Source organism: Sceloporus occidentalis, unplaced genomic scaffold, assembly GCF_023333645.1.
Source record: "Sceloporus occidentalis isolate IW3139 unplaced genomic scaffold, rSceOcc1.0.p SCAF_3, whole genome shotgun sequence".
NCBI lineage: Eukaryota > Metazoa > Chordata > Lepidosauria > Squamata > Phrynosomatidae > Sceloporus > Sceloporus occidentalis.
Window position 1 is genome coordinate 62524752 of NW_028316983.1, and position 206378 is coordinate 62731129.

Sequence of the window (206378 nt, forward strand, 5' to 3'; positions counted from 1 at the left end):
TGTTTGAGTGCTCCCTAGAGTTTATGAAACGTCCCCCCCGGTCAGAGACTTGGCTCCGTCCAACTGGAACCTGCCTCCAGTGTGGGAGGGAGGGGCGTGGCGAGAATGAGGGGGCGGGGCTACGCCAACGGTTTCCCTCAGAAACGGCGGCGGCTGTTTAGAGGCGGCCAGGAACACCTTGAGGGCGGCCGCCTTCGCCTTCCCTCCCTCCCTCCCTCCGCGGCCCTCCTCTCCCTTCCCCTTCGGGAAGGTGAGACGACGTTTCTCTCCCCTGCTGCCCACCAACTCCTTATTGGGGATACTTGAGTTGCATCCACACTGGGGAAATAACCCGGTTTGGCACCGCTTTAAGTCTTTGGGCATGTCCTCCATTTTGCGGTGCCTTGCCGTCCTTTGCGGTGAGGAGGACATCCGGTCGCCTTGTATGTGGGCTTTGCAGCTCAGCTGGGAGTAGAGGCGAGCAGAGACTTCATCCTCTCATTCAGCCCTTTGCTCTTTTTAGGTCTACCACCAAACTTTGGTGCTTCAGGTGTTTTGGACTTCAGCTCCCAGAAGCCCCTGCCAGCTTGGTCAGTAGTCAGGGATTCTGGGAGCTGAAGTCCAAAACACTTGGTTTGGGAAGCAATATAGCCTTTTGTGTGGGTTTTGGGCTGTGTGGCCGTCTTCTGGAAGAGATTATTCCTGATGTTTCGCCTGCATTCAGAAGATGCCAGCCGCAGATGCTGCAGAAACGTCAGGAATAAACTGTACCAGAGCATGGCCAAATAGCCTGAAAAACCCACAAACACCTGTGGATGCCGGTCATGAAAGCCTCCTTCACTTTGGGAAGCACTCTTTGAGACCAACTGAAAGAATGAGTGTAGAGAGATTTTATCGCACCTTTGAGAGACTCAGAAGTGCTACAAAATCTCTCTACAGACTTCGGCCCGAAACAGAAGCTGCTTTGAGGCTGTCCAAAATGGCCCTAAACTGGCAAACGGAGCGGACTTAATCCCCTCCTGCCGGTGGCCCATTTGGGACCATGGCAGCAGGCTGTCTGGTCTGCAATCGCGGCCAGAGATTGCTCATCCCAGGCCGCCTGCTTCAGCCCTAACAGCTTTGGAAGAAAGAAATGGTTAGTAGAAGCTTTTGTGGATTTCAGCCTGCTTCCTCAGATGCATGGGGTCTTTAATAATTTGAAATCACCTCATTAAACCAGTATGAAATTGCTAAATAATGTAAAATTGGGCATGGGGTCTGTAACACAATTTAAACCAATATAAAATTATGTTAAATTATGTTAGATGTGCGTACTGTCTCTCTTGACTCTCCATTCCACCCCATGCGTCTGAGGAAGTAGGTTCAAGTCTATGAAAGCTCATGCTACCAATTTCTTTCTTCCAGATAGTCTCAAAAGTGTTATAAGATCTCTTTGTATACAGATATTCCAGACTAACATAGCTGTGTCTTTGCTGTTGTGGTGCTGGTGGTGTGCCTTCGTCATTTCTGATTTATGGCGACTAGGACAAACCTGTCATGGAGTTTTCTTGGCATGTTTCTTCAGAGTGGGTTTGTCATTGCCATCCTGTGAGGTTGAGAGAGTGATCTGCTTAGGGTCACCCAGTGGGTTTACATGGCCAAGCTGGGATTTGAACCTTGGACTCTTGGATCATAGTCCAACACAAACCATTACACCTTACACAAAAGAGAACAGAAAAGAGAGTTGAGGTGAGGGCATAATTTGAGCTTTTTTGTTTTCCTAAACCTACAGTGGACCCTTGATATCTATGGATATCAGAGAGAGAAAAAATACTGTTCTTATGTCCCTTTAGAATCGAGCATGGTATAGTGGTTTGAGTGATGAACTATGACTCCGGAGATCAGGGTTTGAATCCCTACTCACCCATTGAACCAGTGGGTGACCTTGGTCAAGTCACACTTTCTCAGTTCCAGAGGAGGGCAAAGGCGAATTCGCTCTGAACAAATCTTGCCAAAAAAATCCCATGTTAGGTTCGCCTTAGAAGCAACTTGAAGGCACACAAGAACAAAATGGGCATTTGCTTAAATTGAAAGAAAAAGAATTACACTCTCTGGCTTTCATAAGTTGATGTCTCAGTCCATTCCATATCATTAAAATTGTGTGTTTTACTAGGAACAACATGCCTAATACTAAGGAGACCACCTCAAGTGACTGGAATGATTCTCAGAATGCAGACTGCAACCCCAGAAAAGCAAAAGAGCAGGAAGACATCCATGCTGGAGATATGCCTGACCTCTGTCCACCTGACATCCCACCTTGTATGTGCACTTCTGTTTGAATGTTGGAAAACTCAGGTGTTACTTTGGGGGAAAAAGCATATTTCAGGAATAAAAAGTTGTGTTGGAATGATCTGAAAGGACTTTGACCATTAGTCTGGATTCTGAAGTGGAATGAAAAGTCGAAGGCTTTCATGGCCGGCATCCATAATTTTTTGTGGGTTTTTCGGGTTATGTGGCCATGTTCTAGAAGAGTTTCTTCCTGACGTTTCGCCAGCATCTGTCATTCTATGAAGATGCCAACCACAGATGCTGGTGAAACGTCAGGAAGAAACTCTTCTAGAATCATAGAGTTGGAAGAGACCGCAAGGGCCATCCTGTCCAACCCCCCCCCCCCCCCGCTGTGCGGGAAATCTAAATCAAAGCATCCCCGACAGATGGCCATCCAGCCTCTGTTTAAAGACCTCTAAGGAAGGAGGCTCCACTACACTCTGAGGGAGTTTGTTCCACTGTCGCTCAGCCCATACTGTCAAGAAGTGCCTCCTAATGTTAAGGTGGAATCTCTTTTCCTTCAGTTTGCATCCATTGTTCCGCGTTCTAGTCTCTGGAGCAGCAGAAAACAAGCTTGCTCCCTCCTCAATATGACATTCTTTAGGGCTATCATATCACCTCTTAACCTTCTCTACTCCGGGCTAAACATTCCCAGCTCCCTAAGTCATTCCTCATTGAACATGGTTTCCAGATCCTTCACCATTTTAGTTGCCCTCCTTTGGACATGCTCCAGTTTCTCTACATCCTTTTTTTAATTGTGGTGCCCAGTTTGCCTAGCCCACATTTTACAAGCTTGTTTGCAAGAATATAATGGGGAACTTTGTCAAAGGCCTTACTGAAAAAGATATACTATATCCAAAGCATTCCCTTCATCTAACAAGCTGGTAATTTTATCCAATAAAGAGATCAGATTTGTCTAGCATGACTTCTTTCTCTGAAACCCGTGTTGACTTTTTGTGATTATGGAATTGCCTTCTAGATGTTCACAGACTCTCTGTTTAATGATCTGCTCTAGAATCTTTCCTGGTATAGATGTCAGACTAACTGGACAATAATTGTTTGGATCCTCTTTTTCCCCCTTTTTGAAGATGGGGACAGCGTTTGCCCTCCTCCAGTCTGCTGGGACTTCTCCTGTTCTCCAGGAGTTCTCAAAGATTATTGCCAATGGCTCCGATATTACATTTGCCAGCTCTTTTAATACCCTTGGATGTAGTTCATCTGGTCCTGAAGACTTATATTCATTTAGGTTAAACAAGTATTCCTGTACTATCTCTTTACTTATTCTGTACTGAATTTCCCGTTCTGTCCTCTGCTCCATTATCCTCAGGTTAAGCATCCTTTGCCTTTTCTGAGAAGACTGAAGCAAAAAAGGTGTTGAATAATTCTGCCTTTTCTCTCTCCCCTGTTAGCATTTTGCCATCTTCTGCACACAGTGGCTCTAGTGTTTCCTTCTTCTTCCTTTTGCTGTGGACATATCCAAAAAAGCCCTTTTCTTAACCTCTCTAACAAGCCTGAGTTCATTCTGCGCTTTAGCCACATAGCCTAAAAAACCCACAAAAAACTATGGAATGAAAAGCTTTTGTAGAACTGCTTCAAAGAAACGTTATAAAAAGCGTTCAATAAAGAGTTTCATTTACTGTATGATGGTGTGTCAGGTCCATAAGGTAGACTTGTTTATTTTTCATACAGCATTTCATAAAGTACATGTAAAGCAATTGAATTTAGATCTCTAAACAGCAAAGCTTAAAACTATGTTAAGAGAATCATAATTAGTGTTTTGTTATTATTTCCCATATATTTTCATTAGCAGAAGTAATACCTGTGGTATAAAAAGAGCTTGGAGATCAGTGGCTTTTGTATTAAAAAATTATTCATTTTACTTACTCCATTATTAGACCTGTATCCTGCTTTTTTCTCCAGAAATAGGAGTCAGGGCAGTTAATAAATAATAAAAAGGATAGTTAAGAATTTAGATTAATTAAAAGATAAGACAAATTTAAAAGGGGAAAAAAATAAACAAGAGATGACAAATTAGCACCTGACTGAATTAAAATCTCTTTTAATGCAGACCAGCTTAATTGCCAAAGGTTTGTCTGAATAAGTCTGTGCCTGTTGATGGAAGGACATCAGAGAAAGGGTTAGTCTAGTATCCCATAGCAGAATCTTACATCCTAAGAATGGTCACTGAAGAAAACAAGGAAGTCATTGGTCCATCTAATCCAGTGGTGGGTCTTTCTTGGCAGGAGATTTTCCTCTTCTGCTATCTGGTTTTCTTTTTAGTGAATGTACATAGGATTGAATGGCCTATTCCCCTGCTATTGTTCTATCCAGCTTTCACAAGAACAATTCTCAGGCAGGGATTATTTGCCATCCACTTGGGTGTAGCACATTCCTTTTTGTATATTTTTGCGATTGCGATGGTAGGAATATCCATCCTCATTTTTTTCCCAACCTTCCTTTTTAAAAAAACAACAACGCTCAGGGCTGCAAATTGAATTTTAAAAATTCAAACCTGCACAGCTTATAACTGACCAAGTCAAACACAACTTTTGGTGCCAGAATGACAAACTGTTTTTTACAGCTTGTTTAGAACTGCAATAACAGTGTCATATGCATCTGTTAAAAACAAGGAGAGCATATCCCTTTAAATTAATCAGGGTTGATTTTTTTTCTTTTATAGAAATATTCCTATCATCTTTGATGAGTATCTTAAGTGTCAGTCTATTTTATTTTTATGCAGCCAGCCCTCCTCAGTTCTTTTCCACGGCAGAGCTCATGGAAACAGCCAATGAAGTCTCAAAAATGACCATAGCGCATGAAATTGTAGTAAATCAAGACTTCAAACTTCAAGAGGTGAATTTCCCACCAAACAGGTAGGGTTTTAAAAAAAAAATCCATGTTCCAAACTGTTTCCAGCTAACTTGGTGCAAGAGTTTAATTGATAAATGAGAAAGATTCAAAAGAATTAACAACCTTGATGTTCTAACCCTCTTTGGAGTGTTTTTATATAGAAAGAAAAGATCAACATACCTGTATGCTCATTTTACATGTGTGTATGTTAGTGACATCTTCTGTCTTCTACTAAAAAGTAAATACACCTGTGCTTAAGAGACAGTAAACCTCTTTCACATTAACTGAAAGAGTAGCTATTGGCTAATACGACCAGTAAAGCTGAATACAAGGTAAACTTTATTTTATATCATGCTCTTTTCTCATAGGAATCCAGAGCATCTAACAATCTTGATTTCTTTCTGTTGACTGAAGCTGGGTACAGGGAAGTTGTGGAAACCATGAATCATCCACCCCACCTCACCATTGAAAAACTGCATTGGCTACTGGTCCATTTCCAGACAGAATTCAAAGTGTTGGTTTTGACCTTTAAAGCTCTACAGAGCTTGGGTCTTAACTACCTGAAAGACTTTATCTCCTTACATGCCAGCACATTAATCAAGATCTGCAGAGAAAGGCTTTCTCACAGTAACACCACTTTCAAAAGCTGGGCTGATGAGGACTCATGAGAGCTTTCTCTGTGGTTGCTCCCAGGCTGTGGAACTCTCTTCCACAGGAGGGCTAGTCGTCCCCCCCCCACTTACTGTCAGCATGTGAAGACGTCCTCATTTATTTAGGTCTTTTGAAGTTTAATTATGGAATTGTAGTATGTGTAATATGGTGTACTGTATTTTTAAATCTTAAATCCTTATATTATATTATAAATATGTTTTAAGTGTTTTCAATTGTTTTAGCCATGTTTTAATAATACAGTGGGCCCTTGGTATCTGCTGGGGTTTGGTTCCAGGAACCTCTGTGTATACCAGAATCCGTGGATGCACAAATCCCATTAATTCAATAGCATAGTAAAATGTATTCCTTATATAAAATGTCAAAATCAGGTTTGCTGTTTGGAATTTATATATTTTTAGAATGTTTTCACGCTGTGGATGGTTGAATCTGTGGATTAAAAAAAATCAGTGGATATGGTGGGCTGGCTTTACTGTTAAATAATAATAATGAAAATACTAAAATAACAACTAATATGTATTTTAAACCATTACATTACAAATATGATAAAATACAATAAAAACAGTGTAAACAAACAGCGAAAACAGATGAAAACATTGCTTACATCTCCAAACCTCATTAAAAATGTTTTTCACTGAATGACAGGATTGTAGGGAGGTTTGAATTTTTGATGGAAAGGAGCTCCCTGAGAAGGCCCTGACATATGTGATAGTCTTTCCACTGCAGCAGAGGTCCCACAGATGGCATGCTTTCTACTCTTGAGTTGAAGGACAAATGTAAAAGATAGGGGAAGAAACCTGTGAGCTACGTGTGTAATTGACCCAGGGTGTTATTGCAGTGGTTGTACAGTACCTGCAGTTCAGTTTCAAGAAAGATGTTATTAGTTTCAGAGAGAAAATCTCTAGGGGTCTACTATCGGTCATTCTATATCAAACTGTGGAAAATGTTAACAGCGGCTCCTTTTGACTTGTTATAGTTTGGAAAGCAGAGTGAAAGAGACATTGCACAAAGCCTTTTGGGACAATCTGAGAGAACAGCTTTCCAAAATACCACCCGATTATGCCCATGCTATTAAACTACTTCAAGAAATCAAAGAGGTGAGTTATAAATGAGGGTGGATACATGTGGGAGAGGGGGTGAAGGTTTAATTACAGGTATGTCTTATTTTACAAAGTAGATGACATCCTGGGCATTACTCCTTCAACAGAAAATTTGGTACCAGAGGTGATATAACATGGAAAGAATAAAAGAGATTCTTATACCACAAAAATGAAGAGCAATTCATAATATTTCAGGAAACTTTTTATTGCTCATTAGTAAAATGAAGTAACTATGGCGTGTTACAGACCGCCGGATTGCGGCGGTCTGGCTCCACCTCCACTTTCAGCGTCCGGGAGCCGCAGTGGCCAAACCACGTGGCTCCCAGACGCTCCAAGGAAGGAGTGCGGAAATCGCGCTCCTTCCTGGGACCCGGAAGAGATGCCGCAAGGCACTAGTCGCGCACTCGCGGCGTCACTTCCCGGGCACGACATCCGCTACGTCAATATGGCGGCGGCTGTGTGGAACAGCCGCCGCCATTTGTCATGGACTCTGTCCATGATAGGGTTAGGGGCGTCTGGAAGAGACGCCCCCTTTTCAAACTGGGACGTCCTCAGGACGTCCCTAATGGCGGTCTGTAACCTGCCCATGTCAGGTTAATTGTACAAATACATTTTGAACTTTCTACAGACCTCTTTAAGCATACCTTCCAACTCTCCCAATTCCTTCTACAAAATGATAAAACAAGCAGTTAAGATTTGAAGATGTCCACTTGTCCATCTAGAATACTAACACATGTGTTAGTATTTGTGCTTGTGTATACTTGTACATGTGTTAATCTGTCTCCATTATGGCATCAAGAACATAAAGCTTGCACACTAAGGGGACCATGTTCTGAATATTTATGAATATTAATTAAACTATCTGTAGCCTGTAAGTGCTACATTGAGGCTCTTCAAAAAATGAGAAGAACTTCCCAAGAGCAGGAAATCTTGAAGTTAGATCCAAATACTTGCAGTTGGTTTGAGCTGGGACTAGAACTGTGCTACTTAAACCTTGCTTCTCCATTTCTAGCTTTATTTATGGAAAAGCACAGGTCCTACTGTTGTGTAACCTAGTGCTGAATGAACATTGCCTGTTCTGACCCCAAAAGGATGTGAGTATGTGTGTGTGAGAGAGAATGTGTGTGTCTGGTCTGACTACCTAGAAATATGACAAAACATGGAAGGGATGGAATGAATGAATCATCTGGTGCCTGATAAGAGTGTGGAGGAGAAACCACTAGACCATGGTTTTCTGTCTAGCTCCGTGATGGCAAACCTATGGCAGGTGTGGTGTGTGCCTATTCCTCCTATGGCATGTGCCTGTTCCTCCTCCTCCCAGATCATTCCCAGCCTCCAGCTGCCTCTCCGGAGGCAGATGGAGGCCAGGAAAACAAAACAAGCTTCATTTATATTCCGCTTCATACTGCCTAAGCAGTGTCTAAGTGGTTTACAACTGTAAGCTAATTTGCCCCAACAATCTGGGTATTCATTTTAGCGACCTTGGAAGGATGCAAGCCTGAGTCAAGCTTGAGCCCTTTTGCTGGTCTTGAACTTGCAACCTTATGGTTTTGAGTGAGTGGCTGCAGTACAGGCATTTAACCACTGCGCCACCAGAAAAGGAGTGGGGGAAGAAGTCCCACCTCTGGCACTGGGTAATACTAACACACTGTCTTCCACTATCTTTAAAACAACATCTGTAATAAGGATACAGATATAGTTAGCCCTATAGAGTTACTTTCTCTGATTAGTTATGTGTGAAATCAGACTAGATTGGCAAAGAGTGAAATGAAATATTCCACCCCCACAATAACTATTGTGGTACCTGAAACAGCTGCATATGTTTGAAAATTCAAAATTATAAAGTAATTCCAACATTTGCATGTACAAACAAATACACTTTCTCATTGTGTAGATTCTGCTGTCCTTGCTTCTGCCACGGCAGACCCGTTTGCAAAGTCAAATAGAAGAAGCTCTGGATATGGAATTGATAAAACAAGAGGCTGAGCATGGGGCTTTGGACATTGCTAACCTCACAACATACATCTTAGGTACAATGGCAATGCTATGCGCACCCGTTCGAGATGAGGAAATACAGAGACTGCGAGTCATGACAGACCCAGTTCATCTGCTCAGGTGGGCACCATTGGCTTGGACAAAGGTAATTCTACAGAAGCAGTACAACATTTGTTAAAGTTACTTTAATGCAAGATGAACCATTTTATGTCCTGGTTATGCATGACTCTTATCACCTGATGTTTTTAGGAAAAGCAAATGAAAATCTATTTCTCCTCTTGATGTCATTGATGAAGGAGAGGGAAGTAGGCAGAGGCTCATTGCTGCTTGTGCATATAGCATTAAACAAGGGCATTACATTACATTTGAAAAGGGTATTTACATTTGAAAAGGACCTGCCAAGAAAACGCCATGATAAGGTCTCCATAAATTGGAAATGACTTGAAGGCACACCACCACAACAAAATAGAATCAACACTAGGAAGAATGAGAGACCAAACTGTTCCATTTTTCTACTATAAAATAGGATAAATGTTTGTACCTTTTTTATGTTATTGTGAGCCAAGTCATGCCCTTGTTTTGGAAGAAAGATTAAATACAAATCAATTGAACTTTATTCCGTTACTTTAAAAGTTGAATTAAGTGTTGGAACTGTCAATAGGTGGACGGCTTCTTCTATACATTGGGATTTACTCTGTGTCTGTGTATGTTTAGTATGTTGTAATTGAAAATTTGAATACGGTACTTTTTTTGATGTCAATATTTAGGTTTGGGCTTTATTTGGTATGTTTAATAGACAAAAGGTAGCTACAGCAACAACAGAAATGAAAGGTCATCATATTGTAAGAGGAATAAACCAGTAGCATAATTCAAATGAAAAGTAGAGGAGGTCCCTTTACTTCTTTATATTTCTCTTCACACCAAGGTCAGTTCCAACATTACAAAACACCAGGTACTTCATATGTTAGGATCTAAGTTACATGACCATTGAATGGAAAAGATACTTTCCTCTTCTTCACACTGTATCATATCTTAGAGAACTGATGCATGACTATAAGGCATGGCTCGCCAAAGTGCAGGTTTCCAGGTGTTATTGTACTTCAGTTTATAACATACCTTATAATGGGCTAACCTGGCTAGGATTGCTGGGTGTTGCAGCAGTTGAGTGCCATACTTTGCTTACCTGTTACCTGTGAGGGTAGCAGTAGCCAAATATGCTGTTGGAATATTATCTATTACGGAGAAATGTTTTAAAACAATATTTTACTGTGATAAGAGCAGTATGCCTCTTTCATTATTGAGTAAACTTCATTAGCTAATATCTGAACATAAATCAGATTTAGCATTGGGTTGATATACGTAGTTTGAGCAGGCAACTGTAGTAGGTTCAGGGCAAATTTTTCCCCTGTGCAGCTATAGCAGGTGCATCATTACTTAAAATTGGTCAAAACTCTGACCTGGAAGTGACAGGAAATCACTTGTGGCTTGAATTTAAATAGTTTAGAAGCCTAGGATGGAAGGTGGGGTGCTAGAATGCAAACTGCTCTTCTTGGAAGGCTCCAGGTTTGTCAACTGATCATTTTCAGGTGGTTGTAACTTTGTTCCTGTCTGAGTTGTGATGATCCCCTATTTAGGAGAGCTGAAGTGAGCCTTTGGGGCCCACAAAAAAGTCCCTTGGAGAGAATTGTATGTGGTTCACAGCCACACTTTTCCTACCTCTTAGGTACTGCAGAATACCTTTTGAATTGGTGTGAGTTGTTTCTTTTCTTGCTATATTTCTTCTATGATGAGTAAAGTGAGTATTAGAGTCTTAAATAATGTAATTCACCAGTCTGGAAAGTGGGTTGGGGTGGGTTGTCCCAAGGTTAGGCTTGCTATATTAAGGGCATATTAGAATTTAAATTGAATTAATATTTGGGAGTTATACTAAAATATGCTAATTTTACATTTTTAAAAATCCTTGTTGCTGGTTATGGTGGTTTAGATGCCCTGACTATTGACTGTATTTCTGCTGCCTATGTTAGGGAGATCTTCCGAGTTCTGGACTTAATGAAAATGGATATGGTAAATTTCACCATACAAACCCTCCGACCCCATCTCCAGGAGCACTCTGTCCAGTATGAGAGGAAAAAGTTCCAAGAGCTCTTGAGCAAGCTACCAGGTGGGAACCAAAGCTGTTAGTGAAACAAGCTTGCCTGACCTCTTTTGTAGAGAGAATTAACAAATGCTACAATGAAGCCATCTGGATTACTTCTCAACAACACATACACAAAGAGGAAATACTGAAGTTAACAGTTTGTAATTGAATAGTTGCTAGATGATAGATGTCCATATTCTAACACACTGTTATCACATACTACATCTGCCTGGTAAGGTATTAAAGTTGAGAGGATATTCTAGGACAGGCCTGTGCAACATATGGCCCATGGGCTGCTTGCAGCCACAAAAGGATTTCAGGCAGCCCACAAGGAGTTCAAGGCTCCTCTGCTGCCTGGCTTTCTCCAAGGAAAGGGCCAGATGGTGGAGGAGAAGGAAGGACTGTGTTTAAAAACCTCCAAACAAGGAGATTCCACTACACTCTTGAGGCAGCCTATTCCACTGTCAAACAGATGCCAGGAGGTTTTTCCTAATGTTGAGGTGGAATCTCTTCATGTAGTCTGAATCCATTGCTCCTTGTCCTAGTCTCTGGAGCCATGGAAAACAAGCCTGTAGCTGCCTCGATGTGACATCCTTTAGATATTTAAACATGCCTATTGTGTTGCCTCTGGCAGCAGTTATATAGACCTAGGCTGCTAGCTCCACCCCCATGACTCAGCAGAAGCCCCACCCCCTCAGACCATGTGCTCAGGGAGAGCTCATGATCAGAAACAAAACCACTCACCCATACTCTTATGTAGATCTGGCATTTGTTGCCAGTAATAGTGCAAGTAAAACATGGACTAGTCTGTATACAAGCCCACATATTGCTCCTCTTCCAAAAACGTTTCTCTGGTTGTCACATTCCAGCTGGCCTGGCTTTTACAACCGAGTGGCTGCGCAAGGCAGCAGCTGCAGTATCAACTTCTGATGTGCAACTCTCCTCATCCACCTCTGAGACCAATGGATCACCAGTCCCTACTTCCCCTGAGGCTGCTGGAGAAGTCTTGTCTATCCATAGTCCTACAGCTGTGCTAAACCAAGCATACATGGATTTGCTGCATTGGGACCCTGGAAAAGACTATCCTGAGGTAGGAGGCATTTTTCTTTGTGCCCCAGAAACAAAAGGGAGAAAACAGTGAAGAGGGCACATTGCAGGTACTTTGTTCTTGATCTAAACAGCATATCTAAAAAATAAAAATAAAATGATCCACCACTACCCATCCTGCCATCTGCTTCACAATCACCACAGCTTTGGGCAAGAGGAATTTACCATAGCTTTGGCTTATTTCTTCTTGACAATTAACAACATACCTCTGAATTGTTAGAAATTACTGCACAATATTCTTATACGGTTCTTTCTTTGCAGACTATGATGATGGACAAAGCTCGTTTGCATGCTCTTCAAATGGAAGTGAATCAGCTAGCCATTATTGCTGCAGTGCTACTAGTGAGCAATAGCACATGTGGCAATGGGGCGTTTAGCTCAGCAGGTTGTGGAGACAGGTTGAAACTAGTAACAAAAGCTTTACTAGAAGGACATCCTGGTGCAAGGTAAATTGCTTTAATCTGATCCTGCAAACATCTTGGTTTACACCTAGGATGGCATGAACTGGGTCACTGATACAATGTCTTGAAAGTATCCTTGGCCCAGCTATAGAAAACCATATCAGTCAATGGTATTCTGAGAAGCTGAGTCAATGATTAGAGCATACCTGCTGTAAGACTCCTAATAAGTATAGTTGTACACAAGTAAGGGTTTGCTTGTGATTTTACTTTGGCAGTGACAATGGCAAGGATATTTTACTTCCGTCTCCATTATGCTTGTTTAATGTAACCCAAAGGAACTTTTTAAAACTGGTTAAAGGCATCTTGAGATGTTACATGCCAAGATGTAACTTCTCATATTCTATTTGAAGAAAAAAGAAGGGAAGATTATTGTTGTGGAATTGGAGTCTTGAAGCAACTTTATTTTTCAGGTCACAAGTAAAATAAAAACAAGTTAGCATTACTGAGAAAATACATATATCAAGCATTAATGTTTCTAGGTTTGAGAAATGGGAAGTCATTTAGTTTATAATAGCTGTGTTAATTCGTGTTCATTGACCAATGTATTAATTTTTATAATTTTATATAGGGGATAAGAGTTGAGAGTTGCAGGGGTTGATTGATAATTAAGCATAAGGTTGTTTGTAATTTACTGTAAAGAATTTTTTTAATTTTATTTTTTTATGTAGATAGATGCTGTAATTGTTTTTTTTTCCTTGTATGTTTTTTTAAAAGAGATGTAGCAGCTCAAACCTTTAAAGGCCCACAGTGACCAATTTGCAGGAAAAAATAGTTATGTTATTATGGATGCGTCTTAGCTTTGCAACCTGAAGCCCAAGCTGCTTGTTGGCTAGAGAAAAGACCTACCAGGGGGGAGGTCTCTGGATTCTCCCCCAGGCTTCTAAAATTGGTCACAGCTAAGCTCATTTATGCCCCATTGAAAAGAATCTTGTAGTGTACGAAGGCGGCAGGGCTGAGACATTTAATGAACTTGTAAAAGCCAGGTTTAATCATCACCCACTGTTTAATCTGCTCCACTTGGGAGACAATGGGGGCAACTAGTCTGGTTTCTACAGCTGATGTAATGTAAATGTGATATGGTATGAATATGCCCTCAACAATACTTGGAAAGCTGCATTTTGCAAAAGGTGATATTTTCTGGTTATAGTCCTATGGTTATGGAATGTACAGTATTGTGAACAGGCCCTCTTGATTTAGTTATTTTAATCAGTTTCTAAACTCCTTACTATAGCTAACCATACTGTAGAAGTGTTTAAAAAGCAAGAGCATTAAAGAACATTAAAATACAAACCACTACATTAGTGAAAACAATTGTGAATTAAAATATTTAAAATCAGTCTCACATGATGATTCACAGTTCAGCATGGGCAGTTCAAAATTCTGGATAAAACCTGAGGTCTTTAACTTGTGGCTAATATCTATGTCACACCAGGTACCTCTGAATAGTGGGACGTGGCGTGGGGACATTCCAAAAGGTAGAGGCCATCATGAAGACATTTTCTTCTGGCTTATCACCATATGTCAATTTGAAGATCACAGAACAATCAACAAGGCCTTTAGAAAAAGTTTCAAGACATCAGTTTTCTCTGGACTTTTAATCAGGGCTTTTAATGAAGGGCCATTGAACTGAGCTAATTTTAACCAATCATCTTCACATTTGTTTGCAATTTGGATTTTAATAGACAGCATATTTTAGCTTTTAGCGCTTTTTAAAGTGTGATTGTTTTATGATTATAGTTAATACATTTTGGAAATTGCCTTCAGTGCTTCTTTTTTTCTTTAAGTGTGGTATAAAGAAAGTTTTCTGATGGCAGACAAGTTAGTCTGATGCAGCTTGCTGTATTGAGCTGAAGGCTTGGACTCCTAACAGGTCAACTCAAATGCTGCTGTGATTTATCTTTCCTGGTTAGAATACCTACCCTCATTCCATGCTGCTTATGAGCAGGCAATGAGACCCTGTAATGTAGCTAACATTCACATTTTAAAATCCAAGAGGTCATACTCATTTTATAATCTGTTTTTAATCAATTTTAAGTGGTCTTTCCCTGTAGTTTAACTGTTTTCAAATAACACACACACACACATCTTTAATTATTTTAATTTTACTGGTTTTTAAATTTTTAAGCCACCTTGAGTCCTAAGTGTTGAGTCATCCACAAATTGTGTGTTTTAACCTTACAGTGTACAGAGAGAGGAGTAGAAGGGTGAATAGGAATATAGTATGAAATGAAATAGTTAAAACTGCACATATAGCTTCTCTTTCAGGTGGAGGCGAAATGGTTGCCAGCTCTCTTATTCCAAGTCTTATAAGCCTAGGAATTTGGTTCCTTTTTGTTGTTATGCTACCAGAATATTGTTGCAGTTGAATTTCCATGAGCTGTTATAGTTACTGTACTCCCATTTATACATGGTTTAGGTTAGAAGATGCTTTATTGGATATTAGCAGCCAAATACATCAGGAAGTGAACAGAACACTTCTCCAATTGGGGTACCCTGTTCTTACTGCTGATAAGGCTACTTTGCTTAAAGGCCAACTCAGAAGCCTTGCAGATAAGGATAATGCAGTACGGATTTTGATTGGTGAGTCATTTATGTTTGCATATCTTTAATGTCATTTCTTACTTGAGCAGGAATTGCGTTTCCAAGCTGCAACTCATAGACAATGTTTACAAATGTTATGTCTTTTTCTTGTTTTTATACACATGCACCTTTGTCTGTCTGTCTGCACAGAATGTTTGTGGGAGAGCACAAATGTCGAAAATGTTACTAGGAAAATCTTCCCAAATGTACAATTTTTTCAATCTGCATAAATGTTTTGAGAATGTTCATCAACACTGGCTTTCCTTACCCAACTGATGCCCATTTATATGGTAAAAGATACCATTTTGTCTTCTTAAATATCTGCATGGAGAATGAACTTGAGCAGAAAGGTACAACTGACCCCTAACCAAGTTTGCCATCCATAATTAAATGGGATTTTTTTTAGTTTTGTGGCCTGCTGCAGAAAAAAAGCAGACAGCACATGTAGACTAAAAAATGTAAATAGAGTGGTGCCTCGTTATTCGTGGGCTTGCCATTAGCAGATTTAAGCACCCATGGATGGCATGCCCCCATCATCCCCAATGGTGGCACATGCATGCATTAAAGGGACAACAGAATTGTATCTACATGTGGGACATCCAAGTCTTTTATATCATACTAGGTGCAAGAGGACCAACAAGTTGCTTACTGCGACTTGATGTCCCACCATATCAGTTTACCATGACCACTGATGAAGACTTCTAGTCGAAATGCATTTGGTCTTTGTTTGTAATGGGCTTACTGTGCTATCCCTTTTAATTACCTTCTGGGAGGTGTAAAGGAATTTATTTTGCTATTGCACTGGCACTCTGTATGTTTGACACCTCCTTATGTTTGTTATACTATTTGGGATTTGCAGTTCTCAAACCTAGTACTTACTGGCAATTCTAGCCTTGTTTATGTTAGGGCGTGGCATACAGGCCAGCACAAGCCTATCTGCTTACAGGATTGCATATATTTTATACTTTTTTATTCTTTTTGCTTCCTATTGTTACACACTGTTTTAATGAAATTACTGTGTTTTCCATTTTCATCCCCCTAGACTCTTTGTTTACACACTTGTTGTTTTGGGTTTAGGGTATCACCTCTAAATTTTTCCTTGGCATATGCAGTGTCCATCTATCTGCAAGTAAGAGCCTATAACTACTTTCAGCCTCAGCTAAGTCCTTGCAGGTTCATTACCGCTGGTGGTAAGAAATTTGCCATCCAGGTTATAGAGCATGGGGTAACAATCATATAGCTCACTATTTCTTACTGTTGGGAGTTACAGTCCTTCTGAAGGGCTGCATGAGAACCACCCCTGGTACTGACTATTTTCTAGAAAAGGTTAATTGCCCATGGTAACTCAGCATCCTAGTTTTAAGAGTCATGGTTGGTGTAATACAATAGTTACCATGCATAATCTTAATTTTACAAATATCTATATGATAATATCAGCCAGAGAGCCAAAAAACCATGGAGAACACACAATAGAATCCACAGGGAAAAAAACAAGACATTTTGAGACATGTCTTCAATTTTTCCTGTGTGTGGTATTGGTCTCCTGATTTTAAAACATGTGTCAGTCCTGTTGTGTCACTGCTGGTAATTCCATCTCACTTTGCACTGTTAAGTCAACTGGGAGTGGGCAAATGAAGACAGTTAAAGGATTCAGGCCTGTTTCCAAATCTTAATTTCTACAGAGCAACGGATCGAAACTTTTCTTAGGCACTGCTTATCTCATGGTGGCAAGAACTCTACAAGTCTACTCCAAGGCCTAGCTCCAATTCAGGAAGAACTATTGGAAGTTGGTCGAAGGTTTAGCAGTTTGATTCATTACAACAGGCAAGTTTTTGGTCCATACTATTCAGGAATCTTGAAGAAACTACTGCTTCAAGAGGAAAAATCAGGGACAGCTTCCTAATAACCATCTCAAATGAGGGAGAGCACATGATGGCAGGAGAGGGGAGAAGACTGGCAATTGCTCAGACTGTGCTTTGGCTGAAAGTCCAGTGTAATCAACAGAGCAGCTGTCTTGTTCTGTGCTTTGGTATCCAAAGCACTTGTACAGCTGGACTATTGAAGCTGCAGGGTACAGTTACATAAATACCAACTGGCAATGCCAAGTTTGCTGCAGTAAACCTTTAAACAGCTCAAAATGTTGTCCCTGTGTTCTTAGACCAACTGATGTGTGCTCTGCTACCTGGGAATAGTAAGGCTACTATCCTAAAGCTACAGCCATTACCTTATAAGGCATTCTTAACTGCTTTCAATGAAACTTAGAAGCATGCATAGAATTGTGGCCTTGTTATAATACACAGTACACACTAATAGCCATAACCACAGCAACCCATACAGAGATGTCTAATTTTATTAATTTAGTCTGTTCTAAGTCATACAATTATGAAAAACAAACAACAAAACGACTGCTGGAAGCCCAGGAATATTTACAGTCTCGCCTTGTTGTAGTGAGGTCAGTCTATGTTGTTGCACAGATTGGTTATGTTTGGTACCACAAAATGACAGATAACAATTTTATATACAGGATATAACAAGGAAATAGTTCAAGTATCAAAATACAAAGACCAGATCAAATAACATTTTTATTACAAATCAGTCCCATTGCCATACATCACAATTAGCAAAAAAGTGTCTACACTGTAAACCAAACTGCCTGCTACCAAGAATCTACCTGCCCAATTTAGGAGCAAGCATAGAAGAAAATCCTGTTAATAGACATTCATTCTGATCATGCAAAAGGAGACAAATGTAGGAGTGAAGTATCACCCAAACTATTTTAGTTTCACAAGTGAAATTATTGTAAAAGGTGAGGTACCTTTCAGTATCTGGTCTGCAAGAGCAGCACAGCTCACCACCTAAGCTGCTCTAGAATTTCTTTTCTGGAAGGGGGCAGGGCAGAATTGTAATGTACCTTAAATTCAAATAAGACTTTCCTCTCAATCTAAGAAAGTCTAAAACCCAGTTTCTATGAGCCAGCAGTAGTATGTAACACATACAGAGAAAAATATTATATGACTTTGATTTTAGTAATGTGATTTCTCATTCAAGAAATAAGTAACCCTTCATCCAACTTACTATGTACAGTATGTTCTCATTCTGCATCCATTTAAGGTAAATATAAGCCTACAGAAATAAGGTTTCTTTTTCAGAAGGCGAAAAGATGGAGCATTGGCAAAAGCAGCTGATAGATGATGCCACTTCAGCAAAGGCTGGTGCTAGAATAGGAATTGCGTTCTCAAAGGAGACCTTAAAACACATTTAGTGTCAGGAATATAGGGCACTTTTTTCAGTGTGCTACAAAATCCCATAAAGAGGCAAGTTTCCAAACTTCTACGGTGTTCGTCTTGCCTCTTTATGGGATTTTGTAGCACATTCTAACAACTAATTCCTAAGAATGGTCAGGTTCAGAAAGACTTTGATTGTCTTCTGTAAAAGTGTATAAGGAGAAGATGCCATTAGATATTACTAAACTCAAAGAGGAAGCACCTGATTACAAGAAGAAACGTTGGGAGATTTTTCCATCTACATCTGCCACCATGTTCCAAAATTCCTCCTTTATAACAAAACTATTCATTTTACATTTTCTCAGAAAAGATCTACCAGTGCAGCAACATTTATATGAACGCTGGCGTATCACTCATATAGGCATGTAAAGGAATGTCATTTTTTTTTTTAAAAATCCATCCAATAATTATTTCCAAATCCAAGCCTTTTGGAACCAATTTGGGTTTTGCCCTTAATTTTCACTATCTGGAATAAGACTAAATTACATCTTGAAGATACAGCAGTAAGAAAAGTTGAAACAAGCCATTAACACAGTAGCAGGGTACCACAAACTATCACATCTGCCGCAGACCTATTTGCATTTCCTCTTCTTTTCCTCGGATAGGGTTCGGAAGGATGCATTCATCACAGCCATAAGCATAACCAGTGTTTCAGACTGTGATACTATACATGAAGCATAATTATAAGCACAGCTTCCGCTTGAAGCAGTCATTCATGAGTGGAGTAGGATAAGAAACCAAGTGATATAGCATAATGCCCAAAATATCTCCACATTTTCTGTATTCTGAAATTGCTATACTAAGCATACTTACATTATGAACTAGTATAAAAAGTGCTTATTGTGAATAAATTTCTTTAAAAATGTCAAACCATCAGGGCACAAACACATTTTTTAAAAAATATGGTGTATGGATGAAATGAAAGGAGCTACAGTGATCAATATATACAGGCCTGGGGGAAAATCCTTTCACCAGAACAGAAATATTGCAGTGATACAATTATCGGCACTGAAAACAGGTTTGTATCAGGTTTCTGTTCAACTATTACACAGGGTTAAATATTGGTTATTTTAATCCTCCCCTCTCCACCACTTAATGCTTACTGCAGCTCTCCATCTAGATGCCAGTACCTCCAAAATAAATTTATATTGCAGCAGTTTAGGGAACTTGTTGAAGTGAACGGTTTAACATGAGGGCATCATCTCACCCTGTACTGTAAGACAGGCATTCTTGAGTTTTCTTTTTGCGGATAGGATTCTCAACTTTCAATGCTATGCTGAAACTATGGATTTTACAACATCACTGTATGAAAATACCCTTTAATCTATAGCACATGGCATCAAGTCTCTTAACTTCAGATGTTTTACTTCTCTTGCTAGAAATACATATATTTAAAAAAATTGGTCAGCTTGTGGCTGGAATCCCTTTTCACTCAACTCTGGAAGTCCTTAATGAGCAGCCAAGGACACATCCCAGAGCCGGGTGTTGATCTTCGTACCATCAGGGTCCCACTGCTTCTTAGAGATCTGCCCCTTTACTATATTTCCATGGTGCAACGTGGATGTCTGCAGTTCAGCTTGGCAGAAGGCAAACAGAATGGGGGACAATATTAATTAAAAGAAAAATAGGAATGGAGTGATTTCATTCAGACAAAACAACTGAGGAAACTTTATGGTTACAGTGATGGAAATGTTGATAGGGATATGGCTTTGTGTATGCTATAGCCACATGGCTATTCATAACCAACTGCTGTGATGTTTGCTAGATAGCACACCATTAAAAGGCACATGTACTACTGATTTTCAGAAGAACTGAGCACTGACATTGCCTACATATGTTATTAAGAGTTGCATGGTACCTGATAAGATTTAAATATTCAGGTGAGGAGAGTAATTTGCTTTTAAGTTTCTTAAAAGTCTGGGCATCACAAGCCCAAAGATGTTTGAAACCACCTCTCAAATGATTATGGCAGTATCTCTCAAGTTCTTTTATTAATCCTGTTTATCCAAATAATAAAGACCAGCAGCCTAGTTCTTTAGGAGCAATAAAAGAAATCATGTGTGTATATGCTTGCTCTTAACATGGTGTATATTTCTACAGTCTTAGGCCTGTTACAGACTGCCAAAATAAAGCTGCTTCGGGTCTCTTTGGAGGTATGCTGTTTAAATGATGCATGCAGCCTAAGAATCTGGAAGCTGCACCAAAGCTGCACTCCAGTGCTTGGGAATGGAGTGTGGCTTTGGCGCGACCTCCAGACTCTTAGGACCCATGCATCATTTAAACAGCATACCTCCAAAGAGACCCGAAGCAGCTTTATTTTGGCAGTCTATAACAGGCCTTAGTTTCTGTCCCAAGAGCCCTCATGTTCTGGTTCACTGCAATAGCTCCATTTTGAAAACTTTCTTGGAGAAGAGGAATTACTTGAGAAGCTGAGACATTTTGTTGCTAGTAACTGAGTCTAATGTACTTGTACAAAATGAAATATAGTATGAAATATCCCTGAAACAACTGTGCTTAGGAGTGGAATTGTTTAGAAAGCCACTCTTAAAAATGATTATAGAGACAGTGGACAAACATCAGGCTTTTCCTCACTCACCATCATCCACAACTGTCTCACAGCTGACCCTATGATTTCTTTCTCAGAACAGACAGGCATGAAATTTTCCTGAGGTCTTTGTCCAGTAAATTGTTTGCTTTCACTCTGTAATAATATCCAAGCTAACTGTTTGGAGAATAAGACTTTGGTCTTAATCCTGGCATCTAATGCTGATCATGATCAAAAATTTAATTTCTATGTATAATCAGTAAGGAGTTAAGTAAAGTTTCTATTTTAGAGATATGAGGGACCAAAGAGAAAAGGCTACTGGCCTGCTTGGAGGTAGATGAATAGCGCATATTTTGATAGTTCACTATGAGGAGGTTCTATAGGGGAACTGTATTTGAATACAGCCAAATTCCCCACCCCATTTCTTTCTGTACTTCTGGCTCAGTATGAGGCCCTGGTTGTCAGTCTTGGCTCATAATTTATAATTAGCAACATGTGTCTTTAAAAGGTACAATCTAATCAGAGTCCAGAAAATGAGATTCAAAATTATTTTCAAGCAGATTGGTTATTTTGAATAGAAAAGCCAAGTAGTAAATTAAAGCAGATGACAAGAAATACATAACGGATAGCTGAAAACATATACCAAGCCTGATTCCTAAGAAAAAGACAGTGCTTAAAAGAAGTAGTCATATTGCTTAGAAGACTTACATTACACCATGCATTCAAATATCCAGGGACAGCAAAGATTATGAGCAGGATCCATGCTAGGATATGGTGAGCAAGAGGTTTGCAAGTATTATCACAGTGGTTAGCGTCTTCTGAGATTATAGGTAAAAGAGTGCTACTTGTTGGAACAGTTTGTGGCCATGGCTCAGTGTGGAGGTATAATCTGGATTGCAACAGAATGTACATGAGACCAAAATGGTAGAACAGTCCAAGAATAAGAATACTAAATAGAAAAGGCCCATGGAGTGTTGGTTCACCCCACAAATTCACAGTGTCAAAATGAAGACAAAGTCAAGAAACACCAGGTGGTTTCCCAAATCCACATACTTGACTCCCATAGACTTGTTTCTCCCACCTCTTGGACATCTAAAACAGGTGGCTCTCTCAGTGAGTTAACCTTGTTCCCATTAGGAGAATTCACAGTGTTCAGTAAAAATCAGATACAAAAAGATGTTTAGTCTATGGTATCCTAGTGTTGTTGCCTTGCATGGTGCCACACTTAGTGCCAGCAATGGGAGCAAGGAGGGGTTTAGAACAGGAGACAGATCAGACTGCAAAGGCACAGTTAGACTGGATGGATGCAGGATTTGTTTTCAGAAGATAGTAGTCTCATACTTAGTGCTGAGGGTCCTCTTGGTATCCTGCTTGGGCTCTACTACCCAAGACACACTAGCATGAGACTGGGAGTCTTGGTCCACTTCGGATGGTTCCAGCTAGAAAAACATTGGAATAAAAGAACACATCAGGCAAGTTGTTCCCTCTGAAAATGTGAAGGCAGATCTGGGTACATTATGTCTAGGGTTGTTGTTTTAAATGCTTAAGTAGAGGATGTGCAGATGCAGAAATAAAGCATTTAAAATGTCACCATAAAGACACGGACCAGTTTTTTTCAGTTAACACCAGCAGAAATTTCATTTCAGCATATGAACAAATATATACTTATTTAAGCAAAATCAAATATGAGCCAAAGAGGAAATCTGGTGGCAGTTTCTGGAAGTTCAGTAAAGGGAGATAAATGAGGCATATTTATCTAGCAGAGCAATATAGCTAGTTTTTCTCTTGTGACATTATTACTTCAGGTTGCAGAACACTTTCCCTCCTAAATTTAATTTGATAGAATAAAAGCAAAACCCAGAAATTTTAACACTGAAACAATATTTTTAACTCCTCTCATGTAATGTCATGTAAGTGAAAATTAAATTGAGATAACCTATTAAAAATGTTCAAAACATAACGAAACACAGAGCAGCAAAGCTATATGGAAAGACTATGGAGATAGTCTGAAGGAGAGTTTGATTAACAGAAGGCATTCATAACCAGAGACGTGACTGCAAGAAGGGTAAAGACCTTAGCTCCTTGACTAACAGATTGCAGCGGCAGATAGGAGGGACGGTGTGTAGTACAGGTGTGACAGTAACAACAGCGATTATCGGGAGGGAGCGGCACCTGAGGAATGGGAGCAAGCACAACACAGACAACGGTAACATTAAAGGAGAACAACAAGTATAGAAAGCATGTGGGCCAGCACTCCAGTAGCTTTAGTTCCTTGTTAAGACTAACAAGAACTCTTAGTGTGACAGTGATGATGTATTTCTGCCATTTCTACAGAGCAAGCTTGAGAGAATGAGTGTGAATACATGCACACAAAAGGCAAACAAAATACAGTTGGCCCTCCACATCCACAGACTCTTTATCCACGGATTTAATCATCCATGGCTATATATAAATTCTAATAGATAATATTCTAAATTCCAAAAATAAATCCAAAAAGCAAACCTTGATTTTGACATTTTACTACACCATAGTATTTAATGGGACTTGAGCATCCACAGAGGGCCCTTGAACCAAATCCCAGCAGATATCAAGGGCCCACTGTATTCCCAGCTGAACAATACTGGAAAAGTCATTAGACACCAACTAGTGATTATCCTGTCAATACCAACACAGAAATTACTTACATTGAAACTAATACCTTTGTTTTAGGAAGGAAAAGAACTACTGTAGCTGCTTGAAACACAGTAACTCTTGGATGGAAACAACTTTATAGTATAAAAGCCCTAATGATTGTAAAAATACCATCCAGTGTCTACATAGGTTCCCATTTTATTGCAACTCAGGAATTTTGTGCACAAATCTAAGTTGGGATAGGCTGATCACCTAACAGCATTGTCTAGCTTGCATTTTACTACCTTGTTTGCAAGAATATCATGAGAGACCGTGTGAAAAGGTATGCCATTCATAAATATTGTACTCACCTGAACTAACTACAGAATCAATAATAAAAAAGCCTATCTTGGATTGCTCAGAAAGGAGGAACACATCTGTTTGCACATGCATCATGTTAAATACTAATATGAGTACATAATATGTATATTAAAATTATACATACTGCTGATTTCCTCATGCTGGCTCGAGGCTTAGGCACTGGTTTTGAAGATTTTGTTTCTATCGTTTCAGCTGTCAAAGCACCTGGAGGTTTTGATTTTTGAGCTTGGAGAGCCAGCTGGTAGGCTACTTCAAATGCTTGTCCCAATGTCAAAATGATTTCATATGTTAGATTCTTGAGAAAAGAAAGTCACACATCAGTGTCCTCTGCTTCAACAAAAAGAGCACCATACAGTATCTTAAAGATCCCTTTACTGTAGAGCTTGCAGATAAGGGCTCACTTCATATGGTGAATATTATTTCTCAGGGCCGCATCTTTATAAGCAAACCTGTATTTCTCACATGCAGTGGTGCCATTAGGGGGGTACGGCCTGCACTGGCCCTCCTGCTTCAAGGTGAGGAGGGCCAAGTGCACCCCTCCTAGCTTTGCTGCATGGCAGAGGCCTCCTCGTGAGAAGACAGAGAGGCCTAAATGTGCCTTTCCTGCCTTTGCCATGGTGGCGGAGACCTCCGTTGCCATGGAGGAGGAGAGGTCCAAGTGTGCCCTTTTGGCTGCCACCCTCCTGCAGTATCCCCCACATACACAACCTTGAGTGACACTAGGGGTGGGGATGCCACTATCCAGATAACAGGAGTAAAAGCACCAACCACTATGCACTGATGAGAAGTGGTCACTCATGGGCTTCAAGTATTTGCCAGAAGTTTGCAGTACTGACCTGGTTGACATTCAAAATGTGGCTATGGAATCACCGCTCTCCCTTTTTTGACAATGGGGAAAAAGCTCACAGTAAATCTGCCGCAGGTTTTCATAGTGTGTATGTCTGAATGAAAATAATCTGTCTTTTAAACCTGGGGAGGGGGGGAGGGACTTGACACATGTCAACTCTATGACTTTTATAAGGTTTTCTTAGGCAAGAATTCTCAGAGGTGGTTTTGCTAGTTCCTTCCTCTGAAATAAAGTCTGCAGCACATTCTATTCATTGATGGTCTGTCATCCAAGTACTAACCAGGGTTGACTCTGCTTAGCTTCCAAGATCAGACAGGATTTGGTGCTTTTGGAGTATTTAGGCAGGAGGTGGATATATTTACAAACTAAGTAAATTACAGGTACACACCCCCTAGGGTTCCTGTAACAAGCATGTTGTGTTTCACATGTCTATCTTGAAGCTATGAAAAACATATTCTCTTCTATTATTACATATCTCTTACCACATCAATGGTACTGAACACATGACAGTAGTGGTGGCTAGTCTGCAAGTCCTTGGTGATATAGGCAAATGTACAAAGATCTTCTGGGTCCTGGGCAGCACAGGAAATGTTCCGGATTTCATGTTCAGCAATAACGTTCTGCCAAACATAAGCAAACAGTGGTTTTGCTTGATATTATACCGTGAAGCTGCCTTAAAGAAATTATATTCAGAATAAAATGATTCATTTTATTAATGTATAAATTGACACAAACCACTGATTGCCATCAAGTAAATTCAGATTCTTCTAATATGTTTTCCCAGTTTGGGCACCTGTCAAAATCATAATTACTCTCTTAAACCTGAGTGGCCAAGTTGTGACCCTGGAGATGTTGCTGGTCTGCAACTCATCACTGCTCATTATTGGCAATTTCAATTAATCAGAATTGCAGCCCAACATCACAAGTTGTTCGATGACAGACTGTCTTAAGCAGGCTGTAGAATAATATGGCACAAAAGTCATCATGATAAAACATAACAGAATTTCAAAAAAACAGCCTTATAAATTAGCAACTCTACAGGTTCACCTAGCTCACCGATTTTTGAAATAGGGTCAGGTTACCTTTTTCAGGCCAGGGTCCACATTCTAATATGAGAAAAGTCTTAGGAAGTTGTTATAATTGCATTCCAGTGGCAGGTAAGGCTATTGGTGTGGAACACAGGTAAAGTAAAATGTGTGGGAACAGATGTAATTTTTAACTATTTTGATGTTTTCCCACCAAGCCTATAAAGCACAGCTCAGTTCTATGCCTATTTCCTCGGAGTAATCTCCACTGCGACAACTTTGAGCAAATGAAAAGCACAAGCCAGTTCCATACACCACCACCAGGCTGCAAATCAGAGCTTAGTTCTATAAAACAGCTTTTGGGAATTTACATAGGTCTCTTATACTGTACATTATTCCCAATCACTGATCAAACATAAAAAAAGACGTTTCTGGCAGGTTTGAGACTTCCATCCTTCAGTCGTAATCTAGCCCATGAGCCAGAGTATTCCCATTCCTAACACTTGCTAGCAGCAGCTCTACAGGCACGGTTCTTGATTTTTCTTACCTTGTTAGATGCATCTATGAACTTTACTCCCTTGTAAGTGATAGATAATATTATTGTTGGGATCTTCTTCATATGTTCCGTGGATTTCTTCACAAATGGAAAGAAAACTCATTAAAAGACATAGATAAATTGATTCTCCTTCTCATGGGTTGCAGGGGATGAACAACAAGATTTCAGAAGCCTCCAACCATATGTTTTTGTCTCACTAATACCCCATCAACTATTCTGCATATCAGTTTTAAAGAAATCTATTAAAGATCTTGACTAGCTCAAGGTGGTAGATTGTGAAACTAAGAAACTTGAAAGTTTTTCCAGTTTAGCTCTAGTTAGTATGGCCTGGGCCCTGGACAGAGTCAAAACTGGAATTCCAGAACATAAAGGTTTTTTTTTTAAAGATGGACATAGTGTATTATGTTCTATGAAGGGCACACTTACCCTCATTTTTGCACAGGCATCCTGTGTTGATTCTGTCCCTCGAAGATCTTTGATTAACATGGATCCTAAATACTGATCGGAAGAGAGAATCAGCAGTAAATGTTAACACAGCTGTTTGTATACGTTATTCCAAAGACAGAATCACTGTATCTGCCTCAAAAATTCCTTTACTTTTCTAGCCTTCTCATTAATACTCTGCATGGAAGCAACCAATTATATTTCTTTCCTTTCATTTATATGGCACCTTTCTGGAGTGTGACCTAAGGTGACTCAGAAAAATAATCAACTAAAGCATGAATAAAATGACCAGGACCACCTCTATCAAGTCTGGATTTAATTTTGATTTGTTTGCCTTCATCTAGTGCATTACTGGCAACAGATATGGCTTCAGTACTGAGATAGCTTTCTTGGAATCAAAAACACAGAGATCACGAGCCACTGAGAGGTGCAGCAGAACCAGATGTTTTGAACTTCAGTTCCCAAAATTCCTGACTGTTGACCAAGCTGCCTGAAGCTTCTGGGAAATGAAGTCCAAAATACCTGGAGGACCAAATTTTGGGAATCACTGTTCTAGATAATCTGTTTCATCCAGGAATCTCTGGAGCTGGGAAGCCACCACATGTTCTAAGATCTTAAACAGAAAAGGAACATTTGACCTATAGTTCTTGAGCATGGAAAAATTCAGAAATTATTTTTTAAAGTAATGTCCTCACCACAACATATTTTGGGTGGGATGAGAACTTCCCTTGCTACAGTGTGACATTCACCACTCCCCTTAACCATTCAGCCTGTCCCCTACTAAAGAGCAAGGAGGGGCAAAGCTCCAGTACATGTATGGTGGTTCCCACCATTCCAAAGATCCTGTCCACATCTTCAGGGAATTTTTTCTTTTTAACTTTTATTTATTTCAGTTCCATGAAGAATATTAAATCATCAACAACAAAATAATCGAACGGGTTGCCCTTGTTGCTGCCTTTGTTTTCCTTCTTGAATGGCTTTTCCAGGGCCTGGTGCAATATCTGCCTCTTCCAGAAGCTGATTGTCTTTTTGCTTCTTTTGCAGGCATGCAGAAGTCCAAAATGGGTTGATCCATGAGGCGCTTGGTGCCTTGAGTAGGATGCCTCCTAACCACACAATTACTTCTTTATTTTACATGCCACAAATGGTGAAAGTCACCAGGACTGTGCTGAGCTGCTCTAAAACACATCTGCCATCTTGGACGGTTGGCCACGCCTGTCATCCTCGGGCTATTTTTGTAAATAACTTTTCCAGTTCTGCCCTAAGCAAACAGCAATAACTAAAACAGCTGTTATCCAAATGTCAGGGGATATTTCACAGTAGAAGTTGGCTTCTGTGGAAGGCTAAGGGGCCACATAAGGGGCCAAGGAAACCTCGGATAGCTGACTGCCTACTGCATCTTCTATCTCCCCAAATCCAATTTTTTGGGCCCAAACACATATGTGTTGGGTGTCATTTCTGCTCTTTTTGAGACCTCCCTTCCCATTTTAGGCCTGGAAGAAGACTTTTCTTAACAACAGGAAGTGACTAGAAGTTGTCTTCACTTCCTATTAAAAAGGCTTCTCTTGAACTTAAAATGCCCCATGGGGTGAAGATGTGGCAAAAAATGCTCCCATAACCCGCCAGAGGTCATTTAGAATTAAAATGAGAGGGGATTCCTGAAGAACACAAAATGGCCATGGGGGCTGCATACACCCATGGATCACACTTTCTCCACCTGTTTTATAGGGACAGCCAGGATTATTCACAAGAGTAATTAATTTGTAAAAGGATCTAGAATATGCTTACATTGGCTTCATACCCACAAGACTCAAATATAAGTTTTTCTGGTTGGTGCTGCCAATGTTGGACAGGAGCATAAGGAGCAGCCAGACTTGGGGGTCTGAGCGTAAGTTTGGATTCACGGCGTTCTTCCTGAAAAAACAAGCCCCGGTTTGAATCAGAATCAGGCCACTTAGTTGGGTTTAAAGAATATGCTGAGGATGAATATTATGTAGCATCATTATCAAAACATTTCTTTATATATTTTAAAACAATGCTTCACAAAGTTAAAAGTGGTTTACACGCACCCAAACTTTCTCCTTCTCAAACATAAATGATTGGTTTCACATATTAGCAAAAAATGCACATATAAGACAATGCAGGCACTTGAAAGGACTAGGGGAAAATGTAAACTTTACAGATTTTTCAAAAACAACCATGGGAGGCAAGCTGCCGAAGTTTTGAAACTAAAAAAGCCTAACTCCTAGTCACTGCTGTCCAGACTGGTAACACAGAAAAAATGGACAGTACGATCAGTTGACCAGACCTCAGTTGGCACATGACACTCCTGCTGAAAGAACAGGAGTGCCTGCCTGTTTGCTGCCAGGCCAGATTTAAGGTTTTGTTGTCAGTTTACAAAATTCTGAAAAGTTTGGGCAGTGGTTACAGCTGTCTTCTCCTCAGAGGGAGCCAGCAGGCAGACCCAGCAACATCTTGGACTGCCTGAAGGAAGAGGCCCCTCCCTCCTCAAGTGTCACCTCGGCCTCAGAGGGAGCCAGCAGGCAGACCCAGCAACATCAGGGACTGCCTGAAGGATGAGACTTCTCCCTCCTTTAACTGTATTTTTATTGTATTAACGATTTTACTGTACACCGCTATGATCATCGCGGAATAGCGGTCTATAAATAAAACATATTATTATTATTATTATTATTATTATTATTATTATTATATACTTCATTCACTCTGTGGGTCACGTGAGGAGCTCCTCCTGACAATGTCTAAGGTCCACTCTGCAATTGTTTGGAGCAGAGCACTTAGTGTGTGGCAGCTAATATGTGAGATACTTTTCCATTAGATATTCAGCATACTCCAACTATTCTTAATTCTAGATACATGTTAAAAACACCTTTAAATCAAACTTCTCTATTTAGTATAAGCTAACATCTATTTCATGGACCATGTACTTCACTGTGCATTATGTACTGAATATATATTATGTTTTATTGGTTTGAATGCTTTGGACCTAAGCAGTATATAAATATTTCTAAATAAATAACAAAATCTTCTTTCGACTTATTTAATCACAGGACATAACACTATCCTGTTGTGTATGCACTGTCTACTAAAAAGAGCCATAGTAATCAAACCAAAGGTCTATGCAGTTCAGCATTTTTCTTGTTGTTGCTTTGTGCCTTTAAGTCATTTCTGACCCTCAGGAACCTATCATGAGGGTTTCTTGACAAGATTTGTTCAGAGAAGGTTTGCCTTTGCCTTCCTATGGGGCTGAGACAGTGTGACTTGCCCAAGGTCACCTAGGAGGTTTACATGGCCAAGTGGGACTTGAACCCTGGTAGAAGTACACCCTCCATTTCATATTGCCCAGCACTGTTGCTCAAAAATTACCTCCAGCCATCTAAACCCAGTTCCATTACACTGGCTATCTCACATGAGAGATCTTCAGTTATTTTTTCCCAGTATGCCATTGGATGCAACTGTTTCTTTCCTGGAAACTTGCCAAGGATAGACAGCCAGTTGCTCACGGATCCCCACTCTGAGTAGCACTGCACTATACCGTATAAAAGATATGACGATACACGCAACGTGAGAAAAAGTGATAAAAGATGGCTATTGCCTCATAGCCTAGCCTATTCCCACTCCCACCCACCAAGCTCTTGTGGTATCAAAGACCAGGAACATCCAGCACTAGACACTGCTTTCCCTAGTATGAAAACAGTAGTGCACTCCAGCTGTTACTTCTACAGTAGAAGTCACAGAGCCAGCAGCCATAGCTCACTGCTGTCTTTTTCCACTTCGGGAAACTGCTTATGGCTTTTATAAAATTTATCTCCTTTTCAATAAGAATTACTTTCCTACCATCATAATAAAGCATTTCACGCATGCAACATCTTACAGGGTAATAGATGAAGCTCTTAAAGTGCACAACTGTTGTGGCCCCAAGAGCTCCATGCAATACCAGTGGAGGGATTGCACAAGCATATACACATTAATATAATTAATTCAAGTGTAATTTGACTACAAGCCCCCAAATGTCCGTTTTAATTTCACTAGAATTAATTTATGTCATTCAATTTAAACTAAAATTATTACAAGAAAATCCTATTAAAGTTACTTATTCCAACTGTACATGCAAATTTTTATCCCTCCACACTTTCCAAGTAGGTAATCTATGTTTACAATGTTAATTAATATTTGTTTCTATTCACCCAATATAAATTAATTACATTAATTTTCAAAATTAATTCCCTCAGCACCCTCCCCTCCACTTCACCACCATGAATGCAAAAAGTTGTTCTTTTACTTTTTAAAACTGCATCTCTCTCTTGGTTTCAGCAACAGTCAGATGTCATCAGAGAGCAACCAGCCCTAGTGCTTGCTGACAGTCACTGACAAATCATTTTTAGGAGATGATCTGGCAGCCACTCAGAGGAGGCTCTATGGTTCCTACTCTCTGAGTGTAGCTCCTAGAGTGTTCTCCTAGAACCAGAAAATCACTTCTCAGAGGAGCAAGTGGTAATATGAAAGGTGACTGTTCATGTGTATGTGATTGTGTGTGTGTGTGATAGAGATAGAGTGTGTGTCTTAAGCCTTATGGGCTCAGAGAGCAGGGGAACTAGAAGCAAACTGGAGGGATTCATTCAGCTTTGCCACTACAGATAAGCCAGCAATGCCACATAACTCTCAGCAGCATGAATTTATTTCTTGATGGTGGTTGGACCACCATGTTTTTTTCAACAGCAATGGCTTTCACAGCAGTAGCTGGGGTCCTGGTGACTGTTGACAGTGGATTGTGACCTGAAGAGACCTTAACAATAGGCAAATATAACACATTTCAAAAAGGTAGACTTTTCTAACCTGTGCCTTGAGTCTCTCTGTTCTGGGGTAAGAAGCAGTATCATGACTGCTCTCATGTCTCTTCTTTCCAGCATCCCCCAAAGGTAACAGGAGATCTGCTGACCTCCCTGTGTAAGAGTCACTTTGGCTCAGGGGTGAGGATGTTTGAGATATTAAATCCTGGCACTGCAATCAGAAAGATAAGCATTATGATCTGTTTATCTTCAGATAGGTGAAGATTCATTAAAGGTTTTTAATAATAATATGACTATTAACACCAACACAGTCAGAAAAAAGACATTCACTGTTAATTAACCTTCATCCTGAAAATACTGCTTTCAGACAGAAGTGAAAAATACTAGAGAAAAAATGTTCTCTGAAGCACAGGTCTAGCATTTGCATCAATGGTACAGTACACACTGATCTAACAATGCATTTGAGATATTAATGCAAGTCTACTACAGAATATGAACCACGCTTTGGCTCTGTCCTATTAAGAGTGACAGCTCGCTATGACACATTATTCACTGAGAGTCTGAATCAAAGCACAGCCAGCTAACTACCTACTACATTTTAAGGTCATGAAGGAAAGAACTTCTACAACAATTCTTTCTGTAAGGAGACAATGCTCTTCGGCCTAGCATACAAAAAATGTTGTCTCAAGCCAATGGTAACAGACCTGTGTTATTTTCAGCTACAGCCTACATATCCATTGAAAAATACAATGATAATGTATGACACACACATTTGCAGACATGTCACATATAGACTATGTAGTGCTTTATGCTAGATAGTGTAGTCCATTTTTGCAGAGGTACAAGTGGTGACAGGGAAGGACAAATGGCTCTGTAGGCTTTTTTTTTCTGAAAGCCAAAACGTTTTCTTCCTTCTTGCAAGCCTTTGCGGCTGTGCCTGTTACCATATTAATCCTCCTCCTTCTTTTGGTGCCACCACCTATACAAGCGGAATTATGCTGGCCAACAAGACCTCAGCTTCAAACTTTCATTTTTAGTTGAGTACTTTTTAACAACAGTGTGTGATGTAGTCCTAAATAATAGCCTCCTTTAAAAAGGAATCATAACAAATAATAAGGATGGGGCTCTCCTTCCTCTAATATTGTTATCTATTTTATATTTTATTGTATTGTAATGAATTTTTGCTGCTGTTATTGTATTTGTATATTTGATATTGAGTTGACAGTATATATTAATAGACTTTAATATTCTTAATTTAATTGTATTTTGATTAATTTAACTGTAGTTAAGGTAAGGAGTTGAATTTTAGTTGTATATTTGCTAATGTAATTATTTATGTCATTATTTATGCATTTTTGTAAACTGCTTTGATCTGTTGGAAAAGTGATATATAAATAAAATTTATTATTATTATTATTATTATTATTATTATTATTATTATATGCTAATATGTCCATTACAAGGAGTAACTGAACTCGCTTGCTCTACAGTTATGATCTTATCTGTAGTGGATGCTCAGTTGCTTTTGCCATTATTGGAGTAAGGGATAATTGGTGCTATACAAGAATCATTCTGGTTATCCATTGACAGGAAATGGCTGGCCATTTGGGACAGTCATGACAAGGGATAAGGATGATAATGAATTCTAACTCTGAATACAGGGCGCCTGCATCATACGTGGCTTTCAGCATACACTGAAAGCCGCGCGGGGAGAATGGGCGGTGCATCCCATAGGGATGAACGGGGGGCACGCCTGCCATCACGTGCATGAGCCCCATTCATTTAAATGGGGCTCGAGCATAGGCAGTATTTGCTTTATGTGTGGGAGATTATCACTTAAACTTAATAGCCAGATATGGCTGACATGTCATATTACACATATAGAAGAAAGACGTATTCCATTTCAAAAGGATATTTGATTAACACTATTAAGCTAAAAAAGAAATCTTTCAGTGTCTTCCATGTTTATTCAAATGAATAATTTCCTTTCCAAGGCAAAAGCTAATTACAAGGGCAATTAGGAGCCGAAGGAGTTTGCACATGTATCTAGCCCAATGCACCTTGACACAAAAATCATTCTGATTATCCATTAATAGGAAATGGCTGGCCACTTGGACATTATAACAATGGATTCGGATGATAATGAGCAGTGGCATCACAAGCCTCAGATTCAAGAGTTCCAAACAACCATATTTCCCTTGAAGTGACAAGATTCAAAGGATGTGATTCCCTTGAGTAGCTTTGCCAGGGAGGCCAGGAAAAATAAATGCTGGCCTCTTCTGCTGTCAATTTTTTATTCATGAAAACAGGTGAGGGTTTGTTTACAAATATCCCTGATGTCTAGGTTAGTATATGAGAAGAATATCTTAGATTAGGTGACCATTCTATAGTAAGGTATTATCACCTCATCTGGTGTTTGCATGAACAAGGTCTCAGACACTGCTGCCTGTCAAATGTGCTGTTGCACTGACAGTTAGCTATAAATTGCTAGGCTTTTAAAACCTTATCATTTGATTAGACTTATTCATATTTCGAACAGTTTGCAATGTGTAAGATTTCCTAACAATCATTTATTAGAAATCCTGTGATTATATAATGGAACAATGGACCTGTGCATACCACCACTGTGTATCATGTAATCATGGATGATACAAGGCATTTTTGCACACATCTGAAGGCATTATGACTTCCACTTGGAAGAGGAAAAATCATGACAGCTGAGTATACATGTGCAATGTCACAAACTATTTTACAAAATGGAAGTACATACAGTACCAATGTTCCATTGTATATACAGGATTTTTGGCCAGTAATTGTGTAGGTTGAACTATGGTTTGTTCATCTGTCCTTGTACTCATTCAAAAACAGTAAGCTTTCTCAAAGTGCCAGCTATCATCCTAAATACAAGAGTTTATAGCATATGCAAACACATTATCTCTAAAAAATACAAGGCCTCTATTATTTAAGCTATGGAAAATCCTGGATTTCTGACCTTCCGTCTCCTGCCTTCTAGGGAAGAAAGGTTGGTTTGGGGTTGATTTTGGGGGGTAGGGGTGGGATGCAGAGTGGGAAACGAGAATAAAATAAGTTATGTAAAGCACATCTATTTTTTTTCTGGTGCTTCAGATGCACCTTGGGGAAAAATATCCTTGTTTAGTGTATTACATCCCAAGAATGCATCTGAGCTGTAGAACTGGACTATCAATAGAAAAAAAGAAAGTTGATAGACAATGAATAATGGAATGCTGATAGTACTGGACTAAACACTAGTCCCATGACTCTTACACAGTGGGAAATGGAGCTGCTCACATGAGCCACAGATTAAACAGGGATTTATCCATTCCACCAGAAAGGATCAACATAACAGCTATAATGTTTGAACCAAAACACAGGAAGACAAATACATTTATTTTGTATTCCCAACACCTTTTGGGATAAAAGCTCTTACTCGGGGAAAGAAACATTTTAGAAACAATTTAAATATTTCCAGTGCTTTTAAAAAGGCTGCTCTTTTAGTCTCAGCATGAGAACAGCAGGAAAAATGTTTTGGGGAATATGCTGGTTCAACTGTTCTTTTATTTGGCCATTTCCCCTCATCCTCCATCAATATATAGCAAGCCTTACAAATTAGGATTTTCTCAGAGATCATTTTTAAGGAAAAGACTGTTTATTTGAGATATAAGTATGAATACTGTACTTCCAGTCTATGATTGAAGCCCCATAGCCCCTGTTCTGAAGCACCTGTGATCATAGTAAACACAATCCAACCATTGCTAAAATCCAAAGGTGTGTGTTTAATCTCCCCCAAGAGAAGTTAAGTTCCCTTGTTAGTGACAGGAGGTTTGAAAGGATAATAAAAACCATGGATGTTAGACATAATCAGACACCAAGTCTTCTTTTAAAAAATTGAGCAGGAAATCTGAAATATAAAAAGTGACTCACTCTTAGCTGAGAAAACCGTGGGGGTTTCTGTGGGGGTTCCTCATATGGTCTGTCTGCCAGAGAGGCTATTATACGTTTGCGATGCCCAAGAAGATTTACCTTAAGCACCTGAAGAAAAGGAGAAAGTTGTTTTTCAAAACCCTCACAAAATATTCCTATGTTGTGGCTTGTCAATATGAACAGTCCTGCAATGTTGATTCTATTTGGAGTTTGGTAACTTACATTTACTAGTTCTAATTCCCAGAGGTTTTTCACTGAGTCTATAGAGCTGTAGCCACTTGATAGAAATGATTGTATGTAGTCCTGTAGCCCCAAGGAGTCCAGCCAGGCAGGAACAGAAGGCTGAGTTCCATCACAGCCCAAGGATTTCACCTACAGACAATGCAAGAAAGAAAACTATTAGCACTCTGTGAGACTCTTTGGATTTTAACAGGAGCCCTGGTGGCGCAGTGGGTAAATGCCTGTACTGCAGCCATTCACTCAAAACCACAAGGTTGTGAGTTCAAGACCAGCAAAAGGGCCCAAGCTCGACTCAGGCTTACATCCTTCCGAGGTCGCTAAAATGAGTACCCAGACTGTTGGGGGCAAATTAGCTTACTTGCTAATTAGCTTACTTGCTGTTCACCGCTATGATCTTTGGAATAGCGGTATATAAATAAAAACAAAAACAAACAGAGGAATATTGTTATGTCATATAACTCAAAACTGAATTTGGTGACACCTACTATCCAAGACAGTCTAAAACACAACATAATTTTCTATGAGATAGTACTATGTCCATTAAGTATAACTGAGCTACTGGAGCTCATGAAACAGATACCAGTACCTCTTTTCTCTCCCAGGGAAAAAAGGTATTTGTGTGTGGGAATTTGGAACAGAAAGCAGCTAAACTGTTGAACAGCTTCCCAAACATTTAATCTCTGTTCCAAAATATCCCCAAATTTTGTTACAAATCACTTCTTAATGAAAACAGCCTGTTACATTTCAATTACATGCAATGTTTTCTTTGCTTCACAGTTCCTTTTATGATGAGGTCAAAGTGAGTTGAGACCATATCAAAAATGGAACAAATTGGTGATCCTAGCTTTCAGCCTAATTTCATATGACTTTTTGCTAGCTATTGCATTTGAATTCTGGTAAGAACAATCTGTCTCTGCCCATGCCCCATGAATGGAGAGGAGTTGTGGAAAAGAAAAAGGGTTTGTTAGAGATGGAGGTACTGCCTACCTTTGGCTCTGCTCATTGTCAGGCTTCAACACAGTCCATCATTTACATAAACCCAACAAATTACCTCTAAAGGAATATAGTCCTCAAGAGAAAAAAGTTCCCACCCAAGAGACAAAAGATAAACTTGTCAAGATAGCAACAGATCCCAATAACCTTTGCAAGTGGAACTTGCTTAGGTATGAATGTACCAGCTTTCTGTAATGGCCACGAATCAGGACCATTCGTTTCTGATGCTTTGCTTTTCAATGAGCAAGCAATAGTAAGTAAGCAAACCAGTTTTCCTGGCTTACTGCATGGATCTATTTGAAACAGTTATGGAATGGAATACTAAAATTTCTATTCTAGGAGGAGTCATTTTGCTCAAATAAAACCTTAATGTTCCATTCAGTACAAAGTACAGTCATAACATTTTGAAACACCCTATATTTCCAGTAATAGAATGACATAAGGCTGTATTGGCGCATTTTATGTTTGGACTGGCAACCCTGTGGGACTGAGGCCTCCACTTGGAACACAAATAGGGGAAAAGCCTGTTTTGTGACTTATCAATACTTTAGGACTTCGGCTTTTAATCTAATTAATGCTGCAATAACGATTTCATCATGTGACAAACTAGCCAGAGCACAATTCTTCACAATGTTTTGGGTTTGCTCTGGTGGTTATCTTCTCATTTACAAATGTGTTATTTCTTGAGAAGCAACAAGAGCTTATGTTGCTCTGATTAACTGATCACTGTTCAAGATCTGTCTGGTTCAAATGTTCAATGAAAAATAGAACATGCTCTTACTCCTCTTCCAAAACATAATCTGCTTTTGTAAAATGGTCTGTCAATTCACAATGATCAAGTCCAGCATATTCTAACAGTGCTTTAAATGAGTTTGCATGTGAATCTATGCATTATTTTAACCTTAGGCAGGGAACGTGCAGCCTGTAGAAGTTTTCTGCGATGCTGTGGGTCACTAATCCCAATCTCCCGAAGGTCCTGATCTTCCATGACATTACAGCCCTGCAGGAAGATGAGACAGACATGGAAAGGAGGCTTAGCAGTAGCAAAGAAATAAGGCACAGCATTTTTGCATTTTAATACAACCTCTGCATGTCCCACTATTCTGCATAAATATTATGCAAATGTAGAATTTGAATGCAGAATGTAGCACTCTGAGAATCCCACCTTTATACTTTTAAGCAATTTCTACTTTCTAGTTCTTAAGGCTGTAAAAGACATCCTTGGAAATGTTTGCAAGACATTCAGCAAAACCACAGAAACCAGAGGGAATCAACTTTCTAGTGGTAAAGAAATTTTGCAAATAATGACATTTATATAAAATGCATAAAAATAGAAATATGTTTATTTCTTAGCATAAAATATGGTTTATATTTGTAAAGAATCGTTATTTTGATTGCAGCTTTATACTCTTCTCCAGCTTTGAAAATAGGGAACAGCAAGAAGCCCTTAGGGGGGAAAAACCTTCTGATTGGTGGTCAGAAGTCCATATATACGTTACCACAGTGATATCTGAAGTCTGAATTACTGGATTAAAGTCTATGTTTGATTTGCTTTGGTCTAGAAATTCCAAACAGTGCAGAAGGCAGCCTTGCTGGTATCAGGTGCAATCTCATATCACTATGTAACACCTTTACTGCCTGTTTTCCACTTTGTGCCTGTTTGACACTGGGCAAAATTCAAGATTTTGGTATTAGTCTGCAAAGCCTTAAACCAGTGATTCTTAACCTGTGGTCCACAAATCGCCAGGGAAGCTAGAATGTCCTCACAGGGAGTCCATGAAGACTTGAAGAAACATTATGACCTTTTACAGTTAAAAGCTCTAAATATTTGAACTTTTAACTGTAAAAGTCCATCACATTTTTAGAGTCTAAGATAAAAGGAAGGAAACTGAGAGGAATCACTTGCCTCCCCCCGCCTCCTGTCCTGTGACTGGCCATTTCCCTTTCCTCATGTGGGTTCCATGAGCTCTGTCACAGGCCTTTTGTTCCAATGGTAAACTGCAAGTCTGCAGTTAACTGTGGAAGGAGCTCTGGTGGCGCAGTGGTTAAATGCCTGTACTGCAGCCACTCACTCAAAACCACAAGGTTGCAAGTTCAAGACCAGCAAAAGGGCTCAAGTTTGACTCAGGCTTGCGTCCTTCCGAGATCGCTAAAATGAGTACCCAGATTGTTGGGGCAAATTAGCTTACAGTTGTAAACCGCTTAGACACTGCTTAGGCGGTATGAAGCGGTATATAAATGAAGCTTGTTTGAAATGCAGAACGGGTGGGGGTGGGGGGAACACAACACAATGTGTGGAATACTCCAACACTATTGGGGAGGTTGGCCATGAGCCTTTGGGGAAAGAGAATGGAGAAACCAGTCATACAGCCAAGCTGAGGCTCTTGCTTGCTGGCAGAACTCTGCCCTCCTTTTCAATCTTGCGTGGTCATTCCACCAGCACCACAGCAGAATCTGTCAGAGTCTTAAGTGGCGCAAATAAAAGGTGAGTCTCTCTGCTCGCTCCTCTCACCGCCTCTCACAGCTGAGGGCTTATAAATATTATACTACGCCAAGAGTCTTGCAAAGTGCAGCTAGCACACCATTTCTTTGCAGATGGGACATATTTGATACACTTTCAGGGCTTTAAATCTTGAGTTAAATCTTCATGGCCCATGGCAAGAAAAGATATTTAAAGAGGGGTCTGTGGTGAAAAAAAGGTTGCCTGAAACAATTTAAGACCAGGATTTCTGAGGATATGTTTTTTCCCCTACCAGTCTATGTATTATTGAGATCTGAGAAAACACGCCTGTTGCTTACTTGTGGATCTGTGATTGGAAAGCTATGGAATAGGGTATTTACCATACAGGCTCCCATCCTTTTCATTTGAGTGTAGGAATGTGCCTACCCTTCTCTGTTTTTGGTCAGTTTTTTGGTCACATCTTTATTTCCAAACAAGCATTCCATAACTGAGCCAGAACGGTATACAGTGTGTCCTTGGTATACGCGGGGGATCTGTTCCGGACCCCCCGCGTATACCAAAATCCGCGTATGCTCAAGTCCTGTTGTCCTCAATGGCGGTGCGCGTGCACGCGCGCCGCCATTGGGGACAACTTCCCTCCCTCCCCTCTCCTCCCCCCAACTCTTTCCTTCCTTCCCTCCCTCCCTCCCTCCCTCCCTCCTTCCTTACCTTTTCTCCCCGGTGCCGCGTCGGTGCTGCTGCCGCCTCCTCAGCCGGAGCCAGGGGAAGGCCGGGTGGGGGTTTTGGAGGCCAAGAAGCCTCCAGCCTGCCACCCGGCCCTTCTGTGGCAGCGGCGGCGGAGCACCAGCGCCAGAGGCCTCTTCGGCCCCCACTCCACCGCCGCCGCCGCCAGCACCTCTGTGCAAGGGCCGGATGGTGGGCTGGAGGCCTCTTGGTCTCCAGTCCGCCACTCGGCCCCTGCATCGAGGTGCAGGCGCCGGCGCCGGCGGAGAGGGGGCCGAAGAGGCCCCAGGCGCTTGGCCTCCTTCTCCTCCTCCTCCTCTCCGCGGCGCCGCCACGGCTGCCAGGAGAAAGGCCGGGTGCTGTTCCTGGAGGGCTCCAGGAGCAGCGCCCGGCCTTTCCCCCGTCAGCCGTGGCGACGGAGAGGAGGCCTCTGGCGCTGGTCCTCCAGCGGCAGAGGCCTTCCCTCCGCGGCTACAGCCAGGAGAAAGGCCGGGCGCTGTTCCTGGAGGCCTCCAGGAGCAGCGCCCGGCCTTTCCCCCGTCAGCCGTGGCGACGGAGAGGAGGCCTCTGGCGCTGGTCCTCCAGCGGCAGAGGCCTCCCCTCCGCGGCTACAGCCAGGGGAAAGGCCGGGCGCTGCTCCTGGAGGCCTCCAGGAGCAGCACCCGGCCTTTCCCCCGTCAGCCGTGGCGACGGAGAGGAGGCCTCTGGCGCTGGTCCTCCAGCGCCAGAGGCCTCCCCTCCGCGGCTACAGCCAGGGGAAAGGCCGGGCGCTGCTCCTGGTGGCCTCCAGGAACAGCACCCAGCCTTTCTCCTGGCAGCGGTGGCGGCGCCGCGGAGAGGAGGAGGAGGCCGAGCGCCTGGAGCCTCTTCTGCCCCCTCTCCGCCACCGCCGCTGCCTGCACCTCGATGCAGGGGCCGAGTGGCGGCCTGGAGACCAAGAGGCCTCCAGCCCACCAACCGGCCCTTGCACAGAGGTGCTGGTGGTGGCGGCGGCGGAGTGGGGGGCCGAAGAGGCCTCTGGTGCTGGTGCTCCGCTGCCGCCGCCACCGCAGAAGGGCCAGGTGGCAGGCTGGAGGCTTCTTGGCCTCCAAAACCCCCACCCAGCCTTCCCCCTGGTTGGCTGAGGCGGCGGCAGCAGCGACGCGGCACCAGGGAGAAAAGGTAAGTAAGGAGGGAGGGAGGGAGGGAGGGAAGGAAAGAGTTGGGGGGAGGAGAGGGGAGGGAGGGAAGTTGTCCCCAATTGGGGACAAAATCCCCGGAATTGCCATGCGCGTATGCTTAAATCCGCGCATGGCAAATCCGCGTATAAGGAGGACCGACTGTAGTGAATTGAGCTTTGGACTATGACTATGGAGATCAGAATTCAAATCCCTGCTCAGCCCTGGAGACCCACTAGGTGACCATGGGCAAGTCACACTCTCCCAGGCTTAGAGGAAGGCAAAAACAAACCCCATCTCAACAAATCTTGCCAATAAACCCAGTGATAGGTCACTCCTTAGGGTCACCATAGGTCGGAAATAACGTGAAGGCACACAACAATTCCCTACCTAATAAAATCCAGTCAATGATTTATTGATTTGTTTTTACGGTATTTATTTCTTCTAATCTGGTTTACATGGCTCTGAATTCTTTGATATGAACCAGTTTATATACTCAATATTAACATTTTAAAAATGCAAATGTCTCAAGCACCTTCTGGCTAGTACATATAATGAGTACATGTGAATACCTATAATGAATACACATTTGTGTTATGTTCTTATTTAAAATTACTCCAGTCTGCTTACAGATATCAGATACTGTTGCAGGCTTTGTTGTATTACCTCATTCACTGATGCAGCCAGGCAGATGTGATATGATAACCAGCAATATAGCCTTCCTTCTTCTACGAAACCACTGTAAAACAGTGGCCCTAAGTCCCATCCCAGCAAGGTAACCAAGAAGTATACCATAGTCGATGGTACTGAAAGCCAGCAAGAGGTCTAGCAGAACCAACAGGGGACACTCCCCCTGTCTAGCTCCTGACTTTGGTCATTCACCAAGGTTATCAAAACTGTCTCAGTCCCATAACCAGGCCTGAAACCATATTGAAACAGGTCTAGATAATCCATTTCATTCAGAAACCCCTGGAGCTGGGAGGCCACCACATGCTCTAGAACAGGGGTAGGCAACCTTTTTGACTCGGGGGCCGGGTTGCTGTCCCTTAGACAACTCAGGGGGCCGAAGCCCAAAAAAATAATTAAATATTTTTTTTTAAAAAATTAAATAAATAAATAAACCGGGACAAATATAGGACAAAAATTTAAAATGGAGGACACTTTATAAAATAAAAACATGGAGGACACACAAAAAAAATCTGCTGATTTTTAAAAAAATGTTAATATAAATGCATGTTTCTGCAGCTTCTATAGACAATTGCCCCCCTTGCTCCCCCTTGCCCGCCGCTTGCCCCCGCTTGCTCCTCCTTGCCCCCCTTGCCCGGCACTTGCCCCCGCTTGCTCCTCCTTGCCCCCCTTGCCCGCTGCTTGCCCCCGCTTGCTCCTCCTTGACCCCCTTGCCCTGTGCGCAAAGGCCCCGCGCCCTTGCACAGGAGGCCAAAGGCCCCGGCGGCAATCTGCGGCAGGGCCGGTCCCTAGGCTTCAATGGGCCGCATGCGGCCCGCGGGCCGTAGGTTGTCGCCCCCTGCTCTAGAACCTTGTCTAAAAATGGGATAGTGTATTTGCAATTGGCCAATAATTCTCCAGAATGGTGGGATCCAGGGATGGCTTTTTTAGTAATGTAAAAGTTTTGTAACAGCCTCTTTCAGGCAAGCTGAAACTCTGCCTTGTTTTTAGAAAGCATTAATCACTCCCAGTACCCACTCAGCCAGTCCCTCTCTAGCTTTTTTAATAAGTCAGCAAGGGCGAGGATCTAGAACACATGTCATGGTACTCCAAGAATCCTGTCCACATGCTTAGGTTGCACAAATTGCAAAGTATCCACTGCTACTGGATAAGCAAGGACCAAGATTACATCTACTGGATCTGTATCAATTTTGGCATCCAACTTAGGGCAGATCCAAGTTATTTTATCCGCAAAATACCATGCAACTTTGTTCACAGCAGGCTGTTGAGTGATCTGGGTTTTCCTCTCTTGGATCTGTGTGCAAAAGACCCGACTGCTCAAAACAGCTCTGCTGGCCAGCTCCCTACAGACGCAATAGAGGCAGAGAAGAAATTTGCCTTTGCTGTCTCTGTTACAATAGAACAAGTTATAAGATAAACTTTAGCATGTGTTCAATCAGATACACTCTGAGTTTTCTGCCACTGTCACTTTGTTGCCTTCTCAGTTGTTTCATTGCCACAAGCAACCTAGACAAGCAAGGGGCTCATTTGGCTGAATTCTGTGCAAGTGGAGCAATCGTGTCCATTGCCTTGACCATTTTTCCATTCCAGAGATCAACCAGAACTTCAACAGGAGTGTCTTTCAAGGCAGCAGCAAACTCAATAACCACTTGGAATCCATCCAGATCCATTAGCCTCCTGGGGCAGGTTCTCTTGAAGGGTCCTGCACCCTTGCAGAGGTTCTGAGCTCCAGCAAGTCTAAATCCCACCTTGTAATGTTCTGTCTATGACAACTGAATATAGATAGCCCCTCACCACTCAGATCACATTCACCCCATCCATTACAGAAAATAAGGTCCAGCGTGTCCCAGCAGCACAAGTATGGCCAGATACCACTTGGGACAGACCCCTGGTTGTCATGAAGTACTAAGCCACCCCTGACAGGGCAGTCTCAGCATGAATGTTGAAATCCCCCAGCACTACAAGCTGGGAGGATTCCAACTCCAATCCCGAGATCACTCCAGATAGCTCAGGAAGGGAGAATGGCAGGCTGGGTGGTACACCACCAGAATCCATAATCAAGTAAACACACTCAAACCCAGAAAACAGTGAGACAGGACACTTGGTCAGCGGAATCAACTTTCAATAGACTCCTGCAACTCCACCTCCCTGCCCCCAAGTCTTGCCTGCTGCTGAAAAGAGAACCAGGTGGACAAAGATGGGACAGGTTAGACCCCTTTTCTCCAGACTCATCCAACCAGGTGTCTGTAATAAATGCCAGGTCAGCCTACCCCATTTACCAACCTGGTATTCACCAGCCACACTTTCAACCCAGGGCTTGTGCTGCCAAGACTGTCTAGGTTGTTTGTTGGGAGACATTTTAGGGACAACTATTCCTGTCCTGTTTATTAAAACACAGCTGTCTCCCCTTTCCATATCTCTCTATGCCATATACAAAATAAGGTTGATATAGCAATAATGGATAAGTGGCAGTTGAGAAAAATATTTAAACCATTTGATTCAAAACCATGATGGAAACTTACGCAGGAATTTTTTGCAACTAACATTTTCTCTAGTACTACACATGGAAAGAAGGGAAGTTAACCACAGCCTCTCTGTGAAGCTTCTAAATAAGATTCTTTGTTCTGCTGTCTTTTATCAGATTGCTTGTTAGATGGCTGACATATAGCTGCATCTTCAATATACCAATGTTGAGCTTGCTCTAAAGCTACAGTCATGAAAATGGGCTTTGGCTGTGGTTTTGCACGTGTAGTGTATATATCCATGCTTCTTTTTTCTAAGTCTTCCACTTTCACCACCATTGACAGCACTATAGAAGCTACTGCAGTGAGGGAGGTCTGCAACATTCTCCAGAAATCTGAGTCAAACCATAGAAAACAAAACAGTGGCCAACAGATTGGAAACAATCAATTTACATCCCCATTCACAAGAAAGGAGACACAAAAGACTGCAGCAATTATAGGACAGTAGCACTAATCTCCTATGCAAGCAAAATCATGCTCAAAATTCTGCAATGCAGACTACTAACCATACATTGAGAGAGAAATCCCAGAGGTCCAAGAGGAGTTCAGGAAAGGAAGAGGCACCAGGGATCACATTGCAAACATATGGATAATGGAGCACACTAGGGAATTTCAAAAGAAAATCAGCATGTGCTTTATAGACTATAACAAAGCCTTTGATTACATAGATCATGAAAGGCTATGGAACACCCTTAAAGACATGGGAGTGCCAACACATCTGATAGTTCTGATGAGGAATCTGTACTCAGGACAAGAGGCTACTGTCAGAACAGAATATGGAGAAACAGAATGGTTCCCAATTGCAAATGGTTCAGATGTGGCTGGATCTTATTACCCTACCTGTTCACCTTATATGCAGAATATTTTGTAAGAAAAACAGGCTTGGACACAGATGTGAAAATAGGAAGAAGGAATACCAACAATCTAAGATATGCAGATGACACCATAAAACTAGCAGAAAACCTCACAGACGTGTAAGGAAGATCAAGGGGAAAAATGCAAAGGCAGGCTTACTGTTGACAAAAATAATGACCATGGAGAATCTACATAAATTCAATGAAGAAATAGAAATAGTAAAAGAGTTCTCATACATGGGATCAAACACTGATGGGAATGGGAACTGCAGCCAGGATATCAGAAGATTAAGAATGGGGAGAATGGCTATGAAAGAACTAGAAAAGAGCCTAAAATGCAAAGATATACAATTGAGCAGAGAAGTTAGAATCATACAAGCCATTGTATTCCCTATTACCATGTATGGATGTGACAGTTAAGAAAGAAAATAGGAAGAAAATCAGTTCATTCGAGATGTGGTGTCAGAGAAGAGCACTGTGGATTCTGTGGATAGCCAAAAAGACTAACAAGTGGGTCCTTGAACAGACTAAGCCAGAAATCTCCCTGGAAGCCAAGATGACAAAATTTAGGCTGTCATATTTTGGACACATCATGAGAAGGCACACTGTTTTTTCATTGGAAAATGCAATAATGCTAGGAAAAGTGAAGGAAAGTAGAAACAGAGGAGAGCTGCATGCTAGATGGATGGACTCTATTAAGGAGGTCATGGGTATGACTTTGAAGGAACTAAGCAAAGCAGTCGACGATAAGGAGTTTTAGAGATGTCTCATCCAGAGGGTCGTCACAAGTTGAGATCAACACAAGGGCAGTTAACAACAAAAATCCATTGCCTACTTTCCTTGTTAGCTCCACTGCATCTCTTTCCATCCTATAAACTTTAGCAGATTGATTTACATGACCTTTTCATTTAATACATGCTTGGTTTCATCAGTCATCTCTTTGACCACAGATTAACAATCTAGTATACCCCCCAATGCAGCTTCAACTGCCTGCCCTTTTCTCCTAGTCAACCTTGCTAGTGCACTGCACTGCATGCAGGGAAAGCTCATCTTTGCTTCAACTCCCTTGAGGGCCTGAGAGAGAAAATTGAATTTATTTTGGAGCATGCCAACAATCTGGGCAAGGTCAATATCACTGTAATTTATCATGCATCTCCATGGATATGGAAGCAACCCATCCCTCTCCAGAACAGCGACTTTCATCATTACACACTCTTTACCAAGCTCATTATCACCATATATGAAGTGTGGAAGAATGAAGCCAGTGCTTAATGATGCCAATGTTCAATAGCCAGTTTGCTATATATATTCTTTTATTAAAGGAAGTACAAATCCATCTGCAGAATAGCTGCTCTATTCTTGAAACAGCTAGAGAACAAACACTACCTTTGTAATACATTGTTTGCTTTGAAGTTGACCATGTTAGACTAGATATGCCTTTAGTCTATCAGTCATGTCTCAAACCAGCGCTCATGCAGAGATAAAAAGGGAAGGCCCTGAATTCAACTACATTTCCCACATCATAGTAACAATTTCTGCTTTCTTCTGCACATTTGTCATAATTGAGAATTAAATTTTTATTATGGACAGACAAGTGAATAGATGAACTCAATTTTTCAAAGGTACAAACCTACAGCAGAGACGAGGAGAATGCAAGATCATTAACAACTAACTCTTTCTTCTACTTCCTTATTTCTACCGGTGGAGGTTGGCAGATCCTGTACAATCCTCCACATTTTTATAGCATGAGGAGTAAATTCAAAACAAAGTCCTAGGTTGTGTACTAAAATAATTTCTACAAATGTACTGACAGAATATAAAGGTAAAAGCTATAAGATACTGGCTTGGAACCAGTATATATGAAGGTGCACCTTATTTCACATGAACTTGCCTATCAATTATGATCATCTTTTTAGGTCTTATCCCACATTCTGTCACAACAAGCAGAGAAGCTAGTGAGGAGGGGGAAGGCCTTTCTGGTGGCAACGTCCTGGTTCTGGAAATATTTCCTCTGATAAGTTAGATTGGCCCCTCTGTTGATTATAGTTATGCAGTTATTCTATTGGGCTTTCAATTTATTTTAAATCTACTTGCTATTATTTCTCTATGATGTTTCTCTCCTAGACTCTTACATGCTCTTAAAGTTTATGAAATTAAGATTTTTAATGTTGTGAACTGCTTTGGGAGTCCACCAGGAGCAATGAGTAATATAAAAATTACTTTATCAATACATACCATACAATTGCTTTACCCTCTGAAACCCTCATGCTGTGTCAACACATTTAAGCAACAGCAACTATGGGGGCAGAAAAAGAAATATCTCTAGTGAACCTTGAATACATTCCCTGTTATCTTCCTACTGGTTTTAGCTCCATCCGTTAGGGGAGACTGCCTGGGATAAATCAACCTTTGTGAAAGCTGCTTGCAATTAAAATAGTGAAATATTGGCGGGATAGAGACCTCCCAAAAAGGGTGGCCTGCCGCCACCTCCATTTCCGCCGGTGGGAAGCCTCAGCTGCCAAACGGGTTCTTTTTGCATCTTGCTTGCAACACCCAAGTGTGCAAATGGCGCACTCGTGACATTGCCAACGCGATGTGACGTGTGGATGCTATGCGTCCGTTGCATCAAAATGGTGGCGCCCGTGTATACAGGACGCCGCCATTTTGACACCCCCATCACGTGCTAGGGGTGAGGCCGGTATGGACGCTGCGTCCTCGGCCAATCCCTAGCACGTGACAGGGGCGGTGCAAAGGCCCGTTTAAATCGGGCCATTGAATACTATTTGAGCGTGAATTTCATATCTGCTGAAGGTGTGAAGCCAGATCATTCCTCTGTACACATGAAATGACAGCAGTAATTGCACGCTGTGAGATGTAGGCCATCATGATTATGAGAATACACATAACGTGGCATGCAGTACAAATAGCACAGGATCCCACTCTTCATTGTGGATATGGATCCTATATGGCAGGAACTACAATGCACACAGAAAGTGTTGTTTCTGTATGTTTATAAACACTGCACATTATTAGACATTAAAAGTATAAAGTTAACAGATTCTGGTGAAATGACAACAGAAAATAGCTGGCATGTTGTGCTGATTATTTTTTCTGCCAAATTCAGGATTTTTTTTTTCTAAATGAAGGAAATTTTATAATTTTATCTTTAAAGCTAAATTTGGAAGCCAGTTTATTAAAAAACAAAAGATTACAAAACAAATCCTTTGAAAATAAACTTTTCATTTATTAAATGTTACTTAAGAGCAGCAGCCACAGCCATTTTGTAAAATGCAAAACCTGTCTATATGTTTTAATACCAAATGCCACCCATTATAAACCAATAATACATATCACTCATTCTGTATACCTCATATGCAAATAATATATTTAATCTTTTAGGCTTGTTGGCACTGACTCCTCTCCACTTGTCTGCACAAGGTGACTTGTTTGCGTTTACAAGTAGCAGAGGTAGGGGTAAACATTATGCATTAATTCTCTATAGCCTTGTGTTTATTCTGTGCCATTAACATATGAAATACTTACAGGCATTATGTACATCAATATATAAGCTAACGCAGTATGCAGAACAGAAGGTCAGACTATTTGGGCCACACTATATGATGTTTTATCCATCTTTCCCAAAATACTGTTTTAAAGGCATAAACCTCACATTGTTGTAATGTAGGTCTTTTTTTTAAAAAAATGTTTCGGTAAGTATCTTTTGCTTGCCACAAAAAAGGGGGCACAAATGGCAGCTAGCAATATGTAAATCCAAATAAAAACCAAACATAAAAAATTAAAATTTTGATTAAAACACATCAGTAGAAAGAAACAGTACCTTTCAACTATAATCCTTATCAAATTTGAGCTTTTATACTTGCAGTCAATGTTGAAACACCTTTGCCTTTTTGAAAAATATGGACAAAGGAACATTATTGGCTCTCCATAATTTCTCAGCATAAAGCAAGTTGAAGCACATATATGTATCAATATCCCCTAGAGGCAACATGAAGCAGAGACCACCCAAAGAGGCACAGCAGAAGTGGCCAGGGTGACAAAGGAGGCAGAGGGCACCAACAATGAGGGTGATGAAAGAGGAAGAGGTGGTGCCAGTGGTGATGAGGACCAGAGAAGAGGTGAGGTGAGGTGAGATGGGAGGCAGAGCTAGTGGCAGTAGTAAGAACCACCAGAGAAATGATGAGGATGAAGAAAACTGGACAGTCCCCTGGAGAATTGAAGAAGCAAGGACAATCGGGTGGAAGGGGCGTAAAGCAAAGACAATCGGAGGGGGCATTCTGGGGAATGTGCTGGTGTAATACCTATTAATCATAATAAGGGGAGTGACTTCAGGAGAGCAAATGCTTTGGCAATGGCTATTTCACACAAGATGAAAGTAGTAGGAAGGAAAACAGTTACTGGGCAACAGCACTGGTGGTGTGTGTCACTTGAAGATGATCTTGCAGAGACAACAGTAGCATTAGTGATGTATGTCACTCTGAGATGATCTTTCAGAGACAACAGGAGTGACACCATAGCAAATGCATGTTAGTACTATGCAGAAGGAGGAAATGGTGAACCCCCTTGTAAGAACTTTTCACCAAGAAAATTCTATGATGAGAGACTCCAAAATGAAACAAATAGAGATGTGGCCAAGGTCACAACAGGACTTACCTGGAAGGCAAGGCAAGCAACAGATGTGCTCAAAATATTAAAGAATGTCCAAAGCTGTACTACACATATTACAGGAACATGGAATGTGAGAAGCATGAGTCAAGCAAAGCTAGACATAGTAAAATAAGAAGTGGAATGTAGAAACACACTGCAGTATTTGAGGTGAGCAAGCTGAAATGCATACGACTGGGACATTTTGAGTTGGATAGTTACACAATTACATTCAAGAAACAAAAAGATGAGAAGAAATGGGGTGGCATTAGTAGTGAGGAGAGATGTAGCAAAATCAGCCAAGGATATAAAATGTCTGATTGAATGATCTCAATAAGTTGATTCAGGGGGAAAACATCAACATTACCATAGTCCACATTTATGAGTCAAGTTGTAGCAAAATTTGGACTAGGATCAAGAATTAGGAAGCAGGACAACAACTGTTAGAGTTTTGCAAGGCCAAGAATATATTCATTGCCAACACTTTTTTACAGATAACTGGAGAGGAGACTGTACATAGCGTCATCACTGGACGGTGAGTACAAAAATCAGACAGTCTACATAACTGGAAACAGAAGATGGAGAAACTCTTGTGGCAAAAATATCACCAGGCATGGGCTGTGGCACAGATCATGAACTACTAGTATAAAAAAAATACAATAAAGCTAAAGAACACTAAGGCAACCATCATGCTGAAATATGAACTGAATAACATCCTAGCAGAAATTAAAGGCAAAGTGAAAAACAGATTTGCACTGTTAAGCCTAACCAGAAACCAGAAAAACCAAGGACAGAAGCTAGTAAAGAAGGAATGCAGAAAGGTGCTATCAGTAGCCAAAAGGGAAGATTTTTTGCAAGAAATGCCAGATGTCCAAGCTTATACTCCCTTCCCTTTTAGTATTTCTGACCCTCAATACTTCTCTAAGATCACCCTCAATACTTCTCTAAGTTTACTGAAATCCGCTCTAGAATGCGTGTTTGACTATGGTGAATGCGACGGTCAAGAACACCAGTTATCAGCTTCGGCTTATTCGCCAGCTGCGCCCATACCTGGCCCAGAGGGACCTTGAAACGGTGGTACACGCTCTGGTAACCTCTAGATTGGACTTCTGCAATGCGCTCTACATGGGGCAACCCTTGTATCATACCCGGAAGCTACAGCTGGTACAGAATATGGCGGCCAGGCTGGTCACTGGTACTTCCAGGACCAGCCATATTACACCTGTGCTTAAAGACCTGCACTGGCTGCCTATTCGCTTCCGGGCACAGTACAAGGTGTTGGTGATTACCTATAAAGCCCTACATGGCTTGGGCCCAGGATACCTGAAGGACCGCCTCTCCCCATACATTCCGCCCCGCACCCTCAGAACTTTTGGGCAGCAATTACTTAGGGTTCCAGGGGCCAAACTCTCCTCTACAACGAGGAGGACGTACTCTATCGTTGCCCCGACCCTTTGGAACATGCTGCCCACAGAGCTCCGCTCGGCCACCTCCCTGGCTCAGTTTAGAAGGGACTTAAAAACCCTTCTATTTCGAACTGCTTTCCCCGAGTGAAGTCCTAGATGGCCTTCCTCCCTATGTTGTCGGCAAGATGGATGGCTGACCGGGGTTTTTAAGTTGTTTTAATATGTATACTGTATGTATTGTTTTTATTATGTTGTTCACCGCCCTGATCAATGGAAGGGCGGTATATAAATAAAATTTTTATTATTTATTTATTATTTATGCCTGGCTTCTCCTTTCCATTGTATAACGAACTCCAGGAGAACATGGTCACTTCCACCTAATGATCCCACCACTTGTACCCCATTAACCAAGTCATCCTTGTTGGTTAGGATCAGATCCAAAATAGCTGACCCCCTTGTTGCCTCTTCCACCTTTTGGACCATGAAATAGTCTTCCAGGCAAGTGAGGAATGTGCAAGACCTTGAGGATTTTGCTGAATTTGACTTCCAGCAAATATCAGGATAGTTGAAGTTGCCCATCACTACTACATCTCTCTTTTCTGACTGTGTGGTCATCTGTTCTAGAAAGATATCATCCAATTCCTCAGTCTGACTTGGGGGTCTGTAGTAGACTCTCACCATAACATCCTTGTTGTTTCCCTCCCCTTTAATTTTTATCCAGATGCTCTCCACCTGGCTTCCATGACTGATGTCCTGGATCTCTTCACTGGTGTAAATATCTCTGACTGTAGTGGGGCAAGCCCAGGTACAGGTGTTGGGAGAGTTGGGCGGGTGGAGCTGGAGGAAAAGGAGGTGGAGCCCCAAGGGGGTATAAGAGAGGAAGGAAGGACTTGCGCGGGAAGAGTGGGGAGACGCAGTCGAGGTATGGAAAGTGAGGGTGACTCGTAGCCCGGGGAGGGCCGGCTGGCCAGTGTCTCTCCTGGGCAGACTCAGCCCCAGATGGCCTGGCCCTCACGAGGACGTTAGGTTGCGTGACCCGTGAGAGGAGGGGGATTTCTTGTACCCGGGAGAAGGGGATTGGAGATGGAAAGACCCAGGAAGGTTGGAGAACGAGTGGTGGGACATTAAAGGTGGTTGCTGGGAGCAGGGGCCAGAACCTAAGGCCTGGGAGAAAGCTGAGCGGGAGCCCTTGGAAAAGCAGTCAGGGGGACGTCGAGCCAGTGAACCTCCACCCTCTGAAGACGCCAGCGATGGACCCTAGGCCAGAGTTGGAAGCCAAGCCGACACCCTGGGAAAGAGGGGAGACTGTTTGTTTGCTTTTGCACTGTTGAGTTGGTTATAGTTATTAAAGGAGTCACTGTTGCAGCAACCCTCGTCTCTGGGAAAGTTTGTTACAACACGTGGCACGCCACCGGGTAAGACTCCAGCTCCCAACATGCAACCTGCTGCACCGGCCCCGCCCACACTGACATATAGTGCTATTCCTCCTCCTTTCCTGTTTGGCCTATTTCTCTTAAAAAGGTTATACCCCTCTATTTCCACATTCCAATCATGAGACTCATCCCACCAGGTTTCAGTGAGGCCTATTATATCATCTTTGCTTTGTTGTACTAGGAGTTCAAGTTCATCTTGCTTATTTCCTATGCTCTGTGCATTAGTGTAGAGACATCGCAGACCAAGGGTCCCATTTACTTGCTGCTTGTGCAAGTTTTTTTGCCTCCCACTGTTGGGTCCTTGCACTTTTTTTCTTGTTTCCTCTATGTCTGTTTGACTATTTTCTCCAGCCCTTTCGCCTTCCTTAATATTGTCTCCTTTCCCCATGGAACTCAGTTTAAAGTCCTCCTGATCAAGTTCTTGAGACTGTTGGCAAAAACATTTCTTCCAACTGGCGTGAGATGCAACCCGTCCGTTGCAAGAAGTCCCTCCTCATGGAACCGCAGCCCTTGATCAAAGAATCCAAATCGTTCTCAGCGGCACCATCTGCGAAGCCAATTGTTCACATCCGCTATTTTCCTCTCCCTTCCTGGACCGTGCCCTTCAACTGGCAGAAGAGACGAGATGACAACCTGTAAATCCATTCCTTTCAGCTTCCTACCAAGTGCCTTGTAATCCCTTTTGATGATACAATTAAGATATACAATTAAGCACCACAGGCGGGTTATAGACCACCGCTTTGAGGCGGTCTGCCGCCGCCGCCGTTTGCTCCATAAGGGAGCCGCCGCAGCCACATTGCACGGCTCCCTTGCAGAGCAAAAAAGAAGCTCCAAAATGGAGCTTCTATAAGCAGCTCCTCTATGACGTCACGAGGCGCCAGGGGCAGACTCGCGACGTCATAGACGTCGTGACACATGTGGATGCACAGCGTCCGATACGTAAACATGGCGGCCCCCATGTGGAAGGGGCGCCGCCATGTTGTACGTATGGAATACGTACTAGGGTTAGGGGGGTGCAGAAGCACCACCCCTTCCTAACTCTAATACGTATTCCATACGTATTTTTTGGCGGTTTGTAACCCGCCACAGGATTGTTCGTGTCATATTTCCCATCAGTATGTATAAACTGGATGGTGAAGCAAGCTGATACAGAGAAATCAACTCTTCCGAGATGTGGTGCTAGAGAAGAGTTCTGCTTCTCGGCCTTTTGGCTAAGGATCAAGTGTGTGTAGAGAAGAGTTCTGCAGATACTGTGGATGGCTAAAAAGACACACAATTGGGTCTTACAATAAATCAAGCCTGAACTCTCCCTAGAAGCCAAGATGACTAAACATATTTCAGCCACATCATGAGAAGGCATGAATCATTAGAAAAGACAATAAAACTAGGAAAGGTGGAATGCAGTAAGAAGTCCGCATATCAGATAGATAGAATTCAAGGATAGCCCTAAGTCTTCAGGATATGAGCAGAGCTATTGAAAATAGGGTGTCCTGGAGATGTCTCATTCACTGGGTCGCCATGAGTTGAGGTCGACTTGAAGGTAGTTAACAGCAGTAACAACAAGGTCCTACTAAATCCAGCAAGCCTTACTTTCTCATCGTAGGATTGGGTTCAAGGAACAAGCATAATAATTTGCCCAGACCTGTGTTGTGCAAGCCTTTAGATTAAAAAAATAGTGATCTCCCTAGCAACAGGAGCTTCAGGAGCTCCACTTGAACAACCATTTGCTTCACTGTCCTCAGTATAGTCCGTACATCCATCATTCATTTTGTTAATATCACCCTTCTAAAAGGTTCTTAACATGCACCACATAATATTCAGCACATCATTACAGGCCTATACATTTGATTCTGCTAAACTGTGCCTGAAAAGATAAATCTTCAACATCTACTAATATGGACCCCCTGCTTCCTCTTTTAAGCCTACGGTTTGGACTTCGCTAAGGCTTCCTATGAGAATTCTAGAATCCAATTGGTTCTGTGTGACTAAATGGCAAAGACTATTTTGGATTCGCTGATGAGCAGGCAGAACTAAGCACATAGGTAGAAAATGCACAGGGGAGAGAAAAGAAGTGCTTGCTTAATTGCTTCTGAGAGGAGATGCACATTTTAAAACAGAGGGAAGTCTTCATTAGGTGGTCCTTCTCTACAAGCTTTTGAAAACATGATGGATTGGACACAAAACCTGGCAGGAAATCTCTTAATGTAATCATGTGAATCAAAGCAGTGGAAAGGGTTAAGGGACTTTTCTAAGTGTGCATGATAGTAATTTAAAAGGTTTTGAAGAGATACCACTGCGAAACAATCCAAGGGAGATCTGTATTCCTACATATCACTGTAACATTGGAACACAGTGTTGGAACACACTATAATTCAGATAAAATTCTTCAGAACTTGCCTGGCTATTAGTATCTCACAGTTCAAATCCACAAATGCAACGAAAATCAGCTTACTGCAGGTATCTCTACATTGCTGTATAAACCCATGTATATGTCTAGAAATTTTAGTCAAAAATTGACCGAAAAAACCTGGGTCAACTTATCCATAGGTCAATGTAAATACTGGACCTTATTTCTTATCAAAAAAGGAACCATACCCTTCTCTAAATAGAGCAGAAAAAGGTGAGAGCTTAGTCTGTCCTGGCAGAGCCTAGAACAAGTACAAATCTACTGTCTCTGACGTAGCACTGCTTCTGGACTTTTTGAATGCCTGGGTGGGAAAAGAGCAGCAGTGGAAGTGGCTTTTTGGGACTCTTTCTCAGAGTACCGAGAAAGCAGAGGTTAGTGCTTCTTTTAGGTTTTCCTGGGACAAATTAAGCTCTTGCCTTTCGCCACTCTACTCAGAAAAGGGAATAATTTCTTTTTGGATAAGAGTTAATACTGTATCTTAACTCTTGCCTTTACATCTTTTATGACATGTGCACATTTACTTAGCCCTGCTTGCGTCTGGTAGCATTCCTCCCACATCACATAGCCCCGATTTACTGTAGCTCTCTGCTCACCCATCTAGTCTTTTGAGTGAGCACAAGTAGTTATGACTGCTGGAATTTTCTAAGTTCTTTGGCATCATTTCCTTTTGCAAATATTTCGTTATGTGCCCCTAAGTTTTGCCCTTGACTTATCAACAGGGCATATCAAAATCCATAATTTTGGCCCCAAACCTATCACTGATTTATACATGAGGTCAGGTAATACACAAGTATATATGGTAAATATATATTTGGAGTGCTGATAGGGAATGTGGACTAGAAGCTCAGCCATCAATTGCCTTATGCCCATTATCTCCGATCTCTAGCCAGTTTCCTCCCAGGCCCCATTCTTTTTCTGAAACATTCAGAAAGAAACCTTCACCTCCAGTTTGGTAAATAAAAAACCCTTATGTCCTCCAATGCAAATACAAGGTCACGTCTGAGACTATACTAGATGCAGAACGACTACTAAAGAATGCTTAAACCTAAAACAGCACCAGAAAGTTGTTTCAATTTCTAACCCTACTTCTTCCTGAAGACTAAAGGAAAGTGACTATTTCAGAATTCTGTGTGCAATCTGGGGGAACAATAATATTTAATTATGTATGATGCATGATTTGATTATGCAAAGTGTAACCAAATAATATAATAATTATTATTATTTTAGGGGTTGATTAATGTTTTATGATTGGGGGAGGGTTGGGGTTTTAATTGTATTTTTAAATTGTATGTTATTTTATTGCTGTAATCCGCTTTGATTTCTTTGAGAGAAAGTGGAACATAAATAAATACTATTATTATTATTATTATTATTATTATTATTTGGCTGTAATGTGTAATGTACTATTTGGTTACAGCTTTATAAATATAGTTTTGATAGAAATAATTTATTTAAAAACTTCACAATACTGTATTAACAGTAGTGTAGCATATTCAGGACAAATAAGTATTTCCCAATATATTTTTAAAATTAATACCTGATTGTCTTAGTTATATATACCTGGTACCTAGGACCATGGTTCATAGCAAGTACCTACACATAAAAAACTAGAGATTCAGGCCAAAATATAGGCATTCTAGGCTTCATCCACACTGCAGAAATAATCCACCATTTTAACTGCTGTAGCTCAATGCTATGAAATTATGGGAATGGTAGTTTGTTCTGGCACCAGAGATTTCTGACAGAGAAGGCTTAATGTCTACCAAACTACAGTTCTCAAAATTCATGCAAGTTTTTGAAGCTCCTCTGCCTCTTAATCAGGCAAAGGTGTTTAAAATCATACAGGAAAAGATAAATAATGATGAGGTTAGATTTATAGGCCACAATGTTATTTTTGTTGTTGTGAGTTAAGATGGTCTGGAGGATACCATGTAGGCAGAGGCCAATCCTCTCTTTGACCATGTGAAGTCTCGTCTGAGGCACAAAGAGTCATAAAATCCAGGCAATAAAATTTAAACCCCATTAGCAACTGATAAATTAATTTCCCCTGAGATCCAGCTTGGTTCTGTCCTGGGTGAGGCTACCCCACCCCCCTTTTAGTCAGAGAACAATGAGAAGTCAAAGGCTTTCATGGCTGGCATCCATAGTTTTTTGTGGGTTTGGGGGGCTCTATGGCTATGTTCTAGAAGAGTTTATTCCTGACATTCCACCTGCATCTGTGGCTGGAATCTCTGTGGGCCAAAGACACCCCCCCCCCCAAAACCAACAAAAACCTAGAGAAAAATGAATTTATCATGAAGCCTCTGTACTGTTCCAGCTGGAAAACAGAGGTAATTTTTGCCCCAAATGTATGTGTGCAATCCACAGAGGGTATGCACTTTTACTTGCCCATCCCTGGCGATGAAGAATCAAGGCAGAGTGCACAAACTTGCAGTACATAGAGTAGGAATGGGCATAGTGTAGTCTTAGTGCCACATGCCACCTCTGATATTATGTCTGGTGTTTCCTTGCTTTATTACAGGCTGTGTGGCCCCTGACTAGTCAGTATTGGGAAATTAGCTCCTAGACCCAGCAGTGCTGCACATAGTGAGTATTTTCTAAATAAAAGAAAGCCCATCTTGCCTCAAAGAGTTTAGATCTTTAACTTTGCTGACCCAGTCACTGAATATTTCCTCAACACACTTCCCTAATGCAGAATCAGTTGAGAGGTAAGGTCCATCAGAGTTAACATACTATAAAAACAAAACTTCTGAATGAGGAAGGAACATGCTTCATTGTTATTCAGCAGCTTAGCTTCTTAATTTTCCCTGAAGTCAAATGCACTGCTGAGCTAATAACTCTACCCTGCTAAGCAATTCCAAACTGAAACACCAAGATTACAAATGCAACAATCTGTCAGAACACCTGGCACTCAAGACATCTTAGTGACGTATCTTTAGAATATTTTTTATACCATGGCCTTATCTAGAATGCTTTTCTTCCTAGCTGCTCAATTTAGTTTAAATACATAATGCTGCATGTATAAAATCACACATTGCTTTCAAGGAAGATGGCTATAAAATAGCATCATGCAAATTACACAAAGGCCAGCACTAGAATGAAGGCAACTTTAGAGAGTATTTTAAGAAGGTTATATATTCACTGCAATAGCAGCAACTCTTCTTCCTTGCTGCAGTGCAGTAAGTGGCTAGTAGGGGATTAGGATGAATTTGATGCGGAACATATTTCTGCTACAGTAGGGGTATTTATATTTGAAAAAGTGTTACAGTTCTAATTATGGGATTAGTGCTCTATCAACTAACACATGTGTCAGCTGTTCTGTATAGTACAGGTTCAGTATCCCTTATCCAAATACTTGGAACCAGAAGTGTTTGGATTTCAATTTTTTTTTAAATACTTGCATATACATAACAAACTATATTAGAGATGGGACCTAAGTCTTAACATGAAATTAATTAATATTTCATTTGTTGTGAGCTAAGATGGTCTTATACCTTATACACACAGTCTGAAGGCAATTCTATACAGTATTTTAAAATAATTCTGTGCATGAAACAAAGTTTGTGTACACTGAGCCATCAGAAAGCAAAAGTGCCACCATCTCAGACACCCATGAAAGAAATTTTGGAGCACTTTGGATTTCAGTTTTCGGATAAGAGATACTCAACCTGTACTTGCCTCTACATGAGGTATGATACTACAACCAGAAATCTGTTCCAGGTTGTATTTTTTAAAACGCACCTCTAACCATTGTAGAATTTGAGGGCAGATTCAAGAGTGGAAAGCCATTTGGCATGTGTCACTAGTTGTGTCTGTTGCGACCTGAAAATGTAACCTAATATCTAGCAATAGCATAGCAAGTACATTTCTATACTATTTACCAATGTACTAAGCAGTTTACAAAGTGTAAGGTAATTGCCCACAACAAGCTGGGTACTCATTTAGGGACCTATAAAAGGATGCCAGAATGAGTCGACCCAGAGCCTCTGGCTGGTATTAAACTCACAACTTTGTGGTTTATGAGTGGCTGCAGTACAGGCATTTAACCACTGTGCCACCAGGGTGCCATGTATCTAATTAACAATAGTCAATAGTGGTGAACAAACTGAGTTTGATACAAAACTTCTGATCAAAACCACAGGGGTATTCCAAGATTCTTTTGGGAATTGTTTTAAAAAACCCTGCTGCTTTGAATTATGGCTGCCTTAACTATTGCCCCAGAAATTGACACATTCATTAATGATTGTGGAAATACAGCCCCAAACATGCTATTTTTCTTTTCCCTTTTTCTTTTACAACATAAGCAGAGCAGACACTGCCAATTCCAAGCCTTCTCCATAAAATGCACCCAGTACACTGAGCATTTAGCTTTCATAAAGGTTTTAGTACTTGGTGTCCCTTAACTTAAATTCCAATTTCAGTGCTTGCCCAATAAAATTAATTACATGGAACTCCAGTCATGGGGAGATTTCGACACCGTCTTCTGTACTCTCCAGGCCTGACAAAGTGACTCTCCTATGATCTCCAGACCCTCATAATGACTTTCCTATAGTCCTTTCTCTTTTATGCCACAAAGGAGAATACTGCTGTGTGAGTTCTGGCTGGTCTTTTTGATGCACCAGATGAGATAATATTTTCCTTGTCTCTGCAATTGGCTCGAGTGAACTGACTTACTGTACTTTGACTTGACTTTCTTAATACTACTGACACTTTATTCTACTGATGTCTCTACTAAACATCCTACTATATTCCTTCTGACTTGCACCAATCCAAACTATCAATAGGGCATTTTAATCATGGGTGCTTCAATTGCCCTCTTCCCAAAATAGACATAGCAGCATACTAAACAAACTAAAAATCATGATTAGACTACAAGGCATTTCTTGTATCCAACTGATGTAATTCTTTTATTTGTTTATACAGTTTCCAGGCTTTCCATAAATGCCAGTTGTATTAATGAATACCACTAAATACAATGATGAAACTGTATTTGCAGCTCCAGGGCTAACAAGAATCAAGAAAGAAAGAAAAACGTGACAAGTTTTTTTTTCTCCATTTAGAACACTTATGAGGTCTTGAGCAAAAATGGAGTAACTGCAGTACAGATTTATGATTTACTGTGGGGTTGTTTGACACTCTCCAAAGTTTTTGTTATTTTTAATAGCATGTTCATTATATAATCTTTTAATTCTACCCCAATGTGAGTTCAGAAATGCAAAGTTACCTATTAGCAGACAGGGGAAAATTGACCTTGCGATAGAGAACATGCTTCTTATATTCACAGACAACAATAATGAATTGCTTTTTATGAAAGTATCCCCCAGAAACCATTGTCTAGACTTTGATGATGTGCATCATGATTTACTTTAAGTGAGGGCAAAAATAAATATTACATATTAAGATCTGACTTTGTTAAAAAGTCTGAAATCTGTAGACAATGCACAATTTGCTCTGTTTAAGAAAGGCCACATTTGGCTACGGGTTTCAACAGGCTGCATTCTGTTTGAGAAGGTGCATTTTTCTATTCCTGAAATAAGAACAGTGAAAAACTAAGAAAGGCATTATAAGAAATACATAAAAGCTGCATGCAGAGACATGTCTACAGCAGCATTCAATTTAGATTACTGCTGTACCATTTTAAACTGCCTTTGTAGGATCTTTCATTCACTCAAACAATTCAAGTAAAAACACTTGTATGGGCTGTGATCCAAACACTTACAAAGGCATGCCCAAGGATGTGACCATTATGTCAGTTTTGAATTATCATACCCTCATTTCAAATTGTTTTTGAAATACAGCAATGGGGCAAAACAGATTGGCTTGGGGGCAACGTCGGGGCATGGCATTTAGATGACGCATGCCCCAACGCTGGCATCACGTTGCCTGCCCAGCCAGATGGTGGGCAGTTTTGTGATGCTTCAGTGGTGCGGCGATTATATGCCGCACACCACAGGGGCACTGAAAAGCTGGCACTGCAGTGGAAAAGCCAGTATTTTTCTGGCCTCAAAAGGTGCAGCATTTTGCTGCTCATTTTTGGGCCGGAAGAATGTCGGATTGGGACTGTGGTGTGTGGTTGCTGTGGCCCCGATCTGGCGATCAAAGGGCAGTGTCAAGCCGCCCCTTTAGAACCATCTGTACCAGCTCTGAGTATCAAGAACAACCTATCTCGTAGTGTGGGACTGGAAGGGTGCTATTTGAGATAACAACAACAACAACAACACTACCTGAAAAAGTCAGGCTGCAGATTACCTTGCTGACGTACACTATATTGTTTAGCTACAACTTAGCCAGTAGCTTGGGCCATGCATTGTGGACCTGTAATACTCAAGAGGAAGAAAACTTAACCTTAGAGAGAAAGGAGCTTTATAAACGTTTGGAAATTACATGTTTGCAAATAGTGGCCAGGGTGGTGGGAGCAGTAGAGATGAAAGTACATGAGCTGATCAGAGTTCTTCCATACCTCTTTTGATTAAAATTTCCCCAGTTATTGTTTCACTCATTAGGAATAACACACAGGCACACACGCACACTTTTCATAACAAGGAAAGAGCAGCTTCAGGGGGTATGCCATCTTCATTATAGAAAATGGGAAGGGGGAGGCTTAAATATCAAATTAGGCCCTATTTTAAATGTAAAGGATATGGTTGTGTGCCAGATATGATACACCCATAATAGAGAAGGACGAGGAATGCAAACATAAATCAATCTAGACTTCTCTATATAAGAGAAATCATTGCTTACTTGCTTTCTTTCAGTAGAAGGCCAATAGTCTCAAATTATTACTTTCACCAAAGAATCTAAACATTTAATTGAAACAAGATAGGACAAGCATTAATTAAATTGTCCATTCAGCACACATTACTAATGCATCCAAGGTTACTATGGCTCCAACCCATGTATGTAAGGAAGAGAAAAAAGAACACACAAGTCTAATGAAGATCACTGGAGGCAAATCTGAGTTGACACTATTTAGTCAAATTAATCTCAGGATTTCAACTTTTTTGTGAACATCCTGTTCTTTAATACCCTCCAATTTTTAGTTCATTCATCCAATTAAAAAAATGACGATAGAGGAGCCCAGGGCACTACACAATTTTTTTCTGACAGTTTCAGTTGCTTTCCCCCCACACTTTTCATGGGGAATTCAGAAGAACAGGTTGCTCACCTGTAACTGTGTTTCTTCGAGTGGTCATCTGCGAATTCACACAAATGGGTTTATTCTGCGCCTGCGCAGCAATCCTCGGAAACTTCTAGAATCTCCAGGCAGAAAGCAAGGTATCTTTCTGCAACTTTTTGGCGGTAGCCCCGCCCACCCATATATAAGGCCCCTGGTGGCCCGCTCCTCTTCAGTTCCGAATGAGCCGCTAATCAGCGCAGCAACAAGCGTTGTCAAATGAGCAGACACTGAGGGGATGGATGGGCGGGTTTGTGTGAATTCGCAGATGACCACTCGAAGAAACACAGTTACAGGTGAGCAACCTGTTCTTCTTCTTCGTGGTCTCTGCGAATCACACAAATGGGTTTAGACTAGCGAGCTGTAGTCTGTGGAGGAGGGAGTGTCAAGATCAAACAGTCACATGACAATAAATATGCAAACTAATACCTGAGTGATTTATTTACAGTAGACAGGTTAGTGCATGGCAGACAGTAACACTGCCCTCCCAAAGGCTGCATCATGCCTGGCCCTTGCGTCCAGCCTATAATGTCTAATGAATGTCAATGGCTGGGACCAGACAGCTGCCTTACACACATCCTCAAGGGGAATCCCGGTCAAAAAGGCTGAGGATGTGGCTACCGCCCTAGTTGCATGGGCTCTAATCCGACCTGGTAGAGGCTTCCCTGCCAGTTCGTAGCAGAGGTGGATGGTGTTGGCCACCCACTTGGAGAACCTCTGCGGTGACACCAGCAGCCCCTTCTTAGCTTCGGAGTAACACACAAAAAGTCTCTCTGAACGCCTGGAAGCAGCAGTCCTGTTCAGATAGAACGCCAGCGCCCTGCGGACATCCAGGGCATGGAGTTGGCGCTCAAAGTCTGTGGTCGGATTGGGAGCCAGAGTCGGCAAAACAATGTCCTGGTTGATGTGAAAGGCAGACACCACCTTAGGCAAGAAAGTGATGTCTGTACGGAGCACCACCTTGTCCTTATGGAAATGAAGGAAGGGTTGGTCCATCCTCAGGGCACACAGTTCACCAGCTCGGCGGGCTGACGTGATGGCTACCAGAAAGGCCGTCTTCCAAGTCAGGAGTCTCAGGTCCGTGGTAGCTAAGGGCTCAAAGGGCTTGGATACCAAATGTGCCAGGACGGTGTCTAGACACCACTGCGGTGTAGGGTCTAGAATCGGTGGATGCAAATTGTTGAATCCCTTAAGGAACCTCTTTATGAGAGGATCCCCAAACAGGGAAGGTTTGTCCTGAAATAGGTAGTGAGATGAAATGGCTGACAGGTAGCACTTGATAGAACTCAAGGAGAGACCTGCGCCTGTTAAAGTCATAAGGAATTCCAGGACTACCGGGATGGAGACACGGGATGGTGGAATGTCCTTTGCTTGTAGAAAGGTTAGGAACCTATCCCATTTGTAGGCATAGGACCTCTGTGTGGATGGTCTTTGTGCTGCCTTAATGATATCCTGTACACCGGATGGAAGTGTCCTCAGGATCGTATCCTCCATGCTACCAATGGGAGAGATTGCATCTCGGGATGGTGGACTTGTCCGTCGTGGAGAGATAGCAGGTCGGGCCGGTGCTCCAAGCGGAGATGGTCTTGCGCTCGTTGTAGGAGCGGAGCAAACCAAGGCTGCCTGGGCCACCACGGGGTTATCAGGATTGCGTCCGTGTGGTCTGCCAACATCTTCGAGAGGACCCGTGTGATCAGAGGAAACGGAGGGAAGGCATACAGGAGGCCCTGAGTCCACTTGAGCTGGAAGGCGTCCCCTTCCGATCTTGGCTCTCTGTACTGTGAGCAAAATCTTGCAGTGTGGGCGTTCAGCCGGGAGGCAAACAGGTCGAGGAGGGGGGTTCCCCAGCAATTGAAGAGTCGGGACACCACCTCTGGATGCAGTCTCCACTCGTGGCAAGTGGAGGGTGACCTGCTGAGATGGTCTGCAAGGTCGTTCTGGTCGCCGGGCAGATGGATGCATTGCAGCAGAATCTTGTGTTCTATACACCATTCCCAAATGCGGATGGTGACTGACAGCAGAGTCCTCGACTTTGTACCACCTTGTTTGTTGAGGTAGTACATGACGGTGGTGTTGTCAGTGAGAAGAAGTACCACCTTGCCCGCGAGGACCGACTGAAAGGCTCTGAGTGCTTTCTCCACGGCAAGCATTTCCAGGACGTTGATGTGGAGAGTAGCTTCCGCCGGTGACCATTTGTCCTTTATTGTAAGGTCCAGTGTGTGGGCGCCCCATCCTTGCAGGGAGGCGTCCGTAGTCAGGGAGAGATCTGGCTGAGGGGGTAGAAATGGCATCTCCACACAGACGTTGTCGGATTGGAGCCACCATCGTAGAGACCTCTGTACAGTCCTCGGGATGGTGAGCAACTTGGTAGCCGTGTCTCGGACGGGGTCGAAGACGGAGAGAAACCAAGATTGAATGGGTCTGAGGCGCAGTCTGGCCCACAGTGTGACGAAAGTGGTAGAGGCTAGGTGTCCCATGGCGACTTGTACGGCACGGGCCTGAAGGCGTCTTTGGCGGAGGCAGGGCTGCAGAGATGTACAGAGGGTTTGGAACCTTGTCTCTGGAAGGAATGCCCTCATCTGTACAGAGTCCAGTGTTGTTCCTATAAAGTCTATTCGATTGAAAGGAGTCAAGTTGGACTTGTCGAAGTTGACCTGTAATCCCAGTGCTTGCAGCAGGGATAGGGTGAATTCGAGTTGCCCGAGTAAGATGTCCTTGGAGGGCGCTGTGAAGAGCCAGTCGTCCAAGTATGGGAAGACTGTGATCCCTCTTTGACGCAGGTACGCCACCACGGGTGCCATGCACTTGGTGAAGACCCTGGGAGCTGTGGAAAGGTCGAAGGGAAGGACCCGGTACCGGTAGGCCTTCTGGCCGACGGCGAAGGCGAGGAACCTCCGGTGGTCCTCCAGGATCGCAATGTGGAAATAGGCGTCCCTCAAGTCCAAAGTCACGAACCAGTAGCCTTCCTGCAGGAGTGGTAAAATAGAAGCAAGGGTTACCATCCTGAACCTTTTGTAAATAATAAATTTGTTAAGGGCCCGTAGATCCATTATGGGTCTGAGGCCAGAGTCTCTCTTCGGTACGGTGAAGTATCTAGAGAAAAAACAGCGCTTGAAGTCAGAAGGGGAGACGGGTTCAATGGCGCCTTTGTCCAAAAGAATGCGCACTTTGTCAAGAAGGGTGTCCGAGGGGGCAGTGGAAACAAAAGCTCCAGTTGGTGGGAGCTAGGAAAACTCTAGGGCATAGCCCCTACGGACGATGTTAAGTGCCCAAGAGTCACTGGTAATGGCGGCCCAGGTGTCAAAAAAGGGGCTCAGCCTGTTGGAGATGACGAGGTGCGCCGGAACCCATCAGAATCTCTTCTTGCCCCTGCCGTCCTTCTTCCTATAGCCCTGTTGGTATCTGGGCTGGGAAGATGGACGCCTGTCGGTTGGAGGAGCAGGTGACCGGGAGGATTGGCCTTGAGGCTGAGTGTCCTGATGGTAGGGACGGTCCTGTGGTTGGAAGCGGTAGTGGCCGCCTGGATGCCAGGGGCGCTGACTAGTGTACCTCTGTCGGGGGGACTTGGAAGCGGAGGATGACATACCGTGTTTTCTGGCGGCAGTCTTCATCCTATAACGGAAGCTGAGTTTCTCATCCGTGTCCCGGTGAAACAAGCCCGAGTTGTCAAAGGGCATGTCTTCTATGGCTGCCTTCGCTTGTGGAGTGAGGTCTGAAGACCGGAGCCACGCATATCGCCTGAGGGCTATGGAGCCAGAGAGGACCTTTGATGCACAGTCCGTCGAGTGCCTCGCGGAGATGATCTGCTGTCCGCCTATCAGGTGGATTTCATTCCTGAGTGCAGACATCATCCGCCTCCTGTCATCCGGCAGGTCAGCGATGGTGGGGTCCATCTTCTCTACAAGGTACTGCACGTAGGGCCCCATGCAGGCCGCGTAGTTAGCCTTCAAATCCAGGGCCGCTGAAGCATAAAACTTCTTAGCTAGGCCATCCAGTTTCTTACTGTCCTTGTCGACTGGAGAAGACAAGGACTTTGGGACGAAGGTGGACTGGGCTCCTTCCACGATAGCTGAATTAAGCTTAGGGTGGCTGGAGAGCCAAGAAGGTGCCGAAAGAGTGACCCGATAGAGGTTTTCAATCCTACGGGATGTCGACGGGATGGAGGCCGGTGCGTCCCAGGAGCGTTTGGCAATTTTCTCTAGCGATGGGAGATATGCCAAGGCTGGTGGAGCTGGGGCGGCACCGTGGATCCTTCTCTCCACCGGGTCGAGGGCATCGTCCTCGGGGTGGGCGACTTCTAACTTCAGGGCATCCGCCATCCGGATTACCCTGTCGGCAAAGGACCTGACGTCGTCTGTAGGGGACGGAACCGCAGGTCCCTCCGGGACGAATGGAGCCTTGTCATCGTCGGAAGGTGACGCAGAGCGTGGGGATCTCGATCTGGATCTTGATGGAGATCTGCTACGCTTCCTGGGCGACAAGTCGGTGGTGGTCAAGTCATCCAGCCCGTGGGAGGCATCAGTGTGGCGACGGTCCCGTGAGCAGTCCCGGATGTTGCGCCGTAGGCGGGACGGATCTACCGGGATAAGATACTGTCCGGTATGGTGATCGAAGACGAGATCTGGGAAGGCATCAAACAGGTCCTGGTCCCGTTCCATTGAGTCTGGACAGTCCGGATCTAAGGCGGCATCCGCCTCAGCCCCTAGTGTGGCCCGATCCTTCCTCGGGGGGGAGCGGGGGCGCTCTGTGTCCCGTCTGGCGGGACGTGGTCTCACCACAGGAGAGGGAGAACGGGGTCTAGCCCTCTGTGGGGATAGGGGAGCATCGGAGTCGTGGAGCTCCCCTTCAGACTCCGAACTCAAGTCCACGATCTGCAGGGCGTCCGCCGGTGCAGAGAGGTGGCTTGCAAGGAGGACCCTGGGTTCCAAGGGTATAATCCGGGAAGACGCCGGTACAGGAGTCGGGGTCTTCGCCGGTTCGGCCACTGGGGATGTAGACGGTGCTGGCCTCGACTCAGGCGGAGGCACTGAGACCGTACTTGGAGGGCCCTTGCGACGGCTCTTGGCTGGCGGAGATGAAGAGCGGGCCCGTTTCTTCTCATGGTCGGAGCGTTTGTCTCCTCTCTTCTTGGAGGCCCTGGGAGCGTCCGCGTCTCCAGAACCACTGGGCTGGCTCAAAACCTTCTCGTAGAGCGCAGCAGTGTCCGGTCCCTGTTCTTTAGGGCCTGGGCCGACATAGCTTTACAGTGGGGGCAGTTGCCAGGAATATGGGACTCCCCCAAACAAAGGACACATTTTTCATGGCCATCGGCCTTAGGGATTTTCACCCCGCACTTAGTGCACTGCTTGAAAGAGGCCATGGTAATCAAGTCCGTTACCGGTCCGAGGTCAAGCCGAAAGATCACGTAGAAGACAAGCCGATAGGGAAAGTCCGAAGAATGGTCAAGTGAAAGTCCGAAGGTCAAATGCCAGAGATCCAATTGTGAAAAGAGCAACAAGATGCAAGCGAAGTTCCTCGAGCTGCTTAGCGCGGCGGAATGAAGGAACTGAAGAGGAGCGGGCCACCAGGGGCCTATTATATGGGTGGGCGGGGCTACCACCAAAAAGTTGCAGAAAGATACATTGCTTTCTGCCTGGAGATTCTAGAAGTTTCCGAGGATTGCTGCGCAGGTGCAGAATAAACCCATTTGTGTGATTCGCAGAGACCACGAAGAAGAATTATATATATAATTGCAAACCAGCTCCAAGCAGTCTTGGATGACACCGATTATCTCGATCCATTTCAAACTGGCTTCAGGTCGGGATACGGAGTGGAGACTGCCCTGGTCACCTTGGTCAATGATCTCCGTCTGTGCATTGACAGGGGAAGTGTGGCCCTGTTGGTGCTCTTGGACATCTCAGCAGCCCTCAATACCATAGACCATGGTATCCTTCTGGAACGCCTCAGAGAGTTGGGAATCGCTGGCTCTGCTTTGCAGTGGTTAAGTTCCTACCTCTCGGGCAGATTCCAGATGGTGATGCTGGGGGACAGCTGCTCCTCTATGAGAGAGCTGATATCTGGAGTCCCAGGGCGCCATTCCCTCATGCTGTTTACCATTTACATGAAGCCGCTGGGTGAGATCATCCCGAGACAAGGGGCGGGGTGTTATCAGTACGCTGATGACACCCAAATTTATTTCTCTATGTCTCGGACTGTTTCAGTGACCAAGGATGGCATCTCCCCCCTGAATGACTGCCTGAAGTCGGTAATGGATTGGATGAGGGAAAATAGACTTAAGCTGAATCCAAATAAAACGGAGGTACTCGTGATAGGTAACCCCAATCCAGATATGGCGATAAGTTTGCCAGTTCTAGATGGGGTCACACTTCCCTGAAAGACTGTGTCCGCAGGTTGGGGGTGCTCCTGGATTCATCGCTTCAACTGTCTTCTCAAATTGATGCGACAGCCAGGAGTATCTGTTATCAGCTTTGGCTGATACACCAGTTGCGCCACTACCTGGAACAGTGAGACCTAGAAACGGCTGTACATGCTCTAGTAACCTCTCATCTTGATTTCTCCAATGCGCTCTACATGGGGCAACCTTTGTGCCACATCCAGAAGCTCCAACTGATACAAAACATGGCAGCCAGACTGGTCACCAGAAAATCCAAGTGCGACCATATTACACCTATTTTAAATCCAAGTGCGACCTATTACACCTATTACACCCTACATTGGCTGCCTATTAGCTTCCGGGCACAGTACAAGGTGTTGGTTATCACCTATAAAGCCCTACATGGCCTGGGTCCAGTCTACTTGAAGGAACGCCTCCTCTCATACAATCCTACCCGTACATTCCGATTCTCTAGGAAAAACCTAGAAACAATCTAGAAAGAGCAGACTGGCGGTGACCTCCTGAAGGTCCTTTTCTGCCACCTTGGAATGACCTGCCAGAAGAGATTTGCCAATTATCCTCACTCGAGGCTTTTAAAAAGGCGACAAAAACCTTTCTCTTCCGGCAGGCCTTCCCCAATTGATAATGTCCAGAACCAATTGAATCCCCCTACTTTTATTATTTTTCTTAGTTGTGGTTTGTTTTTTTAAGTTTGATGTATTGTTATTATTTTTTTATTATTAGCCTTTATTTATAAAGCGCTGTAAATTTACACAGCGCTGTACATACAATCTTTTTAATTAGACGGTTCCCTGCCCTCAGGCTTACAATCTAAAAAGACATGACATAAAAGGAGAAGGGAAAGGTGGTGGGACTAGTAGGCTAATACATATAAAGTACATAGCAATACAGGAAATGGTTCGATAAAACAGGCATCAAAAGAACATCAAATAGCAAGCGACAATTATGCAATGCCTGGGAACGCTTCTCTGAACAGGATGGTCTTCAACTCTGTTTTGAAGCTGGTTAAAGAAGTGATGGCCCTTGCTCGCGGGGGAAGAAGGTTCCAGGAGTGAGGGGCAGCAAGTGAAAAGGGGCGAATCCGAGACGGGGCAGAGGAAATCCTGGGCTGTGACAGCAGACCTTGACTACCAGAACGGAGGGCCCTGGTGGGAAGGTGAGGAGAAAGAAGGTCTGATAAGTAAGGAGGGGCCAGCCCATGGAGGGCTTTAAACGTTGAAAGCAGCAGCTTATACTGAATGCGGAAGGGGAGGGGGAGCCAGTGAAGGGATGCCAACACAGGAGAGATGTGGTCAGAGTGGTGGGCGGATGTGATAATGCGTGCAGCTGAATGCTGGACAGAGATTAAAGGACGGAGGTGAGAAAGAGGACGCCCAGCCAGGAGGACGTTACAGTAATCAAGTCGTGAGACCACTAGGGCATGGACCAGGATCTTGGCAGTAGAGGCGGAGAGATATGGTCAGATTTTAGCAATATTGTACAAAAAGAATCTACAAGCCTTGGCTGTGGTCTGGATCTGAGGGATACAGGGAGGACGGCGCCACAGACCAGCTGGGCGCGCCCCCGCGCCAGGAGGACTCTTTGCCGCCCCGCGGCGCCTGAAGGGAGGGAGGAGTTGAGCCGGTGGGAGCGGCTCTCTCTATAAAAGCCGGCCCGCCGGCCCCCAACCCGAGGACGCCGCCACAGACCAGCTGGGCGCGCCCCCGCGCCAGGAGGACTCTTTGCCGCTCCGCGGCGCCTGAAGGGAGGGAGGAGTTGAGCCGGTGGGAGCGGCTCTCTCTATAAAAGCCGGCCCGCCGGCCCCCAACCCGAGGACGCCGCCACAGACCAGCTGGGCGCGCCCCCGCGCCAGGAGGACTCTTTGCCGCCCCGCGGCGCCTGAAGGGAGGGAGGAGTAGAGCCGGTGGGAGCGGCTCTCTCTATAAAAGCCGGCCCGCTGGCCCCCAACCCGAGGACGCCGCCACAGACCAGCTGGGCGCGCCCCCGCGCCAGGAGGACTCTTTGCCGCCCCGCGGCGCCTGAAGGGAGGGAGGAGTTGAGCCGGTGGGAGCGGCTCTCTCTATAAAAGCCGGCCCGCCGGCCCCCAACCCGAGGACGCCGCCACAGACCAGCTGGGCGCGCTATCATATTCGCCAGGTTTTTTTTTTTTTTTTTTTTTTGGCGAAGGGCTGGCGTTCCTTCCTTAGAAGGGACAGGAATCTATCTGCTCGCCAGTTTGTTATGGTTTGAGCTGGGTTTTTTATAATTTGGGGTAATTTTTGGATTAGCTAGTGTTATTAGGAATGACAACTTCTGTTGTCTTCCTTTGTTGCTGCGGGGTTTTATTGTTATTATTAGATTTTGTCGGTTGTGGGGTGGGAATGGGATATGGGAGGCCAACTGTGGTGGCAGATGCATATGTAATGGGAGCCCCAATTGAGGTTGTGCGGGGTAAGGGGAGGTATGGCGGTAGGACTCTGGATAGGTGTTTAGACGGAAGGGGAGATCGATGTGTGATACCTATCTCTCCTTCCTTCCACTTTCCTAACCAAAGAGGCCTGAGGGTCAGCCCAGTCGTACCACAAACCCTATTTCTGCTCCTATGCAACGCCAGGTCTATAAAAAATAAGACCCACATCGTTTATGATCTTTTGCAAGATAAAAACTGCGACCTGGCGTGCATCACTGAGACCTGGCTGGGGCCTGAGAGTGAGGCAGTGTGGGCCCAGGCCCTTCCAGCCGGGTACTCAGTTAAGGACCAGATCAGGTTAGGTGGGCGGGGGGGCGGTGTTGCCTTGGTCCATAAAAACACTCTTTCCTTAACCAGGATCCCAGTCCGGAAAACAGATCACATCGAATGTATTTACCTGACCCTGAAGGCCAGAGACAGTCTGGGGATTCTGTTGGTCTACCGGCCACCCCGTGCGCTAACAGATTCCCTGGCCGAGCTGACACAGCTGGTCTCGGAACTGGTGTTGGAGTCCCCTAGGCTTCTTGTCCTGGGGGACCTCAACATCCCTTTCGAGGCCAGTGATATTCCAACAGGTGCGGCTCGGGAGTTCATGACTACCATGGCAGCCATGGGCCTGTCTCAATTAGTCTCAGGGCCAACTCATTGTGCCGGTAATACTCTTGATGTGATCTTCAGTACGGACATGGAGGCTCCGTGGGTAGAGATCTCTAATGTCTCTCCCTTGCCATGGACGGATCATTTCCTGGTTGAGGCTAGAATCAAGGCTCCTACCATTAACCCTCCCGGGGGTGGCGGACCTATTAGGATGGTCCACCCTCGAAGGCTGATGGAACCCATAAGGTTCCAAGAAGCCCTAGAGGGATATACGACTGGCTCTGACGGCGATTCTGTTGATGCCCTAGTCGACATCTGGGATACTAATCTCTCTAGGGCTATACACAGCATCGCTCCCAAGCGTCCTTTCCGGCCTGCTTCCAATAAACAACCCTGGTACACGGAAGATCTCAGGGCAAGGAAGCGGGTCGCGCAACGACTAGAGCACAAATGGCGAAGACATCAGCGCTTGTCTGACAGGACACTCCTTCGCTCTCATTTAAGAGCTTATGGAGTGGCAATACGTGCAGCAAAGAACTCCTTCTATGCTGCACGTATTGCGTCCGCAGAGTCGCGTCCGGCAGAGCTGTTCAGGGTTGTGAGGGAGCTAATTCGACTCCCTCCCACCCTGAGCCCTATCTTGGAGCCATCTAAAGCCTGCTGCGACGATTTTAACAACTTCTTTGCGGATAAAATCTCTCGGGTAAGGGCTGATCTCGACGCCAGTCTTTGTGCAGATCCTATAGGAGAGGTGTCCGAAGCGTCCGTGGTCCCTGTTATACTGGATCACTTTGAGTTTGTCAGTACCGATGAAGTGGACAAGATCCTCCGAAGTGTTAGGAGGACGACTTGCTCTCTTGATCCCTGTCCCTCATGGTTGGCAGCTCAGGGGGGAGATGTGGTGCGACTAATGTTGCATCACATAATTAATACATCGCTAAGTGAGGGCCAGTTTCCATCTAAATTAAAATCAGCAGTGGTTAAACCCCTGCTAAAGAAGCCCTCCTTAGACCCCCTGCTTCACAATAATTATAGACCCATCTCGCTGCTACCTTTCTTAGGGAAGGTGATCGAGAGAGCAGTCGCCTTCCAGCTTCAGTCGATCTTGGACGACACCGATTTTCTAGACCCATTTCAAACTGGCTTCCGGGCGGGCTATGGAGTTGAGACTGCCATGGTCGCCTTAGTTGATGATCTCCGTCTGGGCATGGACAGGGGGAGCGTGTCACTGTTAGTGCTTTTGGACATCTCAGCGGCCTTCGATACCATTGACCATGGTATCCTTCTGGGACGCCTGAGGGAGTTGGGAATTGGGGGCACTGCTCTGCAGTGGTTCCGTTCCTACCTCTCAGGCAGATCCCAGATGGTGGAGCTGGGGGACTGTCGCTCCGACAGGAGGGCCCTGACATCTGGTGTCCCTCAGGGAGCGATCTTGTCCCCTATGCTATTCAACATTTACATGAAGCCGCTGGGAGAGATCATCCGGAGACATGGGGCGCGGTGTTATCAGTACGTTGATGACACCCAGATAATTTTCTCTATGTCTCCGACTGATGCAGTAACTAAGGTTGGCATCTCTCCTCTAGATGCCTGCTTGGCGTCAGTAATGGGCTGGATGAGGGAGAACAAACTCAGTGTGAATCCAGGGAAAACGGAAGTACTGGTGATAGGTTCCCCGGTTCCTGGTGGTGAGATTTGTCACCCGGCCCTGAACGGGGTCACGCTCCCCCTGAAGGACTCGGTGCGCAGCTTGGGAGTACTCCTTGATTCGTCGCTCCAGCTGACTTCTCAGGTGGATGCGACGGTCAGGAGTGCCTGTTATCAGCTTCGGCTGATACGCCAGCTGCGTCCCTACCTGGACCGAAAGGACCTAGAATCTGTTGTACATGCTTTGGTAACCTCTCGATTGGATTTCTGCAATGCGCTCTACATGGGGCAACCCTTGTACCAAACTCGGAAGCTGCAATTAGTGCAGAATATGGCAGCCAGATTGGTCGCTGGTAGCTCCAGGTCGGACCATATAACACCTATCTTAAAAGATCTTCACTGGCTGCCTATTCGCTTCCGGGCTCAATACAAGGTGTTGGTTTTGACCTATAAAGCCCTAAATGGCTTGGGCCCAGGGTACTTGGAGGACCGCCTCTCCCCACATAATCCACCCTGCACACTCAGAACATCTGGGACCAAATTGTTGGAGGTCCCTAGGTCTAATCTGATTCGGACCTCACAGAGGGCTTTTACCACTGCTGCCCCTGTACTTTGGAATAAGCTCCCTGCAGAGCTCCGCTCCGCCGCCTCATTAGATGTTTTTAAAAAACAGCTGAAAACATATCTATTCCGGCTGGCCTTCCCACCTTAATTTGTTTGTCTGTTTCTCCTGCCCCTTTTTTCCTTTCTGACCCTGGATTGATGAACGTTTTTGCATTTTTCTTCTGCCCCTGATATATGTATTTTTTACCTTATCGTTTCCTGTTCCTGTCTTTGTAATAATGGTTTTAATTGCTGATTGAATTTTACCTGTATTGTAATGTTTTTTATAACTTTGTAAGCCGCCCTGATCATTTCTTGGAAGGGCGGGGTAGAAATAAAATTTATTATTATCATTATTATACATGACAGAGAAGAATCAAAGATGAAACCAAGACTGCGGGCTTGCTGGACTGGTTGAATAGAAATGTTGTCCACAGAGACAGAAAAGGAGTGTTGAAGGGTGGGCTTAGGAGGAAAGACAAGAAGCTCCGTCTTGGACATGTTGAGCTTCAAACGCCGATGGCGCATCCACTGCGAGACAGCTGTGAGACAAGACGAAACTTGCTGTTCAAGCCTTGGAGAAAGGTCAGGGGTGGAAAGATACAACTGGGTGTCATCGGCATACAGATGATAGGAAAACCCAAAAGAGCTAATGAGTTTACCTAAGGACAGTGTGTAGAGAGAAAACACTTTTTAAACATCTTTTACTGTTTAATTTTGTAGTTGGGAGGGAGGGTTGGGTTGGAGTCTTGTGGGGCTTGTTGTTTTTATTGCTGTATATTGTATTAACTTTGCTGTTACTCGCCTCGATCCTCAAAGTGGAAGAGGCGGGAGATATATATATCACATCCTATTATCTACCAGTCCTCATAGGAGCCTAGAGTGACTACAGCAATATGTTTAACTACAGAAAAAGGAACAATCTCTCTAGCCACCGACTCAGAACTTTTGATAGATTAATTCTGATAATTTCTTTAAAACAATTAATTGTTTCCAATAGCCTTTTTTTTGCCAAAGATGCGAGCTTTTATTATTTTTTTTATATGCATGAAGATGGTCTTATCATACAGAAATAGTACAAAGCCTTATACCTGCATTGAGCAACTGCCAGATGTCTGAGGCTTATACTTATCTTCCACAAAAACTTGGAAGACCACAACATCCATCCACCCACATATTTTCTTCATTTATCAAAATTTTTCTTAGCCCCAAATGGCCCAACATCTAGGGTGGGCTAGCAATTTTGCCACATTTTCCTCCCTGGCCTAGGGAGACCTTTTAAAAACACAAGCCATTTGAATGTCAACTTGTGGTTAGCAACATGTTTTTTAAAAAGCCCTCTCTCATAATGCCTAAAACAGCCCTGCCCCCAAAATGTGGCCAAATTAGCCACCCTCCCCCAAATGGAGACATTTTGGGTGAACAAAAAGTCAATTTTTAGAACATTTTAAGGGGTGTTGAAGAATCTTGAGAGCTGGGCCATACATTCTCCATCCTAGCCTTAAACACAATCTCTCAGATAGATTCCCCATTTATAAGAATAACTTTCTTTGGCCAATAAAGATTCAAGACTTGTGTCCACGGTAAAAATGTTATTACTAAATAAATACAGCTAACATAAAGGCTATGCAATGGAGAATGCATTAAAGACTATACTGCCATCTTAGTTTGATAAAATAAACTGATTTTGTCAGTCCAGGGTAATACCAAGACTATATAAAATGAAAATCTCACTCCTGGCCACAGGGCTTTGTTTTAATACAATTAATTTTCTCTGAAGAAACGGAGGTCCAGTGTAACACAATGCAGCAAACTGTTTTTTATTGGTACAGTGAGCCCTCCCCTTACATGGGGGATCTGTTCTGAACCCCCCCCCCCATGTAAGGGGAAACCCACGTATGCTTGTGCCCCATAGGAAACAATTGGACATGTGCATGCGGTGGTGGCGTGGCACGCACCATTGTTTATACTGTCATGTGGCTTCCGCGTAAGCCTGGGTACTCGTTTTAGTGGCCAACAGAAAGACGCAAGGCTGAGTGGACCTTAGAGCCCCTGGGATCGAACTCACAAACTTGTGGCTGCAGTACAGGCATTTAACCACCACACCACCAGGTCTCCTGGTGATATGTAAACATTATGTTCATACTTGGAAACCATTCAGGAAAAGTAATGTTGTTCATACAGTTTCTGAAATTCTAGGGGTCTTTTTCGTCTGGAACATATGTATAAAATTTGAGGGATTCTGGGTAGCTGCACACTAATGAAAACAATGCAAGTGGCATGGTGATATCAACGAACAAAACCACATCTCATTTATTTCAAAATCTGTTCTTTACATTTTGGCTTATTGTTAATTAGTTTAATTAATACCCCACTCCATATCTAGACATTATGATACTGACAATAAAGCAATGATAAAGTAACAATAACACATCTGGTTTCCTACAAGGCCTTAATGGTAATGACTAATTCTGTGTCTGCCTTTGGAACAGTCCATTCAAACATGCAATGTGTCTTACTTTACACATTTGGACATTCCTTTTCATTGTTTTCTATGTTGTTTTTACACAGAAGTGGGACCAGCAACAGAATGCTGCAGTGTGGAGCATTTCTGTTCAGGTTTTCAACTACTCCTTTCAGTCTTCACCTCTCTAAGTCAGTAAGCCTTCCCAAGCTACTCAATATGTGCAGTCTACACTAGGATAATGAAGGGGAGTACTTAGGTTGTTTATTCTCAATTTTTTTCAAGGAAATTTTAATAAACTCTGTACAGCCTGGGGTTCTCCTGAGTCTACTGATATCTACTATGTATATGGATGGTCCCATTTTATCTACTTAAGCATGGTTATTCTTGGCTGAAGCCTAATATATTATAATATATTGTATTTCATATTATACACTTTTTAAATTAAAACTAAATTCATTCGTTGGCTTTGAAAAATGTTGCCAGCTCCCAGTTTTTAACCTTTTCTCAGGTTGCTCATAATTTATTTTTATTTTATTTCATTTCATTTTTATGCCACCTTTCTCCTATAGAGACCCAAGGCAACTGACATGATAAAAACACTTTTGAAAATAATTTAAATAATCCAGTTAAAACTGCAGTAATTTTACTTTTCAGAAAACCATAGATTCTTCTTTAATAAACAAGTTTATCTATATACCTAAGATTCCCCCCTCCGTTTCCACTAATTTGTCAGGTAAGGCTCACTAGACAACAGATTTAGAACAGGCTGATCATACTTAAAAATATAATGGGTATAATGTTTACCGTACAGTTTTCCAGAACAAGCAATGATCCTGGTGACATGTTACTGTCTGAAAGTGCAAACAACAATACTTCCCCCTTCTCCACAAACTGAATCGCTAACTAGAATTTGATTAGAGGCATACCAGACATTGAGTATCAATGTTTTTTTGCACAGCACATTGCTCATGGATGAGAAAAAGTTCGATGCTGTATATTTGCCCCTAGCCAGTAATGCACTGTGTTTCATGTAGGTCACCCATTTTTATGGGAGGTGGAAGCTCTCACTTTGGACTATGATTCACCCTGAAAAGGAAAAGGGCAAACCAGTGATCCCATTATACAATGCTGATAGTCAGCTAGTAAGGCAGAAATAATGAAAACATGACCCTTTGGGAAACAAAGCTAGGTCCACTTCTAAATAAATAAAGAGTAGTTCAGCTTTATGGTACAAAATCTGTTTCAGGAAGAAAGCACACCTCATCTGGGGAGAAATGGAGAAATACCAAGCTCAGGCTTTTTCATTTCATACCAAGAGACAATTTTTCTAATTAAATAGACTCAAGAGAAGCCATGCACATCTATATTTCCCTAGACAATTCTTGTTAAAATAGTTTTAGAAGGCTATAAAGTAAGCAGGGGGGGAAAGGCCCTAGCGGCTTCAGTTGATTTATTCAGTTTTTGTAATTCTTTATTTGAATTAAATTAACATATTAATAGTATATTCAATATCAGTGAAATATTAAATACAAAATAATTGAGTAAAACCATCACTGTTATTTGGTTGTGGCCACCAGTCACCACATGTTTCCTGTAAACATTTAATTTAGCTCAACTAATTCTGAAAGTTTGGCATGGATAACAAATATATTAAGCCACCAATGCAACAGTCCATCACATTAAGCCTCCCATTCTTGTTATGGTAGATCACAAACTATATAAAGGAGGAGGCGGAGGTATCAGGTATGTTGGTTTTAAAACAAAGTGGAAACCAGTACAAATAGTGGTGTGATATGGTCTATAAATAGAGCCAGTGTGGTGTACTGGTTTGAGTATTGAACTTAGGCTGCTAGCACAGTGCAGAATTAATGCAGTTTCACACTGCTTTATCTGTGATGGTTCCATCCTAGGGAATCCTGGTGTTTGTAGTTTGTTACGACACCAGGGCTCTTTCACAGAGAAGGCTAAATATATCATGAAACTCCAAATCCTAGAATTCCATAACTTTAAACATACCCAGCTCCCTAAGTCTCTCCTCATAAACCATAGTTTTTACATTGGACTCTGGCCTTGGAGACTAGGGTTTGAATCCCTGATCAGCCATGGAAACCCACTGGTGACCCTGGGCAAGTCACACTCTGTCAGCCTTAGAGGAAGGCAAAAGCAAACCCCCTCTGAACAAATTTTGCCAAAAAAACTTGGTGATAAGTTGAAGTCAGAAAGAACTTGAACAACAACAACACTGATTAGTCTATTAATTTTTGTGCTGCTGTTAGTTTTGCTTACAAGTATTGGGCTCTCTTTTTTGTATACTGTACTTTGTTGTTATTAAAAGTTACAATAACGTAAACCATATAACCATACTGGGTCTGGTGTGAAAAGGTTACTCACTAGCAGTGACATATAATGGGACTCTATTAAATCAATCTTTTGACTTGCTGTCCTTTTATAATTGGATATAGTGCAGCTTAACAGATACTGCACTGAAAAGGAATCTGATTTCCGTTACTGCTTCTAGCAAACTGACCAGCTGTTTTTGCACAAGTAACTGTTTTTCTCTGACTAAACTTAGACAAATTCAGAAGAAATTATCTGAATCTGCATTATCTCAAAGTATTATTTTAAACATTTATACCTATTTCACCTTATAAAAATATTAACAAGTCAGAAATTTTTGAAGTATATGAGCCAAACTAATAAACCCCCAAACCACTTTAAAATGACAGAGTTCAGCTTGAAGATATGATGATGAGGCCTTGTAATTCGCCTTGAGGAGTAGATTTCTCCAAACGTGTTCCATTTCAAATGAATGATACCAAGCCTCTTTTGGTGTACAGACTCTGAGCAGGTCCTCAGACACTGAACAGAGAAAATGTCTAGCAGAAAGCTGTCAAGGCATCCAGGTTCTAACCAGTGGTTAAAACCAGCATACCCAGAACCATGTCTAAAAGTGATGACATTTCCTAGTAGCTGAATTTTCTGAATCCTTTCCCAGGGTCCTAGAGACATGTTACAGTATTCCAATCCAAAGATTACCAAAGCAAGAACGTCTGGGCTGTGAATTTACTTAAATCACTGCTTTGAAGTTTACCATGTATAGAAATGTAGGCTTTGAGTGCTTTCTGGACATGACAGCAATTCTATAGGTTATTTTGTTACACACAATCCCTTTCTTACCTATTTTCCAGACATCTGGTTTTACAAAGTCATGAAAACTAATAAACTGGCAGGTCAGATAATATAGGCATGCATCCAAAAATATCAGCATTCAAAACAATCCCTCCTTCCATGACTTCAGAAACCAAAAGCTTTCACTACCATGCTTATTTCATAACAATAATGAGGAGGAGATGAGGAGGAAACAAGTTTTCCAGGCTGCCTTACAAAACAATTAACGCTAAAGAAAGCGTACAAACATAACACAAATAATAACCAATGACAGTAAACTACAACTATAAAATGTTATCATGTAAGACTGATGGACCAATCAACAAGAAATTTCTTCACCTAGCAAAGAACTCAGATAGAACAAAGCAGTTGGAAGACAATAGCCCTGGGAAAAGTGAGCTGTATTTAATGAGGGGAAGCTATTCACTTCTATGCCCCTTTTCAAAAGAGTCATTAAAAACATTCTTTTCAGGAAGCAGAGGAGGCAAGCACATCTTCCACCCATCATCAGCATCATGCCCATATAATCCAAGCATACAATCCTTCCACTCAAATTATCTCCCATCCCCATTTATCTGTCATACACCAAACAGCCCAATGAAAATTGGACTATAGATGACATAGGATACTCATACTTTTCAGTTACTGGATTTAAAAGGTACCACTTTTTCTAACCATCATTTCTATGATTCTGTTAGGAAATATCCATGGCCAGAGAAGAATCACACTCATTTTGTATACAAAGGTATTCATCTGGAAGCTGATAAAGTAGAAGTGTCACTGTGCACTGTTACTGTTTGCACAGCTCTATGAAAAATGCATGTTTATGGTTCTTCTTACACAAAAACAAAAATTCAGGCTTGAACGATTTGATTTTATCAGAGTTAAAGGTATTCCTAATTTTATTCCAAGTTTATAAACCCATAAATGGACAGTAATGGGGAAGCAAAGTGTGCTCTATCCTCTGCCATATGGCAGTGTATCCTATGTCTCAAGCGGTTGTCCTGCTTTTACTTACCAAAAATAAATAAATAAAATACTTACATAACCTTTCTATGTGTCTTGTTCTGTTGCTGAGCTGCTGATGTAATTAGGGAGTTCTGTACCTTAAGAACAACATTTTAGCATATTTTGGATACAGTACCATAGAATTTGAGGTAGAATGGACTAGATTAATTTTGATTTTTGCTAAAAAACATACAGGCATATCTTGTAGCCTATTTGGTAAAGTGCAGACTCTTACTCCATGTCTGTATATCCATGAGATTTACTGTAATTCTCAATTTGTGCCAACTCTTCAGAATCACACCATTTTACAAAACCTGTTATTTAGTTCAACAACAACAACAACAATTTTTGCTGGAACAACATGGGATGGAGGAACAGCTCTTTCTAGAGTATTCCTCTCAAACCAGCTGAAGATGGCAACTTATCTGAACCCTTTGGGAAATCTATCAACAAAAAGGCTTTGAATTATCACTTTGATCAACTGTGACAGTAGGTATAGCTGTAGTCTGTAAATAACTGGCAGCTTAGATACAGGCTCAGATTCTGTGCAAGGAAGAAAGTACAGACTTTCTAAAAAGGATAACTCAGTTGCATTTACTGCGACTTAATTCAAATAAAAGCAAAAAGAAGCAAGCTCTTGGAAACTGCTGATGTTCACAGGGAAAACATGGTGGTAAAGATTTATGATTAATTACTCTGGGTTCAGTTTAAATATCTGAAGTATACAGATATTTTACATAGAAAATGGAAGAAAGAACTGAATCTGAAGATGTCAGCCAAAGATGCTGGCGAAACGCAAGGAAGAAAATCTTCTAGAAAATGGCCACATAGTCTGAAAAACCCACAAAAAACCAAGAACTGGATGGTTTCTGAAATAGTTCAGGACAAAACAACTCTTAATGGCATTACTATTAAAGATGAAAAAATGGGTTGCACCAACTACCATAAAACAGGTGGAATGATAATGCTGGACTTCTAGTGCAATCTAACAGAGTCTAATAAAAATAAATACTTGCATAGGGAATCTTACGATCAAAATATATATGATAATCCTGAAGGAATCCATCATTTCAATAAAAGTGTAAAATTTAAACATACTATTCTTCCTGAACTCAAAACATAGCTGAATATTGGCTTCTGGGTTGAAAATGGTGCAGTATTACAATGTCCCTTAGTAGATACATTGAGGGACCTGCACTAAACATGACAGTCGCTGATCTGGAGTAACACCAGTTGGCTAGAACTGATCCCCTCACATGAGAAGCTCAGAGGATTGTTCCTGTATATCTGATTTATGTTCCTATTGTCTAGATAATGTGTCACTGTCACTGAGATGCGGGTAAAGAGGAAGAGGCTGAGAATGGGCCATTGAACCTGCTGCACTCTAGCCACCAAAGGAACTTAACGTTGCACATTCAACTTTCTAAATTTCCCTAAACGACATTGTGAAGAATTAAGGAAACTTACTAGCTCATGGGAACATTTTATTTCTATTATTATTGCTTCTACCATCTAAAATATTGAGTAAATCAACCCTAAATGTAAATTGCTTTAAAAGGAGAAGACAAGGTTATAAGATTTGAGCTGTTTAAATCATTAAAGATGGACTGTAAACAGGACTACTAAAATACAATTACAATTAAAGCCACAAGTTAATTAAACTTTAGGAAAAGACTAAAATATGTAAAGCGTTAACCTTACAAGAGTCATGAGAATGTATTATTTACCTTTCCTGAAGATAAAGTGTCTCATGGAATATTAAAGGCATGAATTTGGCTCAGAAAAGGAGGATTTTTTCATTATTTAAGGAAATTTAAATGTTATTTGATATGTTTAGATAAGACACATATTAGAAAAAAGGTGATTTTTTTTTTAAATTGTAGTCCAAAACTGAGGAAAGAATTTGCTTCATTTATGTGTAAGAAGAAGAGGGTGAATGGCTTATGTTAATCAAATTGGCCCTAAATATGTAGGAATGGAGATTCACCTCAAAGGATTAAAAACTCTGATAGTGTGAATTTATGCTCCTACAGAAAATAAATAATTATTGGAAAGTTTGGGAATTTTCTTATAACTGGATAGTCTGTGGTTATTTCACTACAAATTGATAGAAGTTCAGATAAGAAGATGAAAGGAGATCAGAGGAAACTTCCAAAATCTTTTTAAAAAGTTTATGGACAATTTAAAGCTCCAAGACGCATGGCCGTTTAAACAAGGAAGGGCGAGAGAGATAATACACCTTTTTTTCCCAGAGAGACATAAATCCTTTTCTAGAATTGATATGTTTCTGATTTCTAAGGCATTGCATAACAGAATTAAGGACATGGAAGTTCTCCCAAAAATCTTTTCTGATCACAACTCAGTATGTTTAACTTCAGATCTAACAGATAAGTGTTTTTTTAATTCAAGATTGAATTATACATTATTTCAGGATGAAAAATATTGAATAAAGCCAAGGATTTTAAAATGATTTTTGAGGATAACTTAAATAAAGGCATTGATGTGAGAATAGTATGGGATGTTATTAAAGCTTTTATGAGGTAACAATTAGTTTATACCTTATAAACAAAGGAACAAAAAAGAGACAAAATTAATTCTAAAGATTTGAGATTTATTTTAAAAAAAAAAGGAAGGTAGAGGCTTACAGCTTCAGAATACTCTTTTAACAAAAAGTGACGTACATGATTTGTTTTTGTAGACAAACGTTAAAGAAGCACATTAACTGAGAAAGCGGCTCATAACTATATCTTCATAACAATCTTCTAGAAGAGGTAACTTAGAAGTTGGTGGACATAATTCACTCATTATTTTCAGGGACTAAAATAGCAACTAACCCAAACCTCTCTCATGGGTGGTTGACACAGTGACACCTTTGCTTTCTGATGTTTCATTGTACACAACTTTGTTTCATGCACAAATTATTAAAAATATTATATAATATTATCTTCAGGCTACATGTAAAAGGTGTATGTGAAACATAAATGAATTTTGTGTTTAGATTTGGGTCCCATTCCAAGATATCTCATTATGTATATATATGAAAATACAGGTCCAAAAAATTCAAAATCCAAAACCTAGTCCTCCTATTCTAAATAAAAATATACTATTAAAATGTAAAGAGGAAAATTAAATAAAATGAATACATGTACATTTCCTATGCATTTTTGCTATAAGTAATACTATCCATATCCAAGACTAAAATTGTAAAGGCCTACATACTCTGAAGGCCCCAGACCACTTCTGATGTCAGAAGCTAAGCAGGTCAGCTCTGGTTAGTAGTTGGATGGGAGGGCACTAACAAATACCAGGTGCTGTAGGCTATATTTCAGAAGAAGTAACTGGTAAAACCACCTCTGAGCATGTCTTGCCTAAAAAACACCCTACGAAATCCATGGGGTCACTATAAGTCAAGAGGCAACCTGAAGGCACATACACCATCTTTTCTAAGGAATAATAATAATAATAATAATAATAATAATAATAATAATATTTATTTGTATACCGCCCTCTGGCAAACCAATCCGGGTGGTTAACAACAGTGGATTAAAAGTGGCTAACAACTGATGACAACTGGAGTGCCAATGAAGTCACATGTAACCTGAAAACTGACATCTATTTCACTTAAGATTTAAATTCATACAGAAGATTTAAGCAGCTTTAGTTAAAATAATGTTGTTTTCCATATCCTTCTTTTTTAACCCACTGAATTTGCAAAACAACATTTTGGCTCATGATTTTTTGAGTAGGCCAACTCCCGTCATTCACCACACACATAAAATAGTCATTAAGAAAATGACAGCATAGTATTTTCAAAAATCATAACCAAATATAACTTGCATACAGAAAGTTACACCTCTACCTGACTATGTAAAATTTTAGCAAAAAGACATTTTGGTGGTTTGTGTCTCTGAATCAATTCTGACTTGTAGTGAGCCTCTCATAGGGTTTTTATGGTATGATTCATTCTGAGTTGATTTGCTATTGCCTTCATCTGAGGCTGAGAGAGCCTTACTTGCCCATTACAATGTCTCTAATACTCTTAAATGATAGTTTAAGAACAGAGCTACCTTTCTAAATGATTAGCATGAAAACAATATTCTCCTGTGAAAGAGAAAAGCTTATTCTTCTTTGATAGATGTTCAATGTTTCCATTTTGGAACACATTTTACTTTTTTTGTAGACCTGGAATTTTTTAAGACATGCTTTGGGAAGGAAATTTGACATGTTTTCAAACTTGGGACTGTTAGTAATCTGGATTTTGGCCATCTTTGTGCAATTTGCCAAGTGAAGAAAAACACAATCTGAAGCTCATTCTTTCATAAGCAGTTCAAAAGTCTTTGTATCGGCTATGAGGATAGAGGTTGGCTAAAAGTTTATCATATGAAGGATTTTGCAAATGTGCATTTTACACACCAGAGAAGATACTGGACCCTTGCTTTGTCTCTGAACTCGCCTACTAGCGGAAATTTACAGAACATTCTCCATACACAGCAAGAATTCCCTCATAAATATCCATTCCTACCCAGTGCCAGTGAATGAATGAAGATAATTTAGTAAAGTACTGACCGGGGCAACCAGTGTTCAGCAACGCTGACTGAACAATGTTATACTTTAAGAGGCTAAGTGACAAGAATATCAAAGAAAGGAAACTGTTGTCTCAGCCAGGAGAGCCAGAGCTGAATCATTTTGCTCTTAGACATTTGGAATAGCAACAGAGCAAAATGGAGGAATTACCATTGAGCAAGGAAGTGTAATGATAAAATATATGAATAATTTAGGATACAAGCTACTGGGATTTGCTTCTGCAATAGTCAGCAGATAATACTCCTATAGTAGCTGAAGAATTTCAAAGTATTTCCCTAACAGGCAACAAATGATAACCTCAAATATGATCATTCCAACAACATGAATCTTAGTCTGCAGATTTCCCAAAATACCTGATGATGTGGAAAAATGCTCAAAGATGTGGAAACAAAGTTGTAGAATTAATTCAAATATAAGCTTGTCAATCTTTCCCATTTTCAGTTAGGGGTTTAACTCTCCAAACAAATCTAATCCAGTCCTTCCCAGGTATTAACACAACTCTAGCTCTCTCATCTAGATGAGCTTTATTGTCATCTTCTATAGTAGTTTTGAATATTTATGACTCTACTGGAGAACCAAAACTTTGTAAAGAAGAAGACATTTGTTTACAATATTTTTAATCATTGAGATAGTCAGAAGAATGTATCCTTGTATTTCATTTGTTTAATTGGATCTGACAGTACTGTACTAACCATTTTATCTGAGAACGAGACACTATAGAAACCTATCCCCAGGACAATTTGTGCTGCACTTTATTTTATGAGTCTGAATTTGTTAACTTCTTCGCCCCCCCCCCCCCCCCCCCAAAACCAGAACTTCAAAAGGTTAAAAGTCCTAAATAAATCTTTAACAGATTTCCACACAGTTACTTACCAGGAAGCGGACATCATCAAAGCCATTGAGAAGCAGTTTGCTCTCATACTGCTGTAAACCGATGGATTCCAGCCACTCCCCAACACTCTGCTCCAGCATCCGCGAACCTGACGAGAGAGGAATCGGCAGACGCTTGAAAAAGGAAAACCCATTAAGACGGTAGCAGCGGCACTCTGAGGAAGACAGGTGGCATTGCCACATCATAGTCATTACCATAAAGAAGCCAAAGCAGGGCCAGAGTACTGACTGGCAGCTGCTCTTCTGTACATAAACCATGAACAATATAGCTTCTGTCCTGTTCAAACTAGAGTGTTAATCAGTCTCTCAGGTATACTCAAGCAAACTCTGAATCCAAGCTGTTTAGAACCATTCCTGGGACCAAGATATGACATGCACTGATTTCCTGGCTCAAGTGTGTTCCGCGCCAGGCATAAGAGCCCAAACCTCACAAGAATCTGTCAGCTCCTTGTTTCATCACAGGGGGGTGCAAACTTTCCACGGCATCATTCCAAGCCAGGGCTACAGGCATGAGAGACAAGAGAGGGCCAGCTCACAAATACACACAGCCCAGCAGATGCTTGCATCCATGCAACTTCTGATGCATTACCTTGTACAACAGGCCAGTAAGGAAGGCTGTTAGCACTGGAGGTGCAAAGCAGTTAGAGAGAAAATACATCTTCATGCAGCTGAGAGAGACAAACAGACACGATGGGTGTTCAGAAAAGCAGCAGCAGCCAGATTAGTGAACAGCTGTCCAAAGGAAGACATGCAAGACAAATAAAAAAAAAGACACACAAACTGCAGTAGAAGAATAAAGATTTATACTTTTTTTCCCCCAACAGTCCCGAAACAGGCAAACCATGGTAAGGGCTTTTCTTTGTTATTTTATTACAAGGAACAGAGGCATGAGTGACAACAAGCCTGGGCTCAAAAGTCCTGCCACTGTAATTTCACCACCTATCCAGATGGATGACATCCTGACAGCTTGTATTGACTGAACTAAGATGGGAACCAGCATCAACATCTAGACTGAAATAAATAACTACACTGGAGCATCCAGTGAAAGCAAAAAGGTCAGTAGTCAGCTCATTTTCCACCCAACAAAGCTGCTTCTGCCAGTTCTTTGTTGACTTGTTTTTGCCAGTCCTTCATTTTCTTCCACTAAAGGTAAGCAATGCCTTTACATTTCTCACTCTGATTATCAGCAGCTCTCAAAACAAAGCATTTTAGCTCCTTGATTTAAGGGGGAGAAGCAAAACAAGACGAACACACCCCCTCCCCCTTTCTCTGCTGCAGGTAGGGTTAGATATATCCTGGCACCTCTTTTCAGCTGGTTTATCAGAAATATATTCTTCAGGGCCCCCGCAGAAGCTATACGGAACAACTCTTCTTTCCTTTACAACCTAAAAGGAGAGTCTAGGAACTTGTTACTTTCCTTGTGCAGAACTGGAGATACTCGCCGTAGCAAGGAAAGTTCAGATCCCCACGTCCTTGCTGTCCTCAGAGGAATTGCTATGCAAGTCACGCAGTATTTTCTCAGCCTTTCTAGCATGTTCGTCTTTGAAGGGCATTTGCAAAATATTGATGAAGACAGCAGGGTTGCAGCCTTTGAACCCTGTGGGTATCTGAAGTTCTGTACATTCTAAACTAGCCCCTGCCACTTTTTTCCTGTAATGCCTGCACAATGCAGTGCTAGCTATTATCTGAACAATTTGGAGGTTAGAAATCCAGCTGCACTATCTTGCAGAAAAGATCCTCTGTTAAGCAAGTCAGTGTTAATGAGTGCTCAGGAGCTGGCGAGCCTTCTTAATGCATACTGCAGCACTAGGGATGCAGCACTCACAAAAGGTTTCCTCCTCCCTTCTCTGACAAAGCCTGGCCAAAAGGACAGCATCTATCCCCAGAATTCAAGAAGGCAGCTCTTGCTTGGCCAGAAAGTCTTTCCTTATCCAGGACAATTTTCTTCCTACTCCATAAGCAGGCAAACACACTGTTGTCTTTTCTCAAGCAGGCATGCGTCCCTTTCAGAAAGATGCAGCAGACTGCTTTGTCTAAAGGCAGCAAGCTCTTGCTCACTCACTGGCTGTTCCCTCCCCTCTCCTCATGCTCACACCCCTCCCAGTAGAAGCAGTGATCAAATTTCAGAATAAAAGCTGGCAAGGGGAAGACAAATACAACCACAGCTTTATAATATTCCAGTTAAAATTGTAATTTACTTGACCATTCACCCCACTGTTTGTTTTTGCAGTGTACTGATTTTTCCCCAAGACGTGCACTGAGGAGATTGTTTGATGCTGAAAGGCAAGTGTGGCTGAAGGTAAACAGGCTAACTAGGAAGAAACATATCATGATGGTTTTCACTGTGCCTATATACTTGCAGGCAATATTTCTTGGGATTTTTTTAAGTTGCTTCCTGTAAGTCTAGTAAAATAGAGCTATAATGACACTAAAGGCAACCTTTGAGAAAACAAGATTTATCACTGTAGGTAATTAAAAGACCAAGTTATTGAAACCTCCCAAGATTATTGGAGAGCTGCAATGTACAAGATCCATGCACATATTTTGTTTGGATGTTAGAAGAGAGGGCAGGGGAATACAAACCCTAAATGCTTCCAAAACCCTTTAGTAGTAGTAGTGTTTAATAATCTACAGAGGTAAACCATGACCAGTTTCTGAATGAAATTATAATCTATTGATCCACTATGGTTCACAGGACAGGACACTTGTATCCAGCAAAATGTTAATCGAGTGCATGATCTCTTGCACCCCAGCTTTCTCCAATATGTATCACTACTGCTGTCATGACACATACAATGTCATGCCATAACAAAATGGTTTTATTTTTGCTATACTGTTAACATCCATAATTAACAGTTTTCAGAGGACAATGCTGGTACACAGAAGATATGACTAGGGATAACTTACTCTAGTCGCATGAAGCCAACTGAATCAGTCCAAGCCTTATCACAGTTTTAGTAACAGTTTATTGTGATAGGATTGCAACTGACTAGTCACATACCAAATGACCTTGACAAGCATAGGGTATTACTATATCCGTACTATCATAAGCAACTCTGTGCCTTTGGGGCTGTACACCATTAGATGACTACAGCTATTGCAGATAATTCATTCCTCTCTGGCATGTATGACAAGCTATAATGAAGAGCAAGTACTCTGATAGTTACTTTTTACTCACAGGATAAACCATACAGCTCAAGCAAAAGAGAAGCACTAAACTGAAAGCAGATCAGCCACATCAAACAAGAGAAGGCTGGATTATGAAACATGGAAACGAATTTCTGTAGTTCCATTTGTACCAAGAACAATGCTACAGTTTTCCAGTCCACAAAAAGGCAGGTGAATATCAACTCACAACAGTAAATACAGTCAGCATTAGAGGTGACAAATGATAAAATGAACACAGATTGCTACAATCCTTTGTGCAGCAGAATCAAATATTTTTTAAAGCTTTAGTGTTTTACTGAAAGCTGAATTAAGCTGTAATGTCCCACATTAATTCTCTCTAATGCAACAACACTAGTTTACTGATGTTTCAGCACTCATCCTTATGTGGCTGGGGATATCAAACTGACAAGTGAAATCACAGTAAAACTATCACATCTATCACACAACTGCTTCATGCCAGGTGAATCACCATTGGCCAGAAAGGATCATTTGTATCATGTACCCCTTTTAATCTAAACCTCAACATTTTAATATTTCAAATAGTAGGTGTGAACAGGCATGAAGAAGAAAAAACACAAAGGCTGTGCTGAAGTCGTGTAAAATACACAAATCATTTTATTGATTTATTTGCACTTAAAAGCAACTAGCCAAAGCCTTTTGTTAGCAAGCTGTGGCCTTTGAAGAGGCTGTTGTGGAGGATGTATTACTTTTTAACAGATTTCTTCTTCAGTGATACTAGTGAAAGTGGTAATGGCCCCATATTTCTGTTGGGACAGAATATTAATTCTCTAAAGCCTTTGAATGCAGCAGCAACAGGATACTATCTATATAAATCAAAGGAAAGATCTACAATCTCTGCAAAAGGCTTCAGATTCTAAGCAACTTAGATTTAATTCTTCCCCTTCTCATAAAGGGCTATGCTTTGGGGAAAATGAAGAAAGACAAGAGAGAAGAGTTAACATCCAATGGCTGGCACCCTGTTAGTGACTTACGTATGTCTCTTTGGATGGCATGTGGGAGGCTAGTCTCTTGTCCTTGCATTCCCTGCAAAAACTTCCTATGGCCAGCAGTTGTTGAACCTTGGGAAGGGCTACTGCTGCCCTTTCTTACCAGAGAGAAAGGGAAAGGAGTGTGGGAGGTGAGTAAGATCATGAAAATCTAGCTTCTCTAAGCTCTTGAGGGAAGGAAAAGGAGGAGGTGCACTTGATTTGAGAGCATATCCTCATTTCTCTTACTCGCTCTCCTTCTCTATGGTCTAAACTGCCTCCCTCTCCCTTGATTCCCCACCAATAAGTGACAGCAGAAGGGGCACCTCCAGGATGGAGGATGCAGAACAGTGTGTGCAGAGCTATGTGCACATGTAGGATCTTGCCTTCATATATTAAAATATTTACAGTTAGCACTGGCACTTTTCTAATAAGCCAGCTGTCTCTTCATTTTAAGGCAACCTAACTACCTGATAATTAAGTAATTCTGACATTATTTATACAACATTTATACATCTGCTTTTTCACAGGAGTGTCAAACCTTTGGCCGTACTACAGTCCAGTGGTCTAAACTGACCAGAAAAACAGAGCTGTGACAAAAGATCATGTGCATACTACAATATCACAGTGGTTTATCTTCTTAAAGAAAACAAAAACCCATCTATATAAAACATCCAGTGGATTCTGTAAAGCCTCAAAGCCATGAATAGAATGGAAAGGGGCGGATGGACTTCTATCTGGAATAGGAGCTCTAGGGGTGGGGTGGGCAAAGACCAGAAGAAAATAAACATTTTATTCTGTTTTATGCAGTGAGGCCATCTGCTTGTCAGCAATCAATTGCAAGTATAAGAAAGTCCTTTTTATTGATCTTATGTAGCTTCACAGTAGCCATAGTTGGAGAATGAGAACTAATCAGTTACTTGCTTCCCTCAGCACTACGTTTCTAATTATGTCAATCAATCAGGACATCTTGCAAGGGGGAACTGACAACAAAACAAAAAGGGCTAAGAAAGCTGGCTGTGTAAGTGACAAAGACAGTGAAGTTGAAAGAGATCAAAAGTAATCTGCAGTGCAGGATCATTCGACAAACTCACCATCCATATGGCAGTTCATACATTTAAGATACAATAAATGGATATGGCTCATTACTTCTTGGCAATGTCAGGCAAAATGTGACACCTGCACATTTACCAGTGGTTCACTCTGTATACAGATTCTAACTTGAGCATGGATTTGACTGCATTCCTTATGGCCATATGTGGTCTAATTTTTGGACTTTGTTTCCTCTCTACTATGTGGTCCCCAAATTTTTTGGGGGGCTATTGCCCTTTTTGTTCTTGGCTGACAACCCTAGCATCTCCCCACAATGTGCGTTTCTTGATATTAGGTCTACTGTTCTACTGTAACTTCAAAACAACCAATCTTGGTCGCTGCTCCCTTTGCCACCCAGTCACTATGGGAGAAGCAACTGAGTAGCTGGCAGCAACAATGCTGAACTTGCGGCAAAAGCTAGGGCAGGCAAGAGGTCACTGCTCAGCCAGCTGCTTTGTTGCTGCTCCCAAGGTGACCCGATGCTTCTCCTTCACAAGGAAAGACTCTCAATCCAGCTTTGTTATGGTGGAGGCACAGTCAGTGTTTATGTAGGGGATTTACAGAGGCCACATACTGTGCACTAGAGGTGCATGGATGTGGGCAGGGAGAAATTTTAATTATAGGAGCCTCTCCAAGGCAAAGGACTCCTTCCAAAAATTGACCCCAGATACTCCCCTGCTTACCCAGAGATGTGCCTTCCTCACATAGCTTCAAGTGTTCATTCTCTCCTCCCACCCACCAAAATTGTTTCCTCTGTTACCTCTTCTCTTGGCCTGTCTGGTGAAAGAAAGCAGGAGCAGCAGCACAGCTTCACCTTCCCAGTCAAGTCCCAGCAAAGATCACAAAGCTTAAGCAGGGTCCCAAATTTAAAAGCTCCTTGTTGCCACCACTTCTTCCCTGCCACCATGGGCTTCTTGCTCCAGTCAGTCAGTCAGTCCCAAAATGGTGCTGCTCTGAGCCCCAGAAGCAATGCCCTGCACTCAAGCATCTCAAAAATTTCCCAACTGGTACTACTAGTGAAAGACATAGCTAAGGGAGTGAGCTCACATGGGGAGGTGAAGAGCAGGAGACACTACCACACAAAGCGATCAGCAAGGCTGTGCAGTGGTTTTAAGCAACCCTGAAAACAAGTTTCATATAACCCTCATCCTCATTATGGCCCTAAAGGCCACTGGTTCCTCTTGTCTTTCTTGCACACCAATACTTTGACTGAAGGCCCCCTTTTTACTCTCACTGCACCCCTGCTGCCCCATTCCCCCTCAATGCTCCCTTGGATCTTTCCACCACCCCCAAGGGAGGCATATCATCCACTTTTGGAATCACTGGTCTATACATATATTTATACCACCCAATCTGCTCAAAATTTCTGGAGAAGTCAAAAGACTGCATACAATTGTGGCATGTCTGGGCCTAAAAAAGGTACTTCTTAACTGTGGAGTGCCAGAGTCCAGCAGTGTTTAAAAATTCCTTACCCCCAGTGTAGACATTGGTTTCCATAGAATTAGACCTGCAGATACTGCAAAAGAGCAGTATAGTTTTAACTGTCTTACAGATACTCAAGAATAACCAAAGTAATCTACTAAACCATCTACAAAACCATCGTAAATACTCCTTGAATGTGAGTGCACCTTTAAAGTTACCAGATGATTAACCTTTGAATGTGAGCCAATGAAACTATGTTATATGTACTGCTATTTTATTTGCAGAATGAAAAACACATCCCACAACATGTCATCAATGAAATGAGAAAAATGACCAAAATAGGTTGGAATTATTAATAAGCAAGCCAAAAACTGGGCTAGTCCCATCAAATTCTCTAACCAGAAATTAATTTCCTTTCCTATTCTTAAAACAGGATTACTTAGCCTGCAGTCAACGGAAGAATATTTTTAGTTTCCATCTGGAAACTGCCCATGGATAAAATTTATTTCATGTCACAGTTCATAGCTGCTAATTTTAGTTCATGCTAATCTAAAGGGATCACGTACGTTTGAGCATCAATGCATTTTTATTTACTTTCCCTTGGCGAATAGGACTGTCAGCTGAACAACATGAAAAGGGATTCCCATTCTTAAGTTTCTGTCCTCTTTAGAAATATTAACAGCTAATATAAAATAGCATGTAGGATCCTATCCTCAGTGAACTAAGCAAATATGAGTATGACCGCCAAATTAACATGTTGTAAACAGGGCTCAAAAGAAAACTACAGAAATACAAACTAGAACAAATTAATAAACATGTTAAGAAACACAGTTTAACTTCAACATGTGTGACAGTTTAGTGTTTTCTGGTCAATGTATATGGGCCTAGACAGCTCCTAGATAGGGAAGGCTATTTTGAAAGGCCATAAAAAGGAAAGAGAAGACAGAAATAAACTTATTTTCTGAAACTACCAAAGAACTCAAGTGATGGATATAAAGTCTTCAGTACCAAAAACTCCATATAGTAATGCAAGTCTTCCTTGTTTATTCAAAGATCTTCGAAAAACTATTCCTCAAAAGTTACATACAACAATTTGATGAATCATTTGATACTTCTGAACAACAGAACTATCAGAAATACAAGGCAAATAAATGTATACTGTGAAATCACAGCTCTCATTGCCTTAGTGATCTTGTCCCTGAACAGAGATACATGCTGAGCATGAGGATGCACACATATCCAATGTATGCAAGGAAATGAGTCCACACTTACTAGCAATAACATATGGCTCATCTGAATAAGAGGTAGAAGATGTCCCATGATGTTGAACAGCATTCAGCCCAAGAGTGGCTCTTTTTAAATACAATGGCCTGTTACAGACTACCAAAATAAAGCTGCTTCAGGTCTCTTTGGAGGTATGCTGTTTAAATGATGCATGCATCCTAAGAATCCGGAAGCTGCACCAAAGCTGCACTCCAGTGCTTAGGAATGGAGTGTGGCTTTGGCGCGACCTCCAGACTCTTAGGAACCATGCATCATTTAAATAGCATATCTCCAAAGAGACCTGAAGCAGCTTTATTTTGGCAGTCTGTAACAGGCCAGTGACTTTTTAGATCCAGCCTTGTAGCTCCTGCAAATTTCCTACACTATCTAACTGTGCAAACAAGCACTCAAATCAAGCTATTTTATACAAAAAAACTACTAAGGTTATGAGGGCCTAATAATCTTCTTACTGAAGAAAAATCTAAACACTGAAGGGAAGAAAGGCTGGTGATAAATCCAGATTTTTAAATAAACAAGTAAAAGCATATTAATGGAGTGCAGCAGAAACTGACAGAAAGCAAACTATACTTGGCAGGCAAGTGCATCTCTGATTTAATTTAGTTTAACTGATTTGTCAGAAAGTATATTTTTCTGCATCAATTAAATTGTAGCAAAAGTTTGAAATGACTATTTTGCCAGATGAGAAAGATTAATAAATATCAATACTCTGCTTTCTTCATTTCAACACTGAAATAAAGTAACCTTACTTTTTTTTAATCTTCAAGGTGTGTGTGTGTGTGTGTGTGTGTGTGTGTGTGAGAGAGAGAGAGAGAGAGAGAGAGAGAGAGAGAGAGCGCACAAATGATGCCTAGGTATATTCCAACTATTCTAGACACATTTTCCCTGCTTTATAACCAACAAAGAAACTGCTTAGATCAGAACCTTTTTGAACTTGATGACTATGTCTGGTTTGGGGTACCAGATATTTCCCTCCTCCCTTATAGTTACTTGGAACAGAAAGATATCACTTATGAACTTATCACAGAAATAGATGGCAGTGTATAGACTGTAGCCATATTTAAGCCACATTCTTTTCTCATGTCTCGAATGAATGAAAAGGAAGGAATGAAAGAAATGAAAGCAAGTATACAAAATGTGTATTTTTCTATAATAGTTCTTTTGAAAGAAATATGTAAAAGCCTGAAATATTTCTGGTCATTTTCTGAAATTAAAACTACAGATATTTTAGGTTTGGTTTTGTGCTGAACTACCACAACATTTCTGTTTTGGACAGCATTTTAAAGTGGTAAAGGTTGAGTATCCCTTATCTGAAATGCTGGGAACCAGAAGTGTTTGGGATTTTGTAATAGCTGTATTTGCATATACATTTACAATGAAATATGTTGGAGATGGGACCAAAGTCTAAACACAAAATAAATTCATGCTTCATATACATAGTGTGTGTGTGTGTGTGTGTGTGTGTGTGTGTAACAATATTTTTTTTTAATAATCTTGAGAATGAAATAAAGTTTGTGTTCACTGAACCACCAGAAAGCAAAGGTGTCATTATCTCTGCCATCCATTTGGTATCTGGAGGATTTCAGAATTCCAGATAAGGGAGACTCAACTGGTAGTAGTTCAAAATAGGTCATCAAGGTTTACCCAAAGCTGAACTAGTGAGAATTTTTGAATCATTCCTTCTAGATACTCTACATGCAAAACTATTGCTAAAATTACCTTCACCTGCCATACTCTTTCCACTGCATCATAATATGGATGCCTTGGAGCAGTCCAGTATGAAATAATGTTTCTCTTGTTTATGAGAAACAAGAGTTTCATTATTATTGAACAAATTCTAGATAGGAAATTGGAAAAAAAAATCTTAAAAGGTATCTCTTCCAATAGTAAGTGCGACACAGATATATACGAGGATCAATAGCACAAGTCTATTTTAATGGGAAAATGGTAGCAAGCAAATCTATAAGCAAGTCAAAATCCCTCCTATTCAACACTCTCTGTATCCTTCTAAGTTCTATTGTTTCCTCTTGACCTGTGTTCATCTAGCTCCAATTTTAGATTGTGAGCCCTCAGAACAGGGCTTAGCAATTTCTGTACTGGGCCTAACATGAGTAAGTAAACTAATAATGTAAAGTAATACAAAATTATATATGGTTGAGCAGCAGCCAAAAGCAAGTTGAGTAGCTGCTTTGTCCAAAAGAAATCCATTAAATTAAGTACAATGTATATGCCAATCAGGAATTGAAGAATAGCCAATTGCTGTTTCATGTCTGGATTTCTAGAATTAACACATCTCTAGAGGCAGAAAAGACTTAAACCATGGTTTGAGAAACCCAAGGCCCCAATGTCAAGTCCCAATATGGATCAGTTTGTTCTGATCTTTCATTGGCCTGACTGCAAATGCAGGTTAAGACAGTTGCACAAGCAAGAACTCACTCACACCCCTCAGTAGTTCAGTATGGTACCTGACATCCTTTGCTGCTCCTGAGAGAAGTCAATGCCTTCACCAATGGAGCTCATGATTTTCTCAATCTGAAAAATATAAGAAATAATAGTAAGACTGTATTCATAAATGAGAAGAGCCTGATCACAGTGATTCTAAACCATACAACTATTGAAAAGTATGTATTAAAGTCTAGATTTTTACTATATGAAAAGGATGTATTATTGATATATTAATCAATTTCTTATATTAATCAGTCTATAAAATCACCTTGTCAAGATGACAACTAGCAAGGAAGTGATGTTTGTTCACACTGTAAAAGAAAGATAGAGTGGAAGAAACCTTCTGTAAGGTTTCTCTGCATGAACAGAAGAATCCTTTCATACCCTTGAATAAAACATACAACCCTCCCTATTTTGTCAACAAAAAATGTACTACTCCTGCCAAAGCATATTTCCCAATACCAAGTTGATTCTACTGGAAACCCATAAAATCATTAATATAAGCTGTAAAATGGGAGCAAAAAGGGAAATCATTCTATGTAATGCTTCCCATAGCCAAAAAGAGGAACACCACTCAGTCCAAGCTGAATTAAACTGCAGGGGCATCTACAGTCTCCCTAGCATCTACAATTTAAAGAAAGGAAACAACAGATGCAATGCATGTTTTTCAGACATGGCACTCTAGATTTTAAAAGGACCCAGCCTACTAAAAAGTAGAACTACAGGTAGCTTTACATATATCATAATCATCATATCCTTAATCTACAGAGCTAGAATTCTGCCCATTTCCCAATCAATTACCAGGCAGGTAAAGAAACCAAGGAAGAGGCTCATGGTTTGGCTTGTGTAACCAGCAACTTAGCAACAGTGTTTATGTAGGGGTGACAGTTGTATGCCTTCTACTGCAGGGATGGTATAAGGTGTGGATCCAGTTTATTTATTTAATTTATATCCTACCATCCCCCCAATATGCGACCCAAGGAGGCTTAGAGCACAAACTGAAACAAAAGATTGCTAAAAAAAATAAACAAATTTCTATCATATGCCTAATTCCTACAAGGAAAAAAATAGTAACAATGCTATATTTACCAATACTTGAACTGTTCAGACGAAGTTTACATTTATATGTTCAGACAGAGGTTTGACATATTCATCACATTTAAGTTATAAAGGTCTGATGAAGCTCAGTAGCAGTGAAAAAAGTTTTTTCTTCTTTATAGATCTGCAGTCTTATGCTACCGGAATGAAAGGTGCAGAAGCTTATTTAAAAACTGAAGCCTGAACCTGCATATGTTTATCCCTGACAACTTTATCAGATTTGTGTTAAATTGGTTCTTCTGACCATGTGCTCAAGTAAGCTTTTTTTTTTTTGGTCCAATTATCATTTGAGCTACGAACTGGTTTACTTACTACATGAATTTTGCCATGTGTACACTATACACACATGGATCAATTCAACCTTCACCCATAACTAGCAAAAGAAAAACACAAACACCAAGAAAGCACAAACAATTGTACAACTAAGCAATCTGAGTAGTCAGACTGTTTCCTAGGAGAGGCAAAGATTTGCAAAAAGATAAGGGACACCATTTTACTATGCCACTGCATATAATGGGACTTGAGCATCCTTGGATTTTGGTATCCAGGTGTGGTCCTGGACCAAACTGCAGCAGATACCAAGGGACCACTGTAATATCTTATTTGTAAGATGCATCTTTAGACCGAGCTCAAGTGAGCTCTTTTAGATTCTAGTTTAAAAAGAAAATGTCCTCACATTTCTTACATACAGGAAAGAACATGGGATACACGGAGTACTTAACTGAAGAGTGCTGTGAAACCCACACGCTTGTAGTCATGTGAGGCAACCATTATTTGTCCTAGTATCTATTGTCCATGGTAAATATGGCAACAATTCCCTATGCCTAATGGATTAATGTGTTTACAACATCTATTATTTCCAGTAGGTACCTCAATGCTACCCTTTGAGAAACAGCTGCAGTTTGGGAAGCTCCACAGATATTTAAGTCTGCAGAAGCTTATGGCTTTGCTATCCAAAATTATTTGTGGTAGATTTTTCCTTTTTAAGTAGAAGTGTCCAAGTAAAAAGCCCATTTTGGTAAAAGTAAATAGCTCTGCTCTTCTACTACTTCACCGACAAATCCTATTATGCATACCCAACACACAGGCTCTGCAGCGTTTAAGCCAAACAAAGTCCATCCATCTAGAACAGCTGTGCTCCTCCCTTAGTGGAAATATGGACACTTGCCAAAAAAGCTTCATTTAGCATGCACCAACAAAAGCAGCTTGACATAATCTTTGCTTGAAAATAAACGGAGCTGCCATATCTGTTAATATCTTTTGCCTCTTCAATCGCACATCATGCATAAAACACTTACACAAAAATTCTTCTATAAAAAGGTAAATGCCCCCAGGGATGCTTCAAGGCAGCCCACCTTGCTTTTCCCAGTCTCTGCCAATTTATTTCAAGAGTGTTTAAAAGCTAAAAATGGACTCAGTGAGCTTCAGTGAAGGAAAAGCACAACAGTCTTTTTTTATGGCAAGTTACTTAGTCATGTAATAATTAAAATAGTAGCATACAGTACACTGGCCATCAGCATCAGTGCTGCAACTGTCTTCACTATCCATGTCAAACAGAAATAGTTGACAGAAATATATGCGAACCTCCAATTTATCTGAGTTCTCATAAAACAGCACTGAAACAGTTTTCTATTGCTAGGTCTAAGTCCATGAGTCCTTAGCCCTATAATTATTGCTTAGAATATCCCCAGGATGCCAACTAATTTCCCCCCCTTGGTTGGACTGCCATTCAGGAGATGATCTTCAACAGGGACTGTGGGAGGGAAGGGGAGAGTTAATCTTTCCCTTTTCACATTCTGAAATTGCCCCACCTCTCCACATGGCAAACACAGAATAAAGTTCTGCTACTGGTGCCAACTGGATATTTTCCTTAAGCTTAACTGGCATACAAAAGGACATTTACAGCCATTTGGAAGGAATGGTTAAGTCTTTCTGCATTGTGGGACAATAAAATCAACCCCTACCCCCAACATAAATTAGGAAAATATCTTCCATTAGTGTCAATGGAAGAGTTTGTCCTAAACTTAATGTATGGAGTAGGGGGGATTTTCCACTAGGAGAGAAAGATTAGGGGTTGAAAGAAGGCCAAGGGATGGAGATGCAAGCCAAGAGATGGAGATGAATGGAGGATTAAGAAGAAAATTGTGTTTATTGCTCTACTAAAAGTTTATGTAATAATGGCAGCAGATCCTTCTCCAGGTACTACTAGTATGTGTTTGATCCTGATTGTGTGTAAATATGTGTGTGTGTGTGAAAGAAAATCTTTGTATATCCTGTCCTACATAGAAAGGTGATGCTTAAACCAGGGCTTCTTGCTTGTCTTATGCTTTCTTTGTATATGTCTATGTATAGATAGTGGGGCTTGGGAAAACATCTTAAATCCCTACTACAAAGAGAAACAGCACCAAAATCTACAGATCATTGAATCCTTCCACCTCTGCCCTGCTATCACTTTTGCCTTTTCTTTTCAGGCTCTCTTTGTCTCTTTTATGTTGTCCAGTCAAGTTATGCACTATTGTATTTTATTTTGAATTTAATTCATGGAGATAATGATGAATGATGAAAGTAGTACTTAATTGAAGTGGAAATGCTTTAATTTTAGGAAATTAATTGGGAATGATTTCCTGTTTTATTCTTGACTTACTTCTGGATAGCAACCTTTCTTTAAAAAAAAACTATTTTGGTGTGCAACTTTTGGGCATAAAAACAAAGGGTTGATAAAGACTAACATTATATAAGTCACAATAGCTCTGTTAATCTTTAATGTGCTATTGAAATCTGTAGTAGTTTTTGCTGCATTATACTAACACAGAAACCCCCTGGAAGTGTTCAGGAGAAAGAGGGAGTATTTCTAGGCATGGGAGAGGAGAGAAAGGAGGCTCGTGAAAAACAAACTACTAGACACTCTTTTCTCTTTATTGTTTATTCCACACTCTAGTAAATTTATTATAAACAAAAAGGAACTACTTACTCACTTGAGACAATCTGGGCCACTACCCAGAAATGGAAAATAACTGAAGAATTTATTTCAATTGACATGATTTAGATGAGAAACTAACTGTCTTCTGTAAAACTTAAATAAATAGTATTTCCAAATTTCCATACAGAGATAAAATGAATGTATAGAAATGCTGTGCAAATGTGTATGAGCTTAGGTTTCAAATCTTTAATGGGTCTAGTATCCCCCCTGTCTTTGATTTCCACGTTTAAACAGCAATTGGGCATTTGGCATAAAAACTACTTAAGGAAAAGCTGCTCCCTGATGCATGCATGCTATTTTTGTCCACCTTTTGCTTTAAGCAGCTCTCATGCTAACCCCTGAATTGCTTTTCTAAACTTTGTAGAAGCACTGAGAAGTATGTATGACCTGAAACTCTGGCCCCTGATCACTAGCAAAGCTGTAAATTGTCTCTTTTTTGAATATATGAAGCTTCTCAAGCTATTCTTTTCACTCAGTTTACCTTCATGCCATAAGCAATTTGTGACATTTCAGAATATTAAGCTGAACCAAACATAAAAGTACCATACCTTTGAAAGATGCAAGAGCTTGTCAAAGATGCTTTTTGAACTATAACTCCCAGACATGCCCAGTCAGCACTGCTATTGGCCATGCTAGCTGGGAGATATGAGGGTTTGTAATCTAAAAAATTAATTTCTCTAAGTGTTTGTACAGACCGGCTTGAAACACTGGCGTGGAGGTAGCATGGGGGCATGCCGTTTGGACGTCCCCTCCGCTGACACTGCCCCCATGCCAATGTCACACCACCCGCCCAACTGCACGGCAGGCGGCATCACAGCATTTCCTTGGTGTGGTGTTCATGCGCCACATGCCGAAAGGAGTTCTGAAAGGTGCCATCATGGCAGGAAGGGCGGCTTTTTGCCAGCTCTAAAAGGAGCTGCATTTTGCCATTTTTTTAGAGCTGGCAAATGCCAGACTGGGGCCATGGCATGCAGTTGCCGCAGCCTCAATATGGCGCTGAAAGGGGCGTCGAGATGCCATTCTGTTGAGGTGGTCTGTAGAGCCCTTAAGTTCACTGAATACATGCAGTTACTCAAGCAAGAAAAAGTATACTAGGGGCCAACAACTATTCAGACTTACATATTGGGTGTAGAGTAGCTATCTAAAGACATGGGAAAGCCAGTAAAAAAGGAAAGGTTTTTCTTTGATTTATCTAAAAAAGAGTTAATGAACAGCAAAGAAAAGGAGCAACATAAGGTCTGCTGCCACATCACTTGCTCACAAAGAAGAAAAATCCCTCCCAACACACCAGAACAGAATCCTAATTCTGCTAACATTACAAACCCAAGGTAGTATAAAAAGACAGTGTTTATGCCTGCAGAAATCAACCTGTCCAATAGCCATCAGCGAGTCAGAAAACAGCAAAAATGCTGGGAGGTGAGCTGCCATGTTTAAGACACAGGCAACCTATGATTTAGGAATTGGTGCTGTTTATAAAATCTAGTGGAATTCTACCTTTTGTAAGAGCAAAATTTCTAGTTCATGATTGCAGGAATGCAGTGTGAAGCATTCATCAAGTTTATAATCTCTACATTAAACCCTGTATAGAACACAGCAACAACTGGGTAAGTTACTTGTTTTGTCCCACAACTCCCCCAAACCAGTAACCCACATGCTCAACAGCCATGCTGGCTAGAGGATTTTGGAAGCTATAGTCCAAAAATATAACTTTCCCAAGCTTTGTGTTTCCATTATTTCACCCCTCCTTTGCGGGGGAGAGCTACTCTTTTAGTGAAAAAGCACATATATTACCACAAGCTCATATTAACCATCTTCTACTTTTCTTATTTCAGTTCTCCAAATATCAAGGTGAATGTAGGCACACAATCAGTTTTATGAAGATTTATTCTGAAACAAGTGCAATTGAATTGTATGGGACATTCATCCAAGCAAACATCACAGAATGATTGCAATATCTGTCATACGTTCATTTTTCACATGATTAGTGACAAAAAAAATCTAATTCCTTTTTTGCAGCTGTTAAATTGCCTCTAAACTTCAAGGCAGATTCATGTAAACCAGCCTGATTAGACTAAAAGCAACATCTATGTGCTATCATTTTTGTTCCTGAACAAACAGCATGAATACAGTGCTGAAAAACAGCTTGGATCTGTGGGTTATATTCCATGACTAAGCAGGTTTGGAAGGGAGACAGAGCTTTTTGTTTAAAGCTAGAAATGACTGTAGTATGAATCCACACATAGGCTATTGCTATGTTAACTTCTTGTTCTTTTGGAAACACCTATAGGCTTCTTCCTTCTCGGTCTCACTGATTTTAAAATCTTTCTTCAACAAATGAAGTTATTTTTGAAGCCTTTGATACTACTGCATCTCTCCTTTATCTCATTTTGAACATTAAATATAAACAAATAGAGAAGGGTACAAAGCATTGCAGCATGAACCTTTCCTGAGGAAGCCCCATTTATCTGACAGAGTACGGACCAAGGAACTGTCAAAAAGTGGAATCAATCAAAAAGGTAAACCCAATCTTTTTTTTTTAAACTTGCAAATGTAAAATTGAATACTAGATGGAGCTAACTTGACTGAGGGCGGGGGGGGGGGGGAACAGCACACCAAGTAGCACTGGGAGGGGAGCAACAGTGGTCGAAAGAGCAGTCTGTGGGTTGAATTGGCTATAATTTAGATCTCATGGCTGCTCTTTTGACCATTGCTGCTACTTTCTCCTCCTTCTCAGTCTACTCAGCACACTGGTATTTCTCTCTCTCTCTCATCTGACTTGGTGACATCTAGTGTTCAGTCTTGCATTTGCAAGCTAAAAAAAGATGATTCAACCGATTCCACTTTTTGACAGTCCTTCAGTTCCTGACCTGTCAGATAAGTGGGGCCTTCCAGTATACTTGTGTAACCCATGGGGCTCCTATCAACCCTGCTGACACTTTCCTCTTGTTTACATATGCTGCCATTTTGGCTGTATAAGACATGTGACCCTTGCCTTTGAACTCAGGAGACAGAGGGAACAATGCCTGACAGTTTCAGCTGATCCAAATGTGTAAGTAAGGTGAATGAACAAGCATTTATCTAATTACAAGCTGGACAGAGATACTAAAATGGTGATCAAACCTATAACTTAAAATGCCATGCACTTTTAAGACTGTAAGGGGATGAAATACATGGACCAAATAAAGTGGTTTCAAACCGCTTTGGAGGCTGAACATTTAGATTACACATGCCTCCAAACTGGGCAAAAACCGCATTGAAATCACACTCCAGGGCTAAAAACTGGAGCAAAAAGAACCTGTGATATTCTGACTAAGATGGAAAAAGTGCACCTTTGTAACTGCAAAGAAACACCCTGACACAAAAGTAGTTCTGAAGCAGCAATCCATCCTAACCTCAATCCTAAAGGTGCACTTAAATGCACCACTGCAGGTATGCATTAAAAAATGACAGAACCAGCATACCCAAGCAGTCAGGGAAGGAATGCAAAAAAGTGAAAGTGTGACACCTTCAATGGATGTAATTACAACATACACAAACCAGACAGTCCAAGATGGGGTGGGGTGGGGGGTAAGGGGGCACGTGGGAGAGCATGATTGTGCTTTGCCCATGTTTTTCTGGGCACACTGATATTTTGTTGCCCAGTGGAGGATCACAGATGCCACGGCGTGGCCATTCAAAGGGGGTGGCCATCCAATTGGATGGCATCTAGGCAGCAGGCAGGTGCCAGAAGAGTGTTTGTGCGATGGTATGCTTACATGGTGGGGAGGTGACCAAAAACAAATATTAGCCAGTGCCATGGCTTCACGCTGTGCCACGTGTGTTCAGGCTGCCTTGGGAGCAGCCAGCGGTGGGGTTCAACCACTTTGGGAAAAAGTAAGTTCAAGCTACTTTTCCCCACTCATTTGTTTCACCCCTTAGTGAAGGTTAATGAGGGCAATACCCCAAGCAGAACAGTACTGCTGTATCTTCAATGTCAATGGGGCCACAGTCCTGGAGGCTGGGTCCCACTACTACAGCCAGGGGCTCCACAAGGCTCTTCATATCCAACCTGTCCATCACCAAACCAGGCAGCAGCACTTCTGTATAGGAATTTTAAATGGCTGCTAGCTAACAAGGACAAAGTGGCTCCCATACCAAAACACCATCTAGGCATGCTATTGAGGGTCAATCCCAATTCATGCTTGGCCTACAAAAAGCATGCATAAGCTAACAACATACCTACAAGGAATGCACCCTCTAGCATTATCACTATAGCACAAAAGAATGTGTTTGGACTGTGCATATTTATGGATCCTCATAATTTTTACAAATGAATGCTCCTTCCCTTGCAGCCTATTTCCAGAAATGTTATGAAGATCTGTAAGAGTATGAATCTTGGAGCCTTTTTTTTTTTTTTTTGGGGGGGGGGGGGTCACAGCACGCCTTGATCTTCAGTTTTTACTGTCAAATTTATAGATGTGATGTTTAATTTAATGATAAACTGTGGGGTGGAGTGGAAATCTATGCAGAGATCAAACATTTAATGACTGGGCACCCAACAGCCATGTTTTGTGGTACTGGTTTTGTATTGTCAAGATGTCAATAGACTCAAAAATGTTGGAAGCCCCTGCTGGAGCCTAAGAAGAATATGCTATGTTCAGCCATCCACTACTATAATTAGGTAATAGAAAAAGTAAGAAACAAACAGAACATGAGCAACTTCCAGACTTTCTAAACAACTAAGCATGGAACAATTAGACCTGAAGTAACAGTACCACTCAAGATTCCACAGCCACTCTTGAGATAACTCAACTTTACATCCTTCATTCCTGCTATCTGACTGCAGCAATGCCACTTGGAGACAAACTATATTATAAGATTATTATATATTAGCAGAGGCTCTGGCTACAGACAGATCCAGTACAGTACAAGAGTAAACTTTGTGTGAGGCAAACAAGCATTAGTTCAACGCTTTCTCAGTGCACAGTAGTTGCCCCTCTGTTTCAATATGACATAAAATGTACTATATTACTACACTCAGAGTGCCATAGGTTCAAAGACCAACATATTTTAAAGAGCTTTTTGCTACAGGAGTGCAGCTGGAAAGAGTAATCTCTGAAGTCTTGATACTAGTTGCTCTTGTTTCCATGGGGCATGTTTCTTCCAGTAATATGGGAACTACTCCATAAAATCTGAAGAAGCTCTGAAAATAACCTGCTGAGTTGCTTCAACAACAACCAGAGTTGCTTGAATACTGCATAATCACTGATACTTAAGCCATTATCTCCTGCTAAACTGTACACTCAGATGTATTCCCCCAGTGATGAGGCTTAACGATGGACAAGACATCACCTTTATTTGTATCAACTATTTGTGACAGCTATAAGGCAGAAAGCAAGTTAACAAAATTGCAGGTACAGACTGTAGAAGAACTATGTGTTTTTATTATGGGCTAAAATTTAAAAGGTAGTAATTTTAATACTTATTCTGATCCAATTTTCAAAATGCAGACACTAAACATTTCAGATCTGAATCTTCTAAATCTCCTAAAAGACGAACAGAACTCTGTGCAAGGTTACGTCAATGTTCATTTTCAGTCTCATTTTTAAGAACTGCATGACTGAAGAGAAATCTGATTCAATTAACAGTGTAATGATTTAGGAGGTACTAAGAAAAACGACAGACAGGAATTAGAAACTGAACAGATTTCCACCACAAGACACAAGACTTTAGCTGGCAGACAAATGGTACACTGATCATAATACTCAGGCCTTGCAGATGTGGAATATAATGCCGTGCAGAGCCATTTCAATGCATTTCATTAAAGCTGGGAAGGAAGAAAACCCATGCCTGTTAAAATTATTTGCAAGTATGCCCCCACCATCATAAATTTATATTACTCAGCTATGCATAAGAACCGAAAGGAAGTAAACCAATGATAGTTTACTAGTGTGCAGAGGCTGCTATATAAGTGTGAAGAGGCTCACAGTGTCTTGTAATTTTAACAACGTTTTGTTCTTGCTTTAGCAGAGTTATGGGACACACAAAAATCTCAGTTTAACATCTTTGTTCTTCCTGTGGCTGAACACAAGTAAATAGTGAAATAAACATGACAACTATATAAATCTAGCTTATACAGAAATTTTAGTTTAATGCTATGTTTTCTATTTTTTTTAAAAAAAATATGGATTTTGAATTATTGATTGATTTTAATTTGTATTGGTTTCATATGCTCTTTTAACTGTTGTTATGTGTAATGTTATGTGATCTGTTGTTATTCCCCACCTTGCTCTATAGGAAGAAGTGGATAAGAAATCATCATCATCTATAAAAATGTATTTTGGTGATGTTAACACTACACAAGCTTAGGTAAATGTCATGGGTGGAGAGGAATCCATACATGATAAAACTGGCTTCATTAAAACTCTTGGCACATAGCATAACCCTATATATAATGCTACATATGTTCTGAAACCTACAAAAATACATTGAAGAGCAGGATAGACAGTCAGGTTGGAAACCAGGAGGGTCAACTAAACCTTGAAACTACAGCCCAAAAAGAAAATGCTCCTCTCAAAAATCAGATTACTTCCCATCAATCCAAAGCTATCTTTCTGGTTTACATATCTTCTTAAATCTGACTACTTATATAATGGTACTCCATAAACTCACATTGGTCCATGAGGGTAAAATACAAAATCGCCATACATAGGATGACACCTAAGTCTAAGGCAGTATCTGTTGCTATCTGTTTCATGTTTCATCTGTTCCACGTTATATGGAGGGGGGGGGGGGGGGGGAGAAGGCAGATGACCCTGTCCTTTCTAAAAGGTAAAAAAGGAGGTATGGTACAGGGTAGCAAAACTCTGTATTACCATCACATAAAAGAACTCACTTCCAAAATTATTCACAGTACTATCCTCAAAACACACTAGATGAATACATCCGACATAGGGGAATGGCAACTGCTCCCCCCCCCCCCCAATGTGCCAGAGATTGGTATCTTATATTGACTGCAACTGTTCCCTATTTTCTGAAAATTCACCAGGGACTGGCAGCCAATGGTTTGGAGAATGGCACAGGTCTAGGAAACACCATTTTGAGTAGCATGAGTGTAGCTACTATTGAGAATATGCACAACACTTTCAACCTTATGCAGAAAAAGTGATGGCCATTTACATTATTAGAAAAGACGTTAATACTCGGAAAGATAGAGGGCAGTAGAAAGAGAGGAAGGTCATGCACCAGATGGATAGTCAAAGAGGACATGGTCCTAACTCTGTAGGAACTGAGTAGAGCCATGAAGGCTAGGATGTCTTGAAGATAAATTCATTCACAGGTTCATCAGAGGCTGAAGTCGACTGGGCACAATTAACGACAATAACACAGATGCTATGTCAATATTCTTGAGTGGATGCTCTTACTGTTGTTTTTAAAAATACATTGTATGAGTTTATTAATATAACATTTTACCTTAGAAACCAAAAAATTACTCACGTTCTAGCTCAAAAGTGTTCTCAGCTATTAACTAAACCCTCATACACACACACACACAGTGCACCCGCGCTTTATGCGGTCTTGAGCATACACGCTCAAGCTGTGGGGCGCATGCAGGGTGCAAGGGGTGGTGCATCCCATTCAAATGTTTCCAATGGGGCTCGAGCATAGGCGGAATTCGCCTTATGTGGCGGGGTGTGGAATGGATCCCCTGCGTAAGGCAAAGGCAGACTGTATATACACACACACATACACACACACACACACACACACCATATTTCCTCTATTTATTTAATTTTTGTCCCTACCACCCACCCCAGGAACAGTGTTTTCTTTTTAATTTCTTTTTCCTCCCATGTGGAAAATCATTTTAACTGTTTCCTTAACAATTTCATACCCCTTCTTCTCAACAAACTCAGTCATTGTTTTCTAATTATTAACCTTAACATCTTCTTTCAGTTGACTAAAATAAACCCTCCTTTTTCCATTCTATAATGAAACATCATATATTCTGATACATGATACTCTTACTGTCTTTGAAACTGAAAGATGCAAGGGTGACCCAGCATGTGCAAATTTTTCCAATTAAGGAGGGCTTCAGAGCAGAGTAAAAAGAAAAGATGTAGGTTCATTCTTCTGAATAATCAAAAGCCAAAATCCTAAGATTTGGTTTAAAATGCAATCTATGCAATGGACTACAAGCCTTCACAAAATGTAAAACCAATGTATAATTTAGAGTAAATGTTGCTTGCCGCTATCTTCCCAATAAACCAAAACCAGGACTCTATAAAACAGTAATTGCTATATAAATATAGAGGATGGGCAGTGCAATTTATGATGCTTTGCTAGTTTTGTCAGCAGTGTCACACCACAGAATTACTGGCGCATAAGTCACTATTTCATTTCTCATATACATAATATAGTAACCTAGACAATTACATGCTTGGCAACACTAATATTGAAGGCTTAAAAATTTAATGTTGGTCTTATTGATCTGGATTAGAAGTAATAGAAATTTCAACTCTGGTAAAATTACCAATGTAAATGCATTGTCTAAGACTATGCTTTCTTTCCCCAAATATTTTTTTCCTCTAGAAATGGACCAAAGACACACTTTTAATGCACAAAAGCTTCTTCCCTCTATTTCTTTTTAAATAGAGCAGACGGTTCTATTTCATGTTGAATAGGATACAACAGAAAAGGTTAGCATCAGCTAGATTCTATGCAGCCAGCAAACACAGAAATATGTCATGTTTGAGAGCCAAAACTCTCCCCAGCCCCCCTCCACTGAACAGTACAAAGGCGCAAGCTTAATTTTAAGATATTTTTGACTTAGGACATAGATGAAAATGTTCATAAAGGATATAATTTGAGATAATTTTCATGTAATTCTCCATATGCCTTGGCTAGTTTCAGTTCAGGCATTCTCACATCTATAGCATTTATTTAAATATTCAGAGTTCAAAATGATACGGATATAATTCAGTAAATTTGCACACTAAACATACCTACATCATCTTCTCTCTTCTTAAATGGGAATGAACATATCATGAAGAGGAGAGGTTGTTCTGATGTACAGAAAACCAGTAGGTCAGGAAGAAAGAACCTAGCTTAGCTTTCCTCCTGACACTGATTTTTATTGTGAAAAGATTTTGTTGTTATAAGAAAATGAGCTACAAAAAGGTCTCCATATGATGGCAACAAATTCATTGCTCTATGGATAAATATACATGTGTGCCCTTACAAATGACCTTGACGTTTGGGGAAAGGAGTAACAACTGAAAGGACAAGAAACACTTTTAAAAACTGCTTTAGGAGTTTAAAAAGACTTTATATGATAAGAATCAGAGCAAATGAATTTGAACTAATAGAACAACTGCAAGAAAGAGTAGAGAGAAAAACAATTGAGGGAACGTATACTTTACTTTTTTTGCTTTGGGTAAGTGTTATTTGAATTGAGAATGCTAACCAAAATCACTGATTTCTTAAAGGATGGTGTAGTATCACCTTTAAACATTGGATGGCAGTGTTTACTTACAGAGTTTGAAATTTATTTGACAAGTGTTTGCCTATGCTTCAGACTTCTGTTTGATAATATGCAAGTACTTAAAATGCATACCAACAAATGGGTTATTCTGCTAGACACTTCTGACCATTGATTTGTGTAAAACCCCTCAGGGAGTCTGTATTTTCTCCCTTTTTTAATGAGTTCTGAACTTCACTTTATAACAGTGATGCGAATCTCTAGATGCACTATATTTGATTTGTAGCCAATGATCTCAGCTACATATTTACATATACAGGAATAGGTTGCAATAATAACCTGGAAAAGTTTATTAAAATCTTTTTATCATAAATATGCTCCCTGTAATGGTTACAACTGATAAAGAGAAACCAGTCTGTGAACAGAATCTACTGTAGGCAGACCCTAGGCACAAATGAAGTGGATTCTGGTATCAACTACTTCTGTCTAATCATGCTGCCTCACATATGTTACCCACAAATGATACAAAAGATGAACAACTATTCTCTAAGCATATCCTTTTCTTTACATTTTGTTCTACTCTTTAGACCCTTGCTTGACACCTTTACCCACAATGGAAAAAAACTGATGCATGGTCATGTATGTCATCTCACCAGAGGGAGAGGGGAAGGAAAAGTCTCTGTACAGTCAGAAGTGGTCATTCCAACTTAGGGCACCCCTAAGGTGAATCTATCATGGGGTTATCTTGCAAGATTTGTTCAAAGGAGGTTTGCCATTGCCTTCCTCTGAGACTGAAAGCATGTGACTTGCCCAAGGTCACCCAGAAGGTTTCATGAGCAAACAGGAAAACGAGCCCTTAGGCGTGATCCAGCACTCAAACCACTGCATCACACTGGACACCTGTGTTACTAGCCTGCTCTATTTTTTACAGTAGAAGCTGATTTGTTCTCTCAGTCAGATTAGACATACCTTACATTTGATTTAACATCAAGAAAAAGCAGCTGCTTCAAAAGAATCTAAGAATCCAAAATTAAGGAGTTGGTTGGATCTACTGATTCTAAGCCTGCTGGAAAAAAAAATCTCTTCTGGTTCTTTCCTTGGTGGTGATGCGAAAATGTTACTCTGAGAGGAGTGAAGCACTCTTCGAAGGAGCACACTCTCTCTACAAGGATAGAAAGGGAGTCCAGTCTGAGGCTGCATGGTCAACTGAGAACAGGTGATGGGGCTTGTGTTAAGAAGCTGTGCGGAGGATTAGCTCAGGATCTCTCTCTCTCTCCTCTTTCCTGGCCTTTATTGTTCTCTTTTTTTCCTTTTGGAAAGGGAAATAAATTACTCTGCCTTAACAGTCCAACAGTCCTAACAGCCTTTAGAACTCCTGATGGAAGCAGGGTCAAATTTCAAGTCCAAGGTCAATGCAACACCTGCAACAAGCACATGGAATGCATCATCTTACTTTGGTCCCCTATCATCACAAAACTAATGGGCTGGTGGAATTATTCAATGCAACTCTGGGAACTATGGGCCTGAACAGACAGGCCAAAATAAAGCTACTTTGGGTCACTTTAGAGGTATGCTGTTTAAATGACACACGCATTTTAAGAGGCCAGAAGCTGCGCCAAAGCAACGCTTCAGTCCAAAGCCTCCAGGTGGCTTTGGTACAGCTTCTAGACTCTTAAGACGCATGCATCATTTAAACAGTGTGCTTCCAAAATGACCCAAAGCAGCTTTATTTTGGCCTGTCTGTTTGGGCCCTACGATACATAAGTTTGTGAATGAGCACGCCGATGACTGGGACTTGACCCTAGAACACCTTTTGTGCTTATAGACTATGTCTGTGCCACACCCAAGCCTTGGTCATTCACCCTTTGAGTGAGTCTATGGCCATAATGTGAAAGGGACATTACAGCTTGGCGAAGATAATATAGGGGGCTCTGCCTGCTTCAGAGACTAGTGTGGTTGATTTTGTAATCAACCTGCAGAATACTCTCAGGGAGACATGGACAGTTGCTCATGAGAGCCCCAACAAGCACAACAAGACCAGAAAGCCTGATATGACCAGTGTCTCAGAGAATGCTGTTTTGAGAAGAGATCAAGTGATGCTCCTGAAGGCAATCTGGTCTGGTAAGATAGAAATTTCCTGGGAGGGCCAGGCACAGTGATTAAGCACACTGGGACACTGAACTACCTACTACAATTTCCAGAGTTTAATACTAAGTCAAAAATATACAGTATCACATGAATTCACTAATTCTTTTCTTTCCTAAATTACAACATTTAATCACAGCCCGTGTGCTTCCAGCCTACAGTTATTCCCAGACTGGGATTTGATAATAAGCTTTCCCATTATCTGGGCAACACAGCCCAGGAGTATGGTCTCCCCTCCATGTAAACAAAGGGTTAGTAATGTGTTGAGTAAGTTACATTTATTGGTTGTCAGCATCACAGAGGAGATCACAAGAAACAACTGTCCAATGGGAATGGCCTATTGGGCAGAAGCATGAAGGTTGAAGATGCTTTCCCAGGAAGGGGTGTAAAATCTCAGGTTGCTATGAGGCACAGTTTCGAACATAGGGAAACTTGGAACTGAGATACCTGCCACACCAGGGGAAGTTCTGGTCACAGACTGGACCATGCAGATCTAGACTCCCAGCCTCCCCCATGAACATCCAGGACTCCATTGGTATCATAAACAGAATAGGAAATGTGTAGAAAGAAGCATTAGGGAAATTATGTCTCTTTTTAAGCTGTGCTGAATATTACCAAGGCTGTTGTAACTTTCCAACTTTTAAGTAACCACCCGAAGGAAATTGCCTTCATGTTGAGATACCCTTTTGTTATGAAGATAGTTTGCTTAGAATAAAGCTTTCCTTTAAAGATCTCCTTTCTTTCCACAGTCTTTCACATGTCTTTTGTTTGGTGTGTAAGCATGCGTAAGTGGACACATAGGATTCTCATCTCACCAGAGGGAGAGGGGAAGGAAAAGTCTCTGCAGAGTTAGAAGTGGAAAAAGTCCAAAGCAAGTCCCCAGTAAGTTCCCAGTGAGTTACTGGTTCAAGGGATGTGACGTAGTCACTTGCCAGACTAGGTTTCCTGACAGCCAAGCACAGTTCAAGGAGACTGCAGGTGAAGGAGAAGGTATAAAAGCAAGACTGAGTGACTGTGAGTTAATTCAAGGCAAGGTTCAAGTTGAGTAATGGTCAGATAGGGAATCTGACTGGACCTCAGGGGAAGTCAGAGAGGTATTCTGACAAGCCAGTAGGGAAACTAGAGAGAGAGAGTCAAAGGGTCTTAGTATGGTCAGATAAGGATTCTGACTAGGTGAGGAAGAGTACTTGAGTCAGTAAAGTAGAAACTGTGAGAAGGCTGCAACTGTTATTTTTGTATGGTAATTTAAGTTTCCCAAGGCTTCAGCCCTTGCTAAGTAAACAAACAAACAAATTAAATATCAAACATGTCAAAGTCAAGCATGTTAAGGTCTAGCTTTAAATCAGCAGAGTAGCAAAAATGTGCTCTTGTCTAACTAAGCTTCCCTAAGAACTGAGACTGACTCCAAAAACAATACAACCAGCTTTTAGTTCAAAACAAAAGTTTACTAATGGCTTTAATCTATATATACATAGAAACTATATCCTAATCTAACCAGTGAATAGTTCAGAAAAAGAAATCTTTCTCACCATCTTTTCAAATAAAGTTACGAGAGCAGGAAAATGGAAAACATGCAGTTCAGGAGAAAATCTTTGAGAGAGAGTCTGTTAGTCCCAAAGGGGATGTGACCTCAGTTACATAATTAGTTTGAGAGAGAGAGAGAGAGAGAGGAGTTTGCATGCAGGAAATCCCTATTTTAAAATAACCACACTAACCTGAACTATTTTACGTAACATACTTCCTTACATATTATTCAATTAAGTTACAGTTTATTTGTTATAACAGAAGTCTCTGTTTGAGTAAATTCTAGACATTATAGGCAAAGACAAATATGTCACCTAATGATTTAATAAGAGGAAGACACTTGGGACTCTAGTCCTTGTACACTTAGAAGTGTCTAAAGGGTGAAAGCAGGACGGTGTCAATGACCAGGGGCCTTCTGTAAGGAAGAGGTAAAAAATAACCTCAAGGCATATAAAGGAGGTCCAGTCACAGGAGGATTAAAATCAGTGGGTAGTGGCAGCTAACCATCTCAAGGAATACCCTATCCTACACAGGAACAGGACGGCTATCATCCTTTACACCAACAGAGCAAGAAATTAATTTTTATTCTTTTCTTTGTATCCCCGGACATAATACTTGAAAAATACTCCATATCTGAATGTACAATTTTTTCTAACATATTTAAGTAGTCTGTGAACACTATACTTGAACTGATATCTCATTCCCCAAGAAATAAACTGTAACACTTTACAGTGCTTAGGAAAAGTTAGCATTAACTGTCAGGGTTTTTTTTTTTTTTTGGGGGGGGGGTAGGAGTCAGGCATCTTAAGTACACAATGTATCTGCAAGGGAGAAGGACTGAGACAAGTCCTAATACTAAGTCAGATGTGAAACGCTAGCCAGAGAAGGATGAGTGAACCCTCTGAGTGCTTGAGTTGCTCTTCATAATGGAACCAGAGATGTCCCTCATACACAGTTACTTTCACCAAGTACATGATGGGGTGCTTTCTTTCAGCCCAAGAGACAGCTACAGTGTTTGCCTTTGCAGAAGAATAAAGGAGCAGGCAAACTCTGGGTTGCATAGGTGACAGTTTGGGAGACTCTCCCTCAATCATCCGATGACTCATAGCTGGCTACATATTGCATTGTCTCATGTTAAGCACAGCTGTACTTGGAAGCAACAAAAAGCCTCCTCCCACAATTGTCCCTACAGGCAGGGAAGGACTGAAGAGCTGATCCAGTGTGTCAGTGTCAAACTCTACTGCACCTCTTTGTAAGCAGGGGAGGAGTGGTGGAGACTCTTTATCCATCAGTTGTCAAGTGTAGACTTTATCTGTCAATTGTCTCTAGGAACCAGAAGGTAAGAATGAATTCAGGAACCAATAATGGGAAATAATTCCAATTCCTCCAGTCACAGTGATGGTGACATGATTTCTAGCATGTTAAGAGCTAGTTGGTGTGAACATGACACAGTCCTTCCTATTTTTTATTATTATATTATTATTATTATTATTATTATTATTTTGAGGGGCAGGAACAGTTGTGTGAATGAGCCCAGAACATTTTAAGCAGGCAGCTCTGTCAGTTTCTCTTGTGAGCAAATACTGATCTTATGTTTCCTCTTTCCCCACAACTGTCAGTATCAGCACAACATGAAGATCCCACTTTGGAGAACCAACAAAGAAGTGCTGCAAATTTCTCCTCCCCTTTTGATTAAGAACAGCATTTTTGGCCCACGATGCTAAATCCCAGGGTATAGTCTGAGAGGCATGTGATACAGTACCCTTACTGAACCTAATCATATCTGGATATGATCAGTGCCTCAATGGAAGAGGCCATAACTCAGTAGTAGACTTCATAATGTAAAAAAGTACAGGTTCAGTATCTAGAATCTGCAGTCAAAAGGATCAGATGTTAAGAACTGGGAATATGTATACCTGAAACTCTGGAGAGCTACTGCCAGTCAAAGTTGGTAGTACAGCAGTTACATAAGAGATTGGAATTATGTGGCTCTCTCACATGCTACCTTATAATTTTCAGCAGCCTTGGCCAGTGCTGCTAATGGTGAAGAATACTGGAATTACTGTCCAACAACATCTGGAATATTGCATGATTCTCACTAGTGATTTAGATACATCAACGGCCTCACTTTGTACAAAGGTCATGTAACGAGAATACCTGGGAAGGTTAGACACATTACACTGAATTCTGTACTGAAAAAAATGTGAGAAATAAATGTAAACAACTCTTAGAGTCACCACACACAACTATTCCTGTTCCAGCTCTTGCTGTTACTTCCATGCTGGAAGTATGAATGGTTGGGTTTGTTCCTGGATTTACGCTGGAGCCTGGATGTTCTGATTTCAGGAGTGCATTTGAACAGTTAAAACTAGTGTGTCAGTTGTACCCATTCCTAGAGTTGTAAAACCTGGCTACAGTGGCAGATGCCTTGATTACATCCCATTTGGATTACTACAATATACTGTATATATGGCTCCCTTTGGGAACTGTTAACAAGCTTCAGCAGGTCCAAAATGCTTTAGCTAGAGCACTGACATGGTTACAGTCGACATATAATCTTGTTACAACATCTTTACCTGTTAATTTCTGGCCATAATTCAAAGTATTGGCTTGGGTGCATACTATCTGAAACACCACGTTGCCATACATGAGCATGTGCATTTTAAGATCGGGGGAAAGAGGTTTCTATCACTCCAATAACTGTCATATGCATGTTAGTTGAGGACACATGACATATGTGAAGTCAAAGGCTTTCATGGCCGGCATCCATAGTTTTTTGTGGATTTTTTGGGCTATGTGGTCATTTCTAGAAGAGTTTCTTCCTGATGTTTCACCAGCATCTGTGGCTGGCATGTTCAGAGAATGCTTGCCTGGAAAGGAGGTGTGTGTGTGTGTGTGTGTGTGTGTGTGTGTGTGTGTGTGTATTATGTGACCTGGGAAGGCAGGAGTGATTTGCATGTGTATTTTTCTGTTGCTAATGGCAGGCCTCAGGGAGGGAGGGAGGGTCTGCAAAAGAGGATTAGTGTCTGCTTGAGACAATGAACTAATCAAGCAGACACTAATCCTCTTTTGCAGACCCTCCCTCCCTGAGGCCTGCCATTAGCAACAAAACAATACACATGCAAACCACTCCTGCCTTCCCAGGTCACACAATATATATACCCAACTCCTTTCCAGGCAAGCATTCTCTGAAAATGCCAGCCAGAGATGCTGGTGAAATGTCAGGAAGAAACTCTTCTAGAACATGGCCACATAGCCCGAAAAACCCACAACAAACTACACATGACATAGTTTTGGTAACTGCTCCCACGCTGTGGAATTCTCCCACAATGTGCTCCATCATTGTGAAATTCTCTCCCATCATCCCATGGAAGGCTAGACTGTCTCCTTTTCTGTTCTCCTTCTGTTGACAAGCAAAATGCTTTTTATTTACACTGGGATTTGAACATAAAAGGTCTTTTAAAAGGCTGTGTGTACCATACCATACCTTTTTTGTCTTACGTGTCTCTTCTACTTATCCCTATGATAGCAATTACAGTAATTGGGGAGCACTTTTAGTCTGCTTCAATCATGGTTAATAAAAACTATGTATTGTGATATTTCGATAAAAGCAGTTGTACTAATTTGAGCAGCCTACCAGGAAGTATTGAACCAATTCCTTCAGAATGGGTTATTACTTACAGATTAACATTTTACACTATTATATGAGATACAGAAATACAGTAAATCAGAGTGACAGGTTTGCAGACCTCAAGATACTGAACTGCCACTCCCAGCACTCTTCACCAGCAGCTTTGCTAGCTAGGATTAAAAAGAGTTGCAGGCCACCAAATCCTGGAGGTCCCAGAATTTCCATTCTTGCAATAAAACCTAGCAATCCAATACTGCAAAAAACAAAACAAAACAAAACAACAACAAAAAAAACCCTTTCCTTATTGGATTGAATACACATCATGAAACCTAGACAGAGAATATAAATTAAATGCCTATTAAATTTTGTTGATGACTAGAAATGGCTGAACTGAGTAATGTTAGGATATTATCTCAACACTGTGATCTTAGGGGATTAATGTTTACTTAAAATATTATGCAACATAATGAAATTTATCATGCTCCCATTTGTGAAGTGAGATGTTGCAACTGCTGGAATGGCCAAAAGGAACATGCAGCCCTAATATATACTGAATAAACTGTGACTGAAACTGGAGCAAAGAAAGACAATCTAAAATTTCAAACATATTTAGCAGAATAGGCAGAATCGTACAACTAATGTGGCAGAGACCCCTCCCATCTTACAATTAAGAAACATTCAAGTCAGCTTATGAGTTACTCCAAACATGGTGAAGGGGAATATAGTGGATTGGATGATTATAAGTTTGTGCTCAGTTAGAATCTTTACATTTTACATTTTGAGTGTTCTTTCTTTAGCTATCCTTCCAACCCCTAATCTTCTTATTTCCTGACTTCAGTCTCCATTCTGATCGATGTTTTATCCAAGGTTTGGGAAATCTTTATTTCTATTTCCTCATTATCTATACTAAATTTGTGTAGACCATGGTCATTTTTTTGGTTTTCTTTATGTTCAGCAGTAAGCCTACCTTTGCCCTTTCTTCATTGACCTTCTTTAGTAATTGTTTCAAGTCTATGATGTTTTCCGCTAGTAGTATGGTATCATCTACAGATCTCAGATTGTTGATGATCCTTCCTCCTTTCATCACTCCTCTTTCTTCTGAGTCCAAACCTGCTCTTTATATATTTTCTGCATACAAGTTGAAAGGTTGTGCTATAGTTTATAAAGTGCATGCTGATTTGTGTCTTGAATTCTTTGGTTTGTTCCATTGTCCATCGTATGTTTGCAGTGTGGTCCCTACTGCCTCTTCCTTTTCTGATCCCTGCTTGCACCTTGTCTCCCATATATGATTGGAGTCTATGTTGCAGAATTTTGAGCATAATTTCACTTGTGTGGGAAACTAATGCTACGGTCCTATAGTTGCTGCAGTCTTTTGAGCCTCCTTTTTTGTGAATGGAAATGTATATTTATCATTTCCAGTTTGTTGGCCACTGTTTTGTTTTCTTCTATATTTGTTGGCATATTTTAGTTAACACTAGAGTTGATTCTGTCTTGTTGCAATTCTACTGGAATATAGTCCATTCCTGATTATTTATTTTCCCCAGTATCTCTTATTGTAGCTTCCACCTTTAGCTCTCTAGGATTTGGGGTTCATCTTTGTATGGTTCTTCAGTTAATGTGTTGTCCATTTTTTCTTCTCTTTTAATACAGCTTTTCTGTGTATTGCTTCCATTGTGTTTTTATTTATTCTTGATCTTGTTGTATGGTCCTCATCTGATCATACAGTATCCCTGCCCATGACTTGAACCTTCCTTTGTGTTCTCAGATCTTGAGGAAGAGATCTTTGGTTTCATAGAATCATAGAATAATAGATTTGGAAGAGACCGCAAGGGCCATCCAGTCCAACCCCCTACCATGCAGGCAATCCAAATCAAAGCATCCCCGACAGATGGCCATCCAGCCTCTGTTTAAAGACCTCCAAGGAGGGAGCTTCCACTTGTTGTGGTTTTTGTTGCTGTTGTTGTTGTCACTGGTTATTATAAAAGTTTTGTTTATCATTGTGCACTAGTTATAGTAAGTTGCATATCCTCCTTTTCTTTGCTACTCTTGTTTCCTATACTGTTTGAAACATTTCCTCTGTTATCCATTGTTTCTTTTCTTTCTTTTTGGCCACTGTTAGTGTCTTTCTGCATTCTTTCTTGACTATGTCCTTGCCTTCTGACCATAGTTCCTCTGGTTCCTGGTCAACAATGCTTAATAGAACAAATCTATTTCTTCCATTATTTGTAAATTCTATTGATGTATTTTTCAGATCAAATTTTGGCTGTTTCTGTTTTCTTCTTTAGCTTTATTTTAATTTTTGATATTTACAGCTCACTATGGCAATATGATAGCAGCTCTTTAAGATCTTTCTATGCAGTGTGGAGATGAGTTTATTTCTCTCTGGGGCCAACCAGAAAGAGTCCTGAGAAACTGATTGATATTACTGTTTAAGAGTCCCACCCGCCCGCCTGCGCGTCTGGTTAAAACGAAAGCTGAAACAATAAAGCAAAAAGCATTAGAGTCTCTCTTGCCATACACACACCACAGAAGCCTCCAAGTTTTGCCCTCGACCTATCCACAGATCATGGCAAAACCCATAATTCTGGCCCAAAAACCTGACTTTGACTTATATGTGAGGTCAACTTTAGTTGAGTATATACGGTAAGTAGTTTATGATCTGTTCCACAATCAATGTCTGGTCTAGTTTTGGTTGCAAGAATAAAATTTTCCCATCTTCTGCTTCTGATTTTTGTATTGACCATCTGGTGATGTCTAGATGTATAGCCTGCTTTCTGGTTGTTTGAAGAAGATATTTACTATGAATGGATTGCTGATTAACTACCTCAGTTAATACTGTGCCAAAATAGCCAATCTCATAAGTACTAATAGATATCCCCCAAATTTTACAAAATAGATGCTAATGATCTCTTCAATGGCCACATCTAAGAAGACTGACAGACATTCATTAGGCTTTATGTACAAGTTTCCAGGTTCTCACGCTGAACATTGGTTAAAATTCCAATATAACTAAGTATTATTAAGTATGATTTGATTTTGAAATGAAACCATCAGTGATCACGCATGGTTTTAGACTAGTAAATTACGTGTGAACAGTTTGAAAGAAAATCTTATATGAGGGGATGCTGAAAAGTTCTCAGCCTGACCTACTTTCCAAAATCTGAATGCAGTTTTGTTACTGTAGCTTGAAGCTTTGTTCTCTTCTATTGTAAGCTCCCAAATTTCAGGACTGTAGCTCCTATTTCTAATATTATTCAGATAATTAAAAGAACCATGTCAACAAAAAGTGTGGAATTTTCAAGTGCTGAAATCCAGGCCATATTGAAGTTCCTCTTCCTGCAGAAAAAAGCTCCAAAGGAAATCCATGAATGTATGATGCAAATATTGAATGACAAGTGCCCATCATACTCAGCTGTGAAGACGTAGTGTGCTAACTTTCAGGATAGAGATTTTGAGACTGAAGTTGCAGCAAGACAAGGTCTGGGAGGCCTTCAGCAGTGTCAACTCCTGAAATCATTGAATGTGTTTTTGACCTGATTTTGGTGGATCAGTGAATCTCAGCTAAAACAACTGCTGAGACACTAGAGATATCCTGGGAATGCAATGGGTTTATAATTCATGTGTAGTTGGCTATGCAGAAGCTATCAGCCAAGTCGGTACCAAAATGTTTGTATGCTGACCAGAAATGAGATTGAGTGCCTATCTCCAAACTGATTTTACAACATTTTGAGCAATCTAGTCATCTTTTTTTGGGGGGGAATGACTCATAACTGTTGATGAAACATGGTTACATCACTAATGAGGGCAAAGCAGATGGGCGGCTTGGAGTGATTGGCCCCCAATTATTATTATTATTATTATTATTATTATTATTATTATTATTTGTGGTATTTATACCCCGGCCCTTCAGCCCTAAAGGCTATCAGAGCGGCTTACAATTATTTTTAATTAGACGGTTCCCTGCCCTCAGGCTTACAATCTTAGAGACACAACACAAAAAGAGAAGGGAATGGTGGTGGGAAAGGGGATGAGGTCCAGTGGTTATTCTCTCCTTCTCAGGCCAGGACCACAGCAACTGGACAACTCACTCCTGAAGCAGGCTCCTGCGACTGAGATCCCAAATGGGCCACTGGCAAGAGTGAATTTAATCTATTCGTTTTGCCAGTGGCCACCTTAGCCAGTCTCATAGTGGCTACCAGATGCTCCAGGGGCATGCATCATATAAACGCCATGCCCCCAAAGTGGCCAGAAGCTGCTCTGTTTGGCCCATCTGTTTCAGACACAAGATTCCAAGACCAAACAACAGTCCTTGCAGTGGCAGCACTCGAGTTCTCCGCAACCAAAGAAATAAAGACTCAAAGGTCAGCAAGAAAGGTTATGGCCACAGTTGTTCAGGATAAGGTAGGTATTTTGATGACTGTCTTTAGAAGGTGTAACCAGTTAATGCAGAATATTACTCTTTTTGAAAAAAATGGGCTTTGAATACATAGGTCATCCATTCTATTCATCAGATTTTGTTTCGACTATTTCCTGTTTCCAAACCTTAAAAAAAGTTTGAAATGAAGGAAAATTTCAAATGATTCAGAGGTGATGTCATCAGCAGAACAGTATTCCATTTGTGACCAGACATCAGAATTTTTTTTGGAAGGATTAAAGAAATTTGAGAAATGATGAGCCAAGTGCATCAAATTTTGGGGTGAATACACTGGGCCTGTGTTATCTGCTGGGGTTTGGTTCCAAGATCCCTTGTGGATACCAAAATCTGTGGATGCTCAAGTCCTATTATATACAATGACATGAGGAAATGGTGTCCTTTAAATAAAATTACAAAAACAATGTTGGCTTTTTGCAATATTTTTTCATATTTTCAGTCTGTGGATCGTTGGATCCATGGATATAGGAGCTGACTGTATGTGGAATAGCGTGTACGTTTCAAGGCTTTACACTTTCAAACTTTAGTCCCACAGATGATGTGGACTCCAGCTCCCATAATTTCTGACTATTGGCTAAGTTGGCTCTGGGAGCTGTAGTCCAAAACTGGACTGGGAACCACTGCTTTAGATCGTTCCTTTTGTGGTTGGGCTTTTTAGCACCCCCCCCCCCAATAGTATACATTCTTACGAAGGCCCATATTGTAAAGCACACCAGGGCAGTCTGCTGGACAGGAAAACAGCTCACTACTACATCACAGATAGCTGAACGGAATACTGCAGTGTGAAGCTGAAGGCTTGCACGGCTGGCATTCATAGTTTTTTGTGGGTTTTTTGAGCCCTGTTCTAGAAGAGTTTATTCCTGGTGTTTTGCCAGCAGCTGTGGCTGGCATCTTCAGAAAATGATGGCATGGAAGAGAGTGGGGTATATATACTGGGGAATACTGCAGCTTAAAAAACATGAGTAAAGGGTCATCTAAAAGCCACTAATTCTTATGAAACACCTTTATTGCTGACTTGGAGTTGACTGCACAGCCTGAGAAAATGTCATCCAGTGTAGGCTGAACTGCCTAATAATTGCTTCAGTCTTGACTCAACTGCTAACATGCTTGCTTGCTGGCCTCTCATAAATGTTGCCCAATTTGGCAGCATTAAAACCGAATTAACCATTAACAATATTAAAACAATTTAAAACATACACTTAAAAAGGATAAAGAACAATTAAAACTGTACAGTTTAAAACAGTACAACACCCTTTCCTTAAACTCTTCAGTTCAAAAAGCCTGTCTGATTTTTTTTTAAAGAATAAAAAGAGTCTTTGCCCATCTGTGGAAAGACAGCAAAGGCATTCTGGCCTCCCTAGGGAGGGAGTTCCAAAGCTTAGGGGCAGCCATAAAAAAAGACTCTGTTGTGTTCACGCCAACTGTACTTGTGAAGGTGGTGGGACTGATAAAGAGGTTTCATCTTATAACCTGTTCAATTCAGGTTTTGTTCAACTTAAATTTTGTCACTAATTTGTATCTCTCCTTCTTTTATCTTTTATCCTCCCCATAATCATGTACCATCTTTCATTTACCCTTCAAATACCTTGTTTATTAAGGGTAAGAAGGAGTGATGTTAAAGGTCTGTGAGGAATTTTGTGTTTAGGTAAAAGACACTTGTTCCACTGCAAGTACAGCAATAAATGGTTAGCTACAAACACCATCCAGTGAATCAATGGTGAAAAATTCTTGATCAGAGATGTTTTGAACACGATTAACCTGTAATCAGAGCTGACTGGTCTGTAACAGGACAGATCAAATAAATTCCCTTTTTTATAAAATAATAATAACAATAATGGCTAATCGGCAGTCTTTAAAAGATACAGGCTGCATCATCACTACATGTAAAAAGTGCTGCTAAACTGGGGGATGTAAATTTTCCATGTAATTTCAGGAACTCTGGTGGGATGCTGTCACTTCCAGGTCCTTTGCCAGATTTTAGTATGGAAGCAAAATGTAAAATTTCTTGTAAGGATACTGGAGACAACTCTGCAGTGTTTTGTATGTTTGCATTTACTATTTGTTGGTGGATTTTGCTCCACTGTATATAGAGAGCTGAAATAGGATCTCCATACATTCCCAATAATCTAACTATTCAATGTATTAAGCAGTTAGCTATTTCCACTTTTGGCTCCCCTTTTCCTGGATTTTTCACCCAATTTTTCACTGAACAATGGTAATGATGCAGGGTATCAGAGGGTGTTGGGTTATGTTTTAAAGCAGAATTCCACTCCTGATGGCATAGGGGATCTTTTGGGATACCTTTTCACCTTTATGGTGTCTGCAGTTTCTCCACCCCTATTTTAAATAAGTCTGTCTAAAATGCTGTGTAGAAATGTTATCTACTTCTGTTCTACAACACAGAAAAAAGCCCTTATACAAATTAAACATGCCTCTGAACTGAGGTGCCAGCATTCCATATCCTGGCACATCCTACTCCAGCCTTCAAGAACAAACACAATTTATTCACATTATGTAAAATTTAGCATGCTTTGACTGCTGCACACTGATTCCATGGCTGTTGAATATTTATGAGCAGATTACAAAAACAAATTTACCACTTTACCCTTCAGCTAAGCTTAAAACCATTCAAATATTTATGCTAACTACAGCCTACCTCATACATAAGTTCATTCTTTCTCATTTATCCCCCAGTGAAGTAAGGCAATAAGCAAGGGCCCTTTAGTTGATAGGGTACTCCCTGTGTTGGTATTTCTACATCATGCAGCTGTCAGGATTTAGCCTTCAGCTTCTGGACTATTCTTCTGTCGCTCAGAAAGCCCACAGACTTGAGCAGGCAGTTGAGAACAGGCCACTGCTGGCTCAGAAAGGTCATTATAGAAAACCAACTCTCCTACAACTGTCTTAGTTAAGGCATCAAGCTAAGAAAGTCTCCAATCACCCTTAGCTAGGTAACTAAAATGAACACCCTAATATCTTTCTATATATGTATGCTTTATAGACATAACAACTTACTGTAGAAGTAACTCCTAACTTCTAATAGATCAATAGTTGAATTAGTTAGCATTTCAGCTAGGAAGATAAGCCTATTGCCTGAAATATTTTTTAAAGACTTCAATATACTTTAAAGAGAATACTGAATGTATAATTAATCAAATGGCAAACACTGATCATGTACATATATGGGGAAGAATACAAGAAATCTAAGATAAAAAATTAATTGTTCAAGATAAAAAGTGTGGGGTAAGAGTCAGTTGAAGCAGCCATATGGGTGGGTGTGCTCTCTTTTTAACTTTGTTATTTTTTGCATGATTTTTATTTTTTAATATTTAACAGTTTTAATGTGATGATTTTTTTTTTGTTTTATTATTTATTGCTAAGGTTTTAGCTAATTTTATTTTTAGCCCTGGTAAACTATATCGGGTCCCATGCCAGGGGCAAGGTGGCATATGAAATAAATAAATATCAAAGTACATTGTAGTAGGCTATATTTCAGAGCCTCCCATCACAAAAACCCTATGATGAGAGAGCCAAGAACGGAACAAATGGCAAGACCAGGACATAAACAGAGGGGGAAAAAAAAGAAGAACTGGATAATCATAAAGAGAGAACTAAACACAGAAGAACACAAAACCCAGGAATCTAAGCAGCACATATACCCAACAAAGGAAAGAAAATTTGAAGTAGCACTACACATGTTATAAAAACATGGGATGTAAGAAGCATGAGCCAAGGGAAACTAGACATAGGCGGGTTACAGACTGCCCGTTTGGGGTGGCGTGCACCCGCCCCTTTCCCTGCTGTATCGGGGCCTCAGCAGTCAGAACGGCAGCCGCTGAGGCCCCGATCTGCCACTTTCTGGGCCATGGGGAAGCGGCAAAAGGCCCCTTCCCTGCAGCCTGGAAAGGGGTGTCCTTGGGGCTTCAATTCCCAAGGACACCCCGCGGCAGCGGGGAGGAGGAGAAAGGGGCTGCTTGGCCCCTTTCTCCTCCAAGTCGCTGGCGCAGCCGTCTGAAGGCTGCGCCCAGTGATGCAAAGCCAAGAAGGAGCTCCGAAACAGAGCTTCTTCTTGCGCTGCGTAAAGGGCGCTCTAAGCGCCCTCGTGCGGCGCAAGGACATCACGTCTGCGCCGCCTCATTTGGAGGTGGCGCAGTCGTGACGTCGTAATGGTGGCGGCCGTGTGGAACGGCCGCCGCCATTTTGTGTGCGCTCCACGCGTGCTCGGGTTGGGGGCATCCGGAAAGGACGCCCCTTTCTAACCCTAGCACACACAGAGCGCACACTTTAAGGCCCGTCTGTAACAGGTCATAGTAAAAAAAGGAAATGGAATGCATAAACATAGCAATACTAGGAGTAAGTGAGCTGAAATGGACAGGGATGGGTCATTTTGACTCAGATTATAGTGTTCTACTCAGGAAATAAAAGCAAACAAAGAAATGGGGTGGCTTTCATAATCAGGAGAGATGTAGCAAAAGCCATCAAAGGATACAATACAAAATCAGACCGAATCGATTTCAGGGAAAAGCTATAAATACTACTGTAACAGCGCTATATAAATAAAGCATAATAATATAATATGGACTAACCACAAAAGCAGAAGAAATTGAGAGATTCTATGATGCAGTCTGAGAAGAAATTAACAACACACTGACAAGATTGCTTGATAATAACAGACATCTGGAATGGTAAAGTGGGAGTCAAAGAAGACTCAAAAACTGTAGCACGATTTGGACTAGAAACAAAAAATTAAGCAGGCGAGTGACTGAATTTTTGAGGCCAACAATTTATTCATCACAAATTCTTCATACAACCAGAGAGAAGACTATAGACATAGACATCACCAGATGGCCAATACAAAAATCAAATAGACTATATAATTAGAAGCAGAAGATGGGGAAGTTCCATTCTCGTGGCCAATAATAAACCAGGTGCTGACTGCGGCACAGATCATGAGCTACTCATATCAAAGATTAAAGTAAAGCTGAAGAAGAAAGAAAAAATAGTTATTGTATCAAAATATGACCTGAAGAACATCTCAACAGAATTTACAGACAACGTGATAAATGGATTTGCTTCATTAAGCATAACTGACTGGGAACCAGAAGAGCTATGGACAGAGGCCAGGGACATAATCAAAGGTGAATGCAGAAAGACACAATCTGTGGCCAAAATGAAAGAGAAGAAACAATGGATAACAGAAGAAATACTTCAAACAGTAAAGGAGAGACATGAAGTAAAAGAAAAGGCAGATAGGAACACAACCAGAAGCACGAACGCAACTAGTACACAAGGCTAAAGATAATTACTATAATAAACAATGCAGAAAAATAGAAGACAACAACAAAAAAAGGAAGAATAAAAGACCTCTTTCGCAAGATCCATGAACTCAAAGAGAAATTCAAACCAAGGGTGGGGGTGCTCTACGATCAGAAGAGGGACATACTAAATGATCAAGATGAATAAAGAGACAATGGAAGCAATACAAAGAAGAGCTATATAAAACAAAAACAAAAAATGAATGAGAAATGGAATGAAGAACTATATGAAGATGAATCCCACATTTTAGAAAGCAAGGTGGAAGCAGCACTCCGAAAAATTGGAAAGAATAAATCACCAGGAGCAAATGGCATCCTGACTTGAACTAATACAAATCATGCAAACAGAATCAATTCCAGTGCTAACCAACAAATATGGAAAACAAAATAGTGGCCAACAAATTGGAAAAGAGCAATATACATCCCCATCCACAGAAAAGGAGACCCAAAAGACTGAAGCAATTATAGGACTATAGCATTACATTTCCACACAAGCAAAATTATGCTTAAAATTCTGCAGCACAGACTTCAATCATATATGGAGAGAGAATTGCCAATGTCCAAATGGGGTTCAGGAAAGGAAGAGGCACTAGTGACCACATCACAAACATGCAATGGACAATGGACTGAGCCAAATATTTTTTTAAAATGTGCATGTGCTTTACAGACTATAGCAAAGCCTTTGACTGCATAGATCACGAAAAGCTATGGAATGCTCTTTAAGAAATAGGGGTGCCACTACATCTGATAGACCTGATGAGGAATCTGTACGTAGACAACAGGGTACTGTAAGAACAGAATACAGAGAAACAGAATAGTTTCCAATTGGCAAACAAGTCAGACAACACTGCATCCTTTCACTCTATCTGTTCAACTTGCATACACAAGATATCATACGAAGAGCAGGCTTGGACACAGATGGAGTGAAGATAGGAGGAAGGAATATGAACAACGTAAGATATGCAGACGACACCATAGTACTGGCAGAAAACATCACAGACTTGGAACAATTACTAAAGAAAGTCCAAGAAGAAAATGTGAAGGCAGGCCTAATATTAAATGTACAGAAAACCAAAAAATAACCACAGAGAATTTATATAATGAGGAAATTGAAATAAAGATTTCCCATACCTTGGATCAAACAGTGATCACACAAAGACAATAGTCAAGAAATCAGAAGAAGATTAGGAATAGAAGGGCAGCTATGAAAGCACTAGACAAAATTCTAAAGTGTAAAGATATACTGCTGAATACTGAAGTTAGAATCATTCAAGCGACTGTATTACCTAATTCCATATATGGCTGTGAGAGTTAGGCAGTGAAAAAGCAGATAGGAAGAAAATAAATTCATCTGAGATGTGGTGCTGTAGAAGAGTGCTGAACATACCATGGACAGCTAAAAAGACAAATAAATTGGTCCCAGAACAGATCAAGCCAGAACTCTCCCTGGAAGCCACTTGGAGCTCTTGTAACCTTGATGATAACTTCATTACTAAAAAGTTTAACTTTTTGAATGTCATTCTGATGCCCTATTTTATGGGGTGGATATGCATGCCTAGATGAATACAAGGAGGCCACACTATCATAGATGATTCATTACTTTTTCTTTTATCTCATAGAGAAACAGCATACTAATTAATTGTCTAAACTGATAGCCCTGAATACAAAAGATACATAAAACGACCAGACACCCCCATCGCAAGTCCCATCCCAGATGCCCTGCCCCCCACATACACTGGGTCACATCTGGTGTGGGAGCACCACTGGCCTGCAGTTCTATAATCATACCTGAGGAAAAAAGGGATACATTAATATGCATAGAACTGCATCCCCAGGTACACTAAAATCTGTAAAAACCTCAGATCCCATTGATTTCACTGTAAACTGAGTGTAAAACGATTTTGTGTGAGAAAAAAGAAGGGACCATGCTCCTATAAAACAAATTTATATTTTCTAAGCAGCCCAAAGAATTAACAGTTTTAACACTAATTCTGCTAAAAATCTAACATATACCATCCTTTGAGAGACCAAATCTAAACTTTCTTTCCTTTTCTAAAAAATATGTATGAGGAACTACCATTGTAACACATATAGCACAGCAAATAATGCAGAATGAATGCAAAATAGTAGGATTAATAACTTTTCCAGAAGTTCCCTACAGTCCTAAAAATAAATCCCAATTACAATAAAGCTATTGTTCAATGAGAATTCAGTAAATCAACACTTACATCTAATGGTCAACTTTAATTGAGATTAACAAGTGGATTAGGTCCTAGTATCATTGAACCTAATCAAAACCCCGACTGAGAAATAAAAACACATCTTGAACTATTTCAGTCCCTATACTGGGAGGAGGGTGAGATATAAACAAACAACAACAACAACAAAATACCATTTCCATAGAATCATATAGCTGGAAGAGACCACAATCCAACCCCCTACCATCCAGGAATACACAATCAAAGCACTCCTGACAGATGGCCATCCAGCCTCTGTTTAAATACCTGCATAAAAGGAGACCCCACCACACCCCAATATAGCACATTCCACTGTCAAACAATTCTTACTGTCAGGAAAGTCGTCCTAATGTTTAGGTGGAATTTATTTTCCTTTAGCTTGCATCCATTGTTCCATTCCTATTCTCTACAGCAGAAGAAAACAAGATTGCTCCATCCTCAGTATGACACCTTTCAAATATTTAAACAGGACTATCATGTCACCTCTAAACTTCTCTTCCACAGGCTAAACATACCCAGCTCCTTAAGTCTCTCCTCATAGGACATAGTTTCCAAACCCTTCACTATTTTTGGTTGCCATCCGCCAGACATGCCTATCAACATCCTTTTTGAACAGTGGTGCCCAGAACTGGACACAGTATTCCAGGTGAGGCCTGACCAAAGCAGAATAGAGTGGCACTATTACTTCCTTTGATCCAGACACTATACCCTACTGATGCAGTCTAGAATCGGATTGCCCTGTTTAGCTGTGGCATCACATTGTTGATTCATGTTCAACATGGTTTACTGGTCCTCCTTGATCCATTTCACATGTCAAGCCAAGTTCCCCCCCCCCCATCCTATATCTGTGCATTTCTTTTTTTTCTGCCTCAATGTAATACCTTACATTTCCCCCACCTAGGAATCCCACCACTTGCACCCCATTAACCAGCCATCCCTGTTGGTTAGGATCAGATCTAAAATAGCTGATCCCATTGTTGCCTCTTCCACCTTTTGGGCATTGAAATTGTCTACAATAAAATTTGTTGGACCTTAATTTTTTTGGCTGAGTTTGACTTTCAGCAATTATTTCCCAGGATTATTTTGACAGCAGTTATAATTATGTATGTGGGCCTAAATACCCTCAGAAAGCCAGTGTGGAGTAATGGTTTAACTATTGGACTATGACTCTGAAGGCCAGGGTTCAAATCCCCATTCAGTCGTGGAAACACACTGGGTGATCTTGAGCAAATTATGCTTTCTCATCCTCAAAGGAAGGCAAGGGCAACCCCCCTCTGAACAAATCTGTCAAGAAAGCCCAGTGATAGGTTCACCTTAAGGTCACCATAAATTGGAAATGATGACAACCAAAACCTAAAAACACCAGTTTCTGTCTGACCTTGAAAATTAGGGAGGATCAGCTCTGGTTAGTACTTGGGTGGGAAACCGTCAATAAATACCAGGTGGTGCAACGTATATTTCAGAGGAAGGTACTGGTAAAAACCACCTTTGAGTATTCCTTGCTTAAGAAGACCCTATGAAATCTATTGAGTCTTGAAAGTGACTTGGAAAATTCACATGCGTGCATGCACTCACACCCACCCACCATTATTTATACTGCTCCAACATTAAAGTTTTGTTGAATGACTTTGTGTATTAGTTTTGTATTATATTCCATTTTCTAGAATGCAGATTGGGGAAACAGTCATTCAAAATGACTTCATCTTGATTTTTGGAGTCATGGAAACTACCCCCCACCATCACTCTGGATAGGTAAGCACAAGACATGCCCTTTGTTTTCAGTAAAACATGGAAGTTTATTTCCAAATGTGTTTGATGTTGTTGAAAACCTATTTCTTTAGGACATATTAGACTACAGTTTGCCAGATTTTCCTGTACATTCTATTCAGACTTGGCAAATAAATCCTAAAATTGACCATCAGCTGTGGTAAGATTGCCCTTTAAATGAGTGCAAAATATCTTTCTTAAAACTATGCTTTAATTAAAACAAGCAAGGAATGCTATAGTAATGATGTGATAAAGTTTCAAGGGGAACATTTTTGAGATTATTAGATGGGAGAATACAAGATAATTAGACAGGGGGATTATCGCGCGATCATGCAAAACAGTATCATAAATGTCACACTTATCCAGTCATTATCCTGTCAATGAAATGGAATTAACCTGTCATTTTTCAATAATGGAAACGTTAGTTAATGAAAAATGACAGGATGATTCTGCTTCACTGATGGGACAATGATGGGATAAGCGTGACGTCATCTGATAGTCTTTCACGTGATTGTGGACAATTCCACTTCAGTGATGGGATAATGACCATATAAGCGCAATATCGTCTGATAACCTTTGGATAATAAGGACAGGAAAAGGACAGCCTTTTCCAAATGTGAAAATCCCATTAATCAAAGTTTATTTTTTTCAACAAGGCATTTTTTCTATCAATAAACATTCAAATTCTTAAGATGCATTGACATATTTAGGATCCAGTCCTATGGTTCCTGACACCATTGGATAAAACACTAGTCCCTCTACAACACTGTTAGTGTTGTACCAATGTTAGAGAGGAAAAGTCAATCTCACATCCCACCTTGAATCCCATTCAATCACTGCACAGCCTCCTAGGCCCCCAAAATGGAAAGAGGTTTAAACAGAAAATGCATCTATGTCAAGGAAGTTGTTTTGTGAAAGGAATAAAAAAGCCACAGAGGAAAAACAGCTGAACATCTACTCCACCAGCGCTTCCATTCTAACAAGGGCCCAGTAGGACTTTGTAAGTGACAGAGCCTCAAAGATCAGAGGACACTGCCATTAGGATCCTCTCCCATAGGACTGCTCCCCAAGCTGACTTTCAATTAATATTTTGAACTACTTCAGGAGAGTCTGAATATGCCACCTGTGCAATAATACTGAAGTATTCCGTGTCTTTACTGATGCTTTTCCATTTATATAAAGCAGGCAGTGGTGACCTAGATAGCTGACCCATTCTTTTTTGCAAGCTATTATTGAGAGAATTAGCTGTGGAAACTTATTCCAATTTGATACCTGATTCTCCAGCATTTTCTACTATCCACCCTGCTCCAATACAGAAATGATTGCACAAAGTCAGGGACAAATCAGAAAAATTCATACCCTGAACCCTAATTTTAAGTAGTAAAATTTGTTTATCCTCAATTCTTCAGTAACTATCGTTTTAATGTATGATGGCCATTTAATTATCAACCAAAGTAAAGCAGAGATAGAACAAAAAACAGTTTCCAATCTATCTGCCTAGAAAACAATTTAGCAGTTCAAATCATGCAGTAATAGTTAATTAATTGAAAACAGCTCTATAAAGGTAAAGTCAGCCTCACCTCATCCCACTCTGAAGCAAATGAAGGTGATTTTTCAAGTCTTTTTTTCCCAGCACTACAATTGGAAAGGGATTCACTTCTGCTCCCCATAGTGTCGTCTTCTGTTGGTGAAGTGGTCAAAAGGTCAGAGTCTGATTTTGACAAGCTACGGCTAAGCTTGAGTTCTGCTCTGGGCTTGCCTCCTGGATGAGCTCTGCCCACAACACTGCTCTTGTCTCCTTCATCAGCACCACCAGGGTGCTGTGGCAAATGAGGATGTGCTAAAGTTTCAGGGTCCAACTTGTTGTCACAGCTATGACGGATGGTTGAATAGACCACTTTATTTTGTTCTGCCGTGCTAGTCTGTGCTGATTCAGATGCCTCAACATCTTCCAGCTGCATAGCAGTCCGCTCTGTACTTCCTTTGCCCACAGCAGAAATAAGTCTGAAAGGGTCCTCATTTATTTCACACACCGGAGAAGAACCATGTAGCAGACCTGAGAATTGATCCAATACTGGGACGTCCTGAGCATCTGCTTGGCTGTGGTTACTGCTGCTCCGGCTTTCGTCTTTGAAAGGACAAAAAAACCAACAACAAAAAATAAACACACACAAAAGTCAAGATGAGTAGGATCACACTCCCTACCCCCACCCTTGAAGAGAGGGAGAAGTAAGAAAGAACAGTTCAGTATTGTTCAGAGCGTTCAGATTGTACCCGAAGTCAGAGCATTTATGAAATTCCAAACACTGGCCTGATTTATGCAATCTGGCAGCCCGCCCCGTTTCATTTTATTCCTGTTAACACTAACAATCAGTCTTTGCTATATAAGGTTCTGAGAAGTGCTAACTATACTCTGCAGAGAGGGGCAGGCTGAACTCCTGGAACACAAGATATTTCCATAAAGGCCAAAGTGTTATTTAGAGCAGCGCTCCCTACCCTTGGCACAGAGCACTGGGTGTGGGGGGAGAGCTGCAAACAACCTGCAAGTTTGAAAACATTCCCCCCCTCCTCCCTACAGCTGCTTCTTTCCCTAGTGGCATGAACTCACCTCCTTATGGAAGAGAAATAAGGGCTTCACAAAACGGTTAACTCTTACAAAACCCTGCTGCATTTAATTCATTTCTCTACATAAAGTGATCTGCTCTACAGCTGTAATCTGCTTGCAATATGAACTGCTGTTGAAATGTGACACTATTATTAGACTTGTTTTAGTATGTTGTATCAAATACCAAGACTTGGTTAAAGCATGAATAATTGACTTATATTAAGTAAAAAGCTTGTTGTCAACCATTTTGAATAACTGTCCTAAAACATTTCTCAATATTTACCACAGGTAAAACTTGCAGCTATCTAGCATTCCATGATATCACATTACTCAAAATCTCCCTTAATTATTAAGTATTGGATGGTCTTTGTGCAGCAGAAAAGGAAACTTATTTCTACAAACTATATTTATCAACCAGAAAAAGTGGTTTTAAAACCTTATACATGTTTGGGGACAGGGAGGGGCAGAAGAGAGGAGACAATGAAGACTACCAGATGAATGCCAAGTGTTTTTGATTGAGGGAGATTAATCTAGTCAAATTCCCATTGACTTCCCCCATGCTTAAGTATCGCCAAATGAAAACAAATTAGAAATGCTTGGATCTGACTCAGCTATGTCCAGTGACAGACATACTAGTGTATGGGAAACAGAAAAAAAAATCCATCTTTCTAAATTAATGAACTTTTATACTGGTTTTTAAGCATTCCTGTTTTTATTTTACATATAATACCCCATCATCACAAGTTTTGGCAAGGGAAGACTTGATGGGATACTGCAGTTCACAATTATCAGTTTAACCAACTTTTCTTGCTTCTGACCTATGGCAAAGTGCAGAATGTCTGACTACCTTACCATAAGGGATAAGCAATTCAGCTTCACATTGCATCTGCATAGAGCTAACATTTAGCAGAACTAGTATCACAGGGTGGAAAAGCAGCTGACAGTGTGTGCTGCACAGTGGAACATTTGACTGTCCCAAAGCCAGTGAGGAAGACCAACAATGGGGTCACTGTTCAAATGAAACAGTGGCTGTGCTTTCCATCTCCTCAAAGCAACACTACAAACACAAAAATATCCTCTGGCACACGAGCAAAGTCTTGTGAGAGAAATTTGTGAGTATTTCAGACATGTTCTTTATTTAACAGTCCAAATGATAACTTGGAAAACGGGGGGTGGGGAGTGGGAGGGGTGGGAGAGCCAACACCCATTTTCCTATATATATTTCTATGAAGTTGGGATGACTTGGAATAACTTCCAATAAAACCTACCTTTTGGCATCTCCACCAACTGAGGTTCAGGGCTTTGATATTGCTCAGAATGGCTAGAAGAAAACTCAGAAGAAGCTTGGCAACTGAGTGGCCACTGGCTATCTTGGGAAGATGGACCTTTTCGTGGCCAAGCCTGCAAAGGGATCTTGTATTATTTAAATTTCAATGTCATAATCAAAGCAAGGACCTCAAATTTTATAACCAAAACAAAACAATTTAATTGTAACTGCACATATTCTCTTTATAACCTGCTTCCAAGATTTCAAAATATGATTTTGTGTAAGTAGAAACTAGAACAAAATTGAAGAAAAAAGAAAGGTAAAGAGGATACAAGGCTGCATTAGATAAAAGATCAGAGGAAAATAAAACACCTTGGGAAACACTGAAGCCCTAGCTCTTGACTGTGTTCATCTTGATAAATCAGATGTTGCCTGCATATTTCTCTTACCATAGCAATTTCCACAAAAACTTTGAAGACATCAGATTTTTTTTTTCAAATGATACAAACTGTGGCCTATAACACACACGTATATTCCAGTGAATTAAAAAGGCTATTCTAGTTGGGACTAACAACTGGGAGTTGCAATCTAAAAACACTACATTCTGCACCATTGATTTAGAATCTAAAGACATACACTAGTTGTACCAGACCATTGATCTATGTACGCCTCATACTTGGTCGTGCAGTTGCTTCTTTTTTTAGAACATGTTAACATTACGTACAAATTGTAATCTCTTTATAGTTTACAGAAACACATGACAGTTAATTTGCCCAGTAGGAAAAGCACTTCTCTCTGGAAGAGCTCTCCTTCAAAGAGAGTTTATGCTCCTAGAAAATAATAGAACAATGCTACTTCATATACATCTTCCAATCCCACAGAATTCTGAAAACTAGCAATGGGCCCATCATTGTTTTCTTGCTGAAGGCCTTTTTTCTCTCTTATCTGCCCACTTTTGCAACTCTCTGATTTGTCCATTCTTGTAGTCTCTTACTCAATATATATTACCCCCCCTTTCTGAAAGCAGGGGTGCCCTGGTGTCAGAGCCACTGGGCAGGCTGAGGCCAAGCAGCTGGGAGCTTTAGGGGGTATTTAGGGAAATATTAGAATTTGTCTAAGCAGCTCTTAGTAAACTGTACCTCTTTTACTGATGTAAGCACTCCATGGAATATGAATGAACCCTTGCTACACATCAGCTGAGCTATTCATAGAAAACAGCCAATTACATTTCCCACTTATGCATGCTACTGTTTTTCTAACCTCTGTACAACAGTTTTTGATTTTAACTGCGTATTGCACACAGAAATGAGCTGGATATTCAAATGAATTAAAACAGTCTATTATATACTTTGAAAATCCAGAATTTTATTATCACTGGCAAAGAACTGGTAAGAGAAAATGACATTCTATAGTGTAGTTGTATTTAACCAATTGCTGTAACAATAGGAAGTGAAAGAAAAGCTCTTTTTGAAACATACCTAATTATACAATTTAGTAAGACTTTCAATTGGCATAGATCACTAGGAGTAGTATTTAGAGCAGCCTTATATACACTAAGAATGGCATTATACTATGAAAAGGATGTTTTAAGAAACAGGATTACAAAGGTTTACATATTTTCTAAAAAGAACATATATTTGCTACAATCTGCCAACATTTAAGGTAATATAAACATTTGTTTTCTTCTTTTTGTATTTTATTACCGTCTCTCATTCCAATAAATTGTTTAAACAACAACCTCTCCCCTCACCTTTTGTGCTCATTTAAGCATTAAATAATTTCAACTCTATGTTAATAAATTATTTCTTTACAATGGAAAGGAAATGAAAACATAGATTTAGAGTAATCTTAATCTCAGCTCTAATACACAATATTTTTCTTAACTTCTTTTTCAAATAACATATTAAAACTCAAATAACATAAACAACTGCCAATTGTAATGTGTTTTTTCTTTTCCCATCAGGAAAACACAGCACACAGAGACATGATAGGCATTTTGCTTACTACATTTACCATTTAATCCCATTCTGAAAAACCTTAGGTATTTGTCAATTTCATCTGTGTATCGTTTCAAAAAGTCCTCATGAACAATAAAGTAAAAATTATATATAATTTCCCCCTAAATCCAAATATCTATTTCCATTCTATTAAACTTAAAAACTTGTAAAAGATCTGGTTTGTCCCACCTGTGTCTGGACACCGCTGCCAGCACCTGATGATAATTCACCTAAAATGTTTAAAATAAAAAATTGATGTTTACACTACAAATATCTGTCCTTAGTCAATTAAAATTTTAGACTATGGTGAACATAGCATTTTCTTATATCCAATTTAGCAGGACTAACATCTTTGTCTGCTCCTTATCAAAGTGGTTCAACTGTTCCAGCATCCCATGGTCACCAATGTTTTGCAGGGTGTGCTTAACAAGAAAACAAAGTAGTAACAGGCTTGGAAAAGTCCATCTGAAACCTTGCAGATATGGAGAATTGAACTAGCCTATACAGTACCAAATGACGATGGGCCAATGATCTAACGAAGCAAGATGTAAAAGGTCCTAAGTTCCTATGAAACTATTTTTCTGCCAATTATGTAAGACTTTCCAAAATATTTCAAGGCCTCTTGACACAGAGATATACCCTCTGTACAGGGAAATTTTTTTTCATGAAGTGCAGCTCATACAGAGTTACAGAATCAAGGCTTGGGAAGTATCCATACAGATATTAATTCAGCCTGAGTTTTTGGTTGAATTGGCACAATTTTTATCAGTGATGCTGTATCTCTTGGAAACAGTTCTTTGATTAAGTCTAAATTAGAACCCTCTGCTTCCTGAAAGTTATATAAAACAAATTTAAAGATAAGAATGCAGTGACACCTCAAAGATTATTATTTGATCAGTTGGGATGTACCCTTTGTAGTAATGCTATTTCCTTTTGGTTTTTGTTTTGTTTTTGCATCTGAAGTGTAACTGCCTTTGTAGAAAGACATGGCAAACTGGTTATTTCTCAAGAGATTACTGCATTTTTGTTTTTATTTTTGCTACACATGGCAGCAATATCTCCTCTATCAGTAGTTAAATACAGAGAGCATGTCTTCAAATCCTATGTCATCCAGTTATTTAATAAAATAAATAAAACTTATATTTATATCCCACTTTTTGTTACCACAATCAAAGCAGCGTACAACCTTTAAAAATACAACAATATACAATCTCTGCCCCCTCAAAAAAGGATTAAACAATTCTATCCATTAAAATTACAGACAATAAAATCTAAAAACAATAGTACAATAATAGAATAATGGTGGGCAGAATCTTCACTTATATATGTCTGGGGGGGGGGGGGGATCATTACATGGCCGGGTTCTGTTTTGGCACACACCAAGTAACTTTCATTTTCATTTTTATAATTAAAGATGTTTTGCATATTTTGCTGCTGCTGCCGCTGCTACTACTACTGTGTCTTCAAATAATTTCCAACTTATGCTTTTTTTTGCCTTTTAACATTATGGCTGCACCCATGAAAAATGGAAAATATGAAGCACATTCACGTCAACTTTCTCTTGAAGAAAAAAACTGCAAGTTTGGTAATTGTTCACAAGACAATTACAATTACAGTGCACTGATTTGTCAACTGACATCCAAGAGGCTGAAGCAGTTGGGCTTCTGCAGGTGAGAAGGATTTAGGATGGGACTTGGGATGGTTAACTTCTACTTTATTGATATTGTGTTCCTTAAAAGTAATTTCTGACTTTATGGCAACTCTCAACAGTTGTAAAAGGAAAGGAACTTTGACTCCTGCTTCACTGGGCTGGCATGTGTAAATTTACAGTGCTTCATAAATAAAGGTTAATAATAATAATAATAATAATAATAATAATAATAATAATAATGTGGGGATAAACCTAAATGTGGTGGTTTGCCCCAACTGCCATCCCAAGAATGAAGCACTGAGATAGCAAAATATATATGTGTGTGTGTGTATATATATATATAGATATAGATATATAGATATATTAACTGAAATCCTACAAATGTGATTTAAGACAGCTACCATAAAATACACCAAGCCTTCTGATGATTCATCCTAAGAAAAGGCAGGTAATGTGGGGGTTGCTCACTTTTATCCAATACAGTGTGCCCACTATAGGCTGCTTTCAGCATATGCTGAAAGCAGTATTGCTTCTTCCAGAGCCGTGTGCCAGAAGAAACAATGGTGTGTGCACCTGTGGTGTGCGCGCGCCACCGCGAACACGAGCCTCATTACTTGCAATAGGGCTCGAGCATACACATTTTTTTTATGCGGGGGTGGTGGTGTTCTAGAATGGAACCCCTGCATAAAACAAGGGCACACTGTTCATATTGTCTACATATTTTTGCATTAAACTTACCTTTTGTTTTTTTGTCTGCTGTAGTATGTTTTTTAGTTTCTGCTGTTAGCAGCAGCTCATAAGGATGCTCCTCTTCTTCATCAGCTGTGCTTCCTTGGCTCTTTCTTTTGGTGACCAAGCCCTGACCAGACCAAACACAAAATTCACATGGCATATACAGTCAGGTCATAATCTATCATCAGCTAGCAGACCCATTGTCACTTCCAAATAGTGTCCATGGAAAATTAATGTCTCAGATATAATAGTTAAAATATAATGTGCAATGTTACAATGACTTTCTCTTCAAACAGACCAACCATTATCATTTCTGCCATTACTACAGCTCCTCAAGTCTCTCAATGCCATATCTCTCCCCTTCAAAAAGACATACACCAATTTCTTTTAAATCCTACATTCCCTGGTGTCATCCCGCCATATCACTCCAACTGAGGGATATTTCCAAATTCATTGCTAGGTCCCAACTATCAAGGTAGAAACAAATGGGGTGAAAGAAGTGGCATATATCTTGCATTAGCTCTGAATCACAAGTTGTAATATTCTCAGGAACTTTCCAAGACTTAACAAAATACATAACCTGTACTGGAATGGTTCAGTTTTATGAAATTCTTTTTATGAAAATTGATTGTGATGAGCCTTTGGCTCATGTTCTGCCTTTTCCTCTTTCGTGTCCACAAGTAGGACCCAATTTTAATTATTATTTAGACATAGTAATGTTATGTTGAAAGCAAGAGAACTATAGGTTGTTTAATCTATAGCTTAGAACAAGCCAGGACTTTATTTTAAATTTGATAGTGATGTGTTATCACTAACTACAGCCTGAACCAGGAATGGGTAACTACCTTGGGTCTGAAGGCTGCAAACAGAACTCTTCCCACTAGACTTGGAGGATCACATCTCTCCCATGTCCCATCACCACCCAGCTGGAGCTATGGGGGCAATATTACTATTTTGGTCTCTTTGGCTCAAGACAAGCCTTTTCCTCAATCAGGAACCAGCCAGAAATTATGTCCTTCCTTAGTCTAAAACAGGCTGGGAAGGGCAAAACTGTCACCCAATTACTCCTAGAGGAAATGAGGAGAGCTTTTCCAGGCTATTAAAAACAAAATAATAAAATAATTAACAGGGAGGCTGTATTCAGTCCATAAGGCAGACATTTCCCATTCCTGGCCTAAACAAATCATTTATAATTTGAAATATCAAAGGGGACTATGGCTCACAGGAAACAAAAGCTTTAAATCTGCTTCTCATAAGCTTTAAGGTAGATGATAGACAGTGCATGGATAACTATTTCTCATAGTGGAAAACTCATGACTTCCTATTAATTACAGAGCATAGCTTTTAGAGAAAGTTTACAGTAATGAAACCAAGAGTAACTTTTTCTTCAAAAAAGAAATGCTTAAGAAGAAAAAAAAATCATTATCTCGTGTAGATTAATTCCATGAACTATCCAGAGAGTTAAAGATGTAGATGATAATATTTATTTATTTATTTATTTATTTATTTCTCCAGCTTCTCCCTTCAGATCGAAGTGGGATTATAGCAATAAAAACATTATAAAATACACAGACAATACAAAATATTTAAATCAGAAAGGGAAGAGTTGATACAGTATTGCTCACAGTCATAAGAATTGAGTCATCGTATTCAGATATTCAAAATCAGATTAGAGGAGATCCATTGGATAGGCCCATCGGAAGAGATCCATCTTCAATGCCCTCTTGAAGGCTTCCAAAGAACGTATAAGATGGATCTCTTCTGGTAAGTTGTTCCAAAGTCTAGGGGCCATCGCAGAAAACTTTTTACAAGAGGTAGTTTTCAACCTGGTTTTGGGGTGTTCTAATATTTTTGTGCCAGATGTTCTGAGAGTGTGGGGTGGATTATGTAGGGAGAGGTGTTCCCTTAAGTAACTCGGGCCCAGGCCATGTAGGGCTATATAGGTAATAACCGACACTTTGTATTGTGCCTGGAAGCTAATCAGCAGCCAATGTAGAGATTTCAACACCAGTGTAATGTGCTCTGATCTCGGTGTACTGGTGATCAGTCTGGCTGCAGCATTCTGAATCAGTTGGAGCTTCCGAATTTGGTACAAAGGTAGCCCCATGTAGAGCGTATTACAGAAATCTAAACGAGAGGTTACCAGTGCATGTACTACTACTGTTTCAAAATGCTATGAGTAAGCTTGGAATTGGTAAAAAATATTATTTTTATATTCATATCAGTGCAGATCTGTCTTTTCTAAAGATATTAAAAGTCTTGCTTTAACTGCAGGACAAGTAGAAAACAATACACTTACTTTAGAGGATATACTCTGCTTCTTTTCTACATGTTCTTCCTCTTCATCGGGGGGAGGCTTAGCAGGAGGAGGTGGGCGTTCTCTCTGGAGAAGAAAAAAACATAAATCACAGCCTTGCATGACATTCACTTCAAAATTTCAAATCTTTTTGAAAGCAAAACCAAAAAGATTTGCTATAATTATGCTAACACAGGGTATTCCCTCAGAAAAAAATGGCCTTTGGCCTCCTTTTAGTACTTTTCTGGTGGCACTGTAATGTTTTTAGGGGTGTTTTAAGCTTAATATTGGCCTGATACAGACAGGCCAAAATAAAGCTGCTTCAAGTCACTTTGGAGGTATGGTGTTTCAACGATACATGCGTCCTAAGAGTCCAGAAGCTGCACCAAAGCCACGCTCAAGTCCTAAGGACTGGAGTGCAGCTTTGGTGCAGCTTCCAGACTCTTAGGACGCATGTATCATTGAAACACCATACCTCCAAAGTGACCTGAAGCAGCTTTATTTTGGCCTGTCTGTATAGGGCCATTGTCTATTATTGCTAAAGCTAGATTCAGGTACAGTGATTTTCAAATCAGAGAAATTCACTACAGCAATACTGCAGTCTACTAACTATTTGGCATATACAGTCCCACTATTAGCTATCTTGTTACTATGATGTCTGTCATGGCATTATTGCTGCAAGATGTTCATGCTGATGCACCATCTAACTGAATTCAATAGTCAGTTTTGGGCAATTGGCACTGAATATACTCAAAATATGCAACATGTCTATATGTGAATCTAGAAGTAATGCTTTATTGCAAGATAGGCAGGATTCAGGTTTCCAGTTTCAACCCACCATGTAGTCTACAGCAAAAAGACAAACAGAATCAAATACTCAGTTCTGAGACTGAATAAAAAGAAATTTTATACTGTAGCAGTTACGCAATTTAAAAAAAACCTGGGCACTTTGGATTAAAAACTGGGCACTTTGGACATGCAGTAAATGATAATGTCTAAACATTTTCTAATAGGGATCCTTGTTTACATCTACTCAAAGTTTAGAATAAGTAAGTTTTCACTTTTATATTTTTCAGTTATAAATGATTATTTTGTACATTGAGAAAACATTTAGATGGTGATAATGCTATCTGTCTGTCTATCTATCTATCTATCTATCTATCTATCTATCTATCTATCCATCCATCCATCCATCCATCCATCCATCCCAGTTAGATAGCATTGAATTAAATTCAATACATATAAATAACAGAAAACATAAAATGAAGCATGTTAATGTTCACAATGAAATATGAGATCCTATCTCTTTTAATACATACACATACAGACGTAAGTGGCTTGCCAGAAAATATTGTTTAAAAATAAAACATACTATTAAACCCACTGGGTGACCCTGGACATGTCACATTCTCTCAGCTTCAGGGGAAGACAATGGCAAACTGAACAAATCTTGCCAAGAAAACCCCATGATAGGTTTGCCTTAGGTTCACCAAAGTCATAAACTGACTTGAATGCACACAACACACACATATAGAAGTTCACTGTGCAGTATATAATGTCACTATTATGTTTGAATTTCTTCTTACACTTAAAATACATATCAGCTCACAGCACCTCTCCTGGGCCTTGCCAAAAATTATCCACTTGGGTTGTCATTAAGAGCTACTTCTGCCTTCCTAGCCCAGTTTGCAGCACTTTATAATTTAATGCCTTGAGTGTAGACCGTGCTACATTCAGCATAACTTCTCATGACGCAAGATTTCTTTTGTCTATACGCATGGCCAAAAAAGACAGAACAGTCTTTGCCAGTCTCCTGCTTCACCCATAGGGGAAGCATTCTTCATGGGCTAAATTTTCAAATTTTTGTATGGGTCAATGTCCAGACATACCAAGTTTAATATTTAATGTAATAGACCTTATTTTAGGCTGAACTATTACTATAAGGAAACCAGACAATGATCAAGGGAGCCCTTTAACATGGCAGAACAAGTTATATGATTTCTTCCCTGTCAAATCAGGCTTGTTCATTGATCTGAGCAAGAGGATTCTGTTATAGTGTTCCCAGTTACAGACTACCTTCATCTATGTCTTATCTCTGTTTTGCCTTGCCTCTTTCTCAACTTTCTTTTTAACCTTCTCATCAGCTATTAAGCCAACTAACCTGAGCCTGTCAGACAAAAAAACAGTCTATCCCTCTAAGAAACTATCATATTTTCAGCTTTAACTCATGGCATGATTGTGAACTACAGTCGCCCCTCCTAACTCGCAGATCTGAGATCTGTGCCCTTGAATATACGCGGAGGGGTGATCTCCACTACTTGCAATGGCACACGCGCCTGGGCCACACACACAGGGGCATGCTCCATTCAAGCCTATGGGACTTGAATATGTATGAGCCTCTGTTTTCGCAGGGGAGTCTGGAACAGATCCCGCACGAAAATGGAGGGCCAACTGTACTTGGTCTGCTTGTAATATGAGGCAGCCATCAAATCCTTGCCTTAATACCTAAAACGTCATATCTCTTATTATGATACTGCAGCAACACTCTCACTAGTCTGCTTGTGGATTTTGCTTCTTTTCCTTTGCTTCAATATTACATGTGTACAATTAAAAAGTTTTCTATAAAGTTATTCAGCCAGATATGTTGGAGCCAAGGTAGCATGCTTTCCAAGTGCAATATTATCTCTCCCACAGAACAGACAGGGCAGATTATTAGGCACAGCAAAAGCAGATTCTTTTAAGCAAGACTGATCTTATGTTGGAAATCTTACTGAAGTGAATGAGTTATCCTATAAGCCTCAAAGCTCCCCCTACTGGATTCCATCTACAGGCTCCAATTGGATTTGCTGTCAAATTAAAATCACAAACTTAATACTGTAGCAGACAAATCTTGCACTCAAAATGCTTGCAATACAAAAAATTATTCTTTGATGAAATAAAGCTGAGTAAAAAACAATTAAATGGAGACCATGCTCTAAACAAGCATCTTTCCTTGTAACTTAGTGAATAATATTAGTAACATGAAGAGATTAATTACAACTAATATTTCCTATAGCCAAATATACATGGGTAGAATAATTTACCAAAATTCAGCTAGATATCATATGAAGTTACAGTGGTCCCTCCACATTTGCTGGTGTTAGAGGTGAAGGACTCCCGTGAATGTGGAAAAACTGCAAATAAAAAAACACTATTCTTTTTATCTAGGAGAACACCTCCCAAGGAATCTCCAGATCCTCCAGACCAATTCTATGGTCAACATCTGCCAGAAGTTGATCATAGAATCATGCTGAAGAACGTACAAATGCCTAGAGAAGGAGCCCTGGTGGCACAGTGGTTAAATGCTGTACTGCAGCCACTCACTCACAGCCACAAGGTTGTGAGTTTGATTCCAGTCAGGGGCTCCAGGGTCGACTCAGCCTGGCATCCATCCAAGGTAGCTAAAATGAATACCCAGCTTCTTGGAGGCAATTAGCTTGAATGTTGTAAACCTCTTAGAGAATGTTGTAAACCTCTTAGAGAGGTTGTAAACCTCTTAGAGACTGTTCAGTATGAAGCAGTATAGAAATGTAGCTGTTATTGCTCCAGCACAACTCTATGGTCAACTTCTCACAGAGTTGCACTGGAGGACCAAGCAATCCTAGAATGTACTGATCAAAACCACGAATAATCAAATCCACAAAAGTCAAAGCTGCAAATGTATAATGCTTAAGAGCTCTCAGTGAACATCACGCATAGCACATGCAGCAGGAAGCAGTTTCCAATTGCTCAGTAATCCAAGCTTCTGGCAATTATTTAATATTATTTCCAAACTGTATGGCTGGGCTATCAACTTACTGCAGTTGTGAAGAGTGCACAGGCCTGGTGATATATCCCAGACTAATTTCCATAAAAAGGGAAAAGACAACACACATCGGGCTACATACAGGCCTCACTCTAACACTGGTCATCTCCGCCTCCCTGTTCACTGAGTCTCTGTCTGAAGATCTTCCACTTGCCAGGCTGTCCAAAGAATGGCAAGATGTTGCATTGTACAAGACTTCATATGGACACTCCTCAGGCTTCCCATCAAAATCTATTATCAATTCTGTCACTGCTTTTTCCATGTTTCCTAAAGAGAGCAAATGTTTATAAATCATTAACAGCTGCAACCAACTTGTTTCCAGAGTAAATATTCTGCTATACCAAACAATGGCCAGAGCCACTTTTTCTCCCTAAAAACAAGAGGTAGAATAACTATTTCTAAGAAATCATACAGGACTACTTCACTCCTCCCTGAACAGTTGGGGAAGCATCCTAAGACTATGTATAAGAGATGTTACAAATTGAAAAACATTAAATTACATGCACTCTGCAATTTAGTACAGCGAGAAACTCCACAAATCTAAGTACATAACAAATCATAGCTAAATATAGTTTCCTAACTGTACTTTATTAGTGAAACCTTGTAAAATGATTTTTTAATAAAAAGCCCAAAGGAAATTCTAAGAATGAACAGGTTGGTTACCTGTAACTGCGGTTCTTTGAGTGGTCATATATGCACTTGCACCTTCCTCCCTCCTCCCCCTTTTCAGGTCCAGGAAGTCTTATCCTCTCAGTAAACCATGGAACTAAGGGGAGAGTAACTTTTGCTTACAGGAACATGTACAGTATGTAGGAAAGGGTGAGATTCCTGCCAAAGCTATTTATCTGTAGAAAACTCCGGACAAGTCTCTGTAGACTTTCCAGACTAAGTTCTGTGTTGTACAGAGACCATACATATATTTTTTAGTAATTTATATTTCCATTTATTAAAGGATGTTTTTGACAAAAAGTTCATTAAAAAAGTGAGTAAAATAGATGTATGCTTTGCAAAGCCATCCTTCTGCCATCATGCATTCCCGCTAATCCCCCAAAGCAGTTTGGAAATTTTTATATCATTGACCATACATCCTTCTAGCTTGTTAACTCAGGAGTATGCGGCACGGTTGTTATACTTTTTCTTGCTGGTCATTTCCAGAGGGTAGCTATTGCTCAGCCCCATAGCATCTTTGTTATGAGATCCATAGGATTTTAGTTTGTCCTCATGATTTTTAAAATCTTTATGAAGCTGCTGAGAGAGATCAACAAGGGATCTAGATCTCCTTATCATTTAAATCAGACAATACAAATCAGACACTACCCTAATGCTTAAACTTGTTAAAAAGTTAGAAGAGAACCAAAAAAACCAAAACTTAATTTCAACAGAAAGAGTTGATTTTCATTTTGTGGGTGGAGGGTCCCTGGTTCAATTAAACAGAATTCAGCTCATTCTGGACATGTTGTGGTCCCACTGAATGATCATGTTCACAAACTGCTCTCTTATTATGGCTTTGTCAACTGAAGATCTGGTGACTTCATTGTTAAAGAGTGACTTTAGGCCAGTATCAGTATGTAGAGAGATTTTGTAGCATCTTGGAGACTAACTTAAAGAAAGAAGTTGGCAGCTTGAGCTTCTGTAGGGTGGCTTCATCCATAGGCCAGTATGCTAGCTATAGTCCCTTACGAGACAGGATCTAACTGAAAGAATTTTAACTGCAATGTTTCCTTGGAAATTCAGCAGTCTTGAAGTTAGTTCACTGGATGCTGGCTCAATATAAAAACCGAATAGGAAGTGTTGATGAATATTTATATGAACTTAGATGGTTCAGGACTGAAATGTCTAAAGCAACACATCTCCCCATTTCCTGTACATACATTACGATGTGAGTATACATTTTACTTTGATCTCTTTCTTCATAGCAACTATTTATTCAAAAAGCCATATTGTTATTGGGTGAAAAAATAAAGTAAAATCCATCAGACTTGGATTCATAGATACTGACATCCATATACACAAAGATTTCTTAGTCTGAAATACTGAATATTTTTTGTGTGTGCAACCTACCATAATGTCAATAAAACTAATTTTTAATAATTCTCACCCATATTTGCTATATCTACCCTGTGGTTTTTTTAATCAACTAACAAAAAAAAGTGATTTCTTTTTCAATAAAATTTTACCTTGGGGTAACTGAACTGAAGTTTCAGTAGAAGTAGCTGATGCTGGCATGGTCTTTTCTTCAACTTTAGCTGCTTTCTTCCCTGTTGTGCAGTCTGAACAATAAAAAGGGTGAGTTAGCAGTTGAAACAAAGAATATGTAGAAGAAGCACAAACAGTATTGTTGTATAAGTCTTACAATAAGCAAAACTAGCTATTTAATTCATTCACTTGAGGTCTGGATCTCTATTGATGGAAGCTGTCCCCATGAGATTATAAAGGATTACTCTTTCCCATTTCAGCCCCCTATACCACTGTTCATTTGATCCAGGAAGCACTAATGACTTTCTATATAGCACCTGTGGAGGGAATCAGAGTACTGCCAAGGACGGCAAGTGAGGGGAATCCCAGTTCTGCAGACTTGCTCAACCGGGGCAATGTTGGATGAAATATATTTTACAGGCTTATTATACTTAGTTGACACAAGGCAATACTAATTTCATAGGATGTACAAGAGGAAATGCTTAAAATATCCTTCTTCCCTTAGTAATGACATTAGCTAATAATGGCCATTCAAATGATAGTGCTGTAACTGGTGAGTCCTCAGTTTGGGAATATAAACCCAATGAATTTAAATCTATTATCCACTACTCAATAATTCAAAAAAGCTTTAAAAATCATTTGAAGGCTGCTGAACTTCAAGTGACTCATATGCTTAAGAAAATCAGCAGTTTCTATCAAAACTCTTTCTCTGCTCCTCTAAATCATGTCTTGTATCTTACTATTCTTATAATGTACATTACATGCAGCATCCCATAAACAGAGATATATTAACTGAAACCAAACTGAAAATAAGTAAAATAAAATTGAGATTAATAATCAAGTTTGGAATCTTTTACACTAACATCACTAATAGTATATTTTTTTAAAATATTCATAATAAATATTCATATTCATATTACAACTCTCAAGCATCCCACCACATTGGGGAATTAATGCACTGCAAAAAGTACCATATATATTTGTGTGTTTGTGTATGCGTGCACACAAATGTGTTCAATAACTTTATTTCTATTAAATATTAACTAATTAAATTCTACTCAAATATTCAAACTGCCCTCCCTTTATATTTCACATTGTTTACCTTCAATCAAAGATGCTATTTGTTGGCTTTTCTGTGATGGAAGCTCCCTCACAATTTCCAAAGCAGTCAGACCTCTGTTATCCTTTATATTCACATCAATGCCTTGGATACAAACATAATGAGTTATGAATATATTTATACAGAAACCTGGCTTTATAAAAAAAACTATCACTAAAAAAAAGCACAGCTACTGAAAGCAAAAAGAAATAGCCAAACTTAGTATGCCTTAACTGTAGTTGAATTTGGATGTGAATGTAGCACTCAGCTATGGTGAAAATGAACTACAGTACTAGGGAGGGGAGAAAAATTCTACAATCTTGCAGCATGCAGACCTCTGTCTGCCAAATTATGATTTTGAGACTGGGAACAGTACGACTACAACAGACAAAGTAACATTTTGCAGAAATAACCAGTAAAGGGAGCGGGGAATCTTCTCTCACCATGAAGATCAACAACACTAGTGTGAAATAAGCTTGCAGTGTAATAAAAAATTTTGTTCTTGTGACATAACATGAATGCAGCTATCCTGAAATACATAACATGCACCCTATCAGAGTTTTTGGATCTGCTCAAGACACAGTCTTAATAATTCTTCTCATGACCAACATTCAACCAAGCATATGGAAAATGCGTGTTCTGAGTATCAGTCCAAAATGATAATTCTTCCTTTCCCTAGACATGTATCGAAGTGCAAACTTCTTTTGGAAATGGAAGACTTTTCAGTTTTAATTGGTTTATATTGCCTAGAACTAGACATAAAGTTTTAATAAGTTATGACCAGCTTTTATTAACATTGTTACATTTGTTATATAGAAAACCTCACCAAGTTTGAATTATATTGCCTAGGATTAAACAAACATAAGGATATAGTACTGTTTAGCTTTATTAACACTGTAGCATTTATTATACTATCAGCAAGCAGGGCATAGAAAGACTGATGAAGGCAGATGGAATCCTCAAGAAATCACTTCCTCCAAAAATCTAAACACAAACATTAAATCAGGGTTTAGGCTGAACATTCTTATGAATTGTGCTTAGGCAACTGGACATTAGTAACAAAGAAAGACATGCCTAAAATAGTCAAAATGATTCTCACCTGCAGCTAACAGTATCTGGACCACATCTGTTTTACCAAACAAAGCAGCTTCATGCAAAGCGCTGCCTTTTTCTGTCTGGAAATCAAAAATAGAATAGACCAAATTGAGAATTCAAAGAACATCCTTGCACAAATACAAGGACTCATGCTACAAAGAGAGGCCACCTGCTATTTCATCCATAAACTGAAAAATTCTCCTGGCTTTTTTTACAACGAGGACTGAGAACATAGTGTTAAAGTTAGTGATCACTTTGAATCACATTAAGTAGACAAAATTAGACTTCTGGTCTAAACAAGGACCTTGCATATTTCCCTTCATGACAGGACTAACAGAGAAAGTCTGGAAACATTTAGTTGAAAATATTGAGCACTTTTGCTTATTTATTGCAGGGGCATGTATGTCAAAGACCATAGAACTAGTGTATAGTGAAAAACGTATATGCAGATTTGTGAAAAAGTATTGTGTGAACTGAGTGAACTGAGAAAATATTTTTCGTGAAAATGCTGGTGATGACATTAGAGCCAGAGTCATGAATCAGGATCACTGGAACTAACTCTCAACACAGCTAGTAGGTTCTTTTCAGGTCTAAGTATCACAAATCCCCTAGCTGCCAACCTTCAGGACAGTTCTAATGTTCCATCAAAACTTAGTATTTGTTCCAAATGACCTAATACCTATAAAATTTAACACTATGATCATGCACATATAACACCGCATACAAAATACCTGATAATTATTATCCATGCCTGCATCCAGGAGAACATGAACTACTGCTTTATGACCATTTCTAGCTGCCAGATGTAAAGGTGTATGTTTCTTAGTGTTGCAGCTTAATAGATTGGGGTGGGCATTGAGCAGCATCTTCACTACTTCCAATCTGCCATAGAGTGCAGCCAAATCGAGAGGAGTCTCAAACTTGTTATTGCGCATTGTAGGGTCAGTCAACTCCTCCAGGAGAACTTTCACCACTTCTGTATGTCCATACTGAGCTGCACAGTGCAGTGCCGTCTCATTGTCGTTATTCTGAGATTACACAAGGACAGAAACCATTAGAAGCTGGTCTGAATAAGAAGATTGCCACTTAATAAACGAACAGGTTTACAAATAAGTGAAAAGGAACTGTTTGATCAAATTCCTCCCTGCTGTTTATGTACTACCACATAATAAGAACTATCTTCCAAGTGCACTGAATCACCTGATCCTAATCACTCATATACTATTAAATACACAAATATAAGCATCCACCAAGTTTGAGGTTCACACTTAAAAGTATAGACAAATCACTTAACATTTCATTTCCAGAGCATTACTAATGTTTCTACAGTTGTGATCTCATTTTTCCCTCACTGGTAGACTTAGCTAGTCTCAGTATCAACTACATGAATATTAGTATTGAAAGCGAGTCAACTTACTTTTGTGCATTCAATGCCAGCAATCACTAATAGTATTTCAATAACCAACACAATGGCTTGAGTTCCCTTGTTTCTGCTCTTATTTTAATAACACGTTACAGATCTTGCTCTTTCTTAATTAACTGCGATTTTTAAAAAATGCTGCTGGGATCCGAAGTACTGTAAAACCAGTTCCATAATCAAGGAGAGTTAACATGTTTCAAGCAGCAGCCCCCGCCTCACATGTCACAACCTGCTTTTTGAACTGAGGGGAATTTTAGATACTGTTTGTATGAGGTTGGTAGCTAGAATTTTAAAAAATCAATTTGTTTAAATCATGACCCTTAGGGATAAACCTAAGGAATTGTTCAGATCCTAAGTGATGCATAACTCTGCAAGTCCTACTGAAAGTTTGGAGACACTTATATATATGCTTGTCCCTCCTCATTTGCAGCTTTAGCTTTTGCATATTGGATTATTCACAGATTTTATTAATATGTTCTCTCTAGGAATATCTAGGTCCTCCAGTGCAACTCTATGGTCAACTTTAGCCAAAGGTTGCACTGAAGAGCCTAGAGGTTTCTAGAGAACACTCCACTAGGCAGTTGCAGCTCCTCCAGCGCAATTCTATGGTCAATGTCTGGGAGCTGTTGACCACAGAGTTACACTGGAGGACCTAGAGAGGTGTTCTCTCAGGTAAAAACATAATGTTTTTATTTGTAGTTTTTCCACATTCATGGGGTCCTGTGCCCCTAACCCCAGCGAATGTGGAGGGACGAGTGTATTAACTATGCAGATAACTAGTAGTTTGTTGTGAGGAACAGCTTGTTTCTATTAGAAATACTAATTTTAGCAAAAATATTACTATACCAGAATTTTGAAGGTTGTACATTTTTGGAAGACAGACTATTTTTTTTTTTGTTTTTGCACAGGACAAACTATAAAAAATAGTATAACTACATGAAAATATGACAAAAATGAATGAGACAGATGTTGGACTTATTTTCATGGATGCATGAAAGCATGGTACAAATAGAAAGGAAGTTAATGTGAACACCAACACATATGCACAAACATTCAACAAAGTGGAGAAAACACTACTGCTTAATGATGACAAAGCAACAGTCCAAAGCCAAGTAGTTGCTAGGAAGAAATTTTTATAGCAAAGGTGAACCCAGATGAGGTAATGCAACATTAAGAGCATGCACAGAAACTCACAAGCAATAAAGCAAAGGAGTATATCGCTCAGTACTAGTAAGATTCAGTACTTAAGCACAAGATACCAAGAATCATTAAGCCTTTTGACAGAACGTTATATAAGTAACATAGGAGTCATAATCAGGGACAGAAGTAAAGAGTGGGGGCTTTCTCCTATGCTGAATACTTTGTAGCCTCTAGCATTAGGTTTGCCCAGCCCCAGTTTATATCTTGTTTGCAAGTGAATATTGACTGACTGGCCAGAGGAATATGAGGACAAGGGGAACAGATGTAATCAATATTAAATGCTACTAACAGAGAAAATTCTAATTGGTCTTAACTAATCAACACATTTACATTTGTGTGCCAGAAGCATCTGAATACTGGTGCTTTGGAATGCTAGATATAAAGGAAGCATAAGATTTTACCATTTTCTTAAGTCCTATTAAATTTTAAACTGGTGTTCAAGGGCTATATTATACTAAAAATTATACTGTTTTTAGGTCCTAAAGAGACTGTTGAAGTCATAAATATGAAGTTACCATTCACTGAGAAGCCACAGCTGAGTTTTGTCCAGTTCCCTCACACAACTATAGTAACATCTTGACAAAATGTAGGCTCATGACTCCAACACTGCCATTTTTTTTTCTTTCTCCTGTTTTTGAGTTTTAACACCTTTGCCTGATGAAGAAGCCAGTAGAGCTTCAAAATGTATTTTGTGCATTTTGGTTGGCCAATAAAGGTATCTCTGTTTTGTGGATTTTGCACATTATTCTACATCATAATTAAAATAGCCTCAAAGTCAAAGGGGCCTTAGATTTCAGTTTCACATGAATCCGTTGATCCTTCAGCTAATTTATATGCAAATATTGTCAACTCTAGTGGCATGTTAAGAACTAGGTATCTCCTAGCAGCTGCAAAATACAAGAAGGCATCTGTAATTCTTACAAGATGAAACAAGAAAATGGTGGCCATGTGATTTCGCAGCAGCCTGGCAAGCCAAATCGCTCTCCCCCCCATCATTTCGCCCATTGTACTTGTAACCAGTAACGAGAAATCTCAATGTACCACATTAAGAACAAGAACTATGTATCAGAAGACTGGAAGTATATTCTCAACTAGCAGTGAGCTAGAAGTCCTATTGCATATATGCAGTAAGCAGAATTTCTTGTTCTAAAGGATATCTGAAAGTATACTGCAGTAAGAAGCAGTCTGTGAATCTCTCAAATTCATCACACATTTCCAACATGCTATTAGATCTAAATTTATAAATCTAGATAAATATTTATTTATTTCCAAGATTTATACCCTGCCTTTCTCCACAATGGGATTCAAGGTGGATAGAGAATAACAGATAACCTGATTAAACAAATGACACACAAACATGATGCACTGTCAACCTTTAATGGGTGAAGAAGTATGTGAATCAAGTCTGGACTTGGAATAGGTCATTCTAAAACATGTAATTATTTCTTCCACAGCCTTTATTTGGTTGGTCAGCTAGTATGTTCAAGTTCATTGCTGTGTTGCATGTGTTCAGCTTCAGCTATCAGACGGATGGCCTGGCATTCTATTCTATAATCTTGTGATATACTGCAGAATACATGGTTGTGTCAATGATGGCAACTCATCCAGGTCCTGAGGCACCAAAGCAGGCTCGACTGAACACATTGCTACCATCATGCTTGACGTTTCGAATGAGCTTCTTCTGTTAAAACTCAAGTGTTTCACGTTTTGTTTTATTTTGTTTGCCAAAGGTAATGTTTGGAACCGAGTCCAAGAAGTTGTATCTTTGACTTGTCTGCCCGGAGAACATTGCTCCAGAAGTCTATGTGATTTTTAAAGCAAATTTTAAAAAGCAGCTATGTTTTTTTAAATCAATGCTCTATTTTAACATGGACATTTTTGTTCAGTCTCTTCCTGATAACTGAGTCATAAGCTTGCTCACATTGGCTCATTCATATCAAGATGTCCTTAAAGATAATATAGAAGCTGCAGCTAATGCAAAATGCTGCAGTAAGACTGTTGATCAGCAACCACAAAACAGTCTTAAAGGACTTGAAGCAGCTGTCAATATGCCTCCAGTCTGAATTCAAACTCCTGATGACAATGAAAATTCTAAATGCCTTGAAGCATAAAATATGAATGAATGCCCTCCCTATATACAATTGTCTATGGACTGAGCCTTCTGGAGAGGCCCTCCTCTGACTCCCACCTGCGGGAGAATAATGATTTGGGACCATCATGGCATAACCTATTTCCAGACAACTCAAGCTCACAAACTTTCTCATTTTTTAATAATGTGGAATCTGCCATACTCTCTCTTACAAACCAATGTAATTGTTTAAGCACCTCATTTAAGCACTTGAGCTACCATAACCAAGGATTCAGTTACTTTTATACCTCATCTAACTCATATGTACTCACTGTCTGCCTAATTTATACCTCATTTTATTTCAGAAGACACAAAACATGTGAATATAAACTTTATTGGCTACCTAGAAAAGTACATGTTTTGATTAATGAAGACTATCATAATAAAACTATTTAAACTCTTTAAGTATTACTAGGGTTCATAAACTTTTTCTCATCTCTATAATAGCAGCAAATATTAAGCTGTGCTGCTATATAACTAGAAAAACCTTTTCAGTTTTTAACTATCAACCAGTATAACCTCCTTAAGTATCTACAGCTTCATGTGTCTGATATTTTTGCATTTATTTTGTTTATTTTGAAAAAAACATACACTTCCAGCAGTCTGGGTAGACTTTTTCAAGGTAACTGGATGCTTCCATCTCTCACTGTTAATAAAGAAATTTACCCAGTGATCTGACTAGGAAGGTCAACAATCCCTGATCTCTAATCAAGTATTTTTCAAAGCTCCATGATTAGTAACTAGTACTTACTGTGTTTCTATTTGGCTCCCATCAGTCTCAAAATCTGATCAACACATAACTTTAATATCATATGGATTTTCAGTGGTTCTCCTTAATACATTCAAGTTTTCTGTGTTTAAAGCAGGAGTGAACAACTTCCAGAAGTCCAGGGGCTATACACCTCCCCTGAATCACCGAAACCCACTCCACACACTCTTTTCTGTTTTAAGGTACAAAGGTCCCTTGTACTTTAGCCATTCCTGCTTTAAACAAACATCATCCTCAGATGTACTGAATAGTTTTATGGTTTACAGATACAAAGATTGAAAAAACTAGTATCTTTTCAATATTGTCTTTAACAAAGATATAATCATCACTTTTCTCAAGCTTCTGACAAGAGATACAGCTTGTGGACACGCTGTAGGGTAAGAGGAGATGGAAGCAGGTTCCTGTATTTTTCTCTCTTTCAGCCAAAAATGTGTGTTTTTTTAAAATAACTTCTACTCAAGCAAATGCCTCACTAGAAACAAGGGGTACATATGCACACTGCTTTGATATTCCTTGGAAGCAGAAATGTAGACAAAAACCCTTAGTTATTAGATATGTGTCCTCCTTCATTTCAACCGGAGAATAGGGGGGATAGGCCAGGGCACAGTGTCCAAGCCCAACAAACAATACACTCCTGTTTTAGGAAATTGGGTGCAGTAGCCATGCTCAGAATTGACTTTGTAAAAAAAGATTCCCTATAATTTTGACTTGCCAGAACAAACTGAGTGTGTATCAAATATGCATTTCACTTAAAGGAATGCAATGCAGACTGACAATATTGATACTTCAGCTGATTCTTTGGATGTGCATGCCATTTACTTTTCAGATTTTTTTATCCAACAAGTCATATGTACAGAAAAACTTTTTTTGTGACATTGCAACCAACTTTTTACTTTGTCTGCTGATGCTGAGTGTTGTCTTTGGGATGACATTGACTTAGCAGCATCAACAATGACAGAATCTGGCTTAGTAAAAAGCCAATCACAGCCTGTTTTAAGCACCTTATATAAGATCTCTATTTTGCTAGATGTAGAGGAAGTGAAAACAGTATTCTAAAACAGTTCCTAGAAACCTCAAAGAGTGAAGATAGCAGTGATACTGATGATGGTGCTTGATTCTGGATGCACCTATAAACAAGATCGGAAACTGACGGTTCTGGCTAGTTGAAACTGAGACCTTTTTGCCATGCACAGCATGAACAATTCAATCTCCCACATAACCATCTTAGGAGAGACTAACATGGGATCTTCTGAAGATTTACAAGATGCATCCATTTCATCATCAATCTTAAAGACTCAGAATACTGTTGTGAGGTGAAAGGTCCTTGCTTTGAGTATATGTGCTGTGAGTATGAGGTAAAAAGTTTTGGGAGGGGGATAGAATTAAGTATTGAAATAAATGCTGACTGGTGGAATGTCTGGGAAGATTTGCACAGCAGTCGATGAGTTACATTTAGGGTTTTCATTTTGAGTACGTGGAGCTTTTGCCTGCTGTTTGAGAAGAGAACAGCTGAAAAAATGTTTACGAGGGAGACTAGGGTTGGAGTGGATGACCCAGTGTGGTGCAGTAGTTTGTGTGTTGGACTATAACTCTGGAGATCCCACTTGAATGACCTTGAGCAAGTCACACTTTCTCAGCCTTAGAGGAAGACAGAGGAATTCCCACTGAACAAACCTTGTCAAGAAAACCACATGACAGATTCGCTTTAGGGTCACCATAAGCTGGAAACAACTTGAAAACACACAACAAGAGTGAGAGGAAGGAGTTGGAGTTGGGTGATTGGTAAGGGTCTGACTGAGCTTGAGAGGAGAGAGTGTGATGTTTCAGAAGCTATATATAAATAATCTGTTTTTCTATGCTTAACTTCAGTAAATAAAGTTTTGCTTTTGTTTTTATATAGTTTTCCCCTCTGGAATCACTACCATTGTGAGAGCCAGGTTTTAGACAAGGTGTCTGTGGTGGCAGCATTGAAAAGTGGTGTCCTGCTGGGGAGAATAGTAGTACAAATTCTCATATGAACATTGAGAGCATTTAGCCTGACCCCACAGTTGGTGCGACACAAGGGGAACAGGAGGAAGGACAGGTTGCTTACCTGTAACAGTATTTCTTCGAGTGGTCATGTGCGAATTCATACAAATGGGTTGTACTGCGCCTGCGCAGTGCCTTCGGAAACTTCTAGAATCACTGGGCAAAGTACTCTTTGCAACATATAGAAACTTTTTGGCGGTAGCTCCGCCCATCCCTTATAAAGCCCCTGCTTTCCCGCTCTTTCCCCAGTTCCGCAATTTTTCCGCCAAGTAGGCGATAAGGGTGAGCCAATAGAGAGCAGGACACTGAGGGGAGGATGGGCGGGATTTGTATGAATTCGCAGATGACCACTCGAAGAAATACTGTTACAGGTAAGCAACCTGTCCTTCTTCTTCGAGGTCTCTGCGAATCATACAAATGAGTTGAGACTAGCAAGCTAAGGTTGAAGGCGGAGGGAGTGTCATGACACCTGTATCAACCAAACAGTATGTTTATTAATCAACAATAAATTGAAAAAGAGAACACAGTGTCTTGTGGTCTTATTTATGCCTTTCTTTTTTTTTTTTTGTCCCAACCAGAGAGACACAGGAAAACCCCATGACCCCAGAAGGGTAATAAGCCTACCATCGAGCCCTTGCGAGCTCGAGAAATAACAGTGAAACATAACTGTAGCTTAGTAACGAAAAAAAAACCTTACCCAACCGGGTATACGGTCTGCATAACACTATGGTCAATGTAATCCCGACACCAGGACGGCCCTGCCAAAGGCCGCGTCCCTCTTGGCCCTGGTGTCCAGCCTATAATGTCTAATAAAAGTTAAGGGCTGAGACCACACAGCCGCCTTACAAATGTCATCTAGAGGGATACCCGACAAGAATGCAGATGAAGCTGCTACCACCCTGGTGGTGTGGGACCGAGCCCTGACCAGCATGGGTCTACCTAGGAGTTCATAGCATAAATGAATGGTATTGGACACCCACTTTGATAGCTTCTGAGGTGACACCGGTAGTCCTTTCTTAAAATCTGAGTAACATTGGAACAGTCTCTCGGACCGGCTCGAGTCCCTGGTTCTGTCAAGGTAAAAGGCTAGGGCCCTACGAACATCTAAGGTATGCAGGGCCCTTTCGGTATCGGTGGTCGGATTTGGAGCCAAGGTAGGAAGAACAATGTCCTGACACATGTGGAAGGTCGAGACCACCTTTGGCAAAAAGGAGATGTCCGTACGGAGCACCACCTTGTCCATATGGAACCTGAGAAAGGGCTGGTCCCGCCGCAGGGCACAGAGTTCACCCGCACGGCGGGCAGAGGTAATAGCCACCAAGAAGACTGTCTTCCAAGTCAAAAGTCTAATGTTGACGGTGGCCAAGGGCTCGAAGGGCTTAGACTGTAAGGCCCCCAGTACCGCGTCCAGGCTCCACGCCGGGGGCGGTACCGAGGCCTGGGGATGAAGGTTGTTATAGCCCCTCAAAAACCCCTTAATCAGAGGGTCTTTGAAGAGAGAAGGTTTGTTGCCAAATTGAAAATAAGAACAGATGGCCGACAGGTAGCATTTGATAGATGTGAGGCAAAGTCCGGAGTCGGCCAGGGACATCAGGAACTCCAGCACGACCGGTGTCGTCACCTGGGCTGGAGAAAGGTTCTTGCCGGCCAGAAAATGCAAGAACTTGCTCCACTTAAGTGAATAAGATTTCTGAGTCGCAGGTTTTTGGGCGGCCAAGATGACGTTCTGTACCGAGGCCGGTAGCGATGCTAGGGATGGATTCTCCACGCCACCAAAGGCAAGGTCTTGATATCTGGATGTCGGACTCGACCGCCCTGGACTGTGAGGAGATCCGGCCTGTAGCTGAGACGAAGAAACCTCCGTCTGGACAGGTGGAGGAGAGATGGGAACCACGGCTGTCGGGGCCACCACGGAGTGATCAGGATGGAGTCAGTTCCGTTCGATGTCATCTTGGAGACTACTTTGGTAATCAATGGAAAGGGGGGGAACGCATAGAGCATCACCCCCAACCAGTCGAAACCGAACGCATCTCCGAGGGACTTCTCGTCTCGCGTCCGGGAGCAGAACTGGGGACAATGAGTGTTGTGGACGGTCGCAAATAAGTCTATCTGAGGAGTTCCCCATCGACCGAAGAGGTCTTCGACCACCTCGGGATGGAGTCTCCACTCGTGACAGGAGGAGGGGGACCTGCTGAGAAGGTCTGCCAGATCGTTCAGGTCTCCCGGCAGGTGGACAGCTTGGAGCATGATCTCTCGCTCGATGCACCAGTCCCAAATCCGGGTGGAGATCTCGAGAAGAGTTAGCGACCTCGTGCCTCCCTGTTTGTTGAGGTAGAACATTACTGTAGTATTGTCCGTTCTCAGCTGGACGACCTTGTTGGAAAGGTTGGATTCGAAGGCCCTCAGTGCCTTCTCGACTGCCAACATCTCGAGGGCATTGATGTGCAAAGCTCGTTTGACCGGGGACCACGGTCCCTTCACCCAAAGGCCCGACGAGTGGGCTCCCCATCCGTCTTCTGATGCATCTGTAGTGAGGAAGGCCTGCGGCTGGGGCGGCGAAAAAGGCATGCCGGCGGAGACGTTTCGGGAGTCGAGCCACCAGTGGAGGGAGGGAGCGAGCGACCGGCCTGGGAATGGTGAGACGCCTGGATGGGAGGTCCTTTTCGGGGTCGAAGACTGACAGGAACCAGGACTGCAGGGTTCGGGACCGAAGCCTTGCCCATGGTGTAACAAAGGTCGTCGATGCCATATGACCGAGGGCGACCTGGATCTCTCTGGCAGTAACTCATCTGCGCCTGAGGCAGGGTTGAAGGGCCAGGGAGAGTGCCCGGAAGCGATCTTGAGGTAGGAAGGCTGCACAACTTTCGGAGTCGAGGATCGATCCTATAAACCTTATTTGTCTGGTAGGAACCAGCTGAGACTTTTCTAGGTTTACTACTAGTCCCAAGGAAGCAAGCAGTTCCAGGGTGTAGGCAGTGTGGTGTCGCAGCTCGCTGCTTGACGGCGCGGCCAGCAACCAGTCGTCCAGGTAAGGAAAGATCCTGATGCCTCGCTGGTGAAGGAATGCGACGACTGGAGCCATGCACTTCGTGAAGACTCGCGGAGCTGTGGATAAGTCGAAGGGAAGCACGTTGTATTGGTAGACGTCGGGCCCAACGGCAAAGGCGAGAAACCTGCGATGGCCGTCCCTGATGCTGACATGAAAGTAAGCATCCTTCAGGTCGATTGTCGCGAACCACAGGCCCTGGTGCAACAAAGGTAAAATAGAGGCAAGAGTTATCATACGGAAACGCCGGTAGGCTAAGTATGAGTTCAAGGACCTTAGGTCCAGTATGGGTCTGATGCCACCATCTGATTTAGGGACTGTAAAATAGCGGGAGAAGAAACATCTAGAGATGTCCGAAGCATCCACAGGCAAAATGGCGCCCTTGAAGAGTAAGGTGCGTACTTCGTCGAGAAGGGTGTCTGAGAGGGTGGTGGAAATAATAGCTCCAGTTGGAGGGAGCTCTTCGAATTCGAGGGCGTAGCCCCTACAGACGATGTTAAGGGCCCAAGAATCTGAAGTTAAAGAGGCCCAGGTGTCGAAAAAGGGCCTCAGCCTATTCAGAAAATTAGAGGTAGGGGAGGCGATGAAGCACGCTGCGTTGTCTCAGGATCTCTTCTTGGACAGGTCCGTATCCTGCCTGCGGTAGTTCTTTTTGTACCGAGGAGGTCCAGAACGACGGCCCGAGGAGGAGGAAGATTGTGAGGGGTATCTTTGTCTCGGCTGGTCCTGGTGCTGAAAGGAACGGTCCTGCTGGAAAGACCTCTGGCCCTGACCGTACCACTGCCGAACACCAGTGAACCTCCTGCGGGAAGAAGCATGGGGGGAAGTTGACATACAATGTTTCTTCGCCGCGGTCCTCATCCTATATTTAAAATTGAGCTTTTCATCCGTCTCACGGTGGAACAGTCCAGACTCGTCAAAGGACATTTCCTCAATGGTGGAGCGGGCGGTCTGGTTCAAGTCCGAGGACCTAAGCCAAGCATGTCTTCGAAGAGCTATTGCCGCAGCCATGGACTTCGCGGCGCAGTCGGTTGAAATGTCTGGCTGATGTGATGAGCCAACTTCCAATGGAATGCGCCTCATCCCGAATTTCCGAGAGGGTACCTTGTGCCTCGTCTGGTAGATCAGGAATGAGGGGGGAGATCTTCTCCATCAGCCATTGGATGTAAGCGCCCATGCAGGCGTTGTAGTTGGCTACGCTGATACCGAGGGCCGACGAAAAATAGGCCTTCTTAGCCAAGGCATCAACTTTCTTGGCCTCTTTGTCAGAATGAATCAACGATGCTTTCGGTGTGGAGGTCCGTTGGGAACCTTCCACTATTGCCGAATTCTGCTTTGGGTGCCCAAACAACCACGACGGATTGGACGGGGCGATCCTATAGAGGGACTCAATTTTCCTGTTGTTGGCTGATGTTGAAGCCGAGGCCTCCCAGGAGCGTCTGGCCAACTTCTCGAGGGAAGGCAGGAGGGGGATCGCCGGGGGAGTGGGCAGTTTCCCATGGATCCGCCTCTCAATCGGATCGGAGGCCTTGTCCTCAACTTGGGTGATCTGGAGCTCGAGGGCATTGCCCATCTTGATTACATGCTCCGTGAAGGTTCAGACGTTGTCCGAAGGAGAGACCGCACCGGGCTGGGCGAAATCTTGCTGCTGGTAATCCGTTTCAAGGGAGGATTGTGAACCGTGCCGAGCGCGATGAGACCGCTCGTCATCCGATTCCAGCAGATCCATGATGTCAAGATCCGCCCCGAAATCAGCACTTTGGAAAGCCGCCAGCACGGCAGTCCGGGGCTTGAAAGGCGCGGCCGCTTTGGTGGAGACATCCGATCGCGGAGCGGAAGAGAGGCCGAAGCGTGACCTGATGGCATCGTGGGGGACAGCCATGTAGTACCTATCAGTCTCACTATCGTAGAAATAGTCAGCCTCCTGTTCCTGACGCGGAGGCGGGGAGGGCACACGGTGGACCTGAGCCCGATGCACAATCGTTCCAGGCATCGGAGTCGGAGAGCGACAGCCGTCCCGCGAACTGGCCGGGGAGGCTGGGTCAGAGAGAGGTTCGATGGTGTCCTCCACAAGGTGCCGGAACGTTGGAAGAGGCTGCTTGTTAGCTGGCGACCGTCTCGAGGTCGATAGGGATCGACGGGGCTCGGTACGATCCGAAGGGTCCTTAGCCGGTTCCCTGTCAGCGGCGCCCTTAGACGCAGAACGTGGGGCCGAATGCGCCCGCTCCGAAGTCTCCCATTCTCGGTCCCGAGAGGAGTCACCGTGCTTGGAAGCTGAGTGAGGTTCCTGGTGGTCGGTTCGGTGGTGTTTGGGCGCCAAATGATGGTCCTCGGGTGAGAGGGTGTGAGCCCTCTTCGACGACGAAGGTGCAGTGCAAGAAGAGGCCAACACCTTCGTGGATGAGGATCTCGAGGCAGAACCCTTTTGGGAGCTCGAGTCCATCTGGGATGGGTGAGCATCCTTGGAAGTCGAGGATTTCTTGGTTTTGTCCTTCTTGGAGCCCCGAGAAGCCTTTCCTGAGGGCTTGTCGGTCCCGACCTCCTTGCCATGGGATGTCGGCACGGGCTCTGTCGGGATGGAGTGAGCCACAGGCTCGGTCGGGAGGGACTGAGTCGGTAGGTCGAGGGCGACCGGCAGGGTTGAAGGAGTTATCGGAGACGCGGCGGCTGCTGGGGCCGCAGAAGCCATCGCGCCCGTGGTGAGAACCTTGCTGTATATAGCGGCCTTTAAACGGTTCTCCCGATTTTTCCTGGCTTGGGGGGTGAGAGACTTGCAGAGGGCGCAAGCCGCCGGAATGTGAGTCTCCCCTAGACAGAGAAGGCAGGCCGAATGTGGATCCTGGCCAGGAATCTTTCCCCCACAAACGGAACATTTCTTAAAGGGGACCGGGGGCATAGCGACTTACAAGCCGTATGGCCGGGAGTCCGAGGCCGGCAGCAGGTCGAGGGAGCAGCCAAGTGGAGAGCGAAGCAAAAGAAGGGTCAGACAGTCCGAGGTCGGTACACGTATTGAAATAAGCCAAGCCAAGGGTAAAATGGGAGAATGGTCAAAAACAGTCCAATTTGGTCAATGTTTGTGATTCTGAGCTCAAGAGTGAAGTTCCCTAAGGCAGCAAACGCGGTGGAAAAAAAGGAACTGGGGAAAGAGCGGGAAAGCAGGGGCTTTATAAGGGATGGGCGGAGCTACCGCCAAAAAGTTTCTATATGTTGCAAAGAGTACTTTGCCCAGTGATTCTAGAAGTTTACGAAGGCACTGCGCAGGCGCAGTACAACCCATTTGTATGATTCGCAGAGACCACGAAGAAGAAATTCTTATATGTGGAAGAGGTGTGAATAAGGGAAAACAATCACACTGTGTGTTTGCAGTGAACACTAGAATGCTTCATATTCAGTGGGTTTAGTGTAAAGGTACCCGTATTTGGCCATGGTAGGATTGCCTGAAAGGACCCTAACAGTTGGTGGCACTTGTGTGATTTCCTGAGTGGAACTCTCTGCACTTGCTGCATACAGTGGTGGGATAAAGGGTGATAATCCCCCATTTGGTGACAGCATGGGATTGCTCAAGAGTAGTCCTCACATTTTATGTAGACAGCAATGAGATATAAGCCAAGATCCCCATATTTGGTGGCAGTGGTACAATCACACCTTCTGGATCTACTGAGATAATCCCTTTGGGCTGGAGAGTTGTCAATACCAGAGAACCTAAGTGCTGGGAAGGTTCAGGAGGAGGTGGTCACAGATGATTGAAGACCATAGCCATTGCTACAGAGGTCATGGAATGATGGCAACTGCCCAAGTAAGCTCTGGATCATTACAATACTGGTAAATGTACTGAGAATTTCTAGGAAGAAACCTCTTGTAATGGTGACATGGGGACCTAAACAGTAGTGGAAGGCTCTGTGTTGTTCAACATCTGACATTTTATACTAAGCTTCCTTCTCACAGCACCAATGATCTCTCCCTGGAGACCTATACTAACATCATCTATCCCAAGATCAAGATTGGTCTTCCAGATACTTTGGACTTCCATTTCCAAAAATTCCTGACTGTTGGCCATGCTGACTCAAGGCTTTTCAAGCATACAATACCTGGAGGGCCAAAGTTTGGGAAACACTGGTCTAGACCAAGATCTGTAAGAATAAGAATAGTACGATCTCAGATTGGAGAAGTGTGAGCTGCCTGATCTAGTAGGAGAAATGGGGTTAATACTAATGACATTGTGAATTTATCACAAGATCTAGCAAATGCACCGAAATAGGCAGTAGGAGTCTCTGATGACAGTGGTCCTGGAGTGGAAAGTGTAACTTTGGCAGAGTTATTGAGAATCTCATCATCCAACACAGTACCAATGAAAATTCATCTGTAGGCCCAGAAAGCAGAGGAGCAGGGATACCTTATGTGGGTAGGTCTGAAGATCATTGATATCCAAATAAAGTAGAAGCCCTCTCTTGAGTTGCCTGATCCAAAGATTCAAGTGAGGCATAATACTGAGAAAAGGATCCCACTCATAGGGAAATCAATGGTTAGGATTGGTGAGGGGGAGCCCCAACATCCTTAGGAGGTTGTTGTTGTTGTTGTTTCTTCTTCTTCTTCTTCTTCTTCTTCTTCTTTTCCTCCTCCTCCTCCTCCTCCTCCCCCTCCCCAGCACATTTTGTGCTCCAGCTGAAGGAGTGTCAATCTTTAGGGATCTGCCTGGAGTAAGAGAAAATACGAGTCTGATTGGTCGACCCGGAAATGGAATGATCCATACCTTCCAGAAACATCCTAGATTTCAATGTTGAGTTTTGCAAAAAAAAAAAAAAAAAAAAAAAAAAAAAAAAAAAAAAAAAAAAAATTCAAGGCAAGTGTTGACAATAAACTCGAAGTTGTCGGTATTGATGGGGAGCCTGTGGTTACAGCTGAAGAAAGGGATGAGAACAAATGTTGACTGAGGCTGGATAACAAAGGCCTATTCTCAGCAGTTTGGTCAGTGGTCTGAAGGGCTTGCTCCTAAAGGACAGCATTAAGGCAGAAGAATAATCACAGATGGTCTTGAAAGGGAAAAATGTACAACTTAATCTCAAATGGTATGTCACAATGAGGTCATGCATTATGTTTTTGTGATTTATTAGAAAAATTGTAATTCTTAAGAGCATAGGCATCTCCCCCCAATCAAATAAAGAGAAATTTTCAGTTCAGTAATTACTTTCCTTTGCTTCAGGAAAGTTGCTCACACAAGAGGTTACTAACTCAGTGAGTTTAGATTTGGGGGTGGAATCATAACATGTTTTTAGAACTCTACTCAATTTCAAAGCTGCTGTTGGCAGGAGGGAGTTCAAAAGCTCATTCAGACTCATAGAACATGTTTCTTGGTTCTTTGGATCCCAATGCTAGTTTTGAAGTAAACCATTTTTCTTAGTCTTCTTTTATGAAGAAAGAGAATTCCAATTTTTAAATGAAGGCTTTCCCCAAATATATACAGCTTTGTACAGCAAAATGCACTACAACCAAAATTTTTGCATTACCATATATACTTAACTATAAGCTGACCTTGTGTATAAGTCGAGGTCATCTTTTAAGGCCAAAATTATGGATTTTAGTATGACCCGTGGATAAGTCAAGGGGAGAGAGGCAGCCCAGCTGGGGTGAGGCTTGGGTCAATTACCGCGCTGACCTGTGTATAAGTCGACCCAGGTTTTTTACCCAAATTTCTCAACTTATACATGAGTATATACGGTATACACTTGGTATACACTTGGCTGTGCAAGTGTTCAATTAGTTGAAAACCTATATACATGAAATATGATTGGTTTAAAATATACCTTTTTCTCATTTATGTAAAATCACAATTTATTTCACTAGTTTACATGTTTATTCACCTTGGCTATAATGTGTCTCGCTTTGGAACATAAGAATGTACAGTACAGCATGTACAGTAAAATGTGAAATACAGAGGTGGAAAACATTACATTTGTAGTGTTCTTGATGTCCAAAACTCCTCCTTGGTACTTCACAGTGGAACGTTCAACCAAACAACATGCAAGCCTCACTAGACTTTGTACATTATTATTCTTTACACAACAGGTCATCTACTAAACTAAGGATCTACATTAAAGGCTGTAATACTTAGTGTATGCACTACATTTCCTATAACAGGGCAATACTGCAACAAAAGATGTAAGTAAACTTCTTGTCTAGTCTTTTCCAACCACTGTATTTGGACCAGGTGTGTGTAGGCCATGCACTTAAGCATAGTAAAACTGAACCTGAATCTTAAAAACCAATGTGGGAGGAGTCCCAGTTTAACAGTTGGAAATCACATTGGTACTACAGGTGTTTTTTTTTAAAGACTGCTATGCATCACTGCTTTTGAGACTGATTGTAAGAAATAACTGATTAGAGAGGATGCTTCAAAATATTCTACAGGCTGCATGTACAGTAGTCTCAGATTGTTTTGAATAATTCTTGGAAGCTTTCCTTTGGTAAATTATTTTTGCACTTTTTTTCCAAATGAAAAATTGCTAAAAGCAAGGGAAGAACAGAAATAAGATTCAGATAAAGCAACATTTAGATGCCAAAGTGCAACCAGTGAAGCAATAAAGGATACACAGACAAAGACACACACAACACATGGAGGCACTGTTGCCCTCATCCAAAGACTACCAAAATTATTTTGGTAGGCTAGGATCTAATGTTCATTATCCAATTGAGGTGTAATCTAATTTAGAGTGATTTTGTATCATATAGCATAAACATATCCAGTATTTCCCCCCTTCTAATTAAACGGAGGAAACAATATCTGGATATTTCAAAATCATCTTTTCAAATTCTATATCCAAGCTGGGAACTGATCAGATTCTCAAATACAGCAGGTCAAAGCACTGAAGGAACCCACTAAATGTAAAGTAGAAGGTGACTTAATACAGATTCTATAGCAAAAAGTTTGCACTGTATAGTTCCCACCCTTTCATTCCTGAATGGGCATCATCAACCAGGTAGATGATAATGCTTCTGAAAACACAAAAATACAACTTGGAGTAATAATATAGTGAAATCCTGGCAGCGAAGTACACACCTTGGCATTGATATAAGGGTCAAAGGGGCCGTACTTTTTGAGTTCTTTGATCTCAAGAGCATTCTACAAAAAGGAGAGGAAAAGAAAACGTGATGATGAAATGGGCAAGATATAGCAACAAAGCAGTGAGTGACTCTGAAGGGAAGGAATGACAGAACATGACAATATATCATTCCAATGGAAAGCAATTAATCACACTGGCCATTCCAGCTGTCAATAACTGCACCATGCACATCGTTTTTAAAGACAGCATGCAAACTTTAACTAAACACAATTTACAGTTAATTGCTTAACATTTCAATATTTATTTTTGTTATTTGCCCTCATCCTAACTACACACTGCAAGCTCATTCACTTTCATATGGCCCTATTCCAATACACTAAAGAATGGTAAATCATTTAAAACTTAAATGATGTTATACTAGTACAGACTGAATGATGACAGCTGCAGCTGAGTGTACAATCAGTAGAGCATAGCAAAAAGGATTAGCAAACAATATAATCAAAGGCCATTTTTAATATGTGCATTTGGCTATTTTAATGTGAAGAATGTTGCTAATCAGCAGTTGAACAACACTTTTGAATTTCTTTTCGACCAGAAGACTTGTTCCAGGAATAGACTATTTCTGGGAAACATTGCTCAAATACATACTGCAGATGTTAAGTCCTGACAGTTACATACAAAGCAGAAAGATAGAATTTTAACTTTTAATTCTCAACAAACTTTTATTGCTAATCTCAGCAGCTTGATTATAGTGTTCAAAGCAGTTATTGTGTGGCACTGCATGGACAATATTTACTGATGAAAGCAGAGAGAAATACAATGTGTAAAGCCTCAGCCCCAGCAATAATATATACATCATGCCTGTTATATGGAAAAACATATGGACAGGCCTTTGTAGAAACCTATGAAAGTTAGAATTTTTTCAGGATTCTCAATACTCTTTGTTTTATTTTGGTTTTTTGAACTCTAGTGTCTTGGAGAAATACTAGTTATCAAATAATAAAGTTTCAAAGAAAATGTTAGCAAGCTATAATTCAACAGGATAATCAAGATAACAGATAATCAAGGCAAACATCTTGATTATCAGTGTTCCAAGTAAGATGTAAAACAGAAAGTTTAACCGAACAGACTAACTTGGAGATTTTACTTTCACTCTGTGTACACTGTGAACGTAAAACACTTGTAGGTTTTAAAACTTTTGGTAAATTTTCCCCCTCAAAGACTTATGCAAGCTGTAAAGTACAATCTTTTTATAAGATATGTACTGAACAGCACAAAGTTTAGACAGGACAATTTTCCCCTCACTTGCAAAGAAACACTGCTATTTAGTAAATAAATTATGAATAAGGAAAAGCTGTCTTTTAATGGATCTGCTAAACACAAATACTAAAACAAAGAAACAACAATTACATGAACATGGCTAAAAGATACTAAGGCCTCAAACAGACTGCCCAAAAGATCTGCACCAGGATCATGCTGCTACTGTTTGCACTGGGATAGCAGCAACTGCACACAACCAGTTCTGAACCGAGCTGCCAAAAGGAGCTGATTTTTTTCTGCTCCTTTTTGGCTGGCTCTTCCAGGTTGGAGCGAGGTCAGTGCAGCTTCCAGCCGCGTTCAGGGCATGCATCATAGAAATGCCACACTCCCAATGTAGTCTGATGGTGGCCCTTTTGAGTCATCTGTTTGAGGCCTAACTTTATTTCAGCTGGCTCCAACACAGAAGAAAACTGGTACATCAGCTACAACATTTCAAATTACCCAGCAAATGGGGGTGAGTGGGACAGTGTTTAACATATTCCTACTCTGCAGATGTAACATTCATTTATTGCTCACTTCCACAGTTCTTAATCAGGTGGTTGGTCAAAATCTTTCAAGATAAATATTTTCCATACTGAAAAAAATCTTAAAACATTCAGCTCGTTCTGAAACAACAAATCTTAAATACACTTAAATCTATATAAGTGCTGCACTCATTTTCTCTTGGGGAATGATCCTGCTAACATTTTTAGGACATTTAAAACATCAGAGAAAAAAGTAATATATTCAGACCTGCTCATTCACTTTCGTATGGGATGGTCCCTGATGTATTAGCAGCTTCACTATCTCAGCATCCCCCTTCCAAGCTGCCAAATGAAGAGGATAGCAGCCTTTGCAATCAGCCACATTGGTTAATGCATCATTCCTCAACAGAACCTCCACAACATCCCTGTAGAAAGGGGAGAAAATGATGCCACGAGTCTTTAGAACCAGGCAGCACAGTGAAGAAAGTAAGACAATTGGACTAATATACAAAACTGTAAGCTTTATGTCTATTTCAATGCCTGATAAGCTATTGGCTCTGCCAGTTTGTAAACTCTGTTGGAAGAAACAAAAGTGGTAGCAATGGGATTTATGTCCCCAGACTGCTGATGTACTAAAGTTGATTGATTTGGACTCCTTGGTAGTAAAAGTTTATGACTATATGGAAATGGACAGAATGACTTGTTACATAAATAAAAGATCAATAAAGAAACTTGAACAGGATTGGAAACGATGGATAAATTATTTGAATGAAGAAAAAGGAGCACATGCTAGTATTATTTTTGACGACTCCTTAAGCTAAACTGCAATCCACTTAAAGACATTTTTTTAAAAAGTATGGAATTGAAAATATTCTATATTGTTATATTAAGATAGAAAAGAAGGTAAAAAGGGTTTTTTTATTTACCAGTAACATACATGTGAAGAACATTTAAATTTTTAATATAGAATAAAAAGTAACATTGATTTGATGTGTACTATACAAAATGGATAAAGACAAAAGGACGTAACAATGATGTAAATATGTACAAAAAACAGATGTGTAGTTGTATGTATTTTAGTATGCAGAAATTTTTTTAAATAAAAATATTTTTAAAAAAGAAAGTTGTAAGGGCAAAGGTACCAGGACTAGTCACAAATGGTGAAAAGAAACCAGTGAGACTGTAAGATTAAGTTATGTTTAACCAGTTAAGATTGTCTAGGCCGGGCAATGGGGGATGAAGAAGTGAAATGACAAACCTGAGAATATGAGTTAGGAACCCTAGAACTCAAGTGTGGTATCAGTTGACCCAGCTGGAGTGGGATTAGATACCAGTAATGAAAGTTTTGCACAATTCTCATGGTGCTATAAAATACCAATAGATGCTTCAAAAATACTGGGTGGAGTCAAGGTAAGTGAGAAATGAAGGAGATCTAACATAGAAGTTTACTATAAAATAGTAAAATAAATGTTAAATGTTAAAATAAATGTATGCAGTAATTAATAATTGGACTTTTAAAAAATCTTTAACCAATTTTTACAACTTTTCAAACTGAGATGTAGAGACAGAGTGGTGTGGTGTAATGACTACAACTGTAATGGGACCTGAGAAATCCAGTTTCAAGTAGTGAAAGGGATTTTTGTTGGGATTCAAGGTTGATGCTATGTCTATCCCACATCCCTGCATTTTGGTATTTAAAACTGCTGCAAACCACTTTTAAACCACAATGAAGATCATCAATGAATCTTAATATATTTTATAGTAAACGTCTATGTTAGATTCCCTTCAATTCTCACTTACCCTGATTCCACCCAATATCCCTTCACATTCCCCAGCTGTCATCACACTCTTTCCCCAAATACTGGGACTCAAGGAGGCTTACAAAATATCAGAATGAATATAGATTAAAGTATATACAACCAGTAAAAATACATAAAAGCAATTTTAAAGCGCAATTACACAATCTATAGCAATGTTGGTGAACACATGGCACGAGTGCCAGATCAGGCACAGAAAGACCTCCCGGAGAGCATGCCGCTGCCACCGCCATCATGGAGGAGGGTGGAGCATGCGCACGGTGGGTCCTTTTCTGCCTCTGGTGTTGCTACCACTGAGGTAGCCCCCTCTGCCGCTGCCTAATGGGTGCCCCTATGCCACCATTTTAGAAGGCGGTCCCTTTTGGGCCCCACATGTACGGCAGAGTAGTATAGAAATGTACTTGCTATTGCTATTGTACTTGCTATTTGGAAAGGCTAGTAAATTAAAATGTATTTCAAATACATGAGGCTTACTTGTGACCATTTAAAGCAGCATGATGCAGTGGAGTGTACCCAGTGCTGTCAACACAGTTCACATTTGGTCCTCTCCATATACTGTAAAATAAAAATACACCAATATAATGAAATACAGGGCACCTTATTAAGGAGAAAAGAGAGAAAAGACTGATCAAACCAATGTTTCTCTAAATCTTATCAAACCTGAAAGCAATATATAATATAGTCACAAATCTTTTAGTAATGTCCTCATTAACAGACAACAGTAATGGAAAACAGTTTTAAATTATATGAGTTATCCTATTTGTGCTTCTTTACTATATTAGTGAATATTTTATATACACACAACAAGACATTTCAGAAAGAAAATATTAGTAGCATAAAACCACACCTAAATTGTCAAGTCTATAAATGCTGATTTAGGCCATAAGAAAATATTTTAATTAAATGAAATTCACAGAATATCTTCCTACTCTTCATTCTCTTCCAATACTATGTAAGTTTATTAAAAAGGTCTTTCAGTCTCTACCATTTTTTCAATCCCACAGCACTACCAGTGACTAAAGAAAAAAATCCATAGAACAGCTGTCCATGATGCATGCAAAACAAGTTGACTGGTGGCTTTCCAAGAACTAATGTAACAACTGAAAACACTGAAATTCTCTTCCCTTTTATCATGTGTAAGTATTTATTCCAAAAATGAGTTGAAAAACACTGGCAAATGAGAATGTAGGATTTCCAGATACCACCATGCTTGAAGTACTATCAGCATATGAAGCAAATTACCCACACTTAAAACTTTCTGGGAAGGAAGAATACCAGGAAGTATTTCTCATTTCACACCCATTAGTTTCTCTGTTGTGGAATTAATCTCTAAAGCATCCTGACTCCATCCATGTCATAAAATTGGCTCATTCATTGAATTTTGTTCTCAGAAGCTCCTGAACCTCTTCACAACTGGATAATCTCATCTTCTGATCACTGTAGCAGTTGGAAAAATCAGAGATGTGGGGTGGAAATTCTTTCCACACTGTCAATTTATTTATATACATATGTTTGTCCACAGTTGTCTGGACTGTTGTATTGCAATCAATGTTATTAGGTGAACTAAATAATGGATATATAAGTCTAGTTACTCTTCTAAGGATGCAGGCATTATCAAATTCCAGTACTCAGAGAAACAGACTAAACAAGTGAACATACAAGTATGCTTGTTTCTATTTCACAAAACTGCTTGCTTCAATAGGTCACAACTCAAAGCAGCAAAGACAAAATGTATTAAGTTGTCTGTGCCCATAGACTCTCAAGTATCTTTTAGTGAAAGAAAATATTTTATTAGTTGTACTGAATCAGTTTTTTCTTTGTTTACAACTGAGAACAAAAATGAGAACAAAAAAGAATACACACATTTACAAATGAAAAGACAATAAGAAATATGTTTTTAAAAATACTTCACTTTGCTCCTAACATTTAAAAATTGTTCCCTGATTAACAATGAGCTAAAGGAATATTAATGGAGCACAAAGTTATTCTTGAGAAGCTGATTTTTTTCCCTGTCTTCACTGTAAAAAGAAGTAGGACAAGATACTCATACTGCAACATATTTTGAGCAAGGAAACCTGAGGAGCTAAGACTTACAGACATAATCAAAAATAAATAAATAAGTAAAATTAGTTTTTGGTGGGTTTTTCAGGCTTTGTGGCATGTTCTAAAAGAGTTTATTCCTGATGTTTCACCAGCATCTGTGAATGGTATCTACAGGGAATGCTGGCATAGAAGGGAGCTGGATGTATGTATGTATGTATGTATGTATATGTATACATACATACATACTGTAGGGAGGAAATTCCATGTTAATCTGTGCATTGTTCTGTTGTTGCTGACAAATGTATTGTGGAGTAATGTTATCAAAAGGTTAAACATCAAACATGTAGAATGAAAAGTCCCGTTGAAAAAGAATCAATAGGGCTTCTACAAAGCTAAGTTTTGTCTTACAAACTTTTTAGAGTTCTTTGAGGGTGACAACAAACATGTGGCTGGGTGAACTTCCAACAGTCGTTTGACAAAGTCCCCTGGGAAGGGTCTTGAGCAAATTTAGCAATCATAGGTTAAGAGGAGAGGCTCTTCATATATGCACAAGGAAGAAACCAGGTCAGTACAGGATAAGGAATACAATCCTAAAACAATCTGTCACATCATACGCTCTACGTTATTTTAAAGTATGAACCACCACACTGTGTGATTTGGGGCCTGAGCAGACAGGGCAGGATGGCATGAGCTAAGCCTTTGCCATCCTGCCCCCGGTGCTCAACTGGGTTAGTCCATGGGTTGGCGTGAGGGATAGGCAAGTGTTCACACACCCATCCCCACACTGACCCAGGAAAGCTCCTTATCTTGCTAGTGAGCAAACCTCCTGAGACCCCCGCCAGTTGTCCCATCTGACATGGGGGCGCCTGGTTGCACCTATGTGGCCAGGCACCCCATACCCACATCAGATAGGGCACTGAAGGGCTTCTCATTTGGTTTGCAAACTGGCATGGTAAGGAGTCGGGGGGGGGGGGGGGAAGGCTGTCTGAACAGCCCGATTTTGCTGTGGAGTTTCTTAGAAACTCCATGCAAAACCAGGATAATTGTACCCCAGGATAAAGGCTCTTTACTCTGGGATCAGACAGGATCCTCTGAATCTGTTTCTGTAGAAGCATGATTGGGTTCAGTCTTGCCACAGGTCTTTTGACTTGTGTCATCTAATGTGAAGACACACCCAACTAAAGGTGGTGGCAGGTTTGGGTGTGCAACGCCGGTACCCTGGTGAGATCAAACTCTTCTACCCAAAAAAGGCTCTGAAGCTGAATGTAAAGTTCAAAAGGGGGGAAATTTAATTTAAAGGACAAAATAAAGAGTTTTCTCCTCCCCAGCTCTAAACAAAATGTACTTTACAGTTTCAGCAATCTTCCGGATGTCATCTTTCTGGGTCTGATGTTAGTTTGCTCTCCTCACTCAATGAAGCTGGTGCAGGGTCTTTCAGCTCCTGAATTCCTCTATTTTCTTGCTGATAGTAACTAAAATGGCTAACTTGGTAACTGATTTGGCTAAAGTGTAAGAAATGCCCTTTCCGGCTGTCTGGGCCTGTTTGCCACCAAAAAGACAGCTCTGCCTGCTCACAGCAAAGACTGCTCCCCACTAAAAACTTCTAGCTACAGCAGAGCATGTTGGGAAAGGGCAAACCAAACCTGGAAATAATACAGGGGAATCCTACAGCTCCTCCCACAACTAATATAAAGAACTTTTCCTATACTAAACATACTATGGCCTGAACCAATGTGAAAGAAAATGCAGGGGAAAGTTTCAATCAGTCCTGGCAGGACATCACATCTAAACTAGATGATGCAAGACCAGAGGGAAGCCGGCACATTTGGCCTGTGAGGACAACCCCTTGATAGATAGAATGTTAGCATAGAAAATGCGTAAGTCACAACAAGAAACAAGTAATTCATGACCCTAAATTCTTTGGGAAGTGTAATCCTGAATTTTCCTTTTCTGAAATAGCAAGATTTGGGTTCTTTGTACCTGTATGATTACAAGTTGAATTTTGACAATGGTCAAAAATAGCATGCAATAGCAAAAGGAAGCAGTGAAAAAAAGTGTCTAAAGGGTTTCCTGAGAATTTGTACTTGCCCCTTAACAATCTCAACCCAATTTCAAATGGATAGACTTGCCCTGGAACTGCAAGTAACTGATATAGAAGCGTAGAGCTAGCTTTCTGCATTTACTTCATACAGAAAAGTAGATTCAGTTAATCTTGGATTAAAGATCTCACAGAGTTTCAAGCAGTAATATTATAGTCAGCAATCATGCAAAAATATTTCAGTTCACTAGCACTATTACTGGTAGTAAGGGAATCACTACATAATTCTAATTAAGGCGCTGTATAGACAGGCCCTATTGGGCGCTGTCATTACACCATTTTGACATGACGGACGCCTAGCGTCTGCCCATCTCGGTGCCTTGATGATGCCGCAAGTGCGCCATTGGTGCCTTGATGATGCCGCAAGTGCGCCATTGGCGCCTTGCGGCGTCATAACGGCGCTGCAGAAAGAAGCCACTTTTTGTGGCTTCTTTTTGTTGCGTGAGGGAGCCGCGTGGTTTGTCCACTGCGGCTCCCTCGCACAACAAACAAGAGCTGCGGGAGACCGCCCTTTTGGGCGGTCTGTATCCCACCCTTTTGGGCGGTCTGTATCCCACCTACAATATATATATATTTCCATCTGGCAGCTGCAATTAGTTTCTCTAAATGAAGGCAAACCTGCTATACTGACCTAATAGGAGATTTTAAAAAATGTACGCTAAACTTGAGTAGATTGTTTCCATAAATACAATTAAAATGAAGTCTGGGGGGGGGGGGAGAGATGTACTATTAGCCTCAAGGAAAACAACTGTGTGTATATATGCCATATATGCATGTACTGTGTATGTTTAATTCTCTTTCTCTCTAGACAATACAGATGAAAGACACCTCTACAAGGCAGCTACCTGCATTTCAAGGGAAGACTACTCTGTCGCCAATGTAAGCTTATCTCCTAGAAGGCTACCAAACATTTTGACTGTGATAATTAATTCATCTTCTGGTCAGACTTCAGATATTTATTTTGTTCCCAGGATTATCATCCAGCCCCTTTATTTGGATCTTTAACCTATTCTGTTGCTGAACTCTTATGGCAGATTAATATTTACAAGGTAGCAATAAATGCATCCTTAAAACCTTGTTTGTTCCCAGATATAAAAACCTGTTCAGGTAATGAGATTTGCATCCGTTCTGAATAATATTCAATGGCATTATCTATGTGACAAAACTCTTACAAGTAAAAGCACTCTCATGCTGGAAACAGCATGCAATTTATAAGTGGGTTGAGTAAATTATAAATGGTTGAACCAACCTGTATTTCACTGCATATAACACATGCTGGAAAATGACCTCTGAAAAAACACATGGGGGTAACAATCAGCCCACTAATTAAAGCAGATATCCTTAACACCTTAATTGTCAATAAATTAATAAATCATTAACAATATGGCTAATTATTATTATTAGTAGTAGTAGTAGTAGTAGTAGTATCCTGCCTCTCCCTGTATTGGATCGAGGCGGGTAACAACAAACAAGTATCATTAACATATAAGGAATAATTTTACATGAGCCAAACAATATGAGAAAGGTACCTCTGCTACGTGTAACACAAATGGAACATGTTAGCACCTTGGGTGGTATTGCAGCAGTTGCCTTGCAGCTTCTGCAAGCTTGCATCACCAGCCAAACATCATTTAGCCCTCCAGCACAGTTTTAAAATTTGACAATAAACCCCAGCCAGCTTGGTCCACCACAGTTTAGTTTTTATGCATCTGATTGTTTTACTTTGCTGCTTGCTTTCTACAGCTAGCAGAAACATCTTCCCTGAATAGTCTTACCTTTTACCATTTTTTCAGCTCAGGAATTAATCACATATTAAACATATTCAGTAGATTATGCAGACGTAGGTAACATTAGGGGGTAAAAACATGTTTTCCATTCTTTAGTACATCGATTGCAACAAATATATTTTACAACTTAGTATTTGCCATTGATGCTGTACTGTAGGCCAGAATGGTGTATTGTTTTAAGGAACTCCAAATATAAGTTTCAGTAAATTAAGTGTATCTGCATGTCTTGCGTCATTTATTCAATTTCTCTACTCTTAAAAAGATTCAGAGCTAGACACTATTTCCTGTCTCAAGGATCAAGACTATATCGCCCAAAAGAGGCACGTTAAGAGCTCTGCACTTGTCCATACTCTGGGCACACATGTATTTACATACACAATCCAGGTTTGTCATTTTCCAATAGAGTGCAGAGTGGCACTGGCACAACTAGAGCAATCCAAGCACCAATCAACAATTTTCACTTATAACCATGAATGCTGCACCATATACTCATCCTTATAAATTTGAGAGCACAATGCGATTTTAAATGTTCTAAAGAGTTATGCAATAATTCCTGTGCTTAAAAGGTCACAGATCCCCTGCAGGTCCATATTTGCCACTCCTGCTCTAGTACAGGTTTCCAAATTTTGTTTGCCCTTCACTAGAAGATGTGTTGGGTTTAAAAACTTCTGAAAACCATAATGCAAAAATAACCTGCGATTACATCTGTACAGACTATTTTAATCCATCCCGCACATTGAGGTCATACAATCATAGAGTTGGAAGAGACCACAAGGGCCATCCAGTCCAACCCCTTCCATGCAGAAAATCTCAATCAAAGCATCCCCGACAGAAGGCCATCCAGCCTTACAATGCAAAGCACTTATGTACATTCCTGGCACAAAATCTTCCTTGGAGGTTTTTAAAGGAAGGAGACTCCACTACACTCTGAGGGAGTGTGTTCCACTGTCGAACAGCCCTTCCTGTCAAGAAGTTCCTCTTAATGTTGAGGTGGAATCTCTTGTCCTGTAGCTTGCATCCATTGTTCCGGGTACTAGTCTCTGGAGCAGCAGAAAACAAGCTTGCTCCCTCCTCAATATGACATCCCTTAAAATATTTAAACAGGGCTATCATATCACCTCTTAACGTTCTCTTCTCCAGGCTAAACATCCCCAGCTCCCTAAGTCATTCCTCATATGGTTTTATGGTTTCTAGACCCTTCACCATTTTTGTCACCTTCTTTTGGACACGCTCCAGTTTCTCCACATCCTTTTTAAATTGTGGTGCCCAGAACTGGACACAATATTCCAGGTGGGGCCTGACCAAAGCAGAATAGAGTGGCACTATTACTTCCCTTGATCGAGACGCTATACTTCTATTGACGCAGCCTAAAATTGCTTTGGCCTTGTTAGCTGCCACATAGCACTGTTGACTCATGTTCAACTTGTGATCTACTTGGACTCCTAAATCCCTTTCACACATAGTTTCATTCAGCCAGGTGTCGCCCATCCTATATATGTGCATTTCACTTTTCCTCCTGAAGTGTAGTACCTTACATTTCTCCGTGTTGAAATTCATTTTGTTAGCTTTGGTCCAGCTTTCTAATCAATTAAGGTCATTTTGAATTTTGATCCTGTCCTCAGGGGTATCAGCTACTCCTCCTAGTTAGGTGTTGTCTGCAAATTTGATAAGTATGCCCCCAATTCTGTCATCCAGGTCATTGATAAAGATGTTGAATAGCACTGGGCCCAGGACAGAGCCCTGTGGGACCCCACTGGTCACTTCTCTCCAGGATGAAAAGGAGCCATTGTTGAGCACCTTTTGGGTTCTGGCAGTCCACCAATTACAAATCCATGTAACAGTTACTTTGTTTAGCCCATATTTTACCAGCTTATTTGTGGGCTAGGTCCTGTAATAAGAACCTACTGCAGCTAGCCAAAACTAGGTTGGCTGTGGTTACTCAGAAAACCTTTTCCTCAGCTGCTCTCATTTCATGGAATAGCCTGCCGGAGGAGATCCAATATATCACCAGTCTTGAAAGCTTTAAAAAGACAATCAAGATGTATTTTTTCCGGCAGGCCTTCCCAGCTTAACATTCCAACAACCCCTTGTCAATTTAATTAATTGTTTAGCAGCCTCCTGCTGCCCCTTCTCTGCTTTTACTAATTGTTTTAACAATTGTTAATAATTTAATTCTATTTTATTGTGGATGGGAAGGTTGGGAGGGTTTGGGATACAATGGACAATAAGACATTTATCGTATGCTTATTGTATTTTGTGGATGTTTTATTGTTAGTCACTTCGATCTTTTTGGAGAAGCGGGATATACATACATTTATTATTTTTAATAATGACTAAAATGTTTAAGACAAGCTGTTCACTTATTAACTCCCAAATGTATTGCTAACAGGAAGAATTATGCAAGCCTATGCATGATCATTACAATTTCTCATTTTCTTTCTCAATTCTTTTTGCAGGAATTAGAGCTTTATGCCTGCTTAACACTATGAAAAATTAGAGGAGAGAAAATAATTTTCTTTGTACTACAAATGTTGATGACTGCTTTTGTTTTTACTGGGGTTTTTTCTTGCTAGCTCCGCAAATTGGCACAATTCAAAGAAGTTCTTTACAGTAGCTTCATTTGTTGTAAATATTTTTTTTAAGTAAATTCAATTTGGAAAAGTAAATTCAACTATAATTATACACTTAATGAAGTTATATATATTTTGTTTTCACAAAAAAATAAAGTGTCTTTCAATATGTTGCTGTGTGCCTTCAAGTCTTTTCTTGCTTATGGCAACCCTAAGGTAAACTTATCATGGGGTTTTCTTGGCAAGATTTGCTGAGAGGGTATTTGCCTTTGACTTCCTCTGAGGCTGAGAGAGTATGGTTTGCCCACGGTCATCAAATGGGTTTCCATCGCCAAGTGGGGATTTGAACCCTGGTCTCCAGAGCTGTGGTCCAGCGGTCAAACACTACATCATGCAGGTTCTCTTTCAATATGCAAAGGGTGCTAGTATAACATATCCCCCCTCCAAATAAAAAATCAATTATATTAAAAACAGCAACATATATTTCCCCATACCTTGAACATGTTCTGGAAATCTATCTCTAACTATTTCAAAACATCTAAGCACTTAATTACCCAGATTGCATATCATATCATAAGGCAGAAATACATTTACACATACACACAGAAAAAGAGAGAAAGGTGGAAAATATATGCCTTTTAAATACTAATTCATGAGTATAAGCAAAAACATTTGAAGTTATCTCTACTTAAGATATGTAAATATTTGTCATCGTCACATTTATCTAAACTGAAGCTGCCAATCTAAAAAACACGCAATTTCCTTGTGCAGCACTTGGAAAGACACATAAGCCAAATAGGAAGCTATTCTTATTAAAGATAAACAACTAAAGTGTGCTAGTTAAAATTGTTCTTGCAGGAAAGCAAGGCAGGGCTCGAGATTATCTTAGTCTGGGAAACAGAACTCATTTACCAACATTAGCTAATCTGCTTTGATCTGAACTCTGATTTGAATTGCTTTGACTTTAAATCATTAATTGATCTGCTTTGAAACAAATGAGAAATCCAATTTCTATCTGTCCCAAGCTTTTAATAAAAAATAATGTAGTGAGAATCCTCATTACCCCCAGTGTATTTTTTTCATGCACCATTTGCCATCTGTTTACAAACATCCCATCTACAGTTGTAGTGACATTTTTTTTAGAAAGCAACCCTGGCATATCAGAGATCACAAGCATTCAGAGATTTTTTTTGTTGCTTATTCCCTCAGCCTGGGAATTAAGGGTTTGGTAGAAGCGAAGAAACTGGCAGCATAAACAACGTCAAAGAAAAGTTGGTGAACCCTTGGAGACTGCCGCATATTTAGATCTTAATCTAACCCCATAATCCTAGACAAAGAACAGAGAATGTGACTAAACCAATGGCATGCAAACATGATAAATTGTCAACATTTAGCCATTCATGTGGCCATTATTTTAAGCCATCTCTATATGTAGACTGCTTGTTGATCAACTTATTCAGGTCTACTTTGTCAAAAAAAAAAAAAAAGGTTTTGTAACCTTTTCTAGACTGATAAGGTGCAATCATTGCTTTTCTAAGGCCTTCAGGTGTGTCTTAATATTACTTGACATGTTTCTACACAATCATATGGTGAAGACCAAATTCACAAAATGTTTCATTGCTTCATAGGGCCTCCCAAACTCACCCCTACAGACCTACCTAACTACTTAAGCAACTGATTCTAATTATTTCCAATGTGAATTCAAAGGCTTTCATGTCCGGCATCCATAGTTTTTTGTGGGTTTTTCGGGCTATGTGGCCATGTTCTAGAAGAGTTTATTCCTGACATTTTGCCTGCATCAGTGGCTGGCATCTTCAGAGAATGCTGGCATAGAAAAGAGTTGGGCATATATAAATATATATGCTGTGTGACCCTGGATAGGGAGGAGTGATTTCCATGTTAGTCTGTGTATTGTTCTGTTGTTGGTGGCAAGGCCTCAGGGTGAGAGGATATGAAAGGGGATTAATGTCTGCTTAATTAGTGATCATTGTCTGCTGTGAAAACCCTAGGTGGTTTTCCATTTGCATTTGCTGAGTCCTGATTTTGTTGTTTTTCAGGACTGGTAGCTAAATTGTGTTCACTTTAAGGGTTTCTTCTTTCCTACTGAAGATGCCAGACACAGATACAGGCAAAACATCAGGAATAAACTCTTCTAGAATATGGCCACATAGCCCGAAAAACCTGCAAAAAATCTAATTATTTCCTTAAACTAAGCCGAAGTAAACAGGAATTCATTGTCTTTTGTGCTTACCCTTTTACAAGGGGCATGCAAGCTGATCTCTCTCACTTGCAACAGAACACATTTAAACAAGCCATGGATCTCCAATCACTTATTTGTTTAATGTAATGTCTGAACTAACAGGAGTTGTGATGTCCTGCCAGGACTGATTGAATTTCCCCCTGCATTTTCTTTCATGTTGGTTCAGGCCATAGTATGTTTAGTGTAGGAAAAGTCATTGTATTAGTTGTGGGAGGAGCTGTAGGATTCCCCTGCGTTATTTCCAGGTTTGGTTTGCCCTTTCCCAGCATGCTCTGTTGTAGCTGGAAGCCTTTAGTTTGGAGCAGTCTTTTGGTGGCAAACAGACAGCCGGAAAGGGCATTTCTTACACTTTAGCCATTTTAGTTACCAATTTAGCCATTTCAGTTACCAGGACTCAGCCAAATTAGTTACCAACAACAAGTGAATAAAGAATTCAGGAGCTGAAAGACCCTGCACCAGCTCCATTGAGTGAGGAGAGCAACATCAGACCCAGAAAGATGACATCCGGAAGATTGCTGAAACTGTAAAGTACCTTTTGTTTAGAGCTGGGGAGGAGAAAACTCTTTATTTTGTCCTTTAAATTAAATTTCCCCCCTTTTGAACTTTACATTCAGCTTCAGAGCCTTTTTTGGGTAGAAGAGTTTGATCTCACCAGGGTTGCACACCCAAACCTGCCACCACCTATAGTTGGGTGTGTCTTCACAGGAGTTAACTCTCCTCTCCCTCCCCCCCTTAACAAGCCAGAGAACCAAACCTGCACAATGTTCCTGTCCCTATCTCCATTTTATTAGGGATGTCAACACTTACTTCCACAGTACCAGCTCCTGGCAGATTCTGACTTCATGTAAAAGTAAGCAATTGGGCAAAGGTTTATATCTCTCACTACAAACAGGAGCAATCCATGAATATGCAGTAGAATGTTGCTTACATTTGAAAAGCTAGGAGCTCCACAAACCCTAACTCTGGCCTGCACAGCATACGGCCTGTTGTGTAAAGGCCTTACTGAAATCAAGATGTGCAATTATCTATAGCAGTGGTCCCCAACCTGTGCTCTTTAAAGGATTTTGGACATCAGTTCCCAGAATTACAGATAATTGGCCAATATGACGGAGGCTTCTGGTAGCTGAAGTCCAAAATCTCTTAAAGGGCACAACTTGGGGACCACTGATCTACAGCATTCCCTCTGTCTACCACACTGGTAATTTTATCAAAAAAAAGAAGATGATTAGAATAGTTTGGCATGACTTGTTTCTCAGAAACCCATGTTGACTTTTTGTCAATTGCTTGGTTTTCTCCCAAGGAGAAGGCTCCTCCACTGCCTGACTTTCTCACAAGGAGGCGGCCAGGTGGTGGGAGCCCCTCAAGGCTCTTCCACTGCCCTGCTTTGTCCTGAGGAGGCCAGGTGGAGGAGGTGGTGGAGGATGGGCAAGGCTCCTCCACTGCTCAGCTTTCTCCTAAGGAGAAGAACAGGTGGAGGAGGATGGCCAAACACTTGTCCTGCAAGGCTTGTCCTTTGCCCAGCTTTCTTCTGAGAAGGCTGGGTGGCAGAGGAGGAAGAATGGCAAACACTCAACCTTCAATTCAAGGCTCCTGTGTCACTCAGCCTCTCCCGAAGAGAAGTCCAGGCAGAGAAGGACAAGGACAGGAAAGTCTCCCCTGCTGCTTAGTTTTCTCCTGAGGAGAGGGTCAGGCAGAGGAGGAGGAGGGAATTAATATTAATTAATTCCAATAATTATTTATTATTATTAATTAATATTAATTAGCTAATATTTAATTAAAACCTCTCTGCGGCCCAAAGACGTTTAGCCTATTTTAATTTTGGCCTGTACTTACTGCCAAATTGTGCAGGCCTGCCCTAGCTTATCATAATTTGCTAAACTAGCTGGAGACTCCTCATCTTTGGGAATGACCAAGTTATTTATTTTCTATATGCCTTCTTCTGAAAGGCTTTGCTACCTACTCCACTTGAAAACAGGTGAACAAAAAGGACCTTCTGGTCCCCTTTCCCAATTTCAAGTTATCAAATAAAAAACAGAACCATATTTCCAATGCTAGAGATACATAAATTTTGGAAGTTGAACCATCTCCCAGGTGGGGGAGATTTAACTACTGAATTTTGGGTATGATAGGAGTTGTAGATTGCAAGCACAAAAACAGATAGCTGTTGTGGGCTGCAGCAAGATGTTAGATGCCATCAAAATCAAAGCTGCCCAAATACAACACATCTTATAGATGTACACTTACTAAATGTCAATCAAATCAAAGTTCAGTTGCTATTGAGTTGTGCGTTCCCTTCTCCTCCCGCACTTTGCAAGTCCACTTCAAACCATGTGCTTTGCAGATCCACTTAAGCCATGTTATGGAAGCAATTCCTAGTTAGTAACCATCTTATTCTACATAGTTCAGATGCCACAGCAAAATAATGTTTAAAGAAATGAAAGAAAATGAAGTGAATCATCCTATAAGCCCGGAAGGGAGTACAGTGGTGCCTCGGGTTACGAAATTAATTCGTTCCGCTGTCAATTTCGTAACCCGAAAGGCTTTCGCAAGCCGAATCCCCATAGGCGCTAATGGGGAAAAGCCGCGATTTGGTGTGAAATCGCGCAGAAAAGCACCAAAAGTTTTTCGTAACCCGAAAAAACTTTCTTAACCCGGAAAATTTTTTTTAAATTATTTTTTTTCGTATCCTGAAAATTTCGTAACCTGGGTATTTCGTATCCCGAGGTACCACTGTACATGGATTCATGTTGAGGAATTGTGAGGACCAGTTTTTTGGTAATTATATAATTACAAGGCTGCAGTGTCACTACAATCTACTGACTATGTTATCTGACAAACATTCAGTTGAACAGAAGCACATGTCACTAAAATCCATTTAATAAAGAATATATTTTTTTAAAAAATAATAAAAGCCAGGTAAGGAGACTGTGCCACATCTGCATAGCTCTGCTCTCACAGACTAGAGCTGTTTACACTTTTACAAAAAATAATGTGTATTTCTTTTTTTAAAAAGTTATAAATGAGAGCCTACCCTTTTCTTTACAGCTTGAATTCTGCCCAATGTCTGGGCCCTATAAATATGGTCACTAGAACAAAGAGGTGAGAAGGTGCTGGGTAAACAATATGCATGAGATAATATCAGTGTACACCCACTGCCTGTAGCATTTTTCACAGTCAAGTAAGGCCTGCCCTGCCTAACAGTTGTTTGTTACATTGGGCGTGGAATATCATATAGTTCAACTGGGTAAGAGGTCATTATCACAACTGCACTAAGATTTCTGTCACAACGTCTAAGATTATAATGTGAAATTTTCCTGTGTGAAGTAGAAGGATTTCATGGCCAGCATCCATAGTTTTTTGTGGGTTTTTCGGGCTATGTGGCCATGTTCTAGAAAAGTTTATTCCTGACATTTTGCCAGCTTCTGTGGCTGGCATCTTCAGAGAATGCTGGCATAGAAGAGAGTTGTGTATATGTGTGTATACATACACACACACACACACTCTGAGTGACCCTGGGTAAGGAGAAGTGATTTCCATGTCAATTTGTGTATTGTTCTTTTGTTGATGGCAGGGCCTCAGGGTAGGAGGATATGCAAAGAGGATTGCTAATTGGTGATCATTATCTGCTGGGAAAGCCCTTGACCCTGGTGGTTTCTCATTTGCATTTGCTGAATCCTGATTTTGCTATTTTTCAGGACTGGCAGCCAAACTTTGTTCACTTTAAGGGTTTCTTCCTTCTGGCTGAAATTATCCAGATGTCTATGGATTTCAATGGCTTCCTTGTGAATTCGGATCTGATAGTTGTTGGCATTGTCCAGAATTTCAGTGTTATCAAACAGTATTTTATGCCCAGGCTGGTTTATAACGTGTTCTGCTACTGCTGATTTTTCTGGCTGGCCCAGTCTGCAGTGTATCTCGTGTTCCTTGATTTATGTTTGTACACTGCATTTGGTGGCCCCTATGTAGACTTGTCCACAGCTGCATGGTATGCAGTAAACTCCTGTGGCTGTGCAAGGGTCCCTCTTGTCCTTCGCTGAGCGCAGCTGGATTTTCTTGGTTGGTTTGTGAACCATTTGGAGGTTGTATTTCCTCACCAGTTTCCATATTCTGTCTGTGACTCCTTTTATGTATAGTAAAAATACATTCACTTTGGATGATTGCTTGTTTTCATTCCTTTTGGTTTTTCTGGGTCTGGCAGTCCTTCTGATGTTTGAGCTGGAATAACCATTAGCCTTCAGAGCCTGGTCTAGGTGCTTCAATTCATCTTCCAAGAAGTGGGGTTCGCAGATGCGTTTTGCTCAGCCTACCACTGTTTTTATTGTGCTTCTTTTTTGTCCTGGGTGATGGTTGGAGTTCTTGTGCAGGTATCTGTCTGTGTGTGTAGGTTTTCTAATTGTGTGGCCTAAACGTTGATTTGGTTTGTGGATAACTAGGGCATCCAAGAATGGCAGTGTTCCTTCCTTTTCTTTTTCCATAGTGAATTGGATGTAAGGGTGGATGTTGTTCAGATGGTTCAGGAACATAGCCAGATCTTCTTCCCCATGACTCCAAATGGTGAAAAGTATCATCCACATATCGGAACTATGTTGTGGGCTTTTTTCATGCTGTTTCCAGGGCTTGCTTTTCAAAGTGTTCCATGTAAACATTTGATATCGCAGGGCTTAGAGGGCTTCCCATTGCTACCCATCTCTCTGCTTGCAGAATCCATTGTCCCACTGGAAATGGCTTGTGGTGAGGCAATGTTTGAACAGGGCTATGATGTCTTCAGGAAAAATTTGCCCTATATCTGCACCAGCTGCCCGTCAATGTGTGGATCCAACTCAATGTAGGTTTTAACAGTAATTTTTACTTTTAAATGGCAATTATACAAATGTAGAGAAAATCAACTTACATGCCACAAAATATATTTAGTTTCCCACTATTTTGCTAACCAAAATCCATAGGTGCATGATAGTGAACTGGAAATCAGCTAACACTACATAGTCAGTCAAACCACGACAACTTTCCTAAATGCACTGCGTTACAATATGATTCTTCATCTGAATAAAGGTCAATTATGTGAAACTGCTCTGAAACATTTCAGAAAACTAGCACCCCAGGAAATAGGTTCCAGCTCAATTCAGCCACACTTCACAACCAGGTGTGCTAACATGTATGTCTTTAATTATAGGAAAACATTTTAAAAAGCAGTCACCAAACTGCGGTATGAAGTGGTAAAATTTCAGAAGGATTCCACCCAATGATATTCCTACCGATGCAGATGAACTGCACTGTCTATTTTAGAAAAGATGCTGGCCAATATGATACAATTTTGCTAAATTCAACTGGAGATATTTTTGGAGAATGCAATATCATTTCCCTATATACAGACTTAACATTTTGAAATGGTATACCACATACACAATGTGCAGTGAGAAAGCAGAAGTTGCATATTCCTCCTACTCTTAGTAATTAGTTAGAAAAAATAGTGTTGAAGTTCAAACTTTTATCCAAGAATGACAAGGCCTTTGGAGTATCAAATATGAGAGTAAACATGGAAGCTTCCAAATTCCAAAAGAATACCGATTCTAGCTGTATCTTTACAGTTTTTCAAGGATCCCTATTTAATTTGGCTCCAAGCCTGTCTTTCATTCTTTTGAAAGGAGGAACATGTTTTGCAAAACCACAAGTTTTCATACAATTTTCTATCGTGTAGCATCACACAGAAATTTACACTGAGGTTCTCTGGAGAACAAGCTTTAGAGGCCTTGGGGGTTGGTTAATGAAGTTTCTGAAACTCAGCATTCCAGCACATTTATGACAGAAAGCTCCAGCTGTAATTCAGAGTCAATGGGACCTCAAACTTTTAAAATTAAAGAGAATTAGTGGTAGCTCCTCCCAACTAATGGGATGCTGCCCAATTGCCTCTGTTCTTGTAACACCTTTGGCCAATCTGGGAGCAAACAGATAGCTCATTGGCCTCATTCTACTAATGCAAAGTGAGAAAAGCAGGCGACTGCACATTTACAATAATGTGAAAATCTATCAAGTAAAATAAACAAAATAAAATAGGAAACAATGTTGCAATTATAATCGCAAAAGGGCCTAACATTGTGATGGTCATGGCTCCAGTAAAATTACTAACCAAGGGAATCATGGCAAGTTACTAGGAATTCGTTTAAGTAGATAGTCTAGGACATCTCTTTGAAAAGTTATAAATCTCTGCAATTGAAACCATCTGTCCAAATAGCCTAAGTTCCTTTCCCAGTGACAAGTTTTACTATGCAAGAAATTTGGAGGAGACATGTCCTGCAGATTTCATCTGGAAAGGGGAATTGCTTGATGGCGAAAGCCAGATACTGAGCCAGCATGAATTCTGCCTACATAAAATCCCTTCACCCATTTCTCACTTCCAAGTGTTGGACTAGGACACTTGGATACTAGGGTTCAAATGGAAGCCTATTGGGTAACCTTGGACAAGTCATACTCTCTCAGCCTCAGAGGAAGACAAAGACAATCTCCCTCTGAACAAATTCTGATAAAAAAAAAACATGACAGGTTTGCTTTAGTGTCTCTGTAAATTAGAAATTACTTGAAAACACACACGTTTTCCCTTGATATGTCCAAAGTATGATATTCTGAATTTAGTCATCTTGGCTGCTAGGCAGAGTTCAGGCTTGATTTACTCTAGGACCCATTTGTCTTTTTAGCAGTTCAAGGTATCCATAGACCTCTTTTCCAGCACAACATTTAAACTGAGTTGATTTTCTTCCTATCAGCTTTCTTCACTGTCCAACTTTCACAATTATACATAGAAATTGGAAATATGATTGAATCAACCATCCTAGTATTCAATTATGTATCTTTACACTTCAGGGTATTATCCAACTCCTTCACAGATGCCCTTCCAAGTTGTATTTTGGCATAATGATTGGTTTAGTGTTCTTCTTTAGCTTTACTCTCATTTTTTATATCAGTAGTTCATGGTCTATACTACAATCTGCTCCTTTGTTTATTTGTTTTGCAGAGAGAATAGATCTTCTTTTTCTTCTTCTTCAATTATATAAACTATTGGATTTCTATATTGGCCATCAGATGATGTCCAGGTATACAGTTATTTCAATCTCTTCTTCTGCCTCTGTAATTGAAGTATAATTTTGGATTATGATTATCCTAATAGGTCTTCCCTGAAGTCTTACTGATGTTATTCACTCAAACTTGGACTACATTTGCTACATCTCTTCTCTCTCCATTTCCTGTTTTAGTACATCTGATTCATGTTTCTCATATTTCATGTTCTTATAATGTGTTGTACATCTTCGGACTTTTCTTTCACCACCTGAATGTCCTTTCAGCTTCAGACCAGTTGTGTCATCTTAGTTGTCCTCTGATGTACCCCACTAGCTCACTGAGTGCCATCCGATCTGCGAGTCATCTTCTAGCACGATCTTATTTCATTTTGGATAGCCTCATCATAAGATTTTCATAGTAAAAGACATTCAAAATGGATTTACAGTGCATCCTTTTGTGCAGTACAAACAACCAATAGCAACGGTGCCACTGCCATTGTCATCCCACTACTGCTGTGGCCCAGTTCCTGTTTGGCAAATTTATTCTGGCTCCCCCACAGAAACCTATCTGACATGGGAGACCCTACTAGCAGCACGGCTACCATCAGCACAGCAAACGGGACGGCGCAGCTGCAACATCCCCATGCCATCGCTGGCGCTTTGGGGTGGCGGAAGTGCGCCGCAAAAAGGAGCCGCTTCCCAGAGCTCCTTTTTTGCTACGCAGGAGCGCCACACAATTTGGTTGCTGCAGCACTCCTGCAGAGCAAAGAGAGGCGCTGAGGACACGCCTCTTTCTGGCGGTCTGTACCCCGCCATAGAATCATATTCTCAACACCACCATAATGAGATTTTTTTTGTCTCAACCATAATGCAACAAAGCAGCTGTATTTTCCACTTCTTTCTGAACCATCTTCAGAGAGAATGTGCAACACTGCATTACTGTAGCCTGAAAATGCATAATTACAGTTCTCTCTGGATCACAGCTACTACATCAGCCTCAGCTAGTGAATGTTATGACCACTTTAGATTTTTAACAAAATAGTTCGATCTATGAGAGGTTCCAAATGTTGTACATTGTCTTGGCTTTTGAAACACTCCAATTCAGAACAGGCTGAATATAATAAAGAATAATAAAATTTATTTATATACCGCTATTCCATTGATCACAGCGGTGTACCACAATTGCAATAACGATACAATACAAGATAAAAATTGCAATAGATAATTAAAACTTACAAAACAGTGCACAGTATACATAAAATCAACATTAAACCAAGCCAGCCAATATATTCTAATTGCAACTGTGTTTCAAACAGTATCTAGCCCATTACCCTGGTTTGGTGAGTAAGAGAAATGGAGCTGAGCATCATGGATATATTCATATGAAAAACTATACCAATACATTTTTGTGGGGGTTGGCTATGAGGCTGTGTTCTAGAATAATTTATTCCTGATGTTTTGCCAGCAGCTGTGGCTGGCATCTTCAGAGAATGCCAATGAGATGGAATTGCATCTCAAGAGATGCCACCCATCTTAACTAAGAACAGAAACAGCAAAATGCAGGTCTCTGACTAACATATTTTTAAAAAAATATCTCCTATTTGGTTTGTAGCACCTTGCCTGATGAAGAAGCCAGTGAAGCTTTGAAAGCTTGAAACATGTATATTGTGCATTTTGGTTGGCCAATAAAGGTATCACTGTTTGGATTTTTGTTTGACTATCCCAATAATGTGTGTATTTTCAGAATATCTCTCAAAGTGCTCCCTCTCCTAACTTATAAGCATCTTGGATACAGGTGGCTTGTCAACACCTAAGACCCACAAAGGTCTGATCAAAAGTGAAATACAGGTAGTATCTTGCAACAAGCTCAGCGAATGAGTAAATGATTGGGCACATTGCTGATTTTAGAACACTTCTAGGCCCATGTTCTGTAAGTAGTATTGTATACTAGAGTCAATCCTCATCATAAAAAGCCAGCTTCTGGGTGTCTTGGGGCGTGGTGTACAGACACTGCAATCCCTCAAGATGCCCAGAAGTTGACTTCAAGATGGGCAGCTGCCCACACATGAGCCAGCTTCCAGGCATTCCGGTGGCACTGTGTTTATACACCACAGGCCACCAGAGAACCTTAAAGCTGGCTTCTGGCTGCAACAGCCAGGAAAAGCTGGCTTTTAGCCACCTGGAAAAGGAGCAGCTATTCACGGCCTCCTTTTGGGTGCCTTCAAGGTAGCGGCTACGGCAACCATCCACTGCAGCCCCAATCTGCCTTCAGAAGAGGTGGCCTGTTCACTCCCAGGATTGCCAGATTAAAATTAGAGAGCATCAGATTAAAATTAGGAAAGACCTGGTTTAACAATATAGGAAGCTACCTTGTACCAAATCTGGCAACAGTTCAGCTCCTCACTAAGCAAAGATGTTGTGGGTAGCCAGTCATCATCTCCCATCCTAACCTTTGTTGCTGTTCTTATGGACTTTCAAGTCCTTTCCAATTTATGGCAATCCTAAAGCGAATTTATCATGGGGTTGTCTTGCAAAATGTGTACAGACGTTTGTCATTACCTTCCCTGGCGGCTGAGAGCATGTGACTTGTCCCAGGTCAACCAGTGAGTTTATGGCTGAGCAGGGAATCAAACCTGATCTCCAGAGTCATAGCCTAATATTCAAACCACTACATCATGCTGGCTCTCCAGTCTAACCTACCTTATAGGATTATTGTGAGGATAGGACAACAACTGGAAGAAGGTCAGCATATATAAATCAAATATTCATTTGCAACCTGCACATAGTTTGAGTAAATGGTACAGTAGCTCTCCAAGATTTCTTGCTTTAAAAAGTGTAACTTATTCTAGCAATCTAGATTTTCTAAGAAAGAAAAAGTGATAAAATAAATTCATATACATAAGGAAACACTAATGTTCATAGTGAGAAAAATGATTATCTTTTGAATCCTAATTTCATTTTTGGAGCTAGTACTTCTTCCATAGCACATATTACATTTTGCCAAGTTTCAGTGAGACCTACAAGAGCTCCTTTTGTGCTCCCTGAGTTCATTTAGAAACATCCAGTTTTGAACGGAACATTTAGAAAGTCCAAGTGTTACACAAAGGTATTTAAGGCATTTCACTGCTTGCAAGTAATTGTAAAACACATCCCTCAGTTTGCCAACTACTTACAGCTAAAGCACTCTCTCTCACACACACCAATCAAATTCACTTCAGATCTAATTTCACTACAACTCCTTGTTTTATTGGTCAGAGTCTATGTCAGAATAATATTAACTTGAACATTTCCACTGAAGTAGCCAATTGCAGCATGCAACCTAAATTAGTGGGAAGAAGAAAAGGAGTCTGGAGATGCCCCTGTACTATAAAACATTAAATGAGTTAACCAATTACTACAGTAATAGCCTTTTTCAACTGGGACCAACATTAATATCACATGCTACAGGGCAGACAGAGCCTAGCAAGGAAACAGAATTGCACAGCAGTCATGCATGCATTTCCCTCCAAAGCCCTGAGGTCGGGAAGCTCTCATTCTATCTTAACTATAAAATGTGGATCAAGATTCAAATCCCTTCTGTGGAACTACAGTATGGTGATTTTTCAGAATCATGAAAATAACAAAGACACTTCCATGTGCACTTCTCTAATAAATATCATTATAGTTTATTTGCTCTTGAGAAAAGCTTTTAACGGCACTAACACTGGGAAACTGAAAAATCTTTCTTTCCTCTAACACACACAATTCATTCTGCGGTACCAGTGCAAATTCGGGCTGTTGTTTAGTATTTTCTTAAGAGCAACCTGGCATTTCACAGCAAATGTACATTCACAATAGCTCTACTGTTTGTGTATCACATGTAACAGAAGTATTCTGTTTAGAATCATCCAAGCCTACATTAGGAATTTCACTAAGCTAATTCAGTATCTACAGTGACCATGCCAGATTAAAAAACTATAAACTTTACCTCAGATACATTTGCAGTTCAATGACTTCAAGCAAATCCTACATTCCACATAGTTAAACCATGCTCAGGATGTGTCCACATGCCAAGTCATAGGGTCCAAAAAAATTCAAAAAGCATGCAGTCCAAACACACACAAGCCCTCTCAAGGAGTCCAGCGGTTTACTCACATTATTTGTAGGACTGCAGTTTATACCACAGGATGAGCAGAAACCTGCTTGGGGGTATGGAAAACCTAGGAAAGGTATAGGTGAAGAAGTATCTATTAAGACCTTTGCTATTTTAAATACATCAGTAATCTAGAAACACTAAAGCATTTAGAGATCATTTCAACAAGATCCAATACCAGTCTGAAATTCAGGTCAAACTATACATATAGCATGCAAATGGCAACACAGATTGATATAGGGACCAAATATCTCCAAAGTAATTGCTGCGAGATCCCATTGTTTAAAAAAAGTGTTAAGTTTGAATTAATGACTGAATGTAATTACAGAGGACAATGTTTATGATTTAGATGCTAAAATAGATTTACTGTTGCAAAAAAGCAAAACCAAGTTTTAATATGCTCTATTCTGAATTGCAAAATAGATTAAATTCTAAAGACAAGGTAGACTAAAAGCAAAAGCACAGAAGTAAATAGTGTTTGGAGAAAAACCACAAGTAACCAGTATTGAGCTATTTTCCTTCTAAATTGCTATCATAGTGGTAGTATGACAACACTGAACACACACACACACTTTATTAGGACCCATAAAAATTGATTGCCTTGATGTATAACTGTAGTAGGAGAAAGACTGGGGAGTACAAATATACATATATTTAATCTTTTGTATGTTTGTACTGATACGCCCTGTTATCTGTAACTACTTTAATTACGATGAGCTGCCTTGAATCCCACTGCTGGGGAAAAGGTGCCATATGACTAAAAAAATGTAGCAGCAGCAGCAGGAGGAGAAGCGGCAACAGCAAAAACGATGGTACTGATTTATTTATTTATTTATTTTGTGGCCTTCAATTCCATTGACCACCATAGGCTTCAGGAGACATTCTCTGGGTAAATGAGCCCTGCGACACCTGTCTTAAGAAGTAATGTTCTGAAAAGGATAAGATTCTCGCTAAAAGATCGAGGTGGCCAGTCTGTGAGTGTTTTTATACTCATCTTCATTACCTGAAAATCAAGTCTGTTGTTGTGTGCTTTCAAGTGAGTTCTGATTTATGATAATACAGTACTATCATGAGGTTTTCTTCACATAATTTGTTTGGTGGAGGAGGGGGTTGTTCTTGCCTTCCTCTGAGAAGAGTGTGACTTGCCCAACACTCAAACCACAACACCTTGCTGGTTCAAAAATCAAGGCGCCTCAGTGCATCAAAAGCCTCGCTATCAGTTGAGGTTGTCATGCTACCATCCTTCCTGGCCTGGCAATAGTTATCACTGAATTTTGCAATGAACATTATGTACGTATTTCAATACATATTGTAAGCCACTCTGAATCTCATTAGGAGAAACAATGAATATAAATCCAATAACTAAATTAGTAATAGCACAGCCTTTGAAAATTTTATAAATTGCATCTTTTCCAGAACACTGTGACTGTACTGTTAATAGGAAGTACACAAAACGAATGTATCAAACTTGTATTGAAGTAACCTCACTGGTATACAGTATTTCCAAACTCAATTCAAGTGCTAGTCTTTATGCTTAAAGCCATGCATGTTTTAGCACATAGATGATACCTGTTGGACAGCCTTCTCCTGCATTCATCTGCCCTCCCACTGAAATCATCTCCTGAACCTCTTTCCTGGATGTTCCCATCCCTGCCACTAGTGACTAGAGAGAGAGAGCACCTTTGCAGTCTAGGTTTCATGCATTTGAAATGGTTTTCCCGGGCAGGCTGATTTGGTATCATTTAAGCAGCAGACAAAATCATTTCTGCCTCCCCAGGCTTTAAGAATGGCCAATATCAGCATTTTAATCTATAGAGGCTCCAAATTTATTCACAATGGTATTTTAGTTTGTTCTGTTAATTTGGATGCATGTAGTGATTTTAAAAACAAAATCGTTAGTTGATCTGGCAACATAAATCTATGCTGCTGGTGCATGATACTTTATGTAAATATGCATTGAAATTCCTTATTAAAATGGCTCAAAACTCTCTTGAGACCAGAATAATCATCACAGATGAAAAGCATTAGCAAAAAGATTAGTTTTAGGTGATGTTCTAGATCAGGGTTGAAGACTGTGTGGCCCTCCAGATGCTAATGGTCGGCGGGTTACAGACTGCTGAAAAGCAGCGGCCTGTACCCGCCCCTTTCCCCAGTGTATCAGCACCTCAGTGGCCAGAGCGGCAGCCGCTGAGGCCCCAATCCGCCACTTTCCGGGCCGTGGGGAAGCCGCCAAAGGGCCCTTCCCCGCAGCTTGGAAAGGGGTGTCCTTGGGGCTTCAAGCCCCAAGGACACCCCGCGGCGGCAGGGAGGAAGAGAAAGGGGCCGCTTGTCCCCTTTCTCCTCTGTGTCGCTGGCGCAGCCGTCTGAAAGCTGTGCCCAGCGACGCAAAGCCAAGAACGAGCTCCGAAACGGAGCTCCTTCTTGCGCTGCGTAAAGGGCGCTCTAAGCGCCCTCGAGCGGCACGATATCATCACGTCCGCGCCGCCTCGTTTGCAGGCTGCGCGTTCGTGACGCCATCATGGCAGCCCCCATGTAGATGGGCGCCGCCATATTGTATGTCCTCAGGACGTATTAGGCTGGGGGCGTCAAGAAGTGATGCCCCTTTTTAAAACTAGGACGTCCTGAGGACATCCCTTATGGCCGTTTGTAACGCGCCGTCAATTCCCATTAATAGCAATGATGTATGATAGGATCTACAGTCCAACAATACAGGACAGCCACATACATATTCCCTATGCCTGTTCTGAACATAAAGTAGAATGTAAATTGCAAAACACAGGTTAAGAACTTAAAGATTTAATACATCTTCTCCATTCCATTGTAAGACTGTCACAGACTGGAGCATCCACCCAGCAACATTTATCTCACACACATGCACTCCTAGTTTACTGCCTGCCCAAGGAAGAGCTCTAGTTAATTCAAAAGTTGACGCATTGTAATTTCAGACTATAACAGAGTTACTGTTTCACTACACCTGCAAAGAACTTCTCAAATGGAGTGTTTAAATTAGATGATTAGAAACAATTCAAAGGGGAACTTGTCACCTCATCTACAACTCCACAACTTCCGTTAAGATCACTACAAACTATAGACTCATTTTACACCTAGAAAAATATTCTCATTATTATTATTAACCTTTATTTATGATGCGCCTTAAATTTACACAGCGCTGTACATACAATCTTTTTAATTAGACGGTTCCCTACCCTCAGGCTTACAATCTAAAAAGACATGACACAGAAGGAGAAGGGAGTGGTGGAGGGAAAGGGCAAGAGGTCCAGCAGTTCCTCTCTACCTCCGAGGCCTGGACCAAGCCAGATGGACTGGAGGGAGGGCTTGGCTTCATAATGGATGGTTAATCTTCTTCCAGGGAAAATACATACTCTCAAGTAGGATAATGCATATACAATACATAGCAATACAGGAAATGATTCGATAAACAGGCACCAAAAGAACATCAAATAGTAAGCGACAATTATGCAATGCCTGGGAAGGCTTCTCTGAACAGGATGGTTTTCAGCTCCATTTTGAAGCTGGTTAAAGAAGTGATGGCTCTTGCTTGTGGGGGAAGAAGGTTCCAGGAGTGAGGGGCAGCAAGTGAAAAGGGGCGAATCTGGGATGGGGCAGAGGAAATCCTGGGCTGAGACAGCAGACCTTGACTATCAGAACGGAGGGCCCTGACGGGAAGGTGAGGAGAAAGAAGGTCTGATAAGTAAGGAGGGCCAGTCCATGGAGGGCTTTAAATGTCGACAGCAGGAGCTTATACTGAATGCGGAAAGGGAGGGGGAGCCAGTGAAGGGATGCCAACACAGGAGAGATGTGGTCAGAGCGGTGGGTGGAAGTGATAATGCGTGCAGCTGAATGCTGGACAGAGATTAAAGGACAGAGGTGAGAAAGAGGAAGCCCAGCCAGGAGGACGTTACAGTAATCAAGTCGTGAGATCTCATTCTGACACTCCCAAGTGTTATTTTACTCTCAGACAAGACTTTGGATATTTGTTTCAACTCTAGCCCACAAAAGACTTCTAGTAAACTCTGACACATATATTCTAATAAAAAGGTATGGGTATATGTGTTTTCTAGTTGCCTATCAACCTACAGCAACTCCATGAATTTCATAGAGCTTTCTTGGGCAACGTAGTGCATTATTATTCTTGTGTATAATAGATATCCAAAAAATACTGGCTACCAATTAGTCAGGTTCACCAACCTTTGGACCAAAATACCTGATGGGTTTTGAAGACAGGCTGAGAATCACTAGTGCTCTTCACAGAGACCAAAAAATGGTACTCAAGAGGTATACAATGAGACCCTGGCTTGATGGACATGTCAAACACCTCTCCTGCCCCAACTACAGGGAGAAACAGGCATCACAATCACTTCATCACTATTCTGAAACAGACAACACAAAATAAAGCTTTAAAAATTAAAGAAACAGCCCATTGGGCTCATCAAGTTGAGAAGGAAGAGAATCCGCCAGAACACCCATAAATTCATTAAGCTGCAGAACTGGAAAAAAACAAAACCTGTAGCACTTTTCAGGCTTTTTAGATTTGGGGGCCACTTTGGTAATTTACACTTAAGTAAGTCTGGCGTCTTGATAAGAAGTTCTTTCATTTGCTCTCTGTTCTGCACTCCTCTTTAAAAAACATCAATACACAAAACAAACAAACAAAAAGTAAAGAAAACAGTGACTGGGCAATTCATAGATCTCATTTTAAAACCAGGCACAACTTTCAGTTGAAGAAGACTGAAAAATAACATAAGTAACATACAAACTACATCCAGGTGTTCCAAGAAAATACAGTGAACCCTTCCCTTATGCGGGGGATCCGTTCCAGACATACATACCCGTGTAAGGGGAAAAGTGTGTATGCTTGTGCCCCATTAAAAATAACGGGGCATAAGCCCATGGTGTGGTGCAGCGCAAGCACCACAAGCACAAGAACCATTGTTTCTTCCCATGCAGTTTCTGTGTAGGCTGGAAACCGCATATGGCGCTCCTGCAGCGTAGGCACACTGTACTTGCAAGGTTTAACTTACGAGATAAAGTATGTAGAGAGATCTTGTAGCACCTTTGAGACTAACTGAAAGAAAGAAATGCATCTAAGGAAGTACTTAAGTCTACAAAAGCTCATGCTGCCAACTTTTCTTTCAGTTAGGAGATTATCAGACTATCAGTAATAGCACAAACCAATTGGCATAATTCTTATTTGGCAACATCTTGACCTCACAACGCAGGACGCAAACCTGTAAAACCGCCATTTTTCACTGATGGGTAGAACCTGTGAATTACTGCAATTACGCAATAATACTGTGTCCAGAGACCAATGTAATCATTGGACATGCCATTGTTGCACAAACTTGCGAGCTTCTCAGTGCAAGACTTCACCACTCCCTCCCTTCTAGTGACATTGAAGTCACATAACTACACATACACACCTTTTTTAAAAAGTTGTGCCCTCAAGAATGTGGTCAATTCCTGCCACTTGTATCGCAAATACACCCTGGTTTTCAGAAAAAAGTGTGATCTAACACACGACGATAGCATTAAGGCTGCAGTTTCATTTTATTTGGGTTGCCAATGGGTTAGTGTCATGAAGTGATAATCTCCTCAGTCTCAAAGGTGCTACAAGATCTCTCTACATATTGATTCTACAGACTAAAACAGTTATCTCTTTGAATTAAGAGAGAGAGATGTGAAGTCAAATGCTTTCACAGCCAGCATCCATAGTTTTGGGGTTTTTTTCGAGCTATGTGGCCATGTTTTGGAAGAATATCTTCCTGACATTTTGCCAGCATCTGTGGTTGGCATCTTCAGAGAATGCTAGCATGGAAGTGAGTGGCATATATATATATATATATGTGTGTGTGTGTGTGTGTGCATGCATGCTGTGTGACCCTTGGTTGAGAGAAAGTGGTTTACATGTTAATCTCTGTGTTGGTCTGCTGCTGAATGGCAGGGTCAAGGGGGTTTCCCAGCAGACAATGGATCACTAATTACACTCGTCGGTCGGCATTCACTGGGGTTAGGGACACAGGACCCCCATGAATGTGGAAAAAACGCAACAAAACCACTGTGCTTTTACCTGAGAGAATACCTCTCTAGGAATTTCTATGTCCTTCAGTGCGACTTTTGGTTAAAAGTGACCACAGAGTTGTGCTGGAGGACCTAGAGATTCCTAGAGAGAACATATTAATAAAATCCATGAATAATCAAATTCGCGAGAGTCAAAGCTGCAAATGTGGAGAGATGAGTGTAAATAGACACTCTAAGGTCTTGCCATTCAACAACAGACCAACACACAGATTAACATGTAAATCACTTCCTCTCAACCAAGGGTCACACAGTATATATACCCCACTCACTTCCATGCCAGCATTCTCTAAAGATGCTAGCCACAGAAGCTGGCGAAACGTCAGGAATAAACTCTTCCAGAACATGGCCACATAGCTCAAAAAAACACTCTGGCGGGATACAGATGGGCAGGGGAAGACGTCTTGGAGGTGTATTCTGCTGAATACGGAGCCTCCAGACCACCCGCCCCGGGGGCGTGGCTCAGGAGATGGGGCTTCCACATGGGGGGCAGTGAAGACGCCTCACCTGGGGCCGTTTCTGACCCGCAGTTTCCAAACCGCCGCCTCGGAGGACGCTGCAAAGAGAGAGGCAGCTTCCTCACGGGCGGCCAAAAACGGGGCTTTTTTTTTCTTTTGCCGGCTGGCGGATGCGCAGCTGCAGCGCTAAGCAGCGGCAGCAGAAAGCCTATGGGCACATTTAAAGTGCCCAAGCCCCTTTAAAACTTTTCCCCCCGCTCTGCCCAAGAACAATGGTGGTCTCCTGCCAGCTGGTGATCAGCTGGTGTTGGCATCCTTGTCCGCTTGCACTTTGCCAGTGTCACCAGCATCATAGATGCCTCCTCTCCTTTGGTCCCCGCGCTCCTGCTGAATCTGCAATGCACAGCCACAGCTGTCGCCGCTGCCACCGCTGTCCCCCTGCCATCCCCCATCACCTCCCTTGTATATATGTAAATATTTACAGTTTTAGCGTTTTTTATTGTTAGGTGAAAATGGCACAGGAATGTGTGTAGGGGTTCACTTTAAAGTCCAAACTTTCCAAGCAGCGCATGCGTACATGTTGCTCTAGGGTTAGGGTTAGGGTTACGAGTCTTAAAATACGCTGCAGCTGTGCTGCAGCTTCCACACCTGCATGGCAGCTGACGCTGCAATTAAAGCCTGACTGCAAACTGCGCATGTTCCAGGACCCCGACTCATTATGCGACGCAGCAGACACGGAGCTTTTAAATGGGCAACTTAAATTAGCGGCGTAGCAATTCTGGCGTACCGGTGCAGCAGCTTACAGACGGAGCTGCGCAGCTGCTCATCAAACGGAAAAGAAGCGGAGAAAAGCAGCACCTTTTTAATGCCGCTTCTTCCCACTTGGGGCGTGCGGGGGGCGTGTTCATGGCGGCATTCAGGTAAGGCCCGTCTGAAGGCTCTACCTTCATGACGTCATGAATACACCCCTTTTTGCCCGTCTGTATCCCGCCAAAGAACTATGGATGATGGCCATGAAAGCCTTCACCTTCACATCTCTCTCTTTCTCTCTTACTGTAATTCAAAGACATAGCACTGTTAGCCTGTAGAACCAGTATGTAGAGAGATCTTGTGGCACCTTTGAGCCACATAGCCTTAAAAAAATGACAAAAAACTAAGGAGTTTATCATGCGGGGAAAAATTTGGAGTTTAAACAATGATTAACCTGTGAAAATTGCACAACTGACATTAAAACATGATTAAAATGAGATTAACACAAGAGCCATTATCCCTTGAATAACCAGGAAATAAACAGCAAAAAGTCATTCACTGGAAAATCACATGATTGATTTGCTGCTGTTTTTGACTGGTTATTCAGTGGATAATCGCATTTTAATCACATTTCACGTCAATGTTGTGTAAAAACCATTATGCAATAGTAACGGGTTATCCACGGGATAATATCACTTTGAACACAATGTCATGTGAAAATCATTAGAACAATTGCACGATAATAAACTCGTTATTTATGGAATAATATCGCTTTGAATGCGACATCATGTGAAAACCAATGGGCTATTCTGGGGATAATATCACTTTGTACACAGTGTGTGAAAACCATTAATGCAATTGCATGATAATAAATGGGTTATTCATGGGATAATTTCAGTTGAAACACGACATCGTGTGAAAACCATTACTGTGGCTGTGGGATTATCACAAGTTAATCACTGTTTATACCTCCAATTGTCCCCCATGTGATAAACTCCTGAGAGAGAGAGAGAGAGAGAGAGAGAGAGATTACAGTCAATTACCCACTGATTTTTTCCACCGATCCAAGCATCCATGGCATGAAAATACGCTCCTCCCTCCATATTTGCGGCTTTGATACTTGCAGATTTGATTATTCACGAATTTGATTAATACATTCCTCTTTAGTCCTCTGGTGTATCTCTATGGCCAACTTTAACTAAAAGTTGCACCGGAAGACCTAGGGATTCCTAGAGAGAATACTCTACTAGGCCTTTGTAGCTCCTCCAGGGCAGGTCTATGGTCTGTGTCTGTCAGACATTGACCACAGAGTTGTGCTAGACGCAGGGGTAGGCAAGCTTTTTGAGCCAGGGGCCGGGTTGCTGTCTCTCAGACAACTGGGGGGCCGAAGCCAAAAATTAAATAATTTTAAAATTTTTTTTAAATTAAATAAATAAATAAACCGGGTCAAATGTAGAACAAAATTTTCAAATGGAGGACACTTTTTTAAAAAAAATTGAGGACACGCAAAAAAATTTGCTGATTTTTAAAAAAATGTTAATATAAATGCATGTTTCGGAGGCTTCTATAGACAATTGCCCCCCTTGCCCATCGCTTACCCCCCTTGCCCGCCTCCTCCTGATAGGCCAAAGGCCCCACGCGAGAGGCCAAAGGCTCCGGCGGCAATCGGCAGCAGGACCGGGCGGGGGCCGGTCCCAAGGCCTTGCCGGGCCGCATCCGGCCCGCGGGCCGCAGGTTGCCTACCTCTGTGCTAGAGGACCTAGCGTATTTCTAGAGAGGTGTCCTCTTAGGTAAAAAAAATGGTGTTTTTGTTATTTGTGGTTTTGCCATATTCAAGGGGGTCTTGTGCCCCTAACCCTAGTGAATATGGAGGGACAAGTGTACTCCAAAAAAGTATAAATTCCAAATAGCAAACCTTGCTCCCCCCTTTTATATAAGGGTCACCATTTCACTATGCCAATGTATTTAATGGGACTAGAGCATCCATGGATTTTGTTATCCATGGGGGTCCTGGTACCAAACCCCAGTGGATACCAAGGGCCCACGGTATATACACACACCACCCAGACAAACAGTTAGAATCACAGAATCATAGAGTTGGAAGAGACCGCAAGGGCCATCCAGTCCAACCCCCTGCCATGCGGGAAATCTCAATCAAAGCATCCCCGACAGATGACCATCTAACCTCTGCTTAAAGACCTCCAAAGAAGGAGACTCCACTACACTCCGAGGGAGTTTGTTCCACTGTTGAACAGCCCTAACTGCCAGGAAGTTCCTCCTAATGTTGAGGTGGAATCTCTTTTCCTGGAGCTTGTATCCATTGCTCTGGATCCTAGTCTCTGGAGCAGCAGAAAACAAGGTTGCTCCATCCTCAATATGGCATCCCTTCAAGTATTTAAACAGGGCCATCATATCACCTCTTAACCTTCTTTTCTCCAGGCTAAACATCCCCAGCTCCCTAAATTGTTTCTCATAGGACATGGTTTCCAGACCCTTCATTTTAGTTGCCCTCCTTTGGACACATGGCTCCAGTTTCTCAGCATCCTTTTTAAATTGTGGTGCCCAAAACTGGACACAATATTCCAGGTGGGGCCTAACCAGAGCAGAATACAGTGGCACTATTACTTCTCTTGATCTAGACACTATACTTCAAATATTCCACCAACAACCAAACAAAAAAGAGTGCCTCCATTTAAAAGAAAGGATCCCAGACACAGACACTCTTCCTCCGCCTGGCCTCCTCTAGCCTCCCGCGCTCCCTCCAGGAGCAGCAGGGAACAGGCGCTTTCGTTCAAGGAACCCGGAAGCGCCACAAAAACGGCGCTAAGGGCCCTCTACACGTTGAGTATTTCTCAACCTTTGGGCCTCCGGATGTTTTTGGACTCCAGTTCCCAGAAGTCCCTGTCAGTACGCTCATTGTTCAGGAATTCTGGGAGTTGGAGTCTCAAAGAGGAAAAATCTAGAGGAGCAAAAAATTAGAGAGACACACCCCCGCCGCCGGAAGGCAACCAAGACACAGACGCCGCCGCCTACCTGAGGAGGCTGGAGAGACCGCTGCTGCCTCCCCCGCTGCCTCCTCCTCCTCCGCTGGAGCCGGAGCCGCCGCCCCCTGAGGACCCTGAGCCGCCCCCGAAGCCCGAGCTGAGGCGTTTGCCCGACAGCAGCTTCTCCACAGCGGGCAGGTTCCCAGTGCGGGAGGCCTCCAGCAGCTCCTGCTCCTTCCCCATGGCCACCGCCCCGCCTCCGACGACTCCGCGGACGCTGCTGCTGCCGCGGACGCTGCCACTGCCTTTTCAGCCCGGCCGGCGCGTCCTTCCGGGGCGGGGCTTTATGAGGCCACGCCCCTCCATGGGCCTTCTTCTCTTGCCACGCCCCCTTCCGTAAAAAGAGGCGGGGCTCTGTCTAGGCTTGAAAGGATGAGGTAAGGAGGCAAAGGTGAGCACTAGGCTCTAGACTGAGGCACCCTCTGACTGGCTCAGCGCTAAGGAACCCTGGGAATTGTAGTTTTTGTAGCATCAGAGCTTTTTCTGACAGAGAAGGTTCAATGGCTCACAAAAACTACATCCCCCACAATTCCCTAGCATTGAGCCAAGGCAAGTAAAGCTGTCTCAGGCTGAATTGTTTCTGCAGTGTGTTTTGAACCTGCGTTTCCCAATGTGTTCTCATTGAAGAAATAATCCAGTTTGGCACCGCTTTAACTGCCCTGGCTCAGTGCTAGAGAATTCTGGGAATTGTAGTTTGTTGTGACACCAGACCTCTTTCTGACAGAGGAGGGTGAATGTTTCACAAAACTACAGTCCCCAGAATTCCCTAGCATTGAGCCAGTTTAACTGCCCTGGCTCATTGCTAGGGAATCCTGGGAATTGTAGTTTGTTGTGGCACCAGAGCTCTGGCAGAGAAGAAGTCTAAATGTCTCCCAAAACTACAGTTCCCAGAATCCCTAGCATTGAGCCAGGGCTGTTAAAGCAGACTCAAACTGGATTATTTCCGCAGTGTGTTTTGGTCCTAAGAGAACAGAGTGGAGTTGTTTTGTTATCACTGTGTGCCTTCAAGTAATTTCCAGTTTGTTGCAATTCTGTCAGAGGGGTTTCTTGGCAAGATTTGTTCAGAGCAGGTTTGCCATTGCCTTCCTCTCAGGCTGAGAGAGAATCATTTGCGCAAGATTACCCAGTGGTTTCCATGGCTGAACAAGGGTTTGAACCCTGGCCTTCTGAGTCTTCGTAGTCCAACACTCACAACACAACACCACGCTTTCCCTGAAGCCCATCTTAGTGGTATTGATTAAGAAAATATGAACACAGAGACCGAAAGTGAAATTTCAATACAGGCCCATCAAGTTAGGCTAGATTGCTGTCAAACCCGGCTGAAGCATGCTACAGTTACAAGTATGTGCTGGCCAATGCTCCCCTTCCCTTTTTTATAGTCAGCTGTAAACTCATTCTCCACAGATCTGAATGTAGAGAAAATCCATCTTGTCTTTAGAAAAGTAATAGGATATTTTGTTTACTTCAAAGGCCTCATACTAATTGCTACCAGGAGGGTATACAGACCCAAAGCCATGCCTGCCCTCGATTTTCAGGCACTTTTACTGTCTCAGTATTTCTGTTCAGTGGTGGCAATAACTGCCACAAAGAAGAAAGATAAGCGTGCCTTGAAAGCAGCAAGATCAGCCCTATACTCTCAGGTGCCACACGAAATATTTGCTCCAAGCAGCCAGGACAAGACTGGCGGCAATGGCTTCCCAGAGGGCTTTTTCGTCCGTTGATCCCAGACTGAGGAATGACCTGCCAGAGGAGATACGACACTGAAAACGCCGCTCCATCGAAAACAGCATTAAAGACTGTTTAGAGACTCCCATCATGACTTTTCAATCTGTATATAAACTCTTATGAGTATATTTTAATGGTTTCGTAGTATTGTGTTTTAACTGTGGGTTTACTGTATGTGTTTTTAATTGTGTTTTAAATGTATCCTGCCTTATGCCTTGAGGAAAGGAGGGAAATAATAACTATTATTATTATTATTAAAGGTAACTGTAATTTAAAATTGACAAAACTATCCCAGTCCATTTCAGTATTGAGGTAGAAGTTGTAAAATACACAGCCACCAACACAAAGGTCCTCTTGACCAATGGGGTGTCCGTCCCAAATTTCAGCAGATCAAACAAGGTTCTTATCATTTTGTTGTACAGCACAATAACAACATTTATTATTATTATTATTTATCAACATCAGAATGACCTGATGTTTTTCTTTGCTGTTAGTAGAAAGGAGAACAGGGCATTACTGCAGGATGTAGGACATGCAAGACAAATGTAGGACATGACCCAACACAAGCTGCAGACACTCATATAAATGTGTGCTCTTTAGTCCTGCTCAAAACAGAGGACGTTTTGATGTTCCTTCTGGACAGAAGGTGGCAATGTAGGGAGTAACATCTGTCTAGTCACCCTGAGGACCAGGCACCGGGAAAATGTAGGACATCTGAGGAAAATGAAAGACCCAAGAAAAAGTAAAAACAAGACTATAAAGATAAATCCATGCTTCTTAGTCCTTCTCCAAATGGAGGACATTTTAGAATTCCTTCTGGTCAGAAGGTTGAAATGGAGGACACATCTTAGGAAAGGAGGATGTCTGGTCACCCCCTGTAGTTGTTGTTGTTGTTGTTGTTGTTGTCATCATGACTGTCATTATCATATTTACAGTCAGCCCTTCATATCCACAGATTCAACTATCCATGTTTTGAAAACATTAATATACACACACACAGAGAGAGTGGGCCCTTGTTATCCGCTGCAGTTACGTTCCAGGCCCCTCTGTGGATACCAAAATCTGTGGATACTTAAGTCCCATTAAATACAATGGCATAGTGCGATGTTGTCCCTTGCGTCACGTGGGAAAGTCAAGGTTTGCTTTTTGGAATTTATATATTTTTAAAAATATTTTCAAGCCATGGATGCTTGA

The 206378-nt window shown here is 41.0% G+C and overlaps 2 protein-coding genes across 9 annotated transcripts; one reads left to right on the forward strand and one right to left on the reverse strand.

The window, feature by feature from the left end:
* The first annotated feature begins 203 nt into the window (after positions 1-203).
* TCP11 (t-complex 11) lies at positions 204-18855 on the forward strand. 3 transcript variants are annotated; one of them, XM_089514683.1, is made up of 10 exons: positions 204-250; positions 2132-2277; positions 5027-5159; positions 6782-6902; positions 8800-9020; positions 10925-11061; positions 11907-12127; positions 12406-12590; positions 15022-15185; positions 16868-18855. In XM_089514683.1, the coding sequence occupies exons 2-10, from the start codon at positions 2139-2141 to the stop codon at positions 17086-17088; spliced, it is 1542 nt and encodes a 513-aa protein (XP_089370809.1). In that variant the 5' UTR covers positions 204-250; positions 2132-2138; the 3' UTR covers positions 17089-18855. The 3 variants fall into 3 exon arrangements, with proteins under 3 accessions (XP_089370809.1, XP_089370813.1, XP_089370810.1); XM_089514687.1 differs by lacking the exon at positions 204-250 and adding an exon at positions 283-378; XM_089514684.1 differs by lacking the exon at positions 204-250 and adding an exon at positions 408-456.
* Positions 17750-203642, reverse strand: ANKS1A (ankyrin repeat and sterile alpha motif domain containing 1A). Of its 6 annotated transcripts, XR_016280435.1 has the most exons (28): positions 203449-203642; positions 171647-171727; positions 169624-169780; positions 167568-167630; positions 150654-150950; positions 149927-150002; positions 148831-148932; positions 147710-147802; positions 145615-145799; positions 141692-141775; positions 139399-139528; positions 137199-137239; positions 135014-135146; positions 132721-133268; positions 96572-96638; positions 86140-86246; positions 37765-37863; positions 35853-36002; positions 35631-35738; positions 31735-31899; positions 28666-28791; positions 26860-26931; positions 26425-26511; positions 25335-25472; positions 24130-24300; positions 23088-23186; positions 21723-22453; positions 17750-20045 (listed from the first exon to the last, which is right to left on the reverse strand). XR_016280435.1 is itself a non-coding variant. In XM_089514680.1 (27 exons), the coding sequence occupies exons 1-27, from the start codon at positions 203640-203642 to the stop codon at positions 22334-22336; spliced, it is 3684 nt and encodes a 1227-aa protein (XP_089370806.1). In that variant the 3' UTR covers positions 20741-22333. The 6 variants fall into 6 exon arrangements, 5 of the variants coding, with proteins under 5 accessions (XP_089370806.1, XP_089370804.1, XP_089370803.1 ...); XM_089514680.1 differs by lacking the exon at positions 17750-20045 and having other exon boundaries at positions 20741-22453; positions 145624-145799; XM_089514678.1 differs by lacking the exon at positions 17750-20045 and having other exon boundaries at positions 20741-22453; positions 139399-139519.
* Positions 203643-206378: the final 2736 nt, after the last annotated feature.

Coding starts and splice junctions, on each gene's coding strand:
- ANKS1A (XM_089514677.1), bottom strand. CDS start 203,642: ATGGGGAAGGAGCAGGAGCTGCTGGAGGCCTCCCGCACTGGGAACCTG. Junction 145,800..147,709: donor TTCAGTTCAGTTACCCCAAG/GTAAAATTTTAT, acceptor TGCTCTCTTTAG/GAAACATGGAAAAAGCAGTG. Junction 133,269..135,013: donor GTTGGTGGAGATGCCAAAAG/GTAGGTTTTATT, acceptor GTCCTTTCAAAG/ACGAAAGCCGGAGCAGCAGT.
- TCP11 (XM_089514687.1), top strand. Junction 5,160..6,781: donor GTGAATTTCCCACCAAACAG/GTAGGGTTTTAA, acceptor GACTTGTTATAG/TTTGGAAAGCAGAGTGAAAG. Junction 12,591..15,021: donor GAAGGACATCCTGGTGCAAG/GTAAATTGCTTT, acceptor TACATGGTTTAG/GTTAGAAGATGCTTTATTGG.